Genomic DNA, 288,358 nt, shown 5'->3' on the forward strand with positions numbered 1-288,358 from the left:
GGAGCCATACACAGAGGAGGAAGAGTGAGGACTGAAAAGTCATTCCCAAGATCTGTTGAATTTTTATTATTTTTCCTGTAGGGAGTCAAAGATAGAAAAGATAACATAATTAGGGCCAGCATTGCAGCAAAATTATTACTCAGTCACACATGGGGATGGAGACCAAAAAAAAAAAAAAAAAGCATAACCCTGTGGTTTATTTCAATTCTCTGAATATTTTCTTTAATTCCTGCAGTAAGAATCCTAGTAAACCTAAATGGGATTTCTTTTTTAACTGAGGTATAATTGACATATAACATTCATTTCAGGTGTACAACATACTCATGCAACATTTGTATACATTGCAAAGTGGTCATAGTAAGACTAGTTAACATCCACCTTACAGTTTCAACTTTTTTTTTCTTGTAATGAGAACTTTTAAGATCTACGCTTAGCAACTTTCAGGTGTACAATGCAGTATTAACTATAGTTACCAAGCTGTACATTAAAATCTAAATTTTTGCTTTAGACCTCTGGTTCACCCTGTAGCAGTTTAAACCTTCCCAGAGGAAATCCGAACGAGGTTATTAAGTCAGCTCTTAGCTACCACCGCTACCCCCACCCCATTTCCTGATAATCATGTGGAAATAGTTATGAACTTACAAAAAAAATAAAAAATTACAAAAATATACACACATTCCCTAGACAATATTACCCTGTTCTTTTTGTTCTTCTAGAATCTGATTTCACCTATAGAAAACTGGTGGGAGGAGGAGGCACACACAGGAGGCATTTATGATGTGATTTGACCCAGACTGTAACTCTTCCTAAGGACAGCTTCAAATGTCCCACCTCCCCAGCTGTGGTTTCCCCCAGGGCACTGACCGCATTTAGGGGCAGACAGTACTTTCACTAATAAAATGGGCTATTCCCTGTGCCTATTAGCAGCTCCAGCAGCCCCTTCTTTGGGAATGACAGGTCACTTCATAACTTTCTGTCCACTTCTGCTACTTTATACATTATAAAACTGAGAATATGACAGGGTGTTCATACCATTGGTCCACAAAGAACATGGATATCTTGGGTATGCTTGTGAATCTAGAGCACCAAGTGTGTTTGCCATGATGCCAGCAGTGATTAAAAATAACTAGCTTGTCATCTGAGCTGACGACAAAGATCTGAACACCCCACCCCACCCCCAACCAAGCTAAAAATTTTTCTGATCCCACCAGGGAGGGACCTGTGGCCTGTGAATAGTGTAGAAACACAAATCTCAGTAGAACTCACAGTGCCGAGTGGCTTGGGAAGAGTTAAGCCAGCAGAGCTGCGGTAACCTCAGGAAGCAGCTGAAGAGTTTCTTCCCATGTCAGCATCAGGGAAAAACCCAAGTGGAAGACCTCAGCAGAGACCAGCCACAGGGCCTTTGGGAAGGTGGCCACATCCCCTGATCCTGGTCTACCGCCCGCCCAACAGATAGTGAGATGTGGTGTATGGAGACGAAAGGTCCAGAGCACAGATGCTCTATTCCGGTGCCCAGTGCAGTGCTGGCATGAAGGTGCTCTATACATGGTGGCATGGTTCAAAGTCGGCCCCATGTTTCTTGGAACTCTAGAAGTCTTTGATGAACTGATGCTGAAAAAGCACGAAAGGCTCATGTACCCACAAGTAGGTAACAACTGCCCTTTACGCCCAAGCGCACATAGGCTCAGGCTGCACAGTGCGTATTTATTAGTTATTGTCCCCTTTAGTGTCTACACTTGGATTCATTTCGGTTTGATTTCACCAGCATAAGACTTTTGGAGGAGTGTAAGGAAAAGACCATAGGAACTTCAGAATCAGAGAATTGATGAAAGTTGGCTCTACAGGGAGAAGTATCAGAATAGATCATTAGCTACATAATCCCAACCCCCAAAAAGCAGCACTGTTTCAGCTATCTCTTGTTGTTTAACAAACCACCCAAAATTTAGTGGTTTAAAGCAATGATCCTGTATGTCAGGAATTTGAGCAGGGCTCAAAGGATGGCTAGAATTTTCTCCAGCTGATAACAGCTGGGCCAGGCTGGGCTGGGCTGGAAATTCCAAAATGACCTCACTCACATGCCTGGGATCTCACACGTCGGGGCCAGGTGCTGACTCAGCCATGATGCCTCATTCCCTACGTGGACACTGCTCAAGTTGTCTCTTTCAACAAGGCAGCTCTATCCACGTGGCTTCTCTGTCCAGTGGCATAGCCCAGACTCATTTATAGTCACTGTGATGCACTCTGGACCCCCGGAACTTCTAACTGGAAGTTTGTACTCTAACTCCCTTCACCCATTTCCCCAACCCCCTGCCTGTGGCAACCAACTATCTACTCTGTTTTTGTAAGTTTTCGATTCTACATGAGTGAGATTGTGTAGTATTTGTCTTTCTCTGACTTATTTTACTTAGCATGATTTCCTCAAGCTTCATCCACGTTGTTGCAAATGGCAGGATTTCACTTTTTTTCTTCTTAATGGCTGAATAAGTAAAGTCCTCTTAAAATCTAGTCTTGGAGTCCCAGGATGTCATTTTTGTTGCATTCTATTGGTTAAAAAAAAAAAAAAATCATAGGGCCAGTCTAGAGCAGAGGAAATAAACCCCATCTCTTGAGAGAAGTGGGTAAAAGGCATGTAGAGTTTGGTTGCAGCCGTCTTTGGAAATAGTTTAACACAAGAAGAAATAACACTAAAAGTCCCATTGACTCTGCCTGCAAACCAAATCCTGAAGTTTCTCTCAGGATATTCAGGATTCTCTCCATTTCCTTTACCACCACCATTGTGCTTGAACTACCGAAATGGCCTTGCTAACCAATCTCCCAGCTTCTACTCTTGTTCCCCTTACCTGCACAGAGCAAAAAGATCTGAAAGATAATCAGCTCATGTCATTCTCCTACCCCAAATCCCTCAATGGCTTTCTATTACTAAAAGAGTAAATTTTTTTTATCTTGGCGTAGAGGGATAAAAGATTTGTCTTATTTGTCTCTATCTATAGGAGAAGCCAGAGAGAAGTGCCATCCTATCTTTATGTAGAAAATTCAATTGTTATGAGTGAAGCTTACAATATATTTCAATGTTCCTTCCCTCCTTTTAAAGTCATATGTACATCCATAAGCCTTCCATAGTAACTAATCTCTTATTGGTCACTAGGTGAGTGATTATGCTTTGTATAGACAATTTACTTTTTCTACACTTTTCACTCCTTTACTCAAGAAAAAATAAGAACAGAGAATATTATTTTTCCTTTACATGTTTTGTATAGAAATGGTTTTGCAATATTAAGTCATAGAGCCTCCTCTAGTGGTAAACAAGAACAAACTTCTATGGGATGAAAAAATGTCTTTTTTTTTTTTAAGCATGGTGTAGGACTTTATATTTCAAGGTGACATTACCAATCCAGCATCAGTAAGAAATGCCTTTTAAGTTTTTTTTTTAAAAAAGCCCTTTTATTTATTTTTCAGGCAATGGTAAAGAGTTGGCACTGCGTCCTTTACCTTCTTATGAACATTGGAATATATTTGAATGACCAGAGTTAAGGATTCAGTTTGTGATGGGTTTTGACCTGTGCAAATTGAAATAAAACTTTTGTGGTAGCAAACATTGGGCCCCAAGACACTAATAAGTCATTCGGTTTGCAAAGGAAACAAGGCATTGTGGGGGGGATAGAAAGAGCATTAAGTAGAGTTGCTGCTTTTCATCTTTTGGAGGAAAGAAGACATTTTATACAGAAATTTAAATTTCATATTTTATACAGAAATTTAAATAACTATAAAATAAAGCGTTCACAAGATAAAACAACCATGAGGAACTGTGCACTGTCTCCAGATGTGTCACTTTACCTGACCAATTGTCTTAGGTTCTTAGGTAGAAGGGGTACTGAGCAGATTGGTGTAACACCAGCCAATGTGGTTTGCACACTTATGTCTGTCTGATGCCAACTGAATGTGTACAACAGAGCAGACTCACTCAAATACTTGATGCTGCCAGAGAGTAAACAAAGGAGTGAAGCTTAGAGGCAGGCGGGGAGGTGGAAAACTAGAATGCACGGGACTTTTCTAAAACCTTGTGCAGGCCTAATAAACACAGCAGGAGACCAGATACAGTCCATGGGCTCCAGCACAAATGCAGAAGCAAAACGTCCAAAGATCCACATTGCTAAGACGAAGAGTTCGGGGTCCTCTCTTGGGTCCTGCAGGATCTCTGTTAATCAAACCTGAAGTGGTGTTCGGTCACAGACGAGATTTTGAAAGGTGGAAGGCCAGAGGGTTTATGGTCAGCCAAATGACATGGTTCCCCATCTCAGCCCAGAACCACTGTGAATAACCTCTTACGTCTTTGATGACAAGAAGCTCAAGTTTCTGCCTTCACACTAGGGTCACGCAGGTGGGTTACGTTGCTGTGGTGGGAATTCTTCCAATGGTCAAGCACACACCAGCTGAAACCTGACCTTCTCTCTTCACTGCCTCTAGATCTGGTAACAGGCTTAGGTATGATATCTAAGATCCTTCAAAGAAGAGCTCATTGCAATGAAACCACTCTTTTGTGTCAAAGCAGCCCATAAAACCTTGGAGCCCAGCTCATGGGAAATCTTTCATCTCTCAAACGGAGGGGTGGTAGTGAGAAGCAAAAGAATAGGATAGAACTCATTTCTTAGTTTGCCTGCTGCACACCAATAAACAAACTGTTAAAAGGGTCTGATTGTAAAACAGCTTAACTTTTCATCAGTGATTCATGTCCATTTGAAAAACTTCTTCCAGGAGGCCATCCCTGTCCCTCCCTTCCTCTCTGCAATCCCTGTACATGATTCTTTGATTTTACTCAAACCAATTCTTTATGGTCTCTTCCTATATTGGTCTCTCCCACTGACAAACAAGACTGTTTGAGGACAAAAATAGTATCTGTCATTAATCAACTAACATAGTTTTTTCCCAGCACCTGATCTACTAAATATTTGTTAACTGAGCATTCCATGCAGGAGGTACAGTGCAAACAAAAATAGAGATGGTGAGAAATAGGGCCTGATACTTATTTACACTGAGTAAATTAATCAGTTTGCCCTAGAGAGCTCAGGTGGGGAAGTAGAAGAAATGAATGTTGAAAAAGTAGGTCAGAGCCAAATTGTAGAGGATTTTGAGTGTTGGACTACAGAATTTTTATTTTTGGAGGCACTACACAGCCAGTAAAGCTGTTTAAGCAGGAACCAACACACTGAAAATCATTTGGGGGAAAGATGGGTATGACATCATTTTGTGGGATAGACTGGAGAGAAGATGGAAAGAGTTAGAAAGTTGTAAGCACCTTTCAAGTGATTAGGCTTCTGTCTCATTTGGCTCACAGAAACAGACTGAGAGATCTGCTTGCAGGAAGTTTATTAAGGAATGAATTGAACTATGTTGGTAATAACATTGGTAAAATGCACATATAACAGATAGGATGACCCCGGGTGGACAGCTGGAGATAGGAGTCCTTTTGGAAGCCAAACTGAGGCAAAGCACCCGGGCCTTTGTTGATGAGAACTTCCCAAACCTGTGGACAGAACTGGATCCTCAAATCCAAGAAGCAAATAGAACACCTAATTACCTCAATCCCAACAGGCCTTTTCCGAGGCACGTTGTATTGAAGCTGTCTAAAATCAACGACAAACAAAGAATCCTCAAGGCAGCCAGGGAAAATAAGAGGGTAACCTACAAAGGAAAGACCATTAGATTATCATCAGATTTTTCAGCAGAAACTCTACAAGCCAGGAGGGAGTGGAACCAAATATTCAAACTATTGAAAGAGAGAAATTATGAGCCAAGAATAATATATCCAGCAAAGATATCCTTTAGATATGAAGGAGGAATAAAGACCTTTCCAGACATACAGAAGCTGAGGGAATTTTCTAATGCACGATCTGCACTACAAGAAATACTAAAGGAGGCTATTTGACCACCATCAACAGGGACAATTTGTGACAACATAAAAAGGGGGAGAGTAAAGGCCTGAACCAGAATATGGGAATGGAGAAAGTAAGCGTGCTGAAAAAAATGGAATACTCTATAAATATCAAACTTTCTTTTACATAAACTTAAGGGTAACCACTCAAAAAAAAAATCCAGAACTGAAATATATACTGTAATAAAAGAAGAAACAGAGGGAAACATCATAGAATAACACCACACAGAAATAATAGACAACAAAAAGGCAAAGAAACAATGGAGACACAGCCTTACCAGAAAACTAGATAGAATGACAGGAAATCCTCACGTATCAATAATCACCCTAAATGTAAGTGGACTGAACTCACCAATAAAAAGGCACAGAGTAGCAGATTGGATCAGAAAACTAAACCCAACCATATGCTGTCTCCAAGAGACACATCTCAGCTACAAGGACAAGCATAGACTCAAAGTGAAAGGGTGGAAATTGACACTCCAAGCAAATGGTACCCAGAGAAAAATCAGGTGTAGCCATAATGATATCAGATGAAACAGACTTCAGGGTGAGAAAGATAACAAGAGACAAAGATGGACATTTCATAATGGTAAAGGGGACTATACAACAAGAAGACATAACAGTCATCAATATTTATGCCCCCAACCAGGGAGCACCGAAATATACCAAGCAACTACTAACAGAACTAAAGGGAGAAATTGACCAAAAGACAATTATACTAGGGGACTTAAATACATCATTGACAGCTATGGATAGATCATCCAAACAGAAAATAAATAACGAAATAGCAGCCCTGAATGACACATTCGATGAAATGGACATAATTGACATATATAGAGCACTTCATCTTAAAACATCAGACTATACATTCTTTTCGAGTGTACATGGAACATTCTCAAGGATAGACCATATATTGGGACATAAAATCAGCCTCAGCAAATTTAAGAAGATTGAAATCATACCAAGTATATTCTCTGATCACAAGGCTGTGTAATTGGATATCAACTGCAAAAAGAAAGCAGGAGAAAACACAAATACATGGAGATTAAACAACATACTTTTAAAGAATGACTGGGTCAAAGAAGAAATTAGAGGAGAGATCAAAAGATACATAGAAACAAATGACAATGAAAATACATCCTACCAAAATTTTTGGGATGCAGCGAAAGCAGTTTTAAGAGGGAAATTTATATCATTACAGGCCTATCTCAACAAACAAGAAAAATCCCAAATAAATAACTTCATGTTACACCTTAAAACTAGAAAAAGAAGAACAAGTGAAACCCAAGGTCAGCAGAAGAAAGGAAATAACAAAAACCAGAGCAGAACTAAATGAAATAGAGAACAAAGAGACAATAGAAAAAAACAATGTGACAAAGAGCTGGTTCTTTGAAAAGATTAACAAAATCGACAAACCCTTGGCTAGACTCACAAAGAAGAGAGAAGCACTAATTAAAATCAGAAATGAAAAAGGAGAAGTTATCACGGACACCACAGAAATACAAAGGATCATCCAAGAATACTATGAAGGACTATATGCCACCAAATTCAATAACCTAGAAGAAATGGACAAGTTCTTAGAAACATATAGCCTTCCAAGGCTGAATCATGAAGAACTGGAAAATCTAAACAGACCGATCACCAGTAACGAAATTGAATCAGTCATCCAAAACCTTCACAAAAGCAAAAGTCCGGGACCAGATGGCTTCACTGGTGAAGTCTACCAAACCTTCAAAAAGGATCTAATACCAATCCTGCTAAAACTCCTCCAAAAAATTGAAGAAGAGACAGTACTCCCTAACTCATTTTATGAGGCCAACATTACCCTAATACCAAAACCTGGTAAGGACAACACAAAAAAAAAAAACTACAGACCAATATCTCTGATGAATACAGATGCAAAAATCCTAAACAAAATTCTACCAAATCAAATACAACAATTCATTAAAAAGATTATTCATCATGACCAAGTGGGGTTCATCCCCGGGGCACAAGGATGGATCAACATCCAGAAATCCATCAATGTGATACATCACATAAACAAAATAAAGGACAAAAATCATATGATTATATCAATTGATGCAGAAAAAGCATTTGACAAGACACAACATCCATTTATGATTAAAACATTTAATAAAATAGGTATAGAAGGAAAATACCTTAACATAATAAAGGCCATATATGACAAACCCTTAGCTAATCTCATAATTAATGGTGAAAAACTGAAGCCCTTTGCTCTAAGTTCAGGAACACGACAGGGCTGTCCCCTATCACCTCTGCTTTGCAACATAGTGTTGGAAGTCCTTGCCAGAGCAATCAGGCAAGAGAAAGAAAAAAAAGGCATCCAAATTGGGAATGAAGAAGTTAAAATATCACTCTTTGCAGGTGACATGATGCTATATATAGAAAACCCTAAAGACTCCACCAAAAAGCTGTTAGAAATAGTCAACGAATACAGTAAAGTTGCTGGCTACAAAATCAACGTACAAAAGTTACCGTTTTCTTATTGTCAACTTATTGTCCTGCAACTTATAAACTTATTTATGTCAAAAATTATTTTTCCTCTCTTGTCCCTGTTTAAATGGAAAGGGTTTCTCTTCTGTCTCACTGTGCTGTTGATCCCATCCCCGCTTGTTTCGAATGGTGGTGATTACAGGAAGCAGTATCCAACTTACAGCAGCCTTACCAATGAGGACATATATTATCTCACGAAACTTGTGTTATCAAGGACACGAGTGCTTTCCGGATTCTATTCTACCGTCTCAGAGTGTTGGGAATGTCTTCCTCGTGGTCACGAGGGAGCAGCTGCAGTACTGGCATCACAGGCACACAGCCGCCTCCAGCAAAGAAGGGCTGTGTTTTCTTCCATGGGATCACCCTGCTTCCCACAAGGTCTTCCTGGCTGCAAGAGGAAGTTAAATAAATAAGAAAAAGAAAAAAAGAGGGGCCAGCCCCGTGGCTCAGGCAGTTGGAGCTCTGTGCTCCTAACGCCGAAGGCTGCAGGTTCTATTCCCACATGGGCCAAGTGGGCTCTCAACCACAAGGTTGCCAGTTCGATTCCTTGACTCCCACAAGGGATGGTGGGCTCTGGCCCCTGCAACTAAGATTGAACAGGGCACCTTGAGCTGAACTGCCGCTGAGCTCCTGGATGGCTCACTTGGTTGGAGCTTGTCCTCTCAACCACAACCACTAGGTTGCGGGTTGGATTCCCGCAGGGGATGGTGGGCTGCACCCCCTGCAACTAAGATCGAAAGGACAACGACTTGGAAAAAATCCTGGAAGTACACACTGTTCCCCAACAAAGCCCTGTTCCCCTTCCCCAATAAAATCTTAAAAATAAAAAACACAAGTCCCTTTCAGTTTCCCCTCTCTGCCAGCAAAGAATAATGGGAGTGTGGTAGAAGAAGGTTGTTGAGTGGGCTACTAGCAGAATGTGCCACATATCCCATATTCCCTTCCATCGCCCCAGGGACCTCCCTCTTTCCAGTGTATTCAAACACTCTCCAAGACTAGCTCCTTTCCATCAGTTTTGTTATGTACAAGTCGTTCCAATATTTAAAAAGCTGTCTTCCCCAGTCCAAATCCTTGACCAGCAAACATCCTTTCTTCCTTCCCTTACACTTACTGAAACCCTTCTTTCCCTCCCCTTGCTCTTCAACCCATTGCTATCTGGCTTCCGCACAGAGGAACCCACCAAAACCCTTCTTGCTAAGTTGATAATCACCTCTATGTTGCTAAAAACAATGGCCGTTTAAAAATCTTATCTAAGTTGACCCGACAGCAGCATTCAGTACAGCTGCTTCTCATTCCCTTCTTCTCAAAACTTCTCTATCCTAGTCTTCTTTGGTACCATACTCTCCCATTTTCTTCCACATGCCCTCTTCCCCCAACTTTCCTGAGTCTCCTTTTCTGCTTTTCTATACAACCCTGTAGATATTAGTGATCTTAAGAACTAAGTCACGTACTCTTCTCTAACCTCACTTATCAATTATCCCCACAGCCTCAATTATCCCCCGTATGGACAGAAATGTCAAACTCTTGTCTCTAGTAAGAAATGTTTTCTGGGTCAGCCCGGTGGCTCAGGTGGTTGGAGCTCCATGCTCCTAACTCCGAAGGCTTCCAGTTTGATTCCCACATGGGCCAAAAGGTTCTCAACCACAAAGTTGGCAGTTCGATTCCTCGACTCCAGCAAGGGATGGTGGGCAGCGCCCCCTGCAACTAAAGATTGAACACGGCACCTCGAGCTGAGCTGCCGCTGAGCTCCCGGATGGCTCAGTTGGTTGGAGCACGGTCTCTCAACCACAAGGTTGCCAGTTCAACTCCTGGGCTGCGACCCTGCAACTAGCAACAGCAACTGGAGCTGGAGCTGAGCTGCACCCTCCACAGCTAAGACTGAAAGGACAACAACTTGAAGCTGAACGGCACCCTCCACAACTAAGGTTGAAAGGACAACAACTTGACTTGGAATAAAATCCTGGAAGTACAGACTGTTCCCCAATAAAGTCTTGTTCCCCTTCCCCCGCCCCCAAAAGGAAATGTTTTCTAGGCTCCAAATCTATTATCTATTTGCCTACTTAACATCTCCATTTTAATATCTCTCCAGCACTCCAAATACGTGTCTAATATTGAACTCACATCTTCATGCACTCTATTTTGTCAGATAGAAGCATTGCAACTCCAGCTTTTTTCTCATTTCCATTTGCATGTAATATCTTACTCCAACCCTTCACTTTCAGCCTGTGTGTGTCTTTTGATCTGAGGTAAGTCTCTTGTACACAGCATATGGTTTCTTATCTACTCAGCCACCCTATGTCTCTTGATTGGAGCATTTAATGCATTTACATTTAAAGTGATTATTGATAGGTACATGGTTATTGCCATTTTTAAAATTTGTAGTTAGATTGTATTCATCTTTCTTCTGTTTACAGAAGCCCTTTTAACATTTCCTGCAATGGTGGCTTGGTGGTAATAAATTCCTTTAGCTTATTGTTTTCTTGGAAGCTCTTTATTTCTCCTTCTCAATTTTAAATGATAGCCTTGCTGAATAAAGCAATGTAGATTGTAGGCCTTTGTTTTCCATCACTTTGAGTATCTCCTGCCACTCCCTCCTGGCCTGCAATGTTTCTGTAGAAAAGTCATTTGATAGTCTTATAGGAGTTCCCTTGTAAGTAACCCGCTGTCTTTCTCTTGCTGCTTTTAGGATTCTCTTTTTGTCTTTAACCTTTGCAATTTTAACTATAATGTGTCTTGGTTGTGGGCCTGTTTGGGTTTATTCTGGTTGGAACTCTCTGCACTTCCTGGGTTTGTATGTCGGTTTCCTTCACCAGGTTAGGGAAGTTTTCAGACATTATTACTTCAAATATGTTCTCAATCCCTTGCTTCCTCTCTTCACCGTCTGTTATTCCTATGATGCACATGTTGTTGAGCTTGATGTTATCCCAGAGGCCTCTTAAATCATTTTCATTGTTTTTTATTCTTGTTTTTTTTGTTGTTCCATTTGGGAAGACGGATCTCTGCTAACTTGTTTTCTAAGTCGTTGATTCGATCCTCTGCTTCATCTAACCTGCTGGTAATTCCTTCAAGTGTGTTCTTTATTTCAGTTACTGTATTCTTTAGTTCTAACTGATTGTTCATTATGATTTCTCTATCCTTCTTTATGTCGTCACTAAGCTCCTTAAACATTCTTATTATCAGTGTTCTGAACTCTGTCTCTGATAGTTTGGTTACCTCTATTTCATTTGGTTCCAATTCTGGAGGTTTCTTCTGTTCTTTTATTTGGGACATGTTTCTTTGTTTCCCCATTCTGGCTGACACTCTCTGTTTGCTTTGATGTATTAGGTAGATCCCCTAGGGTTCTCAGTCTTTGCTGGGCGGTCTTATGTAGTATGTGTCCTTTATATTTGACTTGCACCACTTCCTTCATCTTGTCTGCGTGTGCTCCAAAGGTGACTCCTGTGTTGTATATATTGTCCTGTTAAAGTTGATCTTTAATTGCTTTTAGCTCATGAGTAGGTGGGATTGACTCCTAGGCTGACTGGTTGTGAGACTTGGCTCTGCCCACAGCAAGGTGTTCTGCTGCGTGAGGGTTGACCACTTAAGCGAGGCTTGGCCTCTATGGGCTCTTGTAGAGAATTCCCTCTGTAGGTCAAACCGGTAGTACTCTGGTTTGGTCTGGAGTTGGCCTCTGGGTGTGTTGAATCTTGTGCCTCTTGAACTGGACTCTGGTTTAGGGCAATTTCAGAACAAAGCAAATTACCAAGCAAAACAACAATATCAACAACAACAACAACAAAGAAAAAACCAAACACATTCACGTGTAAAAACAACTGACAACCCACATTCAACACAGGCCAAAATATCAAAGATATAAAAATAAAATAAAAAAAGCAGCGCCAGTCTTGGTTTAAGCCCACCAAGTAATCTCCAGGTTGTCCTCTGCTGTACCAAAGAGTCCTCTGTGTATTGTGCAGGCAGAGCCAATCACCTGGCACCCAGAGTGACCTTGGGACTGCAGATTTAGATGAGTGGGGCAAAGGGGTCTGGATGGTAGTTTCTACAAAGTCAGTGCAGTTTCTGCTCTTGCCTGCACATATGCTCACTGAGAGTTACACAACCAGCCCAGTGCCCAGGTCTCCTGAGTCTTAGGGCACTTCGTGTGTGTGTGTGTGTGTGTGTGTGTAGGATGGAAGATTTCTGAGCTGCTGCAAGCCCAGACCTTCGTCTGCCGCCTACTGCTGATCCCTGGGAGTGTCTCTGCAGTCGTAATTGCCCTGCCCTAGGCAGGCCAGAAACGGTGGGGGCTGCGGATGGAGGAGTCTTCTCTCTCCCAGCTCAGTAGTGTCACACTCTTCCCTCAGGCCAGAAAAGGTGGGGGCTGGGGGTGGAGGAGTCTCTTCTCTCCCAGCCCAGTAGTATCACACTCTTCCCAGTCTCTTCCCAGGGTCAGAGCTGCACTACATGCCGGGTCTTCCCAGATCCTGAGCACTATGGCTCCTCTGTAATCTGACACTACTCCTCAGGTTAGGGGACAGCTTAAGTCTCTGGAAGGGCGGGGGTAGAATTGGGAGAGTGTGGGGAGGGGCCCAGGCATGGAGTTTACATCCTTCGTCCAACCTAGGGCCCAGTTGGAGGTCTCCCCTGAGGTTACTGCCTCAAATGCTGGATATGCTGCTCTCTCGGTGGGAGAGATCAGCTGTGGGACGCAGGGAAAGAGACCACCTCCTGGCTTTTGTAGTCTCTGTTCCATCCTGGGACACCCTGTTTCTCCACGGCCATGGATTGGGACCACGTCTCCACTCCGCTCCTTTCCCACTTCGTCTGCTCACCCTATTTGTCCACTTTTAAGTCATCCTCATATGAGTCTCTTAGCTGTTCTGTGTGATGAGCAGAGAGTCCTTTGATGGGTTATAGATGTTCAATTTGTGGTAAGCTCCGGAGGAGAACTCAAGAAGTCCGCTTCGCTGTCGCCATTCCTATAACGTCAACCAGAAAGGCCATTTCTAACCCCACTAATCCATGTTTAGTCAATCATAACACTTCTGAAGTGCTCAGAATCACCCCTCTTGTGGCATTCATCATCACTCACAATCACTTATTCAAGGTCTGCCTTCCTCTTTAGAACAGTCCTAAATCACAAAGGCAGGGCCTTTATCTGACTGCCTTGTCTCCCTATTATCAATGCCAGATACAAGGCCTAGCTCACAGAAGAGCAATAAACATTTGATGGATGAATGAAAGGCTATGAATGATTCTTATATTTAATTCTAACGTTAGGAATAATTAAAGACATTGCTCTACTGAAAGAATTTACAGGATGATTGAATTTTAAGAAATCCATTTGAAGTTGATGGTGAAGATGGACTCTAATTCTTCCTGAGGAAGGAATGGTATCCTATATAAGCAGCAACTGTCTGTAATATGAGAGGCCTGATTAGAAAAAAGTAAATAAAAATTGGAATGCAATCTGTTAGTTATTTTTAGTTTAAATATTTATAGAAAAGGGGTGTTTTCAGATATAGCACCTCCTTAATCCTGCAAAGATGGTCAAATGTTATACTGCTGGAGAAATTTCTTTGATGTAGAATGTATAAGAGACTAGTGTATGCAACTTTAAATAAACCATACAAGCCTCTTTAGCTAGTAGTTACTAGAGACCATGTAATTTCCTGAAAGTATGAACTATAGATCAGTTTTCATTTTAATGGCAACCAACCATAAAGTGCCAAACCTTCATTAGAGAACATTCTCACATAAAATTGTAAACAAATTCATTGTCTATTCTTCTCTTTGTATTACCACAGAAAGTAGCTGGAAAATAAATTATCTACTTTCTGCTTTTGAGTTACTTTAGAAAGCAGCTGTGGCAACAGCATAGCTAAGTGTTTTGAGGTTTTGGAATGATCTCTAGTTAATGACTAGGAGGTTGCTCAAGGCCTGCATTCTACCGATACCCTCAGGTACATGGGCTGTATGGTATTACATAAGGTGATTGTCCTGGTTTTTATCCTGTCTTTTCTTCAAGTTGGGCTAATCAAGTTCAATAGAAATCAAAGCCTCGCTCTAAATCCCTACAAAGCCCACTGAGTTCCACACCGAGAGACACAAAACCCTACCACACAATGGCCACTAATCGTAATATTACATCGTTCCACAATAAGCAGGTTCCACTCAGCAGACGCGATTTCCTCCACACTTAAGGTCTCAAAGAGGCAGAGGACAGCATCACCCGGTCAAAGAGCGCCAGTGAGCGCCACATCCTCTCCTCCCCTTTATAGATGGTGAAGTCGCTCTCCCTGCTGCCTCTTTTAGCCGTGCCCCGGAAACCACGGTGACATTTTCCACACCTTGAGCGAGAACAGGCCAAAGAAAACTACAACTCCCGTCATGCCTCATGGAGGCGTCGCCAACGCGCCGTAGCAGTTAGTCATCCTTCCTACAGCCTCCCTTCCACTTCCGAGGCTGCCGGGCCTAAAGCCTAGCGGGCGCGCGCACGCACTGACTTGCCCACGAGACGAGGCCGGGGGCGCGGTGCCGGCGGCGACGTGTGGTGTCATGTGACGCGCGGCCGCCCCTCTCCCGTGCGCCTGCTGGTGTCCCTCGGGGCCGCTGACGGGTTTGCTCTCGAGCGCGGAGCGGGAGGCGGGGTCAGCTCCGGGACCGCGGCGACAACACACCGACCGAGCGCCTAGGCCTGAGAGGAGCGATGCTGTGGTTCCAGGGCGCCATTCCGGCCGCCATCGCGTCGGCCAAGAAGAGCGGCGCGGTCTTCGTGGTGTTCGTGGCAGGTGAAGGGAGCGGGGCCCCGAGACACGGCGGGGTCACTCCCTCCGGCCTAGCTCCAACCGCAGGGGTCCCCAGCCTTGTCGTACACCGAGAAGCTGGGGCTGCCAGTCCCAGGCACGTCAGCGCCTCCCCGTCCATTGGGCACCGCGGGCCCGGCCCCACTGCCGCTTCCCCCGGCCCCCGGGCAGCAGAGGCATCGTCCCGGCCTCGCCCCCACAGCGCGCTGGGCGCCGCCGACAGCTCGGAGCCGGAGCCGGGGCCGCGGGGAGCAGGCCCTCAGCCCGGCCCCGCCGCCCCCCGCGAGCCTCCGACCCGCGCGTCCGGGGGGCTGCGCAGACCCCGCCGCGGCCCCGTCCCGTGCTGCTCCGTGGCGCGCCGTGTCCCCGGCCACCCGCCTCGGGAGGCTTTAACGCCCGTGTGTGGTTGTAGTGTTTAGGCGGGGAAAGGCACAGGCCGGCAGGCAGTGGGTTCGTAATGAGTTGTGGCCTCTCAGGAAGAGAGCTGTGTCATCCGTGAGCAACAAAGAGAAACCACCTGATGTTCACGGTGACTGGCGTGCCTGTGTTCCTGAAACGCGGACGTTTGAGCTTTGTGTGGGTTTGAGTTTTTTCTTTTAATGACGGTAGGGCGGAATAATTGATAATATGGAATATACTAATTGCTGTGTTGCAGGTTGATTGTTTTTTTTTCACCATTTGTTTAGAAGTAGACGTTCGGTCCTTGGTTCTTTTTTTGTCTTCCTAGTCTACTAGCTGCAGTTTCCAAAACGTGTATTAACTCATTTACGCTGGCTTACTCCGGGTTAATTTGCTTCGTATTTTTATTACTTCCCTGTTTTATTACTGAAATCCTCTAGATTTAGAGTACACCTATGCCTCCAAGGATTTGCTGAGGCCCATTACAGGAACCATACCAGTGTTTGTGACTATTGTTAATTTGAGGTGTATTGTTTCAAATATTTGTTTAATAACGATTTACTTGTTGTTAACTCATGACCCTTAGGAGACTACATAATAGCTCGATAACTTTATGCACTGCAGTAAGGAACAAGTTGTTGAAATACGAGTTTCACTTAACAAATTTAAAATTCATAGTTGTTTTAAGTTATGTTAAAACTTTAGCCCAATGCTGTTAATTTAGAAGAGCTTGAGTAGTTAAGACTTTCTTATGCTGTTTTCTAGGTTATATTTCACATAAACAAATAACTGCTGTAATCCTATGAGAAAAAAATGGATTAAAAAAGGAAAGGAGAATTAAATGATAGATACTATGCTTATTAAGAGTACAATAATAATTTTATGATACTTTAAGTTTTTTTTCCCACATAAAATCTCAGTTGATTTTTGTGGTAGGTAGAACAGGTTTTATTATCCCACTTTATAGATGAGGGAAATTAACGTCCACTGTGGTTAAGTGACATGCACCAGGGTCACAAAAAGGATTTACATCTTGTCTTGACAATTTGTTTCAGCAGCTTCAAAAAGGTGCCTTTTTTTTGTTCCTTAAAGAAAAAAACTGAACAACTGTAGACTTTATTTAATTACTGAAATTGGTGTAGAAATCAGAAAATCTAGGATTCTGGTAGTCCTGTTTTTACAAAAAACACAATTGATGATGTCCAAATGTTCCTAGAAGGCACTCTTGGGCTAATCAGTTAATTTAAAAGAAGAAATGCTAGATTTAATTAACGAATATTTGGAAACAGTATTGCTAATTATTACAGTAGTAAAATAAAGTTATAGGTCTTTGGGGCTTTGTGTGTGTATATGCATTCTTCAGTTAACGTTTTACTGATGAACACATATACTTTTAGAATCTCAATGATGGTTGAATGTTTGCATGAAGGCCATTAGCAGTCTGTCAGGGAGTCTGTCTGTCCCTTGACTCGTTCAAAATACTGTTGGCTTTTCCAGAGTTTTAGGAAGTTAATCTCCAAGACTACCATGTTTCCCGAAAATAAGACCTAACCAGAAAATAAGCCCTAGCATGATTTTTCAGGATGCTCGTAATATAAAATAAGCCCTACCTAATGCGTCTTTTGGAGCAAACATTAATATAAGACTTGGTCTTATTTTGGGGAAATATAGTAGGGCTTATTTTATATTACGAGCATCCTGAAAAATCATGCTAGGGCTTATTTTCTGGTTAGGTCTTATTTTCAGGGAAACACGGTAAGTAGGATTATCACTCCAGGAATTTGTAGGCAATGGAGTTATGAAACTGCAAAACTTACAGGTTGTCTAGACCTTTGTTCATAACTCTGAAGAATAAAGCTAGAACTTGATTTTCTTAGATCTGAGACCTCATCAATAATATACTAACTCAGTATAAAATTAAAAAGATATCTTTATAGCTGGAAGGAGTGGTCATAAGGGTATACTTTGGTTCATATGACCACTCAAGTGGGAAACATTTTAGACTATATTTAGTGAAATTTTCATTGATGAATTAAATATCATAGGTTTGATGTTAGGATACTGGAGAGATTACTACTAGTGCAGCCGAAAAATTAACAAGGCTTTTGAAAGCATCATAGCTATGTAAATTGAAAGAGATAAAACTGAGAAAAGATTTTCATTCTGTTCTTGGAAAAGTAGAATAATCTGACAAGGATCCTGAAGCAAAGGTGTCAGTTCACTGACTAGTGTTGTTAGAGGGCTAAAATTTCCTTGACAGACACTATTTACTGCCTTTTTGGGTTAAAATAGATCATAAAAATCTTTAGGTTTTTGACCAGTGGTGGTTTTTCTAGATTGGAATTGCTGGCTTTACTAGGGTCTGCAACACTTCACTTCTGAGTTGTTACTGTTCTCTTTAGCTACCTTTACTTTGGATACTGTTGATAACACTAAGGAGACAATATTTTCTCCTGAAATTTTAGGCCCACCTAACTCCATATTATAGTTCTAATTCGATTAAAATAAGAAACCAGATACTGAAGTTGACTATTAACAATCCCGCTCAGAGAGTGTTAAGATAGCTCTCATTGAGTCAAGTGGTTCCGTTCAGCCTTACAAACTCTTCGTCAAGCAGCTGCTGCCGACACTAGGCTGAGTCACAGACAGACATTATTAGTGAGGATGTGACATGTGGGACTCTAACACACGGTACAACACGGTGAGGGAGCGCAAAGCACCAACCTCAGCAGTAGCATCTCCTCCTTCCGGCGGCCTGCTCGACATGACGGATGCCTCCCAGGAGTCTCAAACCTGAGTCTGTTTACTGTTGGAATCTGTGTTTTCTCCCCCAGCGTCTACAATCCAAGTAAACGGCACTACCTTACATCCAACTGAGTAAACTCTAAATGTGGGTGTCATCTGACTCCTAACTCTTCAGTTTCATTTTATTTTGTGCTCCCTGTTGTTCGTGACATTCCCAATTACACAGGCCTCTCCCTACACCTACATTCTGCTAGTGAACTCTGGCTCTTGGCATGGCTCAGCCCTTTCATCCTTGAAGTCTTACCTTAAATGTCACCACAAAGAGGGCTTCACTGACCAATCTAAGGAGGTCTCATTATGTTCTCATAATTCTATTCTTTTTCCACAGTATTTATTACTATAATTATTTATGATTGTTTACTAAACAAGTACTTTTTTTGTACCGTTAGATCTTTAAGCTCCACTGAGGACAGGCAGTGTTTCATTTGTTTTATATTTAGTTTATAGCCCCATGCCTCACACGAAATAAATGTGGAACAAACTCGTGAATATATGAGAGAATGAATAAATAGGATCCCTCATGCCTCACACTCTTCTCTAAGAAGTATTTGTAGTAAGAATGTTCCCATACAGCTATTTCCTAGGGTGATAATCTTGTCATTGACTTGGAAGAGATGCTCACAGTGATCTCACTGTAACTGGTACTTTTCCCCATCTGCTTCTTCAACATCTAGGAGTCCCCTGATGGGCTTCTTTTTGTTTTGGTCTTGGCCTTTAGATGCATTCTAGTCCCTATTTACTTTTCCATGGCCAAATTTTTCAAGCCCTTATTCCTGGTATTCCTGGATCTCTCCTCACATGAAATATACTCAAATATGCAGCTTTAATCAAGTATTGTAAGCATGCCAAGACACTATGCCAAAAAATTAGCTATTAATTTTACAAAATAGTTATTGAGAGCCTGCTATGTGCCACTTACTTATGCCAGGTTCTGTTGTAGGCGTTTGAGTTGTAACAGTAAATAAAAAGGAAAACAGCACTTGCCCTCCAGAAGCCTGCCTGCTAGTGGAGGGAGACAAGTCAACAGTACACATAATACTGTGTTTCCCCGAAAATAAAACCTAGCTGGACCATCAGCTCTAACGCATCTTTTGGAGCAAAAATTAATATAAGACCCAATATTATATTACATTATACCCGGTATTATATTACATTATATTATATTACATTACATTATATTATATAATGTAGGTCCCGGTCTTATATTAAAATAAGACTGGATCTTATATTAATTTTTGCTCAAAAGACGTATTATAGCTGATTGTCCGGCTAGGTCTTATTTTCGGGGAAACATGGTATGTATGTGTGTGTGTGTATATATATATATATATATGTGTGTGTGTGTGTGTGTACGTGTATATATATATATACACGTACACACACACACATATATGTATATTTTATCTTTTTTAGATTAGTTTTTAAATTTCTGTTATAGCGGATGAAGGGGGGAAAAACAGGAAATATGGGACATTTGTGAATAATCGGAGGGTGTAATTTAAAGTGGTGATTAGGGAAGGCTTCATTGAGAAGATAATATTTGAGCAAGGACTTAAGGTAGTTGAGAGTTAACCATGTAGACATCTAGGGCAAGAAAATTCCAAGCAGAGGGAATAACGAGTGCAAAGACCTTAAAGTGAGTGTGTCTTTCATATTTGTGGAATAGAAAGGAAAGGAATAGCAAAAAATTAAAAGGAAATGAGGTCAGAGAGGTCACTGGACTTTGGAAGGACTTTGGCTTTTATTTTGAGGGAAAATAGGGAACCATTGTAGTATTTTGAGCAAAGGGTATGATCTGATATCTGACTTTTTAAGGGAAGTTGCTGTGTTAAGACTAGATTGATCAGGGAGACCAGTTAGGAGGTTATTATAATCACTAGGTGAGATGTGGCAGTATAAATTAGGTGGTAGCAGTGAAAGTGGTAAGAAATAGTTACATTCTGGATATGCAGTTGACCCTTGAACAGCATAGTTTGAACTGCACAAATCCGTTTATACGTAGATTTGTTTTTTTAAGGGGAACAGGACTTTATTGGGGAACAGTGTGTACTTCCAGGCCTTTTTTTTTCCACGTCAAGTTGTTGTCCTTTCAATCTTAGTTGTGGAGGGTGCTGTTCAGCTTCAAGTTGTTGTCCTTTCAGTCTTGTGAAGCCCTCTGAGTTGTGAAGGGCGCAGCTCAGCTCCAGGTCCAGTTGCCATTTTTCTAGTTGCAGAGGGCACAGCCCACCAACCCTTGCGGGAGTTGAACCGGCAACCTTGTGGTTGAGAGGATGCGCTCCAACCAGCTGAGCCATTCGGGAGCTCAGCGGCAGCTCAGCTCAAGGTGCCGTGTTCAAACTTAGTTACAGGGGGCGCTGCCCACCATCCCTTGCGGGACTCGAGGAATTGACCTGGCAACCTTGTGGTTGAGAGCCCACTGGCCCGTGTGGGAATCGAACTGGCAGCCTTCGAAGTTAGGAGCACGGAGCTCTAACCACTTGAGCCACCGGGCCGGCCCCAGATTTTTTTTCCCCAATAAATGCATAGAGTCAAAAGCGATGCAGATTTTCGATTGTGTGGGCCAAGGGTTTTGAGCACCAGTCCTGAACGTTGTTCAAGGGTCAACTGTATTTTGGAGATAGAGTCAGCTGAAGTCAAAGGTAACTCAAGTTTTTGACCCAAGAACTGAAAGGATGGAGTTACCATGAATAGATAACAGATGGGGGAATCTAAGGGTAGATTAAATTGGAGAAGTGGGGCCCACATGGGAAGAAAGCATTTTCTAAAAGAGTATGTATACAGTGATCTCATTTTTGTTAAATGAAAAATGTGACCTGAAAGCTTTTTATTACTAAATTGGCAAAGGTTGCTCACCTTTGAGAAAACACTTGGCTCTGCTAACCTCAGAAATATTTTTTAATGACTTACTCAGGTAAGTTTCCCCCTGCCCATCAATAAGTGGTTATGCTAAAATTTGGATATTACATGTCTAAAATGGAAACAATCTCTTGATAGGTGTAACTTTTAAAATATTTTGTCATTGAGGTATAACACAGTATATTAAGTGAAATATGTGAACAGCTTGATGAATATTTACATATGAATACAGCTGTGTAATTGTCAGCCAATAAGATATAAACACTTCCAGCAGCCCAGAAGGCTCCTTCCTGCTCTTTCCCAATAAGTATCATCTCCACCAAGGTAACCACTATGCTGAATTCTGTCACCATAGATTAGTTTTGGGGCAGCATAACTTTTATGATTAGCATACCATAATAAAAAGCAAGTCCAAGACTGTAAACAGAATGTGCCTGCCTCTCTCTGTCCACCTTGGAGGAATTCTGGAGAATAAATGCTGTTCTGTGGAGGATATTGAACTCAAAAGTGCTACATAATGAAAGAGTAGTGTACATTTATTTTCTAAAATCATGTACAGAAGGCAAAATGGTAACTATACATTTCTACCCATGACTGCTAATTATTGTGGATACTATTTGCATAACTTGGATGTCTTCTTTTAGAAAATGCTGTGTATAATCTAAGTGGCAGTATTTTGTTTTTCATTTTTATTAATAATGCATATCGTCACTTTTCATTTTAGGGGAAAATTCCGTTTTCAAATTTGGTAGAAAATAGTATTTGTGGGATCATATTTTATTTGAAGTTCCGGATTTCCAGGGAAAAGAATCAGCAGATACTGGCCTTGTGTTATAAGAATCCTTGAAAGGTTTTTTCTTTTTTTTTTTTAATTTATTGGGGGTGACAATTGTTAGTAAAATTACATAGGTTTCAGGTGTACATTTCTGTATTACATCATCTATAAATCCCATTGTGTGTTCACCACCCAGAGTCAGTTCTCCTTCCATCACCATATATTTGATCAGAATCCTTGAAATGTTTTATAGGTGACGATGAGCAGTCTACACAGATGGCTGCAAGTTGGGAAGATGAGAAAGTGACAGAAGCATCTTCAAACAGTTTTGTTGCTATTAAAATCGATACCCAAAGGTTTGCTTATGTTTTCATTTTAAAAATATTATAGTCTTTGGTTGTGATTTATGGTGATGCTTGCAAATTATGAGAATGTTGATTTTTGTCTAAGGCATATTGAGGACTTAAATTCTGATTTCCATTTTCCAAATTCATTATGTCGTGCTGAAAAACTTAAGCTCCGCTAGTCTACCAAGCAGGAATACCTTGGAAGTAACTATAAATCATATTGAATATCTCTGAAAGTTTCACCACTCTTTTGGATCCTGTTTTTAGGAATGAAGTCATTTAATTCAATAGGAATAAGAACATTTATAGGTCCCTCATAGTACCTGATATCCACAAGTCTGTTTTATTTGTTAATCCATCTCTCCTCCTCCTCCCCTAAAAAAACTTTTTTGTTATAGAAAATTTCAGACATACACAAAAGTAACAGAAGAATGTAATGAGCCCCCAGGTATTTGTCAACTACTTTGGTAATTATCAACTCGTGGTCAGTCTTATTTCATCTATACCCCCACCCACTTCCACTCATCCCGTATCATTTTGAAACAAATCTGTCATCATATCTCTTCATCTATACATATCTTACTATGACTCTGAAAGATAAGCATTCTTAATTTTTTAACATAACTATAATACTGCAAAGGCAAATAATAATTCCTTAATATGAAATACCCAAATTTTCAATTGTCTGAGTCATAGTTTTATTATTAATTTGCTACAGTTTGTTTGGTTCAGAACCATGACAGTCTACATATTGTGATGTGTTGAACTCTATCGTATCTTTTAGTCTGTAGTCTTCCCCTCTATATCTCTGTGTCTTTTTCTTTGCAATTTATTTTGTGAAGAAACCAAGTTATTCATTCTGTAGTTTCCTGCAGTATGGATTTTGTTGATTGCAGCCCTGTTAGGGTCATTTGGTTTGTTCCCCTTCCTCTATTTCCTGTGAATTGACAGTTGGATTCAGGCTAGATTATTTTTCTGCCTCAAGACTACTTCATGGATGGTGGTATGTCTTCCATTAGAAGGTACATAATGCCCTGTTGTCTCTCTTTATGATGTCAGCAGCGGCCTAACGTCAATCATCAATGATCAAAGCCTAGAAACATTAATTAATTAGTAATTGCAAAGTAGTATTCCTGTCCTTTGATGTTGAGAATATCAGAATTAATAATGTTTGAAAATTACTGTCAAGATTAAAATATTCAGAAATTTACCTGTAAGTTTATAAACTTTATTTAAAAAATTTCAATAGTAATAAAAACTTCATTAATTATAGTACAGTCTGCCTCACAACTGTTACTAAACTATGTATTAATGTGTAATAGGTTTTTGAAAAGAATATCATTTTAATGTATATTGTATCATATTGCCTGTTACCTTCCAGAAACACCTGTAATGGCAGGAAGATTGTTATTGAGGATGTGGAAACAATGAGAATTTCAGAATTCTTGAGATTATGAACAGACTTATTTGTCTAGCATTTTTAAAAACAAATTTTTATTAGCGAATGCAGGGATATTTGTGTATAGTGATGGTTGTTTTTTTCACTGTGGACTGCCTGCTGATAGACTCTAGTGTGTCTTTTAAATTATGAAAAGTTTCATTTGTTATACAACAATAACAAAATTACCTAATGTTGTAGGAACATTTTAGTGTATATTTATTTATGGAGCTAGCCTACATTGAAAATAAATTGGTAGGAAATGCATCAAAAGTTTAAAGTGGTTATTTCTGAGAATGTAGGTTTCTCAGTAATATTTTTTATACTTTCCTATTATATTTTCAGATGTTTTTATGATAATTATGTTTTATATTCAGAAAACAAAATTCCAGTTCTTGGACACATTAATTTTTTCTTAGATTTACTCATCTACATTGATGAATATCTCTTATTCACATTGTAGTATGAAGTCTCTCTCCAATCCCTGTCTTTAACTACCTGGTTTCCTTCTCTGGTGGCAACCAAATCAAGAAAAATATTTGTTTTCCTCCCATTTTTTTACACTAATGGTAGCGTGCTGACATACTTTTTTGTATCATTTTTCTTTTTATGATTGCATAATCAGTTTTTATTGCTGTGTATTTAGGTTGTTTTGAAGCCTTTGTTATTACAAGTATTGTATTATCACTTTCACAAGTAAGTCTTCTTGTTACAAGTTAAGGTATTGTATTCAGGTGTGATTCCTGCTGAGGAAGCAACATGGCAGAAACTGAGTGTTAGCCACCAAATCCAGCCACTAGTTTGTGGGATACAAGAGAAAGTTCTTTAATCTGAAAATTATAAAACAAACCAAAAAAGGTCTGAAATAAGAATTGTATTTTTCTCTTTCCAGCTCATGGCTGTTAAAGGAACTAGTATTTTCAGAAAAATGCTTGTAATTGGTACAGTAAATTTTTATAAAAACAGCTCAGTATTTTGGAAACACTTGCATTCGCTTATTGATTATCTGTTTGATTTTGTTTTACAGTGAAGCCTGCCTACAATTTTCACAAATCTGTATCCTTTCAATGAAGAAGCGGCTCTCTATATATTTTGCTTGGAGGTTTACCTTTCTCTTGGTTGATTCGTGACATTCAGATATTACTCATTTTTATTTAGAACTCATACATTCTTGTTTATGGGAACTTTTACTACTAAGTGTCCTGTGAGACAATACGTTGTAACAAATAGAATCAGAGGGAGTTTTTTTATTGTGAACACGTAGAAAGCAGTATGGGACAATTTGGAATGTTAGAAGTAGCTGGCAAGAGGCAAGATAGGTGTAAAAGTTATGATAGACGGGAGTGTAGTGGATGTTCTCCACTCAGATGTACAATACAAATTCTAATTCACGTATCCCATGCACTATAGGCATAATGACACAGTAGTTGAAATTATTTTGTAAATACGTTAGCTGATTATAGTGTGAAATTCACAGATGATTTGTTTTGCTTTGTTATCAGTAGTGTTTCATAAAATTATTCCCTTGTTACCCATGAATTGTTAGACTTAATTAAACTGTACAGATCCTGTAGTGTGTGTTCCATCCAGTTTCTTTATTGGTGACAATGGAATTCCCTTGGAAGTAATAGCAGGAAGTGTTTCAGCAGATGAACTTGTGACCAGAATTCACAAAGTCCGGCAGGTGAGAAGGAACAGAATTGTTCTTTGTATAAACATGTGAAAATGATATGCCAGGAACTCGGCATTGGAATATTTTTGGAGCTGCTCTGTATATTCAGAAATCTTCCATGTCATTAAACTTGAAAGGTAGTAAATACTCTCTTCCTGGGCTGGTTTTAAAAATAGCATTAGGAAGTGAGAGGTGCCTGTACCCAATACTTGGGTGACTTCTTATTTTTCCTTTTCCTACCTCAACCAACCACAAAATGTATATCACTCTTTGTTTCAAGAGAGTTGCTGTCACATTAAGGTACTAAGGGTATATTGCTTGGCATGTTTTAAGGACCCAACTGTATTTCTCATTTGCATCCACTTGGGCAGGTGGCTAATGTAGCTAGTAACTTTTTTCCTTGAATTGTAATTTGAAGGAAAAGCAATGCTGTGCTTTATGCTCGTGGCACCTTGCAGTAGAATTCCATAGGAATATGTCATGTTTAGGATTATATACTTCAGACTTATCTAATTAGAAAGTAAAGAGTATACCTGGACTTACTCATATTTTGGTCTCATCTACCATGTTAATTTAGATTCTTGTCTGTTATTTAAATTTCAATGTTTTCTCCCTAGATGCACTCATTAAAAGGAGACACATCAGTGGCAAATGGCAGCCAGTCAGAAAGTTCAGTCTCTACACCATCCACCTCATTTGAACTCAACAACCCTTCTGAAAACTCTCAGTCCAGAAATGTAGAGCTTTGTGAGACACCACCTATTTCTCCTGATACAAAGTCAGATTCTGCAACAGGTAATTTTTAATGTATTCTTTTAGGTACAGTAGAAGTACTCTTTCACTTTATTTTAAAGGCAATTGATTAATATCCTTAAAACTAAAAATTTTGTATTTCTGTTCCTCACATTCATTTAACTTAAAATTTAAGGGTTTTCTTAAATACATGTATTTGTCATTTAGTGGCAGAAGAGGATAAAGTCAGTCAATATGCCATTCAAACCCAAATAGGCAACAGTCCAGAAGAGTTGATTTGTAATTTCTGCTACTGTACTATGGTTCAGGGACTGTCGTTATGACAGCAGTTTTATAAATCTCTTCCCAGCCAGGGGATTTCGAACGGTCCAAATGAACTAATATATTTGGAATTATTTTATAACCTATAAAATATTATAAACAAGAGGATAGTATTTGTATTTTAAAATTAGAATCAAAAAATAATTGTGAAATACAGCTTGTAGAAATAGAGGTGTGACTGAAGAGGGATTGATAGAAAATGCAAAAGAAATTTATACTGTGTATTGGGAATCGTGGTCAGAGTTGCCTGGTGTAATGTAGTTTGTATTAGGCAACATAGGGTTAGATAAATCAAAAATATTAGTATCCTAAAAGATGATCCTGCTCCATCATCCTGGATAGATAATTATCAAGCCTCTGTCTGAATACGTTTAACCACAAGAAGCTCATTACCTTGCCTAGGAAATCTATTCTATTGTTGAAGCCCTAGTTTTTAGAAAAACTAGTTGAAACTTGATTCCCTATAATTTTCCATTAACTTTAGTGCTTCTTATGGAGTTACACATAACAGGTTTTGAATATTTGAAGAACAGCTGTCAGGTCCCTTCTCAGTAGTCTCATTTTAGGGTTTTACATGCACAGATCACTCAAATTCTGGATGCATACAGGACTGGGGGAATTATGAGTGTATTCCATTTAGGTGTACAGCAGAGTAGTTATCGTTTATATTTACCTGGATATTTATCATTTCCAAAATTTTTCATTCCTTTTGGAATTCAAATGCTCCCTGACCTGTAATGGGGTTATATCCCCATGCAGCCATCGTAAGTTGAAAATATCGTAAGTTGAAAATGCATTTAATACACATAACCTACTGGACAACATAGCTTAGCTTAGCCAACCTTAAATGTGCTCAGGACACAATATCAAAAAAAACCATTATCAATACAGGACACGTAGAGTATTGGTTGTTTACCCTCATGATCACATGTCTGACTGGGAGCTGTGCCTTGCTGCCACTGGCCAGCATCACGAGAAAGTATCTTACTGCATATTACAAAACCAGGAAAAGATCAAAATTCAAAGTATGGTTTCTCCTGAATGTGTGTATTGCCTTTGCATCATCGTAAAGTCAAAAAATGGTAAGTCAAACCACTGTAAGTGTGTGTTCAGTAGGAATGTAATCACTTTTCTTTAGTAATTAAAGTGAATGCCAAGGATATTCCTATCTTTATGACAGTAAAGCGTTTATCAAGACTTAGAGATAACTTGTGGACAAGCTGATAAAAAGTGCTGTATGACAATATACCGTATTGTGCCGTGTATAATGCGCTCCCATGTATAATGTGCACCCACGTTTTCGGCCCAAATTTGCGGAGGAAAAACCTTTCATTTTAATTTTTTATTTAAAATTTTTATTTGTTTATATTTAGGTGCTTGTTTTTTGTATTATAAAGGAAATTTAGTATTTATTTATTACTTTTAAATCATAAACATAAATAAAAGAATTAAAAACATGTTTATAGATAAGGAATTAATACTACCCATGTATAATGTGCATCCTTATTTTTCCCTCACAAATTTGGGCAAAAAGGTGCACACTATACACAGCAAAATACGATAGTTGTATTTATGACTCATAAAGAAAAATGGATAGCTGTCATACAGAGGAAGATTTCTAATGGTATGCCATAGAGATCACTGTCTGTGGAATGGGTCGAAAATATAGACTATACACTTGTAACTTTATGGATGAAATAGCTTATTAGCTTATCCAAGCGTTGCATTCAGCAGAGTGCTGGTGAATATTTTTTAAAAGGCTTTTTTGGGGGAAAAAGCTTTTATTTGTAGTGTTTGCTAATTTCCGAGGTGTAACTACTCCTGTGGCTGATTTCAAGCTGCCTAGATGAATGCAGAGGTAGGAAGAGATGTGCACCATTGGCTCTCCTTAGTAATTGTAGTATTTTGACTATAATAACTAAAGACTTACTATGTGTCAGTCTTAGTAAAAGTCTCAGCATTTTACTTCCATTAACACATATTTCTCATAACAACTCTAAGAGGTTACTTATCCCCATTTTACAGATGAGGCACAGATAAAGTAACTTACTGACGTGACATAATAGAACTGGAACCCAGACTTTGTTGCCCTATAGTCCTTGCTTTTACAAAGATCAAAAATGTAAAGAATTGAGTTGGTGGTGAGTAGTAAGGAAGGAAATGGCAGCAAAGGTGCTAGAAAGACGTTCCAGACTATAGCTATCCTATACAATAGGCCAGGACAAAGTTCTATCCTTCAGGAAATTAGTAAAAGAGTACTAGTGTAGATATATACAAAGCGCTTCTCTAAGGAACCGTCTGGTCTGCAGAAGCATCCCGTAGGCTAGTGTTAAGTCTAGAGCAATACCCAGGATTAAACTTGGCCTTTAGAGCTTCACTGTTGAATACTGTACCTACTGCCACGTGTGGCTATTTTAATTAAAATTAAATACAATAAAAAATTTAGTCCCTCACCTGTATTAGCCTTGTATCAATTGCTTGGTAGCCGACAACATAGATATTGGACAATGTTGCTGTAGAGTGTTTCCCCGAAAATAAGACCTAGCCAGACAATCAGCTCTACTGCGTCTTTTGGAGCAAAAATTAATATAAGACCCAGTATTGTATTTTATATTATATTACGTTACATTACATTACATTACATTATACCGGGTCTTATAATAAAATAAGACCAGGTCTTATATTAATTTTAGCTCCAAAAGAGGTATTAGAGCTGATTGTCTGGCTAGGTCTTGTTTTCAGGGAAACATGGAACCTATAGCCTGGCATGCTTACTCTATTTTGTTGTATCCCCTCTTGACAGTTTTATATTTCTTCATGTTTTACCTTTGACCTTTATATTGGTAGGCTTCAACTGAGTAACTACCTTATTTCCTATTTATATACTAGTATTGTGTCCAGATCCAAACTTCAGAATTAGTAATAGCTCATTTCTTATCTCTTGCTCCATTCTTAGGAAAAATATGTAATGTTTAAGAAACAAGATTAACAAATGTTGTAACACCCAACATTTATACCTTTTAAAAAGTGGCATTAAATGCAATATTTATATTTCTTTTTACTTAATAATTAAGGAGGAGAAAGTTCGAGTCATGCCACTCTGTCTCAGGACCCTAATGGATGTTCAAATCAGAGATCTGCGGAGGACCTCACTGTCAGAGTGGAAAGGTTTGCTCTATTTTTGGAAATAGTATTTTGTTAAAACAATGGTTTCTAGTTATTTCTTCAATTTGAGTAAAAGCTAAAATTACACAAATGAAGTTTCAGAGTTCTGGGTTGAAATTTTTTATTACCTGACCAACTTTCGTATCCATAGAGATTACATTTTAGAAGTAAAGTTCTTCTATATCTCTGAAGTCATCAGTCATTTTTAGGTATGATCATTCTAAGAATCTTTTTTTTTCACTGGCATTTTGGTACGTGTGTGTTTCCATCTGTCACTTTGCTTTTATCTCTCTATGCTATGGGGTAAGTTCCAGATGGGCAAGCACTTCAGCTAATTTTATGACTGTGTACTGAGACTGGGTTCTGCATAAGTGGATGTCTATTACGTGTCATGTGTTATTAGATGGTCTAATAACAAAACACAAACTTCTGATGATTTTTTGTGGTTTCTAGTTGAATATTTTTTAATGAGATAGTTATTAGCAAATCATAGTCTTTTATAATTCTTAAAAGTTATATGAGTTAATGGTATAAATGGATAAGCAGGAATATATTTAAATCTTGACTTAAAACCACTTAGTGTTATATGGACGTTAGAAAAAATTCCTAAGACTTGACATTTTCTTGTTCACATAGATAGTATGGAGAAACAAGGTTCAAAATGATTGCTGACAGTGGGTGTTTTAGTTCACTCTTGGCTATAAAAATCAGCTTCATTTCAGCAAAACCGAGATTCTCGTTGTTTTCTCTAGGAGTTGGGGCAGGGCCAGGATCTTGAGGTGAAGCAGGATAGATAGACCTTCTCATAGTGTGCGAAATGGTGGAAGGCTGGAAGAACAGCAGCAGCAAGGAACCAAAGTTCCCAGGGGCTCAACCTGTTTTGTTTCCTTCTGTTTCACTAACACCAGGTACACCACCGGGCACCCCTTACTTGCACCACCCTGGGGTGAAGTGAAAATCAAAAATCAGAAAAGGATTTGGGTACTGGGAGGAATGAGAAGAAACATGGCAGGTAGCCTTTTATCATGGGGTGGGGTCAGGTGCTATTTAATTGCAGTGCGAATGGGGAGTTTGTTACCTCTTTTTTTTTAAATTTTCAATTACAGTTGACATACTACCATATTATATTAGTTTCAGGTGTGCAACATAGTGATTTATGTAACTTATATGACTTATGAAGTGATCATCCCCATAAGTCTAGTAGCCATCTGACATCATACGTAGTTATTACAATATTATTGACTATATTCCCTATGCTGTACTTTACATCCCCGTGACTGTTTCTGTAACTGTCAGTTTGCACCTCTTAATCCCTTTTACCTTTTCACGCATTCCCTCAACCCACCCTCTGTTGTTTCTTAGTAGCTTCCATTCTCATGTAAGGTAGTACCTGCTGTGTCTGCCTGTGTGGGTCTATAAATACAATATAATACACCATTTTAACTTAAAAAGTTATATGTATACTGGTGTATATGTGCTACATATAGTATAATGAATCATGAAGACACTTTAAGACACAACAAAATGTTTATACTAATATCAATGAAAGAAGAATTAGGGATTTTATTTCGTTTTTTTGCTTTGTTCTGAGGTTGCTAAATTTTCTTCATGGAGCATTATTTTATGGTTAGCATATCAAGTCAGAGTGGGTCTACAGTTGTTTGAGATTCCTTAAACTTAAAAATAACTTTAATGTGCTCTTGGAAATGACAGATGCAATTTTTTAAGAGGCTTATGCTATTAGGACCATACATTAAATATACGTGGGCTGGGATCTTTTAAAAAAAAAAGGATACTCACACTAAAATTGGATGAAATGTTGCCAGATTCTTAATAATGAAACAGTTTTCATTGGGAAACAACTATTCACTGCTTGGATAACTCTTGAAAAGTGCAGTTCATGTGGTCATAAAATTAAAATTGTATAAGTACTTCAAATTGTTGCTGAGATTAATTTATCAGATTCAACCAATAAAGCCTAGGTCTTGATACTAATTAATTCACAGACTGAGGTCCTGCATTTTATTCATCTGAGTTATACCCAATTAGGAATTTTGTTCCTTTTGTGGAATCTGATTCATTGACAATGACTAAAAACACCGAGCTATGTAATATTCCTATCCTAAATGTCCTCTTAGCTCAACATTTCTATACCCTTAAGGTTGCCTTCATTTCCACTCGCCACTGTCGTCGACTCGATCTGTTTTCATGCCTCTGAGTCACTCATCCTCTGCAAGGATATTGGACTCTGCAACCCCAGCATGCTGCTAGTTTCCCTGTCTCACAGCACTGAACTGCAGTGCTTTTACTCAAACCACGTTAAGTCGGACCCATCAGTCCCTGTGGTGTATTCTGATATTTATACAGTTATGTAATAACAAGCTCTATAAAGCAAAATTCATGCATTTTTCTCTAACTTTGATGATATTTTAAAATATATGTCAGGCAAATTAAAAGTTCAACCTTAAAATTTGGTAGGGCGGATTAGTAAATGTAAGATTCTGACTTTCCTCTGACGCTGTAGTATCTCTTTCTATAGACCAAGTTTTTGGAAAACCAATTATTCCACACTAGGTCTTAGGCTTTATTCTCATCTAGCTTGAAGGAAAAGTAATTTTGTTTGGGGAAAAGGTGACTAAACCAAATTGGTGGCAGCTTAGAAACTCATCCTATCTTATATGTAATGAGAACGTGGACTTCCTGTCTTGAACTGCCTTTTCTCAAGGGAAGTAAACTTGAGTTTTTTAAAAAATGGATTGATGATTTGTAATTGTGAGACAAAAAAAATTTTAATACTAATTAAAATATATACAGTGTATTGTTTTTAAAGCTAAAAGATGTGAAATACAAATATTTTAGTGATTCAGATGAAAAGATACATCTTTTAGTTAAAATGCATTATTTTGTTTATATTATTATGTTCAAAAATTGGCAGGTTTATCAGGGAAAGATAATGTATAGTACCATCAGTTCCAACCTTTTATTTGGAAAGGTTTCAGCTACAAAGAGTTGAAAGAGTAATATAATGACTACCTTTTTTTGCTGATTTATTTAAATGTTGCAGGAATCATTTTCATTTTACTCTAAATATTTGCATGTATCTCCTAGTAATAAAAACATTGGCTGAGGATTTGTTCTGCTCTGAGCAGGAGCTCCAGCCTGGGTTGGAGTCTGGGGTCTACACCGACTACGCATGCCGTGCCCCATTCCTTAGTCCAATAAACGAACAAGTAACTGGTAGATTCCCAGATACAAATATGATGAAACATTGGATTTGGTATTAAGATGAAGTGGGCTTTTCAACCAAATTAGAACAAAATTGCATCTCTTTTTCTCTGAAGAGAATTTTATAGGGGGTATGTAATTAAAGAATAGACATTTTCAGATTTTATTACAATACCATTATCACACTAACAAAACTGTAAACTGATACTAGAAGATTATCTAATACTCGATCATATTCATACTGCCCCAATTAGCCTAATAATATCCTTTATAACTTTTTTCCCCAAATCAGGATCCAATCAAGGATTATTCATTGAATTTAGTTTAGTCTCTTTTAATCCAAAACATTTCCTTTGTTTTGTTTTTTAGTTTTTGTTTTCATTTTTCCTGACTTGGACATTTTTGAGTCGGCTAGTTGTTTCTAGAATGTCTCTTGATCTGGTCCCCGTTTCATCATTCTAGATTCAAGCTAAACTTTGATAAGTAAGTTACTTAGATAATGTTTGTGCTTCCCATTAGTCACATCAGGAGGCAGCTAGTGTCAGACGTATGCAGCACTGGTGATGTTAAGTTCAATGATTGGTGAAGGTGGTGTCTGTTGGATTTCTTGATTAAAAAGATACCCTTTCCCCTAGTTAATAAGTTATCTGTGGGGTGATTCTTTGAAACTGAATATGCTGTTCCTCAAAAACTTTCAACCAGTCGTTTTGGTATCCTTTCATTTTTGCTTGGAGCAGTTATTTCACTGGTACTTTAAAAAGGTGATTTTTTTTCCTAATTCTATTTTTTTTTACATTTATTAGCTAGCTTTCATTCTGTAGAAAAGGGCTTTGATCCATCTTTTCCTACTTTCCGCTTTCCTACTTTCCCTTTTTTTCAGTCAACTGCTTATTGGACACCAGCACCCAGATGGAGAAATAGATAATTACCAGTGCACTTCATGCACTGGGAGCCTTAATTACTGCCTCCCTCTGACAGATAACCACTCTCCTGAATCCAACAGCACAGATGAGTTTTGCTGTTTGTGAATATCATAGTAGAATCTATCACATACATTTCTTTGTTTGCTCTGGTTTGCTCAGCGATGTATTTGTGAGGCTCTTCTGTTGTTGCTGCCTCTGGTGGTAACAGTGGGTATGCTCTCATTGCTCTCATTGCTGTCATTGCTCTGTTGTTTGACTGGACCACAACTTATCCATTTTACTGTTGCTGGATATTGGAATTGGGGCCGTTATGAATAGGGCGCTACGAACATTCTTGTACGTGTCTTGGTGAATATATCTTTTGTGTATATTTGTAGGAGTGGAAATTTCTGGGTCATAGATACTGGCCAGTTTCCCAAAGTTGTCATACCAACTTGTAACTCCCCTCAGCAGAAAAATGTTTCACAAATCCTTTTCATGTTACAAAATGTGTTACAGTTTATTTCTCTTATGATTCTTTTTGGTGCACAAATTGCCCCAAATTTGGCTAGTAGAATCCCCTTCATGCTGGGTCTTCTGTCCTTTTGACACATGTCTTGTCATTCTGTGAGCACTCCCTTGATTTCTGGCACAAGTTGTACAGCTGAGTTTCATCAAATACATAACGAGCACACTTGTGTAACCCAAATCCCTCTTAGAGAAAATACCATTATTTTTTAATTGAGATGTAATTCACATACCATAAAATTCAAAGTGTACAACTCAGTGGGTTTTAAAATATTCATAAGGTTGCATGAGCATCACCACTATTTGCTTTCAGAATCATTGTTTGTTTGTTTGTTTGTTTTATTTTTTATTGGGGAACGGGAACAGAACTTTATTGGAGAACAGTGTGTACTTCAGGACTTTTTTTTCCAAGTCAAGTTGTTGTCCTTTCAATCTTGGTTATGGAGGGTGTAGCTCTGCTCCAGGTCCTTTTGCCTTTGCTAGTTGCAGGGGGCACGGCCCACCATCCCTTGCCGGAGTCGAACCGGCAACCCTGCTTTTGAGAGGATGCGCTCCAATCAACTGAGCCATCCCGGAGCTCAGCAGCAGCTCAGCTCGAGGGGCCGTGTTCAACCTTAGTTGCAGGGGGCGGAGCCCACCATCCTTTGCGGGACTCGAGGAATTGAACTGGCAACCTTGTGGTTGAGAACCCACTGGCCCATGTGAGAATCGAACCTGCAGCCTTCCGGAGTTAGGAGCACGGAGCTCCAACCGCCTGAGCCATCGGGCCTGCCCCTAGAATCATTAGTTTTTTTGTTTTGTTTTTTTTAAAAAGATTTTATTGGGGAAGGAGAACAGGACTTGATTGGGGAACAGTGTGTGCTTCCAGAACTTTTTTTCCAAGTCAAGTTATTGTCCTTTCGATCTTAGTTGTGGAGGGTGCCGTTCAACTTCAAGTTGTTGTTCTTTCAGTCTTAGTTGTGGAGGGCGCAGCTCAGCTCCAGGTCCATTTGCCGTTGCTAGTTGCAGGAGGCACAGCCCACCATCCCTTGTGGGACTCGAGGAATCGAACTGGCAACCTTGTGGTTGAGAGGACACGCTCCAACCAACTGAGCCATCTGGGAGGCAGCTCAGCTCAAGGTGCCATGTTCAATCTTAGTTGCAGGGGGCAGAGCCCACCATCCCTTGCGGGACTTGAGGAATTGAACTGGCAACCTTGTGGTTGAGAGCCCACTGGCCCATGTGGGAATCGTACCGGCAGCCTTCAGAGTTAGGAGCATGGAGCTCCAACCGCCTGAGCCACCGGGCCGGCCCCAGAATCATTAGTTTTTAATGATGAATTTCTCCAGTTGGGAATCAGTTTGGGCATTATTAGTTTTTATAAATGCTAGCCTTCAGTTTTTTGGTTTTATTTTAAACAATTTTGTACCATATTGCTTTTCGCTTCTGTGTAAGAGGTCAAACATTTGTAAGTCATTCATTTATATATTTGAAGATGTATATGGGGGGGAAGGGAACTAATGGTCAGTAAGAGGTAAGACACTTAGAGCTGGAGCCACGCTTCTGATGGGCTTCCATGAACTCATGGATTTCTCTAGGGATCAAGGGCCAGGCACATAAATGACCGCTTTTCTTTCAGGAGCTTTTTATTTGTTTGTTTCTACATTTCCCCATTTGTCGTTAGCTAAATAAATATCCTAAATGTTTATATTAGTATGATGTGTCTCAGTTAATGTACTTTTTAAAAATTTTAAACTTTTGAATATAGATTAACCAAAAAACTTGAAGAAAGGAGAGAAGAGAAGAGGAAAGAAGAAGAACAGGTAAAGTTCGTATATGGAGCATTGTTTTACTCTTCCATTAGATGAGGGAGCATTTGATTGAGTTGGCAGACCTATGATGTCTTCTGGTTGTAGCTCAGTGTTGCAGCACAGTGAAGGTAATTATCTGGCTTCTGTGGTATGATCATAGTGTACTTTTCTGTGTGCTTTTTGTAAATTTCTAGGAATAAATTGGCTTATCATTTCTCCCTCTGCAATGAGTCTTACATTAAGACTAAAGGTACTTGAACTATAATTATTTTGGTTTAAAAGAAATTATTTTGATTTGATGCAGATCAAATTTTTAGTTCCTTTTTATGAAAAAATAGTTTGTAGGCATTTTGCTGAATTTTTCCTCTGGTGTTGCTGCATTCTAGTGCACCATTCATTTTTCTCACCATGTGTACCTAAACTGCATCATCTCTTTCGGGTGCTAATATAGGATGGTTATCGTTTCTTCAAGCCACATAAATGACTGCCTTGTTGTCTTTGGTAAAACACACATATTTACACAATATGTAAATATAAACATATTTACATTTGGTAAATATGTTTATGGTAAAACATATTTACCTTAGGAGCCAAAGACCTATAATTTTGTTTATTTTCAAATTACATTGATCACATCATAATCTTAATAGAACCACTGGCAAAGATTTATAAATTGATAGACATTTGACCATTAACCCATGTTGTTAACAAAGTCTACTGACCTCTTACGTTTTATGTAGTTCTTTTGTTCCTTTAGTTGGACCCAACACCTAGCTTTTCCCTGCATACAGAATAATATCTTGGACAGATTATTAAATTATGTTTTTTGGCTCATAAAACTTTCTCTTTAATTCAGAGAGAGATTAAGAAGGAAATTGAGAGGAGAAAAACTGGAAAAGAAATGTTGGATTATAAACGAAAGCAAGAAGAAGAATTAACGAAAAGAATGTTAGAGGAAAGAAACAGAGAAAAGGCAGAAGATAGGGCAGCTCGAGAGCGTATAAAACAGCAGATTGCGTTGGTAAGTATTAAGTTTATTTTTAATGCTTAACTCTAGAACATTTGTGAAATTTTTTTCCATGCGTAGTGGTTTTGGTTTATTACCAGACAATACACACAAAAATAATAGTTTTTAGTGACTGAAAGAGAATCAATTTCTTTTACTAGAAATTGTGTATTGAATTAAAATACAGTTAAGATTAAAATTGAGATGATTTTTTTCAAAGTAATTTCTCTCTCTTACCAGTAGTCAAACAGTAGTTTTCAAAGGTTCCCTAGAAAAAACTAAGAATTGGTTACTTAGCAGTCAGTCTCCTCTAGTCGCAAGCATTTTTGGGGAGTGACATTCAAAGGTTTTAGACACATCAAGTAGGATCATTTTGCAACAACTGCTTTTAGAATTGAGCAGTTGTGGTGATGGAAGGAGAACTGACTCTGGGTGGTGAACACAATGGGATTTATAGAAGATGTAATACAGAATTGTACACCTGAAATCTATGTAATTTCACTAACAATTGTCATCCCAATAAATTAAAAAAAAAGAATTGAGCATTTGTAATGCATATGAAAACCATGTCTACCTTCATATTGTTTGTTCATTTGTTGATTCAACAAATATTTACCTACCGTGTGCTAAACCTTGTTCCAGGCTCAGGAGGTACAGTAGTGACCAGAATCAAGTCCTTGTTTGTTTAATAATAGCTCTGGTCCCTGGCAGTTGATAAAACTAAAAAAGTTCCAGATCCAGAGTTATAAAGAGAACATACGAGTGTGGCTTTAAGGAATTTCATGCATGTATATGTTTGCTCCTTGTATTTGGAAATGCGTAAATAGACCATTCTAGTAGTGAAAGATAATTAGCGTCTAACAACTGTTTTAAAGGATCGAGCGGAGAGAGCAGCTCGTTTTGCAAAGACAAAAGAAGAAGTAGAAGCTGCTAAAGCTGCTGCCTTGCTGGCCAAACAGGCAGAAATGGAAGTCAAGAGGGACGCTTCTGTTAGAGAAAGAAGGTACTTTATTTCCTGCTTAAACATCTGTGTGTACATGGCAGCTAAGGAGAACAGTTGTTGACTGCTTTTTAAAACTGATGTGTGCTGTGGCTAAAATAAGTAGTTCCAGTAGAACATACTGACCAGTTTGGTAGCTGCCAATGGTATTTGTTATTGGATGTGAATTTACAATATAACAGTGCTAAATACAGACAGTCCCCAACTTACGATGGTTTGACTTAGGATTTTTTGACTTTACAGTGGTGTGAAAGCGAGAAACATTCAGTAGAAACTGTACTTCAAATTTTTGAATTTTGATCTTTTACCTGTCTAGCGATATATGGTATGATGCTGGGTGGCAGCAGCGAGCTGCAGCTCCCAGTCAGGCATGCTTTCATGACGCTAAACACCCAATGCTCTGTATTCATTATGTTAGGTGATTTTGCCCAACTGTAAGTGTTCTGAGCACATTTAAGGTAGGCTAGGCTAAGCCAACATGTTTGGTAGGTTAGGTGTATTAAATGCATTTCGACTTACGATATTTTCAGTGTACAATGGGTTTATTGGGCATAACCCCTTTGTAAGGCAAGGAGTATCTGTAAATGACTTTTAAAAGAGGACTCAAGAAACCTCTTTTAAAAGACGGAAAGCACATACATCAAAATGATTATGGTGATTATCTTGTGTATTAGGAGTCTTTAGTTGTCAGAATCTCGAGTCAAATAGGATGAAGCAAAAGAGGGAATGCAGTCTGAACACATAATGGTACATGAAAGAAGCCAGTTACCAAAAAGTCACACATTGTATGATTCCATCATGTGAAATGCCTGCAATAGGCCAATCTACAGATACAGATGCCAGAGTTAGGTGAGAGAGAAATGGGGGAGTGCCTCCAAATGGGTTTGGGGTTTCTTTTAGGATGATGAAAATGTTATAGAATTAGGTAGTGGTGGTGATTGCGGCACACTGTTTTAAAGCCACTTAATTGTATGCTTTAAAAGGGTGATTTTATGTTATGTGAATTATATCTCGATAAAGCTGTTCTTTAAAAATACAAATGAAAAGATCTGACATTGTGAAGACTATTTTCATTGCGTATTTTCACTTTCATCTTCTCTAACTTTTGATATTGTTTGTGAATATGTAAAGATTCTGACTTAAATTTTCTTCTTTCATAGCACCATTGCAAGAATTCAGTTCCGTCTTCCTGACGGTTCTTCATTTACGAATCAGTTCCCTTCTGATGCTCCTCTAGAAGAGGCAAGGCAGTTTGCTGCACAGGTAAATTATGTCCTGAGTTGTAATAAAGGTGCATGAATAGGCTAATAAAATGTAGGATGGAAAATTTTTCCAGCAGAATTTGAAGAATGTGACTAAGTCATGACCTGTTCCCAGGAGGGAGGCATAAGACCCCTCTGGGGTGTTGAGCTTCCGTGCCACGTTGGGAGCAGCATGCCTGCTTGTCGTGCAAAAATAGGAATTTGCTGATACTGTAGGATAGGCTCTGGAAACTTCACTGCTTGGTACACTCCAATGGAGTAGTGAAAAGCAAGTGATTTTCCAAAGGTCTAATCTGAGGGAACTGTCTCCTGTAAAAAGGATGCAGTTTTTCTTGGTCCTCTCCACATTTTCGGCAGGTTGCTTGGGGCTAGCCATTTTTCCACCGTCTGCCAGTTGTCCACGCCTAAAGATCAATAACCTTTATTTGGCAACAAGTATCTTCCTCAGGAATTTACTTCCACAATGTGATGTGGCCTTACTCTGAATGGGTGTGACATTTGATATTTAGAGAATAAGCTATGAGTAACTTTCAATTAGCTTTTATTTTCTGATTGATTCCTTACTCAAAATGTATTCTAGGCAGCAGATGTCCTTTAGTATCTAGGCTCATGATGCGTACCAGTATTTGTCTCACATGTCACTTCAAGGGTAAAACCAGAGTTCAGATCTTTGCACTCGATCTCTTCTCTGCATTTAGTCTGCTACCTTGCCTATACATCCCAAGAGAAGGATACCCATAGAGCTGGCTGCCTTCCTCCACTGGTAAGCCGGCTGGACAGTATAAACATCTATTCTGAGAACTCTTTCCTCTAAGCTTTATAGTATAACCAAGCCAGATAGCTGCTTTCATTCTTCTTTTGCCTTGGAGCCCCACCTGGGGCCTCCCAAGAGGGGGTACCCCTGGCCTGAGTCTTAACTGCTTTTGCCACAGGTAAGTGAAGAGGGGGAGCCACATTGGGGCGGGGGTAGGGGGTACGTGTGAATCTTTGATTGCATTAGTTCTGTTAGAAATTCACTTCAGTAGAATGACCTAATTTTGTATTTGGGTATGTCCTTGTATTAGAGTGAGAACCAGAGATATGTGGATGGCCTGCAGTGAGAAGTTATACTCAACAAAAGTATTAGTCTCTTTCTTTGGAATCTTCTGGATAAATAATTGTCTACGATTTTACAAGTATGGGTGGCTTAAAATTGCGAGGGCGATTGTGATGCTGCTCAGTGTAATTTCTTGGATCTGGGATTATATGTATGGTGTGAGCTGATTATGGATCACTTACTTTTTGAGATGAAGAAGCAAAAATACCTGATGTTATACACACACACACACACACACACACACACACGAGAGTAATTCTGGGCTAGTCCAGATTTTTAATAAGGAATACCTATAATCCAAATGTGTATTTGTGAGATATTAATGTAAGTTTGCCAAAGATAATTAAAATTCTCATGGCAAACTGCAGCATACTTTAAAGAGGTATCTGATTGTTCATTTTTATTCAGTTTATTTATATGGTGTTAGGTACTATATTCTTGCTATTTTATGGTCATTTTTGAGTTATAAAAGCTTTTAAATACTACTTGGATTTGATAGCTTTCAGCTACTTTTTGAAGCACAAAGTTTTTAATGTTTTTTGCGTTTACATTTAAGTGAACTTTTAAAATTAAGTCAATTTTAGTGAAAGTCATTTTGGATGCATATGAGTATGTAATATTTTATTTTTAAAAGCACCATTGTAATGTTTTTAAATTTATTGTTATGTTACAGACTGTTGGCAACACTTATGGTAATTTTTCATTAGCAACCATGTTTCCCAGGAGAGAATTTACCAAAGAAGATTATAAAAAGAAATTATTGGATTTGGAACTTGCCCCAAGTGCTTCAGTGGTACTGTTGCCAGTATGTGTTTTTTTCTCATATATGTATATATACTTTTTTTTTCTCACAGTTCTGTTTGTTGTACTCTTGATTGTTGCTTTTAATTAGCAGAAGGAAGGTGAAAGGTATATTATGCATAATTAAAATCCAAATTATCCAGAAATGTTAGAGCAATTTATTGTTCCATAATCCTGTGCTTTATGTATTTTTATTGCTAGTGAGGCACTAAGTAACAAATAGTTTAATTTTCAACCTTTTTCCTCACTTATTTTCATGTACAAAAAATGACCAGTAGGAGAACAAAAGAAACACAGAGTAATCTACAGACTTAATGTCTTTTATTTGTCTATGACTCTATTGTTTACCAAGTTTTTAAAAAATACTTAAACATAAAAATAACGTTAATTTTTTTTATAACGTTAATTTTTAACATATTAATCCCATTTGATCTTCACAACAATATGAGAAAAAGAGGCTCAGAGAGCTTAAATGACGGCCAAGGTGCCACCTTAAGTGCTAGAGCTGGGATGAGAGCCTGGGTCTGCTATGTCTGCCTCTGTAGTTTTCCCTGCCCTGACCTAGAGCCCCACACCTAAAACAGTTATGCCTCCAATAATCAGAATTAATTACATTCACTGAGGTTTGAAACTTCCTGCCTTTTTTTAATCATCAAGAAAGATTTTTCTTAACAAAGTTACTAATTTCAGTACAAAAGTTTAGTTCTCTTAAAAATAATTGGTTCATTTCACTGAGAACTACTTTCTGGTTCTACGTTATGATTACTCCTTAAAAAAAAAAGGAGCTCCAGGAGTCCCAGAAGTTTGTGTACATTTGTAAAACAGCAAAAGTTGGTAATTTTCCTTTTTTGAAGTAAACTAAAATCAATAGGACTTTCTTTCTCAGATAGAAGATTCACCTAGAACCTTGAGTGTGATGTGATTGGGCTGATGTAGTCTTTATCTAGTTTTATTCCTTAATTTTTAGGCAGGAAGACCAACTACATCTGTGGTACATTCTTCCAGCGGAGACTTCTGGGCCTTGTTGGGGACAGTACTCTACCCATTCCTTGCCATTTGGAGACTGATTAGCAACTTCTTATTTAGTAACCCTCCTGCACAGACCTCAGTGAGAGCAGCGGCTTCGGAACCCTCAAACCTTGCATCGTCTAGCAATTCAGAAAAAAGGTATCTGTTTTCCCCATTTGCAAATTATGTTAGTAATGCCCAATGCCTTAGGCAGAATGAAAAATTTGTTATGGGTACATTTCCTTCTTTTATAAGGGAAAAAACCCAAATGTTCTGAAGAGTTATTATATCGTCTCTCTTGGGATGCTCACTTACCTGAGTTTTCTCAGCCATATTTCTAAAATTTTATCTATGCAAAGCTACTTCACCTCTTCTGGTTTTATTATTTCATTTATTGAATTCTCTTCATCCTATAATTATAAAAGTAGATTTTTTTTTTCAGGTCCAAATAGTAATATTTTTGTTGTTAGCCATGTTTTGTCTGACAAGATGTTCCGTAATTTCTCACAGTCATCTTGCATAATTTCTTTAGCTAGATTGTCCTTTAGAGAATTTTAACCCTGGTGGTTCTTTGATCTGCTGGTTGACCATTTTCTCTGGGTCATTTAGAGAAAGGCCAAACAGAGGAAACTGGATATTCACTTGAAAATGGAGCCTTCAGAGTTATTTGGACTAGTCCCTTAACCAAGAGGCCTTACTTTTATTGCACATGGCCAGTTAGAATGGTAATACTAACAGACAACACTAATGATTTAGCTCATAACTTCTGTTAAGATTTTGCATATTTGAAACATTCTAGGAAATATTTTCCTAGAAGGTGAGATTACACTCCCCCCTAATAGCACAATTTTTAATAATACATATCTACTACTGTTAAAACGCTTAGGCTGTTAATAGGCAGTATAGCAAATCGTCGCACCCGTCCTAAGTGATAAGTAATGAAAATCCTTGCCTCTGTCTGCCATCAGGAAGGAGATGCCTAGTCTTGTGTCCCACTAGTAGTAACTCTAGGTAAAGATTCATGTAAATATTGTGATTGGGCTAATTTAGCGTTTATCTTGATTTCTTTCTTAACTATTAGGCAAGAAGACCAGTTATATCTTTAGCACATTACTCAAGTGGGGACAGTGGGAAATTCTTCCTAGTCTTAGAACAGCATTCAAATTAGACCTTGTTAGTGCTGAATTTTAGAACTCTTACTGAGCACTGGGTGGAAGCATTTAATTCTGAATTACTATACTGTAGGATACTATTGCTGTTGTGTGGGTTTTTTAAATTTTCAAAGAAGGAAAGAGGACTTGAGTTTGGGCAAAGAATGGGACGAATGTACATCTAGGAGTGTAAAATTTTATGTTCCACTATTCATTTTCCTCTTTTTGCTTTCTCTTTCCAACCCTTTAGAGTATTAGCTTAAACTTCACCTGTTTCCTTCCCATTTTCAGATAAATTCCTGTTTGTTCTTAATTGTGCAAATAAATTACTGAAGATTATAAAAGGAAGAAAAACTGCTAATTGACCATGTCTGTAAATTAGGCTATGAATGGAGCTTAGGATAGCCTCTAGTGTGCTGTATAAGTTATAAATGTTTTAGTAGATATATCAGCTTGCATAAATAATAATGGAAAGATTAGTTGGCAGACAGTCCTACTCTTCTAAAGCTTAAAAAGTCAACAAGAAATACATGGAAATGGAAAATATGATTTGACTGCATTGGCTTGGAAAACAGATGAAGTTAAACTGCCAAAAATGTATAAAGTTGCCTATACTAATGGAATAGCAAAGGAAACAGCTTTGTATTACTGCTATTATTTTATGTCATCTTCTTGTTTCTCCCTCTTTCGTTATATCAGGGAACCAGTCAGAAAAAGAATGCTGGAGAAACGGGGGGATGATTTTAAAAAGGAAGGGAAGATATACAGATTGAGGACTCAGGATGATGGTGAAGATGAAAACAACACTTGGAATGGAAATTCTACTCAACAGATGTAGTATGATAAGTACAGTATGTGCAATAATCATTGTTTCTCATGATTTAATTCAACTAAAATTCAACTGGAGAGGAGGGACTGCTTTATGTTTTCCAACTGATCTATAACTGTTTATTTCTGCTTAGTGCGTTAAAATTGTTTAACTCAGACAAGTCAAGAGATAAAATAACTGGCTGTTAGGTCCTTGCATACGGTAACCAACTACTAGAAACCTTAAAAGAATCAAAAGGTCTTCCACAACCTCCCTTCACCAGCTTTCAGTTTTTCATATACCCATTAGTCCTGTGCTCTCAGATGATCCGTTGTGTTTAAAGCAGTTTTGCTCCATAACTCTGATACCCACACAAAGTAACTGGTATGTCACTAATTTCATGCTAAGTCAGAGCATTTTAACTAGCCAATCAGATGATAATTTGTTTTCTTCTCTTTTCGCTCATCAGCTGCAAGCAAAATCTTGTAGTTTTTAATCTTAAACACTGAATAAAAAAATCTTTTCCAAAAATTGTAATGATCTTATTTTTGCTTTTAAGGTTTGTTATCGTAGCATCTTTTTGTTGCACTGGGCTCTGTTGAGGTCATGTGTCTGATTTTTAACCCCCAGTACTGCCCTGGAGCTATCTCAGGAAAGTAGCTGACCACTTTACCTTAAATATCACTGAAGGAAGACATCTTCCAACACACATTAATGCTATGTTACTATCTCTCCTAATTCAGCAAGCCATCACTTTGTTTGCATAACGTTCTGGTCCTTCTTCTCATCAGATTGAAAACAACAGCAATCTACAGCTAGTCCTTTCACCTTTATACTGAAGTTTTGCTCTCAATAATCATACTTCAAAGACCTAAAGTACTTGTAGTATAGAACAAGAAGTATGGAATAAATTAGGCCCTTTGCTCATTTGGTTATTCCTAAGAACTTTAAAGAGTTCTTTATCTAACTTACATGTTCCTTTATCCACATGTTTTTGGTAGTGGAGTCCACTAAACTAATAATGTTTGAAAAATGGAGTAAGCATGACAGTTCCTCTTTTAACCTTCTGCTTTTAGATGGGTAGATATCACTCTTGAGTGAACATATAGAAGGACTCTATTTTGTAATGGGAGGAAGAAATTTTATCAAAGCAAACTCACCTCTGAAATAACATTGACTTTTAAAACTGGTAACAGTCATTGTTAGCAAGGAAACAGTGAGGCTGTGCTGGTGACGGTCGGAGTGAAAACTGATAGAACCTTTTTGAAAAACATTATCAGAAATCTTAATATTTTATATTCTTTGATCCAATCATTTTTTCCTAAGGAATGATCATAAATGCTGACAAAATTTAGGCATAAATATATTCATTAAGTGTTATTTATTTTAACTGAGAACTAGAAACCAACGAAATGCCTTGTGCAGAAATAATAAACTTTTGATGAGGAGAAATGGTACAATATTAATTCAACAATTCAATTTAATATGTATTTATTAAGTACCTGTTATATGTTGGGGGGAAAAAGCAGGATACAGAGCTGTAGGTACAGTATGATCTTAGCTTTGTAAACCCAGTTTATATATAGATACTACTATGTATTACCACAATGTAAAGGAAAAAAAGACACCAAACATTAGCAGTGGTAAGAGTGGGTATATATGGAATTTTAGTTCTTTTTTTATTCACCCTTACAAGTTTTCTCGATTTTCTGCAGTGGTCATATTATTTCCATAATTTAAAAACTGAGCTTTAAAAAGAAAAATCAAGTAAGCATCCCATTTAAGATTTGTCATGTTTAAAAATATGGCAAGCAATATGGGATTTAAAAATAAAATTGTCAAATGGGTGTGACCCTACCAATAACTTAGAAACATATTTGCAAAAACTTAGGAGTACCTCAAGTCAGTTTGCCTTGAAAAAACTCATACATCTTAGAGAAACATGGTTCACAATCTTTTAGTAAGAGGATCTCTCCTCAATTTTATATTTTAAAAAGTATACATAGTAAAGAAAAACTCAAAATAGTACAAAAGGTTATAAAATGAAAATGAAATCTCCCTCTTTGCATCTTACCCCCAGTTTTAGTCCTCTGAAGTAACCTGTATTAACAATTTCTTTTGTAATCTTCAGAACATTTTTATGCATAATAAGCAAATATGTAATCTTTATATTTTAAATAAATGGGATCAAATTATATATACTACTATGCATCTTGCTTTTTTACTTTTATAGTCTTGAAGATCTTTCCCTGTCAGTACAACGCTACCTCGTCTTAATAATGGCTGTACAGCATTTTACTTTATAAATGTACCCCAACTTATTATCCATTCTCTGGTGGTGTTCATTAGTTATTATAATTTTTTTGGCTTGTTTTTCTATTATAAACATGGCTGCAATGAATGTCTTTGTGAAAGCATCTTCTTAGCTGTGAGAATATACCTGTAGGATACGTTTGTGTAACTTTCTGAGTCACAGGGTGTTTGCAGTTTGGATTATAAAAGATGCTGCCAAATTGGCTGCTCTTCAAGCTCTGTGAATTTACGCCCCCACCAATGTGTATGAGAATGTCGAGTTCCCCATATCCTTACCAACATTGTATTGTACTTCATCGTTTTCAACATGATGGATGAAAAATTGTCTGCATTTTTAATATACTGTGTTGATCATGAATGAAATTGAGCATCTTTTAACATTGGTCATTTTGATTTATTTCCTGAGAACTGCTTCTCAGGCAAATTAGTCCTTTGTCTGACATATGCTGTAAATATCTTTTCCCTGTTTATTTTTCGATGAGTATGTTGTTGGTAACTTTTTGCCATAATATTTATGTGGTCATATTTATTATGTTTCTTTATGGCCTCTGGGTCTTAAGTCTTGCTTATATGAGTAAATACCTTTCTCACTTAAATTAATTTTAAAAAATTCATTCTAGTATTCTCCTGGTTTCCTTATTTTTACATTTAAATCTGGGAAGGATCTGGCTCCCGTCCCCATGCCTGTGACGTCCTCGAGCTCACTTGTTGACCCACCACCATGTATGGAGTAACCCATCCTTCCCACTGATTGGGAATGCCACCTTTGTCACATACGTAGTTGTTCCCTGTCTCAGCTCTCTTTTCCTTTGTTGATCTTTTTGTTCTCTCCTCTGTCTGCTACCAAAGTACTTTTTATAACTAGTTTTATAAAGTTTTAATATTCCCTCCCCCAGATTTATCCATTTTCTTCTTACAAGTTTATTTAATGTGAGACTTTATATTATTTTGTTTGTGTGCCCCCCAAAAACGTTGAACTTTGATATTAATTTATTTATAATTGACAGTTTATAATACTGTCTTTCTACCCAAGAAATTTCTTCACTGTCAGTTTAGGAACCACCTTCACCCCCATCTGACAAAGTTCCTATCTATTGATGGAGAAAATTGTTCCCACAGCTCCTGAATTCCAGGTGGGGGCACACGGCAGTGGAACATTTTCTTAGGAACTTTCTATAGATTTCAGCAATTCATTTACAAGAAATAAAATTTCAAGCAGTTGAAAACTACTCTTCTTTTTCCCCAAGTTCTTTCTTATTTTTTTATTTTTCAATCACAGTTGACATTACTGTGTATCAGTTTCAGGTATACAACATAATGATTAGACATTCGTATAACTTACAAAGTGATCACCCCAATAACTCTAGTGCCCATCTAACACCATACAGAGTTGTTACAGTATTATCGACTATATTCCCTATGTCTATTAAGGTCCTCTGCCCATTTGTTAATTGGATTGTTTGTTTCATTGATATTGAGTTGTATGAGTTCTTTATATATTTTGCATTATTAACCCTTTATCATTGGCAAATACCTTCTCCCATTCAGTAGGTTGTCTTTTTGTTTTGTTGATGGTTTCCTTCACTTTGCAACAAGTGTTCAGTTTGATGCAGTTCCCATTTGTTTATTTTTTGTTTCCCTTGCCCAAGGAGACACATCCTAAAAAATATTGCTAAGAGTGATGTCAGAATTTAATGCTTATGTTTTCTTCTAGGAGTTTTATGGTTTCACCCCTACATTTAAGTATTTAATCCATGTTGAGTTTATTCTTTTATATGGTCTAAGAAAGTGATCTAGTTTCATTTTTTGCATGTATCTGTCCAGTTTTCCTAATACCACTTATTGAAGAGATTGTCTTTACCCCATTATATATTCTTGCCTTCTTTGTCATAGTTTAATTGACCGTATAGGCGTGGGTTTATATCTGGGCTCTCTATTCTGTTCCAATGATCTATGTGTCTGTTATCATGCCAGTCCTGTGCTGTTTTGTTACTATAGTAACCTCTCCCATTGTCCATTTATATATTTAGGTGGTCCTATGTTGGGTGCATAAATGTTTACAAGAGTTATATCTTCCTGTTGGATTGATCCAAAAAATCCAACAATTTTATCATTATGAAATATTCTTTGTCTCGTTACAGCCTTTGTTTCAAAGTCTGTTTTGTCTGATATTATTGCCACCCCACCTTTTTTTCTGTTTTCATTTGCGTGAAATATCTTTTTCCTTCCCTTTATTTTCAGTCTGTGTAGACAGCATATGTATGGTACAGGTCTTTTTTTTTTAATCTATTCAGCCACATTATGTCTTCTGATTGGAGCATTTAGTTCATTTACATTTATGGCAATTATTGTTAGGTATGTAGTTATTGTATTGTATTGTTTTCTGATTATTTTTGTTTGTTTGTCTTAAGGAGAGCGCAGCTCACAGTGGCCCATGCGGGGATCAAACCAACAACCTTGGTGTTACGAGCACCATGCTCTAACCAACTGAGCTAACCGGCCACCCCCTCTGATTATTTTTGTAATCCTTCCATGTTCTTTCCTTAGTCTCTTACTCTCATCTCTTGTATGTTGATGACTTGCTACAATTTTGTATTTGGATTCCTTTTCCTTTATTTCTTATCTCATGTAGATTTTTGGTTTGTGGTTAACATGCTTCGTACATACCAAGCTGTGTTTATAACAGTCCATTTTAAGTTGATGGTCACTTAAGTTCCAACACATTCTAAACTCATTACAATTTTTATTCACCCCTTCCCCATTTGTTTTTGTCATTATTTTTTTTCCTTTGTGTGTGTGTGCGTGTGTGTGTGGCTTTAATTTATTCTTGTAATTACACATGATCATCCTACTTTGGTTTTTTAACCTTTGTACTAGCTTTCCAGTTGGTTGGTCCACTGTGTTTACTGTTCGCCTTTGTCAGTGAAAGATTTTTTTCTTTCCTATGTTTTTTATCTTAAAGAAGTCTCTTTAACATTTCTTATAATACTGGTTTAGTGGTAATGAACTGCTTTAGTGTTTTCTTGTCTGGGAAACTCTTTTGATTCTAAATTATAGCCTTGCTGGGTAGTGTAATCTTTGTAGTAGGTCTTTTCATCACTTTGAATATTTTGTGCCAATCCTTCCTAGCCTGCAAAGTTTCTGTGGAGAAATCAGCTGATAATCTTACGAGAGCTCTTACATATGTAACTACTATTCCCTTGGTGCTTTTAAGATTCCCTCTTTGTCTTCAATCATTGGCATTTTAATTATGATTTGTCTTGGTTTGGATCTGTTTGGGTTCATCTTATTTAGGACTCTGTACTTCCTGGACTTGTATGTCTTTTCCCAGGTCAGCGGAGTTTCTAGTTATTATTTCTTCAGATAGATTTTAAATCCCTGCTGTCTCTGTCTCTGTCTCGCTCTCCCTCTCCCTCTCTCCTTTTGGTACCCCTGGGATGCAAATGTTGGTACATTTGATGTCCTTGATGGCTCTTAAGCTATGTTCATTTTTTAAATTCTTTTTTCTTTTTGCTGTTTGTATTGGGTGTTTTCTGCTACCGTGCCTTCCAGATCACTGATTCAATCCTTTGCTTCATCCAGTCTGCTGGGATTCCTTCTAATGTATTCTTCATTTCATGTATACTTTATTGCTGACTAGTTTTTTTTAATGGTTTTTATCTAAGTTCTCAGAGTTTTTCTGTTTTCCCCTTAAGTTCATTGAGCATCCTTGTAACAAGTGTTTTGAACTTTGCATCTGGTAGATTGTTTGTCTCCATTTTATTCTTTTTCTGGAGCTCTGTCCTGTGTTTTCATTTGGAACATGTTTCCTTGTCTGCCCGTTTTAGCTGCCTCCCCGTGTGTGTTTCTGTGTGTGAGGTAGGTTTGCTGTGTCTTCTGGTCTTGGAGGAGTGGCCTTATATAGTAGGTGTCCTGTGGGTGCATTCCCAGTGGTGTAGTTTCCCTGGTCACAAGAGCTGGGTGCTCCAGGTGTGTCCTTTGTGAAGGTCATGTGTGCCCTCCTGTTGTGGAGCTTTGATTGCTGTGGCACATTAGTGGGTGGGGCTGACCCTCAGGCCGATTGTGTGACTAACACCACAGAGCACGGGTCGCTTCAGCGGGGCTCTCACGCCAGCTGATTCCGCCTTTCAGGTGTGGCACTTGTGTACCCGGTTGGGTGGTGCTCTGGTGTGGTCCAAAGCAGCCACCAGGTGTGTGGGTTCTGGAACCTCTTGGGAGTGGTCTGGTACAGGCCATGGTCAACTGCCACTTAGGCCGCGCTTGGGGCCTCTTGGTGGGAGCTACAAAGTGATCTCAGTGATGTTTATTCTATAATTTAGTTGTGATTTTGATGTGGCCGTGGGAGGAGACAAGCACAAGCAAAGTCAGAAGGAGTGTCTGCATGGAGAATTCAGGGGAGCTCTCTAGTCTTGGCTGAGCTGAGACTTAAAGGCATTTTCAGGAGAAAGGGCGTCCTAGGCGGAAGGACTAGTGTTTGCAAAGACACAAAGGCGTATAGGAGAATCAGGGACTTACATGCAGCTCAGAACTACCAAATTGAGAGGAAAAAGGGAAACAGGCTAAGTGAACCAAAGGTGAGATCACAGGGGCCCTGAAGGCCATACTTGGGTCCTTAGCCTGCTTGTAGGCAGGGCGAGGCAGGAAGGACAGAAAAAGTACAGTGGAATGAAGGGTCATTCACAGGTCATCTCTCTTTGTATGTTATGGTTTCTCTGGCACAGGGAGTATATAATGTAAGCAGAAAGCCTTGGTCTGGTAGGACGACTTTGACGTCCCACATGGCTTGTGTGACTTCGTGACTTCTGGGGAGTCTACCTTCTCAAGGAGAATCATCGGAGGGGATAGGATATGTTCACAGAACCACTTTTATTTTCTGAGAAACACAATCTGTGAGGCTGGGAGGGAGATTGAAGAGAGGGCAGGAGGTGACATTGCCGTCCATCTAAGCAATAAGTTGGTTTCTTATAAAAAGGGCTGCTATGGTTTTTACTCCTGTTCTACCTTTAAAGTCTCTGAAACTGGGAACAGGCCAGTTAAATGAAGCAGCTCACAGAACCACTAGATGAGTTTAGTAAGAGCACAAGAGCTGCTTGCAGGGTCTGCTGCGAACGCCCAAATGAATTTCTGATACCTGGGCAAGATGCAGATATCTCCATTTTAATCAGGGACTTGGAATCCTTCGAGATTAACACAGTCTCTAAGAGTGCAAGAAGTCTGGCAGGGGCAGAATATAAGATCCTAAAGAGTTTGTGGGCAGCAAAGGTAGATACAGGTCAAGAAATGGTTTATTTTGCAGAACTGGGGGAGGTAGAAACATGGGGGTTAGAATGAAGAAATGGGGCTCAGTTCCTGGTGGCTTGGTTGTGTCTTTCTTTGCCTGGCGCGCTTACAGTGCATGTATGACAGTAACGCCACACCACAGACGCCGAGAAGCCCAAGGGAGAAGAGGACGTACAAAGCTGTCTGCGCTTCTGTCGCACCAAGTGTCAGGCCCAGGAACGGCACTTTGTCCTCTCTCACGGGGCTGACGGTGGGTGCTGCGTCTAGGAGGACAGCAAAGGGCGGGTCACGCACTGGGACAGACGACTTACCGGCTGAAGTTCTCCTGTGTTAAGCCCAAGCTGGATGGAGAAGTCACACAGGTATCCAGAGGGCGCGCACTGCTGGGGGCGCGTCCCTTTCCCGGAGTCTGAGCTTCTGAAGGAACTTCAGTAGTTCTATTTTTTAAACATCTCTATCAGCAATTAGGGTATCGTCTAAACTGGGTGATTGTCTCCTACATTGGTGTAGTAATTTATACTTTTTCAGTCATTCAAAAAGCACAGCTCCTTACATTATGCCAGGCACTGTGTTTCCAACAGTCATTCTCTCTGATTCTCATCAGCCCGGAACGTTTGCCTTGGGTCTTGCCCAGGCCGCACACCAGATTAGTGGTGGGGCCAGGACGAGACTAGGCCTGCTGTTCCCAGCCTAGGGCCTGGTTGCTAGATGTCACATCAACTCTGAGTTAGCACCTTTGTTCCATCCTAAGTTTATAACTAAACTTTGAATGTAAACTAAATATTAGTTGAATGAATGAAAGGGATGGAAAGGCAGAGAAGAGGGTAATAAACTACGGTTGGTGCAAAAGTAACTGCGGTTTAGGGGCGACCGATGGCTCAGTTGGTTGGAATGCGAGCTCTGAACAACAGGGTTGCCAGTTTGATTCCCATATAGGCCCATATAGGCCAGTGAGCTGTGCCCTCTACAACTACATTGAGGAAAACGAGCTGCCGCTGAGGGGCTGCCGGATGGCTCAGTTGGTTAGATCGCGAGCTCTCAACAACAAGGTTGCCTGTTCGATTCCCACATGGGATGGTGGGCTGTGTCCCCTGCAACTAAAGATTGAAAACGGCGACTGGACTTGGAGCTGAGCTGCGCCCTCTGCAACTGGATTGAAGGACAACGACTTGGAGCTGATGGGCCCTGGAGAAACACACTGTTCCCCAATATTCCCCAATAAAATTTATTTTTTAAAAAAAGTAACTGTGGTTTAAAAGGTTAAAAACAATAGCAAAAACTGCAGTTACTTTTGCACCAACCTAATAGAATACACAGAAAGGCCCTCTCGCCCATCACCCTCCGGCCTCAGTCGCGCCTAGAGCCCAGCTCACCTGGCTGGAGACAAGGGTGTGGCCCTGCCGCCGGGTGTGGGAAGCCGTTGCACCGGGTGATCGAAGCGTAGAACTTGGCTGATGCTTTGGGAATCCTTGGCAGGGACAGGTCAGTGTAGTTCACAAAATGCAGACCAAACCTCTCTGCGAAGCCCGTGGCCCACTCGATGTTGTCCATCACACTCCAAACCGTGTATCCTCGAAGGTCCACCTTATCCTGCACAGCTGCCCAAACACAGGCCCCGGCGTGAGCTTCCCTCAGACTCTGCGCCAGGCCTGCCGAGGCCGTACCCACCCACGGCGCCCCACAGCCGCCACATCAGGTCACGGTGAGCTCGTTTTCACCCTCTGAGAAAGCGGCCCATCCACTGCGTGCTCTTTGGTAGCTGGTCCTCTGTGATGGAGCTGCAGGGCCATCAGCTTTTTTCCTACAAAGGCTCCCCTCTGAGTGGGAGTCAGATCGTGGGTAGACTAGTGTTCCTTATAGAAAATAAGTGGCCCTTGGAAAAGATTTTAGTTGGAATAGGATTTTCTAATCGTTTGTTTTTGCTGCTGTGTTGCTCCTTCTCTTTTACTCAGTATTATCTACCTTTGCCTTGTCATAGGCCCATCCTGGGTCCTGCTGAGCTGAGAATCTCAAACTTTTGCTTGGGGAGCAAAAGCCCCTACAGGCAGTGCCCCCGCCCATTCCTCCCGGCCTCTGCCCACACCGTCCTCAGGAGGGCACTGAGGGCAGGGATGTCCGACATCGGTGAGGAGCCAGGGGCGCAAATGGCTCCGGCCAGGAACTCAGGTCGAGCTGCGTCAGGCAACTGGGTTTGCTCGCTGAGCTTACATCGAGAAAAGAAGGAACTTAATGCTTAAACCCAACAGGAGCTAGAAGCCTCATGGGGGTCCGTGGATGCAGAACTACCTTCACTGCAGACGTCAGCAGGTGTTTCCAACAGTGAAGGTGCTTGGGGGGGGGGCATACCTTTGAGCGCCTCATTGATGTAACTGCGGAGGTAGTAGATCCTCGGAGTGTCTTTGAGGCTCGTTTCTCCCCGTTGGGATACTCCATTCTCTGTCACGTAAATCGGGGGGTTGTCGTACTCCTCCTTTAACCAGTTCAGGATCCTCCTGAAGCCAAACGGTGTCATCTTCAGCCAGAAGGAGCCAGAGTCTGGCCAAGTGCGATCTGTGATGGAGGCAACTCCCCTACCAGTTCAAACACAAGATTAGGTCTCCTTTTATAAACCCAAGAGGCCCTTTGCACAAAAGACAAAACAGGATTTATACTAGGAAAAGCCCTAGGTTTTGTCTAGTCTTAAGTCATAACAAAACCCAGGCAGGACAGACTGCCTCAGATTCTCTTTTCATAAATGCAGTTGCTCTACTCAGTGCTGGTGTCCTTTGGACAAGCCCCCGAAGCTCTCGGTTGTAGCTTCCCACCTGTCCGGTGGATGGTCTCACTCATGGACCTCACTGTCCACGGGCTCACAGACCACACCGCACAGCAGATGTGAAAGGGCTCCGGGCTTCCCCAGCCAGTCTTCAGTGGGGTGTGAGCGCCACACCTGCAGAGAAGAGGCCCCGAGTCATCTGCATCTGGTCAGTGCCATAGGCACCAGCCATTTGTGCGGTGACGGAGCAGCAGGCCGGGACCTGCTTCAAGCGCCCCGGACCCTCCCTCCATCCAGTGAGGGGCGAGGACAGGACAACAGCTTGTGCCAAAGGAGTGCCTGCTGGGGGAAGCACAGGCTCGAACGTTTTGAGTCACACATTTCAATAAAGACCAGTTATTAAGATACTTCTTACATCCAAACTCTTCAAAGAAAAAAAATTAGTTTTATCAGTAACTGGATTTATCTTGCTCAGCTGAACTGAATGTGGGGCATTTTGTAAGCTTGAGCACAGGTCAGTGGAGAGACAATCCCAGGATCAATGAAGCAGCAAGGGTTGAGTGGTGGGTGCCCGAATGGGGACCAGCAGGGTCTTCTCAGCCCCCCTTCTGAGCCTGACTCTTGTGGTGTAGGCATTTGTTTTCAAAGAAAGAACCTGGACAATCACACCACTGAGGTGGAAAGATGCTTGTTAGAAAAGAAACGAAACTGTATACGTATAATCCTGGTTTTCTTTGGTAAAAAATAAGTGAATATATATGTATAAATATAAATATATACTATATGAACTATATATAATGTAAGTATACATGAGAAAGGTAGTATACCCTCCCACACACGTATACTTCTGAAATGACACACAAAAGAATTTCCTACTTTTGCTTTGTTTCCACCGTGAACATACATTATTTGGGCGATAGAGAATGGTTTGACCTTTACGTTAACAAGGAAAAAAATACCTTATTGTTACTTTAACTGAAATACACCTCGTAAGTGAAATAAATTTGACAAAAAAAAGAAAAACAAGGGAAAGTAAAAATGTTTCCGGAAAACGTGAACAACTCCAAGCATGTCTGTCTTTACGGAAAGCACCCTGGAAATCCTAGCCTGTATCACTGAGACTGACCGGGGTTTGCTGAGGTGTCCCAGGCATGGCGCTCACCTTGCAAAGCCCGGGAGTAAGGCAGCAGGAGGCGTGCAGGCCTCTAAGTAAGAGATGGGCAAAGGGGCAACGTACTGTCTTTTCCCGAGGTTGTGCTGGGCGGGCCCGCGGGGGTCTTACCTGTCTGCATCATAGGAAGAGACCTTCGAGTCATAGTCGAGGTTGTAGGCCAGGACAGTGGTGTAGTGATTGAACCCAAAAAAGTCGTAGGTGCCTTTGATCCTCCTCTTCTCACTCTCCGTGAACTCCGGGAGCCTGGGGGGAAGGAGCCATCAGGGCGCAGGCCTTGAGGAAGAGTCATCGGGAGGACAGAGTCCTGGGCAGGGCCGGGCCGCGCTGTGAACTACAGGCACCGGCGGCGACGGGGCGGCTGGCCTGGAGCAAGGAGAGGCCCTTCCAGCTGCTGCCGGAAGCACCTGCCGGAAGCACCTGCCGGAAGCACCTGCCGGAAGTACCCGAGGCTCCTCCTACCAGACCATAGCCCTGCCTCCCTCTGCTGTTACAGACCCTCCCTCTTCCTGTCAACCAAATGAAACTGCGAGTTATCCTTTTATAAGCCTCCCCTTCAGGGCCACACACACGGATACACATATTATTTTTTATTTCCTTCAAAAATTAACATGCAACTGCTGCTACTTACCATCGATGATAGATTGTGAAATCAAGAACATGTCTGAGGTACATACCTTGACACTAACCCTTCATGTTTACAAGGTTATCTTTTATAATGTGTATTTCCATAAGTTACTCTGTTTTTGCTGTGGTGTAGGCTTGCCTCTTTTCTCCAAAGTCTACCTTTATCAGCAGGGGAAATATTTTTACAAATTCACCGACATTTTGAGCTTTGAACTTTTCTCTCATATTTTGCTACCGGTACACTTAAAAAAAAAAACACCAACATTGGTAGAGCATTTTTCATGTCTAAGTGAGACTTTCCTATAAAATATGGTTAACAGGCACTTGCATGCAGCACTTACAGGTTCCTCTCAGCCAAATCTAACTACATACATCTCCTGACAGCGAGACGCTGGTGCTGCTAGTTTCGGGTTGCCAAGCAATTGCCTTGCTTAGGCATCTGACACCTTCATCTTGACCTTTCTGTTACCATTAACCTGGGGGATCAAAACCTTCCCCACCTTAGGGTTTCTGGAACTTGCTGGCAGAACACTAAAGCCCGGTCCCCTCACTGCCCTGCTCGGGAGCCAGCAGTGGCTCCTCGGGGCCCATGGCACCAAAGCTGAGCCCTGCCTGGCCTCCAGGCCCGCCACCCAGTGGCTTTGGCCCCGCCACTGCTCCCAGGCCAGGCCTGCGTTGTCCCCATCCACACACCGTCAGCCGCACCAGCCCCACTCACTCCTGCCTCTAGGTCGGTGCTCACGCTCTGCCCTTCCCATGGAATGCCCTCTGCTCTCCCAAAGGCCATTCATTGTCAAAGCCCAGCTCAGCTGATGTCCTTCCTTGACCGCTCCTAGGTCTACCCAGCCCACGCTGATCTCATCTTCTGAGTTTTCTTTGCATGAAGAAATTGGGGAATAGAATTTCCTGGAGTGATGAGGGTTACTGTCTTCCTAGCTGGTGTGTCGGCAACTTGAGCCAGACTCGGAAGCTTCTCCTTCCATGGACCCTGCTGGGCTGGGACCTGACCTGACCTGGGCACATAGTAGGCATTCAGCAAAGTGTGTCGATGGACTGGAGTGCTCACGTGCTTGTTGGAGACCAGAGTTGGCTGATCAGACCTTTAGGCACAGCCTGCTCAGCAGGATGCCCTGACCAGGCCAGGATGAGGATTGGATTGTGAAATCCTCACAGCTTGGCTCTATGGGGGAGTCTGAGGGAAAAACTCAAAGCCTGTGTTAGGAGTTCCTGCCTTTTGAGCTGTGGTACATGAGCGACCTTAGAGCTTGTGGGGATGTCCCTGTAAGCCCAGGTCCCTTTGTCCTCTTCCATACACCACACCTCTAAGCCCAGCTGGGTGACTCAACCAAGAATGGGCCCTGGAATCACACAACCTGGGTTCATATCCCAGCTCCCTCATTTAGTAGCTGGGTGATCTCACTCTAATCATTGTGCCTCTTCTTTAAATAGGAATAAAAGTACCAACCGAAGATGGCTAAATTGTTAGTAGCTGTCTATGTTGCTATTACTTCCTTCACAGGAAGAGGGGGAGGCCAGGAAGGACTGCTTTGTGCAAACTGTCGCCACCTCCTGGCCAAATGACAAAAAGCGCACGTCTAGCCATCACCCATTGCCATCCACATTCACTCAAAAGGTGATACACCAGGATAGGATGAGCTGGGGCATTTGTCCTTGGAATGAGTTGATAAGAAGTGGGTGCCCTTGCGGTAGATTTCCTGGCTGTTCTGGAGAATAATAGCAATAACGGCCACTGCCTTTTGTCAAGCACATAGCAGTGCCAAGTCCTGGGCTAAGAGCTTACATGCACCATCATGTTTAATCCTCCCAGCAAACAAGGAAGCTCAGAGATGCAGTAACTGCCTCAGACACACCTCTCTGACCCAAACAGCCATGCTCGCCCCACCGTGCTGTCCACCCAGCAAGCTCAGTTCGGCGCCACAGACCACACTTCCTCCTGACCTTCTCCTGGCTGAGTGTGTGGACACCAGGACCTACCGAGACTTGTTGAGACCTGCCGCCAAGCTCCTGTCACGGATCCGTGTCTTCATCACCTCGTTGTAATCTCCATTCTTGAAAATAGGATGTGCAAACCAGCCTCCCATAAACTGCGGGGGTGGGTGGGAGGGGGAGAGAGTCAGCCTCGGCATTAACAGGTGGGCACACCAGGGGACTTCTCTGCGCAGAAGTCACTGACCTCAGACCACCCGACCCCCGACCCCCACATTCTTCCCAATCCCCAATTTTAAACTCTCATCTCTCCTGTTTGCATGTTGCAGCTTAAGTGCCTGAAGGTCTTTCCCGTAGCTGCAGTCTCTCCGAGGACAGCTTCAGGGGAGATGAACTGAATTGCGCCCTGGCCCGGGTTCGATACTGCCTTAGAAAGGTCCCACGGAAGTGGGGAGAGACTCCAAGCCTCCAGGCGGCGCTCCCTCTCTTCACCACAGAGCGGGTCCTTCCCCATCATCATGTCTAAGGCTCTCCAGTAACTTCCCAGGGAGGGCTGAGCTGCAAGGCTGTCCCAGAGGCCCAGGCAAAAGATCGTTTTTCATAGGCGTGGGATTCGCAACCTTAAAGTGGGAACGTTTTTATTTTCTTGAATGAGGTCTACGCCACCCTTAGCCTTAGGGAGGATACACGGAACCCAAATGCTATGATGCTGCGGTCCTGAGAGGCTTCTGTCTCTCCACATCCTCCCTTCACCTGCTAGGTGATGCCCAAAGTGTGGGGTGAGGGCAGGCCTCCCTTCTCAAGCAGAGAAGCTTGAAGCACACGCTCTGGGAAAAGAGGCTTCCATTCGGACCCTTCCGCAGAAGCTGATTTTACTAGCGATGTGTGTATCATAGCCGGGGCTGCGATTTCACAGCTCACCAGCAGGTGTCTCCATGTAATGAATCTCTAGCTTAACGTTTCCTGAGGTTTGGGGGTTTGATTTCAGAAAACAAATCAGTGCTCTAATTCAATATGTTCTGTGAGTCTGGAATGAGGGATGCATTAATTTTGTTCCAAGACACCCCCCCTTGATTTCTAGCAAACAAGAAATCTAAGCATTTACTTGCACTTATTAATTTGACCACCTTTGTCAAGTTTTCTTGTGAAGAGTTGGGCAAACCAAGGCCCTTGGTGTCCCCTCAGAATGCCACAGTCTGCAGGCTTCTCCACAGAGCCCAAAGTGGGGACCAGTCTGGAGAGAGACACCCTTGCTCTCTTTCCTGAAGCTGAAACATGGCAGAAGGTAACTTCTAACCCCTCCGAGACATTAACAGGAGCCACGTGTTGTGATGAGGACCATTCTCTCTCTCCTCTTGTCAGGGCCCAGACTAAAATAGGGACGGGTCATATTGTTGGCACCTACTTTAGTGCCTCTACTTCCGAGGAGCAAAATTTCATGACCTAAAGATGCATGTCCTCATGTTAAACTTATGGAATTTGAAAATTAGGGGCACTAATAAGTTTCACAGAGTTTAAAGTTCCCAATTTAATGAATTCTTAGGCTGAGGAAATAAGATGAGATGTTGACACCTAGAGGTAAGGTGTGACATTGCAGCCCGGCTCTGTTAGCTGTAGAGTCAAACCAGTGATTGAAGAGACAGAATGTCTATTAGTTAGCTTCAAGCCTACATTACACCCAGTAAGACCTACATTTATAAACTATTTCTTAAGACTTAAAGGAGGGGCAGTCGGTTAGCTCAGTCGGTTAGAACACGGTGCTTTTAACAACAAGGTTGCTGGTTCGATCCCCACAGGGGCCACTGTGAGCTGCGCCCTCCACTATATTGAAACAATTACTTGACTTGGAGCTGATGGGTCCTGGAAAAACACACTTAAGATAAATAAAACTTTTTTTGGGGGGGAAACTGAAAAGAAAACTCAACCCCAACAAACTTCCATCACAGCAAACCCATGAGGTAGGTAGGTCATTTCCATTTCAAAGACGAGAAAACTAAGTCCAAAAACGTTAAGTGATTTTCTCAAGTTCACAAACTCAGATAATAGCAAAACAGGGCCTAGATCCTAAATCTTTGTTTTGCAATCTATATCCATTAAATCATGACAGGAGGGAAAAACAGGAAAGAGTAAAAACAATGCCCAGACCTGAACGTATCTCCTGGCTGCCTCCACATCCTCCTGGTTGGAGGGGTTTCTGGGCTCAGCCCAGTCGCTGTTGATGGTGATGGAAATCACACCACCTTGACTGGCGCGGTACTTGTCATTGTACAGATGCCAGGCCTCGGCATGGGCCTTTATTAGGTTGTGGCCAACGACGTAGGGGGCAGTGCCAGGCCGAAAGGAGATTCCTGGAAACACACATGGAAGTCAACGAAGAATGAATGTGGCCAAGGGTGTCCCTCTCTGCCTGCAGACGTCCACTATGAGTTTGGGAAGAAGGATGCAGATTTTGGTGTTAGGAAGGATGGAAATTAAATCCTGACTCTGCTTCTTACTAGTGGGTCGTGTAACTTTGGGCAAGTAATTCAGTCTTTCACTTTCTCCTTCTGCAAAATGAGCCATGGAGAGTTTTTGTGAGAAGGAAATGGAACCGTGTACGTGAGTATCCAGCAGCCCTGTCTGCACAGAGAAAGCCCTTGGTATATGGTGGTTTCTGTACTACTACCTCCCCTCAAAGAGTGGCTCCTGTCTCCGGCAAAGTACCCAGAGAGTGTGTACCTCAGGTGACAACCTGGCACTCTGGGGACCCGCTGTGAAAGTAAGGCTTGGAGAACATAGCTGATAGAAACAGCTGACAGAGCTGCCTCGAGGGCCGACATTCTGCGGCCGCCTCTCCTGTGCTGAGGAATAGTGAACCAAAGCGCCCACCCAGGGCCAAGGGGAGACCTCTGGAAACGAGTCCAAGATGGTCTCCCCGTTGCTCTTTCCAGCTTTTACACGTGATCGTGAGGGATCACATACATGAACACAAATTTACTCTTAAGCTCAGAACTAGAGAAAAGGAACACTGAACGGTGCTGAAGGGGGAAGGCAGCTCCACAATCCCTTAATCAAATCTCCTTGGGTCAAATCTGTTTTGGACTGAAAAGGCATTTGTGTCTTAGAAGAGTAATAAATCGCATAAAGGGTATGTCCCAGCAGGGCCCGGGACAGCTCTCCATGACCAACAACATGAACGTGTCTGCAGCGGAACTTGGGAATGTTCACACTGAGTGGGGAACAGACCAGAGCAGCCTCATGTTGCTTCAAGTCAGGCTGAGCTCAGGGCAGCCACATCAATTACCCAAAACTTTGGGATTTGGGAGTTGCAGGAAGCAGACTGGACCTGTACTGCCTGATGAATTGCCTTTTCCTGCATCAATTAGTCTACATCTCTGATTTCAGGGAGCTTCCCACTCGATGCAGGTTAGTGTCACAGAGCAAAGAAATGAAGCCATTTGGAGGCACTGACATGTGAAATTCATGTTTAGCACAAGCGGTGTCAGCAGGGGGAACTGCTGCCTGTCACACAGCCCTGAGCACGAGGCCGGGATTCTGAGGCACCGACCCCAGGGCTCTCGTGGCCTCCTCCTCCAGTGCTACCTGGATTTCTTGTCTCACTGGTGCTAAGAATGCCACACCCCAGAGAGCTGGCAAGTTGGGCCTAGACCTTACCCGGAGCTGCTGTCCCATAGCCATAGCCCTGGTTGGCAATGACAAAGGGCTCATTCAGTGTGATCCAAAACTTCACTTTGTCCCCCAGCCTCTGGAAGAGCACATCTGCATACTCTTTAAACCGCTGTACAATGGTCTCATTCTCCCAGCCTCCGACATCCTGGAGTGCCTGGGGCAGGTCCCAGTGGTAAATTGTCACCTGCAAAAAAGGAAGAGCAGTTCCATCTACCTACTTTTCATGGGAAACCAGTGATATGATACATGCACCAGCATAGACGTATACTGCTAAAGCTGAGAATGAAGACAAAAAGGCTCAAAATCTATTTGGTGGCAGGGGGAGGGCAGCACACATGTAGATGTGAGAAGCCTAGCTTTGAATCCCAGCTCAACTCAGGCACTAAGACCTCCACATGACGGACTCACTGTGAGGCCTACCTCACAGGCCACCCTGACAGCTCTTCTGTACGTGTTAATTGCAGTTATAGTTAGGGGTCAGCAGCTGCCGGGATAGACTTCTGAGAAGGGGAGACGCTGAGGGTCCCAGGAGGATGGAGCCATTTTCCTTGTAAAGGGACACCCCCAGGGACATCATCTAATGTGTCTGGAGCTTCTTCCTGTGGAGCTGGGAGGAGCCCCTCTGGTTATGTATGTGGAGGCCTTTCCCTCTCTCAGCCTTCCCCTTGATGCCCCTGACACACGCCATCTTGGCCAAGCTGTGGTCTCCACTGTCCTCAGTCTGACCCGGGCCACTGACCAACGATGGTCAGTGGCCCAAGTCTTTCCCTCTGCCTGAAAAACCTTTTCCTTGCCCGCCCACCCATCCCAGTTTTCTTCTTTGAGACCCCTCCTTCCTGAAGCTCCCTGGCCACGGCGCTTTGCCTTTCTGCAGTGTCTCAGTTCCCTCATGGGCTACAAAATTGTCTGGCTATGAATGTTGTGCTCTCTGACGTTCTGGATTGTTGTATGTGATGAATCTGCCCACCCAAATCATGGGGTCCTGCAGGACAGCCGCTCGGCCACCTTTTCCCCCATCAATGCCTGGCACTCCCCGTAATAAACTCTGCACGGCTGGTTCATTCCTGCAGTGTTATCAGTGTGATGAGAGAAGTCCACATAGGCTTTTTTTCCCAGAGAAAAGGGGTGGGAAGAGGGGGTTGTAATGTGGGGATTATGGTCTGACTGCTGTGCAGAACTTCCAACCACAACAGCAGAGCAACCACATAGCTTCATAGAACCCATGTCCCCCAGCGCTTTAACTTATAAATGGATCAGGGGAAAAGGAAAAGTGTTCTTAGTCTTTCAAGTAAAGTTTAAAATTTTTGATGGTGCCAAAGGAAGCCCACAAATGAGCTTCTGTATGATGCACAATAACTCATGGCTTACAAAGACACACACTTTTGTCTCAACAATTCTGTTCCTAGGACTATGTCCTACAGATAAACTTCCACCCATGCAAATTGCTGTATGTCAATGGTTATTCGTCATAATATTGGTTATCATGGCAAAGGCGGGATATGTCATAGGGAAGAGTGCCCATTAATAGGGAAGTAATTAGAGAAGTTAGGTACAAACAATTCCACGTAACAACAACGAACAAGTGAGGAGACTGTGTGGATATGGAAATACCTATAATAAACACTGTCAAATAAAAGCAAGTACCAAACTGCATGTGTCTTATCATTACGGAAAAAAAGAGGGGAAAAGGGATACACATCCACACGTATACACATCTGCAGGCTTCCATACACAAAAGAAGGACCCGAAAACCTTGCAAACTTCGTTGCCCATAAGGAGGGGAACCGGATGATAGTGGGTCAGGGATGGAGGGGAAATCTACACTGCAGGCTCTTTTACGCTTTTTGAAATCTTCACCAGGTAAATTTGTTGACAATTCAAAAATTAAATTTGAAAACAGCTTTGGTTTACACAATAGCCATGCTCTCCGCCCAGAGGACTCCCCCTTGTGGCCAGGCCTGGCCAGGGCCCAGCCTCACCTGGGGCTTGATGTTGGCAGCCAGCAGCGCGTCAATGAGCCGCACGTAGTAGTTCAGGCCCGCGTCGTTGATGAACTTGGTGGTGCCATCAGGGAGGACACGAGTCCAAGAGATGGAAAAGCGATAGTGGGACACGCCCAGGTTCTGCAGGGCGACCACATCCTCAGCAATCTTGTGATAACTGTCACAGGCCACGTCTCCGTTGTCATTATTCGCAACCTTCAGTGGGGTGTGAGCAAACGTGTCCCAAATACTGAGTCCTTTGCCATCTGCTCTCCATGCACCTTCAATCTCAAGATGACAAGACATGGTCTAATTAATTCATGCAATCAAGCCACCCCAAGTTCCTTTCTGTCATCAGGAGAGTCCCAAGTCAGGACGTAAGTCAGCGTCACTTCTGGGAGTCATCAATGGCCACCCTCCGATTTCTGAATTCCTACGGCTTCCTGTACACACTTTCTGTACATCGTGGCACTGTCGCCCGACATCATGCAATTACATACATGCTGACTGGCTTCCCACAGGGCTGTAAGGTCCAGGCATTGGGTCTTTCTCATTGTGTCCCTGTAGTTAATGTAACAGTGTCTGGTGTAGGATGGGTGCTCATGAAAAGTTTGAATGGACAATTCCACATGCCCAACCCCACTCACAGCCGAACAAATACCAGTGATGCCAAGTGGGGCAGCAGCATTTTTAATCAGAACATGTGTCACTGTTTCTGTGCTGTTTTGTTGTGTTTTTGTTTTGTCTTCCCACCTATCTTAAGGGGAAACTGATTATAAGCTGCTGGGAAAACAACTACCTATGGGCTTAGATAGTCTGACAGGTACAATTTCTGTAATTCACTTTAAGACACTAAAGCACATATGGTGTGACATTATGTGACTGGATTCCAGGGTAGTGCTGTCATTCTGGCCTGCACAGCCCCTGTGTGAGTGGCAGGGCCCAGGGCCAGCAGGGACGTACCCTGTGTGGGCTAGCTGGGTGGAGGAGATGGGCTCAGTTAATGCGGGGGATTGAGCAAATGAGTTATTATGTTGAGGATGTTAGGAGCTCGGTTTCTTACCAGTGGAGAAGGAGTACGAATGTGGAAAACAGGAAAGCCAGCATTAACCCTGTGGAGTTGGATTGGAATTGGAGGTATCAGTGTGAACTCATGGTTTTTAAGATACACAGAGATGTGGGTGGATGGAGAAGCATATATGAGTGAGTGTGTGTGAGAGTGTGTGTGAGTGTGTGTGTGTACATGCAGGTACTTCCTAGCTTGGTGAACTGAAAGGGCCCCCAGTAGCAGTGAGCAACCTAGCACCCAGATCTTGGCTTCTAAACGCCCTTATCCAATAAAAGGAGACAGGGCCCATTAGAACAGTGGCTGATTACAGGACTGAGGTACAAAAGGTACAAGATGAGCCTGGAACACCTTGTTGTGCCAGAAAGAATAAGGGAAATGATGAAAAAATAATGGACCATGTCAAAAGAACACGGGATCCAACTAAAAGCATGCCACCTGGCAAAATGTAGGATGATTTGAACATGTAAATACATAATGATAGCAAAAGTATAACCCACCGAATAAAATAGGACTCCATAAAGCCATATATATGTGTATATCTATATATCTCTATCTCTATCTCTATCTCTATCTGTATCTATCTATCTATCTATCTATCTATCATCTATCTATCTATATATATAAATATATATCTCCAAAAAAAAGTATACAGGTGGACACTTGGGTCAACGTTGCTCAAGCAGTAGTTCACCATAATCAGAAGTGTCTGGACGCTGATGGTAACCACTTTGAGCACCTCTTGTAATTGCGGAAGTCAAGTGTGACTTGTATTCATTTTTTGTTTTCGGTATATATTGAGTATTACAATTTTAATATATATATATAATATTTATAAAAAATGTATACACACTTTAAGAAAGGAAAACTGTATTAAAATTGTGATAATATGTGTTTATATATGTGTGTATATATATATATATATATATATATATATATATATATATATATATATATATGTCACTCTTTGTTTTTTGTTTTCTATTTTTCTGGGGAAAAGCAAAACCATCATATTTTCTGTATGAGTAAACTTCATTTGGCATGAATAAGATATAGCATATTGTTGTTAGGACATCAGGAAAAAAAACCCAGGCCCATGTCACAGCCATTTTCAGCAAATTGCCTACTTGGAGGAGACTAGATGAGAAATAAAGCATCCAGCCAGAACCTTCACACCTACATGTCTCGGCATCAGGGTTTCTGCCCGGGCTCCTCCTACCCCATCTTGCCTGCTAACACCCCTCTCAGCACAGCCCTCATAACTTTATTGGTCTGCCTGAATTTGAAATGTGAAGAAGCCGGGCTGTCCAGGAGAGGACCTCTCAGATTCCCCTCAAGGCATCCTGCACATAGACTCCCTCAGTCTATGAAACTCCCCCGCTCACACCTGCCCTCCCCAGCACCACGCCCAGAGCCTGGCACATAGTAAGTATGTAGTAGATGTTGTTGAATGGCCCTGAATTCCTTACCTGATATGCAGCGGAAGCTGCACTCCAGAGAAAGCCCTCGGGAAACTGACCGTAGAGAAACTCGTCTTCCCTGGGCAGTGGCATGCCGTTGTTAGCTATGACCTCTGTGTAGTACCTGGCAGAGGCTCTCGCTGTACGAGGCCTATTCACATTATTGAAATCAACGTGGTACAATCCAAACTTGACTGAGTAGCCATTCAGCCACTCAAAGCTGTCCATCAGAGACCGCGCGGCATACCCCCGAAGGTCTACACCATCGCACCTGTAGGCTGGGAACATTCCAAAGGGAGCAGAGCAGAGATTTACCCAAGGAGATTGGGAGCCCAAGAAGCCCAGCCAAGTTCTGGCCCCTCAACTCCGACAGTCGTCCTAAACCACCAACCTGTACACACAAATAATGTATGCTGATAGATCATCCTGCGTGTCTTTGTTTTCATCAGCACTGATACCCAAATAGCAAGAATTAATGACTGATCTTTGTAAAATCCAATTCTTTTGTTGGGGTAAAGGGATGTGAATTAGAGAAGAGTGTCTTGCTCTGGGGTGAATGGAACCCCTTGGAATGAAGCTCCACGCCAGCAGAAAGCTATCTGTTTTGTGCACTGCTGTTTCCCCGGCACTTAGAATAGAACTTTTCACATAGTATTTGCTCAATAATAAATGAACAGACCCATGGAAATATTCTCGTAGGGACTGTGTGTGGGTACATTTGGGGAGATGACCATAGCTTTTGTTCAGATTTCCAAAGGGCCCTGTAACCCCAGAAAGAAAAAGAATGAAGGAGTTGGAGCATAAGAGAGAGATTGATGGTTTGGAATCCACTCTGCCAAACCATTTCAGGCACATGACATATGGATATTGAAAGATTTTGCAAGGGGGCGTGAATCCTCACATACCTTTCAAAGCTTCGTTGATGTAGGTTTTGTGGTAAAATATCCTTTCAGTATCTTCCACCTTTGGATTTGTCAGCCCCGCTCCATTTTCAGTGATGTAAATGGGAAAGTCACCGTACTCTTCCTTGATCCAGTTGAGCAGTCTCCGCAGTCCCCAGGGCGCAGCTCTGTCCATTGCTGTGGAAGGCCACGAAGGGTCCTCTTCTGCAACCGTCTCCTGGTCGTCTATGTAGGAGGACGGGTTTAACCTGGGTGTCGTGTGCCGCACGATTCTGGAGGAGAAGGTGTTGAGGCAGAACACATCGGCTGTCGCCCTGATGTACCTCTTCTCCTCCTCAGTGAAACTTGGCAGGCGGGACATGGCTAAGTGCTGTAGTTCACTCCTGTTCCCCACTTTCCACTTCATGGCGTCAGGATAGTCTCCGTTTCGGAAAATGGGGTGGGCGAACCATCCCAGTGAGAACTGCAGCATTCGGTCAGCTGCCTCCACATCCCTTGGGACCTCCAGTGACTTGGGTTCCGCCCAGTGTGTACTGAGACTCAAAGAGATGACCCCCTTCTGCGCCGGCCTGTATTTCTCATCATAAGTGTGATAGACTCTGGCATGGGCTTTGAGGAGTGCGTGGCCAATCCTGTAAGGTGCCCAGCCTGGATCCTTCACATTTGGGGGGAAATCTCCTGAGCCGTAACCCAACCACGCCTGGTATGCGGGGTCATTAAAGGTCAGCCAGAATTTGACTCTGTCACCAAAGGTCTGGAAACAAAAGTCTGCATAGCTGTTAAACAACTCAATCAAGGAAGGATTCTCCCAGCCTCCAATATCCTGGAGGGCCTGGGGCAGGTCCCAGTGGAACAGTGTCACCATGGGAGAGATGTTGCTGGCCACCAAGCCATTGATCAGCCTGTGGTAATAATCAACGCCGTTTTGGTTAATAGAACTATTTCTCCCAGTTGGGAAAATCCGAGACCAGGAGAAAGAGAAGTGATAGGCCTTCACCTTCAAAGCTCGAAGCATATTCAGATCGGCATCCAATTGGTTATAGCTGTCACAGGCTATGTCTCCAGTAGCATTATCCTTCACATTGTTCCCTGGTGTGTGGGTAAAGTTATCCCAGATGCTGGGGCCTTTGCCGGCAGCGTCCCAAGCTCCTTCGATCTGATAGGCTGATGAAGCCACGCCCCACAGAAAATCATCCCGGAACGTGCCATGGTAGAACAAATCCCTTTCAAACTTGGGTTCGTTGGAGAACTTTTCCCAAATTACTTTAGACTTGGAGGGTACCTCAGATGGAAAATTAAAGGCTCTGACTTTAGGGGGAAGGTTTGCTGTACTGGGTGGTGGCAGTCTTTTTACTACCTTGGTGAGGAAACCGTTCTTTTCAATGATGCTGGTGAAAAAATAGGCAGATTTCCTGGGAGTCCTTGGCTTGCTGCTATCGTTGAAGTCAACATGGTGTAGCCCAAACCTCTGGCTGTAACCAGAGGACCCTTCGAAACCGTCGATGAGGGAACGAGCAATGTAAGAGCGAACATCCACTGAGTCCTCCTGGACAGCTGTGGAGAAAAACAAATGAGTTATTTTAAGTCTCTGTTACTGATGTTACCTTTTAAAGGTTTTCCTTTTGACATGAATGTTTTGGAGATGACAGGTTACTCCAAAAACATTAGTCCTCAGAATGAAAGTGTTTATATGGGAAATCCACAAGACCCCTGTAAGAAACATCAGGCCACATCTACAGCCATGAATCTCAGTCCAAGGGAGCGTTCCTGACTTAAAATGAATAATGGAGAGAACGTGCCCCACGTGCTAGTGTCAGGACTCCTTGGTTTCATATAGAATACATAAATCATTTTATCTTAAAAAAATGTGCTTTTGATTTTCCTTGTTTAGCAATATTGACATAAAATGACCCTACATTCCATGTTAAAAAAAAATAGAGCCTAAAGAAATGTATTCCCTGGTGTAGTGGGTTGAATGGTGGTTCCCAAAATGATATGTCCAAGTCCTAACCCCCAGTACCAGTCAATGTAACCTTATTTGGGAAAAGGGTCTTTGTAGATATAATTAAGTTAAGGATCTCAAAATGAGATCGCCCTGCATTAACTGGGTAGGCCCTAAATCCAGTGACAGGTGTCCTGATAAGAGACACAGAGGAGAAGGCCATGTGAAGATGGAGGCAGAGATTGGAGTGATGTGACCACCAGCCAAGGAAGGCCTGGAGCCGCCAGAAGCTGGAAAAAGCAAGGAAGGCTCTCCCCTGGAGCCTGTGGTGGGAGAACGCCCCTACTGACATCTTGATTCCAGACTGCTGGCCTCCAGAACTGTGAGGAAATAAAGACAGTCAGCACGTCAACCAAGAACCAGAGTCAAAGCAAGGCAATGGCTGTGGGCTCCCACTGGGAGCCAGCAAAGAATTAAGCCTTGTTTTTGTTAGATCACACAGCCTCTCAACAAACATTGATGGTATAAGTGGGAGGAAGAGTTGCTCATTTATTCATTAAATACTTTGTCTCCAGGCTGTGCCAGGCTCTGGAAACATAAAGATAAAGAAAAGGCTCATAGGTCAGTAGGTAGAGTGAAGAGCTGAGTCAGAAATAGAAAGGCCTATTGTTCCACTCACTGGATGTTCGGACACATCATTTAATATCTCAGAGCATCAGATTTTACAGTTGTCCCATGAGAATAATATCTGTCCCCATTTATTGCATAAGGCTGTTTCAAGGATCACTTGAGATAATGTCTTAAATGGATTCCAAGGTTATGATGATTACAGAATTGTAACCTTGATGCCGACCACAGTACAAGTAAAGACTAAGAGAGGGTGCCTGCCCTCCGTCAGTGGGATGTGTGTCTCTATTCCTTACTGCAGTGCCCAGGACAGGTGCCACGTATCAACTCTTTCTCTTTGATCTAGACAAGGCCTCGAAATCTTCTCATCACAGCCCTCTAGGCAGACAACTATCCACTATTCATTGATTAGGACTGACAGGAGATGAAACCTATGTGCCATTCCTTTTTACTTGGAATAAAAAGACATATGAAACAGTGTGTTAGGTACGAATGAGACTGTAGAGATGGATTAGTGGAATCAAAGTGAATGATATGGAATGTAGATTTTATAGCCAGGTAAAGGAGATGAAGATCAATGAGGCTGGAGCAATGAAGGAAGATTTAATGGGTTGGAGTCCCATCTTAAGTGTCCTCATGCCATCCTGTAATGCCATTATCACTGTATATTGCATCTTTCTGTCCGTATCCCTCTGTTGACTATGGGTCCCCTATGGGAGAAGAGAATGTTTGTTCAATATTATACCCCTATTGTCTTACACAATGTTTGGCACATGATAGGCAGTCAATAAATACTTGTTAAATAAATGCATTAAAAGATGATGAGGCTTGATGAGTGCCTAGGACTCAGATGGCAGAATGTAGAGCAAAGGATGTGGGAGCAAAGACTTCAGGCCTTTGAGGGAGAGAGTTAGGAGGCAGATGGGAAAGACTCACACTATTACTACCAATAGTACTTTTTGGCTTCATTTCCTTGGGAGACTGTCTTTCTCCCATAAAACAGAACTCTGAAGACTTGAAGAAGCACCACCCACCTCCCAATCACCAGCATATCCACCATTCTTACCCTTGAGCACTTCGTTGATATATTGATTGAAGTAGTCTACTCTCAAGGAATCATCAAAGAGATTTTCACTTTCCCCTATGGGCATGCCATTCCCAGCCAGGTAGATTGGAACTTTTCCTCTTGTGTATTCCAAGGATACAAACTGCAACAGCCTCCTTATACCCCAGGGCACCACGCGAATCCAAGGGGATGAGGTCTGGGGCCATGTAGGGTCCACGTGCTGTGAGAAACCACCGATGGTATCATAGCTGGGGCTGCAGGTATCTTGTTGGGCCTTACTGATGAGGCGGGAAGTGTAATGGGACAGACCCAGAAAATCAGCGGAGCCTTTTAAGAGCTGCTTCTCTGCCTCGGTGAACTCAGGGAGCTGGGCCACGGGACTGGGGCACTGTTTGTTTATCTGTTGGATCTGGGCCCTCAGGGCAGCCGGATAATCTCCATCCACAAAAATAGGGTGTGCAAACCAGCCCAGCATGAAGTGCAAGAAGCGTTCAGAGGCTCTCAGGTCCTCCAGGCTCTCTGGGGCCAGGGGTTCGGCCCAGTCTGAGTTAAGCACAATGCCCACTCGGCCCTGCTGCTGTAGGCGATGGTGGCTGTCGTAGTGGTGCCAAGCTCTCGCATGAGCCTTGAGGACCAAGTGAGCCACCTTGTGATGAAGAAAGAAGGAAACAGTACTTAGTGACAACAGCAATGTCAAAAATAGCATCCACAAGCCAACAGCAAGTCAACAGCAATGTTAACAAGTTAACACAGATGTCAATAATATCAGGAAGTTAATAACAACAGCAACACTGAAAATGTCAACATCAATAACAGCAACAGTAATATCAACAATACCATTAAATCATCAACAACTTAACACCAATGGCAACAAGTCAACAAAAACATCAACAAGTCAACAACATTAACAAGAAGGTGAGACTGAAGCTAATGATGTCAACACGTCAACAAGGACAGAGCTGACATTAACACCGCCACCAGGGCCCACAAAGCAACAATGTGGTTAACAATGGCAACAAGCCAACCAGCTTCTCCAACAAGTCAGCACCACCATCACCACCACCATCAACAGGACAATAGCTACAGCATCTACCACCGTATTAACAGTAACCATTGTTAATGAATTCTCTCACGTAATCCTCCCAACAACCTTAGGTGGCAAATACAATCCTCGTTACCACCATCCAGAGAGAGAAGAAAGTAGGCAGTCTGACTCCAGGCCTCTATTGTCACCGACAATGCTATTCTTCCTCTGTTCTCTGTAAGGACTTATTGCCTAATTAGTCAATAACTAATTGGGGTGGGGGAGAATCAATTTAGCTAACACACAAGGGAGGGTACAGTTCTTTCTGGCTTACCCATTAATATTTCTACTTAGTAATTAAATCTACAACCGTGAATCTCTTTGTAGACATAACTGATGGTCTCACAAAAGTCAACAGCTTTTCTTGGTGGAGCACCAGGAGAAATAAAGGCAAAAGCAGGGTGTTTGGAGGACATCAAGCCTAGATCTGAATCTTGACCATGTCACTCACTTGCTGAGGAAACTCAAATAATCTTCTCTCTCAACTTCTACCTCCTAGTCTGCGAGAAGCAGGTAATTATGAATCCATAGAGGAGAATTAAATGCCATCGTGTATATCAAGCACCAAGCAGAAAGTCAGAGTGCAGAAACTGGCGACTGCTCAGCTCCCTTTCCTTTTTATCATCTGGAGATGATGACATTTACTTTTGAAGAATTTCTTACCAAAACACGCTCTAGGAAGTAAAACTCCTGACTGGTTCTCATGTCCCAAGTGTTAGTCCTTAACTGGGTCCTAAACTCCAACAGAAAGCGGTGACCCCCTCCAAAGGCAAGAATGCTTCCCTCTACACTAGTGAGACGACCATCAGAAACAATCATTGTGAGGGCATAACAACATGGACAAGTGTTCATGCATGTGAAGTAAAAACCGAGCACTGGGGTGAGTAGGATGTGTCAGTGTAGATTCATCGATAGTAACAAATATGCCACATTGGTGGGGGGAATGTTAATAATGGGAGAGACCAGGGGGTCAGGGGTAGATGAGAAATCTTTGCATCTCCTGTTCAATTTTGCTATGAACCTAAAACTACTCTAGAAAGTCAAGTCTATTTTTTTAAAAAAAAGGCATTAAGCTAAGTGCTCACTGTGATTGCACTTTGAATGCAAGGAAGCCAAGACTGGAAGGAAACACTGGTAAGAATCATGAGAAAAATCTCTTCTTTGAAGTTTGTCCGTGATGGTATTATAATGTTTTAACTAATAAGTAATGTTTAACTAATAAGTAAAAGCACGAATTGAGGGAGAAAAGTGACTTTCTCATTGAAGTCTCTGTAGAAAAATCTCAGGAGCCACCAGAAGCCTACCTACAGAGGAAAGGTTTGGCTGATTTTTACAACACAGAGACAAACAGAAAGGTGCAAACCTTCCATTTTCAGAAGTCCTGTCTCTCTCCGCGGGTGCACTCACTTACTCAGAGCAGAATGGAAAACTTGACTTAAGTGATATAATTTTTGGCATTTCAATGTGTCATTTATTCATAGTATTCCAGCTCATTCTAACTTGGGACATTTAGAATTATTCTCCAATTTTCTTAGATGTGTTAGTATCATCTTTCCTGAAAGGTTTTAACATCTTGAGGGCATAGGTCATATATCCTGCTTAACACTCAGCATGGGGCATAGTAAATACTCATTTCAGAACAAAACTCTGTGTGGCAGGGGGAAGCCAGACTAACATGTGTACCCTAAAGAATGCTGCCAGGGAGAGCTGGTGGGTTTTCTGGGAGATTTTGAAGAAAAAGAAAATGGTGGAAGAAAGCCATATTAAGCCATTGTAAATTTGTCTCCAGTATATACATCCCTTCTTGTTGAGATGATACCCTGACTGCCCTCTGGAAAGCCAACCCCTAGGTCCCCGCCTCTCAACCTGTGTGTTGAGGTGTAGAGCTGGGACCTGGACCCAAACCAGTCAGTGCCGCACAGCCCCCTAGCCTAGAGCTAGGGATTGGTTCAGGGATGAACATGTGACCCACAGGGAGACTTTGCTGGGAATGCCAGAACAGAGGCATGTTTTCTTTCCCGTTGGTCTTGAAATATGAGGGCAGGACTGCTGCTCTCATAATTGAGGACAGGGCTGCTGGCTACCAGGTAGCCCAAGAATAAAGCCAAAGAGGGGAGCAAGAGAAGAAGAAAAAATTGAGACCTGGTAACATTGTTTGTGGTCTGATCAAGCTTCACTCTGAAAAGCTTTTAACTGAAAAGCTAAAACCAAGACAGACTTTTCAGTTTCCTGAACTCATAATTTCCCCTACTTGCTTAATTAAATTTGGGTTGGGTTTTCTGTCACTTGCAACTAAGAGTCCTGGATGACACATAAATCTCGCACGGGAGTCCAGTAGACATGGACTCAAATGCTGGCTTCAAACTGCTAGCCACCAATGACGTCATCCTTCTGAGCCCCAATTCCTTCATTCATCAGTGCTGTTCTGAGGATGTAATAACTATCCTTAAAGTGCCAGCACAATGTTTGGACAAAATAAGGTGATTAACAATGTATGGTAAATCCCTCCCTCTGATTTCCTTTAAAGGACAAAAAGTAAACACTCGCTGATGGGAAGATAAAATGACTTTCTTCCAGCCAAATGTCCCTTCTCCTTCAGTGAGTAGGAGCTGCAAAGATGGGAAGTACCTTAAAAGAGGCCACTCCTGGGTCAGAGATGCCCGGTGCGTGTTGGCCAGTGCCATAGCCTGCGTAGCTCATCACCCACGGCTCGTGGAAGGTCACCCACAGCTTCACACGGTCTCCAAAGGTGGAAAAGCAGAAGGCTGCGTAGTCCAAGAAGGCATCCACTATGCTCTCATTCTGCCACCCACCGTGATCCTGAAGGGCCTGAGGCAGGTCCCAGTGGAAGAGTGTGACCATGGGTTCGATGTGCGAGTCCAACAGGCTGTCAATCAGCTTGTTGTAGTAGGTGACACCCTGGGGGCAGGGGTTACGCCCGTGCCCAGTGGGGAAGATGCGGGACCAGGAGATGGAGAACTTGTAGACCTGAGCCCGGAGGCCGCAAAGCAGGGCAATGTCAATGTCCACCTTGTGGTAACTATCGCTGGCCACCTCTGGCGTTGCTTGGCCCTTGGTGGCCTTCTGGGGCCTGAGTCGGTCCCAGACACTTGCCCCTCTTCCATCCTCGGCCCAGCCTCCTTCCACGTTAAAGGCTCCCGTGGAGACGCCCCAGAGGAAGCCTTCAGGAAAAACATCCTGCATGAAAGCATCCCTTTCTGCCTTGGACTGGTTAGCAAATGTTTCCCAGACTCTCCGATAGGCGGAGCTGGGCGGCGAAGAGCCTCCTGCTGTCTCGAGGTCCTGCTGGCGGGCAGCTGGAAGGGTCAGGCTGTCAGTGAGAGAACAAGACGTGCTACAGGATGGAAGTGACATAAAAGGACATAATGAGTAAGGACTCTGTGAGTCACAGATGCCCCTGATGAACAGCGACACTGATGAACAGCGACAATGTGTTCAATCAGTAAAGATTCCAGAAGCTCTAAGTGGAAAGCCAACTCCACAAAGCCATGGGTAGGAAGTGACTGGCAGATAGGAAAATTATTATTATTACCCCTTCTTAGATGAGTTATCATTGCTCGTGCATGAGTAGAAATACTGTACCGACTCTACTGCTCTCTGTATTAGATTACCCGTGAATACTGTCTTCAGTTTTGATACCATACTTTTTTCTTCGTACAATGTATTGTTTATAAAACATAGCTAATAATAATGTTGACTTCAATTTATTCAACCTTGGTTCCGTGCCAGCCACTGTGATAAGAATGTATATATGTCATCTCACTTAAATCTCACAATACATTTATGAGATAGGTACTATAATTATTTACCTTGGGTCTGCCTAATTTGGGAAGAGATTCAGCACACAAAGCCTCTGTCTCTAAGCCTGGCCCCTCCAGCTGCCCCTCCTTCATCTGACCCCCCACCACACACACGCAAAGCCACCTCAGGGCATCCCACATAATGCTGTTTTCTCCCTCCTCTGGGGAACCAGTGCTGTGTCCCCTTTTCAATCTGGTGTTACAGTCATTTGTGGGCCTGTCTGCCTCACCTGTGAAGTCTAAAATTCTTGAGTGAGAAAGCGCTATTAGTCTTCTCAGAACCCCCCTCCCACTGCAGGTTCTCCATCAACACCCGCCTGAGTGAGGACCCCTGCCCCACACATTGTCAGTTTAACATTAGCTACTATTGGACCTTCACTTCAGGCAAAATACCAAGAGATCAAGGTGTTAAAAGAACCTTGGAGTAGGTGTCACATGTCGTCTTGTGGTTTTGTAATCACTAAGCTCTCAAGGTTTTCCTTTCATTACGACCTCAAGTTTTACCCTCTGAGAAGACATAGCCCAGCACTCCTCAGCGGACTCCATGTAGGGTCAGGGAGCAGTCACTCCCTGCTCACTTCACTGTTTACACTCCTAGCACAGAGCCTGACTGGCAGCAGCTGTTCAGGGCCTGTTCATCTGAACGGCTGGTTTGAAGTGAGCTGAGTAGACGGCCCAGAAGGAGCTACGGCTCAGGACAGCCAGAGCTGGGAGAGGAAAAGTACAAAGAGGTGGTGAGACATAAGGTTATGACCTTGGACAGAGCCATACTAGAAACGTCTGAGGTGAGTCATTGACCAGGAGAGCTGTAGCTGAAGATCTGGGCAGACAAGTCTGTGTCCGGACTTCTTGATGCGTGGTGCGTGCAGCTCCCGTGAAGCACACCCCCCGAGTGCTGAGGGCTCTGGGGACTCCCAGTGCTGGTTTCCACACCCTCATTTTCTCGCTTACTCAACACGCACACTAGGGTATGAGTGCATGAGAGTGATATAAATTGTGCGATAACCTCAAATCTGTTCTTCCTTTTTTTAAGAATGACATGTACAAATGTTGGTACCTTAGTCATCCGTTAAGAGATTATTTGCAACCCCACCATAAATTAGAATCTCTGTTCTGAGAACTCTAGCGAGTTAGGCTCCTGTCCCGCTGTAACAGGAGGCTTTCCTATCTACGCTGTCCCCTCAGGGGGGAGATGTCACATTCTGCATGAGGAAACGGATGCAGAGAATTCACCTCACTTACTCAGATCACGAAGCTTCAGTGGGATGGTCGGATCTCTCTTCAACCCAGGCTGCTCTGCCACAAACTCACCAGATTTTAAACTAGAAGGCTGGGTTCAAAGCCCAGCTCTGCTAGTTGTGTGCACTTGTGTGAACTGCATGGTGGCCGAATGACAGGTGAGAATGCCAGAACCGTGTAAGGCCCAGAGGAAGACTCAGTGAGAGACAGGTTTTCCCAGCTTTCCCCTCTGAGCCTTCATCTCTCCTCTCTAGAATGTCCACAATGAACTCACTGGCCCAAGAGGCAGATGACAAGAGTTCCATGAGATCACACAGGTGAAAGAACAGCAGAGTATTTGGCAAATATCAATGATTGACAGTTTGACAGGAAATGTAACGTTACCTTTCTTTGGAACTTGAAGAACAGCTCAGGAATATATTAATGTCAAACCCAATGGTGAGCACTTGGTCTTTATTTACGGCTGTAAGAGAAGAAGTTTAATTAACTCTACCTGAAGCCTAACCAGCAATATGGATGACCATAGTCAAGTTTTCCTTACTTATACAACACACCCAAACTCCAAGCAATGGTTCCAAGTCCTTCTGGAAAATTCCACGGGGTAGGGATTTAAGGAGGTCAGAAGTGGTTCCTACCTAGTTATGACTTGGAACAGTGGCTCTCAAACTTCCACGTGCATCAGTACCCCCTGCAGAGTGTGTTAAGCACAGATTCCTGGCCCCCCTCCAAAGTCTCTGACCTGAGGTGGGCTCCAGGATGGGACTGTCTAATGAGCTCCCAGGTGATGCTGACGCTGCTGGTCTGGAGACCACACGGGGAGAACAAATGATTTAGAAGAACTCAAACATCAGAAAAGGGTGGAATTTTAAAAAATTGTAGTAGACTGTACATTAAACCTAAAACCAACCATTCTAACCATTTAGAAAGGGACGGTCTTTAAGAATAGAAATTGTTATGCCATGAAAGGTGAGTTAGGGGGAGGGTTATTATGTGGAATCCATGGACAAGTTTCATGAAGTCTGTGAAGCCAGCTCAGCACTGGTTACAAGTGGTGGAAAGGGCACTACTGAAGGTGACTGGACTGACTATCAGGGTACCAGGGACGTACCCCCAAGCCCCTTCCTGCAGAGTGTCTAGAGCCCTGATCCCCTGATGCCTTAACAGACCCCACCTTTCCCTTGACCTGATTGGACCAGAAACAACCTTCTGATCCACGGTCCACCAATCAGATTCACTCTCAAGAATCTGAAGAGATATTGAGGAGATGGTCCAAGTGCTGTGGGTCTTAGACATGAAGGTTTGGTCAGGTGCCTGCCAGGGCCAAGTGCTTGAGGTAATGGGGAAATGAACAGGGGTAAGCCAAAGGGGTGGGTGGGGGGAGAATGGCAGCCCTGCCAAGGAGGGCAGGGATGAGAAACCATGGAGGGAGGGGTAATAGAAGGGGACACACAGGCTCAGAACAGTCCCCATATTTACACTTGACACCTGATGCCTGATAGTCTTTATTTCCATAAGACCAAGGCATTGTTGGCGTCTTTGCACAGAACCTCCCGTCTTTCTCAGGTCAGTGGGAGCTAAGGGACCAACAATAGGAAAACAAGGGACACTAAACCCTTCTGGGATGGGCTCTCAGACCAGCCCTCCTCAGGTCCCCCTCCCACTGGAACCCTAGATTTTCATGATTGCTACCCTCTCAAGCCAGTATACCAACTGTCACGCAAAACCTCTCCAGTGATGTCCGCTTACCTTCCAAAAGGCTGGAGAGCAATCCAGCTGGGTTCTTCCTGGTGGAGGGGCAGTCCTGGAGTTTTAGACTGAAGATGAAAACTTCCATTTTCAGCTCAGTAGTCTGAAAAAGATAAAGGGCAGCAAGTGAACCAAAGCTGCCTTGAGTAAGTCTTTTGCTAACAGGGACAGCTTTTCAAAACGAGAAGCTGTGAACACTCTGTCTGGTTTTGGAAATTACCTCTAGCCACCTCTGTCAATAAAGGGAGCTGACTCGGATCTGAGGGAGAAAGATCTACGCTCTTCAGTAACACAGGCCACCCTCCCTACTGACCCCCACCAAAGATACAGGTTCACGTGCGCCTTCCTCTCAGGCTTACGAGGCACCTCCTAGAAGCAGGCATTGCCTTAGAACCAGGAACAAGGCAGTCTGCCCATGTCAGGGGACCGTGTTACTACAGGAAGCTGAATCAGGTGCTCCCATCACAATATTTATGGATATCTGGGCTTTGTTTCAAAACAGTCTGGCTTGGGAGGAGGAAGTTATGGTTTAGTTGAAACAAGATCAGCTACGAGTGGAGAGCTTTTGAAGCTGGGGACGGTTTCATTGCACTTTTCTTTCTGCTATTGGCTATGTTTGCTATTTTCCACAATAAAAAGGAGCTGTCCTCATTAAAATTGGAGCAGCTGTAATATTTTCTCCCATTTCTAGCCCTTTCAGTGTCCAAGGAAACATCTCTAGGTTGACATGTTGTTTGAAGTCACTTCAAATGACCTTTTTGGGAGAAGTTGGATTTGGTTATTTTCCCCACACTTTTCCCTCCTCTGAGTAAAGGCCAGTGAGAGACACCCACAAAAACTGCTTAAACAGGAGCCAGGCACATTCTTTATTTTCTCAGAGCCTCCCCTCACAGCTCCCCTTCTTTACAGATGAGACGCCTTGAGCTCTGAGAAGCCGGCTAAGCTGAGCGGGACCACAGCGAGTGGAGCTGTGATCACACAGCCTTGTTCTCTCTGTGCTGGGCAGCCCAGCGCTTTCTCCTTCCTGAAGGATCAATGTGCGCCTGGGGCCGCTGTGCCATCACGGGATTGGAGAGCAGGAGGAGCCTTCTGCCCAGTGGGGAATTCCCGGGGCGAGCAGAGCCTTTTCTGATGCGTGGACGTGGGACCCCCTCGTGGGCCCCTCAGAGCCTGTGAATGTGCCATGGGCACAATTATCCACGTGCTGGGCCTGAGGATGTCCTCCGACCCTAAGACACCCATGTGCCCAGAGGGGCAGCTGCGGTTCCGGGGGCTCAGAGAGGCAGGCAGGTGCTCTGGGGACAGAGGAGGCGACTGCGAATGGGCGGGGCGAGGGCTCTTGCTCCTCCTGCCCTGACATCACCCTCTTCCCTGCAGCCCGCGGGAAGAGGTCCCTTCCAGGAGAGTGTGGGGCCGTGGGATGAGGAGGGAGGGTAGCTGGGAAGGAAGCTGTGGGCAGTGCGATTCAGGTTCCTGTGGACACGAGTCAGCCCTGCTCCTTGGAGAGAACTTGGCTGTTCTTTCTGTCCTGGGTGTGTAACTGAGAAATGCTACCAGGCATGGAACGAATGATCCCAGACAGGGACAGTGTCCTCTCCAGCTCAGGTCTCTCCTCACCACGGAGTGGCCATCCTGAATCTTTGGGGCTCTCTCTGTGCTGTTCAGTGCAACATCTGGAATTTCATTCCCACCGAAGGAAACAGCAGGAATAAAGACCCTTTGCTGCAGGGTGTAATAAATGGCTGCTACGTTTGTCAAGGGAAGGCTTTACCATTCGGCTGGCTGGCTGTGCACTGAGGGTTCACAGCTTTACCCAGACACTGCTGGGAGCAGGTCTTCTTGAGAATGTTTTGATGTAAAAAGGGAACCACATCCCTTTGTAAACCACATCCTCAAGCAGAGATCGAGCCACTGATCTGTTGAACAGCCCTCTGGGACATGCAGCATCTGCCAGCGTAACCCAGAAGGTTTTAAAATGTCAGTAGGTCTCAATCCATTAGCTAAGCAACAAGCTCTGGCTGAATTCCTTGAGGAAGACAAAAGACAGATTTCAGTTCGTCACAGGCAGCAGCAGGCCTTGAAGACACCACAGGGCTGTTTAAGGCCCACCTGTGCAGGCTTTGGGTCACAAGCCAGTTTGGGCTCAGGTGAGAAGGCGTTTATAAAAACAACTAAACTCATATATGACTGTCAAAAATGCCACCCTCATGATACTGTTCCCAGCACGTTGGACTGATTTTGGTTTTAGAGGCAGTGTGGGGTCATGAGAAAACCCTGGTTCCAGTCTCAGCTCGGACGCTCACTACCTCGTGTCTAACGGTGGTTAAGTTTCTTAAGTTCTGGGTGTCCTGGGAGGATCAAGTGCCCCATACAATGCCTGGGGTACAGCGGGCACTAAAATCCCAGCAGCTGTCACTCAAAGGTCTTGTGAAAGCATTCGCTGCCTTTGATGAGATCATCTTATTATTTGTAGATGACAAGAGCAGCGGCATCGACACAGGTCAGCTGGACATACACAGACATAGGTATGGAACGGAGGCTAACTGGGCCATGTTGAGCCTCCCGCCTCAGGTGAAATGGAGGTTCCATCTAGCTGAGGATTTGTCATTAATGAGCTTGGCCTTTAAATGGATAATTCCTCTGACAACCCATCCTCCTTGGCGGTGGAGGTGGTGGAATCGAAACCAGGAGGCACAGGACTGAAAGCAGAGGGGAGTAGCTTTGTGCCCGCACCTACAGAGGGAAAGTAAGGCCTGGGTGAGTTCGGTGGCATCTGTAGAGAAAAGCCTGCGACCAGGCAGCTCTTCAGGGGTAAGTATAGGAACACTGCTAGGATTCAGGAGGGCCGGAGAGAAACCACTCCCCAGATCTTACATAATCTGTTATCCCATCAGGAGATGGGGAATGGTCAGGACTCCAGGAAATTAGGCAAGGCATTGCACAGCAGTGACCAAGCATAGGAGAGACAGCTAATTGTTGGGTGGGAGGTGCCTAACATACTTTCTCTAGTAAGTCAGAATCTTAGACTTGAGAAAAACAGTACTGTACAGGAAGAAGGGGCCCGAGGTTACAGGAAGGTCCCAATAACTTGTATCTGATTTAGTACAGCGGGGTGTGAAATGTTTCTTTTTTTCCAGATTGTGGTAAAATATATATATAACATGTAATTTACTGTCTTAACCATTTTTAAGTATAGAGTTCAGTGGCATTAGTACATTCACATTGTTGTGCAACCATGACCACCATCCATGAAATGTCTTTTTTAATGTCCTCAGAATGAACACTGGAATTTTGATTCTCTGTAGATTTCTGTGCAATAAAGCAGAAGATCCTTGTAGATATTTACCTTAACGAGCCAACCCTCATTATCCTTTCCAGGGAAGACTGCCTAACCTCCGGATGTTCTCTAGTGATGCTTTCAACGGAAATCTCCCCAGACGCAATTCTGCAGGTCTGGGGACTGTTGCTGGCAGTTCAGTTTATTGTCAACCGAAGCATTAAATGTCGAAAATGCTGTCAGGAATCTTTGCCACTCATCATCAATGGGAAATGGTGCACCTTACCTGTAATTTACTCAGCTCCTGCAGCAAACTTGCCTCACTTTGGCATTTGTAATACAAATCAAGAGAGAGGAAATCAACTGCTTCCTAGAAATAAGTAAAGAGGGTCATTAGTGCATAAGCGATTTCAAGACAAAGAACTGCTCAGAAGTGTTCTCTTTTGTTTCTCCTATTACTGAACTGAGTACTCCAATGTGGGATTTTCCAAGGGAAAACAGGTGGTGGAGAAGCTGTGGACAGAGTGAGAATGTGTGTGCGCATGCGTGCGCGCGTGTACACGTGTGTGCGTGCATGTGTGTGCGTGTGCGTGTGTGTGTGTGTGTGTGTAGGACTGTGTGCTGTTGGGGACACATCAGTTATGTACTCAGCAAAGCACTCGGTACACAGTAAGTGCTCAGTAAATGCATATGAGTAAATGAATGAAGTACTGTGTGCCAGATGTAGTGGGTTCCCACCACGTAAGTGAGCACTAAGGGAGTCAGAGACCAGAGCTGCCTTGGGCAGCACTCTCCTCACAGCCCGCCCCCTTTGCCAGGACAGAGGCGGTGGAGCCCTCAGCCACCTGCGGCCCCACAGGGACCTCTGCAGACCCTACCGGGGCACTGAGTTTTGTTTTCATTGGAGGCAACAGCCACTGGCTACTTTCAGGCCACAAGTTTAAAGCCCACCCCAGGTGGCCCTAGCCTGGCTCATACGATTGTCCGAGAACAGAGCTCTGGCGGTCCTGGTCTTGGACATCCCCGTCCGTGGTCCACTTAAGGACGTGCCCCTCCACCCTGTCTCTGGCCTGCATATATACCCTAAGAACTCAAATCCAGAGTCTAAACGTGTAAACACACCACTGTGCTTCCCTCCCTGGCCTTCTCAGCAAGCCACCACTGTCCTTGCCATGACGAGATCCTCGCCGGTCTTCTCCCCCTCAGAGATCATCTGTGCCTTCAGGACAAAGGCATCTGGTGACAACCATGGGCACTGCGGACCTTGGGTGACTGGCTCCCTATGGTTTTCCCAAATTGTCATCGGTGTTTACAAAACAGTGCACACACTTGCTCCGCTTTGGCAAGTGCCACTCAAACCTTCCGCTACCCACCCTCTCAATTCCCTACCACACATAGTCACTGAGTTTCTGCTCTTGAAAGTCACTGTGCTGGGTACAGGGGTGGGGATCCACATTCAAAGATGAGTAAGAAACTGACAGCTTAATAGAGAGTGTTAGCACCGATTACATGAAGAAAAGGCAGAAAGTTAGTAGTGCTATAAGACAAGTCCACGCCAGAGGCTCAAACCTTGCAGGGGTTCGACTCACATGGGAACGTGGGAAGCCTCTGACAGCCCAGAACTGTCCTTCTGAAGCAGGGCACTTTGGGACCCCCACAGAAGCGGCCTCGCGGGGTCCCCGGTCTCACCGTTCCTTGACCTACAGCTTAACAATACTTCACCCCCCTGTGGCTTGAGCTCAGAATGTCCCTGTGTCAGGTCCCTATTTTAGAAAATGACACTGAAACTTATGATTAATACCCTTCGGCTTATTGATCACATTCTCTATGGTCCAGCTTTCTTTCCAGACTACTACCTTCATTGTTCCTGGGTTGCTGATGCCACCAGAGAACCGCGCTGCCAGAGGGAAGGCTCCATGCAGACCCCCAGAACTGTCAAGTCTTTACAGGTATGCCCAGATTTTCCCTTAAATACCCCCAACTGGTCTGAGAAGGTTAAGGCACTTTTTGGAGGTGTTAGCCCGCTGCCTCCTCAGACCACCGGTGCTCTGACAATAAATGCTTATGCTATGGCCCAGCTCCCGTGTGGGCCTATTGGCTGAGGGGCGCAGGCAGCACCAGCCCCGGACTCTTGCCCCCGCTTTCACTTCCACACTAAACCTTGGCCTCTGGGTGCTTTACTGGTCCTCCAGGTGATTCTGATACACACCAAAGCTTGGGATCCGCTGGTCTACACAGACAGCTATGGGTTTCAAGTGGGGAGAGACCATGTCAGGTTGAGTGAGGGAATATTATTCATTAAACAAGGCCTCCTGGTGGAAAGCGCATTCACATGGGTGTTAAAAATGGGTAGAATTTTGTTGGAAGAGATTTTTGAGGAAGGCTCGGGGGATAAGGAAGGACACTGAGTAGGGAATGAAGGAGAGCAAAAGGAAAGCATGGCGCACACACTGGGAACAATAAGAGGTGAGGTGAGGTGAAGTGAGGTGAGGTGAGGTGAGGTGAGGTGAGGTGAGGTGAGGTGAGGTGAGGCGAGGTGGGAGGGTGAGGCTCTGAGGAGTTTGCACCAGTTCAGGGGAGTGTAGCTTCCCCTTCCCAGCAGGGGACTGAGTGAAACAGCTTTTAGAAGATGATCCAGAAGCACCATGTGGTGAGGCTTAGGGCAGAGAGCCAGGGTCAAAGGCTACTGCTTGACAAGCACTTTTATGATCAGCACTTTGGTCTCCCAACTTTATAACTGATAGCAGTTATTGCCCCTTGTAAATTAATTTAGACAACATTCTGACTGTGCAATCAGCCAGGAAACAGGTCATTTAGAACCTTATCACGTCTGGATTTTAAGTCCCTGAGCTGATAAGTCGGAAGACCAGACGCTGACATACGGGACCTCCATCACATCACAGACACCAGTGTCTGTTCTAGGGCAGCAGTTCTATCTGTACAACACCCTGTTCCCTGTCAATGCCACCGAACCACAGATATCAGCTGTTTTTACTGGTGGCTTTCCACGCTGCCCAGCAGCCGATGTCGCAAAGGCCAAAGCTATTTAATTCTCAGGTGTTTTAACTGTTCTTACTAAAATCATAGTTAAAAAGTATATTTAGAGGAGGTAGACACCAGGATGGGTACTCTAGAGAGCACATTATTAAAAACAAAACAAACAAAAAACCCTTTACCTTAACACCAGCTTTGCTATATAAACTGACCTCTCTGTAATGACTATTTTGGATTCTTTTAATCAAAAATCAAAGAAAGCAGAGGCCTTTGACTTCTTTGTGTAGGCAAAAGCTGACATTTGACCCAGCAAAGTCTGGGGCTACAACAAATGAGATTTTGTTTTAAAGTAATTATGAATTAGGGAAAGTATTTTACTCAGCATGGACATTTCTAAATGTCAAGCCAACAAACACTTCCCTTATTTTCTAAAATTAAAATCACAACTGCCCTCAGATGTTACAGATGCTATTTCTTTTGCCTGTCCTCACCTTGGCAAGTGAAGATATGGATGGTTCTAGCAGGAGCTCTGAGAGGGCTTCCGCTCGCAGGACCACAGAGAGCTTTCCACCTGAAACCAAGCAGAGGAAGGAGCTGCAGGTGAGCGAGGCAGGAGGCTGTGACCACAGAAGCCACTTGAGAACTCGTTTCCTATTGACCTTTCTAGTCCATGTTCACTGACTTAAAGATTTCTGAAGAATTATTCACATGACTTTACCGTAGCTGAAAGACTTGAGAAAATAAGTTGGTTTAAAAAATAAATGTTCTTTTAGAGAATGTTTCATATAAATTACGACTCTGAAACACAGGAGATTTATAAAAACCTTTCAAGGGAATGAAAACAGTTACCCTGTCCAGCCCCCACTCGACCCCCCACCCCACAGTGTAAAAGGAGGTAAGGAGAGAACTGCTCCCTCAACTTCTTTTTAGCATGTGGGAACAGTCTTTTCCCACTTGTTTTTTTAAGCATTTATTTATTTTAAGTGTGTTTTTTCAGGATCCATCAGCTCCAAGTCAAGTAGTTGTTTCAATCTAGTTGTGGAGGGCGCAGCTACAGTGACCCACATGGGGATCGAACCAGCAACCTTGTTGTTAAGAGCACCGCGCTCTAACCAACTGAGCTAACCAGCAGCCCCCTTAATTTCTTTTTAAAGGCTAGGTGCTCTCAGGGAGCTGCTGTTACCTGTCCTCATTCGCTGTACAATCATCAGTTCAGCCCCTACTGTGCCCTCAGGGGAAAACAAGGAAATATAAACATATGTAACGTGCACCTACTTGCTTTGACATTTGATGGGCTAACAGTGGTGCTGAAAGTTGTGTGCTTCAGAACTGCCTGCCTGCTTCTCATGCGGGGTCTCTGGTCCCCCTCCCTGCATGAGAACGCAGGATATGGTGAGGCCTAAAAGGAACACCCACGGAGCCATAGATAAGGGAGTCACACCACTATATTCTCCCTGGAGTCTGGGTTGGAGACACAGGAAGCAGGAGCCACACAATGAACAACCTGCCATCCGCTTCTCTGCCAACCATCCAACAACCCCACTTGCTAGCTGCAATCCGCTTGCTAACCGCACTTGCTAACTACAATCCTCCATCCACTTCTTTGCCAGCCAACCAATGCCCTAGCTTAGCCACGACAGTTATAATAGTGGCTAATGGCTAACCGGTAACAATTGATGGCCACCGAGCCACAGCGGATGGCCATCTGATTACAACTGATGGCCATCTAATAACCTAGCCAGCACCTTTCCACGTGAGGCCAAGAGCCTGGAAACAGCTCTCTGGGTCTTGTCAGCAGAACGAGGCCAGCCCAGGAATGAATGCCTTTTAACACGCTTCTCTGCTGCTTCTGATGCAGTGGTTTTCAGACAACTGGAAACGCTGCTATGGGCTTGGGATCCCTCAGCTCTCTGTATTGCTCTCTAACTCTCTGAGGCACATAAGTCTTTATCTCTCACTGGATGTTGTATGCTCCTTGAGGAGCAAATCCTAAACATTTCTTTAGTTTCTCCAAATATCAAGCTTAGGACTGAAAGCATGACAAGTGCTCAGACCTGCAATTTGGAGACACTAAACAAAAATTAAATAGAACCAGTTTGAGACGTAAACCACAGACCATATGTTTGACTTTTTTCCCTTTCATTTAAGTTCCATACGGGAGAAAGCTCCCCACAGCCAATGAAACCACCACTACCAACCAGTGCCAACTACAAAGTGCTTATTTTGATAAGCATAGTGGGACTTTGAAATTGTCTGAGCAGGAAACATCACTCAGACACATTTAGTCCCCATTCCGATAAGATAACGCTGTTTTCCAGTAATTTAATGATTGTGCGATGGATCCACTTCACCTTCCACAGATTCACATGCTTCAGTCTATCATGATGTGGGTGGACAAAGAACATATGTTCTCGGTTTGTACTTAACATTTTAAACCGTACATTTTAGTACCATCCCTAGGCCAATGAAGTAAAACAAGGGGACGTTAATCCCGAAGCACAATTAACCGACAAATCATTTCTATTTGAATTTGCAAGCTGTTTTTAGAATTGAGAGTGAACAAAATGTACCTGAAGTTCTGTAAGGCTGACAGTGTATCTTCTATTTTGAGATTTAAACCTCTAGTGTAATTCGATTTAACAGTGGAGTTTAGTTTGGGACTTTTTGAAAATTTTTTTTCCTTTGGTTCCCTTTTCCCTGCCAAACCTTAATGATTCTGTTTACTATATATTTACTATGCATGCCGGTTTCCATGATTCTGTTTACTCCAGGCTGTATGCAGACCAAGCTCAATGACCCGGGATCTTCTGGACAATGACTTGAAAGAAGTTTTTATGTCTGCATAAGATCCACTCCTATCCCTGAAACAAATCAGCCTCTGGGAAGCACCCTTTTTTCCCAGGAGTTGCCTAACCAACTTTCCCTTTCCTTCATCGAGTGCCTCTCTTAAACTATAAAGCCTTCTGGCGGTATTAAGAACGGGAAGGCAGTCTTTGTGACAAGGCGTCCACTGTCTTCCCCTAATGCTGGCCTTTTGGAATAAAACTGCTTTTCTTTCCACCAATCTTGTCTCCTGATTTTTGGACTAGCGTACAAGCAGCTATTTGGCCTGGTAACTATTCCAGAAATTCTTATATCATACAAAATCATCAAACTTCCCCAATATGGTTCCCAACCTGTTCCTCATGCAAGCATAAACTATACTTCCTCTAAATATATGTTGTGGTCTTCCACACAGAAGAGCCCCTTTCCATTTGCCCCTTTCCCTTTTGCCCCAAATGCTTCAATAGAAGGAATTTGGTCAATACTGAACAGCCAATATCAATGCTTTAAGCCACTACTGCCAGGGGTGGGGTGGGGATGACTAGTGTTACCCTGGATTGTGTCCCAGTGTCGTGCCAGTGGAGGACGCTGTGTGTAACGCTACACTTCCCATGAGAGGGGCGGCCACATCCCACCTCCAACTCTCTTCTTTTGTATCCTCCCCAGTGACAGCACATTGAATACATCAATAGGAGGTTTATAATACGACATATAAAAAAATCAGAAAAGAACTTTTCAGAAATTGTGATAAAATATACATAACAAAATTTACCATTAAAATTTTTCAAGTATACAATTCAGTGGCACTAAATACATGAAAACTATTGTGCAACCACTGCTACCATCCATCTCCAGAACTTTTCCATCATCCCCGAGTAAAACTCTGTATCCATAGAACAGTAATTCCCCATGTTCTCCTCCTCCTAGCTTCTGGTAACCAGTATTCTACTTTCTGTCTCTGAATTTGATTATTCCAAGTCCGCCTTAGACGGAATCATACAATATTTATCCTTTTGTGTCTGGCTTATTTTACCTATCATCATGTCATCGGGGTTCATCCATGTTGTAGCATGTGCCAGAATTTCGTTTCTTTTTAAGGCTGAATAATATTCCGTTATATGTATATTCCACATTTTGTGTATCCATTCATTCATCCATGGACATTTGGGTTATTTCCACCCTTTGGCCATTGTGAATAATGCTGCTATGAAAATGTGTGTATGAATATGTGTTCAAGTCCCTCTTTTCAATTATTTTGGGTATATGCTCAGAAGTCCTAGATCATATGGTAATTCTACGTTTAATTTCTTGAGGAACTCCCATATTGTTCTCCATAGTGGGTATATATCATTTTATCTTCCTGCCAACAATGCACAAGGATAACAATTTCTCTATATCCTCAACACTTAGGATTTTTTGCTTTTTGTAAATAGTAGCCACCCTAATGGGTATGAAGTAGTAACTCACTGTAGGTTTGATTTGCATTTCCCTAATGATTGTTGATGTAAAGCACATTTTTATGTACCTATGGGCCATAGGAATACCTTCTTTGGAAAAAAAAGTCAATTCAAGTCCTTTGCCCATTTTTTAATAGGTTTGTTTGTTTTGCTGTTGTTGAGTTTGTTTGTTTGTGTTTTTAAAAATATTTTCTAGATATTAATATTTTATTAAATATTGCAAATATTTTCTCCCATTCTGTGGGTCGCATTTTCCCTCTGTCGATAGTGTCCTTGGATGCACAAAGATTTTTAACTTTGATGACGTCTAATTTATTTTATCTTTTGTTGCCTGTACTTTTAGTGTCATAATCAAAAATTCATTACCAAATCCAACTTCATAAAGTTTTTATCTTAATGTTTTCTTCTAAGACTTTTATAGGTTTAGCTCTTATGTTTAGGTCTTTGATCCGTTTCAAATTAATTTTTTCTATATGGTATAAGGTAAGGGTCCAACTTCCTTCTTTTGCATGTGGATATTCAGTTTTCCCAGCACCATTTGTTGAAAAGATTGTCTTTTCTCCCATTGAATGCTCTTACGACCCTTGTCGAAAATCATTTGACATATAGGTGAGGGTTTATTTCTGGGCTCTCTATTCTATTCCATTTGTCTCTTATAAATCTGCCTTACGCCAGTACCACACTATTTTGATTACTGTAGCTTTATAGTACGTTTTGGAATCAGGAAGTGTGAGTCCTCCAATTTTTTCTTTTTCAGGATTGTTTTGGCTATTTGGGATTTCTTGAGATCCTGTATATATTTAAGGATACATTTTTCTATTTTTTCAAAAAATGTTGTTGGGATTTTTATAGGGATTTCATTGCATCTGTAGTTTACTCGGGGTAGTATTGACATTTTAATGATATTATATCTTCCAGTCCATGAACAAGGGATGTATTTTCATTTATTTTTGTTTTCTTTAATTTCAGCAATGTTTTATAGTTTTCAGTGTACAAATATTTTGCCTTCTTGGTTAAGTTTAGAAAAGAACTTTTAAAAAGTATTTATAAGAGGGAGGATAAGTCCCCACTCCTTAAGTTTGGACTATGTGTAGTGACTTTCTTCCAAACAGTATAGTATGGAATGGAAGAAAAAAGAGACTTTACAGTGGAGATACCTGACAAACATTACCTCAGCCAGGTGATCAAGGTTAACATCAGTAGTCATAAATCATGTTGATAGTATGTACCCTTAATAAGGTGCAATGAAAATGACACTTTATTCTGTGATCTTCCTCCCCCAAACCTATAATCCTAGTCTATCCATGAGAAAAACATCAGACAAATCCCAGTAGATACAGTCACAAAAGACCACATATTATATTATTCCATTCATGTGAAATGTGCAGAACAAGGAAATATATGAGACAGTTAATTAGTGGTTGCTAGGGCTGGGGTGGGGGAGGGAAATACAAGAGTAGGAGGGTGACAGCTAAAGGTTACCAGATTTCTTTTTGAGGTAATAAAAATATTCTAACATTGACCATGGTGATGGCTGCACTTATCTGTGACTATACTAAAAAAACCATACTAAAATATACTAAAAACTATAAATGTGTGAATTGTGTGGTGTATAAATTATGTCTCAAGAAAGCTATTTTTAAAAACAGGCATCTTACAAAATACCTGGCCAGGATTCCTCAAAAGTATCAATCAGATTATCAAAAACAAGAAAGTCTGAGAAATTGTCACACCACAGAGGAGCCTAAAGCAACATGATAATTAAATGTAATGTAATGTAATGAGATCCTGGAATAGAAAAAGGACATTAAGGAAATCTGAATAAAATATGGACTTTAGTTAATAATAAGGTATCGATATTTGTCCATTAATTGTAACAAATGTATCAGACTAACTTAACATGTTAATATTAGGGGAAACTGGGTTCAGGGAGAGGGGAATATGGGAACTCTCTACTATCTGTTCAATTTTTCTGTGAATCTAAAATTGTTGTAAAAAATAAAGTCATTAATTTTTTAAAGTGTTAATTAAAAAGGAAAAAAACTCATGCAAACTAAGAATGTCTTTCAATTTTACAGATTATCTGTGACTTTTTAATGATTCCCCCCCAATCATTAAGAAAAATCATGGTACAGAAAATGACTCCCCAAAGAATGAGCATGGAAAAGATGCACAATTACCTAAGAACTTTGAGGTTTACCAGGGAGGGGAAAGGGATGAAAACATCTGAAACTAGAAATTCTAAAAAATGAAGAAACGAATTTAAGTAATTGTAAAAAGTACCACTAAAAATATATCAGAAAAAATCAACTGAAAGAAAAGACTGATAAGTTTGTGTTAAAAGAACTTCTGTTCATCAAAAACTCCATAGAGTGAAAAATATGACATGAACCAGAAAAATATTATCATTACATACACCCAATACAGATTAAATTTAAGAATGTTTAAAGAACTCCAACAAGTCAATAAGATCAACAGGAATTTTAAAGAAGAGGAAACAACTATGGCTAATAAACATGTGAAAGCATTCTCAACCTGAAGAATAATCAGGTAAATAAGATACAAAGAAATACTTTTAAATCCATTAGATTGGCAAAGATTTATAATTCTAGAAATTACAAGTGTTGAAGGGGTCAACAAGAACTCATACGTTGCTCAGGGAAATGTAAATTGGTACAACCACAGTGGAAAACAATTTACATTCTCTCTCAAAACTAAACATTTGTGTCTCCCACAATTAGCAATCACTTGTATATATACAAGAGAAACTCTTGCACATGTACAGAAAGAAATATGTATAAGAATATTCATAGCAGCTATGTTCATAATAGCAAAACTTGAAAACAATTTGAATTTCCATAAGCAGGAGAATAAATTAATAAAATGTGGGGGAAAATTTGGCTTAGCCACACAACGGAATATTATATAGTAGCAAAAAATAATGTACTATAGTTATATTCAACACCATGGATAAGCCTTGGAAACATGATTTTGTTTGAAAAAAAGGAAGCCCTAGAGTTCTACAAAAAGTATAATACTGTTTTACGGTGCTCAAAACCAAACCAAACAAAATTAAATATAATGTTGTGTAAGCATATATGCACTTGAGATAGAAATTATATTTAAAAAAAGTAATGGAATCAAATATATGGTGATGGAAGGAGAACTGACTCTGGGTGGTGAACACACAATGGGATTTATAGATGATATAATACAGAATTGTACACCTGAAATCTATGTAAATTTACTAACAATTGTCACCCCAATAAATTTAATTAATTAAAAAAAAAGTAATGGAATCATAATGAGATACCATCAGAATGTCTAAAATAGAAAAGATGAGAATGCCAAATGTTGGCAAGGACGTGAGGCCATTGAAAGTCTCACGCACTGCTAGTGGAAGTGTAAAGTAGAACAATTGTTTTGGAAAACTGGCAGTTTCTTAAAAAGTCAGAAATATCTCTGCCTTATGACCCAGCACAGCAATTCCACTCCTAGGTATTTATCTAAAAGAAATGAAAATATATGTCTATACAAAAACTTGTATAAGAATGAATGTTGATAGAAGCTTTATTTGTAATAGATAAAAACTGGAAATAGCCCAAATGCCCTCCACCTATGACACATCCATAATAAAATACTACTTAGAAGAAAAAAGAAACAAATTACTAAGGCAGCAACAAAATGAATAAATCTCACAAACATCATGCTGAATGAAAGAAGACACACACACACAAAAGAGTACACGCTGTATAATTCCATTCATATCAATGCTGATAGAAATCAGATCAGTGGTTGCTCCTGGGGGTAGATTGATTAGAAAGGGATACAGTTGATCGAGAAGGGCATTTTCTGAGGTGTTGGTTAATGTTTTATATCTTGATAAGAGCATGGGTTACATGGCTGTATGTGCTTGTCAAAACTAATCAAACTGTAAAATTAAGATCTATGCATTTCACTATATGTGAATCATACTCTGATAAAAAAATCCTTAGGGAAAAATCAGAACTGAGTTTCATATTGTATTTTCTAATAAGCAGTAAATGGAAATTCATTACTTTAACATCTTTTTAAAAAAACATGGTGAATGTGCTTTATTTCATAAAATGCCACCTTTTCTGTAATTAATTTTTTTAAAAATTTAAAATGTTTGGCCTTGTACCTTTAAGCGATTGTAGACACCAAATGCGGTGAAAAGCCAAAATTGATTCTCAAAACTGGTGTACCTCAGGTTCACTTAGGGGATTAATTAAAATCACAAATGTCCAGGTGCTGCCCAGACCTACTGAACCAGAACCGTGAGTTAGCTATGAAGCAGGAATACGGACAATTGCAGCTACGCTCTTCTCTCTACCTATCAGCATATCATTATTTTACCTTTGTATTTGTGTGTCTCCTCTGCTGGAATGCAAGCTTCAACTAGAATGTGTAAGTTGCCCTGCATAAGAAAAAGGGAAGGGTGAGGTAGGACGGGCCATCTTGAAGCCTTGAAGGAGTCAAGGAGGCAGGACTGGATCAGGAGGAGGACAGGAAGATAATTGGTGGCAACACAGACTCAAGGCTGGGCAAGAGGTACTTAAAAGACACCTTTCATAGGGCATGCCGGCCCGGTGCAATCAATAGAAGCCACCCCTATCTACTTGCATTGGGAAATCTTCACCGCAGTATTTATTTCTCCCTAAGGACTAGGTATGTCGGGACTATCGAAGGTGAGTGGGAAGAAATGCTGAGCGCTGCTTCCAGGAGGATGGGGGAAGTGGGTGATAAAGGCTGCCGGTGGGCCCGCCAGCGGGGTCACGTGTACTCACCTTGAGAAGCATATTTTTCGTGGTAAATCTCATAGGCTTTCCTGTGGGCGTCAGTGAGGGTCTGGAGATGTGAAGCTCTTGATTCCTGGTGGGGAAGTTCCGTTATTACCTCCTCCAAGTCACTAAAAGTGAACCAGGTGTCAACGAGGTCCCCAAAGGACTGGAAGGCGAATGCAGCATAGTCAGCAAAAAGATCGGCAAACACTTCACTTCCCTGGATGGCGCCGGCGGGGAGGGTCCCCTGGTGCAGGGTGACCAGGGGCCGAAGCTGCGCGGTCCTGACGGCCGCGAGGAGTCCCCGGTAGCACTGCACTACACTCTGGTCTGGCTTCTTGGAGCTTCCTGCCGGGAGAAGTTGGGCCCATGGCAGGAATACTTTATAATGGGTGGCCTTACTGGCATGAACGCTACTCAAGTACTCCGGCAGGAAAGTGGGCAGTGGCTGGCGACAAACGTACATGTCCCTGTCCCTTGCTGCAAAGTTGGAACCCTGGCTCAGGTTGTGCAGCAAGTCATAGGGGAGAGGACCAGCGGCTGAAATGAAATTTCTATCAGATGCCCAGTCTATCGCCCAGCACGAAACACTTAGGAGGACAATAAAGGCTAAATTCCAAGGCAGCTCCATTTTCGAGGAACTGTCAGGAGGAATGTGGAATCCTTACTTTATAATGACAGCTGAGGTTGTAAAATACAAAATGATTATTAACACTTAATATTTAACTGGGTTATCTATAACAATGAAATCAGTACATAGTTCACCAATGTTATATCACAAATGCAAAGACGATAAGAGATAAACCTCAGACGGGTCACCCAGTTTAAGCAGGGGAACCTAGAAAATGTCCTAAGAAAAGAAGTTCTCTACATTTTTGTCTTATTTACACATTATTTTAAAATTTGCTTACATAACAGAAAAGGGAGTCCCTTGCCAAACTTTTTGTTCCCTTTAAAAATATGTAAATAATGAACACATTTTGTAAAAGATTCAAACAATATAGAAACATATATGAAAAATTTGTAAGTTCCCCTTCTCTCACTCCCCTCCCCTTCCTATGTAAGCATCTTCAACACTGCTTCTTTCCGGTTTTCTTTCTCTGTGTAGCTTAATAGTTATTAAAAAGTCAGAATGCCTGGGTTTAAATCTCATCTGGAGAAACTTACTTAATATCTCTGTGTCTGTTTCTTTATCTGTAGAATTGAAATAGATAGGTTGTGAGAATTAAATGAGGTCATTCTTTTTAGCACATTTAGAACAATGCAACGCAATGATAGCTATTACCCTGTTTCACTGGAAGAAGACACTCGAGATCTGTCCATGGCTTCAACGGATTTGCCAAGTTGAGGTTGCAGAAATCAACATGGCTGCAGATGAGATGGCAAACACCTTTAACACGGGTGTGAATGAAGACGACATTGAGAAGCTCCTAGAGGTGGGTCCAGAGGAATTGACTAATGAGAAGTTGTTAGAACTGGAACAGGAATGCACAGCTGAGAAGAGGCCAGAGAACAGGAAACTGCAGGAGAAGAAAGAGAAGATGGACCCCCAAGGATATTCAGAGTGAAGGGTTTAGCAGCTTTTGCAGACCTCAACAAGTTCCTTAAAACGTTTGAAAACATGGAGCCCGACATGAAAGGTTTTCACTGATGGAGAAGAACGTCCATGGTGCACTATCTGCTTACAAGCAAATTTATGATGATAAAAGTAACAAATCAAGCAAACCACCGTGAACATATTTCTGACAAGAATGCCATCTCCTCAAGAAGAGCCTCAGGCAGGTCCTTCAGGATATATTCAGAAGGCATCATCATAGGAGATGACAGCTCCATACGTGTTATTGCCCATGAAGACCTTCTAGTGGGACAAGTCATGGAGGTGGGAGACAGTGATATTCATGATCTTGACCCTGTGTAGGTCGAGGCTAATGTGTGTGTTTAAACAGAGAAAAGCTTACAGAATAAGGATATAAAGTATTTTTGTACAGCTGTACAATGTGTTTGTGTTTTAAGTTATTACTAGAGCTGAAAAGTTAAAACAAATTAAAAGTTTATAAAGCAAAAGAAGTTACAGTAAGCTAAGGTTAATTTATTGAGGAAAAATATCTTTAAATAAATTTAGTGTAGCCTAAGTGCAGTGTTTATAAAGTCTGCAGTAATATGCAGTAATGCCCTAGCCTTCACATTCACTCACTGACTCACCCAGAGCAACTTCCAGTCCTGTAAGTTTCACTCATGGTAAGTGCCCTACACAGCCGTACCATTGTTTTTTGTACTGTATTTTTATTGTATCTTTTGTATGTTTAGATGTGTTTAGATACAAAACACTTACCATTGTATTACAACTGCCTACAGTATTCAGTACAGTAACATGTTTTATAGATTTATAGCCTGGGGCAATAGGCTATACCATATAGCTAGGAGTATAGTAGGCTAGACCACCTAGATTTGTATTAAGTGCACTCCATGTTGTTTGCCAACACAAAATTGTCTAATAATGCATTCCTCATAAAACATTCCCGTCAATAAAGGATGCATAACTATGTGGCTTTTATTATGTTGAGCTACTTTCCCTCTATACGCAACCCACTTTGTTGCGTTTTTATCATAAATGAATGTTGCATTTTGTCAAATGCTTTTCTCTGCATCTATTGAGATGATCATATGATTTTTATCCTTCACCTTGTTAATGTAAAGTATCACACTGGTTGATTTGTGGATGTTGAACCTTCTTTGCATCCCTGGAATAAATCCTACTTGATTGTGGTGTATGACCCTTTTAAAATGTATTGAATTCTGTTTGCTAATATATATTTTTTTATTTTATAATAGTTTTATTTTATTTTATTTTTACATCCCTCACACCGTGAACCCCCCTCCCCTGTTTGCTAATATTTTGTTGAGGATTTTTGCATCTATGTTTATTAGGGATATTGGCCTATAATTTTCTTGTAATGACCTTCTCTAGTTTTGGTATCAGGGTAATACTGGCCTCATAAAATGTGTTTGGAAGAGTTCCCTCCTCTTCTATTTTTTAGAAAAGTTTGAGAAAAATTGGTATCAATTTTTTAAAATATTTGTTAAGATTTACCATTTAAGCCATCTGGTCCTGGATTTTTGTGTTTGGGGGTTTTTGATTATTGATTCAATCTCCTTATTAGTAATTGTTCTGTATAGATATTTTTATTTCTTCATGATTAAGTCTTGATTGTTTCTAAAAGTTTATCCATTTCTTCTAGTTTGTTGAATTTGTTGCTGTATTTAATTGTTCATGGTAGTCTTTTATGATCCTTTATATTTCTGTGGTATTAGTTATAGTATCTCCCTTTCTGATTTTGAGTCCTCTTTTTTTCTTAGTGAGTCTAGTTAAAGGTTTGTCAATTTTATCTTAAAAAAGAAAAGCTTAGTTTCGTTTATCTTTTCTATTGTCTTTTAAGACTTCATTTATTTCCACTCTGATCTTTGTTACTTCCTTTCTTCTACTAGCTTTGGGCTTTGTTCCTTTTCTAGTTCCTTGTGATGTAAAGTTAGGTTGTTTGAGATCTTGTTTCTTGCTGTAGGAACGAACCCATGAACTCCCTTTAGAACTTCTTTTGTAGGATCCCATGAGTTTTGATATGTTGTATTTCTATTTTCATTTGTTTCAAGGTACTTTTAAATTTCTTTTGATTCCTTCTTTGAACCATTTATTAGCATGTTTTATCTCCACGTTTGTGAATTTTCCAGTTTTCTTGATAATTGATTTCATTTTATATGGTCAGAAAAGATACTTGATGTGATTTCAATCTTCTTAAATTTAAATTTGTTTTGTGACTTAAATATGATTCATTCTGGAGAATATTCCATGTGCGCTTGAGAAGATCTGTTGCTTTTGAATGGAATGTCCTGTTAAGGACATCTGGTCTAACATATCATTTAAGGTCAATGGTTCCTTATGATTTTGTCTGGATTGATGAAAGTGGGAGTATATTTAAGCCTCCTACTATTATTTTATTTTATTTTTTTACAGGACTTTATTGGGGAACCGTGTGTACTTCCAGGACTTTTTCCAAGTCAAGTTGTTGTCCTTTCAATCTTAGTTGTGGAGGGTGCAGCTCAGCTCCAGGTCCAGTTGCCGTTGTCAGCTGCAGGGGGGCGCATCCCACCATCCCATGCGGGAGTCGAACCTGCAACCTTGTGGTTAAGAGCCCACACTCCAACCAACTGAGCCATCCAGGAGCTCAGCGGCAGCTCAGCTCAAGGTGCCGCGTTCAATCTTAGTTGTGGGGGACGCAGCCCATCATCCCTTGTGGGAGTCAAGGAGTCAAACCGACAACCTCGTGGTTGAGAGCCTGCCCTCCAACAAACTGAGCGATCTGGCCACCCAGGAGCTGAGAGGCAGCTCATTGACTTCATTCTAGTTGTGGAGGGCACAACTCGCTGGGCCATGGGGGAATCAAACCAGTAGCCCCTCATTGCCCATAGCTCACACTCTAACCATCTGAGCCACCTGTCCGCCCCCCACCTCCTACCATTATTGTATTGCCGTCTATCTCTCACTTTAAGTCTACTAATATTTGCTTTATATTTAGGTGCTCCTATGTCTATATTTGCACATTTTGTTTTCCATGTGTCCTGGAGATATTTCCATTTCAAACATGTTTACCCCATTTTTGTTTGTATATCCCATAGCATAGGTAATCATAACTTAGGTAATCATTTTCTTATTGATAGATATCTGTTGGGATTTGGTTGAAAATACATTAAAATTATAAATTAGTTGACAACTTCAATATTTAAGTAGTCCCAATCAGGAACATGTTATTAAACACTTATCTAATTTTCTTCATAATGTTCCATCATTCATTAGCTTCTTCACCTTCTTGACAAGTAACATGTGGAGGGAGGGGGTATGTGGAAATGTAAGCACACTTATCCAGAAATGCAAAAACTATTTGTTCTAATGACCTCACCTTGCTCTGAAGGCCCCACTCTAATTGTAGAATTGGGAAGGGGAGGACAGATTCACCAAAAAGGAACTCATTTCCTGAGCTTCAAATTTTCCTTTGGGTAAATATTTGATCAAATTAAAGTTCAAATTCCAGGCTGTTTCTCTGCTTTCAGGACCTCACGACCATATTTTCTTTATCAAATTGGGAGTCAGTACAGGGAGGAATTCTTTCTTGTTGTCTCCTAGACAGGTTTTCACTAGAATGTTGCTCCTATCACCTGTTACTGATTGTTCTGCCTGACATTTATCCATTCTTTATACTGTATCTCCTAACTGCCTAAATAGGAAATCTGAGATCCTGCACCCCAAGATTTCCTCATCCCTGCAGCCTCTTATACCCTTATTAATTAGGAAAATATGCTTTTTTTCACTGTAATTATTTTGACATTCAATATTATTTTATAGTAATTTGTTATATAGCATAGTGGTTAGACATTTATATAATGTAAGACGAGATCCTACTGACCAGTACCATCCTGGCACTATAGATACCGGGGGTGCCAAAAACAATGTATATAAATTTTAAGAAAGGAAAATCTATTAAAATTGTGGTAACATATATATCGGTAACAAAAGATGAATACAAGTGATGTTTGACTTCTGCAATTACAAGAGGTTCTCAAAGTGGTTACCATCAGCGTCCAGACACTTCTGATTATGGCAAACTACTGCTTGAGCAACGCTGACCAAAGTGTCCACTAGTATACATTTTTTTGGCAACCCCTGTAGTTATTACCATATTATTGACTATATTCTCTATGCTTTACTTTACATCCCTATGACTATTTTGTGACTATCAATTTGTACTTCTTAATCTCTTCACCTTTTTCACCCTGCTCCGCAACCACTCTCCCATCACACCAATCAATATAGTAACCATATGACACCATGCATAGTAACTACAGTATTGACTATATTCCTTATGCTATACCCTACACCCCATGATTACTGTGTAACGGGAAATTTGTACTTCTTAATCCCTTTCCCTTTTCACTCACCCTTAATCCCCCTCCCATCTGGCAACCATCAAAATGTTCCCTGTATTTATGAGTTCGTTTCTGTTTTATTTTTTAATTTAGATTCCACATATGTGAAATCACATTGCATCTGTCTTTCTTTGTCTGACATATTTTACTCAGCACAATACCCTCCAGGTCCTTCCATGCTGCCATAGATAACAAGAACCCATTTCCATCCATGGTCAAGCAATATTCCATTGTATATAAGTACCACCTACTCTTTATCCATTCACCCACTGATAGACATCCAGGCTGCCTCCACATCTTGGCCATTGTAAACAATGCTGCAATGAACATAACGATGCACTCATCCCCTCAAAGAGGCATTTTAGATTTCTTAGAATAAATATCCAGAAGTGGGATTACTGGTTTCTTCTTTGTCTCTTGTTGTAGCCTTTGTTTTAAAGTCTGTTTTGTCTGGTTATAAGTATTTCTACCTCAGCTTTTTTTGTTTCAATTTTCATGAAATGTCTTTTTCCCATCCCTTTACTTTCAGTCTATGTGTGCCTTTTGATCTGAAGTGAGTCTCTTGTAGGCAGTATGTGAGGGTCTTGTTTTCTTATCATTCAGCCACCCTATCTTTTGATTGGAGCATTTAATCCTTTTACATTTAAAGTAATTGTTGATAGATATGTAGTTATTGCCATTTTATTATTCATGTTTTTAGTATCCCTCCCGCTCCCCCCCCCCCGGTCTTAAAGAAGTCCCTCTAAGATTCCTTGTAATATTGGTGGTTTGGTAGTAATGAACTCCTTTAGCTTTTTCTTGTCTGAGAAACTATCTGTCCTTCGATTCTAAATGATAACTTTACTGGGTAGTCAGTCTTGTCCTTATATATCCTTCTTTTCATAACATTGAATATTTCGTGCCAATCCCTTCTGGCCTGCAAAATTTCCGTTGAGAAATCAGCTGAGTCCTTTGTGGGTAATTCATTGCTTTTCTCTTGCTGCTCTTAAGATTCGTCTTTAACCTTTGGCATTTTAATTATGATGTGTCTTGATATGGGCCTCTTTGGGTTCATCTTCTTTGGGACTCTGTGCTTCCTGGGCTTGAATATTCATTTCGTTCACCAGGTTAGGAAAGTTTCAGTCATTATTTCTTCAAATAGATTTTCAATTCCTTGCTCTCTTCTCCTTCTGGTACCCTATGATGCTAATGTTGATACGCTTGTTGTTGTCCTAGAAGCCCCTTAAACTCTCATTCTTTTGGGTTCTTTTCCTTTTGGCAGTCCTGATGGTTTTCTGCTATCGTATCTTCTAAATTGCTGATTTGACCCTCTGCTTCGTTTAATCTACAGTTGATTCCCTCTAATGTATTCATTTCAGTTATTGTAGTCTTTATTTGACTGGTTCTTTTTTTGTTTTCTATCTCCATTTTTGGTTCCTCTTTGTTGAAATTCTCCCTGAGATCACTGGGCATCCTTACAACCAGTATTTGGAACTTTGCATCTGGTAGATTGCTTGTGTCCATTTTGGTTAGTTCTTTTTCTGGAGCTTTGTTGTTTTGAGACTTTTTTTGTCTCCCCATTTTGGCTGCCTCCCTGTGTTTGCTTCTATGTATTAGGTAGGGCTGCTACGCCACCTGGTCTTAGTAGAGTGGCCTTATGTACTAGGTGCCCTATGAGCCCAATGGTGCAGTTTCCCTGGTTACCAGAGTTGAGTGTTCCAGGTATGTTCCTTGTGTGGTTGTGTGTGCCCTCCTGTTGTAGCTTAGCCTTGGTTGCTATTTGAACGTCAATGAGGATTGACCCTGAGGCTGGTTTGTTGTGAGGACTGGTCATAACTACAGTGGAGGAGCTGTAGTGCAACGGCTGACCCTACAGAGCAGGGTTTGCTTTAGTGGGGCTCTGGTGCCTGCCCAGTCTGCCCTTTGGGTGTGTTGTCTTTGGAGGAAGCCAGGTGATGCTTTGGCTTAGTCCGAAGCCGGTCACCAGGAATGCCAGCCCTGGGCCTTCTGGGAAGGGACTTGCTGCAGGCCAAGTTTAGCTGCAACCCATGCCCGTCTCTGAGCCACCTGGTATGAGTCACAAAGTAATCTGCAGATGGCTGCTGATTGCACTAGGCTTAGAGGTGCCTCGAGAGGCCAATCTGGGAACTGAAGTCGGCTGTTGCTGTGCCAGGGTTTAGGGCAGCTAAACCCTGAAGTACAGTCCACGCCAAAGCCAGATGCTACTTGTTTGGGTTTTGTTGGATTTTTATGAAAATTTTCAGAGATTTTATGAGTCTGCAGCATAAGCTAAGATAGGTAGGCTGCACAGAAAAGCCACTGGAAATGGCTTGGGTATGCCTGAATGTTGGATGGGGCAGCTGAAAGATGATAGCCAGTTTGATGGCGACTCAGATATGGGGTCTGCCTGCATCTGCATGCTGAGAGGGCTGAGGGCTCAACAAAGAACAATGGCTTCTGCCAGCTCCTCTCTGGGAGAAAGCTGCCCCTCCAGCACTCACTCTGAAGCCAGACAATTCAGTTCCTCCCTGTATGGCCCTGATACCTTCTGAGCGGCTGCTGAGTGAGTCCGTCATCAAGTAAGGCCGTATGTGGCCCCTTTAAGAACACCTGGGAGTGCAACCACCCTGTCTCAGCCACAGTCTCTGCTGGTTTTCACAGCCAGAAGTTATGGGGACTTCTCTCCCTGGCACTGGAACTGAGCTGGGGAGCTTGCTGTGGAGCTGGGACCCCTCACTTCTCCAGAGGGTACCTCTGCAGCCAACATACCTCCCAATTTTTTTTTCAAGGACAATTTATATTTACTTATGGATGACTCTGAGTAAACATATTTCAAACATAGCAGAAGTTAGAATCTGGCAGGTGAAGCCATTTCTTGCCAATAGCTAAAGGTGGTCCACGAAAAGTGATGTGAACATCTTCAAGCTGAGGCCCTGGCTTGGGGCAAACAGCTGGTGGATGGACCTGGTCCTTCTGGCCTTAATGGGGGCCTCCGAGAAACTAATGTTTCTTATACTTATGCTTGATGTGTTTCCACAGCCCCTGGTTGATGTATTCATACATCAAGTCTGTGCCTTCATCGTAGGCTTGCTGGAAAAACGGCGCCCACAGCGATAACAAGGGTGAAGGTGGAGGTTCTACAGGACAGCAGGGAGTAAACCTCCCAGTCAATGTCAGGCCCACCCTGTTTCTCCCTCCCTCCCAATTTTTAATGGTCACAACCCATTCTGTGCCTCTGACCCTCCTACCATTCTCAGGTGGCTTCTTCTGTATGTCCTTAGTTGTAGGGCTTCAGTTCAGCTAGACTTCAGGAGAATCTCAATGACGGGTGTTCTGCAGTTTAATTGTAACTGATGTGGTCCTGAGAGGAGGTGAGCACATCGTTTACCTACTCCATCATCTTAACTGGAAATCCCCAGGAACATAATTTTGAAGGAGTTTATAACCCTGCATCTGCTAACAGTGCAACTTCTCTATCCATTTCCAGTGCCCCTCACCCTACTTTGCCAGTTACTAACTCACATACCACACATAAACATTCCCTACTTGCCCTGAAGGCCCCAGAAGCTATCTGTTGTTAAAAGCTACAACAATAGGAACTGCTACATCATCAACTTACTGATCATAACTAAGTCTCAGGGAGTTAGTATCATAAACAGTAATAACTTTTACCTGGAAGAAAGCCATAAAATTCAGTGATGGTTTTTAATATAGAAAATGACACATTTCTCTTTAAAAAGAAAGACAGAAAACAAATCTTAGCACACAGAAGTTAAAGCAACTATTAATCAAAAAAGTACAATAAACTTAAAAGGCCCCCTTAGCCTTCATACTAATTCTAATAAGGACTCCGTTTCACAGGAACCTAATCCTGAAGGTTTACCATAATGCCATAATTCTAACCCCTTGTCCCTGTTTAAAAGCAAAAGGGAAAGACTCAAATTCACAAGTAGATGGAAGCAATAATTACAGTACAGTAGAAATAAATCCAGTAGATAACTTCTGAACAAGTTACTTTATTCTGATGAAAAAAAGTAGTAGTTAGCAATGGAAAAGTTATCTTCCAAATAAGATACCACATACATAAAGTAATGGACTTAAAGCATATGACAGAAATGTAACACATAGGACCATCAATCTGGTTCTTGTTCCTCAAAAATAAATCCTCGTGTAGCATTGCCCCCAAAACATTTCTCTTGCTGCTAGAGCTCCATTCAGACTCCAGACTCCAGGCCAGGAGGCAGAGGGACACTGTTTCTCTGGTTATTTTCAGTATCTCAATCTTCAAGCAAGTAATTAGGGTTAACTACCAAGTAGGGATCATCTTCATAGCTCTCACTTCCTTCTGTGGAGCCTTTCAATCCAGCTTGGGTGAGCTCAATTAGAACATGATCCTGTGAAACACAAACATTTGTTCTCAGGTTTCCAGCAGTATTATAAAAATGCCCAGATACACAGGACTTGAGCTTTCTTCTGAATGCTTGCTACCAGCAATTTTTTTCATTTCTACTCCAGAAACTCCGAGAAAAAGGACTAAACCTTAACACCATTATCAGGTTCTGATAAACACCCTTCCCAGTAGGTAGTTAGTAGATCTTTTGACACCATAAACCTCCTTTAAAAAAATTAAGAAATATATAAGTAAGCTCAACAGACATTGTGATTTTATTAAGATTTCCTGGCATATCACATCAAGTACGTGTAAATATAATTTCAAAAAAGAACATAACACATGAAGTTTAAGATTATTTAAAATCCTCTGCTAAATATGTTCATCATTCTGTTTATCACTCTGACAAAAGTGTTTAGTTTTACTTAGTATTATGCTAATTTTAATTACTGGCCACTGAACTCTTTCATTCACCATCCATTTATTTAGAAGTAGAATCTAAAGATAACATGAAAAAAATTTTCATACTTATCTATGAGCTAATAAATAAAAGAACATGTCACATGGCTCAAAAATCTTGTTAGATTTCAAGCCAATGATGTACCTATGAGTCAGCCTAAAATGTCCACTAATGAGAACTCTTAGCCAAGCTCATATGGAGGAACTCAAGAAATAGTTATTTGATTCTAAGAAGGTGTGGCAAAGTCCCACAGAAGGACCACTAATGCCACTAGGAGGGCCTGGACACTTTCAAACACTCTATGTACTAATGTACCCTCACAGGAAGAACATTTAATCAGGCAGTACGAGTTCTCTACTCTTTTGCATTGAGTTAGCTCAGCCAGTGAGTCAAACGTAAAAAGGTAGTACCCGTTTAGATCAGTTATTTCATAATGTGTCCCAGAGTGGATTTCTTGCATGGGTCATTTTATCTTACACTGATCCCTGGAGGCACTAGGGAGGGGAGGGCCGGTCTGGTGCAAATACACTGCCCACACTAGGAGTTCACAGATGGACAGCTGGCTACACACAGCTGGAGGTTAGAGAGGTTGGGAGCTGGCGAGTCATCAGCGGCTGGGTTTAAGTTCACAGAACCAAATTAAGATCATTTAAGTCGTGAATGTAAATAGAAAAGAGGTTTGAGGACTGAGCACAGTACTCCATTTAAAAAGTGACAAGAGAAAGATTCACAAAAAGAGACTAAGAGGTAATAACCAGTGAGATGGGAGAAGACCCAGGAGAATATGTTGACTCAGAAGTAAACATAATATTTCTAGGAGTTATCAACTGTGACAAATGCTGACAGGTTGAATACTGAGAATGGCCAACTGATTTGAGTAGAGAAAGTATGCATGAAATGGTCCTTCAAACAGCAGGAGAATGAATTGACCAGGGAAAAGTAACAGCACAGGGCAGTGCTACTGTGAGGTCAATAAGATAGAATTATCTACTTGAGATATGCGGTCATGAATTTAAATAAAAACAGGCACACGTTTGTATGTGCCCAGATACTTTTAAGTGCTTGATATAGGTACAGACAAAGAATTATTAGATTTCACCAAGGCTCGAGTTTTGCAAGTAAAACAAAGAGTGAATGAAGTTGAAAGTAAAAGAAAAGAACAATGGCTGGGATGGACCACAGAATGTAAGCTGGGTAACAGAGGTAAGAATATGAGGAAGATGAAACGTAGAAAATAGGTAACAGTGGTCAGGATGTTTGAAGGCTTACGGTAACAGCAGTACAAAGATTAAAAACACTCAACTAAGAAGACCCTAAATCCACCTCCCTAGATATAACTTACATTTTGCTTTTTTTTTTTTTAGCAGAGGAAGTCAATTAATTGCTGTTAACTTTTACAAATCACAATTCTGACTAGACCCCAATGATTCAAAATAAATGAACATCTAATGAACCTACACAGATATGAGGCATGAGCTCCCTCCCTCATTAATACCCAGGCAAGCAAGTTCTGTACGTACATAGTGGATGAGTCGATAAATGACTTTCTCTATGATTCTCTTTTTATTTATAAGTTCCTCTTCAGAATCTATTTCTGATTCGATTTCCTTCAAGTACCAGTTAACAAGCTCACTCCTCTTTAATGCCGATTCATCCTCTTCTGCAACAAAAAAACACAATTTAAAAGGATTAAATTATCTTTCGAGCAAATTGTATTGTCAATCCTTGGGGTTTGCATACACAAGATAATGTACCGATTAGATAAACATCAAAAAGTCAGAAAGTACATCTGTTGAAATAAGGTTTGCAACATTCCAACATAAGCCTGAAATAACTTGTCATATTACTTGTATGACAGTATGCTTGACTTTATCCTGAAAAGAAAAATCTAATCAAATAGATTATAAGAAACAAGTTTCTTAAAGCGACTAAGATTTCAAAGTATGAAGGTGTTTCCTACATCTTCTTATGCTTTACCTGTAAGAATGTTTACCAAGAGCAATTGAAGCATAAACTAGGAATGAAATAACAGCAAGCAAAACTTCTTAAATATAACTTTTCCTCTTTGGAAAAAGGAAGACTTTACGGAAGTGAGGTCAGCTGAGAACTAAAATCCACAGGTATTCACTCAAAAAAATACAAATTAACAATTTATTCCAACAAGGTCTATCCATACTGACTGAACTCTGACTGCTTCTTGGAGTCCAAAGAACTCTAAATTCACAAGAGTAGTTGGAACCTGGATAACAACTATCATAGAAATAAAGTACAATAAAATTCTTAGTCTTGATTCTAGCAATTGCTAATACAATGCAACGTCAAAATAAGAAAATTCTAGCTTTACTGATAATAACGCCTTTGAAGTTTTATTATGGCTGCAGAGTAAGCATTCAAGATCATTGATAGATTTTGCAACTTGAAGCGAAACGACGCATTATATAATGAAACCAATTTTACCATAGGCTAATTGATAGAAACAGGAGTTAAAGTTCCAATGGCATCTCATCAATGTTATAACTAAACGACATTATTTGAGGACCTGCTGTACTGAAACTTCAGTGGTTTGCCCAAATGTTTCTTCCTAAGTGACCTCCTTGGTTTAAAGCTGTGCTCCCTCATACTGGACTAAAGAACAGCTGTCTACCTTAAGACTGAGAACTAGTAACTTATGTGGCTAGGTGAACAGTCTTTCGTCTCTTTTTAAGGAAAGGAAGAAGACCTAGAATTTATATATGGAATGCAGTGTTTGGGTGCTAATCATATCTTTACCCCATCAATGGTCTGCCATGCTGAAAACTTAGTTGCATGAGAAAGAAAGAGAATAATAATGAAGTGTAAATGTGAACACAAGAACACGTAAGCTCCCAAATCTTTTTATGTGAGGAAGGAGTGGAGGTAAAATCTGTTTGTCCCAGTGGCCTCTTTACTGACTTCTCTCCTCCCTCTCACTGGTCCATAGTTCTCAGGAAAATGAGGGCAGAAATTACAGAGCTCAAATCTTTAGTAAGCGAAGACAATCTTGGGTGTTCTTTTACTCCATCTCAGATAAGACATTGTGTTGACAGAATCTGAAAGCCAGCATACTGGAACTTTTAAATAAGAATGACCTGATGGTTCACCACCAAATTAAAGTTTTAAGCACGATTCCTTGATTTCATAATTTTTCCTTCTGCCGTGTGGCTAACTATAGGTTGATAAAACTTGGAATAGCATGGTAAAGCAGTTAAGGGTAGGAAATGTACTAGTGTCCAGATATCACACTTTACCTGTGGAGAAATGAAGGTTTCACTTCATTGTACTTGTGCTGACAGAGTATTTTGAGTTCCAATTACTTGCCTATGAAATATACATACCCTAGGAGTTCATACATTTTAAATAAAGCCACTGTAAAGAATAGTGATTTTGCATCTGTAGAAACATTTAAATGCTCATATATTATCAAACCCCAAATTATGCTTTAAAACTATTAAAATTGGCCAAGAACATTAATAATAATCCATAAACCTTTGTCTGACAACAAACTGGTGGGGAAATGTCCCAGTTGGTAGATATATCGATACCTGCAGATCTTTGCCAAAGTGAGCTTGTCTAAAAATTTATCATCTCTTCCGACCAAACACAATTTTTAGCAATCAGAGGTGGTTTATGTGAATATAGCTCACGTAAATGACTGAGCATATGAGCCACACACACTAGGTAGAACCTCACCTTCTTCCATCTTTCTGAGGTGAAGCACGATAAGGTTGGAGATTCGGCAGTATTCGGAGAAGCCCAGTTTTAAGGAGGCTTTTGGCACAGAATCCTGGTTTATGCCTTCACTGTGGCCGTTGATTTCATTCACAGGAGCAGGGCTGTCAGCATGACCTAAGTGAAACATCAACCACGTGAATCTTCTTCCTGTGCCGCCAATACTCCCTTGTCAAAGGTTTATAAATATACTACCTTATTTTAATACCAATTTCAAAACAAGCACAGAGGTATACTCAGTACTTAAAAGTTTTACAAATAAAAATTAAAAGCAAATTTGTAAATGCCCCTAGTGAAGACAAACTAATTTGGAAGGAACGGGAAGAATGAGAGATACAGATTTCATAATGTAAAAGTGCATTTGCAATATTGTCCACAAAATTTTAAATTCTGATTTTTCAGTTTTAATATACTCAAGAAAATGTTTTTAATTCAAAAGCAAAATAACAATATAACAATACAAATAAGGCTGGGGAATTAGGAAGTGTGATCAAACTATACAGTGAATGTTTAAATTAAAAAAAATTTATTACAGTAAAAGACACATTCCCATTAATCCCCCTCAAAATACTCCCCCTTGCTTTGAATACACTTATTCCATCGTTCTTGCCACTTTCTGAAGCAGTTCTGGACGTCCTCTTTTGTGAGTGTCTTTAGTTGTGCTGTCTCCATGTCCTGAACCGATTCAAAATGTTTTCCTTTCACGGTCACTTTGACTTTAGGGAAGAGCTAGAAGTTGCACAGTGCCAGATCTAGTGAATAAGGGGAATGACGACACACCGTAATGTTTTCATTGGACAGAAATTGCTGTATCAGAAGTGATGTGTGACACTGAGCGTTGTCATGATAGAGGATGAAGTAAAGACACTCAAAAGAGGACTTCCAGAGCTGCTTCAGAAAGTGGCAAGGATGATGGGACAAGCGTGTTCCAAGCAAGGGGGAGTATTTTGAGGGGTATTAATGGCAACATGTCTTTTACTGTAATAAATTTATTTAAACATTCACCGTATCTTTTGATCACACCTCATAAGGCCACTCTCACCATTTTGGTGTGTTTTGTCTTTTAAGCGTATATATATATATATTTTATATCAACTAGTTGGATTTTAACTTGTAAACCGTTCATACAATTCAATATCCATTTTTTCTCTTTTGCTACATATATAAACTTCAAAACCATCCACTAGTGCACTTTTACCATGACATCTCAGAGAACATCTAGTCCCTAATTCCAGAACAGTCATATGGACAAACATCTCACCATTGATGCCATCTGGACCCTCATCTACCTCCATCTGGGCCTCTTCTTCTTGATCTAAATTGACATCAGGTGTTTCCACACGGATGATTGATTTGTTCAGTAACCTGAAAGCTTCCTTCACATGTTTAGGCTGGACCTAAACCAATCAAGATGAGGTACATTGTTAAGTCAATCCCCTTGCTACACCAAATAGATTTTCTTCATAGGAAATTACAGTGGTATTCTGGTTTTCTCACACTCTCCCTCTTACAACACACATAAAATATGAGATAGTACCATAAATTTATCAGGATGGCTAAAAAGACCAACAATATCGAGTGTTGGGAAGAATGTAGAACAACTTTTATTCACCGCTGATGGGAATATAAATTGATACAACCATAGGGAAAGCTGTTTTGGCAGTCTTTACTAAACTGAACACATGTACAACCTCTGACCCAACAATTCCACTCCTAGGTATATATACCCAACAGAAATGTACACATACACACATCATATTGAACAAAAGACATGTATATCCCATGAGAATCCAAACTGGAAACTATCTAAATGTCGCTTGACAGAAGAATGGGTGGATCACTGTGATACATTCATTGATAGAGTATCATTAAAACAAACTATGGCTACACAAATTACAGATGATTCTCTTAGTGTTCATGCTGTATGAAAGAAACCAGACACAAGGTAGAACATATTCTACGACTGTACTATATAGACTGTAGAAGCAGGAAAAAACTAAGGTGACAGAAGTCAGAAATCAGAATAATGGTTAACCTTAAATCCTCACATACATGGTCAAACAATCTTTAACAAGGATGCCAAGACCACCCATTGGGGAAAGACAGTCTGTTTAACAAAAGATGTGGAGAAAACTGGATATCATATACAAAAGAATGAAGCTGGATGCTTGCCTTATACAATATAGAAAAATTAACTCAAAATGGAGTAAAGACTTAAAACTCTAAAACCGTCTATAAGAAAACGGGAAAGCTTCATGACATTGGATTTGGCGATGGTTTTTTAAATATGACATCAAAAGCACAGGAAACAAAAAATAAAATCGACAAATGACACTCTAGTCAATTCAAAAACTTGAGTATCAAAGGAAACAATCAATGAAGCAACCTACAGAATAGAAAATATATGCAAATTTTATCTGATAAAGGGTTAATATCTAAAACATAAAGAATATTCATTAGAGCATTATTCACAATAGTCAAGAGATAGAAGCAACCTAAGTATCCATTGACAGATGAATGGATAAAGAAAATGTGGTATATACATACAATGGAACATTATTCAGTCTTAAAAAAGGAAATCTTGTCACACGCTACAACATGGATGAACTGTGAGGACATTATGCTAAGTGAAATTAACCAGTTACAAAAAGACAAATAGCTCTATGATTCCACTTATGAGGTACCTAAAGTAGCCAAACTAGAAAGTAGAATGTTGGTTACCAGGGGAGATCGTGTGCAATGGATAGTTTCAGTTTTGCAAGATGGAAAAGTTCTAGAGATCTATTGTAGAACGATATGAATATACTTACCACTGCTGAACTGTACATTTAAAAATGGTTATGATGGCAAATTCTGCTATGTGTTTTTAACCACAATTAGAAAAAAAGTTGAAAACAACCTAATTAGCCATCAGTAGAGAATGGTTAGAGTACCATGTAGTCATTAAAAACAAACAGAGAAAAAGAATAATAGTTATCTTTAGTGAAGGGTGGTAATACTTGTAAGGAAACAGAAAGGGAGGTTTTTGGAGTTTAGTAATTAAAGTTCTACTTCCTGATCTGTGTATAGGTTACACAGGTACGTTCACTAAAGTTAAAAAATAAGCTGTACACTTGTAATTTTTGCATTTTTCCGCATGTATATTTTGCTTTAACAAAAAAGCTTACTTAAAAGAAAAATGAAATGTCTATTTTTGGGGGGGGATTGTTTTAGGGCCTTTTACAAATAACCAACAGTCTCTCTAAATCTTCTCCTTCCCCAACCAGCTGAGCCCATAACAACAGATAAACTCAGTAGAGTGGTCTTTTTTTCTCTCAAAAATATGCTAATTCAAGGAAACTTTAAGTCATTTAATCGATATCAAGACATATTCTAGTAAACGTAGTGGTCTATACAACTAAACAAAGAATATTTTGGAAAAAGAAAAAGATCAAGTTATTTATGGGAGAAAAATTAACAATCAACGGCTGGTCTCAGATTTCCCCATAGCAACAGTTAATGTCAGAATACAGTGGAAAAATTCACAGAAAAGAAAGTATGTGCCAAAGGTTGTACATCAAGCCAAACTGTCATTCTGGAAAAAGCTACAAATAAATCATGCTGAACATGACACTAAGAGAATATTATTCTCACAAATGTCTTTTTGTTACTTTCATCAAATTCTTCTTAAGAAAGGGCAAATTTTAATCAGCCAAGAGATGGATTAGAAAATCAAGACAAAATAATCTCCACTGAACCTTGTATATATTTAGCTACAAAACTAAAACAAATGTGGGAATTAAGAGTAAGAGAACACAACTGAAATGGTATATGCACTGAGGATAAGTAATATTAACTAATAACAATGGGAAGGGAATGGAAGAGAACAGGAAGACCACAGAAATAAATTTGCTGATTGCCTCTCATCTATAATAGATGAGTCAAAGTATGGTAAATCAAGTGATAGATAAACGTATCTGACTGCAAAACGGTAAACATTAAGATATTATTTACTAAACTCGGGGTTGACAGGGAGGGGAGTCGGAAATATAAAATACACTAATTTTATCACCGTTCACAGTAGGGAACCAATAGATAACTAAGGGCATAATATCAAGCTGTAATAATAAAAATTACCACTAAAATAAAATACAAACTTTCTGAATAGCAAAACTGCATGTGTAAGCAAAAGCAAAGAGGTCACATGATGAAAAATCTGTTCAACTATAAAAAGAAAAAACAAAATAAACCTCTCTCACACCACTAAATATAAATGGGTTTCACTATGTATTAAAAACAAAAAGATTTTCCATTTGAGTCACTAAACAAAACAAGTCCATGTTCTGTGTATGTATGTTATACACAACACATATACATATGTATATGTATATATATGATACACTTAAACTTATTGGGAAATGCCAATAAGTAAAATGTTAGGCAAGGTATACCAGACAAAGAAAGTTGAGTTCATGCCAACAAGCATTGAGACAAAGAAAGGCACACACTAAAGTTAGAGGGTACAAATCACAATGAAAATACATATCAGTTAAGAGAGCAAGAATATTAATGCAGAAATTACAGGGTAGATGAATACAGAGACAATAATTACATTATTGGTAGAGAAAAAAAAACTATTAAGACTTAATTTAAGTCTCAATTTAGAGAAGATACAGACCAAAAAACCTACAAGAAACAGAAGGCCTATATAACATAAGGTAATCTCCCCCTTTATAGATACACACACCAAAAAAAATGTATGCACATTTTAAAAAATGAAAAAACTATTAATTGTAATATTCAATATATATCGATAACAAAAGATGAATACAAGTCACATTTGACTTCTGCAATTACAAGAGGTGCTCAAAGTGGTTACCATCAGCGTCCAGACACTTCTGATTACAGTGAACTACTGCTTGAGCAATAATGACCATCTCTTAAAATGAGTATACTTTTTTTTTGGCATCCCTGGTGTGTGTGTACACACACACACACAAAATAAATTTGTATATTGTAAACAGACATTAGGTCTTTCTTTAAAGTTCCCATAGAACATTTATGAAAATTGGCATCAGGCTACAAAGAAAGCATCCATAAATTCCAGAAAAACAAAACCTAAATTAGAAAGAGATTATTTTCTTATCACAATGTAAAAATGAAAACAAGCAAACAGAAAACACATTCTAAATGGATATTAATTAATTAATTAAACTATTAAACAACTCTTAGAAGTGCATAATTTTCCAGGAAAATTCAGCTTACCAAAACCAACTCAAGAAGAGATAGAAAATCTAAACAAGACTGATTTCCATGGCAGAAATTAAGAACCATGAACCCAAATTATACCAGACTCAGAAGATTTTATTTGAGAATTCTTACTATAAAATTGAAAATAATTTCAATGTAACAGAAAACTGTTTTAGAGTAAAAAGGGGAAAACTTGCAAAATTTTTTCATGAAATAACTATGATTCCAAAACAAAGTCTGCAAAAACAAACAGAAACACCTAGAGACAATTTCATTTTTGACCATTGCTTTAAAAATTCTAAATAACAGCAAATAGAAGCCAGCTGCATTAAAAGACCAAGTAGGATTTATTCCAGAAATTCAAGGATGGCTTGATATTAGAAAGTCTGTAAGTTTATTTTCCACATTAATAGATCAAGGAGGAAAAAAAATCATGATTAACTCTATAGACACTGAAAAGACATCTGGTAAAACAATCTACTTGCCAAAAACATTCAAAATAGGAATAATAAATGTCTATTTCCTATTGATAAAAACATATCTCAGCCACAGAGGCCAAGAAAAAAATGGCCCAATGTTATCACTATTAGTACATATTGTACTGCAATTGAAAAAGCCAAAGTAAAGTAAATTAGTGGAGAAAACGGGAAAAGATTAAAATAAAGTTTATTTTTCGTTAAGACTGGAAAGAAGAACATATGCCACTACACCATTTGCAGATAAGAATAATATCTGGGAAATCAAGAGATTCACTGAACAATTACTACAAACAATAAAAGATGTCAGTAAGGTACAAAACTAGCATACAGAAACCAATACTTGATTATATACAAACAACAATGACCAGTTAGAAAAAAAAAAGTCCACCTTCAAAACCCAAAAGGGAAAAATATCAAATAATAAATTCAGTACGAAATATGCAAAAACTATATGAAGAAAAGTTTAAAACCTACTAAATGAAATAAAAGAAGGCTTAAGTGGAAAGACACTGACAGCTGTGGCAGACATCAGTGTTGCTCACAAATGTTTGCTTCTCTCATTCTAGGCAATCAACAGGAAGGCCATCTTGATCCACTTGGATTTAGGCACGGCTGTTGTTAATTAATCAATGAAATATGAGCAGCAGTGCTGTGTCATTTCTAGACAGAAGTTTAACAGAAGGCATGTGATTCACCATCTTTTCTTTTCTCTACCTTTTGTGATCAAGGAAACAAGCAGATATCAAAAAAGAGCCTTCTATCAGCCTGAATCTGAGTGACATGAAGAGCCCCTTGTTGACATAAGTAAACATGTAGCACGAGCAAAAAATAGTTTAAAATGGCTGAGATTTTTACAGCAGCGTAACCTAGATTCTAACTGCTATACTGTTTTCTCGGATAGGAAAAAACCGTCATAAAGATGTTAATTCTCCCTATTAATAAATTTAATGTGCTTTCAATAAAAATATTGCTAATTACTTTTAAAAACGAAGTCAGCTGATTATTAAATTCATAACAGCCAAAAAAGAAAAATGCAGTGGAACTAGCTGTACATTGAAAATACAAAGCCCCATTGATTAACATATTGTGGTACTAATGCAGGAGGAGGATGACAGACCAGTGGAACTGAACAGAAAGTCCAGAAAGAGATCCTAACAAATCCAAGAGTTTAATATATAATAATGGCACACCAAATCAGCATGGAAAAGATGGACTGTTCAATAAGTGGCTTTGGAACAACTAGGAAACTAGCTGAAAAAGAATCAAGTGATTCATACCTACATCTTACAGCATAATAAATACCAAATGTTTGAAAGATTTAAGTACAAACAACAAAAACATTTAAGAGCGTGAGGAAATCCTGAGAGAATTCATTTATAATCTTAGAGAGGGAAAGGACTAGTAAAACAATAAATAAAAAATACACAAAGAATATGATCGTAAAGATAGAAAGGCTCTTAAACATATGCAAACATACTCAATTTCATTCAGAAAATATATTTGTGTATATATGCATATACATGTGTGTGCTTATTTTCATATCATGGATTTGCTACCTATTTAAAGACCAAAAAAAAGAGAGAAAGAAAAATCTATTAAAGATTCCCAAGAAGGGGTGATGGTTAGCTCAGTTGGTTAGAGGTTGGTGCTAATAACACCAAGGTGGCCAGTTTGATCCCCGCATGGGCCACTGTAAACTGTGCCTTAAAAAAAAAAAAAAGATTCCCAAGACACATCAGTTCAATGACACTCACTCAGGAAACATCGCAATTGGGGAAAAAAGGTACAAATGTTAGCATGGTTTAAGATTCCCCTCCACAACCTATTCCTTTTCTGCAATTCCACTATATTCTGCCAGATACTCTATGCTCTTGTTAAACTTTCCACTCTCACTCATTTTAAAACTGCCTATCAAAATTCTACAAACCCTTCAGTAATCAGGTTTAAATGCTGGCACCTCCCTAAACCCTCCTCATTCTTTAGGAAAGAATTAATTGATCTCTGTACTCTGTCTTTGCTGGTGACACTCCACCCTCTTATAGTTCACATGCTTAATTAAGTATGTCTTGCTCCTACCACATTATCGGCAATGGAAGGCAGGGGCTCTGATTCATCTCTTATCCACAAAGATGTCCATTAAATGTCAGGTCAATCAAAGAATATTAAATGAGCTAGTGTGAAAGTACTTTGTAAACAGTAAAGCACCCTATCGAGGAATTTGAAAAATCAAAAAAGCCAAAAAAAAAAATCTATGGAATAGAAATTGGTGATTGAAGTCAGAACAATGGTCACTTCTGGGAACTGGGCTAAGACTGAAAAAGGGCAACAGGGAACTTTCAGCGATAGAAATGTTCTTTATCTTGAGAGGGATGGTCAATAAGGGTTTTATATATATATATATATATATATATATATATAAACGTCAAAGCTATACATTTTCCTCTGTAAATTATTCATCAATCATAGCATTAAAAAGAATAGCCAAACACTTTTTTCAAACAAAACCTTACATTATCTAATATATAAAGCTAGGTAAAGGCAGGATGACTTTGCTTAAAACAGAGATGAAGGCTTGAATGCCCTTCCACACTGCTCACCAGTTACTCCCTAAATACCCATTGACATGTACCTGTAGAACCCAGGACTCAGAGAACAGTTTAATAACCACATATTACACATATCCATTTGAGGCCACGGGCTCTATTATTATATCTGCATCACCAGCCCAGAGGCCTCGTGCGTTGTAGGGTTTAAATAAAATTTTCCTGAATGAATGGCATTAACGGTAATTCACCTCTGTATGTACTCTATAATCTATGGCATGGTTATTTCATTACTATTAATCTAACACATTCAATAAATGCGTGACAGCAATCTTCTTCAAGGGAGAAAGCCCAAAGACATGTATCCTATGAGCACTCAACAGTTATATAAAAATAAATCTGCGGCAAATGCTAGCATATCCCACACCGAAGAGGAAAACGTGCTTATAAGCCGTGACATTCAAATGACTCTGATACCTCATCACAGCAGTGCATTCGAGCCATTGCCTCCGAGAGACGGATCATGCTCTCCAGCTGTCGCACTGTAATCCTCCACGACGACCTGGTTACTCCAGAACCATCCCTCTGGCGGAGACGTTTATACTGCTCCACAATGAAGTCCTCCGACTCTCTGGAAATCTGTTCCAGAACATCACTGAAGTCAGAGCACTTCTACTCGGTGGGAGCTGTGTTAAATACAGGGTTAAGAGCCTTCCAGGCGGAGGCACTTTGGGGAAGTGACAAAGTCAAAACTCTGAAGCTAATGACAAGGAATTAGTACTGAAATGCCTTTCAACAGAAAACTAATACTCAGGAGGCCTGTGAATGTCATGTATTAATTTAATGAACAAGAAGGCAGCAGGATTAGTATGTAAGCAAATGACCATTTCTAAGACACGTAACAAGCTGAAGCAATGGAATAGGATGCACTATCTTTCCACCCAAGACGCCAGAGCTCATTAAACGAATGAATGCTCAGGCTCTATTCTTGAAACTCAGTTAATTAACTCATGCTATCTTTGGGAAAAAGATATGTATACACACACACACATATCAACTATGTCAGTAAATATTATTTGTTGAGTAACAACAAAGTGAGGCATTGTAAGAATCCTCAGTTTTTCAGAGCAAGGAACTCAGCATATTAATAAAGCATGCCAAGGTCACAGAAGGACTGGTACAGTCAGGGAGAACACATGTCTCTTTACACAAAAGTGACCTATAACCCTTAGTTTTAAATGACTAAGCCTCTTTTGGGACAGTGAGTCAATCCCAATATTGTGAATAATCAAGTGAAGATGAAGAATTAAAATCTAAGGGTAACTCCTCCCAAAAGTCAAGTCGACAATAGCGTAAAAATCTAGAATCAACCAGAATCAAATAAATCTATTTTTCGTATTCTAGTTTAGGAAATGACAAATAAAACAGATGTATTATGGAGGTTTATTTCAAAAGCAAATTTCCAAGTGAGTATCCTGGATCCAGTGCAGATTCAATCCAACGAACTACATCAATTACTGTAAAACAGTAATCCATGTTCATTCACAATTACCTAGAGGAATCCAAGTTTTTCCTCAGAGAAACATTTGAGAGCACCAATAGACTACTGCTTTAAGCACATACACATTTTTATGAATCTTAGAAATGCTTGAAATAAAAGGATGTCCTACTTTATTGGGTTATTCAAAATCTTCACCCATAAAAAGTTTTTATTAGTACCTAACAAGTAAAATAAATGGAATTGTTCAGGTATTTTTTAAATTTCCTTTTCTCAACTCTCTAAAGAAACAAACTATTCTAAAAATATAAACAAAGAAAACCAACCAACCACACCAACCTTAAAAAAAAATAAATCCTCAAACAAGTACAGGTTCAATGTTTTTCCATATAACCCTTTTGTCTAAATGCCACATTAATATACCCACTATGCCCTCCCTATTTCAATACAAAAAGGGCAGGTTACCTTTGGCTTAAATTGTCTTGCAAAGAGAAGATACCTCCTGATATCATCAAGGGAATAGACACGATCAATCGAATCCTCAATTCTTGAATGCAAGTCTACTATACGTCTGGCAATAGCATAATCTGTAACCTAATTCAAAACAAAGAAACCACTTTGATCAGTCACAGCAATATCCACTCTAGACTGTACCAGGCATTAAGAAATTATTTATAGCTAAAAACAAGCTCTCATGTGCCACTGAAAGATGTATTCATAGGTGCAAAGTTTCTGAGGAAAGTTTGATACCAGTTTCATTCAAACCCACATTTATATATATATATACCCTTGCCCCACTCCAAGAATATTCCTGAAGGAATTAACGAACTTTAATAACAATAACAAAGATTTCTAGGGCCCTCAGTTATGTTAGACACTATTGTCTTAAGCATTTCTAGAAGTATTTACTCATCAGCTCTCATAAAAACCTTATGAGGTAGGTTTATTTTACAGGTGAGTAAACCGAGGCCCAGAGAAGTTAAATAACTTGTCCAACATCACAGTAAGTAATGGAGCCAGGATTTGAACAGTCTAGCTTCAGAGTCTGTGCTCTTAGTCACTACATTATATTGCCACTTGTTAATATATGAATATAATCATCACAGAATTATTGACATTGAGAAAACTAAAAATCATAAAAATAAAATGCAATTTACTCTAAAATGGTACAGAAAAAACCATGTAGATGTAAAGAGAGCAAATGATACAGTAAATGGGGCAAAATGTTAATATGTGACTAGAGTAAAGGTTACGTCACATACACTATTTCTTGCAACTTTTAAGTTTGAAACTATTTCCAGTTGAAAAATTAAAAAAAACTAACGGATCACGTACAAACAGAAATGTACGAAAATCAGGGGCCGGCCCAGTGGTTCAGGTGGTTGGAGCACTACGCTCCTAACGCCAAGGTCACTGGTTCGATTCCAACATGGGCCCATGAGCCGCACCCTCTACAGCTAAGATTGTGAACAACAGCTCTCCCTGGAGCTGGGCTGCGTGAGCAGCTGGAGGTTGGTGTGAGCTGCCGCGGGCTGCTGAGTGCTGCCAGCATCCAGTGTGAGTGCGCGGCAACCATCGTGAGTTGCCATGGGCTGTGTGCTGTCACACGCCTCAAGAGTGACCAGTGGCCAGCGTGAGTGGCTGGCAGCCAGCGTGAGCTGCCGACTGATGACTGGAGACTGACTGTCTCAGCCGGGGGGAGAGGGGGGGACGCAAGGCTCATAAAACCAGCATGGGCCAGGGAGCTGTGTCCTATACAACTGGACTGAGAAACAACGGCTTGAACTGGAGTGAGGGGGAGGGAGACGGAAGAAGGGGGAAAAATATAGATGAAAATCAGACAACTTCCAACGATGGAGGGCAAGTTGGGCAGGGGTGGGTAGTGGGTGAAATAATTATATGGATTTGTGAAGGAAAAAAAAAACCAAACGAAAACATAAAAACCTAAAGTCCTGCAAACATTCACATAATGAAAGGCAGCTTTCATTTAGAAAATATTTAAAGTTTTGCTGTAAGCAAAAGGTATGCATTGTGTGTAATGTAATGTAGGGCCTCCATGCTCAGCAATGAACAGTACAGCCTACAATATTAACTTCTGACAGAATGTCATTTTGTATTTATTTCTGTGCACATATGACTGAGCTCTACAATGTTGTTATTTAAGTCTAAGAATAAATAACTAATAATGTTAGAATTTAAGTAAATCTACAACTTTACACTCAATCTTAAAAATGTTATATAATTAAGGGGAAAAAGATGATACACACAAGTAACAACTTTATAAGATACAGGAAGACAAACAACTCTTGATTGGCAGGGGGAAAGAAATGTCTTTGGCATTCCAATTTTTATCAAGCTTACTAAAAAAAAGCACCCCAATAAAACAAAAATTCTTTAAAAATATTAAGAAGTATGGTTGGGAATTAACTGTAATGTTTCCTTTTTTCTTTAGAGAATTAAACAGTAACAAAACCAAAAAATATTCCTCAACTTAATTAAGTGGAATCAGCATTTCAAGTGACTTTATTTTGAGTTGCTTAGGAAACCTTTGCCCAGTCCTGTGCCACGCTGAGGGCAATGAAAGCTCAGTGCAGACACAGGCACCAGCCGTTCAGGAGTGCATCTTCAAGCCCCGTCTCACTCAATTACTCAAATTGGAAATAACCAAGGAAGCTAAGAGTGACAACTCATTGTTACCTCATTACATTCATCCACAAGTATAAAGAAGAGATCAAATCGGGACATGATGGGAGCCGACAAATTTATATTCTGTTTCAATGATTTTGATCTGTCATAGTGTCCACCAATTGGGTTTGCTGCTGCCAAAATGGATGTCCTGGCATTCAGAGTAGCCTGACCACAAAAGAAAAAATTGTGACAAAATGCTTAATCTCATTCATAATTAACTAAATGCAAACCAAAATACCAAGATATCACACAGCACACAGGCACTCCCATACCATGATGGTGGTATGACGTGCACACACCCTGTAAGTCAGCAATTGTTTGTTAGGAATTTATCTTGCAGTTAGGTACAGGAAGATGTGTGTTCAAGGATGTTTAATACAATATTGTTAGTAATCAAAAGGCTGGAAATGACCCAAATGTCACTCTGTAGGCGTCTAACTGGGGTGCACATAATTGAAAGCCATGCAGTAATAAAAAAGCTAAGTGGGTCTAATACGTGCTGGTATAGAAAGATTGGCAAAATAAAATTATGAAGTTAAATGAGCAAGAACAAAACTATTTGTGTTATGCTTATTTGTATATAAAATATTCCTAAAAGGGGCATACATTCAGCAGATATTTCTGAGTATTTATTAGTGCTGGGAGTTGCAGGTGAAGATTTCTTTTTGTATTTTAGTGTACTGCTTAAATTATCCCTAACTACTTGAATGTATTATGTTTGTTTAAAGTTTGATTTCTCTCTAATGTTGGTTACAATACTGTACAGTCAGGCACCGCTTAACGAAGGGGATACAGTCTGAGAAATGGGTTAGGTGATTCCGTGGGTGTACGAAGATCAGAGTGTACGTACACAAACCTCGATGGCACAGCCATCTCCACACCTAGGCTACGTGGCAGAGACTACTTACTGCCCTGGGCTACAAGCCTGTACAGCATATTACTGTGCAAAACAACATGAGATTTAATCAAGCACGAGAGAAAAGGATGCAATCAAGAGATGAGGTCAACACGAGATGTATGAGGCTGCTGCCCATGTACCACGGCATACTATTTTACTATTTTTTTAGAAGTTGAAAGAGTATACTCTAAAATAACAAAAAGTGTAGTATATAGTAAATGCAAAAAAAATCAGTAAATAGTCATTTATTATCACTATCAAGTATTATATACTGCACATAATTGTATGTGCTGTACTTTATATAACTGGCAGCCCAGCACGCATGTTTACACTAGCATCACCACAAACATGTGTTGCGTTCAGATATAAGGACTAAGACATCATCACAGGAATTTTCCAGCCCCATTATAATCTCATGGGACCACCAACATATATTTGGTCCACCACTGACCAAACAGCATTACACGGTATATGACTATACCTACAATTTTCATTTAAATAATCTGTTGACTTTATTTTTGTTACAGTTGGAAACATGCTTTATCAAAGAATATAGAAACTTTGTGGAAATTCTGACAAGTGAAACGCTAACAATTTCACCAGCACCCTCTACTTTGTCATTTTCTGTCACATTTTCACAGTACCCTAAATAGCACCTGTAATTTGGATTAATAATCCTCTGGGCTGTTATCCATTTCATGTTGAAAGAATACAATTTATCCAGATGAATGTCTCTAGAGCTACATTAACCCACAAGACTAAGGCGTGATGCAGCGGGACAGCGATGGACACACGCACCTTCACTCCTGCTTTAGTGATGGAGATGGTCTGCTGTTCCATAGCTTCGTGAATAGCAACTTGATCCCGCAAGTCCATCTTATCAAATTCATCAATACAACATACACCCTGTAACCAAACAAATCCAGCATAAGAAACTGCCTTTCAGGTGTCAGATGGTAAGTAAACTCCAAGTCTGCACCAGATCTAAACTAAGACAGCTAAGTAGGCAACCCTAACTCCCTTGACTCGAGTAAGATTGGTTAATAGATCCCAGAGCTAGGGGGAACCATAAGCTTTTGCCTCATTTTATACTAAGAGCAAGACTAAAAACAGTCATTTATTGCACTTTTACTCAACATAAACACCTTGTGTGAATCTGAATCAAAATACTCTGGGTCACCTTGGCATCAATTTTAGGCTGCAAAAGTGAAGGGTGAAATTGAAATAATGTTTAGAATCATGTATGGCTACAACTAATATGCCTCAGATCTAAATAATCGATGTCAAATACACTTAAAATGCAACAGACGTATTCCTAGAGGTGTCACGATCTGGAAAGGAAAAAAATGCTGGGAATTCTAATCAAAGCAACCGCACATACTCAGGGCAGGCAATACATTCTAGAGACGCTCAGAAGGCACTAACTAATGACGACAATCCCAATTAAATTCTAGATTAATAAAACTGAATTATTTACCAAACATGCCATTTGTAAAGGACATCTTTTCAATAGAAACCCCCTCCCCCCTTTCTTCCACAGGGTAGGTGATATTCTGATTTCTTTATATCCAAGAATATAAAAATGTTCTTACATTATCAGCCAGCATCAAAGCTCCAGCCTCAATGACAAACTCATGCGATTCTTCATCCCTCACAACAGCTGCTGTTAAGCCAGCAGCACTGGATGCTTTGCCACTGGTGTAGACAGCTCTGGGGCTGAACTCCTCCACGTGCCTGTGGAAGGTTATCATATTCATTACTATTACGCATCCTTTCCAGGATTATCAGCTGACAGCATTTATGTCAGTTAAGAATCTAAATTTCTTAAAGATAATCTGAGAGGCATTAAGCATAAGCAATCCATAAAGACTCATGCCATAGACTGAATAGAAAGTCATTCTCCTTTGGCCTTTTAAGTACATTTAAATTCATTCCTGTCAAATATAAGGTGAACTTCACACGTGACAAAAATAACAATTTTAAAAGAGGTCTTTAATAATAAAGTTTAGCAACAGTGATCTATGAGATGTTGCACTTAAAAAATGAAACAAAACTAGATGTGAGATTTATTCAAAAAATGCAAGACTGGTTTATAAGCAAAAAAATCAGTAACATGCCATATTAATAAAGGATAAGAACCAACTTATAGATGCAGAAAAAGCATGTGATAAAACCCAACACCCCTTCATAAAAACTCAACAAGCTAGGAATAGAAGAGACTTTTCATCAACCCGACAAAGGGCATTTATAAAAACCAACTGCTAACATCACATTTAATGGTTAAAAGGCTGAATGCTTTCCCCCTAAGATCAGGAACAAGACACAGATGTCTACCCTACCACTTCTATTCATCATATTGAAAGGTCTAGTCAGGACAATTAGGCAAGAAAAAGAAAAGAGCACCTGGATTTGAAAGGAAGAACAACCATCACTATTTGCCATACTCTTATATATAAAAAATCCTATGTAATCCACTCAACACTTAGAATAAATGAGTTCTTGAAAGGTTGGAAGATAGATCAACAATCAATTTTATTTCTATACACTTGCAACGAACAACTCAAAAATGACAATGAAAGTTCTATTTACAATAGCATCAAAAAGAATAAAAAATAAGGGCCAGCCCAATGGCTCAGGCGGTTAGAGCTCCATGGTACTAACGCCGAAGGCTGCCGGTTCGATTCCCACATGGGCCAGTGGACTCTCAACCACAAGGTTGCCAGTTGAGTCCCACAAGGGATGGTGGGCTCCGCCCCCTGCAACTAAAATTGAACACTGCACCTTGAGCTGAGCTGCCGCTGAGCTCCCGGATGGCTCAGTTGTTTGGAGCACCTCATCTCAACCACAAGGTTGCCGGTTTGACTCCCTCAAGGGATGGTGGGCTGCGCCCCCTGCAACTAGCAATAGCAACTGGACCTGGAGCTGAGCTGCGCCCTCCACAACTAAGACTGAAAGGACAACAACTTGACTTAGAAAAAAAAAAAAAGTCCTGGAAATACACACCGTTCCCCAATAAAGCCCTGTTCCCCTTTCCCAATAAAATCTTAAAATAAATAAATAAAATACTTAGGAATAAATTTAGCAAAAGTGCAAGATTATACCTAGAAAACTACAAAACATTGTTGAAAGAAATTAAAGAAGGCCTAAAAATAAATGGAAAGATATCCCAGGTTCATGGATCAGAAGACTTAATATTGTTAAAAAGCCATTAAAGCTCAAACTGATCTACAGAGTCAATGCAATCCCTATTAATATCACAACTGGCTTCTTTGTAGAAACTGACAAGCTCATCCTAAAATTCATGTGGAAACTCGAGGGACCCAGAGCAGCCAAAACAATCTGGAAAAAGAAGAATTGGATGACTCACACTTTCTAATTTTAAAACTACAGTGCTGTAGTAATCAAGGTAGTGTGGTACTGGCCTAAAGATAGACATCGAAACTAAATAAAACTGAGACTTCAGAAAAATCTTGTATTTATGGTCAACTGATTTTCGACAAGGGTAATAAAACAATTTAATGGGGCAAAAGAACAGTCTTGATGCTGGGACAACTGGATATCTACGTGCAAAATAATAAAGCTGGAGCTCTACTTCAAACCATATATAAAAACAAACTCAAAGTGGACCAAGGACCTAAATTTAACAGCTAAAATTAGCCTAAAGAATCAAAAGCAGAGACTTGCAGACACATGCACACCAATGTTCACAGCAGCATTATTCGCAATAGCCCAAAGGTGGGAACAACCCAAATGTCCGTCGATGGGTAAGTGGATAAACAAAATGTGATAAATACATACAATTCAGTCTTAAAAAGGAAGAAAATTCTGAGACTTGCTACAACATGGATGACCCATCATTGTATTACACTAAGTAAAATCAACCAGTCACAAGAGGTCAAATACCGTATGATTCTGTGTATATGAGGGACCTAGAATAATCAAATTCAGAAAGAAAGTAGAATGGTGGTTGCTAGGGACTAGGGAGAGAGGGATACGGAGAGTTACTGTTTAATAGGAACAGAATTTCAATTTGGGAAGGTGAACAAGTTCTGAAGGATGTATAATTTACCACACACACACAAAATGATGAAAACTAATACACCAATGTTTATAGAAGAATTGTTTATAAAAGCCAAAGTAGAAACAATCCAAATGTCCCTTAACTAATGAATGGATAATTAAATGTGATGTATACATGATAGAATATTAGTCATTAAATGGAAATGAAGTACTACTTACTGACGCATGCTCCAACATTGCTAAACCTTGAAAACATGCTAAGTGGAAGAAGCCAGTCACAAGTATATATAGTACATAAACAGGATTAGTATATATAGAGGATTACACAGTATATAATTCATTTACATGTCCAGATAGAGACACTAAAGTAAATTAGCGTGGCCTATGGGTATGGGGGAGAGAATGAAGAGTGACTGCCAGTGGGTACAACATTTCTTTGGGGGCGATAAAAATGTTCTAATCTGACTTGAATTATGGTTGTATAACTCTTGTGAATATATTAAAACCACTGAATTGTACAATTTGAAGGGGTAAATGCTGTATGTAAATTATATTGCAATAAAGATAAAAAACAACCACTCGCTAAAAAGGCTATTTCTAAGACAATCAAGTATAATACAATACTGTTATTAGAGAAAACATTGTAGTACATCTTCCCATGGTGGTGGTGGGGAGGTGGAAGGTAGGGGCAGAGGGAATGGAGAGAAAAAAAGAATTCCTTTCAACATAGGACTATTGTCTTTAAATCTAGAACTCAGTCCCTGATATACTTCAAAAAAACATATACTTAATTAGAAAACTCCGAACCAACTAAAAATGTTCTATATTCTGAAACAGTGCCATGTTGTAAATTTCCCAAAGGCATCTTGATATAAAGAACGCATGCTTTGCAGTCAAATAGATCTGAGTTGTAAGACTCATGGCTCAGCGTCACTTGTCTGCTATGAGAAATTGGGCAAGTTACTGAGCCTCAAAGTTTTGTTTGCCTCCCTGAAAAAAGAGGATATTACATGCCCGCCTGGGCGCTGCAAGGATAAGACATAACACACACACATATACAGTACCAAGGACACAGCAGGTGCTCAAAACCTGGTTGTTATTATGTTGACCTCTAAGTTTCTTAAGAGTTTGAAAGAACTTGTAGTACACATGCTGATAAGGTTACCATAAAATGTCTCAGGCTCATTGCACTGCTTTTGGAAAAGCGTATCTTGTTTAAGAACCTTAGAGATCTTTGTATTCTTAGTCTCAGCAATCCTCTGCCTAGGAATTTACCCAAAGGAAATAAAAAATAGGAAATAAAACAAAAATTTATACACATCATGGCGTGTACTGTATCAATATGTATAATCATTAAAATAAATTACAACAGGCTAGGGAAATGATTTTGTAAGTTACAGTACACCAACCAACAATTGTGAAAATAAATACAAAAATATTGAGGGTATATTAAAATCAAAAATATGTATACTGTGACTTAAAACCATGAAATACATATTCCTGTATTCAAATATTATACAAAGATTAAAAGAGTCCTATATGTGATTGGGATTACAGGCAATTTTCCCCTATTCTAAAAAACTGTCAACTGTTGTTATATTTTATTAAACAAATTACAGTGTATTTAATCTAAGTGAGTAATACATTCAACATAGTCATAATTTACACTCCAGCAAAGTAAAGGCACACTGGTTGCATTCTTGGTGGCAGAGAACCAGGAACTGTGCACATGCTTTGCCTGCTGTACTACCTTAGGCAAACACTCACTTGAGAAACTGGCTCTTTGCTGTACTTGGGTCACCAACAATGCAAACATTTATGTCCCCTCGAAGAGAGGTTCCTTCCCCTGTAGTCTTTGGAACACCACCAAAGAGCATCAGCAGGACACCCCGTTTTACTTCATCACTGCCTGAAACGAAATCCCAAGGTGTTTTTCAACGTGAGGTTAAACAGCACAGGAAACAACAAAGGCATATTTACTCATCAGAAGAGCAGAGACAGCTGAAGCAAAGCTGACATGAAAAGACCTCTTCTTAACACAATAAAAAACTTTCATGATCTAATCTGTGTGCTTTAAGAAATCACATGTTGCTCTTTTACAATCATTAATTCGATTTTAAGTTTATGCCACAAATGGACAGAACTCTTACCGTGTATAGTAGGGAACAAGCTGGTACAAAGATTGTGGTATAGGTTTTTATCTTGACTCATTTCAAACACTTTCTCCCATTCCTTCACTGTCATTTGGTTCTTAATGCTCTCCGCTGTTTGTTCCTCATCTCGGAGCTCTTTCCCTCCAAACTAAGGGATGAAGAAGAAAGGAATAATGTTAGCATAAAAACAGTCAAAATAATGTGAAAGAGAAGGAACTCAACTACAAACAAAATATAGTCTGAAAGGTCAATTTTAGAATCTGTTGACTATAAAAGTGTTTTATTTTTTTTAATCCCCAAACTAGTACGCCCTAAGTTAATCAAGATCCTGAAGAGCTTATTTGTCCAGTGAAATAAAAACAAAAAACTACCACCATTGTTTTGTATTGCGATCTAAATAAATTTGAGAGTTCAAGAGATGACCCATAATAAAATGTTAGCCAATAATATAAAGATGCAAATGAAGTGACAGAATATTATGTTCTCGCCTCTTTTTCCAATTCTGGACTATTTTCAAACGCTTTCTCACTTTTTTCCCATTCAGGACACAGAATCAAGCTGTAACACCAAGGTCCATCACTCTCAGGAAGAGCAATGTACTTCCCAGAACACTAAATCTTTTTATTTGTATTTTCTCTAGGAGGATGACCGAGGAACTGTGATAATTTAAAATCAAAAACCCCACCAGGGTAATTTGTAACAATGCATTTCAAGCAATGAGTTCTTCTATATGAAAACAAGTAAGACTTCCTCAAGGTCAGAAAGACAGACATGAAAAGATTTGGTTTTAAAACTGAAAAAAACAAATCTCAACTGAACCCCGTACCTTTAACACTGACTAGAGAACTCTAACTTTGTGGCAGCCGTAGGGGATGTTTCTCAAGCTTTGCCATTCTAGTAAGAGGACTCACCCTTGGGTTGGTTGGAGCAACACAGCAGGCCAGAAAAACCAGCCTGTATGAAAGGTCCCTCACACCGAGGGCCCGAAGTCCTCGAATGCCTTCTGTCTCATACCCATCAACACCAGTAACACGAGAATTAGTTTCTGCACGTGCTCCTGAAAGAGTAAACGATAAGCTGTTTCATAGCTCAAATACTGAAGGTTCTAAGAATCAAAACTGCTCAAATAAATGAAACCTATAAATCCAAAGATTTCATTTAGGCTGAAATTTTTCAGACCAATACCTTTTGTAGCAAAATCAATTTGTTTTTTATTCTCATCATATTTTCTTATTCACTCTCTGATTGGTAGCCAAAAATAATACAAGGAAGACACAAGAAGCTAGATAGCAGGCAGTTCAGGTTAACAGAATTTGTTAAATTTGAGCCACAGATGACCAACCTGGTGTGCTAAGCTTAGAGACATCAGGCACAACAATCAGTGTCCCTATAAAGTCACACTTGTCACCAGCTTGAGCTGACTCCACAGCTTCAGCCCGCAAGATCACTTCTAAACTTCGAGGGATACTTCCTCGAGGAAGCTCAGCTTGAGTCTCTTGAATACGAACCTGTAACAAAAACAAACGGCCAAGAATAAGAGATCTCCTTCAAATGCCACACGATCTAAATTAAATGTTACAAATATTGGCATATTCGAAGCTACCTTACCATTTGCAGGTTTTTGACATGTGCCAAATTATCTTAAAAATTCTCTACCCTAAAACCCCAGTTTAGTAAGAGATTATATCTATTTAAAATCTTCACTTTTACTCTCATTAAAAAAGTTTCTTTTTTCTTTGTTCAAACTGACTATGCAGTTTAATTATCTGTTCTATGTTCCATCCTCTCTAAATTTTCAGGGAAATTTTCTGAAAATTTCACATACTTTAAACCCACAACCTCCACCTCAATGCGACTGTTAACATTACTTAGACACACATACATTTTTACTGTATTATTTCAAACAAATTGTAAAAATCAAGATACTTCCTCTCTAAATATTTTAGCACTCATCTCCTAAGAATATACGTAACCATAATACCATTATCACACCAAGAGAATGAAATAATATTTAATTCCATAATGTGTTCTATTATCTAGTCATCTTTAAATTTCCCCAATTGTCAAAAATGTCCTTTATTACAGATGGTGTTTTTTTTCAAACCAAGACTCAATCTATTCAGTTTATATGGGGTTGTTATATCATGTTCTTTTTCAAATACAAAGCATCTCCTACTCAAAGTTTTTGGTTGAGTACGTACTTCTTATAAACTAAGTATCAAATTAATGTAAGAAAAATAAGGACTGATCCGAGGTGTTGGCGGACATCATGGATCAGGTAATGGGGTTTGCTGAGCCAAGTGGGCAGTTTGTGAAGGACTCAATTAGGCTGGTTAAAAAATGCACCAAACCTGATAGAAAAGAATTCCAGAACATTGGCATGGCAATAGCAATAGGATTTGTTATAATGGGATTCACTGGCTTGTGTGTGAAATTGATCCCTATCCCTATTAATAACATCATTGTTGGTGGCTGAAATACCCTTTTCGAAGAAGGTTTTTTTTTATCTTGGTGATTGGTGAACCAGTGAGGACTTGAGAAGCTCATAGAGTAAAAGTATGCCTACATATTTTGTGTTTTTCCCTCTTTTTTTTCCTTCTAAGATATCTTCTATTTCTAAACTAAAATAATTCCACACACAAAAAGGACTAAAAACTGAATGAAATATTAATTATTTCTTAGTCTGGTACTCATTTTTCCAGGCTTTAGTGCTTGAGCTGCTATAACTTTTCTTTCCCCTTTGGAGATCCCAGCGTTACTAAGTCCTGCAGAGACCTGAGACACTCCCATTTCCCCTTTATTCTTACTGCTATCATTCAACTCTAGCCCAGGTACTACAACTTCCAATTATTAGTCTCTTGTTAAATGCAAACCACTGTCCCATTAATCTTCCTTTAAAAAAGAAAAATTCACATGCCCTGAAAATATATTTCCCTTACTTATCAAGATAGGTCCAAACTTCTCAACCTGAGAGCTAAGGCCTCATACCAAACCATCGCTCAGATGCTCTCCAATGCGGCTCCTCTACTTCCATCATGATAATCCTCATTGCTATTGCCAAACATGTCCATTTGCACCTGTCCTTTTATTCAGGCCTTCTTCCCTCCTAACCACCAACTCCAAGTCTTACACCAACAGGTCTCCACTTCTCCAAAGTTTTCTTAACTCTAGATAATAATAGTTACTATTCATCCTTTAACAAATACCTTTTGTCAGTCTGAAGAAGCTTACAATCCAAGATATTAAAGGTTAAAACACACTTATGTACTGATAACAAATTTGTATTAAGAATTTTTGGCTTAACTCTGTAGTCACATTTGGTAATCCTTGCCTTACAAAAAAACTGACTTTAACATTGCCTAAATAAGCGTGTAACAATAATCGCAGTGCCTAGAAGCGAATTATTAGTATAGACCAAATCTGACCTTAACAGAAGTTAATAAATACCTTTTGAAAATCGACAAATCTGGACTTATTTGTATCGAGCAGGAATCTCTTTCTGTTGGCACAAACTGGATTCCGGCATATGTTTGGCTGCGTGTATTTGAACTGCTGCTCCACGTCCTTGATCACTGTCTGACAGTCCAAGCACAGGAAAGTTCCGCTCACGAGCTCTGGGTGAACGGGGTGAGTCCGCACCACCTGCCCACTGATACGAGTGAGTAAACCAATTCTGGACGCGGTGAGTTCCCGAATTCTGTTTAAAGACGGATATCCCATTGGTGAGTAAAGGACACCAAAAAGATGAAATTTTAATTATAAAACAGGATGATCCCATCTTTGTTTTATATGCAAATATACTTTTTGTTTATCTACAATTTCTAAAAAAGTACATACTACTTTCATAGTAAAGTTATCATGGGAAAAACATTTTAGAGTCAGAAGTTCAGAAACACTTCCTTTACTTCACAAACCCATTTTATATTAAATAACTTAGTAACTTAAGTAATTTCAGTAAAGTTTTCAAACTACTACTTCAATTTCTTCCATTAGTTCTTTAAATAACTGTGAAAGGGGGAAACTGTTTAAAAATTATGCCATTTAAGCTTTGACAAAAATTTCCAACAACTCATTTTTTGTCACAATCTGTGACTGTTCTCAGTTTTCATATTTTTTCATTTGACTCATTTTCCCCAAAATGCTCTAAAAGGTATCCTAAAATACTACAACACTCAGAAATTGCTTCACTTAATTTACTTTCCATTTCAACTCCCTAGAAAAATTTATTTCTCCAAAATAAACTTTTTGGACAACTGGGTATAACTTACAGATTTAAGACGACAACCTCCTGAGTTTTCTGACAATTAAGTGATCCCTATACTATTTGGTGAATTGCCTTTCTTCCAAAGAAGGGTTTCTTACTTGTGTCTGGTAGATAGGTTTTGGAATGCAACATAAAAATCCTTGGCAAGAGGGATCTCTTTACGGTCTTTGATGAAGGTTTTCACGGCCCGACATAGGTAAGGATAAACTCTGAAAAGGAAACAAAAAAAGATGAACTGACATCCTCAAGAGGCTTATCACCTAGGCCTCCTTCCCCCCATGCTTGCCAACAGCTGAGACTACGTAATTTCATCTGGTTATAACCAAGCCTTAGAATTTAACTATGCAGGACACCTCTATTATCTAGTTCAGGTTTAGGAGTCTTTTTCAATCCTCTCCTATCCCACCACAAATAGATGTGAGACAAAAGAAACACAAAAGATAAAATGCTATACCTGAATACCTATTATCTTTAAAAATAACCATTTAGCACACATACTGCAGGCCACTCGTCTAAAATGACGCTACCTCTCAAAAATCTGGGGGGTTTACCATCTAGCAAGGCAGCCTCCCATTTGATGCAACGTCGAGTATATTTTTCTAGGTTTAATTCTTCATTGGTAAGAAGTAGATGAGGGCAGGGGAGGAATGTGTGTACTGATGCAAGAGCAAATTGGCAGAACGTCCCATTTGACTGGTTAGACTGAAGCCTGCATGTCCTCTTGATATAAGTTCCCAATAGCAGCTGTAGCTTGGTTTAAGCAGTGGGATCTGAAGTCCTCTGAAAAATTAGGTACTTTCAGGAGACACAATTGCTACATGACCAGTGCCTAAGGTATGCGCATAAGTGTTTCTACCACCAGCCCTAATTTTCTCCCTCTCTCTCATTTGTCGGTACAATTTTTCCTGCTGCATAATTTCACAATGAACTCTGCTGCTATCTCTTCAACTATTCTTGATGGTCAAGTATGATTAGAAACATGGAGACAAGGCCTCTATATCCGGTCTACCAGGTTAAGGAACAAGACTACGTCTCCTTACTCCTGGATCTGCGTTTCTTTCACAACTGTCCACAATGTTTATTTTAACTTGATTTTATTTATACAGATTGTCATATTTATTTAATCCAAATACAAAGATTTTTGTTAAAAGGTGTTTCTTGCTTTACACAGCAAATTAAAATAAAAACGAAAGCGTAAATTATTAAACACAATGATTAATTTCTGCCCCAAAATACCAATCAGCTATTAGAATGTCTTCAAGGGATTTTACATGACACAGAAAAATATGTTTTACTTGTTAAGTGAAAAGGGCAGGATGCTCTATCGCATGATCCCAGTAATTACATACACGCAGATATACATCAACATGTGTTAGGAGATCCTTAGGAAATGCTGCACTTGCCGATCTGAAAGGCTCTTGGAACCTTGTTGCAACAGACCTGCTAATGATGGTTACCTATGGGTGGGGATCACAATGTACAGATGATTTTACTCTCCCTGTTCTTCTCTACTTTCTAAATTTCCTGCAATATACACTGACTTTTTTATTTTTAAAAAAATTAAACTTCAAGAGAACAACAATATTACTGCTTAAAGACATCCCATATCAAAAACAGGATCCACATAACTTTTGCAAAACATCTATGGGTGTGCGTGGGTGTGGGAAATCAAATGAATGACACCAACAGGACTGAATGCCACACACAACTTAAGTAAACGATCCTCATAAAACTTAGGGAAACTATATAGAAAGCAAAGGTTTTCAACATGTAAAAAATAGTCAACTCTAGAAAGGCCTAAATTATTAGTTCAGAGCAATGCTAAATTGACCACTGGCTGTATCAAAGGGCCTGTGTGACAACTGCCCTTCTGACTCACAAATGAACATTTCCTGTCCAAAAAGAGCTGGCCTCCCCAGGCTCCAGGCCTATTTAAAGTCAAGAAGATTAATACACCATACCTATAGAACTCTTCTTGAATCGTGGTGGAAAGTTGTTGGTTAAACTGCTCCAGGTCCACAAAACTCACAACCAATGTATTTCTCTCAGGACGTATTAGCTCTTCTGCTAACTGCAAGTACTTAATTTCTCCATCGCTGTTCTGGAACCTGGGGATACATGCAAGTCACATTAAGCTGAAGAATTAGGCAGTAAAAAGACTCCACATGCCTGGTAATTCAGTGTATTGGTTAAAGATCATCAGATTTAAGGTAAGACAGGTCCGTTTTAGTAGTATGTAACTTGGGGCAAGTTACTTATCCCTTCTAAACCTGCCACTCTCCTTTTTGAAAAAAATTAAAACACGTAAAAAAAACCAGATTAGGACATCACTTTACCTTCTAAGATTACTGTGAAGATTAAATGAGAGAATGCCTGTAAAATGTTTTATGCAGAGCCAAGAACATAGAACACTGGTTCTTCAGATTTTAACCAGAATCTCTTGATTTAATATTTTCTAAACAACAAATGCTGACTACTCTTTTACTATTATGTATAACTAAAATTGGAAATATTAAATCAAGAAATTCAGATTAAAATCTAAAAACTCAATTTCTATCGAGAAGACTGACAGATTAGTTGTTGGTTTAAGAACCAGAATAAAGAGGGCCTGCCTGGTAGCTCAGGTGGTTGGAACGCCATGCTCCTAGGTCACCGGTTCAATTCCCACATGGGTCAATGAGTTGCGCTCTACAGCTAAGATTGTGAACAGCTCTCCCTGGAGCTCGGCTGCCATGAGCAGCCGGTGGCTGGCAGCCGACCGACCGGTGACCAACAACTGGCTGCCGACGACTGGCAACCGACTGCCTGGGGAGGTGGCGGGGGGGTGGGGGGGGAACAACACACGCAAGGCTCATAAGACCAGCATGGGCCAGGGAGCTGTATCCTATACAACTAGACTGAGAAACTGCGGCCTGAACCGGAGTGTGGGGGGCACGGGTAGGGGGAGGCGGAAGAAGGGGGGAAAAAAACCGAAAAGAAAAATACACAGAAATAAGGTTCTTCACTGCCCAAGACCTCAGAAAAATGGGAACATATATACAAAATAAAGCTGGTGTGTTTTTCCAAAAGTATCACACAAACATATTTGCTTTTCGTTCTTTTAGCATAATATGCAGATTAGTTGAGGCAAAAATCAATTCCTCCTTCAAATACAGCATGTTCTAACTCTGTTAAAGATTTTCTGAACGACTCTGCAAAAGCACTATGCCGGAGGTGACGGAAGCTGCAGATGAGTGCTGTTCCTGCCTTAGGGTTGACACGCTCAGGAGACACTCGTACTAAAGAGAGGTACAAGACAACCTAAATGTCCATCGCAAATGATTAAAGAAAATGTGGTACACACATACAGTGGAATACTATTCAGCCTTAAAAAAGGAAATTCTGCTACATGTGTCAATATGGATGAACCCTGAGGACATTATGCTAAGTGAAATAATGATTCTACTTATATGAGATGTCTAAAATAGTCAAATTCATACAATCAAAAAGTGGAATGGTCATTGCCAGGCTGAAGGAAGGGGGAAAACGTTGAGGTACTAATCAACAGGTAAAAAGTTTCAGTCAAGCAAGATGAATAAACTCTAACAGATCTATACAACAACCCTGTACCTATACTCAACAATATATTGCAGTTAAAAATTTGTAAAGAGGGCAGATCTCATGTAAGTGTTCTTTCCATAACAGAAGAAAAAAGAAAAAAAATAGTGGAAGTGCAAGAAATGTGATAGGGGAATATAAACTAATTCTACCTAACATCTAGAAAGGCTTCATGCATCTAAAAGGTAGCACTGGAATTCAGCCTTGAAAGACTTAAAATCTGAAAGGAAAACAAGCAGTAGATAGACTGGTTACAGATGTCTACAAGTACGTGGCAGTAAGAAAAGGGATGGAAGGAAGGTGGATGAGGATAGGCTGCCTGTGGGAGATGAAACTGGAGAGAGGAGCTATGAAGAATTTGGACTTTTTCCATAAGCAATGGCAAATCAAAGTTGGTATTTTGAAAGAGAGTTACCATTTTTTCCCCAACGAAGGACAGGGATTATTTGTTTTTTTTCATCATCATCCCTGGCATCTAGCTGCATGGTAAACTGCAAGGTAGTGAAGGTAACACTGAAATGAAACATTAATTGAGGACCTCTGTAATGTGGTGCGGTGGCTAGGCGGGGTTAAGGATGGGATTTACATTGAAGATGAAGTGGCTGACAAGATACAGGAAATGACATTACCAGATATAATGGAAAACGGCAACTTGGGAACATAAGGGGAAAAAGGTTCGGTGTTGCCTGATAGGTTCATCAGGGTTCATACAGGAGGTGTGAGTCTTTGAGCTTTGAAGGACCAGCATCTGTCACGCAGAGAATTAACACTGCCAAAGGTAGGGAGATATAAATTATGGTTTTAAGTAAATCACAATTTTGTAATACAGAATTATTCCCAATAAAAGTGGAAACAACCCAAACGTCCATGGACATATGAATGGCCACAGAAAACGTGGTATATACATACAATGGAATATTATTCAGCCTTAAAGAAGAAATTCTGGCACGCGGTACAACATGGATGAACTCATGCTAAGTGAAAGCAGCTGGTCACAAAAAGACAACTACTTAATGATTCCAAGCATATGAGGGATTGTCACACGCCTAGACAGACAACAGAACGGTGGCTGCCAGGTGCTGAGGGGGTAGGGGGAACGGACAGGAATTGTTTAACGGGCGCCTAGTTTCAGTCTGGGAAGAGTTCTGGAGAAGGATGGTGATGATGGCTGCACAACAAGGCGAATGCACTGAATGCCACTGAACTCTACACTTAAAAAAAGGTTACGCGGTACATTTTTTTTTAAGTGGTAAATTTTATGTGATGTATATTTTACCACAAGTGAAAAAAGAATTCATAGGACGTTCCAAAATGATTACACTTCATCCCGCGGCAGCAGAATCCACACTCTCCAGTAAAGGAGTGAGTGTCCACAGCATCTAAGAAGTTACCTGGCGGCAGTGGTGCCAAACCCGGGAGCGGGGGTCAGGGGAGGCCAGGAGCCCCCAAGGCAACTGGAAAAGTGGGGGTGGGGTTTGGAGAGCAAGGACGGAAAGGAGTACGTTCAGCGCCTTTTCAGCAGCGTGAGGCTCCCCCTCACCCCAGCGCGTTAAACCGCAGGGTCCGCTCTAGGCCTTTCACCTCCACAGGCTCCCGGGTCGCCAGGGACCTCGGGGCCAACACCGGGGTCCCCTGCGCAGTCCCCGCGGGCGTCTGCCATGAGTCCAGCGCCAGTTCGGCCGCTCGCTCGACCCTGCCCACGCGTGGCCCCGCTGGACGTTCCTTACCGTCCCCGGGCCTCAAATTCCGCACAGGTAATCGGGGGCGACACGACCACCAGCCTTAAGGTAGTGAGGACTGCATGGTGGAGTGAAGCGCTTAGCCCGGGGCACAACAAGAGCTTGAGGAAGGGCTCGCCACGGATTTCACGCTGCAGACCAAGCCCGCCGGCCCTAGCTCCCAGCGGGGCCCTGGCTAAGCCGCAAGCGGGGCTCGGGCCGCTCCCCGAGGCGCGCGACCCCGGCCCCGGCCCCGCCGGCCACACACCGCCACCCTGCCCTCGGGCACCGGGCTTCCCGGGTTGCTCCGGCTGGAGGGGCGGGCGGGGAAGTTCGGCGAGAAGGGGCACCGCGGACTTACTCCTCCAGGAAGTCCAGGAAGAGCTTCTGGCACTTCTCCGCCACCTCGTCCCGGACTTCCAGGCGCTGGCTGCCGGCGCCCGGCTCCGCGGCTGCCGCGAGGTCCATGGCTGCGTAGCGCCGAGGGACAGGCGCCCACAGGCCGGGCCGCCACGAGCCGCCTCTCCCCGCCGCGCCGGCTTCGCGCCGACCGCCGCCGCCGCCTCAGCTCCGCCCGTCGTGCCCCGGGAAGGCCGGAGCCAATGGCGACGCAGGAGCGCCGGATTGCGCGCCAAACTCTCCGGAAGAACGCTGAGAGCGCGCCCCGAGTCCCGCCCACGGAGCGGGGATTTCGCGCCAAAAGCAAAAACCTGCTGGCACGGGGGGTGTGTGTGGGCGGGGGGCTGCCCGGGAGCCTGCGCAGTGTGGTTGGGCCCCGGGCCCTGGGGAATTTGGCTTCCAGAGCTTGTTAATCAGGTCATAGCGTCGTTGGTGTGGCTTTCCAAATGTTCTTCAACTCATTCCACTGACTTGAATTGAGCAGTAAGCGTAGGGTTTTATGGGAGAGAAAAATGAGTTAAGACTCTGACCTTCAGCTTGAGCCGTCTAATCGGAGGAAATAAACTGTAAACCCGGGTAAAACATTAAAAGAGCGAACATGGGTGTGTACACAATACCGGGGATGGGGAATTAGCATAGTTAGGCTGGTAGTGCTGACCCGGGAAAAGCAGCGAAATATTTGACACTGTCCATTCATTGCTCTCTTCAACGCACTCTTTGCTTGCGACCTCCTGATTTTTCTTCCCCCTTCTTCGGTCATCTTTCTCCGACTTCGTTTCACTTGGTTTGTCTCCTATGTCTTTGGCCATTCTTGTTTAGCCTCCTTTATAAGCGCCAAGTCTTCTTCAGTGAGTCCTTTAAATATTCTGGTCCCAGAGCCTTCCTTTCCTATAAAGGAGCTCTCTTGGGCTACTCCCTTCGGTCCTTTGGCTTCAATTAACATCTGGGAGCTGATGACTTACAAATGTGTGTCAACAGCCCATACTGTTTCTTGAGCCTCCAGGAGATGAAGAGAAGCCTGAACCACTTTCAGTTTTTGAGGCCTTCGGCACATTAAAAAAATGTTTTTCAATGTCAAAGAGGGTGACAGAAGTTATAGTAATTCTTTTAACACACTTCACAAGATATTCACAAGGTTTAACAAAAATGCTCATTGCTAGTGTACCGTCCTGTATGGGAGATTGTATGTATTACCTCATTTGAAGAGGATGAGAACCCTTGAGGCTCTGTACCCATCCCTCCACCCTTCCCCAGCTCTAGAAGCTGCCTGCCTATGCACATCAGTACTTGTATGTATTTTAGGAACCTCAAACTCAACCTGCTTCATGCTATTCACAACCCTTGTCTACTAGGAATAGATCCAGGAGATAATTTAGGAGCAGTATGCTGACCAGGTTGCCTAATACTCTCAAAAGGCCTCATTCTTTTCTTTTCCATTTTTTACCTTCTCTTCATCTTCTATCCTCGGGGTAGATTTCTCAGAACTAAAGTCCCATGTACCGAAGGAAAATAAAAAAGCAAAGAACAAGAGTGTAGAATTACAGGCTAATTTGCAGCTATGCCCATTTGAGAGAAACGTAGGACTTCCTCTTTTCAACGCTCCGCACCTCATAGGTCATCTCTTCCACCTTCAGACATCACCTCTGGACCAGAATAGCAGATGAGGTCTTCATGTGAGGGTTGCCCGATACCTCAGGAGGAGGGTGTGGGTTATGAAACAGCTCTGTGCTACATCCCACGAGTTGTACGCCTGTGTGTGTGTGTGTGTGTGTGTGTGTGTGTGTGTAGGCCTGAGACTGCTATCCTTAGAACGGCCTGCTTGCAAGGTTGGCCACTGGCCAGCATTTGAGAGCTTGACTGGTAAAGAGTTCCCTACACTGGTATCATGTGACACCTCCCATAAATGACAAGGATGGTTCACTGTGCCTAAAATGTTTGTACAAACGATGTGGTTTATGCTGAACATCTTCTGAGTAGTATTTGGAATCTTGACATGTGCTAGGTAGACGGTGCCTATTTAAGAGCACCAAGAAAAACTCTGGGCTTTTCTAATGAGCTTTACTGGTAGAAAATGTGGTATGTGCACTGTCATAGTTTGATGCTGGGAAATTAGAGAAATTAATTGAGAAATTAGTGTGTTCTGTATGAGTCCATAGGGAGAGGACTCTAGGAAACTTGTACTTATTTTCCTCTGGACTTTGTCCCATATACCTTTTCCCTTTGCTGATTTTATCTTCTACCCTTTTGCTGTAACAAATCATAGCTGGGAGTACAATTTTATATATTGAGTCCTGCGAGTCCTTGCAAATCATTGAAACTGAGCATGGTTTTGAGGACCCCCAACACAATATATGTTTTCTTTTTAACCTTCTTATAATAGAATTTCAAACATACACAAATGTAGAATAATAAAATAACGCCATTTTTATTTTATAATAGTCCAAATAGTATATAATGAACTCCCATTATGTAACTCCAATGACTATCAACGTGTGGCCAATCCTGTCCCAACCACACACTCCATCTGCTTTTCCCTCTACATTATTATTATCTTAAAATTTTTATTTTAAATTATCTAGATACTAAAAGTTGCAAAAAAAATAGTACAGAGTTCTCATACATTATTCTGTGCCCATTTCCCCGTTAACATTTTACTTTACTATAGTACATTTCTCACAACTAAAGAACTAACTTTGGTACAGTACTATTAGCTAAACTCCATACATTAGTTGGATTTCACTAGTTTTCCTCTAATGTACTTTTTCTTTTCCAGGACCCCATCCAGGACACCACATTACGTTGAGTTGTCCCGTCTGCTTAGTCTCCTCTGCTCTGTGAAATTTCTCAGACTTTCCTTGGTTTTGATGACATTGATAGTTTTAACGTATACTGCTCAGGTATTTTGCAAAACATCTCTCAATTGGGATTTGTCTAATGTTTTTCTTTTGCTTAGACTGTGCTTTGGGAGGTAAAGCACAGAGGCAAAGCACAGTTCTCACCACTCCCTTATAGTTTTGAAGCAAATCCTAGATACCATATCATTTCATATGTAGATATTTCAGAATGACTCTACAACAGAAGTGCTCTTTTTCCTGAGACATATGTTTGGCTTGGAAGGAAAATTCCTTCAAACAGCTGTAGCAGTATGGGTTGATGATGCTGATTCTTTTAAATCTAATTAATATTTTCCTAACTAACACTTCAATTTACATGATTTATTTTAGGTGATATGCAATATTCAGTAAGATATTTATCAAATCATATTAGAAAAAGTTTCTTCCAAACACGGTTAATCTTCATCTTACAAAATATTTAACATATCCTACCTCTTATTAACAAAGTAAGAAAGTTATATGCTAGCTATGATAAATTATTTTTAACAATAAATGACTAAATGTATTTTTAGTCATTTGTCTTCCTCTTTAGTTACTTAAAAATATGAGAAGTTTGTTCATGATGTCTATCAAATTATTGGAGAGGGCAGTAGGATTGATGGCAGTTTTTACCTATTTTTATGTAATACTTATTTAATTTTTTTGAAAAGCTGAATACCAGAATTACACACACACACACACACACACACACAGTACTGAAAAAATATTTAAAACTTCCATCATACATCTCAATTCATAATAACATCATTTTAACTGTATCTTACATTATATTGTTAATTAAGAAATGAGAAACTGCATATAATTTTACTTGTGTTTTTACAGCTATTATAAAAATTGATTAGTTAATATTTTATATTTGTATGGTTTTAATATTTATTTAATTGCTTTTATAATCATCTGTTTTACAAAACATGTTCCACATTTTGTCTCCCAGTGGCTTTTAGACTATTTCTTGAAATAGGTATTACCATGTTTGTTTGAACTGAAAAACAAAGTTGAATTATTTTTTTTCTAACAAAACAGTAAGTGTGATTTAGCTGATTGATTTACAATGAGAACAACCTTTGCTAAGTGGGTTATGTGGTGGACATTTTCTAGACATTGAGTAACCTAAGTCTTCAGCTCCAAGATTTTGAGCAAAACATATTTCAAGAACATTATAAAATGAAAGCACTCTATTTAAAAAATTGTATCAGCAAAGGTGTGTTGAAATTAACAGGATTTTTTTCTTCTCAAGTTTAGGAGAGATTTGGGCAGCAGAAATAGATTGAAAAATCCTCACAAGAGATGGTGGGGAAGTTTTGGAAGTAGATGCAGTCACTCAAAAAGCATCTGAAGAAGGAGAAGAAGGCAGGTCCAAGTATAAAACGCTGGGGAAAATCAACATTTAATGGGAAGCTGAGAAGGAAAATGCCATGGGAGAGACTGGGAAATTAAAACCAGAGAAATAGGAGGAGAAACTGAAAAGTCAAGAGAAGATTCTAGAACTAATTGTTGTCACTGGTGAATGCTGCAGAGCTGTCAAGGAGGATAGAGACTGAACATGGTGGAACAAGTTTCAGGAATACGAAAGGGGCAGAAGTGAGACTGCAAGGGCATGAATGGAGGTGAGGAAGCAGAGTGACTGGCAGCCACTCTTGCTAAGTTGCCCTGCAAACAGAGAGTGGACTGTGAGGGATCTGCTTTGCTGTATGTGAGTTGAGAGGCTCTTGACACAAGTTTTGGAACTTGAAACCATGGGTTGTTGGAGCAGAGGTGCAAGGAGAAAGACAGCCAGCCAAGTCAGCAGTTACTCCTTCCCTCTGAGAACCCAGGAGAAGAGGGGAAGACTACACAGGCCTCATTTTCTGTGATGGAATATGTGAGTGTCTCACTCCAGGGAGGCCTGCTGCTCCCTCTTCCACTTATACGGCTGGAGTCACTACGTATGGTAGGCAGGGTCAGGGGCTGCTGAAATCCAGTCCCACTCTACCAGCCAGCCATTCACCCTGGAGTAAGGAGAACATTGTTCCAAGTTGTGCAGGGGCGCCAGATAGGCTGGCAGCTTCCCTGTATATAGCCCTTCTCTAGCCCTTCTCTCTCCAAGAACATTGGCGTTAGCTAATCCCACTTCTCCTCCTCGAAAGGCAAATATGGAGAAATCATTTGCTTCACACAGATGTGTGCAATAAAGGAGCATTCACTTAGAACTGCACCAGAATCCAGTCATATCTGGAAGGACATTTTGTAAGTCTAGTAAGTGGGATAACTTAAACACTTAAGCACATGAACTCTGGATTGTAGTCCTGACTCCACTACTTAAGTGATCTTGGGTAAGTTACTTCACATCTCTGTGCAAGGGGTTTTTATCTGTGGGATAATAATAGTACCTGCCGATAGGGCTGTTGTAAGGATTAAATGCGGTAATATGTGTAAAGTGCTTCATAATATGTGTAAATATGCCTGGCACATATTAGAGATCATACTCATTCTATTCAATCCTGCTCAGGTCTGATTCATTATAATGCTATTTGTCTCTGAAATATTTGACATAAAAGTGTACTTATGTAACATAAATGCATTATGGTACACCATGTATGTGTGTGTATGTGTGTGTGTGTGTAACCTTGTGTGGAGTGCTCTTAGGAGTGCTGAGCCAAGCAGAGCCACTGAGGCCCATTGACCTGTGTACTCTGTACCAGTAAAGGTTAGTTAGCCCAGCATATTGCAAACTGCACAGCATCTGCTGAAGTTTGTTCTGCAGCTCAGCTGTATTTAGGACAAGCATTTGGAGATTGGTGGAAGAAGAATATTAGGAAGGGCATCATAAACATCACAGCCACCTAGGAGGAGAGACTGAGAATGGTACGATGACGTGTGCCTGGGAGAAACTATGGTTCAAGGTATGTCTTTTTTTTTTTAATTTATTGGGGTGACAATGGTTAGTAAAGTGACATATGTATCAAGTGTACCATTCTGTAATACATCATCTCTATATCACATTGTGTGTTCACCACCCAGAGTCAGTTCTTCCTCCATCATCATATGTTTGATCCTGTTAAGGTATGCCTTAACTTCAGAGTTTTTAAGGAGGCCCAAGAGCAAATGCCAATGTTCCAGGAATGCATTTTCCTGAGAACTGTTCTATGAGGACCCATGCAGGGCTGATTTCTGACTGGCACTCCCAAGTCCAGGGCCCCAGAGACCCTTTATTGACACGGGATTTGTGTCCATTATTATGAGACCTGTCTCCTTACTGTTTCACCTCCTCCGTGAGGCTTTCTGACCTCCCCGCTTATGGTTCTCCCTCCTTTCTCAGAACTCTCTGGAAACATTACACCCAGTTGGCACACATAATTTTCTTTCCTTGTTTAAAAAAATTTCTTTTAATTGGGGAATATTGGGGAACAGTGTGTTTTTCTAGGACCCATCAGTTCCATGTCAAGTCGTTGTTTTCTAGTTGTGTGGGGCGCAGCTCAGCTCCAAGTCAAGTCCTTGGTTTGTTTGTTTTTTGTTTTTTTTATCTAGCTGTGGAGGGCGCAGCTCACTGGCCCCTGGGGGGAGCGAACAGGTGATCTTTGTGTTATGAGCACTGGCTCTAAGCACGGAGTCAATCGGCTGCCCCTAGTTGGTTTTCTTTTCATGTTGTTATCTTTTGGCTGATGGCAGACATTTTTTTGACTGATTAAAATGGGGAACTTGGGAAATTGAGTTCTAAGAAACAAAAGAGTACATTTTCTTAATTTTTTTTTATTATGGAAAATTTCAAAAATACAGAGGGTACCAAAAAATGTATACACATTTTAAGAAAGGGAAAAACTGTATTAAAATTGTAATACTCGATATATACCAATAACAAAAGGTGAATACGAGTCATGTGTATGTATTTTTTGGCACCCCTGGTATAAAAAGGTAGAGATGGTAGGATTATGCACCCCCATGTATCCATCACCTGGTTCAAGCTTGTTGGATCTATAACCTCACCATCCTCTGATGTGAGCTTATTTGGGAACAAACTTCTGACATCATATAATTTCTTTTGCAAATGTCCCACTATGTATCTCTAAAAGATGAGCACTCTTTAAAAAGTATACTCACTATATCAGATGCTGTTATGCACCCCTCAGACCCTCCCAGGCTCACCTGTCTCTCATTCTACTTCCACGAGGGCTCTTAGGCCCTTGCTGGTGTCTCCTGCCCTCTGTGCCTCTCAGGCTTCGCTGTTGTCGCCATTGAGGAGCTGGCTCATGCCTCTCAGAAGGACCCTGGAGGAGAATCTTTGATCAATGGAAGAGGAGAGTCAGTGGTTAAATTTCTTCTTCTTAACCAATCTCCTACCAAATGGATATTTGTATTAGGTTGTTTTTTCCCCCCACCCTTCTTTCCTCCCCCCACCCTCACGAAAAACAACAGTGAAATAAACATCTTTGTATTCGTGTGTTTCTGGAGAATAAATTTCTGGAAGGGCTGGTTCTAGGTGAAAGGGAATAAACACTTTACATTTTCATAAATTGCCAAACTGCTTTTCAGTAAGATTGTACAAACTTCTCTTACCAATGCACAGGTCATTTTCATTTTAAGTGAAGTAAGAACCTTTAGGTAAATGAATTAGTTCTGACCTTAGAATTACAGGTTGCAGTCTACTGATAGAAAAGGATTATTTGGGCAATAGAAGGTACCTGGTGCCCCTAAAATCTCAGCAATCCCTACCCCAAACTTGCTTCATTCATTCATTCATTCATTCATTCATTCATTCATTCATTCAACCATACAACAAATACTTAATGAATACCTACTATGTATCATCAGATAGGTGATCTAGTGATAGGTAAGATAGGTACTAGTGACACTTCAGCAAACAAAACGAAGTCCTATTCTTCGTTTATATTCTGAAGTTTATATTCTAGGGGCCAGGCACACTGGAGCGCACTGAAGCCTGATATAATAATTCATTCCTTCTTGATATTGAGCCTCAACCAGCCAAATTGTTTCAGTTACAATTTTGGGCACGATTATTACCTAGTGTTTCACAAAGAGATAAAACCATCTCCTTGGCTTGAATTGAAAAAGGAAATTTCACACCTCATATTTTAAGAGACGGATAAGTACTCTTCATGTGCAGTTGTGGCAGGCTGTGCGGGCATCCTGGGTTAATTGTTCATCTTTTATCAGCCCCAGGAGACTCATTTTGGGCATAGCAGACTGGTGGGTTGACAGGCAGCTCAGAAAAAGATGCACTTACAAGCAGTTCAGGTGGAACCAAATGAAACATTTTCCTGATCTGAATGCAAGTCTACCAAATTATTCTAAAATAATTAAACAAAAACAGAAAACAAACACAAAAAGCTGATGCTCCTATCAGCAATTAGGATTGTATGACTGTAATAGAGACTGTTTAGAAAGCTCTGGGTTGCACAGTATGTCAGAGGCAACAAGGATGGCTAGTTTAATTCCTAGCAGGATTTTAGCTAGAATGTCCAAGGGTGTAGCATGTGTGGGTTTTGTTGTTGTTGTTGTATTTTTAATTAACAGGAACAAAGGACTATAGTGCTTTGTGTTGCTACTGGTTCCTCCTGTACTACGGGTCTTCAGTGTATGCATTCTGTCCTTGGGTCATCAGCGTGTTGGGGTATCCTGCAGTGGGCAGCCACTTTTGTAGATAGGGCTCTTAGAAACTTACAACCTAATGATGCAGGCAGGATACAAATACAACTGCAAATTACATACATGTGCAAATATACCAAAATACATAAAGTATAAAGTGATATAAAACTAGAAAGTAAAAAATGGAGGATTCTAATTAGGATATTTTCTATAGAATGAGATAATCTATTGGGAGGCAAAATAATCACTGATTCCTCTCTTCTTCCATCTGTATTATTTCCAGATTTCTATCTTTGATATTACTAATTCTTTCCTCCATCTGGTCAGCTGTATTACCTAAGCTGGCTATTTCATTCTTTGTTTCTTTTATTGAGTTCTCATCTCCAGATTTTCCATTTGGTTCTTTTTAAAAATTTCATTCTCTTTGGAGAAATATTCATTTTGTTCTTTGATTGTGTTTTTGAGTTCTTTAAACTGCCTGTCTGTTTTCTTGCATCTTGTTGAGTTTTTTCAGAACTGCAATTTTGAATTCTCTGTTATTTAAGTCACATATTTCCATGTCTTTAAGTTTATTTTCTGGAGAGTTTTCATTTTCGTTCTGAGCTGCCTTGTTACCTTGGTTATTCCTGGCAATTAATGAATTATTTTTTCTCTGCCTGAGCTTCTATAGGAGTGGGTTCTGCAGCAGGTTGATATGAAGAGGTCTTTCTTCTGCTTTCCGGTAGGTGTTGCTGGAATGTTTTCTCTCTTACTGCAGCCTTTTATTCTTTCTCACGCTGTAGCATTTGATTTTCTCTTGCACTGGTTCAGCTTCTCGTGCGATGGTAGGTGGCTTCTCCTCTGTGAGCAGGTTGCCTGGGTTCTCAGGACACCACCTCTGTGGGAGGATGTGGAGGGCGATAGAATTCTGAGCTTCTGAAATCCCAATGCTGCCTCTGTAGCCCCGTGTGGAGCCTGTGTGTCTCAGCAGCTCTGGTTGCACCCGCAGGGATCGGCCCAGAAAGGTGTGAGAGGCGGCTGGTGCATTTGAGCATTGGCGACTACCAACCCACAGCTCTCTTGTCCCTACAGCTCTTTCCCTGTCTCCAGAATTAGTGGCGGTGGCTGCGGGGACTGTCACTCCACTTCTCAGGACTGTAGATATTCTGTTCTTTAATCTGACACTGCTGCTGTTTTTTGTGGAGCCTGTTTCAAACACTGGGAGGATTGAGGTGGGGCCAGCCCTGAAGAGTGAGTGGGTGGGTGGAGTCGGGCAGGCTCCCTGTCATTGTTTTCTGTTTTCTGCTTGGCAGTGAGGGCTTAAACCACAGTTCTTACCCGAGATCTCTGCCCCAAATGCTGGGTTCAACTGCATGAGATGCTGATCCCTCAGGCAGGACTGTGGGCCACAGGGAGTGTGCCTGCAGCCCGAATTCCTCCCTCTCCCAAGACTGCAGTGTGCCCCAGACTGCATCCCCCAGCTTGTGTCTTTGTACTTCCCTCTTCCCTCCTTCTCTGCTTGCCCGATTTGCCCACCTTCAGGTGATTTGACTCGTGGACCTCTCAGACGTGCTTGTGTGTTGCTTAAGTTATCTTTTGTTGAATTATAGCTATTCAATTTGTTTTAACTTCCAGGGGAGATTTCAAGAAGCAGTCTTCATGCCACCATTTCTGTGACATAATCCCCCTCCCGTCTTCTATAAGGAGGTCTCAGCAGAGGTACCAAAGAAGACTTCTGCCCAGGGCCGCGGGTAGAGACTTAGGAATGAAGGTGCCTAGGCTAGAAATGTAGATATGTGAGCAGTAAGACCAATCAAAGGGGTCTGAGTCCTTGATTTCACCTCTCTTCAAACACTGCAGTGCACTGGTGTGAGGAGGGTAGCTTTCCCCCATGAGGCTGGCCAGGTGAAGCCTTTGTAGTCGCCTGTGGCCAGGCCTGAAACATCACGTATATTTTCAACAAGAAGCCGGACTCCTGAGTCAGTAGCTCCCATGGTATTGTGCCTACTGATTTGCTATAAAGTGGGACTCAGCCTGAGTCGTAGTGTGAGATTCAATGTTGGTGCATCAAATTTGTAAGCCCCTGGATACTGCTGTTATAATAGAAGAGGCCTTGAGGGTAGGAAAGAAAAACACGTACTTGAAGTATGCATTGAGTCAAGTCAAGGTGAATCGCTGTCCTTTCAATTTGCTGAAAAGTGAATCGTTGGTCTCCTTAGATGGTGCCACACTGGGGCTCAGCATTGATTTCTGTCAATGGCAGATAGGACATTTGGCAGTGAGAGTAATTACATCAGTCTTGGTGAGTGGAAACTCATACTGGGCCCATAGCCTCTATCTCTGTCACCTGGCTACTCTTTCATGAGCCTACTGTGCCAGCTTTGTGGCTGATGAGAGAGTCTGGCTGACATCAACTAGCCAAGTCATTCTGTCTATCAGTGCTGCTTCTGTGGTGGATATTCTCTGGTGGGCATTAACATGTGATACTAAGCTACTAAGATCTTCATATTTTGTGCCCACTCCCAGAGATCTATCCGTATGTCTTTTCTTTTTCTTTCTTTTTAAAGATTTTATTGGGGAAGGGGAACAGGACTTTATTGGGGAACAGTGTGTACTTCTGGGATATTTTTCCAAGTCAAGTTGTTGTCCTTTCGATCCTAGTTGTGGAGCGTGCAGCTCAGCTCCAGGTCCAGTTGCCGTTGCTAGTTGCAGGGGGCGGAGCCCACCATTCCTTGCGGGAGTCGAACTGGCAACTTTGTGGTTGAGAGGATGTGCTCCAACCAACGGATTCATCCAGGAGCTCAGCGGCAGCTCAGCTCAAGGTGCCATGTTCAATCTTAGTTGTGGGGGGCACAGACCACCATCCCTTGTGGGAGTCGGGGAGTCGAACCAGCAACCTTGTGGTTGAGAGCCCACGCTCCAACCAACTGAGCCATCTGGCACTGGCCCATGTGGGAATCGAACCGGCAGCCTCGGCGTTAGGAGCACGGAGCTCCAACCGCCTGAGCCACCGGGCTGGCCCCTTATGTCTTTTCTGTAAGCTTCCTTCTTCCCACATTCCAATCTTTTTCTTCTGGCCTGCAACTAATCGGCCTAGCCATTCACTGATGCCCACGAATACACGCAGTCTTACCTTGGGCCACTTGGCTTCCTATACAGATGACCAGAGGCAGTCCTTGGGAGCATTTCAAGTCTTTCAAGGCCATCCTTGAGTGATGGTAGCACAGCAACCACAGCCACTTTTTGTCAGCCCAGCCATGGACCAACCATGGCTCTTTTGCTCCTCTGCTAGCTAGCTGGTCCTAAGGGAGTCTCCTTTGTCCCCTCTGTCCCCACACATGGCCATGAGTTTGAGCTGAGGAGAAGCACAGAAACGACAATGGTAATGACAAGGGGCTCTGGGAGTCCTGCTTATCTAGTTTACTTGGGCCTTGTTCTATTCATGCCCCGTCCTAGATGTATCAACCACTATCTTTTGATGGACTGCTTTTGACCCGTATGATATGGAGGATCTGGTAGAACCTGCACATAATGGGGAGGTCTGGCTGCATGGTCACTTGATGTCCTATGGTCAGGTGCTCTATTTCCACCAAACCCTGTAGTAAGCTGGGGGCTATTTACTGAATGGTGTATAGTTCTCTAAACAGATGGCATAGACTTGCTCCAGAAGCTAAGAGGTCTATGTTGTGATTCCCCTATGGGGGCCTCCTATAAACTCTACATGGCGCCTTTTCCCACCACTAGATACCACTAGATACCACGGGTTCTGCTGGTTGAAGCAGAGCCTGGACCTGTGTAAGAGCCTTCTTCTGTTCTAGGCACCACTCAAATCTGACGGCATTCCATGTAGATAGGTCAGAACAGTATTCTGTGAAGTATTCAATAGTTATGAGTTCCATGTATTCTAGACTTGGAAAGTAAACATAAACTAGGATATTATTGTTATTACACTTTTTGAATGTCTTATAAAAAGTGGGGCAACTATAAAAATGTTATGGATGGTCTTCTGTGATTTCTTTAAAACCATTCAAAGAATGTTTTACTTTCCTATCACCTTAAAACAAACAAAACCTTCAGCATTTCAAATGCTAAAGTAACACAAATATTTTCAAAATCCAATTTATATATATATTTAGCACCCACCATGTCTGCCTGCCTTGTTAAACACTCTGGTGATAGCAATAACAATACAAAAGAATTTTGTAATTAGCATTTTAATGCTTCTCACAAGTGGAAAATTCAATTAGGTCTGGTTCTGAAGGAAATATCAAGCTGAATATGTGGAGGCTGTGACTAATAACCAGTCAGCACAGCAATAATGCTCTGTGTGTATGTCAATGGTTTTCCTTCAAATTGGAAATGTTAGCTGTCCCCATTTGGATCCAGTGACAGCCCAGATGCAGGAGTCTGTTAGAGCATAAAGCATGTTCTGAGTTGTTACTCTATTTAACAAAGCAGACAACTAATCTCATTTAATTCCTGAAACTTGTCTCTGTTCAGCAATTCCTTAATACAAATTGCTGCATGATCAACTCTTCTTTCTCATAACAGCTTTAAAGAACAGTCATACAGAGATATGTCTGCCTGAATATATTAAAAGTAATTGATTTGAAAACTTTTATAAAGATTTGGCTAAATTAGAAAAATGAGTAACTATTTTGAAGTTCAAAATAATCCGTCAAAATATACAATCTACTTTTTAAAAGCAGATAGGAAAAAGGCAAAAGATTAAAAATAACATTACTGTTTATGTCCTTTCAGACTTCTGAGTACATATACCTTTTTGGGTATGTACATATTATTTTCCACAAACAGTGTAACATGGTATCTGTGTGAAGGTCCTGGTAGGAAACACTCAGAAATATGCTTGAAGGGAGTTCTGTGAAGAGGCCATAAATAAAGGTTTGGGATGGTGAAGCACCCTAGAGCTAGCAACTATAGGAAGCTATTACCACCTCTCAGCCTGAAGGGACAAAGAAAGGGAGTAGCAACTGGGACCTGAGAAGAAGCTATGGCTGTAGAGAGGAAGTTGTGGCCTTCAGGAGAGGAGAGAAGCCATGGCCAAAATGTGGTCCAGCAAAGAAGGAAAATAAATATCTTGAACTTTCTCTTCTCCATCCATGGGATCTCTTGTTGGTGGCTTCCAATGACCAAACCCAATCAGAAGTCATTGGGAAGGTTCCTGGTTGATGTGATCCGTAGAAGTTGGCCTCCCAGGGCACACAGCAGACTGGAAAAAGGCATGAGTGGGGAGGGGAAGGTGGAAAATAGAGAAATGTCCAGCTTACCTGAAGAGTTTTCAATGACAATGAATATACATATATATAGTCTTGGCTTTGCATGATTCTGATAAGTAAACATTTTTCAGTTATTGTTCATTAAATTATACCAGTCTCCGAACAACGTGGTTCAAATTGGTATACTGAGTAATTGCATAAAATACACACTTCACTGCTAGCTCTTCAGTCCACAGATCACTCTGTAAGTAACCGATGTTCGTCATGATCAGTGGCCAATCATGTCGCTTCTTTCAGTCTGTCAGTGATCGGTCACTGATCATATTATTCAATATATACAGACAGCAGAGTATGTAGTTCTGTTGCCTCCTTGTTTCCCAGAGGAACTCAGGCGACATTTTACAAAAACAGGTAATTGAAAGAGGTCATTGACCAACAAAGATTAAAGTGCAGCAAAGAAACAAAAAGTGGTTTAACTCCATAAGTAAAATGTGAATTGAATGTAAATGGAGTTATAGAAGAAATAGCTGATTATGGGGGTGTTGACACTGTCACTGTTTGAGAAACTCCAGATATGCAGCCAGAGGAACTTTGTGAAGATGAACTTATTGACCTAAACAAGGAAAGTGGTTGTAATGGAAAGGATGAAGATAGCTCGAAGGAAGTGATAAAAGCAGAAAATTTCACATTAAAGGAACTCTTGGAGGTATTTCATGACATTGCAAAAGGATAAAGTGTTGGAAAAGTATGTGAACTTAGGGAGGAGTATGATAATTCAGCAAACCATAGGAGAGATGGTCACTCCATAATGTAACAAGAAGGGAAAGAAGCACTGTTCAAATTACTCTTTGTAAGTTTTTTTTTTAACAGAAGAATAAAACACTTTAATTCTCAATGTTTGTTTTAAATTATAATGTACTAAATAAATAATAGTTTTACTATCTTAGTTCCCTATACACTTATAACCAAGAGTTAAGAGAAATTTTAGTATTTGACAAATTTTAAAGGTCAGAGAATAATCATAGTTTTGATTATTAACATTGATTATTAACCTTTGATTATTATCATTGCTTTGCAGTTTTGGTTTGTATGATCATTTTTAGGGTCTAACACAACTGTGTAAAGAAAGGACTGCCTGTATTGTGCTTTTTAATGATTAACATTCTATAATATGGACAAAGCATTATTTAATACCCTATTAATGAAAATTAAGGTTGTTTCCAATTTTTTCACTGGTATAAATAATGCTGCAATAAATATCCTCATAAGATCATTTTGTACACCTGTATTGTTAGGATAAATTATAAAAGTGAGGGTTATAGGGTCAAAGGCTATGCACATTCACATTTTGATACATATGAATATTGCCAAAATACCATCCAGAAAGGCTGGCTGAGAGTTTACAGTCCACTAACAGTGTCTCAAAGTTCCCAACTCTCCATCCTGTGGGGAACAATAAGCAAGTTTGTTGTCATTGCCAGTTTGATATCTTGCTGGTGTTTCAACTGGGTTGCCAGAGAAGATGAACATCTTGAAGAAGTAAGGCTTTAATGTTATTTGGAAAAGAGTTCCCTTAAAAGATTATTGATGCTGAAAGTAGACAGAGCATTTATTTGCTCTAGGGACATTTGGCATCTTTAACCATGAGAAACTGCAGCAGCCACCAGTCCAACTTTCTGGGCAATAATTAAGAGGCTGGCAGCTCATTTTAATTAAGCATGGTATAAACAAACGATGATTTGAAGCAAGAGTGTACAAAAAAGAGGCACGACTTTGCAAATATTCACTTAAAGGAAAAATATTTTTTTAAAGTCTTAAGTATGTTTCAGCTTGCGTTAACACAGGTTTACTTCAGAAAGTACTCTTACTATAAATCAGTAAAAAATCTGAAGTGCAGGAAGTTATGCAATACAAGAGACAGTCCATGACAAAAGCCTCAGTATAAATTTGATTCTACTCCAGCAGAACCCTTTGCAACAATCCAGAAGACAACTTCCTGTGGAGCCTGCTACCCTTAGCCACTGCAAATGTCAACTGGGCAACAACTTAGTTTGAAAACGACTGTGCTACGAGGTAGCATCTACTCATTGTTTAAATAGTATTTTCTTCCTTCATATTATAATAATATTCCTCAAAATGGTCCCAAGAGTTTACATGTGATAACCCCTTCTATATGAAAACATGTCAAGAATGGACAAAAATAGGACACAGGCAAAAATATTTTGTAGGACAGTATGATAAAGAATTTATCGAAAGGCATAAATGACTGCATAATTGCCACCAAAGAATATATGAATAAAAATAGGCATAAATGAGATAGGCATAAACTAATAGAAATTTTACAAATAAAAAATACAGTCATTGAAATATGAGACATGATAGAATAGTTAGAGGCTCAAAGTTAGTTAACTGGAGTTTCAAAAAAAATGGAGAAAATGGTAAAGAAGCAGTATTTGGAGAGATACCTGGTGAGCATTTTCCATAACTGAAAACAAATGTGGGTCCTAGACAAAAAGCACACTGAATACTGCACGAGATGAATAACTGCTGAACAGATCACAAAGAATTGGTAAAATACCAAAGATAAAGAGGCAACTTCAAAGCTACCAAGGAAAGAGGCCAGATTACTTACAAAGGAAAAACAAATGTACTGACAGCAAACTACCCATAGCCAACAAGAGAATTTAATGGTATAATATTTCAAAGTGCTAAGGGAAAATAATTGCTAACCTAGAATTTTATCCTGAGCCAAAGTATCATTCAAAAGTACAGGACACTTTAGAGTTTATATTCAACAGATACTGTCTTAAAGAAATATTAAAGGAGGTACTTTAGTAAGATGTGAACCCTGATGAAATACACAGATATAAGAAACAATGATGAGCACAAAACTAAGTAGGTCAGTATAAATATAAGTCAGTATATATTTAATTAACTACTGACAATAAAATAAATCCCTAAAATTTAGCAAACTAAGGGGACAAAACACTTAAGAAACCAGAAGGAAAGAAAATGATGTAAGAACAAAAATTTATGAGCTAAAAAACAAGGAACAAAAAGGATCAATAGCATCAAAAGCCAAAGGCGTTAGTTTAAGAGAATTAATAAAACATTAATAATTTTGGGGTGGTCGGTTAGTTCAGTTGGTTCAAGTGTGATGCTGATAACACCACAGTTGCCAGTTTGATCCCCACATGGGCCACTGTGAGCTGTTCCCTCCTTAAAAAAAGCAAAACAGAACAAAAAAACTAATAATTTTCAAGTTAAAGGCACAAAAAAGATGGTTAAATTTTTTAAAAATCTTAAGAGAATACTATGAACATTATTCTATTAAATGTAAAACTTTGTCAGTCTCAAACAAACTGTTCCAAAAAGGAGGCTGATATCCAAACTGAAAGCAAAAAATATAAAAAAGAAAATAATAGCTATAAACATAGATATAAAATCCTTAAATATAAAATTAACATCTATAAGTGGACTGTAAAAGTTAAGAATGTATATTATTATAATCTCTAGAGTAATAACTAAAAAAAATACAAAGAAGTTTAGTTAAAATGCCAATAGGAAAACTAAAATGAAATTCTAAAATATATTTAGTTATTTTAAAAAAGATAGCAAGAGAAAAATGAAGAACAAAAAACAGGAGGCAGGTAGGAAACAATAAAATGGTACATACAAATCTAACCATGTAAATAACTACATTTAAATCTTTTGGGATAAATTCTCTAATTAAAACACAGAGATTGGCAGAATGGATAAATAAGACCCAACCAAATGCTGCCTATAAGAAATCCACTAACTACAGTATAAAGACAGAGGTGGTCTAAAGGTAAATGATGGAAAAAGATATAACATGCAGATAAGCACAAGAAGATGGAAATGGCTATATTAAGATCAGATATAACAGATTTCAAGAGAGCATTACCAGAGTTACAAAGGGGCATTTCACCAGATAAAAGGGCCAAGTCTTAAGAAAGACATAACAATCATAACAGTGTATATGTCTAACAACAAAGCTTCAAAATACACAAATCAAAAATATACAGAATTAAGGGTGGTGTGTTAGCTCAGTTAGTTAGAGCGCGGTGCTCTTTAACAAGGTTGATGCGGTGCTCTTTAACAAGGTTGATGGTTCGATCCCCACATGAGCCACTGTGAGCTGCCCCCTCCCACAACTAGATTGAAATAACTACTTGACTTGGAGCTGATGGGTCCTGGAAAAACATACTTAAAATAAATAAAAGTTTAAAGCAAACAAACATACAAAAAAACTGTGGATCAATTTAAAATAAATTTACAGAATTAAATAGACAATTCTAAAATCATCTGTCCAATTTCAGCAACTGATAGAACTAGATTAAAAAAAGAAAAAACTCAGCAAAGACACAGAAGTTCTGAACAACACTATCAATACTTTCTATCCCTACACTCAACAAGGACAGACTGTGACTATTCGTTCTTTCCAAAAGCACATGGTCAGATTTACAAAGAGATGTGATGAACTAGTACATGGAACACTGAAAAACCTACAATACATTGCAAAAGGAAATTAAAGAAGACCTAAAAAAATGGGATGATCATTCATATAATTGGAAGAATCAACATTGTTAAGATGGCAATTTTCCCCAAAAGTTCAATAGAGTCAATGTAATCCAAATCAAAATCTTAGCAGGGTTTTTTGAAGAAATCAACATAAAGATATGAAAATTTACATGAAAAGGCACAGGACTTACAATAGTAAAAATAAACCTGAAAAAGAGGGACAAGTTCAGAGGACTTATACTCCCTGATTTCAAGGTTTACTTAAAACTGCAAAAATCAAGATACTGTGGTATTAGCACAAGAACACACATATGGATCAACGGAACAGGACAGAATTTAGAAACAGATCCATACTTATATGGTCAACTCTTTTCCACAAAGGTGCCAAAGTAATTCAACAGGGTAAGGATAGTCTTTTCAACATATAGTGCTGGATCAACGAAATAGCTATATGGGGGAAAAAAACCCCTTGATCCTAAAATATTTGTGGCATTCGGTTAGACAGTTTTCTTAAACAGACTACAAAAATCACAACTATAGAATTAAAAACTTTTGCTCTTTATAAGGCAGTTAAAGAAAGAAAAGGCAAGCCACAGACTGGGACAAACTAAGTAGTTGCCAAACATACGTCTGACAAAGGGCTCATATTGAGAATGTATAGAAAGCTCTTATAACTCAAGTAGAAGACAATTAACCCAGTAAAAGAAATGGGCAAAAGATATGAAGACACTTCACCAAAGACATATAAATGACCAATAAGTACATAAAAAGATGCTCATTGTTAATCAATAGGGAAGTGCAGATAAAGCCACAAAGAAATACTGTGAAACCACCATGGCTGGCTCAGGATAAATTCTAAAATAGCTAAAATTAAAAAGACTGATATTTCTAAGTGTTGGTGATGATGTAGAGCAGTTTAAACTCTTATTCACTGCTGGTAGAAATACGAAACGGTACAGCTACTTTGGAAAACAGTATGGCAGTATCTTATAAAGTTATACACTTCTCATGCAACCTAGAAATTTCACTCCTAAATGTCTATCTAATAGAAATGAAAACATGTCTATACTAAAACTTGCAAACAAATGTTCCTATTCAGGAGCTTATGGTGTCAATGCGCCCGCTGTGTCCATGGAGACAGGCTAAGGGGGCCGAGCTCCGGCTGGAGGCACCTGCACGGCAAGGATGTCGCCTTTGATAGTCCCGGCCACTGTCCCCTGCAGCAAGAGGAAGCTGCAGCCCACCTGGACCGTCCTCACCCTGACAGCTTCAGCAGTAAACAAGATAAAACTTCTTAAAGATAAGCCTGGACATGTAGATGTGAAAGTCAATGTCTGAACCAGGGGATGTAATGGCCTTTCTGATACTCGAGGATATACAAAGACAAAAGGAGATTCTGATGAAGTTGTCTGTCTTTCCAAATCATTTTATAAATTCAAGGTAATTCCAGTCAAAATCCGGAATATACTATCAAATCTGCAAAACAATACTAGACAATGTTTTTAGAATCATAAACATTTAGTTAAAATATAAAAACAAAATAAGAATTAAAACACACTGAATTCATATAATAGTTATCACCAGGGTAGAAAGGAATAGAATCATAGTGGATACACAGGATACGTTAACTGTATCCATATTTATTTTCCCCTAAAAAAAGAAACTATTAGAAGCAAATATGACAATGTTAAGATTTGATAAAGTTGGGTGTCAAGTACAGGGGTATCCTTTTCAAGCTCCAATCTGGTTGGCATGTTTGGAAAACTTCTTAAGAAAAATAATTAAAAATATTGTATCACTCTAAGACTTTTACACAGTTTAATTTGAAAGCAGCTATAATTCTGTGACTTGAGAAGAAAAGCTCTGGGACCATTTTATTATACTATTTTAGGGCCTGGGGATTACATAATACAGGAAAAGATGGACAGTAGTCCATTTTATTCTTGGTGTGGCTTAAATTTATTCAACACTGTTGGGATGCCTATTATAGTCAAGATACTCTGGTAGAATATGAAAGATAAAAATTGAATATCTGCTTTTAAAGAGCTCATAATTTAGGTGATGAAATTAATTAAAAAAATAATATGCAGGTATTTATGATCTAGGGATAAAGTCCTACCTTTCTGTATTATGTTTTCTTTTCCTGTAGGAAAATACTTGCATTATTGTTTTGTTCTTGCCCATTATGTATGGTTCACTGTAAAATTAACATCAGCATTAATATACTTAATAGTCTAGAGGGAAAGTGTTTCTAATTATAATTCTTACACAGAAATTTCTTTGTGGTAGGGAAAATGGGAGTGCATTTTAGTGACATTCACTAAATACCAGTACCAGTTAAAAATGAAACAGAAAATTCTGTACTGTCTTTTATGTGAAATAAACTATTAAGCAACCCACCTCTTTCAGCTTTAAGAGCTCTATCCTTATACCCATCAACTTATATCTTGATATGAATACATGTTATGAATATATCAGTTTTCATTTGCTTATAGGCATTTACATAAATCAATTCTATGTTTTTCTCCCAAATTATAAATGTCAAGAACCAGTTATAGGGGCAGCTGGATGGCTCAGTTGGTTAGAGCATGAGCTCTCAACAACAAGGTTGCTTCTCAATTCCCACATGGGATGGGCTTCGCCCCTTGCAACTAAAGATTGAAAACAGCAACTGGACTTGGAGCTGAGCTGTGCCCTCTACAGCTGGATTGAAGGACACAGACTTGGAGCTGATGGGCCCTGGAGAAACACACTGTTCGCAAATATTTCCCAACAAAAATAAAAATAAATAAATGTTTTTTAAAAAAAGGACCAGTTATAAAATCAGACTGCCATGAAGTTACACAAAGACAACTATAATTACCTTTAAAATTTTATTGAAATTGAGGTTTAGAATGAACAATTTAATACAATATTATACTGAATATTTTCTAACCAGTATTCTCACCTGCTTTACATGATTTTTGGGCACAACTTTTAGGAATTGATACTTTCTGCCTAATTTTCCACAATATGCCAATTATACAATCATTACAATCTCAGATACTTCCCTAAAATTTTTCTTATCTCAATGTCAGAATTTAAAAAAATAAGCTCAAATATTGAAAATTTAAGACATTAATATTACAGCCACTGTAATATAGAAAAGAAAAAAATTTACAATCTTAACTGTTTAAAATTGTTAACATTTATTATACTAATACAGTATGAATTTTTAATATAACCATATGAATTTTTCATTAAAATGATCAACCATTCCCTACTGAAGCATGTCCAAAGTTATAAAAATCTTCTTTTAAAGTAACCTATGCTGAATTAATCCAAAAGTAATCGTGGCACTTTAGATAAGACATCTGTTCTACTACACATTTTAAGTACCTAAGTAAGGTACAGCCTGATTGATAGCAGGTTACTGGAAAAAATATCAAGCCTAGCTTTTTTTAAGGAGTGAGTCGTTTGGGGTCACGAGGGAACATTGAGGTCTGACGAATATTGTGCAATCCCAAAAACAGCATAGTCACCCGTTCCAATCCTAGGGAAAATAAAATAAATATCAATTCCTTTTCTGAAAACCTCTCAGGATCTTACTTACTGAAAACTACTAACATAATACTTTTCCTTATTTGGAAGGAAAATGAGTTCTATTATTTTGAATTTATTTAAAATTGAGTGTTTGGACCTGATTCAGAAATAGAGATGATACTGTACATGGGAAGGACAAAATGAGAAATTCTTAAGTTTTACGATTCTGTGAAATGTGAACTACAAAAATCTATGTAAATGTCTAAAATTTATGACTTAAATAAAAAAAACATTTTATAAGCCTGTATGTTTTCAAATGATACCAGATTCTAATTATGTAGTTCAGGTCATCAGTATTAGATGAGAGCCACAAACTTGTTCAAGTAAGTTTATTAATAGTACCAGAAATTTATTGTAATTCAACAGACATGTAACATGGTGGGTGGTTCCTTGTATAAATGACTCTAGAGTACATTATACTAAATGCTTTGAGTGTAGAATGTGACATAAATTTTGATATGTGACATAAATGCTACCTTACTGACAAGAATTAAGACCAAGTACCAGCTAAGAAACAGCAAAACTAGCAAATGAAACTTTTTATATGCAATTTATCTATTTCACTAAAGTTGTAGAAGACTAATACACCACACAAAGAAGGCAAGGTCAGAGAATATTTTTATATAGCAACAACTTTTAATTTTAAAGGAATATATTTAACTCTAAAACAAATATAACTAAGAGAATTAACATTTTTATTCCTATTCCTTACTAAAAAACATCTGCAGACGTGTATTTGAACCTTGTGTTACAGTACTCCAACACTAATCTAAAAAAAAAAACCAAAAACCAAAAATCACCCCAGCCCATCTTCCTCTCAAATGTTAATTATCAAAAATAGGTGGGGGGCAGCCGGATGGCTCAGTTGGTTGGAACACAAGCTCTCAACAACAAGGCGGCCGGTTCAATTCCCACAGGGGATGGTGGGCTGCACCCCCTGCAACTAAGATTGAAAATGGCGACTGGACTTGGAGCTGAGCTGTGCCCTCCACAACTAGATTGAAGGACAAAGACTTGGAGCTGATGGGCCCTGGAGAAACACAGTGTCTCCGAATATTCTCCAAAAAAACAAAAAAACATAGGTGGTATTTTGATAGCCATTCAAGTGTCCTTCTTCACAAGATAAAAATTTACATTGTCAAGAGTTACAAAAGTTTGTAATATTATACAAAGTGCACATTACTGAATAACAGAAAATAGTAATGAATTCTTCTTAAAACTTAAAACTCTATATTCAATGTAGCTTTGTTTGTAATAACCTATATGTCCATCAACAGGAAGCTGGTTATCCTTTCAATGGATTCTATGTGTGTTAAAAAAAAGAATGGAAAAGCTCTTTAGGTATTGATAAAGAACGAGGTACTCAGCATAATATTCTCAAGGTCCATCCAGGTTGTTGTAAATGGTAAGATTTCTCTTTTTTTTTTAATAGCTGAGTAATACGCCGATGGGAGGGGGGGAGGGAATGCGAAGAAGGTGAAGGGATTAGAAAGAGCAAATCAGTAGACACAATATAGTCATGGGGATGTGAAATACAGAATGGGGAATACAGTCAACAGTGTTGTAAAGATTATGTAAGACGCCAGATGGGCACTGGACTTAGCAAAGAGATCGCTTCACAGACTGTGTAGACGTGTGACTAATGCGCTGTACAACTGAAGCTGAAATAGAATAATATTGTATGTCAACTATAAGAATATATATATGTGTGTGTGTCAACTATAAGAATACATATATATATATATATATAGTTATGGGAGGTGTAGTACAGCATAAGGCAGATAGTCAATGGTATTGTAACAGTTATATAATATGTAAGAGGGGTAATAGCTTGGGGGAGGAGGGTTATCACTTTGTGAGGGGTGTAAAGATTTAACTATTATGTTGCTTTGTACACCTGAAACTAATAAAAAAAATAACGAGTTACAAAATATAGTAAATGAAAAATTCAAGGTATTGAATGGTCTATGTAGTATGCTACAATTTGTACAAAAATGTATTTTTAAAGTGTATATAGTTTTGCATATCTAAAGATTATCTTTGCAGAGGGAGGTGAATGCACACTCTTCTAAAATTCTTTTAATTTTAAAATTTTAAAATTATATTACCTATTCACCAAAAACCTCTAAACAAATAACAAAGAAAAATTCAACAGAAGTTAAGATTCTGAATTCTTTGAAAGAGTCTTTGATATGGACACCTAAAAGCTGAGTTAACATTTACTCATTTTAAATCACAGAGTAGTATCTTACATATACACTAGACTTGGTCCTAAAAGTCAATGAAATGCTACTTTCAACAAAAACATTTAGCAGCAATATAAGCTAACTCAAAGGAGAGCTTTAATTTGGGCTAATCTGAATGAAATTAAGGATGCAGAAAGAAAACAGGATATTCAATTTATGAGACATTTTGCTTTTAAAGCCTTAAGAGAAAAAGGATGGTGAGAACTTTATTACAATATTTTAGAACATACATGTTAGCTGTTCACTTTGTTCCTTGGAAATCAAATTTTCACTTAGTTATAACTCACTTTAAAAAAATTCTTTTAATTCAAATTGTGTTACACTGAGCACTTATGCACTTATTTGTAAGCATTAACATACAAAATTTACTTTTTTGTAGTCTAATACTTAAGATATTTAGCTAGAACTGAATAAACACTTTGCCAAATGAAATCTGGGTTGGAAATATAATTGTCATAATATTAAAGGAGTATTACCAATGCCTCCACCAGCATGAGGAGGGGCTCCAAAGCGGAAGGAATCAATGTATGCCTTAATTTTCTCCAAATCTAGAAAAAACCAAAACAAACATAATTTATCATCTCATTTAGCTTAAAAAGTGCAAAAGCAATCATTGTCCAATGAAGATTAAAAGAAATAATGGTGTTTCTGAGAAGTCTTTAAAAGGCTTAAAATGTGTTGTTTCAGAATATACACTACTCTCCTAAAAATATACTTAAGCTGTTTACCAATTCCATGATGCAAGGCTCTCTCTGTTAGCAGCTGAGGATCATGTATTCTTTGAGCTCCTGACAGTATTTCTTCTCCTCTCATGAACATATCATAAGAATTGGACTGTTTCTGCAAGAAAACCAAACAAACAAAAAACACCATTTTTCAAGTGGTTACCATACTATTTCCATTACACATCGGTGGGAAAAAAAATCTCTGTTGCATGAAGAGCATGCTCATTTTTTCTTACAATTAATGATGTAACTTGCTCCAGTGAACATAATTTCTTTAAAATGGATTAAACTAGTGAGGGTTGAATAATAAGTTCTTCCTTGCCTCTATCAAATTTTATGCTCCCCTTCTCCCACATCTTCCAATAACAAATCAGAACACCACATCTCACTGCTAAGAAGTAGTGCTGATTCTTATTTCACTTTAGCAACTCAAATGTTTTTAAGTGTGGTAGGAATTTTGGGCCACTTCTGGAACTTCAATTATCAATTAAAATTTCTTTTTTATTTTAAGAAAAGCAAATTAAACATCAACTCACCATAGCTTAACCTATTCCCTATCAAGTTTTAACTAACTTTTCCTGTCTTTCAATAAATCAGTGGTTCTTAAAGTGTGATTCCTGGATCAGTAGTTTCAGCGTTACTTGGAACTTGTTAGAAATGCAAATTATCAAGCCCCACCCTACACCAAGTAATCAGAAAGTCTGGTGATGGGGCCCAGAAATCTGTGCTTTAAAAAGCCCCCCAAGGAATTCTGATGCATACCAAAGTTTGGGAACCACTGCGATAGAAAAATAGTAAAAGGCCACAAGACAATATTTAGATTAACTCCCAGGACAGAATGTTAATTCTTAGTTCAAGGTCAAAAATAAATTTGCTAATGTCTGCCAAATCTAGTAATACCATTTATTGTTTATATGGTGTTTCTTCCTCGTAAATCTTCAAAAAATGACACATGAAAATGACTTTTAATATAGGTTTTTGGGACTAATTTGCTAGAATATTTGGATTTCATTTTAACCTGAATTGACAGAAACTAGTAGAAATATATGTAACAGTGTGACCACTGAAACTGCAAATTAGTAATGAAAACCATTATTCCCACTGTACAATTTGACATAGTGACAGTAAAATTTTCCTCCTTCCCCCAAACAGTTATTTAAAATCAAATTACTTACAAGATTTTTTGGGTCAGGCATGGTATAGAACGGTCTCACAGCCAATGGATATTTATCAAGAATATAAAAATCTGTATCATACTATAAAAAGAACACATACAATTAAAATAGATTTTTAAAAAGTTTAATGAAAGTAAAAAGAAGGCTAACCTTGTGGTAATTACTGTCCTTTTTTATACGTAAGTTTTGTTGTTCAAGATTACTGTAATAACACTGTATATACAATAAGTATTCTGCTTCTTTCAAGTAATGTCTGTAGCCTATAGTATTTTGCCATGATGTACATACAGATTCTTCCAACACTTAATTTTTAGGAGCTGTTGACTATCCATTCAATCATAGTTCAAATGTTTATTTTTTTTGGGGGGGGGACATATAATCTCCCTCTAATTTCCCCCCACATCAAAAATTATGCTGCAGTAAACTTTGCTTTTCATTTTTTTCCTTTGCTATTCTAGCTCATTTAGTTCTTCAGGTGCATTTTATAGCTGCTTATGTTTGGGAAATTATCCCAAATATCTCTGGCTTTTATAAAGAGTAGCAAAAAATTTAAACTTATAAATTATTTTGGGAAAAACTGACATCTGTGTAATATTCATCTTCAAAAAACCTTGATTATCTTTCCGATAATTAAAATTTTAGTTTAGATATCAAAAAGAAATTTGGTAGTTTTCTTCAAATGAAAACTATAATTGAAGTAAATAACATTAACAAGTAATTATGATATTTTTGTTTGAAAGAATACTATGTGACCTACATATAATTAAAAAGAAATCAATCACATTTCAACTGTTTTGACGTTAAACATTTTTGCTAAAACTGGAGTGTAAAGGGAATGTCAACAGAAGCAACAAACTGGAATTGGCTGTGCTGAAATAGCATTTTAAAGGTATAAACTCTATAAACTCAACACAGCAGTTTCAGAAGTTCCCCAGTCAGTCTAGTGGTTTAGAATGCAACCAGCAGGAGGAGCTCAAGAACTGTTTTCATTTCGTTACACAATTCTCTTTTAATTTCTTTAAAGAACACACTAACTTTAGCTTTTATCTTCTTGGGAGTTTTAGGAAATGAGATAGGAAAGTAGCTTTCACATAAGAGGCAGAAAGAAGACTTATTTTCCCTCAAAATGCTCATGAATCAGCAGGGGTACTCAGGGAAGACCATTTCTCAATAATTTCAAATCATCTTGAGGTCTTTTCTAACAAATCTGAAATCTGACATAGATACGACTTTTAGAGATACCTCAGTGCAAATCAGTACAAAAAATTAAATACTGAGCTAATCAAACCATATTATTCCAGGAAAATTAGTCCCCTCTGCAACTGTTCTTTAATACCAGGATACATTTTAGATTTAGAAAAAAAAAATACAGCATGTACAAGAGTCCTACCTTTTCCTTTACCAAACGACCCAACAGCTTTTCATTTGGTGTACTGAAAAACAAAGCAAAACAAAACATGAGACCAGGTGTTTGAAGATCAAACAGCAACTTAAAAGAATTAGTAAATAAATAAAGCACTCCTTCTATTTGAAGTTCTCAAGGGATAAAAAATTCAGCCAAAATACATAGTTGTCTATTCTGCTACTTTTTAAAAAGGCAAGTGCTACTGGAGACGACTTATAAATGCACCTGGTACAGCGACTTAGCATTTTGTAGGTGCGGCCCAATAATATTTAAATAAAACCTAACACAGAATTTAGCAATGGATTCAGAAATAACATGGATGAGATAATTTCCTACAATTACGTAAAAGTGCACTATACAACATTAGCTATTCTTGTGATGAAGTGATTCCACTTCAAAATAGTCTCTCCTTTTTGTTAGTCTTTATCAAAGGTTTATAAAACAAAAATCAGTGTTTCTAAGTCTTTAAATATAATATTGTTTATATAAACCTGTTACGTTTTTATAGCCAAGAGGTTGCTACTTTAGCATCTATCCTATTTAAGAACAATTTCCAAAATACTTAAGAAAATATTGCCCAACTTAAAGTAATTATAGAATGCATGATTTGCCATTAAGTTGTCATCTAGCAATGTAGGGGATGCTTAAAAGCATATATATATTTGTTAAACAAACAAAAATATAGGATTTTGAGTAAAATGTTTTAATAAAAAACCCTAAAAAATGCAATAATTATCCCTTTCCTTCTTACATCCACATGAATTGTTGTGATATCTTATTTTAACTTAAGAACACTTAAAGACTGAGAAGGGTAACATCTTAGATGATAAAATCACAAGCAAATGTCCCTATATTCTTTACAGCATTACAAGTATGGGGAGTGAAAACAAAAAATGGTGTTTATAAATAAAACTACTAAAGCTTTGGCAAACCACATTCAATCATAACATTTTATTTCAGATCCCATATTAGACAAAACGGCATCATACTATATACCCAAAAGTTAATAAAACAGAAGTTTATCAGCTGGGTGAAAAAAAATTATCATTCATTAATACATTAATTCTTTCATATCTAAAACCTAATTACTAAAGTTTTAAAAATTCCAAAGACATACCTCAGGTCTTCTTCGTCTCCCATTTCAATTCCAGCTTCCCTAAGCATAGCCAATGCTTCACAATACTCTAGTCTTAAAGTTGGCTCCAAAAATTTGAATGGCTCACATGGGAATTGTTTATTCACTGTCTGAATTTCAGTTTGAAACCTATTTGAAGAATGATTTAGAGTTAATAAAAATGTGTGAGATAAATAGTTTTCCCACAAGAGGTCACTGTGGCAATACGCAAAAATCATTTTAAAAAAATTCAATACTGGTAAAATAAGGAGCATAAATAGTTTTTATTCATCCATACTCTTGATACTACAGTTTTTTTCTATTAACAAAGAAACAACATTTTTAACATTTCACAGAAGTCACACTATCTGTGCAATGATGAAGAAAGGGCAACCCTTGAGAAGTTCAGGGGCAGAAGCTCCATGGTCAGCTAAGCACCCTCTCCAGCTAAACCACTCAGCCCCACACAGCCTCCTAGCTGACCCGAGAGCCCGTTTCTAAGTGGCTAGTTGACAAGGACCCCTAAGTAGCCGGTTGACAGGGATCCAAGAGCCAACTGTACATACTACTAGTTCTATGCATTCCACTGATAATTTTGAAATTCAGAAGTAACAACTCAAAAGGAAATGCTTTTAGAGCAAAGCTCTTTGAGTAAAATCAGCCTCAGTACAGAAATTGTCTCAGGGACTGTTAGGCTCATCAGTAGCAGTAGCAACAGCTAAGAAAAAAATACAAGGTGTGATCAAAAGAAACGGTGAATGTTTAATAAAAATAATTTATTACAGTAAAAGACATAATGCCATTAATCTCTCTCAAAATACCCCCCTTTGCTTCAAACACACTTATCCCATCGTTCTTGCCACTTTGTGAAGCAGTTCTGGAAGTTCTCTTTCGTGAGTGTCTTTATCCTCTATCATGACAACGCTTCCTATCACACATCGCTGCTGGTATAAGCAATTTCTGTCCAATAAAACCATTACAGTGTGTCCTTATCCACCTTATTCACAGGGTCTGGCTCTGTGTGACGTCTGGCTCTTCCCCAGTCAAAATGATTCAGGACACTGAGGCAGCCACGACAGCGCAGCTAAAGACACTCAGGAAAGAGGACTTCCAGAACTGCTTCAGAAAGGGGCAAGAACGAGGGGATAAGTGTGTTTGAAGTGAGATGGAGTATTTTGAGGGGAATTAATGGCAATGCGTCTTTGACTGTAATAAATTTTACATTTAAACATTCACTGTATTTTTTGATCACACCACATATGTGGTAAGAATTGAGTACCTATCTTTGTCACATAAAATCACATTTGAATCAATACTATATTACCAAGAAAAAATGTTACCAAAAAATTAGAGGTGGCCAAAATGGACTAAAAAAAAAAAAAAATTAAGTTAAAGAATGAAATTTAAACATGTAAAATATTTAATATCATTTCTCAGTCTTATGTTGTTACCACGGTGGCACTGAAGGATTAAAACTTTATAACTCATATCAGCAAACATTGCGAGAAACATAAAATACCCATTTTATGAGGTACTGAAAAATTTGAATTTTTAATCCTTTAACGCTTGTTATTATCACCAAGGAAGACCAAATGAATGAATACTCGTCTTATCTTCCTCCATTCCCATTATACGGTAAATTTGTTTAGGAGAGTGCCAATTTCTTTCCCATTTTAATAATCACCATTATAGTGTCTACCCTCTAAACAGTAGACATAAGACAAAACTACTGCTGTGGAGGATGATATTTTATTAAGGTTAAAAGGCGTATTTTTGCTGAGGTATCTATGGAGGAAATGATAGCTAGAAGTTACTTGAAAATGACAGAGGGTAGGAGAAATGGGTAAAACAAAACTGGCCATGTACTGACAATAGTTGAAACAGGGTAATGAGTAAGTACATGGGGTTCATCAGGTGAGCCTCCCTACTTTTGTGTTTTTAAAATTTCCCTAATTAATAGAATTCGAAAAAGTATGTTTACAGTCTACAAAAGAGTAGAAATTAAAACACTATCACTTACTGATCAGTTTTAAAGACTTTCATGGAGTAATAAAGCTTAGCTTGGTAGAAGAAGAATTAAGACGACACCAATAATTGATTTTTAAATTGCTTTTCTTTGCTTTGGATATTAACTCCCCTTCATGTACATCAAAGGTAATACAAAAATATGACTATCAATATCTTAAAATACGTTTGTATATTATTCTTCTGTGAGAGATAAATATTAAATGAAAAACATGAGAAGGACATGACATAAGCCAGGGAATATAATTTACAACTGACACAGACACTTAGAATTCCTAAATAATTTATAGAATATAGAAAGATCGCTTTTATTTCCAAGTTGAACCCTTAAGTCTACTGAAAAAATCCAGTGACTGAGTCTCTAATTTGTATGTAGAGATTTGATTAATTCCAAGGACCTGATTCATGGTTGGTCTGTTTATTATAAAAACCAAAGTAGAAATTTCATATTCTAATAGAGACGATATCATCAATACCTAAAATAAATGGGTTTCAGAAACTTTCTTGAATTACAAATGTGAAAAGAAAATGAGAAAAGCTGTTACTTCATTGTAGTTTCAAAGGATATTTTGTTTTATAAGAACATTAGTTATTCCATAGATTAAACCTGAATGAAATTTGCTTAAAATAAACTACTGAAACGTTTCAGAGAACAAAGATTTTTTTTTTTAAAAGGCTGTCTACAATTAACTAGTCATTAAAGTTACAATGCAATGCAAAGAACGCCTGGAAAATATTGGTGTACATGCTACAGTACTTTTATAAGATCAGTGATTAATGATTAATTTCTATTAGACTTGCACTGGAGTAAATAAGCATAATATTTCTGAACTCTTTCGGTATCAATGAAGCATATCCAAATGTATCAACAATTAACAGTTAAATCAGTGATCTTCAAATAAAAATTTCAAATACAGTCCTTTGTCAGTTATCAAAGCACTAAGTCTGTAATAGCCTACTTGCGCAAGTATGGAGAAATGAAAAAAAAAAGACTCTTGATCCTAAGTAATTTGCTTTCTATTTTCTTTTTTCTTCTATGTTACTCATCACAGGTAAGAAATTTTCAGTGACCTTTACGGGAGAAACTATTTCTCAGTTTAGAGGGTTTACCTAAATGAACATTATATGTAAATCAATTTTCTGAACATCAAGAATATGTCTAATAATTTTCTGTAAATGTTATCAATTCACCAGACCCAAATAAGTCGGAAGTCCATTCAAGTGTACTAGTTTCTAATCTTTATTGGGTACTCAATGTAAATACAAATTGATCTAAGAATTAACCCTTCCTGACACAGGATTGACATACACAGAGAGATTCAGTGAAGGTTAGAAACTAGTAGAATGAAGGAACTTTTTACATTTGCAGTAAGTAATATTAACCTTCACTTATAATAGCTGAGGAAACTGAGGCACAGAGTTAAATAATTTGCACAAGCCTCACCCAGATAGGTTGCAGAGCAGGGATTTGAACGTAGGCCACCTGGATCTAGCTGAATCCATGCTATTAATCATTACCCCATAAATACTTCCCAAATCATAATAAACTGCTAAAGAAGTAACACAGACTCTTTTTCTTGACATATTCAGGATGTCAGTATAAAGGAAAATACAAACATAGTTAGGCTGTTAACAATCTGGGAAACTTCCCCACCAAAATGAGGTTAACTAGCTGAAACCCCAATTGACTTGGATCCAGAATAGTATTTGGAGTGTGGATTTTTTTCATTAGCTGATCATCTAACTATCAAGTCTTTATATATACACTTATGTTCAGTAAAAACTTAGTTTACACATTTCAACTCAAGAATTATTGTAGAACCCAAATTGATTTGAAAGTAAGTCCATTTAGGGATATGAAATGTATCCCCCCCCTTTTTTTAATACCTTTCTTGAAGTCCTTTGAATATCTGTACTAAGGTATCAGCAATTTCTTCTACAACTTCATGGTAATGGTAATTAAAAGCCATTTCAATGTCCAAACCAACAAATTCAGTTAGGTGTCTGTGGGTATTAGAGTCTTCAGCTCTGAACACTGTAACATTAACAAAAGATATACATAGTAAATCGTGTTTTGTATTTTGGGAAATTGGGATTTAAATACAAAATTCTATTTACTAGTACTCAAATGGTACTATTTTCATTATCACTATAGGGTTGGAAAGACCTGTGACGAGCCATGTTTCAGCATTCTCTTGGATGGCAAATTTATTACAAACTCCTACAGTCATGTAGTAAAAGCTGTAACAAATGTAAATTAATAAAAGAGACTCCTGAGAACCCCGAGGGAATAAAAGTTCCTGAGGTACTTTTTCAATAATTAAAACTAGATTCAATACAGTGAGTTCTTAATTTTATTAAAAATTGACTCAAGCTAAATGAAATCTGTACAAATGAAGTAACATTATACACATTTCAGCCACTATCTCAATCCAGCTCTTCTCTTCACTGCAGTTTCCTCCTTTCTAGTCTTCCTGACTCTAGCTCTGTTCCATCTTATACATAATATTCCTATAACACAGCTTTGCTCAGTAAAAGCATGCATTTTAAAACTAAGATACTTTATTCCTTTTTCTGCTGTAGGAATACATAATGCTTATGATTCTATTCAAATAAATGATGCTCAACAGTTTAAAGAACTATTGAGCATACAGTGTTTTTTTTTTTAACAAATGTCTACCCAAGCACATTGTCATTTTTAACTTAAAGTCTAGTGTTTCTGTAGTCATCATATAAAAGGATTTAAGCTTAAAAAATGTGTGTAAAACATGTTTCTAAAACCCTAATTATGGTATAATTAATGAATTTTGAGACAATCATAACTGCCATCATAACCTTACCTGGTCCAACACAGAAGACCTTCTCAAAATCAGCACAAATACACATTTGCTTGTATAGCTGTGGGGATTGAGCTAGGTAAGCATTGTTTTTAAAATATGACACTGTAAATACATTGGCTCCTCCTTCACTGGCAGCTGAAATAGAAACATTAATGTTATTACAATCAATTGTAAGCTTATCAATGCAAACTTCAAAAATAGTTTATACTTTTGATTAAAATACTTCATTTAAAAAAACAACTGGAAAATCAAGAATTTGCAGAGAAACCTTCGTCTATATATGTCTTACACCTGCTTGTAAACAGTTTATATTTAGGAGAGATCTGCTTCTTTGCTAAACCTTCATTTTACTTCTTTGGATATATACATTCTCTTTCTGTGTCAATTTCAAAATCTATTAAAGCTAGTTTAGGGTTGTAAAATCTTTTTTACACAGAAAAAAGATATTCTTAATAATTTTTCTATAATAATTATCAAGAATTTAATGTTCAACTTTTTATTTACAACTAAATGCCATTTATAACACACATTTTTGGTGTTACTTAAGCAACTCTAAAATGATTAAAAGTTGGTTCTCATATACGAATGAGAATTAATGAGATTTTTCCTACCTGCAATATTTAGTATTAATTTTGCAATGCAATTTATACAAAACAAAGTTGCAATACCAATTTAAAAAGAAATCTACATAATGAAAGTAGTTTTTGGTGCAAGTTGTATAACAACAATCTTGCTTCGTGTGTTATTGCCTCATTTTATAATCATTATCACAATGATTCCTGAAATAAGGGCATGTAGTATTATTGATGTTAGTGATATGTGACTGGTGCTATATAGCACAGTCTCGAAATAAATAGTCTCATAGAAATAAACGTTAAGAGATACCTGGGATTCTCAAATTAAAAAAATAATAATATTAAGTAACTTAGGGGAAAGCAAATTATCTTTATACTTGATCTTAGCCAAAAGTCTGAGAAACAATAGCAAATTATTTTTAAAAATTAAGAGAAATATCTTAAAGCATACCTGAGATAATTTTAGGAGTTTGGATCTCCACAAAACCCTTGTTAAGTAAAGTCTCTCGGAAAAGATGGCAGATGCCAGACTGGAGACGAAAGACTGCCTGACTAGTTGACGTCTATAAGACATAACAAAATTTAATTAAATCAATTTGACATATAAATGAAATAAATGAATGATACTTCCTGGGTGGTGTAGGGCTTAGAGGACATAATGCCCCATCTAGAGAGTTAGCTGACGTTGCCATGTGGGCCCAGTATTGCCAGATTCACCTCCAACTTTTTAAGGAAAGCCATTTAGATCTAATGTAAAAACTCCCATTTTTCAATGGTGGCAATGAATTTAAATAATAAAAAAAAATGATGTGGGCCGAAGAAAAATACTCTTTGGGCTAAATTCTAGGGGCTTAACCAATAACTTGTGTGAACAAATAGCATAGACAAATACAGTATGATGTCTAACTGCTGTGGACAAAATTATGAAAGCTCTGAGGTTTATAGGCAGTTTCCATTAATATGGAAAAGGTAAAAGCAGATAAAAAGCAAATAATAAGGGGAAACATGAATGTATGCTAAGGGCAGACCTGCATGATTGCAGAAAAGTTGGAAAGATCTTACAGAGTGACAAAGAATTTAAGCTTTAGGTAGAATGTGTTACGTAAAGGAGGAAGATGTGGTCAAAACATTAAGAAAGAAAGATGACATTGGTTTTACTACAATGATGAAACCACAAATTCTTTCACTTGCAACCAAGCCAGAAAGAGAACCAGAAGACCAATGAGATTACTATATAAAAAACGTCAGGACCAACTACTTATTTATTATTAATATTGTGCTCACATCAAATTTAAAGGACTGAGGCATTAATTACTAATCTCTACCAGGTTGTTCTAAAATGTGCACATAATTTCTTCCACAGTTTTGTAGTGATAGTAATGGTTATGTTTCCACTTGCTGACTAACTTGTCTAAAACAGGCACCACCTGGAAGCAAGCCCATTTATTGGCTACATGTTCCTTTGTCATTTTAAAATGAAGCAAATCAATACTCTGTGAATGATTACCCGATTGTCCTTGTTGCCTACAATTCTTTTTAGGGGAAGGGTCTGTTTGGAAAGGTAAACTGTTTCTTGTATTATCATACTTACATATAGGCAAATGCCAATTAGTTCTATACCTGAGATGGGTATGTTATCTCTACCCTCCTTGATTTCGGCACAATCATGTCACTTAAAATAAATGAGACAAAAAATAAAAAGAGACATACCCTAAGATCAATGACTCTGTTGTCTAATCTTGTATCCTGGTTAACAGTAGCTCTTCCTTCCTAAAAAAAAAGATGAAAAAACAGATTTTACTAATTTTTTTCAGAGTACAAAAAACACTTTTAGAAGCCATGTTTACTTTTAAGTGACAATAGGTGTGTTTATGTGTGTTAATTATGTGTTTATTATGCCCCCAAATTAGGGATCCAAGAAAGAGAAGCAGAGCTTCTTGGAAAGAAGAGAAATGAGAATGAATAGAGATTAATGCTTTCTTTCCATCTCCCACCCCCAAAAGCCTTGCCTCATTATTGGGACATCAGAAGAATTAATCACTTGCACCTTCACTGATTCCTGGATTTTCCCTGCTAGTTAAAGACAGATATAAGCTGATAGAGTAGTAATTCTCATTGTATGGTCTGGGTATCAATGAGACACTTTCAGGGAGTCCATGAAGTCAAACCTATATTTCTTTTTTTTTTTTTTATTATTATTTTTTTATTTAATATTTCTTAATACCTTTTCTTTCTCACTTTCTCCTGACTATACTGAGGAGTCTTCCAAAGGCTTCAGTATGTGTACCATCACAACAAAATGAATGCAGAGGTAGATATGAGAATCTAACTTGTCTACTAAGCCATACATTACAAAGATCTGTAGATATATTTATATTATTGTCACTTTTAATAAATTAATATTAACATTTTCAGTTTTAATGTCTCATACTGAAAATATTGACAGATATACCTGCAAAAACAAAAGTTTGTGGGGTCAATTATTTTTAAGAGTGTAAAGGGATTTGTAGACCAAAAAGTTTGAGAATTGTTGATGTAAGAACAAACTTAAATAAAAATGAATCTCAAATCAACAGGTACCCTTCGTAAAAAAGCAGGGCATCAAGTTTTCAATGTTTTGCAGACTAAACACACAGAGGAAGCATAGTATTTCAAAAGCATGATTTTTAACCTCTTCTCCTTCCGCCTCAGGCCGAATGGCATCCTCCAGCTGTAAGGGCAAACGGGGTTCAGCCAAACTGATCACATAAATCTGAAAGAGAGAGATTACCAAAAATATCACAAAGCACACAAAACCTGTCATCTTTTGCTTAAAAAAATCCCGCAAAACTACAGCTGACTTAAAGCAATGTTTGCATACATCTTTAACTGAAACTACTTGCTAAAATCAAACAAGATGGAATATGTTTTTTCACCTATAAAATAATATTTCTTGCCTACCTTCCTGGGTTGTTGAAACTGTCAGGTGAGATAACATATACACAAATACTGCGTAAACTCTAAGGTGCATACCAATGTGATAACTAAGTAAATAACTGGAGTTGAGGGGCTTGGGCTAAGGCCTCGTATTGTCACGTAAAAGCTGTTGTTAAGCAAATCACTTAACCTCAGAACTTCAATATTCTACTCTGTAAAATGAGATCTGCATTAAGAATCAAATGTTGTAATGAATATAAAAACACTTTGCTCACTTGAAGGGGCCATTAACAAATGAGTTATTGCTAACAGCATTTAGCCATTTCTATCGCTAGAACCAAAGTCAGCCCTACTCAGCTACACCTCTTCTTCCTTTTCTCATTCTTTTCCCAAATATCCCTGCATTGCCTTCTTTCATCAAACATGTCATATATAATTTCCTGCTGCTTTCATGGCTGGGAGCTGCCTTGGAAGGTATTCCTTTATGGTGTTAAAATCCCTCAATAGTCACTCACACTAATTGCACATTTTAGTGCTAAAAAGCAGTTAGGTCATAAAGAATTAGCTACTCTTAAAACACGTTACCCTATTAATTATTCCCAACTACGCCTAGAAAACCTGCTAAAGCACAAAAGGGACACAGACCTTATTTAGTTGAGTCAGGAAAGGAAATTATATTCTTCCAGTTGGGAGATCACATTTAGAATTCAGCTGAGACACTTCAAGAAAAAGTGTCAGAAGGCTACTCCAGTCCTCACAGTGAATAGAATTATTCGTCACCACCCCCTTCACCCAAGTTGTAGTGCTTCCCTCTGATGATTTAAAAGAAAGTTTATTTCCAATGCAAGGTTGGAGAACTGGACAGCTACCTCTGTTATTTTTATAACTAACAGAAACTCATCATCTCCTTCATTAGGTTGTGAGCACTGATTCCTAAAACTTCACGTAGTGCTTGGTACAAAGTGTATACATATATATATATATATATATATATATATATATATATATATGTATACACTCAGTGACTGTTGGCTGAATAAATAAATGAAGGTAAGAGCCATTGTTTATTATATGATTCTATTTAGTATACAATATTTATGCTTTATGAGATACTTTATAATTATTTTTATTGAGGCAAAATTTGTCTATAATCTTTTTAGGCTTTAATTTATTGTTAACATTCATTAATGGTGTACTAAATGCTAGATAATCAGAATGTTTTAGAAGTACATTTATTTGCTCTATTCACCAAATGATATGTTGCTTGGAAGACAGGGGGTTGTTTTTCTTGATCAGTAGACCCTTAGGCTGGTTTGCGTTTACTAAATGACAGACTTCTCCGTGGAGTTGTTTAAAATGAGAACAAAGTAATTTGGCAAGTTAGGTCAGTAAAAAATGCAAGATATTCCAAGTCTTGACAGAATTCCATGACAATTAACTCCAGTTAAATAAAGTTACTCCAAATAAGTGTACGCGCATGAGTCTATATGTCAGTCTGCCAGACTGCTCTATCCTGCATATGCTCACAGGGGTGTGTTGTGTATGTGTGTGAGCTTATGTACGATAGAGCAATCAGGCAGACTGCTTAAGAGAAATTTAATGATGCATTTGGTAGACGCAAACTAGGCCTGGACCTGAGAATTTCAGGTTCAGAACTGCAAGGTTATTTCAACAGTACTAAATATATGTAATTCACTTACAGTTTTTTAAAAATCAATGATAATGAGTACTTCGAGTATTTATGTCCGAGAAGAAAATAGATGTGGGATAAATCTTGTATAAAGAGAAGTTATTGCTAGAATGTAAGACCAATACAGTATTGTCTCTTTTGATTATTTAAACTGTAAAATATCAGAAATAAAATGATTATCAGGAAATATAATGATTAAGAATTAGTATAGTCACTAAGATCATTTCTTAAATTGTACAAATATTTAACCACTATGCTGTACACCTGAAATTAATATAAAATAATAATGAATGTTAACTGTAATTGAGAAATTAAAGGGGGGAATAAAAGGTTCAAGGTGAAGGGGAATAAGAGGCTCAAATTTTCAGGTATAAAATAAATAAGTCGTGGTGATGTAATGTACAGCATAGGGAATATCATCAATAATATTGTGAGAATGTGTACAGTGTCAGATGGTTGCTGGACTTACCATGGTGTCACTTCCTTAGGTATATAAATGCTGAATAACTGATGTATACCTGAAACTAGTATGATATTGTATGTTTGTTATATTTTAATAAAAATCTTAAAAAATTTTTTTTAGAAAAAAAAAAAAGAATTAGTATAATCAATCAATGTGTAGAAGTATATCATCATAAGAAAGTTCGCAGAAAAACAGGTTCATCATAGAGAATAAAGCTTTTTTCAATGTTTTATATTTTCCCCTATGTGACTATGGTAGATTGTTTGCAAAAATAGCTGCAATAATTCCTCCTGCTCCTGTACACATGTCCTTTTCCAATGCTGTTGCCTCTCCTGCCATCAACAGGTGGAATCTATTTCTCCACCTCTTAAATCTGAGTTTTGCCATGCGACTTGCTTTGACAAATGGAATATGTAGCAAACCTGAAACAAGCAGAAGCTTGGAAAATGTTTGCAGGCTAAGGCTCTCCTCTCTCGCTGCTGGGAACCCTGTCAACAAGCCTGGGCTAGCCTGCTGGAGGAGGAGAGGCCATAGGAAAAGATGTTCAAGACTATCTGTGAGCCCAGCTGATGACACATGGAACAGATGAGCCAATTCAGACGGGCTGACCCTAACTGCCCAATGCACAGAATAGTAAGCAAATACATATTTGTTGTTTTAAGTCACTTTAAGTATTGGGATGGTGCGTTATATAACAAAAACTAACTGATTCAGTAATCAATTTATAAATCTCAATATTATATATCAACTCTATTAACAATATACAGATTTAACATGAATAGTTATAAGAGCTACTCAAATCTATTTCTGTACACAATTTTATATTTTGAAAAAAGTCACCTTTTGAACATGTAACTCTACATCTTGCTGCGTGCAGCTTCCAATTTTCTGATTCACTTTTCTCACAACACCTTCTACATCTACGATGCTCTCTTTGTTGATGCTGTCAAAAGAAAAAATTCCCAACTTTAATCATCTCGTCAGAGGTGTCAGAACTCATTTGTTTCAACAGTAGAGCTGAATATATTAAACTCTTCTTTAATAGAGTAACTCACTTGAGATAAAGCCAGTCTATTTAACCTACTTACAAAAGCTATTATGTAGCACACCTTGCGAGATTCCTTGAAGAGATGATTTTCTAGATGGCACAATTTACTTATCGTTTATAAAATACTCTGGACATAAAAAGAAACAGGACCATCTAAAAAGCAGTTAATTGTGAAAAGCAGGAAAAAGTAGGAAAAAGTCTTTCAATTATTTATTACAGAACATTTCCCTCCCTATAGCTGAAATTTACTAAGATCAGCATTTCTTATAACAAGAAACATGGTCTTCTATAAATGCAATTACTGGTATGTAATAGAACTAAATAATAGAAGAAGGTCAACTGAAAAGATTTCAAGGTAATAAGAGGACATTAGAGGACTGCAGTTAAATCCTCATTGCCCTTAGTTTCTGAGTACACACTGTCGTTGACTGGATTTATGGCAGACAGCCTGCTGGATTACACAATCCCATTTAAGAATGTCTAATATGAAGCTTAATACACACTAAGAGTAAAATAAATGCATCTACTGGGCAGTTTAATTCTAAAACAAACTTGAATTTTGAACAAAAGACACTCAAATTCTGAAATATAAAATATATGAAGTAGCTTATTAAATTTATCAATTGATTATTTTTTGATCTCTAGAACATAACCAAGAGAGAAAGGGTATAATCCAAAAAAGCAGTTCCCATATAAAATGTACTAGTTTTACTTTTGTGTATATTCTTGTACTGACAGAATGTGTCACAATGTATTTGTAGGAAAGGGTTAAGATTTAACTTTCAGGTCTTGGAGAGTGATGTCAGCATCATGGTGGCTCAAATGGCCAAAGGCAACTCATGTAAAACTATCAACGAAAACTCTCAGGTGGTAACTGGCGCTGCAGAGTGAGGCAAAAGAAAAGAAAGATGGAAGAAAAATACAAGTATGACAACTGGGACAGAGTGGAGTTCTTGGGCAGCTAGAGCAATAGAAATGGCAAACAAATATTAGGAAAATCTATCCTGGACTCCCTGTTTATATGCTATGTCATAAACCCCAGTTAACTTTTTTCTTTTTTTTAGATTTTATTGGGGAAGGGGAACAGGACTTTATTGGAGAACAGTGTGTACTTCCAGGACTTTTTTATTTTCCAAGTCAAGTTGTCCTTTTAGTCTTAGTTGTGGAGGGCACAGCTCAGCTCCAGTTGCCGTTGCTAGCTGCAGGGGGTGCTGCCCACCATCCCTTGTGGGACTCGAGGAATCAATCTGGCAACCTTGCGGTTGAGAGCCCATTGGCCCATGTGGGAATCGAACCGGCAGCCTTCGGAGTTAGGAGCACAGAGCTCCAACCTCCTGAGCCACCGGGCAGGCCCCCCAGTTAACTTTTGTATTAACCCCTCATGATTTAAGTCCCTACCCAGAATCCTACAAAATGAATGACCAGAATCTAAACAAAACAAGATGTAACTTTCATGGTAAAAACTCTATTTGTTCTGATGAGGTATTGGGTCCTTCCTTAGTAGCTGTGCTATTTGAAAAGATTCCAGAAACCCAACAATGCTTATTGTACAAATGAGAACACCACAATCCATTTCAATGAGCATTTGTTCAGAGTTGGAAAAGGATTAAAATTAGGTAACAAAAAGTGGTGTAGTAAGAAAGAAAAATTTTCACTTCACTTTACTACACTGCCTAGAATTTTATGTCCATTACCAAGTACCTTAAAAAAAATCAACAGTACACACATCTCTTGCACTCTTATAAGTCTCCTGAACTAGGGCTATCGCCTAAGATCTAGCTAAAATCTTGTGGCTTGAAGAAACTCACAATTTATTATGGTAAAAGAGGTAGTTGGTTAACTAAGATAAGGCTCCTCTGAGACCTAAAGTGATCAAGAGGCTTTAGTTTATTGTTAAAATGGTTTTCTAATCCTGGCAATCTAATGCCCCTGGATCTTTCTTCACTCAATGTGACTGCTACCTACCAGTTGCTTCGTTCGTTTGCATGAGCAAACGTGGTAACTGAGCCAATGACTCAGGCCTTGTGAGGATTCTTTTACTTCTCTCACACGTGTCCCTAAGGAAGGTTTTCTCTTCCTTACTGATTATCAGCTTATTGCTTCGAGTCATCTGACCTGCTCCAACTACAGCTCCACCCTGATCATTCCCGCTATGTAGCTGGCCATCTTGGTTCTCCTACCTCCCACCTTTGACTCCCCAGAAGGAGGCCTTCCATTATCAGACAGTCTTCTTCAAGCCAACTCAAGTTAAACAGATCCACTCTCAAGAACTGAGTGAGCACTAAACTAGTATCAATCCAGAAAGATGCTGGAATGTGGTGAAGACATTCTGCCGATGGTTAGCTAAAGGTCCAAATAAAGAAAACAAAACTTTCTCTTCTTTCTCCCTCAAAAGTACCAGATAACTCCTTTTATCCAAGACCCCAAACTTGGAACTAAGTTTACCTTCAGTACTTTAATTCAGAAGTATTATGTGCTAAAATAAATCAGCTAGATTAGAAAACCAACACCATTTTTAACATTGTTTCCAGTACTAAACAACTCAAAAGAACTTCTGAAAATCCAACCTATTCTTAAGCTAAGGCCAAAGCAAAACTTCCAGTATCACAAATTGGGCAGAAAGAAGGTAGGATTAATCAGACAGAAACTACATATAATTAAATTTTTTGCCCTTCCAAGCTCAGTATTTCCCCTTATTATATCTAGCAGCTATATGCTAACAGAACAGCCTATTTATATTAGTTAAATTATTTCATGATTTTTTTTAACCTTGGATAATTTAACTGTAATATCTCTATACTACATCCATATCTATATCTATATAGCCCTATTTGTACCATGAATGAATTTAGAAGAAAAAAAACATTAAAGCAAAACAGTCAAATTTGTGGAAAAGGGTCAAACTACAACTTGCTAGTTAGAATAAAAAGTTAGTGTGTAATTAGAGTCAATACAAGAGGAACAGGAACATTGAATAAGCTATTGCCAGTATAAGGATAACATTTCCACTTTGGAGAAAATGTCTAACTAGTATGATTTTAACTGATACTGTGTGTTAAGATGGCTTAATGCTTTATAGTATACATACTATAGCTGACTTACCACAGAGACCCTATGGTTTCAGTTTCCTATTTTGAAACTAATATTCTCTTATCTCTACCATGTTTCCCTGAAAATAAGACCTAGCTGGACCATCAACTCTAATGTATCTTTTGGAGCAAAAATTAATATAAGACCCGGTATTATATATTAGACTCAGTCTTGTATTATTATTTTTTAATTAAAGTTTATTGGGGTGACAATTGTTAGTAAAGTTACATAGATTTCAGGTGTACAATTCTGTATTACATCATCTATAAATCCCATTGTGTGTTCACCACCCAGAGTCAGTTCTCCTTTTATCACCTATGTTATATTAAAATAAGACTGGGTCTTATATTAATTTTTGCTCCAAAAGACGCATTAGAGCTAATGGTCCAGCTAGGATTTATTTTTGGGGAAACACGGTATATGTTGAAAGAGGTTTATGTCTGACAGGCAACTAAAAGCCTTGGCAGGAAAAAAAAAATCCATGGTAGAAAGCAGAGGAACTCCCGGGAACTATTTTTTTGCAAGAGAAATGGATGAAGTAAATAAAACACATCTTTTCAAGAGCTAAGTCAGCTATTTTTATTATTACCACTACCTCCCAAAACACACTATCACTGCACTGTGTTTTATATTTATTTCCTTTTCCAACCACCCTTTGACCCTACATATAACTAATTACTCTACAAATAACATGAATTAGTATAGCCTTGATATTAAAAATGCCCTAATAGGCACAACAGACCTCATAGCATCCATTAGAAACTGTCAACTGTCAATTTAATAGTTTACTTCTAACTTAAACTGTCTTTAGAAAATAAAATTTTAAAAAGCACTATTCTTCATATAAAGTATTGTATAAAAATATTTTGAGTTGGCTATATCAACTTTTTTTTAAAACAAATAATATAGCGTATGAATAACTTAAACAATTATAAAATATGCAACTTGGGAGAAAAACAAACAGTACTCAGTTATCTAAAGGAATACAATCTCATCTTTCCAACAAGTGCCATACAATTTAGTACTTAGGGCTTCACTAATAACCTCAGGGATGCTTACATTTTCTGTAGTTCTATCAATTTTGATTGTAAGTTTTTCATGTCTATTACTACATAAAGAAAAGATCTGGTGGAACCGTTAGAAGTAGGCACAAATGTTGTAGTAGGTAACAGTTGACTGCTGAGAAATATATATTAAAAAATGAAACAAAAAGAGGAAAGTAGCAAAGAACCATATCATTACCTAGCACAGAAACAGATATTCACAACAGGCCCTGTTATTACGAAAAGTTAAAAAGGAACAATGTGTAAAATAGACTTCAAAGATTACTAAAACTGTCAAACTAGTTTCAGTACTTGAAGGAGGTAAGCTTGATAGTCTAAAATAATGAGTGATGCCTCATTATTTAATGTTTCAAAAATAAATAAATACATATATACAGTTCTTACATGTCTCTGTGATACACTCAGTATCTGTCCCGAGTCTTCACTCCCTTATGGTACGTAGGAGTATTCACCCACATTTTGCCATGGCTTCAAGATAGATAGAAGCTTCTTCTCTGCCCCTTGAATTTGGGTTTGGCCATATGACTTGCATTCTCAATGAGATGTGAGCGGATGCAATGCCAGCAAAGGCTGGATAGGTACATGCACAACTGAACTTGCCCTTCAGCATTCTTTCTTTTCTCTTGAGAAGATGATGCTGAGGTAGCTGCTGGTCCAAGGAAGCTGAGAAACACAATGAGCAGACCAGGACCCAAACCACAGCTTCAAAAGAAGCCCGGATGAGCCAAACTCTAGCTGACCCACAGATGTATAAGCAAGAAATCAAGATCTATTGTTGTATGTTGCTGAGTTTTTAAATTGTAAAATATATAATACATAACGTGTACCATTTTAACCACTGTTAAGTGTACAATTCAGTGGCATTCACAATGTCACTGTGATAGTGGTGCAACCATCACCACTATCTATTTCTAGAACCTTTTCAGCATCCCAGAGAAACTCTGGACTCATTATTAAACAATTAACTTCCAATTTCCCTCAACTAACCACCCCCTACCGCAGCTCCTGGTAACCTCTATTCTGTTATCTGTCTCTATGAATTTAACTAATCTAGGTACCTCAGGTGAGTGGAATCGTAATATTTGTGCTTTTACTTCACTTAGCATAATATGTTTAAAGTTCATCCATGTTATAGCGTTATATCAGAATTTCATTCTTTTTTAAGGCTGAATAATATTCCACTTACATGTACACACCACATTTTGTTTATCCACTCATCTGTTGATGGACATTGGGGTTGTTTCCACTTTTTGGTTATTGTGAATAATGGTGCTATGAACAATGGTGTACAATTATCTGTTTGAGTCCCTGCTTTCAATCCTTTTAGGTATCTATCTAGAAGTGGAATTGCTGGATCATGTGATAATTCTGTAAAGTTTTTGAGGACCCACCAAATTGCTCTCCACGGCAGCTGTACCATTTTACATTTCCACCAGCAATGCACAAGAATTCCAAATTCTCCACATCCTCACCAACACTCATAATTTTTCTTTTTCCTTCTTCTTTTTTTTTTAAATAATGGTCATCCTAATGAGAATGAAGTGGTATTTCATTGTGATTTTGCTTTACATTTCCCTAATGATTAGTGATACTGAGCATATTTTCATATGCTTATTGGCTATCTGTGTATCTTCTTTGGAGAAATGTCTATTCAACTCCGTTGTCCATTTGGAAATTGGGTTTTTCTTGTTACTGTGAGTTGTAGTTGTTCTTTATATATTCTGGATATTAATCCTTTATTAAATATACGATTTGCAAATATTTTCTTCCATTCTGTGGGTTGTCTTTTCACTCTCGACAGTGTCCTCTGATACACAAACATTTTTAATTTTGATGAAATCCAATTAACCTAGTTTTTCTTTTGTCCCCTATGCCTTTTGTGTTATATTCACAAAATCACCATTAAATCAAATGTCATGAAGCCTTTGGCCTATATTTTCTTGTAATAGTTTTATAGTTTTAGCGCTTACATTTAGGTCATTGGTCTATTTTTAGTTAATTTTATATATGGTGCAGGGTAACGTCTTTGGCATGTGGATATCCAGCACCCTTTTTTGAAAATACTGTCCTTTCCCCAATGAATGGTCTTGGCATCCTTGTCAAAAATCTATTGGCCATATATGTCAGGGTTTATTTCTGTGCTCTCTATTCTGTTCCACTGGTCTATATGTATATCCCTATACTAGTATCACATTGTTTTGATTACTGTAGCTTTGTAATAAGTTTTGAAATCAGGGTGTATGAGTCCCCTAACTTTATTCTTCTTTTTCAAGATAGTTTTGGCTATCTGGGGTCCCTTGAGATTCCATATGAATTTTAGGATGGATTTTCCTATGACATTTTGATAGAGATTGCATTGTCTCTGCAGATTACTTTGAGTAGTATTGTCATGCTACTGCGTTTTGAGGTGGTTTGTTACATAGTAGTTTTTTTGGCAGCAGCTGACTAATACATGTTAAATTTAAGAAAATTATGAAATTCAAAAAAATCCTTGAGTTCAAAGCTATTAACTGATCATAATAATAGTATCTGAAATAAGTAAAAATTTATTTGCACTTCACATACATATTACAAACCAACAGTGTGTAGTATGCGTTGTAAAGAAAATTTTAAAAACCAGATACAAAATTTGACTATAAAATAGTAGGGTTGATTTCTTATCAAACACAGCAGAATTTATCCATTCAAGTGAATACTATCCTCCTCAAAGTCAAAGTGAAAGCGCTCAGGGGAAGGAGGTTGCTCTCCTATAAACACATTTCAAAATCAGCACTGCCTAAAACAATCTTGAAATGATTTATTTGGAATTACCTCTTGGTTTTGTCACACAATCAGTTTTTTTGGGGTGAATCTCATTTATACCTATTATTTGTTATCCTTCAGAAACACTGCAGACCATGATAAAACTCGGGGTCGGGGAGAAGAAAAGGTCAATTAGCCTAGGATCACACAGCTAGTAAGATCCCGTACAGATTATTGCACTAGAGTTCTATTAGACTCGCACATTAGCACCAAATTTTAAATACTCCAGAATGCATTATCAGCTCACTTTGAAATAATGCATTCTCATTCTTAGAAGCTCATTAGCTGCCAGGTTCCTTTATAGTTTACGTGAAAGAAACTGGAAATAAGAGGCCCTTCACGAATAGTTTCTAAAATGCCTGAGAATCATGCCATCTTCTCCAGTGGCACTGCTGCATCTTGATGTCCTCCTGTTGTTGCCAGCATCAATAGAAATTCATCAGAATCTTTTGTATAAAACAATGTGAAGGTATTACTTAAAAGTTATATTTAACTTAGAAGATTTAATCCCATAAACTGTGGAAATTATGACACCAGATTTCAGATCTATTTTTAAAGTATGTCTCTATCTCTATCAAAGTTTTCGAATCCAATGTTAAACTGGACAGAGCCAAATACAGAAGTTCTGTATCTCCTCCAATAGGTAATTACTTCATTCCAACAGAGGTACAAACCATCTAGGCAACAGCTGTTCCAAGCATTGCAATCCACAGTATAATGACCTAGCCTATGTTCACCAACTTATTCACGTACTCATACCCACATGCCAAACTCCTATGGGCCCCAACTCTACGTGATATACACATATACTTCCACCACAGCACCTGTAATACGCAGTGGTTTATCTTTACCCTCTCCCCAAATTAAGTTCCTTATTTGTGTCATTGTATACCCAAGCCCAGCAGAGTGTCTGGACCAGAGCAGGTGCTAAATAAGTTTTCTAAATCAATGAGAACTTTTCTGAATATTTTGATATATTACAGTTCTAAAAGTTAATGTAGCAAGTTGAAATTTTTACCTACCAACTAGGCGAAAGATCTAAAAAGGAAAGAAAATAAACTGGTAGGCAGCTAGGTGACTCATTAGAGAATGAGAAACATACCTGTGACTCATCAGCTGCCAATAAATCACTTAACCACAATGATTAATATGAAGAAAAATAAAACACATATATATACAAACAACTGTTTGAAAAGGCCTTTTTTCAGAATCCAAACATCTCTATGCTGGGCAGAAGGAGTGTTACATAAAACAAATAGCAAAATATAATTTTCAACAACTGCTATTCAGATTAACTGTAGCCCTTAATAGTAGTCACTATAACTTTAGCTTTAAACTTCAAAAAACTTGCATTTATATTCACTGTAGACCTTAAAAGTAGTCAATACAAAACGGTTGCCAGGGCTGCCTTCAAAAACATTAGTCTTGACAAGACTCAGCCATAACTAACACAAACTACTCTGTTCATTACTTTAAAAAGGCACTAAATAAAAAATAATTTTTAAAAGAAGAAAAAAAGGATGACTTCTTGCCTGAACTGAAACACCAGCTACCATATATTAAAAAATTAATGTCAACGTAAGATGAGGATCCAGAAACACAGGCATGGTTATGTAGCCCATCTTCCTGCTTCTAGACAAATTTCATTTAAAGACCTTAAATGAAATTTTGGATACACAATTAAGAACCTGTTCTAGGGATCTCTAGGGAGTGAAATGTGCCAGCCTTCCTATATAACTCATTTGGCTGCCTCATTTTTATATGCATTCAACCATGAGAGAATTGATCTTTCCCACAAATTGATTAAAATAATATGCTGAAGGGTTCTGTGACACTTAATCCAATTGGTAAGTCAACTTTTCGGATTAGTACATGATGAATTGGATATTTCTAGGAAAGACAATTTGGGGAAAACAACTGACCCTGTATTAGGCTCCTGTGTTGCTCTTATGGAATATACTCAAAAGCTAGAAACCGCTAGTGGTCCATTCTAGTCAGTAATGCAAAGAACCTCAGATTTAATATCTAAAGTAAATGCTAAGATAGTTATCTACTTAAGATATTAAAAGTGACCTCATATTTTGCCTTTTAAATGATTAGAAAGCCCCAGCTGGAACTATCTGATTTGATATTTTTAATAGTGGAGTCCTTGCTTTATTCCACCTGGCATATGGCCAGAGGGAATAGAGTTAAATGTAGGGCCTCACAGAATTAACATATAAATGCCATTATTTCTCCCACTTTGCTGTGTAGGAGTTCACATGTTTTAAATGTCCAGTCTCTTTGGATATTACTATTCAAAATGGAAACACCTTGAGACTAAATAAAGTCCTTAGGTACTCCCCTAGTGTTCAAGATAATTATAAGCATTTCATATATAAAAATTGATCTAAGACAGAATGAAAATTAAATGATAAAAACGGCCCTTTTCCTATGCATGTATTTCTATGACTTTGCTATTTTCCAAATCAAAGATTTTAGCAGAATGGTTTGCTGGCTAACTAACTAAGCTGCTAGCTTCTCAAAGTCAGGGCGGGGATCACGTCTTAAATTATGTAAATGTCTAACCACTATGTTGTACACCTGAAATATAAATTGAAAAATTAAAAAAGGGGGGGTGAAGAGGAATAAAAAGTTCAAATCTCCAGGTATAAAACAAGTAAGTCATGGAGATGTAAAGTACAGCATAGGGAATATAGTCAATAATATTGTGACAGCATGGTACGGTGTCAGATGGTTGCTGGACTTATGGTGATCACTTCTTTAGGTATATAAATGCTGAATAACTATGGTGCACCCCTGAAATAATAAATTGTATGTTAGCTGTATTTTTAGTAAAAATTAAAAAAAAAAATTTAATTCCTCCATTGACACTCTTTTAAACATCAATTTATAACTCAACATAAATTTTTTTATATTACTTTATAATCAATTATACTTTTTAAACTATTAATAATAATAAATTATTATTTTTTCACCAGTTTTTGTTCTCTGTAACTTGGGGGCAGTATCTAAGTCATTATCACCCTCAAGAAACAAAATAGCTATCTACTCCTTGAGAATATACACCAGAATGAACTGTACACTGTAGAAAAGATATTTTTGAGGCAGAAGCAATGGGGCTTCCCTTTCCCAGTCATCAACATATTCCAATGACATGAAGGTTGTATTCTAAGCGAGCTGTATTGTGGAAAGCTTTGAACTAGTTTCATCCTACTGTCTCAGAGAGGCAGGATGACAAAGAGACTATAGGAATATGAACCCTAGAGTCAAAGAGACTAGTCAAAACAGTTTTATTTAGTTTTTTACTTCTAAATAACATATTATTAAAAATAACAACTGTTGTTAAAAATAATACGTTTCTTGTAGAAAATTTGGAAAATACAAGTGAGCCAATCAATTTTGTATTTTCAATTCATTCTAAATATATTCATTGTCCTCCCATCAGTAAGAACTATGATGCTCATAATCACTACTGAGTCAATTTCTCTCTATCACTTAACTATATTTTGAAAAGTTTTCGCCCTTTTTCAAAAACAAAGATGGGACCATATAGCAAAAACTATTCTAAAATCTTTTTTAAACAATATTTTTAGCAACTTTTCATGTCATTCCACATAATCCTGTCTCATCATTTTACTGGCTGACAAAAATTAAATTTTATAAATTTATTATAATTTATTGAGCAATCTCTTATTGTTAGTTATTCTAACGCTTTTCGATTTTTATATTATAAATAACTACCCTTAGAATACTAGGAATGAATCGCTGAGTGAGGATATGCATCATTTTATAGCTTTTGTGAAGTTTCTTATTGTCCATAGAGATTGTACCAACTTACGCTATCACCAAAAGAATATGAATGGTTGTTGCCACACCCTAGGAATTAGCATTAAAAAAGTCTTTTCCAATATCAAATTTTGTATGATACATACTTCCTTATGATCCTACTTTACACTTTTACTATAATAAGGTTGCACTTACTTCTATTGGCTCTTTGTCATTTCTTTATTCAAAACACTGTTTTAAATCTCAATTTCCTCATCTGTAAAAATGCATAAATAAAAAAAAAAAGACGACAAAGTAATATCTATACCTCACAGTGGTGAGGATCAAGGGAGAAAGTGCAAGTATGGCACTTCGCAGCTCCATACTTAGTGTACAGTAATAGTTAGCTATCATTGCCGCTATTGTTGTTGTAAGCAAACCTGCTATTTTGTTATTTCCCCTATATTTCAGATAGGGAAGCTGCTGGTGACTGCTGCACTGAACCTTTACCGGGATGCAGTGCACCCCAATAATTATAAAAATTCATGCTAGACACTAGAAAGCTTGGCAAGATAAAGCAAGGGCAGTAATACTGAATTTTAATTGGGTTAAATTTCTTAACTATTAAAAATAATATTTCACATACAGTAAAAGTCTGGGTGTCTATGGGAGGATTTTCCCCATGGCCTTTCATCTAAAAAATATATGGTATGTGTTACAGAGGTCACTGAAGAGTATCCCATCATTATTCATGTTATCTACTCAGTACACCCAAGATAATGATGAAATGGTTAGCAGCATAACCTTTGTATGAATAGTTTTTACCTTTTATTTAATACTGTTTTACCATGTTTCCCGGAAAATAAGACCTAGCTGGATAATCAGCTCTAATGCGTCTTTTGGAGCAAAAATTAATATAAGACTCAGTATATTATATTATACCATACCCGGTCTTATAGTAAAATAAGACCGGGTCTTATATTAATTTTTGTTCCAAAAGACGGATTAGAGCTGATGGTCCGGCTAGGTCTTATTTTCGGGGAAACACGGTAAGTACCACAGATTTAAGCCCCTCAAAATGCTTTATTATACTAGATTTTTACAATAAAGGCCTACAATATGTAAGAAATCCTATATATTGATACATGCTGATTGTTACTTGTTAATAGTAGGGATAAACTTGAGAGTTGGTGAAAGCTAGGTGAGGACTAAAACTGTAATTTTAGGTAGTCATCAGCTCATAATTTTCAAAACGATTCCTATTTTATTCCTATTACCCTCACTTCAAAAAAATACAACAATAACAACTGAAAAAGATACTATTTTAAGCAGTGCTTTCTGCATATTTACATATTCTAATAGCAACAAAAACTTAAAATTTTAACACGATTCGACACTTGAATATTAAAGGTTTTCAGCAAAACTGGCAACAAATTTGCTAGCTTTCTGGTTGTCAAAAATAATTTGTTGAATCTTACCATACTCAATGAGAAATGTGCTCAACACATCTACATAACCACCCACATTCAAATTAATAATTTTTAAATCTTAGGAAAAGTGTAATAAAAGATTAGTTAGAAAAGAGGAAAGGCTATAAAGTTGCTACACACAAGTTTTTCAAGTAAGGCAACAACATAAAATGCTTCAATGATGTAAATTAAATTGTATAATTCATTGAGGCAAAGAATTCAAAATGCCCAAACATGAGAAATCATATAATTTGATAGTGAAAGCAAAGCAGAATCCAAAGAGCATAAATTATGCAAGTATTTTTGAAAACAATAAAGCACCTTTTAATAATAAAAATCTATATTCCAATTCTAAGGCAGGCACAAGCTTGTTTTCACATTAAGTGACTTCTTTGAATTACAGTGAATTAGTAGCACACTCAGTCTCAGAGTTTTATGTTCCCAAGCAAGTAGAAATAAACATGCTTAGAGCAGGGTCTTAGCTCTAAAGAACTAAGACTTGGCTAGTTAGTGGGGAGCCACACCTCTGGGCTCTCTGGCCCTCTATTCCAACCACCTGCTCATTGGTGCTTTGTAAAACTTAAAGGTTTAAACCATCCTACTAGCAGTTCTATAATGAATTATTTTGGGGAACTAATTTTTCTTCACCAAAACTCCAAGAATTTTAAGTTCAAAATAAGCTTGATTAAAAATTAAGCACCGCTCAATATGGCATCGACCAGTGAATGGTTCTCAAACTACTGCACAGGCTCTTTAGTGGAACAACAACAACAACAAAAAATGTCAGGAATCCTCAGGGAGCACTTAAGTTAGTTTTATCACATTACTTAAATATCTACAAATATTAAACTAGCTTGAGTGCCTTATGCTTACAACCCTAAACTTGAAATCAAAATGAATTTTTAAACAAATATATTAAAAAAACAGAATTCAAATGAACACTATTAATTTACACTTTGCTAAAACTAAATTGCTGACATTGGTTTACTGTATAAAGCTTTAGCCTCAGATCCAGTTCTATATTTATTCTGTTTATGTATTTTTACTTTAATATAAGCAATGTGAAGAATGCCTGTTCACAATTACAAACATTAACTTGGAGGTTGGTTGATATAATTAAGTCTCACGATTAACTAAAATTCTATAAAGAGCAATCCAAGAATGACAATTTAATTATCAATCAATAATTTTATAAAACTATCTTGTTCATGTGAAAGTTAATAATGTAGCATTGTTAATTGAAATTTTAATCAAATGGGTATCTAATCTGATAACTACTGAAACTGGAAACAGAAACACGTTTCCTTGCACGCAAATTATTATACTATTAGTGATTTTGCTGCCCCATAGAGACCAAAATGGGAATCAATAAAATGTTCGAAGGGCACAAGTTTTAAAAACTTCAGGATGCCCCTTAACTATCAAGTACCTCTTAGTAACCCAACTTGCTCAGCATGTGTCACTATTCAAATACAGTGAAAGCCTCCTTTGTATGGACTACGGGTATCATCTGGCTTCAGTTGGCATGAACACAATCGTGAATGACAATAAATGCTAAAAGGAAGTATTAAATTCACACAACAGTTCTGTTATGAGTGAGCCTTTAAAATGACACAGATTAATACCTTTATATAACTTTAAGATAATATTCAAAATGTACACTAAAATTTCAAAAATATGGAAAACTTCCATCCTCCTAAGTACATACCTGTGACCCCAAAGAAACAAAAAGAAACCAATCAATGAGGATAATGAAGGACATAGGCGTAAGCTAAGTAAAGCCAAAGCTTTTAAAGTAAGTAGAGAGGTCATTGCAGATATGCAAATTCTGTCCAATCTGAAGAGTGCATCTTGGGAAGTAGTGGCAAATAACATTGTAGTGAGGAAACCAACAGGCAGAATTAACATTGGACCTGGTTGGAAATAGGCCATTGAAGATTTTAGATTAAAAATAGCACTTAAAAAGAAAGTTTGGGCAAGTATGGAGGGAGCAGAAAGAGCTTCTCTCTATCAATTAATTATTAGTCTAATAAATGATTGAACTATTTTGTTCTAACTCAACTAACGTGGCAGAAATTATAAAGAACAACACTAAAAAAGAGAAAATAAATTGAAGCCAAATAATTTAGAAAACTCACTTGGAGAGACAAATAAACTTTACTCTCAAATGTTTTGTAAAATTTCAGTAAATAATTACAGTATTACTATCATGCTAGTGCCATATCTGAAACCTGGATTACCTTTCATGCTTCAAAACAGAAAGTCCAGTGAGCCTCTGTTAAGGATTTGCAGTACGGTATAACAATAAATTAATATAGCTAGACCACAGCAAATTACAAAAATGCGTACTTTTCATCTGCTAATGTCAAAAAGAGGATTTTTTTTTTATTGTTATTTATGATTTAACAATAACCTTACACCTTAAATTCTTGTTTTATAGAAGTGCCAACTCACCAAACAGCACTGCCAGAGCAAGGGACCTCAAACACAAATGTATGAAAACTACCTTAACCTTTGTTTTCATCATGCAGCCAATGCACACCCATTTTAAATAAAACAGACTGTTTACGTTAAGCCTAGCCAATAAAGACAATTTTTGGGAAAAGGATGTTGAAGGATGAAGAAAAAAAATTGACACATCTTTTTCCTAAATAAGTTCTGAAAGTTCTTTAGAATTTACATTACATTGTAACTTCACTTGATTTATTATCATTCATGAATAGAGCAGGTCATTTTCAAAGTAAAATTTTTCTGTTCTTGAATTTCTTCTTTAAAAGTTGGTGCTTTGAATATAAGATCATACTATTGGCTTTCAGTCAGAAAGGACATTAAAAAGACAAACTGACTGACCCATCAAGAGAACGAAATTATGTTCCTAAGAAAATTATCCCATCAACCAATCACAAAAATGAAAAACTCATGATTTTTTACCAGAGAGAGTCTTGGTCAAGATAATTTTCCTTTTTCACAAGGTAGCAAAAACTATTAACACATTTACTCTTAATTACTCAGGCTAGATATCTTAACATATGAGTAGTGCCAAAAGTTAAATAATTATAACCTAAGCACCGCATGTTAAGCTTATTGTATAAAATTGGCTCCATTCTCTTGTATATCACCAGTCAAAAGCTTTACAATCTACAACATCTTTTCCCACACATTACTAATTATATAAAGTGCATTTTTTAAGGGACTGAAAATAGCTACATGGTCTTGGCTTTAAAAAAAAAATCCAAGTCACCACTTAAGCATTCAGCTTTAATTATTAGGTCGGTGCAAAAGTAATTGCGGTTTAACAGGTTAAAAATAATGGGAAAAACTGCAATTACTTTTGCACCAACCTCATACATCTAGATCTTGATTGAGTTCCACTTCAGGATTATGAAATCCAAGCTAAATTATCTGAATACTTACCTTACCTAAAAGAAAGATCACCCTCACACTATCCCAGTTAGATGAAAGCCTATTTTAAACTTATATATTATGAGGGCATTAGTGAACTAAGTTTGTTGAGAGACCATTTGCAAGTGGCTCTTCCAGCTAGAGCTTTGGTTGACATCTCATACGGTCAACTGCTGTTAGTCAAGTCCCAGGAGTTTCTGAGAAGATCCAAAATGATTTTTAAAAAACTATCATGAGTTTTAAAAAACTATCTGTGGACTACTTTAATGTGTCAACTTCCAAAGACATCGAAATGAGTTAACTGTCCTCTTGTCAGTAAAATGCCTCTTAGTAAGTATTAAGGGTAAGTGGGATTTTCAAAAGATTTCTGGACTACAATCTTTTCTTCAGCAATGTAGCACAGGTACAATGCAGTTTAATGGAACACTATATCCTATATAGTACTGCCATCTTCATATGTTAGTTTTCAAAACCAATTAATACATAAAACAAAATCCATTAAAGTTATTTGTTGATTTGAAGTTGACCTTCTCCTAGTATTTTTCAGTATATTAAATGTAATTTAGTATATATGTCTGTGGTTTCCAGGGGCTCCTTTTATTATTAGAAGCCTCCCTGTGTGGATAAAGTTTATTTCTAGGGCCCAAGCTTATTTATGTCCCACTTCACTGGATATAGACTGACCTTAAAAAGGCTAGATAACAAATGTACACCACAAGTACAAGCCTTACAGACTGAGATGGAAACAAGCAAACCTAATAACCAAAAGATACAAGCAGGAGAGATGAGACAGTCTCTGAGCAACAGGACTGGGAGACAGACAGAGGTGGGGCTACAGCGGTAATACTACTGAGTACTGGTAGTGGGAACACTATTGAGTCCATCAGTGAGTCGATGTAGCTAATGGCACCGGCGTTTTAAAACCCGAGTGTGGGTATTGTTGATACAATAAAACTCAACTTGATAAATACAGCTCTAGGCCAAAACCAGTTGAGGAGCAGCCAGCCACTGTATGTGAAGCACTGTGCTGGAGGCAGTCGGGCAGGGATCAAACATAAATGAGGGTATTAAATTAGGTAATTTTTTAGTTTCTTTCTTGCTCAAAAATTAATAATTCTATCTATATTAACTCACTTTAAAGAATACATCTAAAGAACAGAGATAAAGATCAATAGAAAAAAATGTAACATTTGCTCGAGTTTTTTTCTTTTAAAAAACATTTATGCCTATGAAGTACTCTATTACTCAAAATGTAAAAATCGTCCATTTTCTAAGTCTTCTTTGATTATCACCATGGAAATAAAATTTCGATTAAGTTCAGAAAAGCATACAAACAAAACTAACCACATTACCAACTATTATTAAGACAGAGCTATTATTTATCGTGTACAAGCACTACACGATCTCTATGCCTATTGTAAATTGAACAAAACAGAGCACTTCTCCAGGAACGCTGAGCTAGACAGCAAGACTTTGGGGGAAGAAAAAGCAATTTTTACTTTTCTTTTTCTTTCTAACCCTTTCAGCGACAAAGTTAAAAGTTGTAACATGTTATAACATTTGTTTCACTTCCTGCAGGAAAGAATTATTGGCAAAACTACATTCTTTTATTTTATACACTTTTATTACTACAACACTTGTTGCTTAATATGCAAATCTCTAACTGGGGGAAGGAGGGAGGGAAGACACCAAGCTCAACAAACACAATAAAACAAAGTTGGTTTGCTATCATGAGGCTGCCAGGCTTTTTCTTACTCTACTTGAAAGTAAATGTGACTTGTCTGTAGAGAGTGCTGCTTCAGCAGTTCCAAATGAATTTCAAGCCTGTGCTCCATATTTTCTCTTTTGTAAGTTTAATGTATTCAGCAACACTGAACTGACAATTTAAATAACTACATTTTTAAACAAACGAAGCATTGATGTTAATGTATGAAAATAGTCCAAACCCCTGGGAGTCTTGGTTCCCACCATTGTTTATTCTGACAACAGGATATAATTGCTTACTTACTTGGCAGCAAATTTAACCATCTGCTTGCTTGCATGGTCTCCCACCGCCACAAGAGCCTGGACATTAAACTGCTGCTGACGTAGGACTAAAAAACACTGCTTCCCTGAATAAGACAGAAAGAACACAAATGTATTACGGACGTGTTACTTCAGGTTTTACAAAGAAGGAAAATGCTTCTCTACTTTAAAACTCCGGCCAAAATTTACTAGTCATCAAGCATGTACGCTCATATATCTGGCTCCACAGCCAAGATACTCATACTCAATTGACAAGCTGTAAAGAAACACAAGCTCCTACTACCATACGAGTAATACAAAAATGCTTTTAACATGTTATGAGAACACAGACAAATCACTAATTTAAAAAAATATTACAAATCAAGAAAATTATTTTGTCATTGATTTACTAAACAAATTTCAAGTAACTTCAGATTTCTTTGAAAACTCATGTAGTAGCTAGTATATTCTACAGGCAAAGGCACTGTGTTAACCACCATGGGAGAGTCAGTGATGCAACCACAAAAGTACAAATAAAGAGTTCAGTAACAAGAACACAAGCATTCTACCGGGTGGTCCACTTTCCTTCCTTCCAAAGTACATTTTAAAGAGCATTTAGAATGACAGGCTAGTTCCTTTCATGTTCTATTGCCTTCATTTTTCCTTTATAGTCTTCCTAATCTTTCATCCTTTATAATAGTTCTACAAATTTTTTTATTCCAGTAACTTACTTTGTCTATCAAAGATCATTCTTTTTATGCCCTGTAACAAGTTTAATACATATTCTGGGCCTCTTGATTTCCCCTTCCTTTTATAAGGAACCATCATCATTTCTTATTCTTAACCTTTTATTAAAAACAATTAACCTTAAAAACTATTATTAATAGATTTCAGTCACTATGTGACTATGTGACATCCCTTTCCTCCAAAACAGATTCTTTTTTAACTCTCTGTTCAAGTTTTGAAAAACTGCTTCCTCATAAAAAAAGATAAAACTTTCAAGACCACGTTTCTCATCAGCTTGTCTCATAAAAATCAAGATGATTCTGTTTTTTAAAAACCGAGAATTAGCCTTGAGAAAAAAAAGCAAAAGTACATGCGGACTTATAGTTATTACTTTCAACATACAATATTTTGAAATGCAGATCAGGCAACAATCACAAGTTTAAAAAAAACAGGTTGCAAACAAAGCACCAACACAAACATAATCCTTGGACTTCTGAGTAATATATGATTAACATATTTTTACCACTAAATAGACACTCACTTTCCCTTTCCTTTCGAGTATGATCCAGTCACAAAGTGAAATTTTTAAAAAGAAACATGTACTAAACAAATTCAAAGGGATTTTAAGATACTGAGTGGATAAAGATTGATCAAGTTAGAGAAATCTGCAGATGGATCAAAACGACTTTATTCCAGGAACTACTGAAACCACAGCAGGATTATTAGTGCACTTAACACAGAATGTTAGCATGAAATGGAAGGTATTGTGCATGATTTAGTAAGTATTTTAGCTGCTCTAGTATGTAGTACAGAGGCAGCACAAACTTCGCTACATTATACAAAGCCTTCCTGCAATGAACTCTAACTTACACAAAAGACCTGAGAGAGAATGGAGAGCTCTATAGGATGCACAAAGGGTGAGCACAAGAAAATGTCTGAGTCAGCACTAGGGGGTAACATTTACTGTTAGGGTTTTTGGTAAAGAGTAAAAGCTTTGAAATCAAAAGACCTAGGATCACATCCTGTGGGAAAATTATTAAACACCACTTTATGCCTCAGTTCTTCATCTGTAAAATAGAAAAATAACAGTGTATAATTCACGGGGTCTTCTTGAGTTTTCACACATAATCTTGAGAATTATATTAATAGATTTAGAGTTGTGACACTCAATTAACTATGAATATCAAATACTAACTTTACATATTATTCATGTTAATTATTACTAACAGCAGCACTGCCATTGGCTATGTATTTGAGGATTGATTACTATTCCTATTCCACAGCTGGATTACTACGTGCAGAATTGATGCCGGATGCTTGGAACACACAATCAGTATGTGTTAAACACTCATGTTAGATTATTATGTGAAAAAGTGATAAAACCATATATAGAGTACAATCCCAATTTTATGTAAAAAGTATATTAAAATTGATTGTGTAAGAAAAAACACCAAAATGTGCCTAATAAGGATGGTGAAATTACAGGGAATTACTGTGTTCTTCATATTTTTCTGTATTTTCTGAAATTCTTACAGTAAGCATGTACTACCTTTCTAATCAGAAAAAAATATTTTTAAGAGAACGATGAAATCAGAGAGGCAGGTACAGATGAAAGGTAAGGGTTGAAAGGAAGTCTTGGCCATGTTTAAGGTTCAACACAAGCGGTAAGTAGAACCTGGGAAGTTCTAGGAGGCCGAACATAGAAGCAAACGCACTCCTAAGATTTGACATGCCTGCTAGGGAAAAGAAATCATGAAATCAATGGTTATGGGTGAAGCAAAGAATGTTCATTGTTCTCTTTTAATGTTTAATGTATTTATTGGCTATAATCCTAAAAATTAAACCTCTTATTTTTTTTTTTTAAAAGCCAATAGATGGGAGGAAAAGGTGAAGTAGTGAGACCAGTACCATATTATATTATAAACCTACAGTAAGTAAAAATGTACCAGCACAAAAACAACTACATCAATGGAGCACAAGAAAGAATTGAAAATAGACCCCTCTCCATTAGAGGAGAGATTCTAATTCTAGATGGAATTCAGGAATTTAAGAAAAACCCAACAAATATAAAACTGAGTAAAAAATGGAACAGTATATTAAACTACAACAGAAGACGGGAGGACTTTGTAAGTGTAAAAGTATGGAATGTCTATATACATTTAATATATTAAATTTATGAGTGAAAAACATTGAGATCCAAAAGATAAATGAACAATGGACTAGAACAGATAATTTGAAAGAAAAAGAAAAACCCAACTAAAGAAAAAAATGTTACTGGAAACAAAAGTCATGTAAGTTGAAGCAAACAATGATGACACGTTATTTACCTCTCAAATTAACAAGATTTAAAAAAATGTAATATTTTCCAATGCTCGGGAGAATTAAGTGAAAAACATTCATTCATAACTTGCTGATGACAAGGTAAACTTGCACAATCCTTTCAGACAATTTGCCAGTGGGCATCAGAAAGCTTAAACGTTGTCTTGGACTCAAGAAACACGTTTCTTAGAATATGCGTTAAGGAAATTAAGTACGGAAAAAGTCTTAGTAACAAGATGTTTATAACTGTTATTTATATAAAAGAACTAAAGTTCATAGACCACTCACTTCAGAGGCTTCACGAGTGGAGCAGATCTATATGCGACTGTAATGCTTTGATCCCCAAGCTGTCTTGTGTTCAAAGCATTTTCAATACTAGAATCTCGAGGGTTCACTCAAAAAAAATTTTAAGACTTAAAACAAAACAAAAAGTCCATACTAGTTTCCTGATAAATAGAACTGTCTGCTCCGACTACTTCTATCAAGTACTTTTGAGATCAAGTTCTTGCCAGGTGTTAGTAAACAAAATTGTTCTTTCTTTGGCTCTGGTTGGAAATACCCTGCAATGTATGATGTGCTTAGTTCAATGTTTGGCAAGCTATTTTATAGACACAGGCGAGTGATAACAAGGAGCAGCGTGTGTATAACCCCTTTATTGCAAATTAAAAAACAAACAAAAAAATATACTCATGTTTGTAAACGCATTTTTTTCTTGGAAGAATCCATAAGAAACAATGGTGGTTATTTATGGGGGAAGAGACTGTGATGGGACGGAGGAACTAAAATTGTGAAACTTCTAGTTTTTTCATTTTATATCTTTCTGTACTATTAGAATTTTTATTTTTACTATATCCCTTTCTTTTATACTGAGAAACAAGCATGTAATTTATCAGTTTATCAAAAAGTTCTTGCTGCATAAGTTAGTATAGGAACTTTAGAGGACAGATTATTCAACTGCTAAATAATTCTTATCTTTCTTCTTGGAACACTCCAACCAGAACAGTTTGTAAAAGAGTCAATGTCCAAAATAGCTGAATGAATTCACTATTTTTAGACATTTTAAATTTAAGTTCGTAACAGTTAAATATTTGTGTTGCATTTTGATTCTTAACTTTTTAGAGGCAGCACTTTATTTTGTAAGTTTACAAAGGAGTACCGTTTTAGGAAAAGGTTAATTTATAAACCTTCTTTTACAGCACTAGGTACAATTTTATTTCTGAGCTGAAGAATAAACATGGCAGGTAGTCAGGACAGCAAGGTTTACTCTCACCTCCATTATGGTGATGGCTCCTAATGAAGTGTGCCTTCATGGGAGAATGAGGTTAGCCAACACGTGAGGCTATCTTATGTTTTGATCTCTTCCTAATTTTTTTTTTTTTTTTTTAGCTTGCCACGCTCCTGAATTCATTATTTAGATAATGTACCTTAACTTCCTAATTCCCAACATTAACATTTTCCTTCATAATTTATGTTCATCAGTTAGGGAATACAGCAGTAAAGACTTAAATAAATGTTTTAAGTACTTTCCATTTGCTACCTTCCCTGAAATATTCTTGCATGGATGTTAGCTGAGGTTCTGACCTTTGGTATTAGAAATCCTAAACTTCCTGACGACCAAAATAAACTAGCTATTTTGGAAGTATACGTAATTTTTTTAAGAAACAGAGTATTAAAAGAGAATTATTTTATGCTAACAACTTCCATGTAGTATGCATAAAATTTGAAAAGAACCACTGATATTTCGATTACTCTTTCAATATGTGGACTTAAGTTCATAAGCTTTCACAATCAAAAGAAACTAATTTTAAATGTATGATTAGATGTATTATTAATATATTAAATGTATTATTAAAAGACTTAAAAATTTTCCTTGCTCTTAGGAATGTGGTATATAAACTTACTGTAAGAAATCTGATTGTAATTTTTAAAAATGTATATAAAACACTGCCTTTTAAGAAAAAAATACAGGTATTTGTTATATAAACAGACTCGACTTTTTTTTTTTTTTACGTAACGGGATGCTAGTTGTCATACTTTTGACACTATGATTTCGACACTTCCATTTCCTTATTTATGGTTTTTCAGAGCTTTGCTCTACTTGAAATTGCTAGCATGGTTTGTTTTTCCAAGTCCAGTTTTAGTATATTACTACTTCTGAAGGTAAACCACATGAATGATTTTAAATAAGTCATATTTACTGACATAATTTTTCCTATGTAAGATATGAGAAGAAAGGACTACTAGCAATCAGGGTTTTGCAAATTCAAAGCATAAATTTTTTTTTTTTTAGATAATCTACTTTGGCAGAAATCAAAAACAATGACAATCATTACTGACAAGGATGTAGAGAAAGTGGTATTGTCACAAACTTGTGAGATTATAACTGAATATAGCTTGTTATGTGGTATTGGAAGTTTTAAATATGCATATGCATAGCCTTCAACCCAGCCATTTCACATCTAGATATTTCTCTTGGAGAAATACTACCTTACAGACCTGTAACTAGTATGATGGAAGAATCTCCAAAGAAAACTCTTCACTGACGATTTTAAAAGTTGCAGAATGACATGTAAAATATGATGTCATCTACATAAAAGGAGACACAACACACACAAAATTAACTCTATGAATGTGTGTGTGCGCAAACATACATGCATTAAGAAGAAAGATTTTTGGAAAGACATTGGACAAATTATTAAGAATAAAGAAAGTTGAGGCAGAGGATAGGTACTAGAGAAGAAAAAAGTAAATTATCATTTCTGCATTCTTTGAAAAATTTATGTGAAAATATTAATGTATTACTTGGGTAACTTACAACCTAAAACATACACAAACTAAAAAACAAAATAAGACTTTCCAATTAAAAATTATGTTTGAAACTTAACCTAGTACTATACTAAAAGAATACCACCCACAGGTTTGCCAATTTCGGTTTATTTCAAGAATCCAAATAGTTCAACGTTAAGAAATCCATTATTGTAAAGCAGTACAATTATTAGGTTGGTACAAAAGTAACTGCGGTTTTTCCAATTTTTTTAACCTTTTGAACCGCAATTATTTTTGTACCAATCTAATACATATAGTCGACTCTTGTTACTATACTCTTTTGAAGCAAACCCGGGCCATATTATTTCCATTAATTGAGTATGGATCCCTAAGAAATAAGATCTTTTTAAAAGTAACGTTACCACAATACGATTGAGATAATACTATTGTGGTAGTTATGTTCTATAAAGTCGCCAGGAGCAATGTTAGCAAATACTGAACCACTGCTCCTGGGAAAATACAGGGTTAGGTTCTGTGAGCCTCTAGTCACAATATTTTCATCAGTCCATTAATACATAACATTGTTTTGTGTGTTTTCACTTAAAGCCACCTTATTTAATATATAAGAGTTGATTCATTAACACTGAACTAAGAGCCAACAGCACTACACCTCATGCTTGTAGAAGCTTATCTAAGACACGTATTTTTTTGTAAGGCATATTACAACCTTCTTGCACTTAGGAACCATAGAAACCACTTCAGCACTATGCTTGGGTGCCATTTTCAGCCAAATCACCAACAAAAAGCACAAAACTGAAGAATGTGGCATTAAACATTGTGAAAAGGGTGCCTATTTATGAGAGCTGATACAAGGCAGAGCTTCATGGTGTTTGACCAAAGCTGGGAATGTGTGTACTGGGCGACACAAATTTTCTGCCACTCTGCACATGTGCATGTCTGGCATATCTGTGGACGACAATGAAAGATACTTATTGATTTGGGGGTTACAAATACATTTTTGGCAAGTAAGTGAAGTTACAAATACATAATCCATGAATAATGAGGAATAACTATATTTTTAATTTTGTATTACATGGAAAGTTTCAAACACAAAAGCATAGAGAACAGTATAATGAACCTCTACATAAATACACTCAATTCTATTTTGAAGGGAAAAACTGCTGGTAAAAGGTCCGATAAAATTTAACATCTATTTCTGGTAAGAAAAAACTTGGACTAGAAGAAAAGTTCTTTAAATTTACTTTTTAAACTCTGGCATTGCTTTCTGGTGACATTTTATGCAGAACACCTAAAGTCATGAAATAACTGATCAGGAGTTTAAATCTCTGCTGTGTGAAAAACGCTGCACTGTGGGAATCCCCGAAGTACTGAAAGAATCTAATTATTGCAAAGAGAAACAACAAGAAATGAGAAAAGAAAAATAAGAAATGAGAAAACTTGAAAGAAAAAAACAAAATGATCATTATTTGAAATGATACCAATGTCTATCTACCACCCTCATGTACTTCAATAATTAGCAACTCATGGCCACTCTTGTCTCAGTTTTAAGCCCAATCTACTTATCCCCCAGTTCCTATACTCTTTTGAAGCAAGCCCGAGCCGTATTATTTCCATAATTGAGTATGGATCCCTAAGAAATAAGATCTTTTTAAAAGTAACGTACCACAATACTATTATCTCAACTAAAAAATGAACAATTAAAAAAAATGAACAATTTAAATCCATTGACTGGCAAATATCCAGTCAATGATCAAATTTCTGAGGCTCACATATCCTTTTTTTCATACTGTATATTTCAATTAGAATCCAAATAAGTGATTAGTTTAGAGACATCTTAAATTTGTTTTAATCCGTAAGTTGTCCCTCCCCTTTCAATTTATTTGAAGAGACCAGATTGTTTCAGCCTAGTAGTTTTCTATAGTCTAAATTTTGCTGGTTGCATACTCATTGTCATTGAACATGTTCCTTTGTCCTGTGTTTTTCCTGTAAGTTGGTAGTTAGATCCAAAGGCTTAATGAGATTCAGGTACAATTTTTTAGGCAAGACTACTTCACTGGATGGTAGTATGTTCTTTCATGAATAGACATAAAATACTTCTGGTTGTCTCTCTACTGTGTTGTTGGCAATCACTGATGATCACTAGATAATTTACTAGGGGCAAAACAGTGATGCTACAACATTGTTTTTCATTTTATTTTAGAGAAGCCGGAATGCTTCTCTAAAGAGACACTTCCTTGAAAAATAAAATCATAAAAAAATAGACACTTTTCACATCTACCATTTGATTAGCCAGTGATACACAACAATTCATACAGAACTGGTACTTTCTCTTTATTTACCAGTTTTCAAAATAATGAGCTATTCCACTGGTGACCAACTAAATTTACTGTTTGTTTGTCTTAGCATTACTATAAACTTATGAATTGAAACATCTGATATGTTTCAATTCACTGCAGTTATCCTTAGTGATACTCAAACTATTCCATTTTGGGGATGGGTGTGAAGACAAGTATTCTGGGTTCAGCCTTATATGTAGTATATGTTCTATTTTTTAATTTGCTAACTATGTTTAGGAAACAAAACGCCTACTTCGGACAGAATAAAGGTCCCAGGCTAATGGGAGAAACACAAATAAATAAAGGATGACAATACAATGTGATTTATCTGTTAGTAGAATAAATGCCCAACCTTCCTGGAAGGCAAATCAACATTTTTTAAAACGTTAAAAACTCTACCAGTATTCTTTTCAAAGTCCATTAGTATTCATTTACTTAGGGGAAGAATACTGGAAGAATAGAATATTGGAAGTAGTAATCCTGAGAGAGTAAGATAGATTTTGTAAAATGTTACGATTTAAAAATAATGGGCCTATACTCTATAATTATTTTAAAACACAAAATGTAAGAAATGCTATAACATAGAATGTATTAAATACTATAGAAACAATTAACTTTGTTAGGGAGACAGAAAGGGTCTCAGAAAGCTTCTGAATTTTGTTCATATTTCACCAATTACTATAAGAACTTAGGCAAGTAGTGTTATCATTCTGAACCTGACTTTCCTCATTTGTAAAGTGGAATAGCAATGCCTGTTCTGCCTACCTCACAAATTTGTAGGAATGATCAAATGTGAAAAAGTGAGTGTAAAGCATCAAGTTATAAACTGATATGTCATTAATATTTTTAGATAATTCTGAATACTAACTAGGACAATTTTCCATTAGGAACGGAGGTTTGTCTAAACTACGCCTATTTTTTTCCTCCGTTGTTAAAGCTAAATTCTAAGTACTGTCCAAAAGAAGTTTCTACAATGATAAAAATATTCTGTATTTGTGCTGTCTGTCCAATATGGGAGCCACCAGCCACTGTGGCTACTAAGCACTCAAAATACAGCTAGTGCCTGAGTTATTGAATTTAAATTTAAATAACTACATGTAGCCAGTGGCTACTGTACTGGACAACCCAGTCTTAGCCTTATCTCTCCTTCCACCTTTCTCCCTATTTAAATATTACAAATATAAAAATATTAACAAATGAAAAGCTTCTCAAAACCACACTTCACTTCAAAAAATTAAACTTTTGAGAAAAGCTAGAACAGTACTTTAAAGTCTTAGATTTCATCTGAGTCTTTAAGATCAAATTTTATTTAAAGGTGTCTTATAAGAACCTAAAATTAATTAAGCATGGACTAATACTTTACAGTGATTTAAGAAAGAAAACAGATGCTTTTGTTTTGTTTTTAAAAGATTTACTTTGGTCTATGAAATATATACAAAACAAAAAATTCAGACTCCTTACCAAAAGGGCTTTAATCATTAGATTAATCTTACCTTTAGCTCTGCTTGTTTGAACTCTTGCACGCACCCAAACAACTTCATCTGCTTTTTGCACTGTCAAATCGTTAACCCGAACCAGCACTCGATCTGCAGCAAATTAAGTGAAACAATTTTTGTAATTCAGGAATTACAGATTATTTTGATTTGACAGCCAGCATAAGCACTTGGTATTACCTTAAATAATTTTCAATCTCAGACAATACCTTTTTTTTTTATCACCCTCTGTAAGCAAAGATGCACCTTAGGGGAAATTTGATTTACAGGAGAATACCATGGTTCTCATCTGCAAAAGCAGAGAATGAATGAGGAATTTTTAAGCTATCGGACATCACAAGAGAATTTCTACAAAACACTGCTAACGAACCTTATGAGTTAAGTCAACTTTGAAGTCTACTGTGTAAATTCAGGCAAAGTGTGGAAGAGAAAATACAGATACAACCGTGTAAAAATTTAAAGACAGATTTGAAAATGCCAAAATTGAAAAAAGGAAACAACTTACTAAGACAATCAAAACTCAAAATGAAATGAAACATAATTAACATAAATGTTAACAGTAGACTTACAAATAAATGTCATGATTAGGGTAATTTTAATAGTACTTTGAAAAAGAGTAATGGCCCTTCTTTCATGTGGTATTCCAACTAATCAGCACAGGTGCTCTCAACCTTTAAGGTATCTACACATACTTGAGGCAATGTCACACTCCCACCAGTCTGAAGGGCTGAGGCAACAATCAGTGGCAGCAGTATTTCAGTTTGAAAAACTACTGCCTCCTCCACACTTTTAAGTCACTGGCATTAGAATGAAGACATTTGGAGTAATGGAAGCAAATGGAAAAGGAAACTTTATGTTGTTCAAAGTATTTAGCAGAGAGGTAAAACCAAAGGCAGAGAGTTACTGTTGTGTTACTGTAATTGGATTACATACATAGTTTATCTTCCCGCTGGTGGGCAGAGCTTGTAAGTGGAAGAATTTGGATTTTCCAGCCAAATGGGAACAGTAACTATGACAAGGGGTGACTGCGCTTATGGAAGAGATCAGATCGAAACTCCAGTGAACTTTTTGTGTTAGAACTCAAGGAAGCCCAGTTCAGGAAGATACTTAAGCTAAAAACATTTCAAATGACCTCCCGATTGCCCTGGCAAGGGAATGTCATCTTCAGACTATATTGCTCTGATTCCATTTTATACTCAATTATTTTACTTCACCATATTTATTTTTTGGAAATGGTTTATTTTCACCAAGTTATTTTGGTATTTTATTGCACATTTTACCAAAAAAGTTGGAAAGCAATTTTGTGATCATGCAATAAATCGAATCCAAAATAACAATAAAATGGACCTGGAGGTATGTTATTTCCAACGCCAATTAAAATTCACAGGCAGGCCTGTAAATTAGAAGTTCTCAAGCACTTCCAATGGACCAGACCTTAAAGGTCTGTGGTTGTACCAAAGATTGAAAGATATAATTTGAGGTGTCTACCAAAAACAAAATGATTGTTAAATACCTCAGTACGATAATCTGTTGAAATTAAATATAAAAATAAAAACAAAAGGCAGGCACATGTTTACAAGTAGAAAACCTACAGGTCTGAGAGAAATGATTAACATGTGACAGGTCAATTTCAAAGAAATATAATAAAGGGGGAAAAATAAAGAAGGTAGCTTCAGAAAGCATGCAAAAAGGTCACATATGATGAAAGCAATTATTTTTAACCATTCTTCTTTTATCTCTTGGGCCAGAGTTAAATTTTAATTAAATCTTTCACCTAATCACTTAGGAATATCTTTTTAATATAATTTACCATTTAAAATACATTCATTTAACGTAATTTCTTCCTTTTCTAGATCAGGGACCCTAAACTGACAATGTTCACGTAGTGTTATAGCATCTGCTCGGGTTATCAATGTCATTTAAGCTTTTCAGAGTTATGCCAACCTAAATTAAAACTTCATGAAGACTTTTCCTGGAATTAGAAAGAAAAAAAACTTTATTATCACATAGCCAGCTACTAACCTGGTTTTTCTTGTGACTGTATCATTGAAGACACTCCATACCTTTCTTTAGCATAATCCTACAAAAAATGTTTTGCATTATGAATTTTTATTTAAACACTAATAACATTATAAACACAAATAACAATATGTAAACATTTATTCATTTTAACTTTCAGGACCATTTTATTAATTCAGAGTCAGTAGTGTTACAATGTGGAAATCTGTCACATCATTTACATATATATTCTATAAGAAAAGGATAAGCACCCAATTTCTGGTTAGTTTGTCTTGAAGATCATCACTCTTGGATGGATATACCCTACGTAATAGCACTCTCAGTCAGATAAAATGACAATGCACGACACACCATAACTATGTTCTTCAAAATGAGAATAGACTATTTTCAAAGCAAGGGTATAAATTTCCTCTGTGAAGGGAGTAGGATGAAGTACTGCAGTTTTATTAACTTCCTATTACAGGAAGAGATGTTCAAAGAGAACCGACATTTTTGGGTAAGCTTTCTGAGCACCAGAGGTCCACAGTTTTTGTAATAATTGGAGATGCTGGATACAAGCGAACTATAATTTTCCTTTTGGAAAACATCATCGAAACATCCGCCAATGTCCTGTTTCTAAAAATCAGCTTCAGCATACCAAGTTGCACGTGGTTGGCCAATGACAGTAACATATTGCTTGTTGCAGATTTAAAGTCAGGAACAGGAAACAAGACCTAGGATCCAGACTACTATTTACATACTATACTTATTAAATAGGTAAGTGGCCTTTTCTTTTAATCTCACCTTAGCTCTAAAATGATCTCTTAAGATCCTTCTAGCTGTAAAATGACGTAACTGCTACAATGTCTACCTTGTATCCAGACCTACCTTATCTGCAATGGTGTACTGGTAGTTTATATAATTAATCAGATAAGAATACACAAAATAATTTCCTTAGATTTTACAAGGTAATTTATGTATGAAACAATTAGTTTCTGTCACTCTATAGCTATCTGTTGGAATCCTCTCCTTTAGATGGAGGATACTGGATGTTGTGTTTATACCAAAATAAACCAGGCAACATGTTAGGATGCTTGCTGCACATTTTGTGGCTTGTTTTTTTTTTTTTGGGGGGGGGCTAACAATAAAAAAAATACACCTTAAATACAAAGACAACCCATCCCTACTAGAGAGATAAAGTTACACAAAATAGCATTAGGGCAGCCTAAATGGGTTACTGCTCTTATTTCAGCAACCCTTATTCCACTTAGTGTTCTTAAAATTACCTATTCCTTAAGTAGTTTATCACAAATTCAAAATTCCACAAGAGAAAAATTAAGACTTGGGTAGTGATTAAGGCTCACTTTTACTACAGCACATGTTAACTTGTAGGATGGTTTCCAACTTTCATTTCTGAAAAGCACTGGAAGGCCAGGGGACGTTATCCATCACCCAGGTGAACTGGGTGACTTCATGTCAAACACATTCTCCGCAAACTTCCCTCCCTCCCTCACTGGGTCCCTGGGAGACAGGAAACAAAAGTGGCAAATGTTCTTGAAAGCTGTCACACGGAAAATGGTCATCAAACCCACTGGCAGATCGTTTTAGGAAATACTGTCATCAGGCGCAAGAACATTTGGACCACAAGGCTAAGAACCGATTAGCATGGGCATTAACATTTTCCGGGGCGGTGGATTACATGAAGGACGCGCCTAACCCGGGGAGGCCTGAGTGTGACCCCGCCGCTCCTACTTCCGGGGCAGGGGGCGCTTCACGTCCACCCCGTCACGGGACACGCTTCTGGGAAGCCAGGCCTTTTCCAGGCGCCCGGTGAGAAATGCGATCCGGAGTGAGCCGACCCACGCGGCTCGGGCAACACCTCGGGAGGCCCCGTGAGGACTCTGCGGCCTGCAGGCAGAGTGCAGAGAGGGCCCCGGAGGCCAGGGTCCAGCTCACCCTACTCCCGCCCTCAGCGCGACCCGGCGCAAGGGTCTGCTTCCCAGGCCCGAGGAAGGTGGGAACCCACTTCCGCCGCGTCCATGAGCTCCCGCGGCTTCTCCTGAGTCTTGCGGCTGGCGTTGGCGCTGGGCATCGGGACAGCGGGACAGGGCAGTGGTCACCTCCCTCCCTCGTAGGCTTTTGTAGGGCAGGCGAAGGGTCGTCTCGCTCCCGCACAGCCTCCGCCCTCCCGGCACTCCGGTCAGAGCACACGCGCTGCCCCTCCGCGTGAGTCGGCTCCGGAAAGCTCGCGAGACCGCAGCTCTCTCGCGATCCCGGAGCTCTGCCCGACGGGCGGCCCGGCGCCGAGGGCGTCCCTTCTAGCCCCGCCCCTGCAAGTGTTCAGCGGGGGTGAGAGGGAAATCCCGGGAATTGGCTGCAGTCTCGCGGGACTGGCTCTGAGAGCCGACGTTTCGCGGTACCCGTCGGCGCTCGGTGGAACTCCGCCCCTACCGGGGAATAAGTCGAGTGAAACTTTTTTTGAGAGAGACACTTGAGTGCATTTAAACTAATAGGAAGGATTCGTGAAAAAAGATGACTACGAGTCTGCGAGACAGAGCAGGATTGAGAGATGGTCTAAGGTTTTTAAAATGAGAGTTAGTATTCAAGGCATAGGCTTTGGGACCAGGGGTGTGGGGATCAGTTCCTCTGTCACACACGGGAGGAGCGGGGGCGAGGGTAGTTGGAGATGTCTGGTTTCGGGAAAATGAGAGCACTTGCGTTGGATGCCTTCTGTCTTCTCTAGAGGAAGAGGCTGACTCACGAGTTGTGCGGTTGGGATTTAGATGGGCGGGTGAGAAAAAGGCGAGGAGAAGGGGCATGTTACCACAGTCCTGGGGGTTATTGGGTTATTCTGGACACTGTGAGGGCCCATTGGGTAAGGGATCGTGAGTTGCTCGTGGCAGCGAGGCTCCTCCAGGAGCACGTGCAGTCGCTAAGCGGTGGGCAGTGGCTTCGCTCCGTGGGGGGTTTGGTGCTGAGGCTGCTGCTCAGCAGAAGGGGAGTCCGGAAGAGGTCTGCCCCGAGTGGCCATACAAACACCATCACACGTCACAGGCAAACGAGGATATTTTTTTTTTTACTTGTAATTTTTTTGAAAGTCAGACCAATGTGGGGCGGATTTATTTATCCTTACATCAGGATGGAGGGAAGGACAGAGGTGCCAATAGTTGAATGTGGTTTCCAGATGGATAGGTCACCCTGAAATTTGAGGAGGGACGTTTGAAGAAAAGGAGTAAAATTTTATTTCCCGTTTAATTGATCAGGGATTATTTAAAAGCATCTATACTGTGCCAACCAGTATGCCAGGTTCTGGCAAGAAAAAGGTAAATCGTGATTGCTGTCCTCAATGATACATAGTCCAATCACTAAGATAGCATGTAACTAATGATAAAGAAATGTGAAAATCGTTGTAATATTGGTAAATGTGTGCATTCCCAGTAAGAGTCCTAAGACTCACTTTGGACCAGCCAAAGGCACATGTCCACTACTGACCCAATCACCATGGCCAGGGAAATGGAATGTTCTCATTGGCTTACCCTAGGCAACGTGCCCCCTGGAGCTTGGGGTAGAGTTGATTTTACTGGAATCATGGGGTCAGATTCAGAAGCTATGGGACAGGGAAACATGCGCCCAAGGTCTTGTGAATCTGCGCTAGGAAAGCTATCACAGCTGCAACTGAAGCTACACCTTGGTTGAATTTGTGGTAGTTTACTGCCAACCTCCTGACTTTGGTTTTTGCAGGAGCCAGACTGGTGGAAATAGAAATATGATCGGACTATCCACTATCAGGTCTTTAAGGGTTGCACTAATCTCTGCCCTTCCCTCTGGGGATGTGACACTGTTTATGATTTACTATCCTAGCTGGGAACTGGAGAAGGAAATCTAGAGGTTTCCTGTTACTCGTAGCTTTTTGCAATATGATAGCCTTATCCCAAGGCACTGTGAGGGAGCAACTCCACCATGTCACCTGACCACCTTGCAGGTATCCAAATAAGCAATGCAGGCAAGAGTGGGCTTGAGCTGCAGCTAATCTGAGTCTTGGAAAGATGTCTTGTGATCCTCCTGAAATGGAATGGCGTGAGAGGCCATCGCCCACTGGCTTCCCTTTCTCCCCTGGGAGACTGTATGATAAGGTATGAGACTTTCTGTCACCCTGCCCCCACCAATGAAACTACACAATATAAACTGCATAACTGGAGTCTGAAGTGGTTCTCAGCAACAACGTGGCTCATAACTCACATTGCAGTTATTCAGTCCCTTTTGTTTCAATGTTCTTTTTGGTGCATAGGCCAAGGATTATAGGGAGCTAGCACTTTTGGCTTATTCTTTTTTTCACTGTCTAAATAAATAACAAACTATCTAAACCTGAAAGTGGCTTGTTGTATTTTTACTGATTGAATCAATCAGTAACTTGCCTTGAACTTGCCCTGACTTGTGTTGTATGTTCCTGTCTTGACAGGAACGAATGTGGGATTCTGCCAACTACCAAATGTGTCCATTCCAAGCTATACATTTAGGGACCAGTAAAATGACTACAGGTAGGCACCCAAGGACCAGTTCTAGGTGTTATTGATAAGAGGTTTGAAACATTGTGTTCCTAGTCCTTTTACAGCAGTCCCCCGGTGTCCACCATTTCACTTTCTATGGTTTCAGTTACCTGCAGTCAACCACTATCTGAAAATATTTAATGGAAAATTCCAGAAATAAACAATTCATAAGTTTTCAATTGCACACAATTCTAAACAGCATGATGAAATCTCGAAGCATACTGCTAAGGACTTGACTCAGCCCTTTGTCCAGCGTCTTCATGCCGTCTATGCTCCCAGCACATTAGTCACTTAGTAGCCATTTCGGTGAGGTCAAGTGACCCTTATTTTACTTAATAATGGTCCCAAAGCAAAAAGTGATGATGCAATTCTGATATACCAAAGAGAAGCTGTAAAGTGCTTCCTGTAAATGAAAGGGTGAAAGTTCTCAAAAAGGAAAGAAAAAAAATCATTTGCTGATATTAAGATCTACAGTAAGAACGAATCTTCAATCTGTGAAATTGTGAAGAAGGAAAAAGAAATTCGTGCCAGTATTGCTAGTTTTGCTTTCTCACCTCAAACTGAAAGAGTTAGGGCCACAGTGCGTGATAAGTGCTTAGTTAGTTAAGATGGAAAAGGCCATTTGTGGGTAGAAGACATGAACAGAAAACGTGTTTCGATTGATGGTGATGTTTGCTCCAGAAACACTGAGCCTTTGGGAAGACTTCAGCAAGGAATTCTCTGAAACAAGTGACACGTAGGCATTTACTGCTAGTAAATAATCCTCCTTCTGACATGGTCAGAGGTCAGTAGTGGCCTAACGATATATCACAATGCGTACATCATTCACCTCATTTCATCATGTAGGCATTTTAGCATCTTACATAATCACAAGAAGGGTGAGTACAGTATAGGAAGGTATTTTGAGAGAAACACCACATTCACATAACTTTTATTTCAGTATATTGTTATGATTGTCCTATTTTACTATTGGTTACTGTTGTTAATCTCTTATTGTACCTAATTTATAAATTAAACTTCATCATAGGTATGTATGGATAGGAAAAAACAATATATGTATGGTTCAGGACTATCCTTAGTTTCAGGCATCCACTGGGGATCTTGGAACATACCACTAGTGGTTAAGGGGGACTACTTTATGTGTTTTTTTCCCCCCTGGAAAAAAGAATTTTGCAGTATATCTGCTAAGTAAGTTACCAATTGTCCTTCTCTTTGTTCCTAATGCTCTGGAATTTCACAGTGTTTACCATCTGTGGGTCTAAATTCACCATTGTGCTGGATAAGGGCCTTTCCATCTGGAAACTCGTTAATTAATTCTGTGGCATTTTCTTGAAAATTTTCTTTGATGTTTCTCTCTCTTTCTGATTTCCTCTCTGTTCTCTTTCTTGAAATCTTAATATTTAAATATTGGCCTTTCTGAGCTGGTCTTCTAATTTTCTTATATTGCTCTTCATTTTCCATCTCCTTGCCTTTGGAAATGTTTTTGAGAGATTTCTTCACCTTTATCTTCTAATCTTTCAATTGAGATATTTTCATTTCTGCCATCATGTCTATAATTTCCCAAAGCACTTTTCTGTTCTCTGAATGGCCCTTTAAAAGAATAACATTTTGATCTTTTTAGATGAATGCAAACTCATCTTTCTGAGCGTATTAATAAGGTGATTGGGGGGACAGTAATTTTTGAAGTATTCTTTCTTCAGAGCGCATTTTTTACAAGTTGCTTTTTGTTTGTTTTTGGTCTATATTTTCCATGTTACAGACCCACTTCAGCTGTCTGATGAATCTTTATTTATTTATTTATTTATTTATTTATTTATTTTTATTTTCTGTAAACTGTGATATTTTAATATCGTGTGTGTGTGTGTGTGTGTGTGTGTGTGTGTGTGTGAATCCTTGATTGTCTGCTTATGTTAAAAGTGGGGACTAAAAAGCTAATTAGAAGCTCTTAACACTTGAATGGGATCTGTCAATTTTGAGTTTAACTGTAAGATGATCTGATTGGGCCATTTGATGGACATCCCAGGTATCAGTACATTTAGATCTTTCCCCTTGGCTGGTCACGTTGTTCAGGAAAAAACTCTTTTAATCTCCTGCCTGAAGAATAAAGATCTGCCAGTGTTCTGGGAATATGCAACATTCAACATGCATTTGGCCACTGAATCCCCCTAGTTTTAGTGTAGTACCCAGTTCTTGAAGTCCAAGAACCCATTCTTTCTCCCTCTTCAGAGAATGAATACATTATGTCAGGGCGGGAAAGGACTTTTGCCAAAAGAATGGAGTAAGGAGAGATGCAGGGATCGGACTTCTCATGTAGCTTTCCCTAAATATTTATTATAACTCCTACTCCTCACCTACATTTCCAGAGGTACTCGGTGCTGCCGTCCTGAATCTTTTGAGGTTTCTATGGTATAAATTAGGTTGATTCTCAGCTTTCTTGACTGCTATCTTAGGATTCAGCTTTTTACATGTACAAAGTCGGTTACCATCAGTCTGTCAGCTCTTCAGCTTCTCACATAGTGGAGGTGTTTTCTCCCCTTCTGTTCTCCCATCCTCTTGATTGTAGTTTTCATAGAATTAGGGGCAGGAGCAAAACTGGATTTGCCATCTTAGCACAGAAGTCATGTTTCGTGTTTTATTTTATAATGTCAGTGTATACAAAGTTTTTAGGAGATGACCTGTAGTTACAATGATGTACACCGATGCTCATTCATTCTTTCAACAATTATTTTTGAGTGCCAGCTACGTAGAAGGCATTAGTCTAGGCACTGGGATTCTTCAGGGAACAAAGTAGATAAAGATCCTGGCTCTTATGGATCTTAATTTTTAGAGGGGGGGAGGCAGACAATAAATAATAAATATAATAAGTAAATTGTAACATGTTAGAAAGTGATAATCAGAAAGAAAGAAAAAGTAGAGCAAGATAAGGGGAACGGGGCATGCTGGGGCAGGAGGGTGGGGTGGGTTGCAATATTAGAAATGGTGGTAAGGGTAGGCCTCCTGAGAAAGTGACATTTGAAGATTTGAAAGCAGTGAGAGATGTGGCCACGTGTATATCTGGGGAAATAGCATTCCAGGCAGGGAACACCAGTGTGAAGGCTTTAAGGTGGGAGGAACAAGGTCAGCGATCTATGTGACAGAATAATGTCTTCTGGGCCTCTGATGTGTGGGTTTAAATGACTCCAGTTTGCCATGCTATTTATTTTTAAATTGTAATTTTAAAAAATTCCACATAACATTTATCGTCTTAACCTTTTTAAAGTATATTGTTCAACAGTGTTAACTACATTGATATTGTTGCATAACAGATCTGTAGAACGTTTTTATCTAGCAAAACTGAAGCGCTGTGCTGATAAAAAATAAATAAATAAAAATTCACCATTTCCTCCTCACCTAACTGCTGGCAACCATCATTCTACTCTCTATTTTCATGATTTTGACTACTCTAGATATTTCACATAAGAAGAACCATACAGTATTTGTCCTTTTGTGAACTGCCAAACTTTTTGAGTTCTTGTACTGAAAATTTATTCTGCCTCTAGCCTTGCTGCCTTTCTTTCAGCTATTACTTCTCCCATGTGTGCATGTAATTCAAATCTTAGCACCCTTGTTTACCAGCTCAATCAGGTAGGATGCTTCTTGGCTGCAGGGAGAAGAAACCCTGGCTCAGATTATTTCAGACTTATTGCTCATAGTGAAAGGGAGAATTCAGGTTTGGTTGATTCAGCCATTCAGCAACTTCATCAAGGACTGAGCAGTTCTTTCTCTCAGTTCTGCAGGTTTCGTCCTCAGGCTGGTAACAAGATGGCTGCAGTTAATTCGGGCATCACATCTAGTCTTGGCAGCATCAAAGAATGAAAGAACCCCTATCTTCTTGTTCTTCTCTGTTAGACACAGAAACCTGTCCTCAAAACCCCTGCATGAAACTTTCACTTATATCATTTTGGATAGAAATAGATTATATGCCTATGCCTGAACCAGTTACTGGGTTGTAATTTCCTGATAGAGGTGATAGGAGTGTCTTCTGTTATTCATAACAAGCACCTTTCAACCATAATCGAATGTATGTTAATGAGATGATTGGTAACTGAAAGCCTCCTCGATAGCTCCAATGGGGGCTGGTTGCCAGAGGAACCAAGCATGATTAGAGGGTTGGAATTCTCCCTGACCTCTGGGGAGGGAAGAGAGGCTGAGGATGAAATTAATCACCAATGGCCAATGATTTAATCAACCGTGCCTACATAGTGGAACCTCCATAAAAACCCTAAATGAGAGCTTCTGGGTTGGTTAACACATCCATGTGCCAGGAGGGTGGTTCACCCCAAACTCCATGGGGACAGAAGCTCCAATGCCTGAGATCCTTCTGGACCTTGCCCAATGTACCTCTTTATCTGACTGTCCTATTGTATCGTTTATAACATTAGGTTGGTGCAAAAGTAATTGCGGTTTTTGCAATTATTTTTAACCTTTTAAACTGCAGTGACTTTTGCTCCAACCTATCATTTATGATAAAAGAGTAATAGTGGGTAAAATGCTTGCCTGAGTCCTGTGAACTGTTATAGCAAACTAACTGAGCAGGAGATCATGGGAACCCCTGATTTGTAGCCAAGTCAGACAGAAGTGTGGGTAACCGGGGGACCCACTACTTTCAGCTGGCCTCTGAAGTAGTCCGTCTTGTTGGGCTGAGCCTTAACTTGTGGGGTCTGTGCTAACTCCAGTTAGTTAGTGTCCGCATTCATTTGAATTGCAGAACACCCAGTTGGTGTCTCCAGGGATCTGGGGCATTGCTTGGTGTGGAAAACCCATAGATTTGCCATCAAAAGTGCTGTGAGTAGAAACAGATCATAGTAGTAATAATAGTTCACTCAACGGTGTCTACGACACCAGCTGTGTGAATGGAGGAAAGTCATTTAACATCTCTGATTTTCAATTTTTTTCGAGAAAATGAACATAATGGTATTTTTCTCTTGTGAGGATTAAATGAGAAAATAATTGAAATGAGAAAACCCACATGAAGCCAGCCAGGATAGTCCAGGGCACATACTATCGCCTAGTTCAGTAGTTCTGATATTGTGGTCCCTAGATGAGCAGTACCCACCTTAGCATCATCTGGTATCATAGGCTGAATTGTGTCTCTCTCCTCTGCCCAGTTCATATGTTGAAGCCTAAATCCCAGTACCTCAGAATGTGACTGTATTTGGAGATGGGGTCTTTAAAGAGCTAATAAAGTTGAAACAAGATCAGTTGTATGGGCCCTAATCCAGTATGACTGGTGTCCTTATAAGAAGAGGAGATTAGGACATAGACACACACAGAGGGATGTCTGTGTGAAGATGGGGAGAAGCCAACCGTTTGCAAGCCAAGGAGGGAGCCCTCAAAAGAAACCAACCCTGCTTATACCTTGATCCCAGACTTGAAGCTTCCAGAACTGTGAGGAAATACATTTCTGTTGTTGAAGCCACCCATTCTGTGGTACTTTGTTATGGCAGCCCCAGCAAACTAATATACCTGGAAACTTACTAAAAATGTAGTCTCTGGTTCTATCCCAGACCAAGTGAGTCAGAAATTCAGAGGGTGGAATCCAGCACTCTGTGTTTTAAAAGCCCTTTAGAGGATCCTGGTGCACACTTAAGTTTGAGAAGAGGTAGCCTAGTTATTGAGGATGTAGGAATCTGGCTAGTCTGTGTTCATATACCAACTCTACTACGTACTGGCTGGGTGTTTTGGGGTACTTTCTAAACCTCTATGTTTCAATCTGCTCATCTGTAAAATGGGAATAATCTTGGTCCTTATCTTTCAGGTTGCTATGGTGATAAATAAGTCCATCCAGATTGAATTTAGAATAGTGCTTGATGCATAGTTAATGCTCAACAAATGTGACCTATGATTATAGTAGATAACATGTAAATATTGAATCTGAATCCCATTTTAAATGGTTTGGTTTGGAAAAAGGGATAGTAGCTAAGCTTATTGGAATTCTTTGTAAAATAAGGATCTGGGGACTCCCTTGCATGAAGATGAATACTCCAACCCCTATTTTGGCTACTTGAAAACCTTTTTTTCCTACTTCCTGGTTTATGATTGTGATGTAGAAAATGTAGATGGTGCCAAGTTCTTTGGAGTTTATGCAAATAATACATAGCACACATTGTTATGTTGTTTTTTGTCTTCTATGAAGGCCCGTTGTCATGAATTTTATATCCTATTCCCATGAGAACTTCACCTCTTCCTCCTCTTTGCATTCTGTTCTTGATGGATTGTCTAGTTTCTCAATTAGACAACTTATCCTCTTTCCCTGCTGGCCCGTTTAAAACCACCTTCTATTACAAAAAAAGAGTTTTCCATTGAGTCATCTAAATACTCATTTCCCTTGTTTTTCATTTGCCTTTTATCAAAGACACTTCCGATTGCTTTACATTCATTGTGTAGCTGCCACTAGATACTAATGACATTTTCAAGTTGCATTTCCAAGCCTTGTTTCTTTACATTTGATTGTCTTCAGTAATTTATGTGAGTTGTAAACACACTGGGTAGAAACAACTCAATAAATGACAAACAGTAAAATGAATAATAAAAAGTTATAGTCTCATAAAAGGAGAATGAGTGGGGCCCCTCTCCCAAATAAAGTAAGTCGGGCATATCAGTATGTTATGAAAATGCCAACTAGTTGTTACTTTGCCTTAAAATATTCTTTCAGTCACAAACTTGTTTTTGTAATCTTCCCTGCAATGCAGAATTTACTTTCCCTTCTACTTACCTTCTTAATCACTCTAGGCAACAACCATTCATTTATGATCTAGGCCCCAAATTTTGGTGTCTTTTCTCATTGCTTTCTCTTCTCCCCAACACTGAAAAATCTACCCAAATCTTGCTGCTATTGCCTTTTTAACATTATCCGTCTCTAACTTATCTCAAAGACTAGACTTTCTACAATTGTGGGGAACTGGAGAGTTCAGGGTAAATAATAATTCATTTGGCTAGGTTATCTCTAATCTTATTTTGTAATTCTACATATGACTGTAGCCATATCCAGAAATTTTATAAAGGCCTTTAAAGCTCCTTCCCCCAAGAAATCAAAATGTAAAATACAAAGCAAATGTAAAGTATATCACCCTTTTAGAAGAATTGTTCATGAGCCAGGAGGTGGGGAAAAATCAAAATCTCAGTAATAGTGATTACTCTATTACTCTCATGGGCCTCTTGTCTGACCTTTCCTGTTCATTATTCACATGATGCTCTTTTGTTATTTTCTTTTTTTTTTTGTCAGATTTTTTTAAATTAAATTTATTGGGGTGACAATTGTTAGTAAATTTACATAGATTTCAGGTGTACAATTCTGTATTACATCGTCTATAAATCCCATTGTGTGTTCACCACCCAGAGTCAGTTCTCCTTCCATCACCATATATTTGATTTTTGTTATTTTCTGCTTTGTTCACTTTAACTTTGTTCACTTTAATTTTTCACTATAAACTCTCCATTGTCACTATTCAGGGTGCTCTAATAATAATAATAATAATAATAATAATAATAATAATACATTTTTTATAACCTAATATCCTTTATCTAGTCTCATTAATGTTTCTGAATATAACTTTAGACCCAAAGAAACTGTTTTCCATATTTTGAAGAATAACCTTATTTAAATCACATATAAGCAAGTTGTGCTATTTTAAAACACTTAATTCCATTTACTTTTTTATTTTAGTAGGTAACTCTGTGAATTACCTACTTAGTAGGTAACCTATTTAGTAGGTAACTCTGTGAATCAATTAGGAAGATAGGTCTTCCTAATTGAGTCACTCAATCCAAAATGTTAAGAAAATCTAGTTCCTCACTATTCTTGAGCTGTGGTAGATCATGTTTCTAAAGATGGCAGCAACAACATCTCCCATCCTATATGTTCTTTTGTAGTAACTGTGCTACTCCCTCATCAAGAAGTAGAATTTATTTTCACTCCCTTTGAATCTAGACTGGCCAATAACTTGTAGTTAGCTCTCCATATCCTTGGGTTCCACATCCATGGATTCAGCCAACTGTGGGTCAAAAATATTTGAAAAAAAAATTACATTGTTACTGACTTGTGCTATATACACACACACACAAACAGAAAGGTATGACAATTAAGCTCGAGACCTTGTTGCACTGATGTTGCTAAACTGTTTTGCTATCAGAAGGATTATTCATTATGAATTTGTACCAACTGGACAAACAGTTAACCAAGTTTGCTATTTGGAAGTGCTGAAAAGGCTACACGGAAAAGTTAGATGACCTGAACTTTCACCAACAATTCATGGCTCTTGCATCATAACAATGCACCAGCTCACACAGCACTGTCTGTGAGGGAGTTTTTAGCCAGTAAACAAAGAACTGTTGGAACACCCTCCCTACTCACCTGATCTGGCTCCCAATGACTTCTTTCTTTACCTGAAAATAAAGGAAATATTGAAAGGAAAACGTTTTGATGACATTCAGGACATCAAGACTAATGCGATGACAGCTCTGATGGCCATTCTAGAGAGAGAGTTCCAAAATTGCTTTGAAGAGTGAACTAGGTGCTGGCATTCGGTGCACACCTTCCCAAGGAGAGTACTTTGAAGGATACCATAGTGATAGTCAGCAATAAGGTATGTAGCACTTTTTCTAGGATGAGTTCGCAAACTTGTCAGACCTCGTAGTTAAGCCTACTATGGTTGTGTCTATACTGAACATGAACAGACTTTTATTCCTGTCATTATTTTCTAGACAATAAGCAAAAAATTACTTACATAGCATTTATATTGTATTAGGTATTATAAGTAATCTAGAGATGATGTAAAGTATATGGGAGGATGTGCATAGGTTATACTACGCCATTTTTTTATAAAGGTCTTGAGAATCTGCAGAGGTTCTGGAACCAACGTATTCTGAGCAATAGGATGCAACATAAGTGATGTTGTGCAGCCTCTGAGGTTGGGCCTTAAGAAATCTGCAGCTTCTGCCTTCATGTCTCGGAATGTTCTTTCTTGCAACCAGCTGCCATGCTGTGAGGAGGCTCAAGAAGCCACATGAAGAGGTCTCCTGGAGGAAAACAAAAGATATTGGTCAAAAATCCCAGCTGAGTTCCTAGCTGGGATGTGAATGAGGCCATTTTGGATGTTGCAGCCAACGCGGGACCCTAGCCAACTCTCTGAACTAGCACTGCCTGATCAACCCATTTTAGAAACCAGAGAAACAAATTGATGTTAGTGTAAGCCACTACATTTTGAGGTGGTTTGTAATGCAGCAATACCTAACTGGATCACTGGGGTTCCATTCATCTTGTTTTTAAGGTCTTGTGCCAAAGTCACTTGCTTGCTTACCTCACCACCCGCAGACCTCTGTAAGGAAATATAACTTACTTTTTTGGATCTTCACAATCTCCTTTTGGTTCTATGGACACAATAGTTCACCCATTAGTGTTTATGAAAATGGCTAACTGATAATCACAATACTGATTAACATTTTGAATGCTTAATGATGTGCCAGGCGTTGCTTTAAATGTTATATGTTTACTAATATATTTAATCTTTAGAACAACTTTTTTGAGCTAGGTACTATTATTATTCACATTTTACGGATGAGAAAACCAAGGCACAGAGACATGAGGTAACTTGTATATTGTATAAAGTCCAACAGCAAATAGTGGAATCACCATCAGAACCCAAGCATTAGATTTCAGAGCCACATGCTGAGCTGCTGCCTCCCATAAATAATGCCTCAAGTTCATCATGTTAATCCTAGAGTGATTTTGGTGAGTGCAGTTTCTTTCACTTATGTTTCTTGATCCTCTTACTTTAGTTAAGAAAGTCCTTTAAGACTTTGATCGCCTCATTCATTTATACTAGATTCTGGGCTATGTCCCATGCTACCACCTACATTTAGAAAAGCCTAATGTTAGCAAAGTCTAAATGCTTGACTATTTCTGTATTCATCGTTCTGGGTGGAAAAGAGCATTTGCCGTTTCCCCAGGTTCCTCCTCCCGCAGCTACCGCAGAGGGCAGCAGAGTAACAGGCAGGCAGGGACCAGAAGGAGGGAGCCGAGCAGCAGAGCTGTCAGAGAGGACCACGGAGGTGCTAGTGTGGGACAGAGCTCTTTACACGCCCTCTGGACAGTGAGAGCCAGGTGTGAGCAGCGGCTGCTTCTAATAATGGGACAGGCTCAGCCAGAGCCGTGCCAGTTAGATGTAAAGCAGAGGGGGAATGGAATCCTCTGTGCTTGTTATGCAATTGCTACTTTAAGACAAGCTCCTGGTGCCACTTTCCAAAGGGATTATTTCCTTTAGGTCCCTCCTAGGTAGCCATTTTAGAGATATCACTGTAAGGGGGAGTAATTTTGCTTCTAATAGCCTCAAAGTCTTTCTGCTTCCTATCTGCCTGACAATTGCCTCAAGAACTCTGAAGGAAATAAAAAAGCTAACTGTAAAATCCAATAGGTCTGTATTCTCATGCTGTATTCAGAGCAAGTTCTTTGGAGACAGGCAGCTCTGGGATCAGAGCCTCATCTCTGCTGCTTAATTGTTGTGTAGCTTTGGGAAAGTTGCTTTCTTTTCTGAGTCTCACTGTCCTCAGCTGTAGAATGAATGGGTTAGTGATACTTACCTTGTGTGGTTGTTGTGAAGAATAAATGAGTCCTACAGGCAAAGCTCTTGCCTCATATACCCCAAGCATCCATCAGGGCACCGATTATTTACATACACAGGATATATTAGACATCTATATAGTGATGAATTACCATGCGGCCTTAGAGAGTAAACTGCAAAGGGTGGAACTGGTGTTTCATGCTCTACTACTCAATGTTTGCTCAAGAAGAAGACAACTGTCACTATCTATTTTAGAAAAGTCCTGTCTTTTAGCCCCGGAAGGGGCTTTTTGCTTTCATTCCCTAAACGCTTTGGAGAAAAGTGGTATGGAATTAACTTCGATAAATTTAAAGTGTATCTAAGTCTCCCTGTAATGTTCTTAATCTGAGGAGTTCATGATCCCCTTGAAATGGTATGCAACATTTTGTGTGTATATGTATGTGCATTTTTTGGGGGGGATATGATTCATAATTATCAACAGACTCAGAAGAATCCGTGCTTGGACAAAAGACTGAAAAACTCTAATATACAAAGAGCCTTTTAAATCTTATTCTACTGAAAGTAACTTGGAGGCCTTCCCTGACTTAAGACAAAGCAGGCACAGCTTTGGAAAGCACTAGAAATGGATCCCATCTTTCAGTGAAGGCCCAGTCTCTTTTCCCCCATGTGTTCGTAACAGAGTGGGAGGCTGACTGTTCCGGCTGGCACAGGTAATGCTATACAGGCAGGACCAGGTGGATGAAGAGGTGTTGCTTTCTCCAATTACAGTGGACAAAGACCAAAACCTAACCTCAGCTGCACCTTCTGTCTCTGGGAAGTCACTTATGAAGCAGGCCTATAATTAGGATTTGCTACCTGAAACAATTCCCAGGATAACGAATATCTAAATTATGTCCCCAGATACAGGAGGCAAAGCCCTCAGGGCTGATGGCCATGAGGTGGGGTGTATGGTATTCTTCATTCAGTAGGGATTAATAAATGAGGATGATATCACTCAGAATCTCAGAAGGGGCAGGTGTCCAAGACGCCTTTTACGCTTCTGCAATGGGGCTTGACAGCCTGTGCAGTGGGCTCCATAATTTATGCCTCGGGCACAGAATCCGCACAAAGCAAGACTGGCCACGTCAGCATTTTGGGATTTAAGGCCAGCTTCTCTTACTCACAGATCCTCTCCCCCAGATTGTAAGGACGATTTAGCTAATTGATTTCACTTTAGTTTTTAAAGAAAATGATTGTTTGTGTATAAAGTAAAGGAAAATACAGGGAGGGAATTTAAAGTAATTTAAGAGTTCAATGGATGATGACTAATTTTGCAATTGTTATTATTACATATCTTTAATTAACAGATAACTCATGAATTATGGTGTACAAAATATAAGACACGTGGACTATATTAGGGGAACGTTTTTGATCTGTGTAAGCAAATTGAGATAAACAGTGGGTGCACCTGTTCCTAGCCTGCCCCAGAAATGTATGAAACTCTGGCACAGGATGAACGTCTGTTGGTGTCCGTGTGACAATAACAACACAAAACTGGCACTGGGGTCAGGAAGTCGTTGGTGGGTGGGAAGCCACTGTCTGCAGCCAGAACCCAGCCTGCTGTGTGTTCTGATGCCCACGAACCAGGAAAGGGAGTCTAAGGTTTCCAAATGATTTTTCCCCTCCACAAAGCTGTTGTAAAATAAAATACAAATCCTTCCTGAATGTTCCTAGCTTTCCTTCCTTTAGGAAGTTTTCGGTCAATGGGAAACAAAGCCTTATTCAAAGGATTAAAGCCATAGTCATTCTATTGTTTACAGCTTCAATAATGTGGCTTTCCTTCCACAGACAAAATTTTCAATTCACAAGTCATCTAAAAAACAGGAAATTTTTGGGAAACACGTGCTTATGATAACAAACAAGGGATCTATCGTGAGATATAGAAGTTTACAAAAAGAGGCATCTGATTTTAAGATTTTTGGTTTTTGACTGTGCTGCGCTTCTTGGATGCATTCTAGGAAGATTATTCCTTAAAAGAAAAGGCTTATAACATAAAATTACTTGGCTTATAACATAAAATTACTCAGTTCCCACGCCAGTCCCAGACACGGGAGCAGAAGTAGATTCTGGCTGTATTTTCAAGGCTGCACTCTCGGCAATTACTGGAGAGGCAATAGGTCCCTGCAATATCCGCTTCTCCCTGATGTCCTTAGTCCTCTGCTTCCCCTTCCCCCAAAGTCCTATGCTCTTACCAGGGGGATGGAGGCAGAAAGGCTGGAAACATTGGTTAGCAGGGCTGGGGAGAATGTGTGCGAGAGGCAGTGACAGGCAGCTCTGAGCTCTGGCTGTGGGCAGCAGCCATAAAGAACCATGGGAGGTTAAAGAGGGTGTGGAACGCTCACGACTTTTGCAAGCAAGTGAAAAACAGGGTTGGTGGGAGCCAAGGATGAAGCTGCAGTACTCAACTGAGGAAACAAACTCACTCTGGAAATCTATTCCAGTTGCTTCAAAATAAACTACCAAGAGAATTCTTATTTTATTGAGAGTCTTTATCTTGGTGACAATATTTTAATCTTTTTGATTTGTTTGCTAAAAGGAACACCATAGAGCCTCCTGAATAATAATTTTCAGTGTCTGGAATTCCCCAACATTATGATTTTTCTTTAGTACCCCATCTTCTACCATTCCTTTTGACTTTTATCCACACTTCCGGGGAAAATACCAATTTTCCCTAATTAAAGGATGACAGAACCTATTTATTTCCTAACATTTTCTTCTATGTTTTTGCCAAAGTGTGGTCTGGATCCTAGCAGGGATAACGGCAACATCTAGCTGGATGGAAATGCAGACTCTCAGGCCTTACCCTATGACGACTGTGTCAGAGTCTACATTTAAGGGGAAACTCACTGATTTGCTTGTACATTCAAATTTGGGGAGGGCGGGTCTATACCGTGCTACAGATCTGACTCATAATCCCAACCACCAAGGCCTGCAGGATCCCACATTTTCTGCCCTGCCCACTTCTCTGGTCTCAGCCCACAGCACTCTACTACTCAGTCACTAATTCAGGCTCCAAGCTTTTGCACTCACCGTTCCCTCTACCTGGAGTGTTCTTGCCCCCTCTTAGTATGACTTCCCCTTTATTTCATTGTAGTGTCAGCTTAAATATTACTTCCTTAGAGGAGGCTTCTTTGACCTCTGTCTATGAAGAAACACTCCCACACCAGCTGCTCTGTAGCCCATTACCTTGTTTTAAATTTTTCATGGCGCTTACTGTTACCTGGAATCATTGTATTAATTCATTTTGGAGTCATTTTGTTGAGGATGGTATTTCCAGTGCCCAGAGCAATGACACGCATATCGAAGGTGCTGAGTAAATGTTTATTGGATGAATGAATCAAGTTTTGGGGATCATGAACTGTGAAAACCTGTGCCCAGATAATTCTAAGGTAAGATCAGCAGCCCTCTGAACCAACTCAATAGCTTTCAGTTAATTGGCCTAAGACCAGTACTTCTGAGGCCCAGATCAGTGGTTCTCAAAGCCTGGTCCTTAGGCCAGCAGCGTCATCAATCTTGGAAACTTGATAGAAAGGCGCATTCTAGGGCTTAGACATATGGAATCAGAAACCCTGATTCAGCAACTTAATAATTCATTTAAATTGTGATGTCCAGCAACCTGCATCTTAACAAGGCCTCTAGGTGATTCTGATGCATTGCCCGAGTCAAATCAACATCTTATCTGTTTAGAGAACCCTCAGTGTTCAAAGCCCTTCCTCATGTATCACTGTAGTTCTGGACTTCAAGAAAGTCTTGAAAAGCAGGCAAGGCAAGGGTCATTCCTATGTTATACATAAAGGAACTGAGCCCTAAGAAATGATTTGGTTTGCCTATAGTCATACAGTTTTATCAGAATTACCTGAGATACTTGTTAGCAACGATAGATACCTGAGCTTTATTTCAGACCTACTGAATAAGAGTAACTGGGGCTAGAGCTCTGAAATCTGGATTTAAAAAAGAAAAAAAAAGCTTTCTAGGAGATTCTGAAGCTCCGAAAAGTTTGAGAACCAATTATGTTACAGAGTAGAAGAATGGGAATTAGAACTCATAGCTCCTCATTTCTAATAATTGCTTTTACAGAGTCTTGAGAAGAGTAAGTACAAATGAAGCTGATCTTTAGTGAAAGTAGTTACACCAAAGTTTCAAAAATTCTGTCACTTTTATTAGACCCTAGCTCTATTTGCTACATTTATAAGCTAGGAAGAATCAGATTCCATGACCAAAGGCTGTACCTTGTTTTATTGTGCTTCACTTTATTGTGCTTCACAAATGTTGTGTTTTTTTGTTTTGTTTTTTTGTTTTTTGTTTTTTACAAACTGAAAGCAAGACCCTTCACCAGCAGAAAGATTACGATTCATTTATTGAGGCGGTCTGTGAACTGAACCCACAATATCTCCGAGGTATGCCTGCATATGATTTAGTTGTGATTATTATGGAATTAACTAACTGGACTGTTAATTAAGGTTTGATGGGTATGGTTAGTTTGTTATACAGGAATTAAAGAAAAAAATTTTTTTTTTTTTACTGTGGGAATTGTAAGATATTTGACGCTGCTTGGTGTACTCCTGCAGTCTTTTACCAACTGCTATGCTTACTTTCCTTTGCTTACATCTTCTAATTAAGAAGACAATTTTAGAAAAATAAAAAAAGTCTTTCAAGCCAAAAGCTACACTGTTTAAGCAATCATTACAACTACAGGCATCATTTATTTACTTGGCTAGCCTGGAAAAGATTAACTTTTGAAAAGTCTTCTCCAAATTGTCAAGTAACTCCCAAACCTCTTTCTCCTGCCCAACCAACTCCCACAAACTCCAGACTCATAAATTCAATTGCATGTGGAACTATTCTCTTCTGAATGTCCTGCAGACATCTCAAGCTTGGTGTGTGTTCAAAACCAAATTCATTACACCCCCACCCACTCTTCCTCCTGGATGTACTCTACAAGCTAATGACTACAACATCCACTGCATCGTCCTAGCCAGAAATCTAGGCATTGTCTCTGGATTCCTCCCTCCCTCTGGATAGCCAACCAGTCCTATTTTACTCCTTAGATCTCTCTCGAATCCCTCTCCTCCTTTTCATCTCTGCTACAGCTCCTCCTCAGGCCTTCATCATCTCTTGCTTAGGCCACCATGACAGCTTCCAAAGTGGCCCCCTTACCTATGCTTCTACCTGACTTCATTTCCCACTGTCCTTTGCTTCAGTGCTACTAACTGCTTTCACTTTTTGATGATTTTTGTGCTCCTGTGCCTTTGCACATGCTAATTCTGCTGTACTGATTTTTCTTTACCCTCCTCCTGCATACGGCAAACTCCTGTTCTTTGTGATCCTGCTCAGTATTATAAGGCTTCTCCATGAAGCCTTCCCTGGCTTTTGTAGACTCCTCTCTCTGTTGTGCTCCCAATCTAGCATGTAATCTGCCTTTATTTTAGTACTTCACTCACTAGGGTAGATGCGTGTTTATACTTCTCCCACTCTCTCTTCCCTTTCTTCCTCCTAGAGTATGAGCTCCTTGAAGGAAGGGAACATGTCTTATTAACCTTCGAATCACCACCTCCTGGCACAGAACCTGGCCCACCAGACACACTCAAACATGTGTTCAATGAATACCTGGCTAGATTTGTGGATTCCAGAGATGGCTGAGGGTAAGCGGAACCAAAATGTATCGAGCAATTGTTATGTGTGAGGAGTTTAACACCCATTATTTAATTCTTACAGATAATTCTTTGAACTAAATGTTATTCTAATTATGCACATGTTGAAATTCAGACTGAAAAATAATTAAAGTGCTTGCGGTCTCACAGTTAGTAAATAATATGCTTGGAGTTGAATTCAGGGTTTTCTGCTCCAAACTCCATGACCTTCCATCCATCCACTAGGTGACCATGAGGCCCCTAGTGTCACCCTACCATAAACAATCAGTTTTAAAATGACTTCTCACTCTTTGTTTATTAAAATATCAAAATATTTTATCGCTAAAGAGTAGTAGTGCGATCATGTAATCGGTAGTCTCCAGAAATGGTCCCCAGTGAGACCTGTCTCCTAGTATTCATGCCCTTTTATCATCCCCTCCCATGTATCTAGGCTGGTCCTTTGTAGCCAAGATACGTTGGGTCATAAGACACCTCCCATGTCCACATGAAACACTTGTTTGGGGGAAGCTAGCTGCCATGTTCCCTGGAACCACATGTGTGAGAAGCCCAACCTATCCTTTGGAGAGAAAGAGCTGTCTGATCACCCTCTAGCTTTTCCAGCCACCCCAGTTCAGGTACCAGACATGTGAGTCGTCTTATTAGATGTCTCACCCTAGCCACCAGCTATTGCAACTGCATGAAACACCCCTAGTGAGAACTGCCTCGATGAGCCAAGTATTATTCTCTCTCACAGAACCATGACAGATAATAATAAATTGTTCTTTGAAGCCACTCAGTTTTGTGGTGATTTGTTAGGCAGCAATAGGAAACTAGAACACCGTGACTTTTTCTTTTTTTTCTTTTTTTTTTAAAGAAAATAACAGTATTTATAAGCAAACTTTTTAAAGCTTCTTTTATTTTTCATGTATACAAGTACACTATGCGGTATAAATAGGTTTCTTTTTTTTTAATTTATTGGGGTGACAATTCTTAGTGAAATTACATAGATTTCAGGTGTACAATTCTGTATTACATCATCTATAAATCCCATTGTGTGTTCACCACCCAGAATCAGTTCTCCTTCCATCACCATATATTTGATCCCCCTTACCCTCATCTCCCTCCTCCCACCCCCCTTACCCTCTGGTAACCACTAAACTATTGTCTGTGTCTATGAGTTCTTGTTTCTCAATAAATAGGTTTCTAGCTCAGTCCTTAACAAAATTTATGATCTCGAGCAAGTCTCTATAATAATGTCACTGAGCTTCATATACCTCAATTCTAAAATGAAGGGTTGGACTACTTAACATGAAGGTCTATTTTAGTCCCCAAATCATATAATTCCCTTCAAGCTATCAGAGAAAAATGGAGTCTTTGACAAGTTTTAACCTGCAGTAAAATTTTACAGGCACAAGAATTTTTCAGTGAAGCAATGAACGCCAGGGAAGTGCTGACTCAGCATTATGCTGTCTGTTAACAGGAAAAAAAAGTCTGGAGCAGCTATAAATCTGATCCTTTCGCTACTTCTTCCTGAAGCAAAATTCAAAGAGATGATTATCTGTAACAAAAGACTTGAAAGAGGATTTTTACTTTTCCCCCTTAAACCTCCCTTACTGAAGTCTGTGGGTGACTTCAGGACTTTGGCAGACTATTCAGTTTTGCATAGTTGAATCAGTCTCCGGAAGATCAGTACACACAAATGCTAAGTTTAGGACAAGTGAACTGGGTAGATTCCTAGAGGAAATAAACTCTTGCCTGAGAACAACAGCTGAAGTAAAATCCCATAAGCCAGGAAAACAGCCACACAATCACAGTAACAGGTGGTCGGTTTCAAAACAAATTTCAAGGTCTGACTCGCACAGCACCTGCTCTAGAACCACAGACGGCAGGGTAACTCTGTCTGGGTCCCAATTAGGTCATCTCTGCCGTGCTCTGAGCAAGATTAACTACCTTTATTAGCTGAGCTAAGTCATGGTGTCTTCCTCTCTGAGGTAGTAACTCTCATGTTCCTTGTCAGGAGGGAAGGAGTGAGAGAATTTGGGAGCCACAAGGGAGCTTGGAGATGAACTAGTTCAACCCTCCTGATAGCAGAGCAAAATGAAGCCCAGATAAGTCAAGTGGAAACTTGCTCAAGGTCACATGACCTATGGAAATGGAACATTAATTCCCTCCATCTCCCCGCCCCCAATTTTATTATGAAAAATTTCAAACACACAGCGAAATCGAACGAATTTTTACAGGGAACACCCATATATACCCACTACCTAGATTCTACCATTACCATTTTGTTAAGCTTGTTTATTACGTATATATCATCCATCTATCCATCCCTCTTATCGTTCCACCTTATTTTTGGGATGCAGATGTCTGTACTCTTTCCCTTAAAGCAGCATTATGTTATATCATTATTTATCTAATTATTTGATAGCCCAATTTTATATACATTATGGAACTAGAAAAAAATTATAAGAAAATCACTGGACACAATAACTATAAATTTATAAAGCATCAGCTAGCCTGAAAGAGGACCTGCTTCCTAACTCCAAGACCCTAGACGATTCTTACTAAGAACAAATTCCAGAGAAGGCAGACATACTAATCAATACAGGGCACTGCTTATGTTGTTCCCTCTATCTGGAGTCCTGCTCTTTCCCCTTCCTGTTAACATTCTCCCCATTTCTCCAAAAATGATCTCAGATGTCTACAAGTAACACAGACTGTTATACTATATGTATTCCTGTTTTAGGGAAAAAAGTTATTTAAAACATGAGAGAGGCTGCCTCCTTTTCCAATGCCTTTCCCGAACCCCGAGTTTTCATCTTTCTCATCTGAATGCTCACAGGCCTTCTTTGTCACTTTTCCTACCTCATTCCACCGTGTTACAGTTAAGTGTGTGTTAGTTTAGCTATCACTATTCTGCCAATGCCACTGCTACTACTATTACTAATACCATGATGGTGAATTCCTCTTTGTATCTTAAGACCTATTTCTGTATCACCTGCAGTTCCCAGAATCAATGTTGCAAACATTAAGTAACTTCAAATTTCAAATCAACCAAATGATGTCCAGATAGCATTGTGAAGGTCAGATCTTAAGGACCACCTGTACCAGGGTCATGTAAGGGACTTGTTTCATGTGCAGATTTCTGGACTTCCTACCCAGACATCCTGCTTCTGTAGGTTTGGGGTGGGGACCAGGAAGCTGCAGCCTTAGCAAGTGCCCTCTGGTGATTTCAGTGTAGGTAGCATGGGAACTGCACTTGGAGAAATTTGCTTACAGGCCTGCATTTCCAACCAGTCTTACTTTGTTAGGTCTTAATCACGTTTCAACCAGCAGTATGAATCTGCCTGTCCCTCTGATGGATCCTGGATAAAGGTGTGGCAAACAAGGCGCCTATCACAGTGGGGTGTGACAGTCATGGCATCACCCCTCATCACATCATGTGCTGTCAGTCACCACTTCTGCTATTGCCACCAACCCCAAAGTTTCCCTTTGTCACTTCCCCCTTGTCACCACCAACTGCCACTGCCCTCTTACCCCTCACCCTCCAAGACTGAGGCAGATCCATGGTGGAGCACTTGAGGAAGCACATTTGGGAGGACAGGATGAGGGTGTCCTCATTCTACATCCACAATCCCATGTCTAAGAACAAAGGAACACCCACTTTTGACCGTAGCTTCTTAAGAAGCTCTGCAAACCTGGTTAGAAAGTTGGGCCTGTGGTTTGAAGTTCCTACCACCTTTTATTTTACAATGAGTGGAAAGTAAAGTTGAGTAACAGATCTCTTGCCCAAGCATTAAGGGCCACCACAAATCATAGAGCAATGGGACAGGAGTGGATAAGATGGGGTTGCTGCCCTCCTCCAGGCCAAGAATTTCTGTGGGGGGAGTGCCGACTGCAGTCATTGCCACTGCCTGATCTTAACAGAGTATTTTTAATACTATATATGCTGAAATTTATTTTCTTTTAGGTGCCAAAAGGATAACAGTCAGAAAAACTATGGGCCAGGAGAGTTGTTTCATAAAGTATAACCTGAAATATGTTTTGAGTTGAATATACTTCAAATCAATTTCTCTAAGACATTCTCAGCACTGTCATTTTTAGTTCAACCTATTTGCCTATTGTGATGGTTCCCAAATTTTAACCTGCATCAGAGTCACCTAGATGGCTGGTTGCTGGACTATGCTGATATGGAAACCATGCTTTGAGAACCATTGCTCTAAGAGAAAGCAAAATGGCAGCACTTATTAGACCACTTGCTGATCTGCCTGCTTGTCTTCTCATGTCACAATGGCTAATATCAGTGATTCTCAGCCCTAGTGATTCTCAGTGATTCTCTAGCTGTCCATTAGAATTATTTGTGAAGTCTTTAAAACATTAGGTCGGGGTAGGTAGGATGCTCAGACCCTACGTTAGATCCAAATAAATCCACAACTCTGGGATGGGGCCTGGGTGTTTTTGAAAATAGATCCTCAGGTGACTCTAATGGGCTTCCAGGGCTGAGAACCGCAAGCATAGAGCAAACTCTGTCCCTACTCTGTGTTAACATATGATTCTTACTTGACAAATGTTTATGGACCACCCAATATATGCCATAGAAAATGATAAAGTGTCTAAGAATTCATCTCCGACTTCAAGCAGAGCTAGCTCGCATACCTAAACATAAGGAGAAGGAGAAGGAGAAGGAGAAGGAGAAGGAGAAGGAGAAGGAGGAGAAGCAAAAGGAGGAGGAGAAGACGAAGAGAAGGAAGAAAAGAAAAATCTGATGTGTGGCAAGTGCCAATTAGAAGAAGAAACCATTACTGAAAACAAGGCTAGATGATCCAAGGTACATCAATGCTGTACTGGGGCCCCCCCATTGCTTGTGATAAGTTATATATGCCTTTACCACACAGGAAAGGTCTCCCTTTGGTGGGGGAAATTGCTCATTTATTGGTTCATTGAGGATGCTCCAACTGATTCACCATGGTAGATGTGATTGAACCATGGAAATGATGGAACATTAAATCAATAGCTAGTCAGCTGGCAACTATTCCTTTGCTAAGTATGCTATTAAGGTTCTGTTTCAAAAACCCTGTGCTCAACAGAGGTGAATCTTTTCGGTGGAGAAATAAAACATGAATTATGTTTAGAAACAACTTCCATCTGAGGTTTTAAATAAACATTTCTTACATATGTAAAAAAAATTCAAATTTATTTGTGAATCAAAACATAAGTACCTTAAAAATATGGATTTATTTGCAGCTACTGGAATACAAAATAATTTAATGATTCAATGACAGCTGGCCCATAAAGTAGAGAGTTTTTAGAAAGGAAAAAATATCCTCTTTGTGTGTTACTTATGTATTAAAGGCATTATTTAATTCATTGTGCTATTTAATTTGGTTAAATCTTTTTTGAGATTTTGTTTTTGTGTGGTGAAGTTTTTCCAAGAATAAGAGATCCCCATGACAACAAAGGAGACTTGTTTTCAAGACAGGAAATAAATACTTCTTAAACCGTTACATTTATTTCCATTCTAAAATACTGGAAGTGTCATTTTAGGCATTGCGGGAGATAACATGAATATGACAGAGTAACTTGCTCTTAAGGACACTCACAACCTAGTAGAAGGAAAAGATAAGTACCGATTTGAAGCAAAATATGATACATGCCTTTAGAAAGGAATAAATTTTAATGAGGCTTCAAAGAGCTGGAAGAAAAGGAGGTCAAGGTTCAAAGAGCCTAAAATAAGGCATAGAACTGGGGTTCTGGTGCAATGCATTACTGCACGGCCAATTTTCAAAGGCCAGCTGTTCCCAGTCAAATGAAGACTGAAGATGAGAGTAGATGCAATCAATGGGAAAATCAGGTCACCCTCCCTTATTTTCCTGGCTATGTAGTTTCGAGATCAATAGTTTAACAATCCCATTTCAGGAAGCAAAATGAAAATGAATCTGATGCATTCTTTTTGGTTCACTTCTTACTAATAAAATCCGATTTAAAGGACTTTACACGTTAACTCTATGACCACTTATATTTGACAAAAACGCTTAGCCTCATTAGTAATCAAATAAATGAAAATCAGAACTGCCATGCCATAACTGTTTGGGGCCTATCAGGTTGATAGAGATTTTAAGTGACTACCGAGTGTTGGGACGTAGAGGAGGAACAGGCCTGCTCTTTCTGCCTGTGGGGTGTTTCTTGGTTCATCACGGCTGGAGGACAATCCGTATAGCTCATCAATTCTCCTAGAGATATGTTTTAAGGAAATAGTATGGATATGTTCAAATGCTCATAGACAAAAATATTCCTCAGTGCTTTGTTTATTATTGGGAAGAATCAACCAATAAATAAATGCCCAATAGGGTAATATATATATATATATATATATATATATATATATATATATATATATATATAGATATTATGCTAGGACGGGAATAGTGGTGGTCCACTCATCTAGAAACCTAGAAACCATGGTCTAGAAAAGAATTTCCTGAGTGTTTTAGGTAAGTCAGTCCTTTTACCCAAGTTTAATCCCCTCCCCTTCATGTGTTCCTCTTCCGATATTCTGTCCTCCCGCCCAACAGGACCACCTGCAATTTGTGCCCCAAACTGACCCGATACACTTTCTTGCCTGCCTGCCATTGCTCATGCCTTTCCTGCTGTCTGAATGCTTTTCCTTAATCTCTGAGGTGTTACATTTTCAAGACTTAGTTTTGTAAGCCACGTTACAGGATGTTTTAACGTGGCTGCATCACCCAGACAGAAGGATTTATTCCCTCTCTGTACCCTCATAGCAATTAGGTTATCTTCTTTGGCCCTTCTCACCCTCTGTCCTGTATTAGAATCATCTGAATAAATATTTTATTTCCCCTAGTAAATTTTGAACAACTTGAGGACAAAGGCCAATCTTGTTCAGATTTATATCCACCATAGTTATAAAGCATGTTGGGTATGGATGTTGCATGAAGGAATGAGTGCGTGCATGAATGCAGGAGTGCACCTGGAGCCAAATTCTGATATTCTCCACAAACATGGGATGAACTTGACAAGTGTTAAAGATGCTCTTTGGTGCCTCTCTTTTCTTGTGGTGGGTCAGTGGGGACGGGGGGAGGAGAAGGCTGGGGCTGACACCTTCCATCTGAGCCATAGTGATGAGAATAGTGAAAACCAGGTCTGAGGAGGAGTCTGAGAGGGGAGACCAGGATGATGAACCAAACTGCTATTGCCCCCCATCCTTACACCCTACCCCCACTCCCCATTTAGTGGAAGAAGAGTAGATTAGAATTGTAATCAAGAGAGGGAACTGATGAAGACCTTTGCAAAGGAAAGCAAGCACTTCTGTTTAGTAATCTGACTTTTACCATTCCAATGACATGTTTTAATCTGCAGGTATTAAATTATCCAGGTAAGTGAGGGGCAAAATAAAAAGAAAATGTTTTCATTGGGGAAAAGGGGAATTTGAAAGAGATTTAATGATGTGCATTGATTTATACACTCCCAGATTCAATACATAAATGCCATTCATGTTGATGGTGAAAATGCTTTGATGCTATCAGTGAAGAAGTTAATAAGCTGAGCAGCTGAATTTACTGTTCAAAACAGTCAAGCCGAAGCATTGCTAAGGCATTTTCTGTCCCAATGGGGTACAACCCATACCTACATGTACTATTATACTTAGCAATACACCTGCTGGCTTTTGTGGGCCTTCAGGAAATGCTTTTACTTCCTGAAGAATGCAACAAGCTACAACACAAAACACCGTTTCAGCCAGCTGACACCAAACTATGAACGGTAGTTCACTTTCTGTCAGGGTTAGGTACTTGGTGATTAGCGTTCGTAGGTTGTGCTATGGCCAAATTCACAAAAGAAATTCTTATATTAAAAAAAAGAAGAAGACCCAGCAATCCCTCTCTTGGGTATCTACCCCAAAAATCTGAAAACATTTATCCATAAAGAGAAGTGTGCTCCAATGTTCGTTGCAGCTTTATTTAGGGTGGCCAAGTCATGGAAACAATCAAAATGTCCTTCGATAGATGAACTGATAAAGAAGTTGTGGTATATATACACAATGGAATACTATTTGGTGGTAAGAAAAGATGAAATAGGACCATTTGTGACAACATGGATGGATCTTGAGATAATGCTAAGTCAGATAGAAAAAGCAGAGAACCATATGATTTCACTGACATGTGGTATATAAACCAAAAACAACAAAAGAACAAGACAAAAAACTGAAAGAACAAAAACTCATAGACATAGACAATAGTTTAGGGGTTGCCAGACGGTAAGGGTGTATGGGGGAGTGGGGCTCTTTAAGAGGGTAAACAGGGTCTAATATATGGTGATGGAAAGAGAACTGACTCTGGGTGGTGAACACACAATGTGAGATATAGATAATGTACTACAGAATTGTACACCTGAAATCTATGTAACTTTACTACAATTGTCTCCCAAATAAACTTTAATTTAAAGAAAAAAAAGAAAGAAGAAATTCTTATATACATGAAGAATCCACATAATATGGTGGATTCTACTTATATATAAATTTATATATATGTATGTATGAAATGCATATGTGTACATATGTACATATTTATAATTCTGGGGGAGAGGACCATTACTTCCTTTTTTTTTTTAAGTTCCCTAGTGTGGCAAAATTAAGCCTCATTGAAGTGCATTATTTTTTTCAGTAAACAACAACAAAAACTGCTTTTTACCAAACATCCACTCCCTCTGCCAAGCAGCAGTGATTTATAGAGCTAACATCTGAGCCAATGGGAAATACTATATTTCCAGACTTGGGTAATGAATAACCTCTGAGGGCTTGAACTTTTTTGCATTCCCACAGTCTGCATCCACAGAGCGGTGCTCTTGCCCTGAAAGGAAGGATTTGCTGTGTTTGGAAGGAAGTAGAATAAATAGAACTGGAAGTGGCAAGGTCACCTTTAATATCATATGAACTGCCTCTTAACAAGCTTCACAATTGCTTTGTTTCTTCCTCCCGCAGTGCTATAAACAGGCAAAGTCAAAGCAAACTTTTAGAGCGCGCTGAGTGCACGGAGGAAGCTCCCAGAGCTGTGAGGAAAGGGAGGTTACAGGCTTTGAGGGGCCCATCCCGCATGCCAGGGTTACCATTGTATTGCGGTGTGGTGGCCAGAAGGGAAAACTGCTTGTTTTCAAAGGAAGGAGTTATATTGTCCTAAATTCCTGTGTATAAAATATAGGACAAACAACTTACAGTGGGAATATTTAATTGGAGTATGTGGAATATATAGCATATTTGCCTTTTCACGTGGCTTTTCCTTACTAACTTTAAGTATCACATAGTGGTTGCATAAATACAAAAATGTTATTAAAAAAACCCTTCTCCCTAGGACCTCATTCAGTTGGTATTCCAAACACAGTGGGAGCGCTTTTATTAAAAGATTTTTATTAAAATGTAGCTAACATACAATATTATATCAGTTTCAGGTGTACACCATAGTTATTCAACATTTATATACCTAAAGAAGTGATCACCGTAAGTCTAGCAACCATCTGACACCGTACCATGCTATCACAATATGATTGACTATATTCCCCATGTTGTACATTACATCCCCGTGACTAATTTGTTTTACACCTGGAAATCTGAACTTCTTATTCCCCTACACCTTTCCCCCCCTTTTAAAATTTTGCAATTACAGTTGACATTCAATATTATTTATATTAATTTCAGGTGTACAGCATAGTGGTTAGACATTTATATAATTTAAGAAGTGATCCCCCTGACTAGTCTAGTACCACCTGGCATTATACAGTTATTACCAAATTATTAACTATTTTCCTTGTGCTTTACATGACCATGACTGCTTTGTAACTATCAGTTTGTACTTCTTAATTCCTTTATCTTTCACCCTGTCGCCCAACCCCTCTCCCATCTATCACCCAATAAATTTAGTAGCCATTTGACACCATACATAGTTATTACAGTATTATTGACTATATTCCTTATGCTGTACTCCACATCCCCATGACTACTTTGTACAACCATTTTGTACTTCTTAATTGCTTCCCCCTTTTCACCCATTCCCAAGCCCCTCCTGTCTGGCAACCATCAAAATGTTTTTTGTATGTATGAGTTTATTTCTGTTTTGTTTGTTAGTTTATTTTGTTCTTTAGATTCCACACAGAAGCACAATCACCTTACATCTTTTGTTCACTGTCTGACATGCTTCACTCAGCACAACACCCTCCAGGTCCATCCATGCCACTGCGGATGGCGAGAGCCCATTCCCTTCCAGGGCCCAGCAATATTCCACTGTGTGTGTGTACCACCTCCTACTCTTTATCCATTCATCCTTTGGTGGACCCGCAGGCTGCCTCCACATCTTGGCCATTGTACACAATGCTTTAATGAACATATGGATGCACACGTCTCCTTGAAATAGCGTTATAGGTTTCTATGGATAATTACCCAGAAATGGGGTTATTGGGTCCTTCTTTGTCACTTGTATATAGCCTTTGTTTTAAAGTCTATTTTGTCTGGTATAAGTATCGCTACCAGTTTTTTGTTTGTTTCCATTGTAATGAAATATCTTTTCCCCATCCCTTTACTTTCAGTCTGTGTATGTATTTTGATCTGAAGTGAGTCTCTTGTGGCAGCATATATAAGGGTGTTGTTTTCTTATCCCTTCAGCCAACCTATCTTTTAATTGGAGTATTTAATTAATTTACATTTAAAATAATTGTTGATAGATATGTGGTTATTGCCATTTTATTATTCATGTTAATTATGTATGTATGTATGTATGTATGTATGTATGTATGTATGTATGTATCTATCTATCTATCTATCTATCTATCTATCTATCTATCTATCTATCTATCTATCTATCTATCTATTTACTGTCTTAAAGAAGTCCTTCTAACTTTCCTTGTAATACTGGCTTGGTGGTGGTGAACTTCTTTAGCCTTTTCTTGTCTCGGAAGCTCTTTTTCTGTCCTTTGATTCTAAATAATAACTTTGTAAAGTAATCATGGTTGTAGATCCTTGCTTTTCATCACTTTGAATATTTCCTGCCAATTCCTTCTGGCCTGCAACGTTTCTGTTGAAAAATCAGTTGATAGTCTTAGGGGAACTCCCTTATAGATAACTAATTGCTTTTTTTTTTGTTGCTGCTTTTGAGATTCTCTCTTTGTCTTTAACTTTCGGCATTTTATTTATGATGTGTCTTGCTGTGGGCCTCTTTGTATTCATCATGTTTGGGTCTCTCTGTGCTTCCTGGGCTTATATATATCTATTTCCTTCCCCAAGTTAAGGAAGTTTTCAGTCGTTATTTCTTCAAATAGGTTTTCAATTATTTGCTCTGTCTCTCTTACTTTTGGTACCCCTATGATGCGGATATTGGTATGCTTGATGTTGTCCTAGAGCCCCTTAAACTCTCCTTATTTTTTTGGATTTTTTTCTTTTCTTTTCTTTTTTTTTTTTGCTGTTCTGATTGGGTATTTCCTACTCTCTGATCTTCTAAATTGATCCTCTGCTTCATCTAATCTACTGTTGATTCCCTCTAATATATTCTTCATTTCAGTTATTGTATTCTTCATTTCTGACTTGCTCTTTTAAATGTTTTCTATCTTCATTTTATGTTTCCTATCTCTTTGTTGAAATTCTCCCTGACATCATTGAGCATCCTTATAACTGGTGTTTGGGACTCTGAGTCTGATAGATTGCTTGGGTCCACTTAGTTTAATTCTTTTTTGGGAGTTTTGTTTTGTTCTTTTATTTGGGATATGTTTCTTTATCTCCCCATTTTGGCTGCCTCCCTGTTTTTGTTTCTATGTATTAGGTAGGGCTGCTATGCCTCCCGGTCTCAGTAGAGTGGCCTTATGTAGGAGGTGTGCTGTGGGACCCAGAGGTGCAGTCTCCCTGGTCACCACAGCTGGGAGCTCCAGGTGTGTCCCTTTTGTGGGTTGTGTGTGCCCTCCTGTTGTAATTGAGATTTGGTTGCTGTTTGCACATCCATGGGAGGGATTGACCCTCAGGCTGATCGGTTGTGAGGACTGGCCGTGACTACAATGGAGAAACTGTTGTGCAATGGTTGACCATACAGAGCAGGGTTTGCTTTAGTAGGATTCTGGTGCCTGCCCTGTCTGCCTTTTGGGTGTGTCATCCTTGGAGGTGGCTGGGTGATGTTCTAGCCCAGTCTGAAGCTGGCCAACGGGGCTGCCAGCTCTGGGGCCACCTGGGAGTGGACCCGCTGCAGGCCAAGTTCAGCCGCAGTCTGTGCCCTGCTCGGGGTCACCTGGCATGAGCCACAAAGCAATCCAGAGACGGCCGCTATGCCACCCGTGCTTGGAGGCACCTTAAGAGGCCAAGCCGCAAAGCAAGGCCAGCTGTCACTAGTGCCAGTTTTAGGTCTGCTCAGCCAGAGCTATGGGACCTGCCAAAACCAGATGTTGTTTGTTTGGGTTTTGTGAACCCTTGAGAGATTTTAGGAAAGTCTGCAGTATGAGCTAAGGCAGGCCGTTTATACATAAAGGCCACTGGAAATGTGTTGCGTATGCCTGAAAGTTGGGTGGGTGTGATCTCAGGGAATCACTAGGGCAGGGCAGCAGTTTGATGGAGACTCAGATATGGTGGCTGCCTGCATTTGCACACAGAGAGGGGGACTCAACAAAGAAATAATGACATCCGCCAACTCCTCCCTCTGGGGAGTTGCCTCTTCAGCTGTCATCTGGAAACCAAATAATTCATTTCCTCCCTGTATGCATCCAAAAGGTATGACACCTTTCGACCTGCTGCCCCAGCGACCTGCTGTCCCTGTGCTGGAGCTCAGAGTGAGTGAGACTGTCATCAAGTAAGTCTATGAGTGAGCCCTTTAAGAGGAGCACCTGGGAGTGCAGCTGTCCCTGTCTAACTCAGCCACAATCTCTGCTGGTTTTCACAGCCAAAGTTATGCAGACCTCTCTCCCTGGCACTGAAACCCTGGGCTGGACTGGGGAGGGACCCCTTGCTCCTCAGGGGGTGATCTCCACAGCTGAGATAGCCTTCCCAGTTTTTAACAGTCACATGTCATGTGGTACCAGCCCATTCTGTGTCTCTGCCCCTCCTACCAGTCTTGAGGTGGCTATTTCTGTATGTCCATAGATATAGGGCTTTGGTTAAGCTAGACTTCAAGCTATTCTCAAAAAAGGTTGTTCTGCCTTTTAGTTGTAATTGATGTGGTCCTGAGAGGAAGTGAGCACAGTATTTACCTACTCTGCCATCTTGACCAGAAATCTCCCACAATGCAAGTTCTTTACTGGCATTCTGCTTACAGAAAGATTTTTCTTCTTTTCCAAGATCCTTCAGGCACATGCAGTTGGGCTTCCCTCTGCCTCTCTATCTCCTTAACAAGAGGAAGGAAGAATATCTAGGAGGTATGGAAAAGGCTTGAACAAGGTTGGGCAACAGACAGGACTGGAATTTCAGTGTCTTGGCTTTCATTAATTCTTGATAATCCAATGTATCACTCATCTTGGAAGACTGGGTAAGCAGTACTGTCATTATCCAAGCAAAACAGTACAATTCAGCTTGGGTCTTGAGGCTAAGAGAGATAACCTCACAGGGTTTAAATACAGGTAGTCAAGGGGAGCATGAACCAAACAAAATTGAGTTGGTATTTGGTAAAATATTATTATCCCTCTGTATGGATTCTTCACATCCAGCAAAGTTGTCTGGGAAAATCTCCTCCCTCATATTTTGAAAGTGCTATAGAGAATGAACTGCTGTAATTTCAAACAAATGATTGAAAGGATGTAAGAAAGATATAATAGCAATCTCTAAATGGTAGAAAGAGAAAACTAACTGGAGATCTCTGTTTAATCTGAATTTTGGCTATTTCTTTACAATTCCAAGATAATATGTGTTGTTGGCTTTGAAGATAATGGGTCAGTCCTGAGCTATTGTGGAAACTGCTGGAGCTGTTATGTGGCCAAATACTTTGATCTGTAGATAACACATAATATCAAGAGATTCTGATCTCTGGTAGGTGTCTTAAATTAAGTGTCTGGGGAGCAGACATTGAGGCATCAGTCTAGAAATTTGAACAGATGTGCTCTACTAAAATGATATGCTAGAATGGACCTGACCAGGCCAATCATCCTCTAAAGCACCTCCTGCACTATAATAGCTAGAAGACATTTCTCCCTGCCTGTGTGAGGGGTGGGGTGGGGGGAGGATGAGCTCTTCCCTTTTGTCCTCTGACTACATAGAACAGCATGGCTAATTTGCTTTATCTAGCAATAAGAATCCTCACAATGTATTTAGTATGTGCACACAGGCATGCTCACACTCACTTCATACCTTCACCTTTTCTAAAACATGAAAGCAGTGAATCCAGATTGAAACATGCCACACTTCTCAGTCTGATACTCCCTTTTTCTCGAAGGACAGTGGGACCTTATCCAAGTGTGTCAGCTGTGCAGTTGTACTGTTATTTCTTTCCAGATGACAAAATAGCAACACGTTTTACGATGATGAAACCCAGTTTTAGTTTTTCTTTCTCCTTGTAGCAGGAATCCATATACCATTTACTCTTTGGATAGGAAGTCCCCCAAGTCTGAACTATGTGATTGTTTGAGCCCTGCTCCCTGTTCATTAAAACTGCCCCCTTTGAAAGTGAATTAATGAGTTTTCAGCAGCCATTTGTAGCGTTTGAGATCCACAGGCATCAGGGATTGATGCATGGTCCTCATCTCCGTGGGCTCCTGTGCAATGATTCACATCTGTCTCGGTTACAAAGTGAATTAATCTTGACCTTGGCCTCTGGGTTGTGCTTCTTTGTCCTCTCACACGATTTCAACTTTTTTTTTTTTTTTTTTTTTTATCAGAAGCACTTCTCTATTCAGGCCCAGGTTCCCCCAATTTCAATCATGTCTAGCCTTTTGTCTTTAAATTACATTGCTTTGATTTTAAACAAAATCTATATTTCTAGTATTATATTTTTAGAAAGTTCTCATTCCGAGTTATAAATTAATTATGTGGATCATGAAAGCTTTGAAGGATGCCAAAGGACAGAAGGATTAACAAAATGAAAGTTGTTATTAGGAATTACAAATCACTTAGCATTTCAACATCACTCATCGGATGTGGGCATTTTGTTGAAAGAGTCCTTGTTTTGAACAGTGACAGTGCAGAAGACCTTTGGAAGAAATGGGTTTCCAACTTAATTTCTATTGTTAAAGCACATATGGGAAATTATCAATTATATTTGTATATTAATAATGTAATAGATTTAGAAATACTATTAGCAAAAAACTTGATGTATTAGTGCCACGCCACCTCAGTCCAACCACTCAATTGTTCTTATTTCATTCATATTTTTTTTAAATGTAAATGAAATCGGTATTTTACAATGAAAGCAAAATTGCTGGATATTTTGCCTTCAGTGGGCTGAAGAGTTAAGCCCTGATGACAGTGCTGTTGGTTAGGAAGGTAATGAAAACTTCAGGTAGTTTAGGATTATTCTTATTAGCAAGTGTTAGCAAGTTAAATTTAGGAAGACATTACCCAAGCATTAAAAAAAATATTCAGACCGAACCATACTGCATAAGGTTAATGAAACATTGTAGGACTACTTTGATATTTCTACCAAGTTTCATTGAGTTTACACATTCAATTTTTGTGCGTAGGCAGTGACACCCTGAAAGTAATGCTTGTCTGAAATCAGGAACAGAAAAATATTTCAGGTACACAGAAAGTAGCTCGTGTCAAGTTTAAAGCTGTCAGGTTCTGCTGACAGGCCATGCAGAGCAAATGAAAGAAACAGAATGGTTTCTAATAAGAACACTGACTGCCACTGTGCCCCTCACCCATTCCCACTCAGCATGTCCCTACTGAATTTGCCTCCTTCTTCCAGGCCACCGAGGGAATGGTGCTAAACAGGAAGGACAGTAGACTCACCACTATCTGGTCTTCACACTGGCCATCAGTTCCATTAGATATGACTACAAATTGATATGGCTCCATTTTGAAAACAATGGGGGATTACTGAGATTGCTAATATTGAGTTGCAAGTCATTAGTTGTGTTTTCCAAGGGAAGACTAAGTTCTATGGTGACATATCCACAGAGAGGAAAGAATATAGATAGATATAATGGCACACAGAAAGAAACCCTCACCTTGTACCTCTGATTTTGTACCACCAAGGCATATAAGAGGGGGGGAAACAAGATAAATTGTGGTGGTGAGGAAAGCATGCAAATAGGGAGAAGTAGAAAAAGAAAAGAATTTGGGAGGGGCTGATAAAAAAAGAGGGGAAGAGGGAAGTGCAACCGAACCCCAAAGAGTAAGTGGAATCACTGTAAGAAGGGATTTTCTTTTGAATAACACACTGAGGTACTGTCTAAGTATAAAAGAAATAAGGAAAGAAAAACAAAAGAAAACATATTGAGAGGTACAGTTATCCAAAAAGGGAAGCAGAAGGTAGAAAGAGGCAAAGTGTGCAAACTCTACCAAGTAACTTTTAATGGAGTGGGAGGTTTCTCTTCTTTTACTTCTTATGACTTATCCCTTAGAAAAAGGTCCCTGCTTTATGGATTCAGTGACCAAGGAGCTAATTACAGATAGCTGCCTCAGAGAAGACTTGAATTAATGGCATCTTCCCATTTAGAACTTTAGAACCCTTTTAGAACAAGCTTAAAGCTGTCAGGTTCAAACTTGATAGCTGCCTCAGAGAAGACTTGAATTAATGGCATCTTCCCTTTTAGAACTTAACTGGTCTAATCAAGTTTTTAAAAAATTGCGCCAGAATGCACAATTTCCTCTAAATCCCAAATTCTGTTAAACTACTTCGAGGAACTGAGAGTTATATTTTTAGTAATCTGCACACCAGAGTAATTTGTGGAGCCCTGGAAGGGAAATGTGAGTTCTAACGGTATCTCAGCTTGAAACACATGAAGCGGAACCTGAGGTCACACTCATAAACTATCAGGAATTAAAGGAAATGATTCCACTTGAAAGACCCTAATGTATGTCAAGACTGGAGAAGACAGGTCTCTCCCCAGAGGGGGAGAAAGGGAGAATAAAGGCGGAGAGATGACCAAGAGGGGAAACAGTTAAATGCATTGTGTCTGGGTAAGTGATTATCCTGTGTGTCCTAAATTCTGAATCTGAATGTCACTGATATCCTGTTCAAACTTCCTCTGAATCCATTATACCATTGAAGCCACTGTTAGGTTCCTGCACCAAGCTCACATTGTAGGTTAAAAGTGTTTTTATTGGACTGGGATTTCTGTTGCTACCAAGGCTGAAAAGAGCAAGCTGAAGGAAGATGAGACTGACTCCAGGCTGACTCCAACCCCTGGGGAGCACTGGGCTGCAGGTGCCCCCGCCACGTGGACCTTCCCAAGGAATTCACCAGCAGCAAGTGCTGCTTTCAGTAGTTTTTCTGAAGAGCACAGGCTGGGCTTGGAACAAGTTGTCCCTCCTCTGCTTCCTTAGATCCTCTCTGATCATTTCTCATGGCGTATTAGAAGGCAGATTACCCAAGTGCTTCATTGAGAATATGGCTTCTGGAGACAGACCACCTATATTCACATACAGGTTCATCCTGTACTAGATGTATGACCTTCGACAAGTCACTTAACCTCTCTGAGCCTCAGTTTCCACATCTGCAGAATGGAGATTATCATAGTATCTACCTCCTGGAGTAGTTGGAATTAATAAATTAACAGTAAAACATGCTTGGAACACTGATTGAAATGTTAGCTATTAAATCTATCTTTTTTACTAGAATATAAGGTTCTAAAAGGCAGGGCAAATTTATATCTTCAATCCCTAGCGAAACAGAATATTCAGAGTTTATTGAATGTTACAAGATGGTTTAGGTAGGTTCAGTTTTAGAGATATGATCCACAGTCACTTAGTCACTTAACAAATGTTTCTTGAACATTTAAACTAAGTGCCAGGGATCTTGCTAAGTATTGGATGTACCAGAGGGAGAAGGTCTTTGCCCTTGGAGGGTTCAGTGGAAGAAACTATTATAAAAGAATAAACACAAAACTAAATTCATACTTACAATTTGTCTTAAGTGTTTTGAGGGGAGAGACTAGAGAGCTATGAAAAAGAAGAACCTTTTGCTGTTTTCAAGTCCTGATCCGCAATACAATGGGGAAGAGATAATGAAAGATGGAAGAGAAGTGTGTTTGTGCTCCTCATATTATGTTAATAAATATGGGTGTGCAAGGTAGAAACATCTGTATAAGTGATCTTTTGCTGGTTCTTCTTTGGCTTAATCAACACATAATACTCTCTGATGTCCATGGCTGGTTAGCTCATTTGGTTAGCTAATGAGGTCAAGGTCAGAGGCCAGCAAGGGTCAGTGAGCTTTTCTCCTTTCTGTGGTCAGATTGCACTCTTAACCTCAGTGATCCTTCAAAAAGTACGGGTTTGGTCACAGGAAAGCTGTGTCAAGAGAGTGTAGATAGAGGAGCCCCCAAATGCAAACCTCACTAATAGTAGGTCCCTGGCATTTCCTTATACAATGATAACATGCCATATTTTATTACTTTATTTCAGTAGGAATGTTCTAGTCCCATTTTTGACAGATGCAGCCAATAATTTCTACAACTTTTTCCCCCCCAGAAAACTGCCATTTCAAAATCAGTAAACCACTTTTAAATATCATCTCTACTGAATGGGTGCTGTGGACTAGAACAGTGCTTCTCCAATGGTAATGTGCATAAAAATCACCCGGGACATTATTAAAATGCAGATTCTGGTACAGTACATCTGGGTGGGGCTTGAGATTCTGCATTTTGACTAAATTCCCAACAGTTGATCCTATTGCTACTGACCCATAAACCACACTGAAGAGCATGGGACTAAACAGTAATGAATCAAAACTAGGTCTAGATTTTAAAAGTACTAAAAGCTGAAGCATAGTGAGTCCGAGGACTAGTACAACTTGTTGGAACTGTTTACTATTTAAGGCACTTCATTGTTTATAGATAACCTCTCCCCAAACCTCTCCCCAATGTTTCCTTTCAGCTTTTTAACATGGTGTTCTATTTTCCTGGGAGGGTAAGTATAAGAAAGAAGTCAGTATACTTTTATTTTAGGCAATGTATTTACATATACATGCAAAGCTCAAAGGGCTGGAGCTGGAGCTAATTTCGTGTTATGCAACATAAAATGCCTTTGAAACACACACAAAGCCTTTTATTTTATGGAGGAGATTTTAGTTTCATCTTCAACTTACTCCACCATATGTGACAAGTGTAGTAAAGTCTTTTGTGTCTTATGTATTTATTTTTAGTAATAAAAGAAGACAGCTCCTTTTTCCCACTGCCCAGAAGAGGCCTGCCTATTCCCATGCTGACATGTGTGTATAACTCCTATTGATACTATGATGGTTGTGAGCATGAAATTGCCAGAGAAACTGCTTCTCTGAGGAAATTTCCATGAATGTGAAATCATGGGAATCAAAAGTGATGGGGAACTCCCTCCAAATTCATGAAAATTGCCAGGATTCTTATAGGAAAAAAGCCTAGAAATACCACGATTATCTCCTTTACCATTTAGTGAGATGCATTTCTATTACCTTTAGAGAAAATGGTTAAGCTCTGCTCAGTGCAAAGTCCTTCATTTATTTGTCTTTAAATGCTTTGGGAGGATATACACTGGTAAAATATGGATTTTTATGCTTTAGCCCAGTCTCAGCATGTAACAGGCAAGGACATCCAAGTACAGAGGCATTAAATGACCTTTTTAAGGTGTTACATCCAAGCTGGAGGCAGAGCCCATATCTCCTGGTCCTTTCCAATGCACCTCCACACCTTGGTGCCTTCAGACAGGCTTAAGGGCAGCAATTTGAAAAGTCATTGATTTGAAGAAAGTTTAGGATTTGCACATGTCTTGGTTCTTCAATTTATTCAAGCAGTCAGTCAATCAATAAATACTCAATTAGCTTCTGCTCTGTGCCTAGCACTGTTTTACATAATGTAAAGTAATTTAATATTTATTTATTGGTTCGGATATTTTTGTCGGTAAACTACTTTGGGGTGAGTTAGGCCCTTTGGGTTGCTCACTCTTGGAGCCCCCTTGAGAGCTATTTATCATAACAAACTTCTGCAGATTTAAAAGCTGCATTGCATTACTTTGTTACTCCTTCATCTCATATCCCCCATGTAAATCGTAAATCGGTGGCTAAGATTCTTTCCCAAGTGCTTCTTACATCACTTCTTTCCTTTCTTCATCTGCTTATCTTGAAGGCCCTGTTACACAATTGCCACCGCTAGCCTGTGGTTGAGGCTTGGGGCCCCTCCTTCCATACCCCCGACATCCCCATACCCCTGACAGCCTTATTTTTTTTTTTCCAAAACATACTTATCCTGCCTGTATTTGCTCCCCTGGATTTGCTAGGTAACTGAAGTGAGTTTATTGCCATCACCCTAGTTTCCTTCCTATAATCTTTGACTTAGATTCTTCCAAATTTCCACTCAGTGTCCTCGATTGCAGCATCTCCTCCCTTCTATTTTTCTTGCACTTAGCTACTAAATCCAGGTTTCCAAAGTGTGGTCATCTTTGTGAATGACCTATCTTGCCTGGGACCATACAAAAGTCAGAGGAAGAAGTTCTTAATGATTGTTTAAGTTTCCATATGTGTAAAATCGGAACAATAATAGTACCAATAATTTCACGGGGTTTTTGTGAAAGTTGAGCTATTATTATTACTGAGAAAAGTTTCAAGCTACGAACAGTCAGTTTATCACCTTCTATCACTTGGTATCATTTCATGTATGCTAGTTTCATTTTTTTTAACCCAATAATAAATTCCTTGAGGAAAAGACAATGTGGTGCCCTTTGGAACTCCCCTCATCTCCCACTCAGTTGCCTAGCATGGAGCTGGGATGCCAGTGGGTGTCAGCAGTAGTGTTCGGCTGGCTAACACCCGTGCAGGCTACCCAGGGTTCATGTTCATTGCTAAGGCATCTGTTCTGGTGGGTCAGGGCTTGTGCCACATAAGATGATGAATATTTGCACGTCACTTCCTGCTTGATTGATTTATGATAACTGGAATTTGACATTGGCCACCTGAAAAAGTTAAAATAGGTTCAAGGCATACAGGCGTTTTTCTCTCTTCCTTCCACCTCCATAATATGAATTCTGTATTAAAAAATCAGTTATAACTGTATAGTTGGAATCCCTCTGGTGGCCTACCTATTTCATTGTGCCTGAGTTTTAACAGAATGTTATGGGGAAGAAAGCAGAACAGAAATAATGAGAGAAACACAAAGAGATGGCAGGAGGCTGCGGGTGCAATGTACACCTGGATTCCCACACTGGCAGTAGCCTGTATGCCCAAATGGGGGCAAGTGTCTGCGTCTCCACCGCGGGCCTGCGGGTGACGCTGTGGGCGGAGCTCACACTTGGGAACCCTAGCTGAACAATAGGCATTTCACTTTGATAACAGTATTTTTAAAAAGCTAAGTAGCGTAGTGTTACTTTCATGCACTTCTCACTCTGCGAGTAAGAATTGGTATCAAATAACTGATGTAACAACTCTCTTTGTCTAGGTCACGCTGTTGAAGAAAAATAGACTCATGTCTTGGGATGTTTTTCTTTCGGAGGGAGAACCCTTCCAGCTTTTACGTGCAAGTAAGTGCTCTTAAGCATGACTTACAAAATTTCTCTTCCCAGTTGTCCACTGCATTTCCCCGAATCCGAGCACGATGTTGAACACTGGGTCAAGGAATATAGGGTCGTGAATTAAATGTAAGTCTCTTCAGACTGGAGGACAGGGGAGCGTTGGGAAATCCCAAGGACCCTGAGCTGACTTCAGCCTCTGAGAAGTTTGGGGAGTTTGGCAGACACCATAGAAAAGCTCCCTTCATCTTTTAAGTTGTTCGAGTTCCATGGCAACAGCAGCCTTGGAAACTTGAGAGAGGGATGGGGGAGCGGGGGGGGGGGGGGGGGGGGATGGTTGAGAAAGAGATAAGAAAAGATGACCGCATAGGCCTGGGATTTTACATGCGGAGCTTCACTTGAGAGAGAAGGAAGCGAGTGGGAAGGAATGCCCAAGACCGCCGCCGGAGTGATCTCATACCAGCCAAAAGGCCAACGAACGCCTGGCCGCCAGCTGAAAGGCACAAAGGCGGTAGGTGGGTGGATGTGGCGCAGGGAGGGCGGGAGACGACTCGCCCGCGCTTGTAAAGCGCTTCAGACGGCGTGTGACAGGCCCGGGGTTCTGGCTTCGGGAAGGGACGCCTCTCAGCCCACAAAGGCTTTGGCCCAAAGAATAGCCTGGCGCGTCATTCCATGCAGGCCCCATGGCCACACTGGCGTTGTAGCCTTTTGTGTTAGCTACAACAATGGAGAGGGAGAAATCAGGCCACAGGCTCGCGGCGCAGACGGACTGGTGCGGATGTGTCTCGGTCCTGGCGGCAACTTGTGCTGCCTTTCAGGCCGTTGCCCGGCAACCGGACGCCGCCCGCCTGTGCCTGCGAAGCCCATTGAAAGGCGCGACAGCCGGAGAAAGGGAGACTCGAGCTGTTCACAGGCCAGGCTGGGGGAAGAGGAAACAAAGGACAGGCGCTGGGGAGGGGTTGCGTGGGACCAGAGTGCATCGTACGTGGGAGGACGTGGGGAGCCCCGGAGGGCCCGAGTTGGTACTCTGCGTTGGCCCGACATATGGACTCCTTGAACAAATACAGCTCTTCCTCCATCTTCAAGTTCACAGCATTCCTAGCCCAGATGTTGGATTTAATTGTCTGGCTATTGTGTAAAACATGTAAACAACCCCCAACAAACAACAAAAACAAACACTGTTCAAGTGGCCAGCTGAAATTCGTTTGTTAGGCAGGAGTATTTTCTAAAGTAGGACCACGCACCTGGTGAGTAAATAGACATGCTGACGTACAAAAGTGTTTGCTAAATGCAATGTGGTATCCTGGATTGCACTGTGAGACATTAGTGGAAACACTGCTGATATAAAGTGCGTAATTCAGTTAATAGCAATGCAACGATGTTAATTTCTTAGTTTTAGAGCAGGAGTCAGCAAACTTTTTTTTAACAAACCAGAAAGTAAAGTGGGCTTTGTGGTTCTACCGTCTGTTGTTACAACTACTCAACTCTGCCACAATAGCGGTAGAGGTCCACAGACAACATGTAAAGGAATGGGTGTGTTCCAATAAAATTTTATTTATGGATGCTGAATTTTGAATTTCATATACTTTTCACGTGTTGTGGAATATTATCCTTCTTTTGACTTTTTCAATCATTTAAAAAATATGAAAACCCTTCTTTGCTTACAGGCCCTACAAAAACAGCAGCAAGTGGGAACTGGCCTTCAGGCTGCTGCAGTTTGTCATTACCTGGTTTAGACAAGTGGACCAAGGTTATGTAAGATGTTAACATTAGAAGCAATTGATGAAGTGTATACGAAAATGCTCTGTATTTTCTGCAACTCTTCTGTAAATCTAAGATTATTCCAAAATAAAAATTTATTTAAAGTTATTTAAATGGAAAGCTTTTTAGATGGATTGTTTGGCAAGGGCTTTGTTGTGGGAAAGGGGGTAAATCAGAGTTGGGTGACTGTGTGTGTGTGCATGCGCAGTGCGTACACGTGTGTGGAAGAGACATAAAGGAATGTTTTTCTTAGTATTTATTGACATATGGTACTAAGACCTCCCCAAATGAAACTCCTTGCTCCACCACTATATTGGTAATCAAGCCACAAACATCAAATAGCCTGAAAACAAAATAGCATTCCAATAACAGAACTCTTTGACCCTGAGGGTTGGGCAAAGAATATTTTCAGCTCCCACTGAGCCAGGATGGGAGACACCAGGACAAAGAATCAAACTCATTTTACTCTATTAGGAAACTAGAAAATTCTTGCCTAGCTCAGTTTTAACCACAAACCCACATATGTGCACACACACTCCTTTTTTCTGTTTTAATCTGGCTGACATCTACACCAAATAGAGCACACGCAAGACTTTGCTTTACAAAAGAGGATCTATATTTCTTTCCTGGTGTTAGTAGTTCTATGAATACAGACTATTCTTTATATTTGTCTCAAAGTGGTATGATATTTCAAGACCCTCTCCTTGCCTTCTTTCAAATTGAGCTCTTAAACATTCCGTCTCAGGCTGGGCACTACCAATTAAGAACAGATGATCAAAAAGTACAGGAGAGCATTTAACATAAAGCATACCTTCTTCCTGACTGCAATACTAGAAGCATGTTGGATGCAGTATAAGGATGATATAAAAGTCCACAGGTAGCTGCTTGGTGTAACACCAGGCATGGTGGGAAGCTCAGTAACGGGAGCTGATGCTGACAACGAAGAGACTTGCAGTAGTGTTTCTTGGCAAGATGTGAAGATATTGGAGATTTGACTTCAGGGGTTTTTCCATCACTTGTCTTCTCATTTCTTTTCCTGGCCTCACACTCTCAACGACTCCATGTTAAGACTTTATTTGACGTTTGTTTTTTCAATCAAATGTTTCAGAACTCATTTATTCTATATATATGTATATTTTTTTCAAACATGGACTTTCCTTGTGCCGTGGCTTGATCATGGATTAGGGCTGGGATCTGAAGATAAGTAAAGATGGCTTCCAGCCTTGAATGTCAAGGGGCTCAAGGTGCAGACACGGCTGAGTTCTTCAGTGTTGTTGGTGGACAGCAGTATCAGGATCACTAGGGAAGATTTTATTTACAAATGCAATCGCCTGGGTCTACCTCACACTTACTGCCTCAAAATATCTGTATAGGGCAAGAGAATCTGTATTTTTAGCAAATTCCTCAGGTAAATATTATGTTCACTAAATATTTGAGATCCACTGGAAATGTGAACAGATGTGAAAAAGTCTTAAGTACAATGACGCTGATATGAACTGGTTATTATAGAGACACAGAAAATGGGTGAAGGTAGGGTCAAAAGGGAAGTTCCCTAAAATTGACACCCGAGCTTAATCTTAAAGAAAGGGAAGACAAGAGTGGGGGTGAGGGTGAGGAATAGTGTGATAAAGGGAATAGAGGCAGGAAACAGAATCCTGAAGTATGAAAAACAACCCTTCCTTAGGTAGCTAGAGAATACGCAGCAAGGAGGAATGAATGGCTAATGCCTGAAAATGTAGACAGATAGTGGCAAACCTATTTTGAGCAAATAATCATCTTTTTTTATGTCACCTCTGCCTAATTTTAAGTTCAAGTCCATTGCCCCAACAAGAGTATTGCGTGTTGGTAAAGACTTGGCCTTTTCCCTCACATTATATTCTCTGTAACACGGGCACAAGGAATGAAAATGTGTTCTATGCCAAAGGGCTTAACAGATAATGGCTTATCAGGTTATTTAGGCCACTCTTTTTCCAGATTCAAACATTCCTAGAATTAGATGTACCTCCTTTTGATTAGAATAGGGCTGTGATCTCTGATGTGTAACCAAGGGAGGATGTGGGTTATCCATTGGTGGTTTCAACAGAAGGCAGACGATGCCTTTATTTGTGTGTGTGTGTGGGGTTATGAGGTAGTTATGGGAAAAAATGTGGTTATCCTTGGACCTCCAACCTTTATTTCTAGTTTGACCTATCATTGCATCCTCATCAGTATTTCTGTTTTCTTCCAATGTTTCTTTTTCTGGACTTTAGCAGGCGGCCTTGGCATTGCAAGACTGATTCTTCTGAAAATGAGGTGATTGAATGGTCAGCCTTATCTTCTTTCCCACGGTTTCATGTTTCCTTCCAGGTTGACCTGGTTTCTTTGACTACTCTATTTTAGGAATGAGGCATTTTGCTCCATCAAGTGCATGAATTAATGTAGCCAGGGCAGCTAATCTAGACAAAAAAAAACCCCAAAAAACAAAAAAAAAAACCCAATAACAACAACAACAACAGAAAAACCACAACACATAAACTTCCTAACAGCTGCAGAGATCATTACCTATATTGCTTTTTTCTTTCACCAGCTAGAGAAGAGTCTCAATTCATCAAAATAGTTGAAGACAACTTGAAATGTTAGCACTGACCATTTGGCTCCTGGAAGAGAAAAACATTTGTTTTGCGCTGAAAGTGACCCTTAGTACCTTTCAGTAGAAGCCATTTAACATAAAGCCCACCTTCTAGATTTAGGTGAAAGCAGAATGGGGACGACTTACACAAAGGTAGAGAAGAGGGTTTTGAGGAGTGGAGAAATCAGGGAGCAAATAAATACATTCGATCCCATTTATTTCCACAGAGCAGTTATGAAAAAATAAAACTCTAGTTCAGAGTTCCTTAACCTTGGCACTGTTGACATAGTGGGTAAGTCACTTCTTTCCTGTGGAAGGGCTGTTTTGTGCCATGTACGATGTTTAGCAGTATACCTGACCTCTACCTACCAGATGCCAGTAGCGACACCCACTGCTTTTCCCCTCCCAGTTGTGACTATCAAAAATGTTTCCAGGGGCAGCCAGTTGGCTCACTTGGTTAGAGTGCGATGCTCGTAATACCAAGGTTGCCCGTGGATCCCCGCATGGGCCACTGTGAGCTGCGCCCTTCACAACTAGATTGAAACAGCTACTTGACTTGGAGCTGATGGGTCCTGGAAAAACCCACCTAAAATAAATAAAAGTTGGAAAAAAAATGTGTTTCCAGACTTTGCCAAATGTCCCCTGGGAGATGAAATCAGCCCCTGCTGAGAACCACTGCTTGAATACAATCACTTATCACTTTCATAAATCAAGCGCTATCCAAAGTGTGTCTAGCAGTGACGGGAGGGCAGTGACGCTCCAGTGGCTGCGTGTCTGGGGTTGGCAGTTTCCGTGGGCAGATCAAGCTTACGTGGACACAGAGCACAGCTTCACCTCAAGAATGTGACAGTCACAGCTGCGAAGTACAGGACAGTTGAAAGAAGCAAATCCTTTTGGCTAGGATATCCTGTGAGCATAATGTAACATTCATTTGTTTTCAGAAGTAGCTTTAAGGTTGTTGTGTGTTTTTTCCTTCCGAGACTCGGTGCTATCGCTATCCTCCAGTGTATAATTTCAGTTCTCTACAGTTCATAGGAGTTGCAGGAGAAACATTTCTTTTTCCCTTCCTGTAGTTTGTGGGTCTCCTTGATAAAACATTGGTATCCATAAAACAGAGAAATTCACCTGAACTTGTGGTATTTGATTTAACCCAGAGTTGGAGACTGTTCCATACCCCAGGTCTATTAATCTTATGGTGAAAATTAAGCTATAGGCTGGTACATCCTTCAGTAGGAAATTCCCATGGCTCTAGGCCCCTTGGGCGGGTCCCTTTGCTGATTCTGGAGGAAATCCATGCTGCCTTCTCCAAACTGTGTTAAGCCTTTCCTATGCCCTTATCAGGCTTGCCCTGCCTTTTAATACAATAAAGTCCAAACAATGAAAAAGTAATGGTGAGGTTTAGACCAAAAAAATCACAAAGGAAGGAAATTTTGAATTACTGCTTTCACTTGGGCTCTCATTCAATGGGTTCCTGTGTTATCAAAAGATCAGGGAATCATATTACACATCTCATAACATGTAATTATCTACAAATATGCTATTATAGGCTTAGATTCTTAAACTATCTCAATCCTCGAACTATTAGGAAGAAAATTCCAGAGTACTAGCCAAGGTGTCTTAGAGATTCCGAAAATAAATTATAGGTTCAATTGTAATTAAACTTAACTGGATGCAGTTAAGATTGGTAATTACAATATCTTTGGTCTTTGATACATTTTAATTTGGTCTAGATTTTAACGCTATGCTTAGATATCCTGACCTTCCATTTTTATATTGTCATCATAATCAGACATGCATTGACATCTTGACATCAATATGCAGTCATCTAGTTGCTTTCATCTTCCCCAAACTGACGTTAGTTACGTCTCCTTTAAAGTAGTAGTTTAAGTCTGTGGAGTTTTTTGGTTTTAAGTCAGTTGTAAGTCGGTGATTGTAGTTTCACCCTATTCTCATGAGTGTAACTTAACACTGTTGGGTTTACCTTGGCATGTGAGATAGTCATAATAACATTTAACTTCAAAATCGCTTGGACAAAGTCTAGGGTTTGAGTTTCCCTAACTCTTTGCAGAGCTGTTGCTTAGCTGGAAAATTGCATTTCAGTTGAATATTTTACAACGCTCTGAGGTATTGCAATAAATGAGTGCGAAATACTGAGCATGTCCCATCCTGGCACTTCTTATTATGGATATAAAATTCTTGAATGAAAGTAATATTGCAGAATAATTTGGTTAGTAAGGCAATAATACCTTCTCTTGTCCTGGTGATAAAGTTACCTTTGGTTAACAGTTTTCCTCCCCCATTTTAATAGCTGCACTGAGAAAGATGCATAGGGAATTTTCTCTGAGAGGACTGCCTTCTTCCACATTATTTTCTTCTATGAGATTCTACTACTACACCTAAAGCTGGATGATAAAGCCCCATCCTTAGGGCTTGGAAATACAAAGATCTCAAATAAATAATTGATAAAGACTTCTTACGTCAGACCTAGAAAGATTCATAGGTGGTTGGGTGACAAGTAGTTTGTTAAATTTTTTTCTTTGTGCTTTTCTGTGTTTTTAAAATTTTCTGCAATTAATATATATTATTGTATACGAGTTCAGACAATGAAGTTCGTGAACTCATCCTAGAAAAAGTGCTACATACCTCATTGCTGAATATCAGTACAGTCACCTTCGAAGTACTCCCCTTGGGAAGCTGTGCATCGACACCAGCGCCTCGTCCACACTTCAAAGCAATTTTGGAGCTCTTTTTCTGGAATGGCCATCAGAGCTGTCGTCGTAGTACACTTGATGTCCTGAATGTCATCAAAGTGTCTTCCTTTCAATGTTCACTTTATCTTGGGGTAAAGAAAGAAGTCATTGGGGGCCAGATCAGGTGAATAGGAAGGGTGTTCCAATACAGTGATTTGTTTACTGGCTAAAAACTCCCTCACAGACAGTGCCGTGTGAGCTGGTGCATTGTCGTGATGCAAGAGCCATGAATTGTTGGCGAAAAGTTGAGGTCGTCTAACTTTTCCATGCAGCCTTTTCAGCACTTCCAAATAGTAAACTTATTTAACTGTTTATCCAGTTGGTATAAATGCATAATGAATAATCCTTCTGATATCAAAAAAAGTTAGCAACATCGTTGCAACAAGTTCGTGAACTTAATTGTCAGGCCTTATATATCAAAGGTTTTATTGTAAGAGAATTAATGGATCCAGCTTCCTAGCTGTTTCAACCACAGAAATCCAGTAAGAATTTTGTCATCCCATTAAGATATTTTGATTGCTTAAAAATGCATAAAGGCAATATTTTCACTCCTGCAGCTCGTTCCACAAAGAAAGGAGCAAGTCATTCTTAGCTTTTGGTTTAGGATATTCCTAGAGAGATGTGAGTGTATTATGTATTCATTTAAGTATCTCAGGTGGATCAAATTGAAATGAATGAAAGAGTTCATTATGCATTCGTCTGACTTGAGAATTTTTAGAACAAATGATGCTTGGAATGTATTCAGATACATTCCTGATAAATGTTTTTAATTTGCTTAAATATGATTTAAGAAGGTCTATCTACACAAGAGCAGCCTTGTATTTTAAAGGTATGAGAAAATGAGCACAGCTACCTGCCACTCAATTTGCTATATAACCTTTCATGTTCTGTCTGTTGTATCTATTATTACTCAGTTCAAAAGAAAAAATAAAGTGAGGAAAAGGAAAAGAAGTTTAAGAAGGAAGCAAAAATGCATATTAATAGCCGATGAGTCAACAATGTATGTCAAGTACTTACTATTTGCAAGCATTTGCCTGAGTGCTGTGGAGAGTTCAAAGCCATATAAATGTCCTACCTCACAGAGCCTGCCACATAACAGGTGCTTAATAAACATTTGTTTTGCATAAATGCATAAATTCATAAAAGATATATTGTGATAATGAATAAATAAATGCAGAAGTTCAGAGAAGAGCCTGACTGTAGTTTGGGAAGTTCCCATCTAGAATGTGGATCTTCAGCCGCTCCTTGAACTATGGGTATTTCTTAGATGGAGAAGGTAGGGGAGGCCCTGGATTCACAAAGATCAGGTGTTTCCTGAGGAGGAGGGGAGGTTGTACTTAGGAAGAGAGGGAAAGTGATCAGATAGGAGAAGAACTGCTCAGCTGCAGAGATAAACTCAGACCTGCTTATTGCACCTCTGTGTTAAGTGGACCCTAAATTACCTCTTGAGGGGACTCTTGGGCTGGTCATCAGGGAGTTTGTTGCAGTCTCTGGCCTTCTGTTTAGTTTCTGGTTCTAATTTCTCAGCGCCTCACAAACGTAACTCACTCCAGTCCCAGACGGGTTGAGAGTTTAGGGTACACGACATCTACCTAGCTCCCAGGCTCCTCTCACAGATATGAGTTGAGACTCAGTGCTGCTTAGAGCTTAATCAAAACAGAGTGCAGAAAATATTCCAAAGGGAAAGTTGTCTGAAGAATTCCTCTAGCTAGTTGTTTTCATGGGGAAAAAAATACAGTGACTATAAGATATATATTTATAAATATCATGATGTCATATATATTATAGTCACTATGTTATATATATGCACACAAATACAAACATATATTGTATTAATTTTGTTAAATTATATGTATTTTATCTAATTACATGTATGTATTCACAAAATTTTCCCTAAAGAATACTTACTCTAATTCCATATTTTTACAATTTTGGTGCCCTAATATATTCTAGTCTATTCTGTTTTGTATTTCATTTTTTATAATAAAATGCTCATCATGACTCACTGAATTCATTTCACACCCCATGATCACAGGTTCTCAAACATCAGTGTGCATCAGAATTACTGGGGAAACTTTTTAAAAAACCAAATTCCTAAGGCTCCTTCCTCAAATATTCTGATTCATTACATCTTGGGTAAGGCCCAGAAGTTTACATTTTTAATCAAGTAATGATAAGTTGATAGTTTATATTGATGGTATAAAGATCACATTTTGAGGAACATGACATCTAGAGATTAAAAAAAATAAATCCAATCCCAAATTAAGTCAAACAAGTCAAAAACAGATCCTGTTGCTTTGGAGCCTCTCATTTTCATTATTCCCACAAATTTTGACTTTTTTCCTCTCTGGTGTTCTAACAACTGCCTACATTACTGGATGTACTATTTACTCATTTTTTAAAAAAAGGTTTTTATTAAAATATTAGTTTCAGGGGTACACCATAGTTATTCAACATTTATATACATAAAGAAGTGGTCACCGTGATAATTCCAGTAACAATGTGACACTGTCCCATGCTACCACAATATTATTGACTATATTCCCTATGCTGTACATTATATCTCCATGACTTACATATTTGTTTTATATCTGGAAATTTGGATGTTTTATTCCCCTTTACCATATCCCCCTTTTTAAAATTTATTAATTACAGTTGACATTCAATATTATATTAATTTCAGGTGTACAGCACAGTGGTTAGACATTTATATAATTTAAGAAGTGATCCCCCGACTAGACTAGTACCCACCTAGCACTACACATAATTATTACCATCTCATTGACTATATTCCCTATGCTTTATTTTACATCCCATGACAATTTTGTAACTACAAATTTGTACTTTTTAATTCTTTCATCTTTTTCACGCTGCCCCTAACCCCCATCTATTACCCCAATAAATCTAGTACCCACATGACACCATACATAGTTATTACAATATTATTGACTATATCCCTTATGTTATACCCTACACCCCCATAACTACTTTGTACAACCAATTTGTACTTCCCCTCCCCTTCTTTTACCCACATCCTAACTCCCCTCCCATCTGGCAACCAAAATGTTTTCTTTATCTTTGAGTTTGTTTCTGTTTTGTTTGTTTATTTTATTCTTTAGGTTCCACATATAAGCAAAATCACATTGTATCTGTCTTTCTCTGTCTGACATACTCCACTCAGCACAACACCCTCCAGGTCCATCCACGATGCAGCAGATGGCAAGAACCCATTCCCTTCCCTGGCTGAGCAATGTTCCACTGTATATATGTACCACCTCTTCTTTATCCATTCTTCCATCGTTGGACACCCAGGCTGCCTTCACATCTTGACCATTGTAAACAGTGCTGCAATGAACATGTGGTTGCACACATCATCTCAAAGTAGCGTTTTGTGGTTCTTCAGATAAATACCCAGAAGTGGGATTACAGGGTCCTTCTTTGTTTCTTGTTATAACCTTTGTTTTAAAATCTATTTTGTGTGGTGTAAGTGTTGCTACCCCAGCTTTTTTTTTTCCAATTCCATTTTCATGAACTATCTTTTTCCACCCCTTTTCTTTCTGTCTGCGTGTGTCTTTTGACCTGAAGTGAGTCTCTTGTAGGCAACATATGTAAGGGTTTTGTTTTCTTATGCATTCGGCACTCCTATGTCTTTTGATTGGAGCATTTAATCCATTTACATTGAAAGTAATTGTTGATAGATATGTAGTTATTGCCATTTTATTATTCATATTTTTTATTTTTATTTTCTGTCTTAAAGAAGTCCTGCTAACATTCTTTGTAATACTGCTTTGGTGGTGATGAACTGCTTTAGCTTTTTCTTGCCTGGGAAACTCTTTACCTGTCCTTTGATTCTAAACAATAGCTTTACTGGGTAGAGTACTCTTGGTTGTAGGTCCTTTAATATTTTGTGCCAATCCCTTCTGGCCTGAAAAGTTTCTGTTGAAAAATCAGCTGACAATTTTATGGAGTCTCCCTTATAAGTTACTATTGCCTTTCTCTTGCTGCTTTTAGGATTCTCTGTCTTTAACCTTTAATTGTAATGTGTCTAGGTGTGGGCCTGTTTGGGTTCCTCCTGTTTGTGACTCTCTGCGCTTCCTGGGCTTGGATGTCTATTTCCTTTGTCAGGTTAGGGAAGTTTTCAGTCATTATTTCTTCAAATAGGTTCTCAATCTCTTGCTTTCTGTCTTCTCCTTCTGGTACCCCTATAATGTGAATGTTGTTATGCTTAATGTTTTCCCAGAGGTCTCTTAAACTATCCTCCTTTTTGGATTCTTTTTTCTTTGTTGTTGTTTTGATTGGGTGTTTTCTGCTACCTTGTCTTTCAAATCTCTGTTTTGATTCTCTGCTTCATCTAGTCTGCTGGTGATTCCTCTAGTGTATCTTTCATTTCATTTATTGTATTCTTCATTTCTGACTGGTTCTTTTTTATGATTTCTATATTTCTCTTTTATGCTTTCAATCTCTGTTGAAGTTGTCACTAAGTTCTTTGAGAATTTTTATAACCATTTTTTAAAAAAATTTCAGGTGTACAAAGCAATGTAATAGTTAGACATTTAAAGCCCTCATAAAGTGATAACCCACCCCCTAAGTTACTACCCCTCTGACATCTTATATAGCTCTTACAATACCATCGACTATCCTCCCTGTGTTGTACTCCACATCCCATGATTATATATACCTACATATTTAGTTATAGTTGACATTCAATATTATTCTACTTCAGCTCTTCAGGTGTATAGTGCATTGGTCAGGCATCTACAACTCTGTGATGTGATCCCCTAATAAGTCCAGTGCCCATCTGGCACCTTACATGATCTGTACAACATTGTTAATTATATTCCCCATACTGTATTAATTATCAATTTGTATTTCTTAATGCCTTCACCTTTTTCTCCCTGACCCCAACCCATTCCCGTCTATCACCTCTACAGATCTAGTACCTGTCTGGCACCATACCTAGTTATTATGATATTATTGACTATATTCCTTATGCTATAACCTACATCCCTATGACTACTGTAAAGCACGCAATTTGTTCTTCTTAATTCCTTCCCCTTTCACACGTCCTTAACCCCCCTCCCATCTTAAAGAAGTCCCTCTAAGAGTTCTTGTAATACTGGTTTGGCGGTGATAAACTCCTTCAACTTTTTCATGTCTAGGAAGCTCCTTATCTGTCCTTCAATTCTAAATGACAGCTTTGCTGGGTAGTTGTATGCCGTTGCTTTTCATCACTTGGAATATTTCCTACAACTCCCTTCTTGCCTGCAAAGTTTCTGTTGAGAAACCAGCTGACAGTCTTATGGGAGCTCCCTTGTAGGTAACTAACTGCTTTTCTCTTGCTGCTTTTAAGATTCTCTCTTCGTATTTAACCTTTAGCACTTTAATTATGGTGTGTCTTGCTGTTGGCCTCTTTGGGTTTATCTTATTTAGGACTCTTTGTGCTTCCTGGGCTTGTATGTCCATTTCCTTCACCAGGTTAGAAAAGTTTTCTGTCATTATTTCCTCCAATATGTTTTCAATTCCTTGCTCTCTCTCTTCTCCTTCTGGTACCACTATAATGTGAATGTTGGTATGCTTGATATTGTCCCAGAGGCTCCTTATACTCTCCTCAACTTTTTGGATTCTTTTTGCTGTACTGGTTGGGTGTTTCCTGCTACTTTACCTTCTACATCGCTGGTTGGATCCTCTGCTTCATCTAATCTACTGTTGATTCCCCGTAATGTATTCTTCATTTCCATTATTGTATCCTTTATTTCTGACTGGTTCTTTTTCATGGTTTCCATCTCCATTTTTATGAAATCATTGAGCATTGTTATAACCAGTGTTTGGAACTCTGTGTCTGATAGAGTGCTTATCTCCATTTTGCTTAGTTTTTTTTTCCCCTGGAACTTTGTTCTGTTCCTTTATTTGGGACATGTTTCTTTGTCTGCCTATTTTGGCTGCCTCCCTGTGTTTGTTTCTATATATTATGTAGTGCTGCTATGTCTTCTGGTCTTAGTAGAATAGTCTTATGTAGTAGGTGTGCTGTGGGGTTTAGTGGCACAGTCTTTCTGGTCATCTGAGCCACACACTCCAGGTGCGTTCCTTATGTGGGTTGTGCCTTCCTCCTGTAGTTGAGCCTTGGTTGATAATTGCACATCAATATGAGGGACTGAGCCTTGGGCTCACTGGTTGTGAGGGCTGGCCTTCACTACAGTGGAAGAATTGTGGTGCAGGGGCTGGTCCTACAGAGCAGGATCTGCCTCAGCAGAACACTGGTGCCTGTCCAATCTGTCCCTTGGGTGTGTCATACTTGGAGGTGGCTGGGTGATGCTCCAGCTTGTTTGGAAACTGGCCACTGGTGTCGCCAGCCCCAGGACAATCTTGAAGGGGATCCGCTCTATGTCTACTTCAGTCACAGCCTGTGCCCCACTCGGGGCACCTAGGGGGAGCCAGAAAGAAATAAATCTAAAGATGACTGCCACCTGTGCTGTGCTTGGAAGCACCTTGAGAGGTCAAGCCGGGCACCAAGGCCGGCTGCTGCTAGTGCTGGCTTGGGGCTACTCAGCCAGAGGTACAGGACATACTCAAGCCAAATGCTGATTGTCAGCGTTCCATGAAACTTTGAGAGACCCTAGGAAAGTGAAGCTTAAGCAAAGACAAGCAGTCTGCATGAAAAAGCCACTGGAAGCGACCAGGGTGTGCCTGAAAGTTGGGTGGGGCGGTGTCATGCAGGGTCTCCTGCGGGGTTTCTGGTCCCACTCCCCAAATAAGAATGCAGGACATGGTGAGGCCAAAAAGGAACACCCATGGAACCATAGGTAGGGGAGTCACACCACTATATTCTTGCTGGCGGCTGGGTTGGAGACACAGGAGGCAGGAGCCACACTATCCGCAACCCGCCATCCACTTGTCTCTGCCAAACAATCTCACTTGCTAGCAATTGCTTCTCTGCAATCCAGTTGCTAGCTCAGCCACCATCTTCTTGCTAGCCCCCATTTTCTGCTAGTGTAGCCATGGCAGTTATATTAGTGGCCAATGGCTCACTAGTTACAGCTGACGGCCAACTAGCCACAGCTGATGGCCATCCAATCACAGTTGATGGCCATTTACTACCTGAGCCAGCACCTTTCTATGTGAGGCCGAGAGCCTGGAAACTGCTTTCTGGGGCGTTGTCCCCACACTCCACCCCTACAGGGTCTCGCCTCAATCTACGTGACAAGTGTCTTCCGCGAGGGGCCCTGTGCCAGGAGCCTGGAGGTGAATGCAATATCCTGGACACAGCCAGGCTCTCTGGGCACAGTCGGGGTTTCTCAGGGCACCACCAGTCCTTCTGGGCACAGCCAGACTTCCTGGACTCAGCCAGGGCTCTCAGGGCACTGCCACTCTCTCTGGGCACAGCCAGACTTCCTGGACTCAGCCAGGGTTCTCAGGGTACCGCCACTCTCTCTGGGCCTCTCAGGGTACCGTGCTGGAACAACAGCGGCTCACAGTCAAGGTGCTTACATATTCTCGATGGCGGCCAGTCAAGACACAAAAGCAAACATCCTCCAGTTCTACTACATGGTGGTATGTTCCCAAACAGTCAATTGGTTCATTAAATTAGGGATGGAAGGCAATTCCCCAGTCCATAGTCTTTCACCAGGGCTGTCCTGGGGATGAGAATGACCTTGACTTCACCCTCATCTCCCAAGGAGGACTCAGCAAGCGTTTCCTCCTGGGACTACAAGTCCTGCATCCGGACTGCCTCAGCAAGCAGTTCCCAGCCCACAGGGCTGCAAAGAACTTTGCTTTCTCCAGCCTATGCTGGTTGGAGAACCGTCCACGTCTTCCCACCCCTCCACGGGGGTCCAACTCTCAGGCAGCTGCTCCTCCTGGTCTTCCTGAGACTGAGTGTTTATACGCTCAAACTGCTCCACTGCCCTTCGGAGAGCTTTGGCCGGCACTGTACCCTGCTTACGAAACTGAGCTTTTATACGAGTAAACTGCTCCAGTACATTCCTTAGAGTTTCAGCCGACACCACACCGTGCTCGCTGCACCATTTGTTGTGCGGGGCGGCCTGCTGGGTCTCTGCTCCCGCTCCCCACATAAGAACACAGAATATGGTGAGGCCAAAAAGGAACACCTACGGAGCCATAGATAGGGGAGTCATATCACTATGGTCTCACTGGAGGCTGGGTTTACATGATGTGCGACCTGCTGTCCACTTTGCTGCCAACCGACCGACTCTCCTCCACTCTCCTCCACTCTCCTCGGCTTCCCTCCATAACTGTGGCAGTTATATCAGTGGCCAGTGGCTCAACGGTTACAGCTGACAGCCAACCAGCCACAGCTGACGGCCATCTACTACCCTAGCCAGCACCTTTCCACATGAGGCCGAGAGCCTGGAAACTGCTCTCTGGGGCTCTGACCCCATAGGCGGGGTCTCGAATTGCCAGGGTGTGGCCTTGAATCACCAGAGCATGGCGAATGAGTGGCAGAGACTCAGAAATGGTGGCGACCTGTGTTCATACGTCTGGAAGTGGGAGGGCTCAACAAAGAAACAATGGTCGCCGCCAGTTCCTCAGTCCAGGAGAAAGCCGCCTCTCTAGTCCTTGTCCCAAGCCAGACAACTCAACTCCCCACCATTCATCCCTGCCGCCTTTCCAGCTGCTGCCCCAGGGCTGGAGCTCAGAGTGAGTGACTTCGTTGGGGGGTAAGTCCATGCGCAGTCTCTTTAAGAGGAAAGCCTGTGAGTGCAGCGCCACTGTCTCACTCAGTCACAATCTCTGCTGTTTTTCACAACCAAAAATTATGGGGACTTCTCTCCCCCCACCCTGGAATGCTGTGCTGGGGTGGGGCTAGGATCTCTCACTTCTTTAGGGGATGGGGGGACCCCCACAGCTGAAATAGCCCTCCCAATCTTTAATGGTCACACATGGGTGTGGGACTAGCAGTGCCTTGTCTCTGACCTTCCTACCAGTCTGGAGGTGGCTTCTTCTGCCAGTTCTTAGTTGAAAGGCTTCAGTTCAGCTTGATTTTTAGTCTAGTCTCAATAATGGTTGTTTTGGAGACTAGTTGTAATTTTGATGTGTTTGTGAGAGAAGGTAAACACAACGTTTAACTACTGCACCATCTTGGTTGTCTTATAACCGTTGTTTTGAACTCTGTCTCTGGTAGGTGGCTTGCCTCCATTTTGTTTAGTTCTTTTTCTGGATTTTTCTCCTGTTCTTCTATTTGGGATGCATTTCTTTGTTTCTCATTTTGGCTGTCTCTCTGTGTTTGCTTCTATGAATTAGATAGATTTGCTATGTCTCCAGTCTTGGCCAGGTGACCTTATATAGTGGTGTCCTTGGGGCCCAGTGGCACAGTCTCCCTGGTCACCTGAGCCAGGTACTCCAGGGGTGTCCCCTCTGTGGGTTGTGTGTGCCCTCTTATTATAGTTGAGCCTTGATTGCTATTGGCACATCACAGGGTGGGATTGACCCTCAGGCTGACTGGCTGTGGGGTTTGGCCACATCCATAGCTAATGGGCTGCTGTGAGGGATGCTTATCCCACTGACTGGGATTGACCCCAGCAGGTTCTGGTGTCCATTGAGACCACCCTTTATGTTTGCCACTGGTGCGGCTAATTGGGCAATGTTCTACTGTGGTCTGAAGCCAGCTTCCTAGTATGTTGGTTCTGGGGCCTCTTGGGAGGGGTTCTGGTGCATGTCCAGGTCAGTCACTGCCTGTGACTAGCCGTGGGCTACCTGGTAGGAGCTACAAAATGATCTGCAGTTGTTTGCTGTCTGTGCTAAACCTGGAGGTGCATGGGAGAGGCCATGCTGCAAACCGAGGATGGCTGCCACTAGTACCTGGGTAACTCCACAAAAAACCCAGGCACACATAGCCCTGTTGCCACCTGCCAGCTCCTTTAAGTTTTGACTGCTGATAAAGCCTCATTAAGTATGCAAATTGGGTGAGGCAGGGTCTCAGGGAGTCACTAGATTGGGAAGAGTTGTTGTGGTCACCAGGTTAATATCGACTCTGGTTTGGTGCCAGTCCTGAACCTGGAGTGACTCAGCAAAAGTCTCAGAGCACACCAAGGTCAGTTGCTGCCCACTTGGGGCCTGTGGACTCTAATAGTTTTACAAGAAAGAGTGCTATGCGGGAGGATCTGGTTGCTCATGGAGAAAGTACCTCTCCAGCGGTACACGAATTAGGTGGGGTGGGGTCCCAGCTGAGTCAGTAGGGCAGAGCAGAGGAGCTCATCAGGCCAATCAGATTCCAATTTGGCCTGTGGGAGCGGGCTCAACATAGGTAAGATGTTGCCCTCTGCCAGCTGCACAGGAGCAGGACCTCTTGCCAGGAAAACGCTGACTGTGGTGCAGTCCTCCCCCTGAAGCTACACTCCTTAGCCTGCCTTCCCCTGTATGTCTCTGAGGCCCCTTAAGTCACTGTCCCTCTGTTGGAGCCTAAGGTGAGTGCTTGTGAGCAAGTGAGTCTGTGCATTGTTTAAGAAGACACCTGGATTTTCCACAGTCTTCTGTCCCACATGAATGGTTGGAATTCCCACTGTTTTTCACAGCCAGGTGTTGTGGGGACTTTTCTTTCCGGCATCAGTACTCCAAGGCTGCGGATTCTGGTGTGGAGGGCTGGAGTCCCTTGATCTTCCAGAGGGAACATCCACAGCCAAGATATCTCTCTGATTCTCAACTGCCACAGTGAGGTTTGGGGCCTGTTCCCTGTCTCTGCCCATCATACCAGTTACGTGGCTTCGTCTTCATATTTCTAGTTATAGGACTCCTGTTTAGCTATACTTCAGATGGTTCTCCAGATTGTTCTATAATTTAGTTGTAATTTTAATGTGTTCATGGAAGGACTCAGGGACAGTGTTTATCTACTCCATCATCTTGGATCTCTCTGGATGTATTTACTCTTAAAAATATTGTGGAGGAGAGTTATTGTTCACAAAGAGCACAAAATTTTCTGTCTGCAGACCTCAGAGAGACATTGCTCTCTGTTCTTGGTACCAGAAGCTATTTGGCTTTTCCTGAGAAGCTGGTTTGTTTTTTACATCGTATTTACACAATGATTCACATTTCAGACTGTTTTCTCCTTACAACATCCATTTTGCATAATAACTTTACTCTTGGTTTTACCTTATTTTCTGACTGTAATTGTTCTTTTGTTATAATTTCGTGATCAACTTAATTTAAATTTTACGTTATCTCTTATGAAGATTTATAAACTTCCAGAAATTCTATTTTGGAAGAAGGAAGATATATAAGTAAACAATAAAAATAATAGAGAAAAATACTTAGGACTCATCTAGTAGTTGTTGCAGTTCCATTATCAACCCTTCCACCGTTGTTGTCTTCCTTTCTCCCTGCATTGCTTCTACTCTTTCTGTCTTAATCGCACAGCTGAACAACTTCAATTCTCAACTACTCCACTTAGTCTTTTTGCCTCTAGTTTGCCCAGAATTTATCCATCCTATGTAATTCTGTCAGACCAATCTTTCTAAAACCTGTCTTTCATCATGTCCTCCTCCTGCTTAAAGACCTTTAGTGATTTCCTATCCAGTCTAAACTGGTTGGCCTTGCACAACTTCATCTTCATTTGACTTATCTGATGACTTTCCACCATCCTTAGCTATATTTTCTGCAGATCTAGCACAGGAATTAAGGGTAGTGTTTCATACATGTTGATTTAAGATATATAATGTGCTCAAATTCTAGTGCCCTTTTCATATTTAGCTTCTGGAGAAGGTTTTTAAAAACTGAAAATATTAGGAGTTAGATATGTATGATATCAAGACTTAAAAAGGTAGATACAATCCCTGTCTTCAGCTAACTCACAGTCTTTTTGGAAAAAACGTTCTATAATGGAAAATAAAAATTAGCAATGGTGAGTACAATCTGCTAAGTTCCATATGAGAGGTTCTGACAATATGTTAAATCCATGTTCAGAGTTAAGAGTGTTTAGTGTCCTAGAGAGAGTCTACAATGTTCTAGTGTGCTTTTCAAGAGACACATTTCAATGGTGCCAAGAAAGAAAAGCCAACTCATGGAAGAGAGAACCAAAGAAACTGATTCATTGGAGCAAATCTATCCAAGTTGTCTGTAAAAACAAAGTTTGAGAAGCACTGCTTTATTTAATATCTTCACATAACTTACTAACCATTTATAAAATATATTACTCTTTCTCTCTTCCTTCTCAGTGTAGTAGAATATGCTTAAAATATGATTAAATTAATGATATTTAGAAGTAACAAGCTGAACCAAGTTAAATGCTGTGTACACTGCCCTTTTGTTGAGAATCCCATAATGAAAGAAGTCATCAACAGATCTCCAGGAAAAGCCTGCAAATGTACTTAAGTCTGTCACAAAAATAAATAAAGGTTCACATGCCCAGAATTTAAAATATAGTTGCACAAAGCAAACATCATGATATTCAGATAGTGTCTAAGAGAATGGGTAATATTTGCTTATTTGCTTTTCTTTAGTGCCCTAGAAGACCACCAATGTTTCAAGCAGCTGCAAAATAACTAAGTAGATTTTTAGAGCAAAATCAAGATTTGGTCAGAACATTCTTGTTTTCATCAAATAGTATGTTTAAGCCCCAGATGCTCTATGAAGAACACATAAATAATGTGATATTTGTCTCTCAGAGCTGACATTTACAAGGAGATGCTCAGTAAAAGTATAGATATAAAATACCTTCTTGTAGATATATAGTGTGCTGTCTTTTATATAAGAAGATATTGTTCCTAACCTACTATCCTTTGTTTTGAGGCTCTTTTCTCTACACACATTCTCACTTTGCTACCTTCACAATCAAGCATGTATTTACTGAGAGAACAATTTATGGGAAAGAAAAATGAGAAGGGGTGCATAAAGTTAGTTTACACTCATGCTTTTAGAATTTCAGTGGTCTGTGATAGCCAACTAAACTAACCTGTAAAAGGCATTTAGATAGGAAAATGTCTGTGGGGACAAAACCCCAAAAAACAGTTTCCAGGCTCTCGGCCTCACATAGAAAGGTGCTGGCTCGGGTAGTAAATGGCCATCAACTGTGATCAGATGCCAGCAGCTGTGGCTCGTTGGCCGTCAGCTGTAACCCGTAGGCCATTGGCCACTAATATAACGGCTGTGGCTATGCTAGCAGGAAAGGAATGGGGGCTAGCAAGAAGATGGTGGCTGGCAAGCGCGGACTGCTGTTAGGCAGATTATGTAGATCCTGCTTCCTGTGTCTCCAGCCAAGCCTCCAGCGAGAATATATTGGTTTGACTCCCCTATCTATGGCTCCGTGGGTGTTCCTGTTTGGCCTTACCGTGTCCTGCGTTCTTGGGCGGGGAGTGGGAGCTGAGACCCTGCACGACAAATGGCGCAGCGAGCAGGGTTCCCTGCGTGACACATGGCGTAGTCGGCAGGATACGGTGCTGGCCAAAGCTTTCCGAAGGGCAGTGGAGCAGTTTGTGCGTATGAAAGCTCAGTCTGAGGAAGACCAGGAGGAGCAGCTGCCGGAGAGCTCGATTCCCATGGAGGGGTGGAAAGAAGTGGATGGTTCCCCAACCAGCAGAGGCCGGAGAAAGCGGAGAAAGCGAAGGTTGTTGCCGCCCTGTGGGCTGGGAACTGCTTGTTGAGGCAGCCCGGATGCAGGACTTTTAGTCCCAGGAGGAAACGCTTGCTGAGTCCTCTGTGGGAGATGAGGGTGAGGTCAAGGTCATCCCTCACCCCCAGGACAGCCCTGGCGAATGACTATGGACTATGGGGAATTGCCTTCCATTCCTAATTTAATGGACGCTTGACTGTTTGGGAACATACCACCATGTAGTGGGACTGGCGAGAATGTTTGCTTTTGTGTCTTGACTGGCCGCCATTGATAATATGTAAGCACCTTGATGTGAGCCGCTGTTGTTCCAGCACAGTACCCCGAGAGGCCCAGAGAGAGAGTGGCAGTGCCCTGAGGCCCTGGCTGTGTCCAGGAAGTCTGGCTGTGTCCAGAGAGAGTGGCAGTGCCCTGTGAGCCCTGGCTGTGTCCAGGAAGTCTGGCTGTGCCCAGAGAGAGTGGCAGTGCCCTGAGAGCCCTGGCTGTGTCCAGGAAGTCTGGCTGTGTCCAGAGAGAGTGGCAGTGCCCTGAGAGGCCCTGGCTGTGTCCAGGAAGTCTGGCTGTGTCCAGAGAGAGTGGCAGTGCCCTGAGAAACTCTGGCTGTGCCCGGGGAGACAGGTGGTACCCTAAGAAGCCCAGGAAGTCTGGCTGTGACCAGAAGTACTGTGGTGGTGCCCTGAGAAAAGCTGGCTGTGCCCAGGGAGACAGGTGGTACCCTAAGAAGCCCAGGATGTCTGGCTGTGCCCAGAAGTACTGTGGTGGTGCCCTGAGAAACCCTGGCTGTGCCCAGAGAGCCTGGCTGTGTTCGGGATAGTGCATTCACCTCCAGGCTCCTTGCACAGGGCCCCTCGCAGAAGACGCTTGTCGCGTAGATTGTGAGGCGAGACCCTGTAGGGGTGGAGTGTGGGGACAAAACCCCAAAAAACAGTTTCCAGGCTCTCGGCCTCACATAGAAAGGTGCTGGCTCGGGTAGTAAATGGCCATCAACTGTGATCAGATGCCAGCAGCTGTGGCTCGTTGGCCGTCAGCTGTAACCCGTAGGCCATTGGCCACTAATATAACGGCTGTGGCTATGCTAGCAGGAAAGGAATGGGGGCTAGCAAGAAGATGGTGGCTGGCAAGCGCGGACTGCTGTTAGGCAGATTATGTAGATCCTGCTTCCTGTGTCTCCAGCCAAGCCTCCAGCGAGAATATATTGGTTTGACTCCCCTATCTATGGCTCCGTGGGTGTTCCTGTTTGGCCTTACCGTGTCCTGCGTTCTTGGGCGGGGAGTGGGAGCTGAGACCCTGCACGACAATGTCTTAATCTGGTTTAGGGCAAAAAAAATACTTACATTATATAAATTCAGTTTTTCCTTGATCTTTGCATTATATACATCTTATAAACAGCTTTCTTGTGGTATAATTGGAATATACTGCACCCATTTAACTATACTATTTGATAAATTTTGACATATGTATACACCCATGTAACCACGGCCACAATCAAGATAATAAACATATTTCATATTTGTTATTCTAAAAATGTCTGTGTAATCATTCCCACTGCCCCCAACCAACATCCCCAGTGTGGGAACAGAGGCAGCAGTGCAGTTTCCAGGCTCTCGGCCTCACGTGGAAAGGTGCTGGCTCAGGTAGTAAATGGCCATCAACTGTGATTGGATGGCTATCAGCTGTGGCTAGTTGGCCGTCAGCTGTAACCAGTGAGCCATTGACCACTAATATAACTGCTGTGGCTACGCTAGCAGCAAATGGGGGCTAGCAAGAAGATGGTGGCTGAGCTAGCAAGAGCGGATTGAATGGCGGATTGCAGCTGGCAAGTGGGCTTGGTTGGCAGAGAGAAATGGACGGTACGTTGCAGAAGTGTGGCTCCTGCTTCCTGTGTCTCCAACCCAACCGCCAGTGAGAATATAGTGGTATGACTTCCCTGTCTATAGCTCCGTAGATGTTCCGTTTTGGCCTCACCATGTCCTGTGTTCTTATGTGGGGAGCGGAGCAGAAACACCGCATGAGTCCCTGCACAACACCCAGGCAACTACTGATTTGCTTTCTGTCACTATAGATTAGTTTGCATTTTTTTGTCTGGCTTCTTTTAGTCAGGGAAATTATTTTGGTACTACTTAGTGCAACTATATTCTTACTGATTTTCTGCCTACTTGATCTATCAGTTACTGAAAGATGAATGTTGAAGTCTCCAACTATAATATTTGTCTACTTATACTTGCAATTGTATCAGTTTTTGTGTCATGTATGATTATGCTCTCTTGTTAGGTGAGTCGGTGTTAAAGATTGTTATATCTTCTTGGAGAATTGACTCCTTTGTCATTATGTCATGCCCTTCTTTATTCCAGAAAATTTTCCTTGTTCTGAAGTCTGCTTTGTCTGAAATTAACATAGTTACTCCAACTATCTTCTGATTAGCATTAGCATGTTATACCATTTTCTATTTCATTTATCTATTTTTCTGCCTTCTCTGGTTTTAATTGAGCACTTAATGTGATTCCATTTCCTCTCCTCTTTAAGCATATTAATTATACTTCTTTAAAGAATATTTTTAGTGGTTGCCCTTGTGGGGACAGAGTCCCAGAGAAGAGTTTCCAGGCTCTCGGCCTCACATGGAAAGGTGCTGACTCGGGTAGTAGATGGCCATCAGCTGTGACTAGTTGGCCATCAGCTGTTAGCAGTTAGCAATTAGCCACTGATATAACTGCCTTGGCTGAGCTAGCAAGCGCGGATTGCAGTTAGCAAGTGGGGTTGGTTGGCAGAGAAGTGACCGGCAGATTGTGGATCATGTGGCTCCTGCTTCTTGTGTCTCCAACCCAGCCACCAGCGAGAATATAGTGGTATGACTCCCTTATCTATGGCTCCGTGGGTGTTCCTTTTTGGCCTCACCATATCCTGTGTTCTTGTGTGGGAAGTAGGACCAGAGTCCCCACATGACACCCCACATGACACCCTAGAGTTTGCAATATAAAATGACTCTAAGTCCACTCTCAAATAACACTATACCACTTCATAGATAATAGGTAATGAATTCTTTCAGCTTCTTTGTTTGGAAATTTTTTTATTTTGCCTTTGTTTGGAAAGATATTTTCCCTGGGTATATAATGCTAGAATGACAGTTCTTTTCTTTCAGTTAATTAAAGATGTTGCTTCACTGTCTTCTCACTTGCTTGTTTCTAATGAAATATCTGCTGCCATCCTTCATTTCGTTCCTCTGCATGCAATATGTCTTTTTTTTTCTCTGATTTTTAAATGATTTGTCGCTTTATCTTTAGTTTTGAGTAATTTGATGATCATGTGTTTTGGTATAATTTCTTTGTTTTTTGTGCTTGGGGTTATTGAAAATCTTGGATCTGTGGATTTGTAGTTTATTATCAAATTGGGAAAAATTTTGTAAGTTCTTTAAATATGTACATTTTTCTATCTCTCTAGACCATTTCAGGGACTCCAATTACACGCATATTAAGCCTCTTGAAGTTGTCCCACAGCTTGTTCTCTTTTCTTTATTTTCTTTTTGATTCTTTTTTCTCTCTGCATTTCATTTTGGATTTAGTTTTTATGACTATGTCTTCAAGTTGGCTAATCTCATCTTCTGCCATGTCTCCTCAGCTGTTAATCCCACACACTATATTTTTCATTTCAAACATTTTATTTCAAACATTGTAGTTTTCATCTGTAGAAATTTCATTTTTCTGTATATCTTCCATGACTCTACTTAATTTTTTGCAATATGGAATACATTTATAACATTTGTTTTAATATCATTCATTGTCTGCTAATTCTGGTTCAATTGATTGCTTCCCCCCTCCTCTTTGTGAGTTGTATTTTCCAGCTTCTTACTTTGCATCGTAATTTTTGACTGCATGCCAGACAAATTGTGAATTTTACCTTATTAGGTGGGAATAGTATGAATCATGAGGTTTTCCAGTCTGGCTAGTGGTAATATGTGCTATTCTCTACCCTATGTGAACACTAGACATTGCTCCTTGTAACCCTTTCAGATGGCTCTTTCCCCTGGCTTAAACTTGTGTAACTTCTTTACATGTACGTGTTTATCAGTACATAGCTGAATTTTCAAGGGAGACCCTCTGCACATCTCCAGAGTCCTCTCTCTGTGCAGTTCTCTCCTCTTCTGATTCCATATTATGAAATCTATCTTGATCTCCCTAGGGTTTTAACTCCATCTCCTCAACTCAGTGAGGATGAGGGGGTCACTAGGCTCTGCTTGGGGTAATGCCCTGTGTGCTGCAACATGAAAACTCTCTCAAAGTGGTAATTGGGACAATCATAGGGCTCATCTTGGTACTATTGACATTTGAGGCCAGTAATTCTTTGTTGTAGGGGGCTGGAGTATGTTGGAAGATGTTTACTACCACCTCTAGCCTTGACCCACTAATACTAGTACCACTAGTTGTGATGACCAAAAATGTCTACAGACATTTAGCTCCTGGGGCCCAAATTGCTCCCAGTTGAGAACCACCGATTTAGGGATTTGAACACAGATCCCTCGATCTGATATTTAAGCCACAAAACAGGCTCCTATTTAACTCCTCCCAGCCTCATCTTCTAGCCTTTCATTCATTCCATTCTTTAGCCAAACGACTAATTTATGTTTTCCTATCATGCTTGAACACCAGTGACATTGTGCCCTCTCTTTCAAAATTCTACCCATTTTAAAAGATGCATTACAAACACTAACTTTTCCATGAAGCCCTATCTGATTTTCTTACCTGATATGATTTTCCTCTACTAGTGGATTTGTCTTACCACCCCCCTTACTAATTGTAAGCTTCTTGATGCATCTTTTTCTTGCACTGCCCTAAACTACATATAACAGGTGATCAATATATATTTATTAAATTGTTAGTTTGTGTTTTCACACATTGAGTTTCCTTTTTCAAATATATACGTTACAACTCAATAGTAAAAACACAACCCAATTAAAAATGGAAGAAGGATCTGAATAGATATTTATACAAAGAAGATATACAAGTGGCTAATAAGCACATGAAAAGATGTTAAACATAATTAGTCACTAGGGAAATGAAAATGAAAATCACTATGAGATATCACTTCGTATCCACTAGGATGGCTGTAATTAAAGAGACTGATAATAACAAGTATTGACAAGGATGTAGAGAAATTAGGACACTCATACACTTCTGGTGGAAACATAAAATGATATAGTTGCTTTGGTGAATAGTCTGGCAGTTTCTCAAATAGTTAAACATAGAATTACCATATGCTCTAATAATTCTACTCCCAGCTATAGATAAATGCAAGAGAAATGAAACATATATCCTCACAAAAATGTATATATCAATGTTCATAACAGCATTATTCATGATATCCCCCAAATGAAAACAACCCAAATGCCCATCAACTGACGCATGGATAAGTAAAATGTGATATATCCATACAATGGAGTATTATTCTTCAATAAAAGGTAATATAGTACTGACATCTACTGCAATGTGGATGATCCTTAAAAACATATGGTAAGTTAAAGAAGCCAGTCACAAAAGACCACTGGTCATATGATTCCATTTATATGAGATGTCCAGAAAAGGCAAATGTATAGAGACAGAAAGTAGATTAGTGGTTGCCTAGAGCTTGAGGGGATAGGAAGATTGTGGGGTGATGGCTAAGGGATGGGGGTGTTTCCTTTTGGGATGAATGTGTTCTAAAATTGATTGTCGTGATTGATGCATGACTGAATATGCTAAAAGCCACTGAATTGTATACTTTAAATGAGTGAATTATATGTTGTGTGAATTATATCTCAGTAAAATAGTTTTAAAAAGATATGAGATCAGACAATTAAGTGCACGAACTTGTTTTAATGACGTTGTTAACCTTTTTTGATATCAGAGGGATTCTTCATAATGAGTTTGTACTAACTGGACAAACAGTTAACCAAATTTACTATTTGGAAGTGCTGAAAAGGCTGCGTGGAAAAGTTAGACGACCTCAACTTTTATCCAACAATTCACGGTTCTTGCATCACTACAATGCCCCAGCTCACACGGCACTGTCTGTGAGGGAGTTTTTAGCTAGTAAACACATAACTGTATTGGAACACCTTCCCTACTCACCTGATCTGGCTCCCAGTGACTTCTTTCTTTACCTGAAAATAAAGGAAATATTGAAAGAAAGACATTTTGATGACATCCAAGACATCAAAGGTAATACGACAACAGCTCTGATGATCATTCCAGAAAAAGAGTTCCAAAATTGCTTTGAAGGGTGGACTAGGTGCTGGCATTGGTGCATAGCTTCCCAAGGAGAGTACTTCGAAGGTGACCATAGTGATATTCACCAATGAGATATGTAGCACTTTTTCTAGGATGAGTTCGCGAACTTAAATTGTCAGAAATTGTATATCTGTAATGAAGATTCAAAAGAAAAATATGTAATATATGAAATATCAATATATACAAATTATCTTGATAACAAAATAAAAGTATTTCCTATAAACAATCAATTGGAAAGAAAAGCAAGTTTTCTTGGCAAGAAGAAAATTGCTCAAGTTTTCATGAGTCTGCCTGTGAACTAGCAGATGAATTCTACTAGGATGGGTGCCGCTTTTTTCGCTAAGACATCATCTTTTTTGGCACACTGTTATTAAGCTTTGGCTCATTACCACATCTCACAAAATTGATAAAAGTCCCACCTGAGCACTCTCCTTCACTGTATTTTATATTGTATCATTAGAATATGCACTCAAGGCTTGTCTTCTGTCTTTGCAAACAGCCAGAATAGCCCTTACTCTCTGCATTCATAATATGATCATCCTGAGTTAAGTAAGGTGGGCTTTACTTGCATAAGGAATGAGTGCTTGAGGCAGAATAATTAAGAGGCAGGCTTGAAGATCAGATCCGATATACTTCCCTCTGTTTTCCTGACAGGTTCTCCTGAGTATGACTATCTCCTTCAGATACACAATTATTATATTAGATACTCTTTGTGCAAACAGCAGTTGCATTTATATCTTGAGTTTCATGGGTGGAAACACTCAAAGAAATAAGAGCAATGTTTTAGAGGTCTCCAAACCAATTTAAAAAATAATGTTACCTGCTGAAAGACGCTTTATATACCCAAAGAATGACAGAATTGATCTGGTGTTTAAAATATTGTAAATCTGTGTTTTTTATATTATTATGACCTAGATTAGTGCAAACAGCTAGGCACTTAACATATTTTCTCCTGTTATTATCAGTAGAGTAAAAACATAAGCTATTTAAGCTCTTGCCACTAGGAATACTTTAAGTTATTAATTAGGATAATTTCAGATACAAAAATAAATATGTTATACACGTTCATTTTTAAGACAGACATTTCAGATATGCTAATAAACCACTGAAGTCGAATCATGTTAATTTTAAGAATTTTTCAGGGAAAAAATGCACCTTGCTGGAAATCCATCCTGTATATGTATTTGTGTTTGAGAATGTGTTTCAATGCAGGATGTAGAAGAGGTAATTGTACCCCTTTGATGGTTAATTAGTTTCAGATAATCTGCTTTACTGGAAGCGCTGAAAATATAAATGCAAAGAGCTTTTGAATTTTTTTTAAACTAGCTTTATCTTAGTATGTAAGTAGTAAAAGCAAATCAAAGGGCTGCTTTGTGAGAAATCTCCTGGTAAAGTCATCAGCTTTGATGTTAGTCTTTTGATAATGCACATAGTTTTGGGTAGAGGAAAGTCCAGCTCTTCAAGATTTGCTTCCATTGACCAGGGTCTGATAAACTTACAAACTCTAAATTTATATGGCAGCACCTACAGTGCTGGGCTTTGCCTATGAGAAGGCAATAATAAGCAGTGGGAAAAACATACACTAATCAGTGAAAAATATGAAAACAAGAAAAGAAACAACACCAACAAAAAAAAAACCTGTGGGAATAGGACACATTTGAATTTTGAATTGGAAAAGAGTTTAGAGATAATCTCATTCAACACTTTAATTTCTATCATGGGAAAAAATGGGTCTCAAAGATGTTAAATAAAATATCCAATTTCAGCAGAGAGTTAATGCTGGAACAAGAATTGAACCCAACACCCTGAAGTGTTTTTATTCCTATGCCAATCATTTATTCACTTGGTTATTCATTCATTCCACAAATATTTATTGAGTGCACATGATGTTCTAGGTTCTGTGGTAGGCTCTGGGCTTATAATAGTGAAGAAAACAAAATGATTCTCACTCTCCTGGGTCTTAGAGTTTGATAATGGAGACAGATATTAATCTTTCATGTGCACACACCCAATTATGAACTCTAGAGGCCAGAGACAGTGCTAGAACACATCCTAGGAAGGCCTGGCTAGTGGTGGCAGTCAGAAATAGGTCCCCACCCATATATAAATCCACATTCCATTTTCTTGTCCCTTAAGTCTACCTTTCTACTTTGACTTCCAGGCCTGATTTCATTTATGGTCATGTTCTTTCTGCTTGAAACAAATTCTTTTCACTTTTTTACATGGCGAACACGCACTTGTCTTGCTGAGCCCTTAAATGTCATTTCCATACAGCTGCCTTCCTTGACCCTCCCCAGACCAGATTATGCACTCCCGTTGTACAGTCTCATAAAATCATGCACTTTCACAGCAACACTTCCCATAATTAATCGTGCAGTTGTTTATTTAAGTTCTGACCTCTTCATTAGATTGAAAGCTCCTTGAGGGTAGGGGCCATGTCTGCCCTGTTTAGTCTTATGAACAGTCCTTCCACTCAACAAGTGTTTATTGAACAGCTGATTGAATGCCTAATTTTCTCTGAACTGTCATTAATAATGTGAGCACCGTTTTCCTTGAAATGCCAAAAGTCCATGAAGCCAGAAGCAACTTGATTCACGTAAGGGACACTATTCCTGTTGCACTTTTTCCTTGCTCTTCCTTTTATCCTGAAAATTGGTAGTTCTTAACATAAAACAATCTTCTCCCTAGACCTCGTTTTCCTCTTCAGTTCCATGTAAAGTCTTTGGAAGAATTAGCTACAACTAGGCCAGGGATCTAATTTGTTTTGGTTACAAATGGGAAGCTCCTTATTTGAGGTTTGTCTGTCCACATGTCTCTCCTCCTGCAGCTGACATGCTCTGGCATAAAGAGACCTCCTCCAGTTGATAGTGTTGTGAACATTCCTTTTGAATATACATTTCCTTGACATGTCTGGCCAGGGGCATATGCTGATGATAAGGAAGTTCTGTCAGAGTATTCTGGTCCATGTTTTCCTGAAGTGGCCCGACATCCTGGTACAGATAGAGGCACAAAGGAAGGGTGGTTCAGAACAAAAATAAGTTTTTAAAATAAGAAATATCAAGAATTACAGAAGTCTGGAGGAGAAATCCGTACAAAAAGCACCGTAGAGAAAACAGCAATGGATACTTTAAAAAAAGCATAAATGAATTTTCATAGTCTATATTTTACTTATTGGCTATGCTTATTTAAGGAGAACACATTCATCCATCTTGTTTGTCCTTCTTCAACATTAATGAACATGTGCTGAGTATCTCCTCTGTGTAGATACTCTGGCAGGACTATGGAAATGAATGAGACCATGACTCCCTTCAGAAAAACAACAATTTAGTTGGGGCTATCGATATCTTTATGACTATCTTGCCAGGTGTAAAGTGTCCACCAAACAAGAGGCATAAACCAAATACAATAGGACCCTAAACGAGGGCATGGCCGTTGTGAGAGAGAGGGGTCAGTGGTGTTCTTCATGGAGACTTTAGCATTTTAGGCTAAAATAGCCTAAAAAAGTGGGCTTCGACAGTCAGATATGTCAGGGCAGAAGGGTTGGTGGCAGGGAGAAGGGGGCTATGAGGAAAACAGGACGGGTAGAATATTCTTTCTAGGCTGACAGAATGGCCTGACTGAAAGCACAGAGTTACAGTACATTTGAAGACAGTTGAGTTGACTCTAAAATGTAAGGTGTACACTGGAGAGGTTTGGTAGGACATAAGAGTAGAAGGGTATCTGTGGCCAAATTGTAGAAGGTTTTCAGTTCCATGTGAAGGCGATTGATTGGATTCAGGTAGGCTGGAGGCTATGGAAAGTTCATGAAACTCAAAGTGCTTAACCATCCTCCAAACCCAGAAACTCTCTGGACATCTATTTTATTTTCAGCTTATCCTTTTTAGACTTATTTCATGGAATAGTTTTGGTAATGTTTGCCTTTTTTGCTTCTGTATTCCTGGCACTTGGCACACAGCCTAGCTCATACAGGCATTCAATAATTTGTTCTCTTCCTTTCAGGCCTTGTTTATACACAAATTAAAAACTTCTGTCACAACACATCAACTCGATTCCATACAAGTGGCCCATTTGGGCCATCCGTGTTAAAGGAACCTTTCCCACTAGCCTGTATTCTAACCTATCTGTATAATCAAGCTAGATTTCTAGTTTGTCTTGCTCTTATGGACATAACAAACTGAAATTCCTTTTGGGTTTTCCTTTGGATTGCCAATATTCTATTTGGTAAGAAGACAGCCAACCTGGATAATTGGACACACACACACAAAAGTGTTTTTCCATCATCAGCAGTCTTTCAGTTCCTCTAATTTTCTGATAATTGCTTTAACCCTGCACTTCAAGTTGCCTAACTTAGTTTCTACATTTCAGGGTCTGATGCACAATTCCTTGGAATTCAGTAGACATGTTAACTTTGAACTTTCAAAGAAGAAAAGCTTTCACTCTCACATAGTCACATATGCCTGAACGGCTTGCCTCTTTACATACAGAACAGGCTTGGTCGCCTTTGCAGAAAATTAAATAACATCCTTTTTATGCCAATGCCAAACATCAAAAGGGCCAACTACCTACTGAGTCGTGTTCAGAAACCAGCTTAAATAAATCAAGAGAGGAATGAAAGCCAAGGTTTCTGCAAAGCAAATGCCTGCAAGAAACCTCTGGTAGTCATGGAGTAAAATCCCGTTTTCATAGTTTGACTCTGCTTTTAGATACATTGGACCAGGTTTTCCCATTATGTGTCTCATTCCCGGGGGTAAATTGGGTACTTTTGCCCTTTTTGGAAAGGAATTTATTTAGTCTTCTCTGATGAAGTGTGCAGTAAAAATGTATCATAATATTGATCTGGGGGGAGGAGACGACACTCCTGTGGGAAGAATGGTGTGACCCATGGTGTGGCTGAGTTCATGGAATGCTTTCAGTGGGGTAGGATTATACAACAAGAGCCTGTTCGATTAGTCTAGTTTATATTACCCATTAAGACTTCTGTCTTCCATGAAGCCATCTCTGTTTCACATTGGTTCTGGGCTGAGTTGGGAACTGACTTGGACCTCACTCCTCCATGGCGTTGCTTTCTGTCTCCCTCTCTTGTTAATGCTCCAAATCTTTGTCATCAACACCTGACTGTGCCCGTCAAAGACAATAATCTCTCCCTCCTTCCCTCTCTCCCTCCATCCCTCCCTCCCTTTCTTCTTTCTCTGTTTCTCTTTTCTTCTTCTCTTCTCTTCTCTTCTCTTCTCTTCTCTTCTCTTCTCTTCTCTTCTCTTCTCTTCTCTTCTCTTCTCTTCTCTTCTCTTCTCTTCCTTTCCTAGTAGCAATAAACCAAAGTTTATTTAGAGGCATCTTGTCTCTTATTTGCATGAGACAGGAATATTTCCAGCAACAACAAACAGACAAAACGTCTTAGAAGCAGGCTAATTTTGTGGCGGTGGGACAGAGATGAGAGATAAGAATGCAGTGCACTGATGTCTCCACTTTTCTGCTTCCACCTGCTGCTGTGCTAGACGCTGTGTGTCACCAGGCTGGACCAGCTTGCCATCTCATGTGCAGTCCTGCGGAAGGGGCAGCTCTTTATGGCTCAGTTTTATATCATATGACCTTTTCCTCCAAGCATACTTGGTTGGAAAAAGACAAGATACTGGTGCCAAAGACAAATTGTAGACTGGCCAGTGACCTGTGGTGTGGCCTAGTAGAAAAAGATGTTCTGTGGGATTATATGAAACTGAAAAGCTTCTGCACAGCAAAAGAAACTATTGACAAAATAATGAGGCCACCAACTGAATGGGAGAAGATTTTTGCAAACAGTGCCTCTGATAAGGGGCTAATATCCAAAATATACAAGGAACTCATGAAACTCAACAACAAAAAAACAAACAACCCAATTGAAAAATGGACAGAGGACCTGAAGAGACATTTCTCCAAAGAGGACATACAAATGGCAAATAGACATATGAAAAAAGGCTCAACATCCCTAATCATCAGAGAAATGCAAGTGAAAACCACAATGAGATATCACCTCACCCCAGTCAGAATGGCTTTCATCAATAAGACAAATAGTAACAAGTGTTGGAGAGGCTGTGGAGAAAAAGGAACCCTCATACACTGTTGGTGGGAATGCAGATTGGTGCAGCCGCTATGGAAGGCAGTGTGGAGGTTTCTCAAGAAATTATGAATAGAATTACCATATGACCCAGCAATCGCTCTCCTGGGTATCTACCCAAAAAATCTGAAAGCATTTCTCTATAGAGACACGTGTACTCCAATGTTCATTGCAGCTTTGTTTACGGTGGCCAAGACATGGAAACAACCAAAATGTCCTTCAATAGATGAATGGATAAAGAAGTTGTGGTATATATACACAATGGAATACTATTCCGCGTTAAGGAAAGATGATATAGGAGCATTTGTGACAACATGGATGGATCTTGAAAGTATAATGCTAAGTGAAATAAGTCAGACAGACAAAGCAGAGAACCCTATGATTTCACTGATATGTGGTATATAAACCAAAAAGAACAAGACAAACAAATGAGAAAGAAAAACTCATAGACACAGACAATAATTTAGTGGTTACCAGAGGGTAAGGAGGTGGGGGGTGGGTGATGAGGGTAAAGGGGATCAAATATATGGTGATGGAAGGAGAACTGACTCTGGGTGGTGAGCACACAATGGGATTTATAGACGATGTAAGACAGAATTGTACACCTGAAATCTATGTAAATTTACTAACAATTGTCACCCCAATAAATTTAATTAAAAAAAAGATGTTCTGTGTCAGTTATAATCTCTCTCTGAAGGACTTCAACAGAGATATATTGAGAATTCCTAGTGGAAGCTGAAGCTAAAAGATTCTTCAGAGAAACTTAAGATGCCTTAAATTAACTGTATTTGTGAGGAAGCACAAGATGTGAGGAGAGAAAAGATACAGAGTCAAGCACTGGAGTGAAGGTCTCTAATATGGCAAGTGAGGATTTCTCCCTTAGATTTAAAACTACTGTTCAATTCAGGGCCCGTCAGACCTGGACTCGTTCTGAAAGTTTTCTGAAGCTCTAGCTCCCTGTTAGCCATGTGAATCCTTATAATACACCCTTTTCTTATGCCAGTCTGAGTGAGCGCATGTTGGAAATGCTTTCAGCTGCAAGGAACAGAGAACTCAACTGGCAGTGACTTCACCTTAAGGGCACTTATTATCTATGTAACAAGACTCCCAGTTCTAGTGTTGGCTGTATAGCTTCATGATGTCACAAAGATCCAGGTGCCTTTATCCCTCTGCATTGCCTGGCTGCCTGAGGTTGCTTCAGGTCCAGACATCATAGGCCAGGGCCTTTATTAGCTAGGGAGAGAAATCGGTAAAAAAAACCTTTCTGCTTGAACTCTTAGCATAATTTTTCTTCTATAGGAAGGAAAGTCTTCCCAGAAAGCTGCTGGCAGATATCTCCTTGTGTTTCGTTGCTCAAGACTAGGTCACATGCTCATCACAAGCAAACTAGATTGGGATTGCCCTATTCGATTAGATCCATTGTGATTCATGTCCTGAGATTGAGTCCATTGCTGTCCATAAGAAATTAGGATGTTGTTAGCAAGAAGGGAGAATGGCTGTTAGGTAGGCAGCCAGTTATCACAGGTTAGGTTCTCTAGAAGCAGATTATAAAATAGAATTTGGGGTCAGCTCATTATTAGGATTAAAAACTGTGAAAGGAGTGGAGCCTAAAGAGATATAATATAATGTGGTATTCTGGATATGAACCTGCAACAGAAAAAGGATATTAGGTAAAAACTAAGGAAATATAAATAAACTACAGACTTCAGCTAATATGCAGTTGGTGCAAAAGTAATTGTGGTTGAAAAGGTTAAAAATAATTGCAAAAACCGTGATTATTTTTGCACCAAACTAACAGTAGCATGTCAATATTGATCCTCTAATTGAAACAAATGTACCACAGTAATGTAAAATGTCAGTAATAGGGAAAGCTAAGTGAGGGTAGATAGGAACTCTGTACACTGTCTTCTCAATTTTTCTGTATCTCTAGCTGAGAATGGTCCTGAAGGAACCGACAGCAGGACGCTCTCCACAGGCCACACTCCTTGCAGCTGGGCAGCGAGTTCCTCCTTGACAGGGCATCTGGATGGGGTATCTCTGTGTCCATCACACCAGCAGTGTCTACCTCAGTGAATCTCCGTGATGGACGTGGAAATGTACTGCGGATCCATCTTCAGGAAGGACTTGTTGCCTCAGCTGCCGGAGGTGCAGCCATTCTAACACTTGGAAAGGCATAGGTAAGAGAGACCCCAGTGAAATGCCTGGGGAACTCCCTACCAATCACTGCTGCCATCACAGGGTGTCTGTTACCATGGAGATGATGCAAGCATTTCCAAGAACTACATTACAGAGTTTATAGTCTCAGGCTATTTATGAGCCATCTTTATTCTAAAATTGCGTGAGCAAGTTGCTTATTTGGAACCCTAATACTTTTTTTCCCCCATAGAAACAGTAAATAATCATTAGGTTTCCTAGTAAGCCCACAAAATAGCACAACATACTATGATTTTACTTTTAAGAATTGTTATTTATAAAACTGTTTCTTCACAGTATGATACGTTCTGGATTCTAAGAAGGGACATATCTTCTGTGACAGGTGATCCAGAATAGAAGCACAGAAGAGAAGGTTTATTTCTTATATAACAGAATCAACAGAAGTTGGACTGGGAGTGAGGAGCTCTGGGTTATAGTTCTGGCTTGGCTGTTTTCTCAGCACTATTAGGGTGTCATTTTCTGTTCTGTCAAAGGATGGGGTCTAAGTAGATCATCTCTAAAGCCCCTTCTGTCACTAATATTCAGTATCTCTCTAGAGCAAATAATTAGGGAACAAAAAATCACTTGTATATGATAGAGCAAGACCATAGTTACAAATTCATATTTTTCCGGGGCTTCTTCATATGAACAGAATTACAGGGTGACATAACTAGCAAAAATGGGCCTCCATGCTAAAACTAATGTGGATTTCCCCTGCGTATAACAAAGAGACCTCTGTCTTTCTCCTAAGGACTGGGCTCAGTTAGACCAGAACAATGTCTTAGTTGGGGAACAGGGTGAGGAGACTGAAATCCCCTGCCTAAGCACTGCCAAAGCAAGCTTTCCATAGAGTAAAAGGTCATTCATCAATGCCTTTGCTACAATCGTCACTTGTAGTCACCCAAGATGTCTTGGGAACTGCCTGAGGTCTGAGCTGAGGTAGAGACCCATCCATTTGCTCTTGCCCTAGTCTGGTCTAGCCTGAACTTGGTCCTCTTTAGCTCCCAGACCCACAGCCTGGTGACACCATCCCCATTCCTTCCTTGGAGTATCTAAGGAAACTTACAGCCCATGGGACCTGTGTCAATGCCCTTGGCATAGGCTTATTATGACCATTTATTTAGGACAAAGCTTGTGTTGTTAATTTGAGGTTGTTAATATTCATACTGGAGTATAATTTTGAAACTCTCATTTCTGTATGTAAGCTACAAATGAAACAATTTACAGTGTCATTAGAAATTTCCATGTAAAGTTATTTGTAGGACAGGAGTGAATAGGACCATAGCTACAGTTACCCAGGTAATTCAGGAAATAGTGTCAACTTTAGGATGAATTACAAAGGTGATTCAGGTTAATCATCTCACTGCCTTTGCCTGAGTTGTGTGGGAAATGATACCAAGCCGACATACTTCAGAAAATTAAATATATACTCTACTTAAATATGTGGCTTATGGTCTACTGCCTGAGATCACACAAAAATTTCATTGATCAGTGATCTGCACTTTGCCATTGAGTTTCCTTGAGACTTGACACAAGTAATTGAAACTTGTTTAGCTTCGACTTCTTCATTCATGAAATCAGGGAATAATAAAGTTCCCCAAACAGGAAAGTGTTTTTATATTTTTATTTTTAAATAAAAAATTTGGATGATAGTCTCAATTCCTTATGGATACTTGATATAGAATAAATTTACATCTAATTCCCTCAAATCTTAAGGATACATCAGCATTGACAATGGTTGCTAATATACCGGGATTATAGATCTTAACATATTACTATTAGCCAGCAGTTTCAAAATCTCCTCCCTGATGCATCTTTTACCAATGCTAACATCTTAGTAGAAAGATGCTTGTATCTGTATTATTCAAGAAGAATCAAATAATACCCCACTTTTTTTTTTGTCATTTCATCTATCTAATGTGGAAAACTAGTTTGCTTTTCTCCCCAGTGTACACCCTCTTCTCTTCTGCTACTGAAGAGTTTGTGTTGTGACCTAACACAAATGTATAGAGTTGTGGGTCAAGCTGACCTAGCTCTTAGCTTTGGCTTTGTCACCAACTAGCTTGTGGGTTCAATATACACTGAGTACCCAACAAAAATTGAATATAATTTCCTTAAATTCTCTTGGCCTCAGTTTTCTTATTTGGCAAATAAGATAGTTTTCACTTATGCCAGATACTATTGATTGGCTAACCCTGTATTCATTGCAACCCCCCCTCCCCTTGCCCTGCCTACTTCTCAATATAGAATAGAAACTGGAAAATACAATATGACTTTGCTCAGCCTCCCTTGCAGCTAGGCCTGGCTGCTGTGACGTAAGGGGCAGTCTACTGGAGGGTTTTGGAGAAGGGTTACTTTCCTAAATAAAGTGGTGGAGACATGGGAAGCACGTCTATTCCTTGCCTTTTACTTCCTGTCTTGAAAGCAGTTGAAGTGGTAAGAGATGCCTGAAATTGTGACAACCCTCTCTCTTGCCTCCACGTGTAACAAGCATGAAGATGAAAAGCCAACACTCTTAGGAAAGTGGGGCCTAGAAAACAGGAAGAGTCTGGGTCTTTGGTCATAATGCTGGACCATTATACCAACTTTGAACTGCTTACCCATGGACATCTTATTACATGAAACAATCACATGTCTTTAGTTCCTAAACAAAGTCAAATTTAGCTCTTAAACAAAATCTGCAGCTAAAGTTACATCTTAAAGTGTCATAACCACTACAAAGTGATCACCTCTAAAGTCACTTTGTTCTATGTTTCTTTTCCCTCCAGGATTGATGGAACAAATTATTTTCTCAGTATTGCCTAATTATAGGTGAGTTTCATTTCCTTTTCTGTGTTCTCTAGTAGAGGTGCTAATGAGCAGTGAAATAAAAATAAAGTTTATTAATAGGAGAAGAAAGACGTAGAGAATTAAGATTTCAAAATAACCCACATTTGTTCTTAGGAAATAATCATAAGGAAAATATGCTGAGGAAGCTTGGGTTCCTTGGGTTGATGATCTCCATTTCTCT

General features: G+C 39.4%; 5 protein-coding genes across 7 annotated transcripts; 2 read left to right on the forward strand and 3 right to left on the reverse strand.

Annotated features, from left to right (window-relative positions):
* The first annotated feature begins 14,841 nt into the window (after positions 1-14,841).
* UBXN4 (UBX domain protein 4) lies at positions 14,842-44,867 on the forward strand. 3 transcript variants are annotated; one of them, XM_081051113.1, is made up of 13 exons: positions 14,842-15,213; positions 22,317-22,419; positions 24,876-24,904; positions 25,414-25,532; positions 26,138-26,315; positions 29,669-29,762; positions 36,162-36,216; positions 37,061-37,225; positions 38,086-38,213; positions 39,371-39,473; positions 41,242-41,373; positions 42,337-42,536; positions 44,228-44,867. In XM_081051113.1, exons 1-13 carry the CDS (start codon positions 15,132-15,134, stop codon positions 44,364-44,366), a joined length of 1,527 nt encoding a protein of 508 aa, XP_080907239.1. In that variant the 5' UTR covers positions 14,842-15,131; the 3' UTR covers positions 44,367-44,867. The 3 variants fall into 3 exon arrangements, with proteins under 3 accessions (XP_080907239.1, XP_080907241.1, XP_080907240.1); XM_081051115.1 differs by lacking the exon at positions 14,842-15,213 and adding an exon at positions 15,705-15,804; XM_081051114.1 differs by lacking the exon at positions 14,842-15,213 and adding an exon at positions 22,013-22,138.
* Positions 44,868-51,971: 7,104 nt separating this feature from the next.
* On the reverse strand, positions 51,972-95,017 carry LCT (lactase; the record flags this gene model as incomplete). The annotated part of the gene is made up of 17 exons (XM_081052227.1): positions 51,972-52,192; positions 53,303-53,527; positions 54,276-54,499; positions 55,967-56,101; positions 58,478-58,587; positions 60,575-60,777; positions 62,084-62,282; positions 64,078-64,368; positions 66,616-66,884; positions 67,512-69,062; positions 71,144-71,789; positions 74,856-75,582; positions 77,672-77,750; positions 79,034-79,136; positions 82,597-82,680; positions 85,796-85,875; positions 94,393-95,017. The coding sequence occupies 17 exons, from the start codon at positions 95,015-95,017 to the stop codon at positions 51,972-51,974; spliced, it is 5,772 nt and encodes a 1,923-aa protein (XP_080908353.1).
* A 9,324-nt stretch (positions 95,018-104,341) lies between these two features.
* MCM6 (minichromosome maintenance complex component 6) lies at positions 104,342-138,611 on the reverse strand. The gene is made up of 17 exons (XM_081051116.1): positions 138,387-138,611; positions 134,672-134,818; positions 132,809-132,919; positions 131,894-132,143; positions 129,789-129,954; positions 129,358-129,503; positions 128,444-128,594; positions 128,061-128,202; positions 123,866-124,007; positions 123,072-123,179; positions 121,385-121,540; positions 119,153-119,281; positions 117,667-117,828; positions 110,200-110,335; positions 108,900-109,055; positions 106,712-106,851; positions 104,342-104,735 (listed from the first exon to the last, which is right to left on the reverse strand). Exons 1-17 carry the CDS (start codon positions 138,491-138,493, stop codon positions 104,619-104,621), a joined length of 2,466 nt encoding a protein of 821 aa, XP_080907242.1. The 5' UTR covers positions 138,494-138,611; the 3' UTR covers positions 104,342-104,618.
* On the forward strand, positions 130,716-130,922 carry LOC308498705 (protein transport protein Sec61 subunit gamma-like; the record flags this gene model as incomplete). Its single annotated transcript, XM_081051179.1, has 1 exon — positions 130,716-130,922. One exon carries the CDS (start codon positions 130,716-130,718, stop codon positions 130,920-130,922), a length of 207 nt encoding a protein of 68 aa, XP_080907305.1.
* Positions 138,612-159,500: 20,889 nt separating the features above from the next.
* DARS1 (aspartyl-tRNA synthetase 1) lies at positions 159,501-210,153 on the reverse strand. Its single transcript, XM_081052202.1, has 16 exons — positions 209,748-210,153; positions 207,746-207,803; positions 205,724-205,816; positions 196,067-196,169; positions 178,256-178,358; positions 175,018-175,098; positions 174,057-174,116; positions 172,798-172,909; positions 171,772-171,906; positions 170,819-170,966; positions 166,910-167,056; positions 165,778-165,820; positions 164,388-164,468; positions 163,216-163,327; positions 162,964-163,035; positions 159,501-160,191 (listed from the first exon to the last, which is right to left on the reverse strand). The coding sequence occupies exons 1-16, from the start codon at positions 209,811-209,813 to the stop codon at positions 160,100-160,102; spliced, it is 1,506 nt and encodes a 501-aa protein (XP_080908328.1). The 5' UTR covers positions 209,814-210,153; the 3' UTR covers positions 159,501-160,099.
* Between the last annotated feature and the right edge of the window lie 78,205 nt (positions 210,154-288,358).

This window comes from Rhinolophus hipposideros, assembly GCF_964194185.1.
Source record: "Rhinolophus hipposideros genome assembly, chromosome: 6".
In the NCBI taxonomy this organism is placed as follows: Eukaryota; Metazoa; Chordata; class Mammalia; order Chiroptera; family Rhinolophidae; genus Rhinolophus; species Rhinolophus hipposideros.

Coding starts and splice junctions, on each gene's coding strand:
- UBXN4 (XM_081051113.1), top strand. CDS start 15,132: ATGCTGTGGTTCCAGGGCGCCATTCCGGCCGCCATCGCGTCGGCCAAG. Junction 39,474..41,241: donor CAAGGCAGTTTGCTGCACAG/GTAAATTATGTC, acceptor GTTATGTTACAG/ACTGTTGGCAACACTTATGG. Junction 42,537..44,227: donor TCTAGCAATTCAGAAAAAAG/GTATCTGTTTTC, acceptor TCGTTATATCAG/GGAACCAGTCAGAAAAAGAA.
- MCM6 (XM_081051116.1), bottom strand. CDS start 138,493: ATGGACCTCGCGGCAGCCGCGGAGCCGGGCGCCGGCAGCCAGCGCCTG. Junction 128,203..128,443: donor CTTGTTCCCTACTATACACG/GTAAGAGTTCTG, acceptor ATTTCGTTTCAG/GCAGTGATGAAGTAAAACGG. Junction 117,829..119,152: donor CAAGACAATTTAAGCCAAAG/GTAACCTGCCCT, acceptor GTTCTGGAACAG/ATTTCCAGAGAGTCGGAGGA.
- DARS1 (XM_081052202.1), bottom strand. CDS start 209,813: ATGCCCAGCGCCAACGCCAGCCGCAAGACTCAGGAGAAGCCGCGGGAG. Junction 163,328..164,387: donor TGCCTGACCCAAAAAATCTT/GTAAGTAATTTG, acceptor GTTTTCTTGCAG/AAACAGTCCAATTCTTATGA. Junction 160,192..162,963: donor TCATGCTGGTGGAGGCATTG/GTAATACTCCTT, acceptor TATTTTCCCTAG/GATTGGAACGGGTGACTATG.